Source organism: Ascaphus truei, chromosome 4 (assembly GCF_040206685.1).
Source record: "Ascaphus truei isolate aAscTru1 chromosome 4, aAscTru1.hap1, whole genome shotgun sequence".
NCBI lineage: Eukaryota > Metazoa > Chordata > Amphibia > Anura > Ascaphidae > Ascaphus > Ascaphus truei.
Genome location: NC_134486.1, coordinates 56925746 through 57214103, shown reverse-complemented (window position 1 = coordinate 57214103; position 288358 = coordinate 56925746). Strand labels below are relative to the sequence as shown.

Genomic DNA, 288358 nt, shown 5'->3' with positions numbered 1-288358 from the left:
GCATGATAAAGAAAATTCTTCATTCATACCGTGTCTAATTACAATTCATTTAGATTCACGCTGGAGGAGAATACTAACAGGTGTAGCAGCAGCTGCAGGCTGGTCAAGTACAGCTGTGGAGCTCAGAGTTGCTGTATACTAAAGCAGTGGAGCTATAAAGCAACTGATTGAGCTCAATTCTAGAGCCCTGCTACTTCCTTTGAGTGCCGATGTTGCGGGTTCCGATTCTTCTGGGGGCCCGACACCATAGTTACCAGTAGCAGCAGTCTAAACTAGTTTATGGGGTGTAACATCTCCCTGCCTGGCTCCCAAAAAGGAGGGTCACATCAATGTGTATTATTTATGTACATTACAGGTACTCAGTGCCTTTGGTTACCTTTCTCAGGGTGCTGGAATCCGGCTGGCTAGTGATGTAAACAGTTGGTAATAAGGGCGCCAGGAACTTTGTTAGACAAACATGTCTCTTTATTTAGATAGACTTTCAAGATGCATACTTTTCCCCTGGGTGTTCCGGTAGCTTCTTGTGGAGGCACACACAGCTTGTCACCTTCCATCACCATTAGTTATGGATAACATGCAATCTCTTGCTTTAGTGGACTTGAAGCATTTCCAGGCACCTTAAAGGACTCTGTGCAGGGGCGTATCTTCTATCAAAGTTTCCATCTACCTGTCATCCTATACAACTCCCTATTAGTCCCTACTATTGTAGCATGGTGTGCATATGCCCAGAGTTGGCATTAGGGCATTCTCCTGGGCCCCTGATCTAGTGAGACCTTGCAATGAGTGCCACGCACATCCTCTTTTAGAAAGGGGTAGGATGGTCCCGACCCTGCATTATTTGTGGCCCCTCTTACAGTAGGTAAGGGACACTCTCCCCTAACTTCAAAATAATACAAGGTGACCATACTCTACACATAAAGTTACACATATATTGTAAGACATACATTTAACACAGTGAGACTCCTCTCCTCTCCAGGAGTCATACTATGTCAGATGGCCCTTTCAGCAGGTTCTGGAACTGAGGAGTGGCCAAACACCTGACATGACTAACTTTAGCAACATTCTATTAGCTACATGGAATTAGCTACATCTAACAAGGGCATTACTTTAACATTAACCTTCTAACTCCCTATTAACCCTTTTAGTAGAAAATAGTAATCACACAGGGGTTTACAGGGGTTTATGCCATGTAGGGCTGTCATAAGCCTTTAATAGCTGCAAAAAAGAAGTGCTAATTATTTCAGATATATTTCAATACAAGAGTTTTGCAGTAATTTCTTATTTGCATGTTTGCCATAAAATTTGGCCCACGAATATCACATTGGTAAAAATCATTCTACTCCTGCATTATTTTATGCAATAATCCATTGATAAATTAGGCAATAAAAATATATATTTTTACCTATTAACCCAATTTTTATTCAATATTAAAGTTTAGTGAATGTAGCCCAAGATTTCTCCTCCTTTTGTGTATTAGTAAGTGCTCTCTGTTCTTGGTAATAGGAACATTGTCCTTCTTTTGAAAAATATCACAGCGGTGTTTTTGTTTCTGTAAGTATCAACAGGTACAAACAGCTACTAAAGTATAACAACGAGGAAATTCTTCATCAATCCCAACATGCACCGATCTGACAACCCTTTATTTATACTCTAACCAACACAGACACATTTTCATACAGTGCCCCCTGCTGCTCAAATGAGGAAGTTGCTGCTGCTATGAAACCGGAATCTTTGGAAAAACCATAATCTCATGAAAGTCTAGCAGAGATCTAGGGTGGCTTGTAAATTACACTGTACACAAGGGCAATATACAGCAGGAGCTATGGAGGACAATCCAATCCAACCATTCTCTACATGTATAGAAAAAGGCTCTGATGTGGCTGGTGTGACCTACACTGTATCTCCATCATTCCCCTCTTGGGATATATAGTGAAATGTCTTCTTCCTTTTTTTTTGCAGATATAAAAAAGATGTGACAGGAAAATAAAATCTCAGCAGAGCTGGTTACCGGAGATAAGTTATTTTTTGCCTACTATGCAAAAATATATTGTTGAATACTAAAATTTTTATTTTTTGGGAAGTGATATTATGCGAGGAGCTGAACTTTGCAAAATGAATGACTAGCAGTATACCAGGGTATTCCCTGGAGATGGCCCTGTTACTTGAGGTTGCAGGGTAATACCCTGTCATCATGGAGAGACCGGGACTGCCACGCTATTAGACTTCACACAAAGAGGAACAGAAACACTGTTGGCAGAATTTGTCTGTAATAACCATACCCATACATCCTCTGGTGTCTCACCTTTATATTATATAATAGGTACTGTAGGTATCCCAAGATGCTTCCGGTTACTCTGACTATTCTGAACACAACCAACGACATGCCCTATGCATTGGATACTGTTCCCTGATAATTGGTCATCTACATCATCAAGGGGGCTAGGCAGGACACGAAACACTGTCAGTCCCCTTGATGATGTAGATGACCAAATATGGCCATATAGCCTCCCCTCATGATTTAGACACCCAGGGGCCGATGCAGTAACTTGCGAGAAGGCTGAATTTGGCTGTTTTATTGCGAGATTGGCATGTAGTATGCAGTTGATGGCGGTATGTGTGCGAGTTACCTGAAAAACGGCATATGCAATTGTTGCCGGAAATCAAGCGCTGGCGGGGTGGCGAGAATGGCTATTTCGCCATATTAAGCAGCACGCAGAATGCAGTAGATGCCGAGTAAGATCTCGGGGGTGCGCGGGAGAAACTCCTTGCGAGAAAAGCGCCAAAAAGCTGCGGCACCAACAAGCAGGCGAGAGCCGAAAATTTCAGCTGCTAGTGACATTGTTGTGTCATTGTACTGTTGCTGCTGGCAGCGCAGCTTCAATTGTATTACATGTCATTCAGAACCTGTTACATGTGTTGTTTATAATAAAATACATTATTAATGTTAGCCAAAGGTGTCTGTCTTGTGAATGACAAGAAGCAGGTATGTTCCTAAAACTATCTATTGAGGGACAGCGCTGTGAAAGCCTTGCTAATGTCACTAGCAGCAAGAAACACACTGCTGTGAGTAACAGAATGTAAGGTCAAACTATCATGAGGTGATTTTTTCATGTTCAAAAGTTGCCGCCAAATTCTTCTTCAATACAGATGCATGAAGTGATTCCCCACTTGCTGCATGCACTGGTTACAGTACACACAGCAACTCACTGCAATGTACTGTAAGCTTTGCAACATAGTCCAACACACAGACACAAATGTACATGAAATGTCACAAGACACATGCACACATGTATCACCTCTTCACGTGTCAAAGAACAGAAGACACAACTTTAGCACTGCACCAGGTATGTTTCCAAAAGTATCTAATGAGGGACAGCAGTAAAATGTTTGCTAATGTCAGTATCAGCAAGACAGTCACTAAGGTGAGTAACTGAATGCTTTAAGCAAGAAGGAGGTTTTTTTTATTTATGTGCAGAGGTTGACGCCACATTCAAGTGAAATAAGGATACATGCCGTCATCCGCCACTGACTGCAGTAACTCGCAACATGTGCAACTCACCATTGTATCTCACAATCGCTATTTACTGCATTTAGCGGCAAATTCCCGCCAAACACAGGAGATTTAAGCGCGCTGCCGACACACACATATCGCAAGTTACTGCATCGGCCCCCCAGTGTCTGGTTGTTTTGGAAAACACTGATAAAAACATAGAAAACACAAAACATAGAGAGATAGTGCAACTCTGTATGGAAAAAATAATGCCTCTCAGCAAATGAGTGAGAGAGAGAGGGCACATATAAAACAGACCTGAGACTAGTAGAGTGCTGCAGACCACACTAAATAATGAGGTAAGGCACTGTGCCTAACAATAGAACAGCATCGTAGAATGATAAATACCTGGATACAAAGCCCTATAGAACTAATGTTCTGGACACAGTGTGTAAGATTCACTGGAACCTCAATACACAAATGGGCACTAAAAACACAGTGATAAGAAAAGCACTTGTTGTATTGTCACAAATACAAGCGAATGGCAAGCAATGGGAACTCACAGGAAAGCCCCATAAACGGGCATGAGAAAGTACCACACATGACACTGTCCGGTCGTCAGGTGAGGGGCATCAGTGGGTGGTATGCTTCCACTGAGGGTCCGCTGCGCCGGCGTCTCCTCGGATGCTTTGCATGGATTTATGATTCAGGGATTCAAGTAACATTCTGCTTATTTTGCCTGCCAGGTTTTGGTCTCTCTTAAAATCAGTAAACCTGTTGCTATCAAGGATCCAATCCCTGGTAAATCTAAGTAGACTGGATATGTTGTATAGTTTAATATTTGGAAAGTGAATTCCTCCGTTTCCTCAAGTCTGTTTTCCTTGGAAGGTTAATACCTGCTTTACGCCCATTCCAGATTGTTATTGTCAGAGATGGGCATATGTTTGTATTTTTTAATATTCGCGGAATCACTACAGTTCAAAAATACCCAGTACTGTGTTTAAAAAAAAAAAAATATATATATATATATATAGATTTTTTAAAGTGTTAATTTAAAGCTTACATTTTTTATGACAGTGTTCTTAATAAATATTGAATAGATATTTAATACAATATACCTGTAGAAACATCAAAGGGGGTAAAAAAGTACTTGTTTGTATAACAAATATATACAAAGTGAATACAAAGTAACCCCAATGTAATCCAGAAAAGCACAATGTAGTCTTTTCCAGCTCACACAAGAAAGAGTAGGGCAAATCGTTACAAATTCCTCTGAATGAATCAGTGTTTCACTGCTGAGGTCCTCATACCGCTGGCGTGCAATTGTTGGCACGCTCAGTCTTGTCTGGTTCCAATCTCCCGCGCATTTGGTCCAAGCAGTGGGAGAAAAATGATGTTGGGAGACACCACATGGCAGAAGTCCATCTTTTATATAACACCATGTCCATTTTGATTGTTATGTTCATTATTGGAAAGTAGAATTCTCTTTATTAATTCATCAAAGATAAAAAAAAAGTGTGTATAAATCTGTCTATAAATCTATAATCTATATCCTAAAGTCTTCTGCTTACAATTAAATGGCCTGAAAAAAGAAGAAAAATATAGTTTATATAAAACTGAAATAAAACAAAGTTGGTAAAAATAAAGATGTATACAGTATATTAAAAGAAATGTATATAAACATAATTGAAATCTATGTAAGTAAAATGCTAAATGGACACAGCATACAAAGCAGTAAAATGAACAGTACATGGAATGGTATATATTAATATGCTACTACCTACTGAGATAGATTGTGAGGAAAAGAGTAGAAGGAATGCCCTTTATATCTCAAAGGGGAAAAAATATACAGTATATAAACCAAACTGGAAATCCCAGTGTGCGCATCAAGCCTTAGGCCCGGGCCATAGAGGGGGGGAGCAGTGCTGAACAGCGCTGACGCTGAGGCTCGCCTGCTGAAGCTGCGCGATTCCATGCACATACAGGTGAGCCAGCGGGCGCGATAGGGATGCGGGGGGAGGTGGTGGGAGGCGGGGCAGTGACGTCGCTGGGCCAATCGCCCGCGACGCACTGACGTCAATGTCACAGCGCCGACGTCACGGCGCCGTGACGTTGACGCAGCTTCGCGCTGATTGGATGTTTTCTGCCGACAGCGCGCTGAAAAACAGCTTGGCGCTCGGCTGAAAACTCCATCTCGTCAGCACGTCTGCGGACGCTCACCTGAGCCCCCTCTCAAGGCACCCTCATTGAGGATGCAGGGGCTCAGCGCGGAGCGTCCGCACGGCTCAGCGCGACCTGTCCGTCTATGGACTCAGCCTTAGAAGGAAAAATACATTTTGAAAATGTTGTAATTCCCCAATAGAATGTAGAAGAGAGATGAAACACTGCTCAAACCATAATATCAACATGATGTAGGAGAGGCCTGGTGCACAGGGAAAAAGACTATAATGAAGAGAAAAAGTGACAGAGGTCACAGCAGTCCCTTATTAATTGCACTCTAGCAGAATGATGGGATACCTAACTCATTCGAAGGAAACACATAAAATGTAATGTGTATATATATGATAAACCCTAAAAAGTGTCACGTTCAAGACACATCAAATTAGCTAATCCTAACAGATATGTGCCTTCCTAAATATATCAGGAAACAAGTCAATAGTATCACTCATCAATGATTAACAGACCTATTGCATCTGCACTGCATCTGCAATACTGTAGGTCTGTTAATCATTGATGTGTAATTCCCCAATACACATCTTAAGTTAAACCTTTAGGTCACAACACATGTTGAGTCCTTGAACCTGCGAGTACTGTGCTATGTGAATGAATTGCAGTTTATTTCAATGGCAGTTTGGATTAAGGGGGGCGATATAACAAGGTGTTAAACCAAACAAGGTGTTAAACATAGTATATAGAACTGCAGTAACTTGCTAATACTTAATATTTACTCCATAGTGCCACTATGAGCAGGGCTGCGAATGCCACTCAATGCACATCTTGCCACATGTATGTGCTCTTGGAGCAGCTCTTCCAGGGAGCATACCGCTGTGGGAAGTGTAAGTAGGTGGTCTCTTTGGAGTGTCAGATTGCTGATCTGAAGAGGCAACTTCCAGTATTAAGGGACACTGACAAACTTGAAAGGAGTTTATTACTCACTGAGTAGGCCCTGGCTGGGAATAGTTGTGCAAAGGGTGGAGCTGTGAGAGAGGACCTTGAAGAGGTAGGTAGCTAGGTAACAGTTAGAAGGGGAAGCAAGGAGGAAGAGGAAGAGACAGACCAGTTCTGATCTGACCCGTAAAAATAGATTTTCCTTATTGAGTGAAGATATTGGGGGGAGTTAGGGTAGAAATGCCAAGGCTGGGGAGACTGATTCGTCTAGCAGCCAGGGGAATAGTTCCTCCATCACTGAGGGGACTCAGAATACTCAGCAGAGAACAAGAAAGGTTGTGGTGGTAGGAGACTCCATTATTAGAAGGGTAGAGAGGGCAAACTGTTGCCATGACCGCATGGACCAAACAGTTTGTTGTATTCCAGGTTCGGCCCATTGCGGATCGGGTAGACAGACTGTTGGGAGTAACTGGGACTGACAAATATAACTAGATGTAATCATGTCTCCCTCTTGGTAGCTTCTTGGATTACTAAACCTGCAGGCAGACAGTTTAGGCAGTCTGCTACGAATTAAACCATCTGGAATCATCGTAGACCCTAAGTAGCTGTCATCATCGCCGTATTCCTTTCCTAGTTACACTGTTTATCATTTGCTTCGTATTCATCATAAGAAACATTATTTTATATAAGTATAATAAAAGTACATTTCTAAGTGATTCACTTCTCAAATCTGGTATTAAGCAGTTTAGTGCCATTTACATGGATTTATTTTCTCTATAGTATTGAATGCCAAGTGGTCATATCCCTTTGTGCACCTCCCTTAAGTGTTACATGTATTGTTTGACAAGATGAGCAAGGGGCCTCTTGTTTATATACCTTGAATAATAGCTATAAGGGAACAGTATGATATCATAGGCATTACTGAAACATAGTGGGATTAAACTCATGACTGTACAGTTAATTTAGTGGGTTATTCCCTTTTCTTGGAGGGATTGAGTAAATGGAAGAGGTGGTGGAGTATATGTATATGTTAAACCGGATTTAAAACCTATTATAAGGGAAGATGTTGTAAGCCCCCCTCCCTATTGGGGTTACTACAGAGGGTTAAAGGAGGAGTATCTTAGACAGTCACCCTTGTGATTGCCACCTGCCAATTACCAGGCAGTAGCTTATCCCCACCCTTTTGATGACCCAAGACTGGGGGTGTAAGAAGGGTGTCATAAAAGAGCAGGAGGATTCCAGAGAGAAGAGAGAAGAGAGTGAGAGACAGAGAGATGCTAAGAACAGAGATCCAGCTAATGACCTAAGCAGCGAGTAAGAAGAGTTAGGCCAGAGTCCTTAGTCCAGAAGTAGGGGAGAAAAAAAAGGGGACGGGGAAACTTTTGTAGTGCATTTAAGTTTTAGCTATCTTGTTATCTTTTAACAATAGCTAAATCAGAAATCTTGGTTTTGTGTGTGCACACTTACTGGTCAATCAATACACAGTGGGAAGGATAGTATTAATATAGGGGCCTAAGTGTGGCTGGAAAAAACTCCAGAAGGTCCTCTGTACTGTATGGCCATTATTTGTTACAATAGAAGAGACAGCCTCATGATATTAGGGGAAAGTATGGCTCCAGACATTATACACTACATAACAAAGAAGAAGAGCAACAATAACAAAATTAGACCTGATATACATTACATTTAGTTATTATTTATTTATTTATTTATAAAATATTTTACCAGGAAGTAATACATTGAGAGTTACCTCTCGTTTTCCAGTATGTACTGGCCATGTCCTTCAGGGATCTAGATAGCGTCTGTGTTTGGTGTGGGGTGTCTTTGGTTGCTCCATTCTCTTCTCCCTTTACTGTAGCCCAGTGTGCACATGGCAGTGCAGGCCTCTGCCAAGGGTCCAACCCTATGGACCATAGATCAGTGATGGGCATGTTAAAACCTTTAAGCAGTAGAAGACCCTTCTCTGAAGGGTTAGGATTCACCAAGAAAAGCCCCATCGATAGCGAATCTAATGGTCTCGCAAAACCATTGTAATGGTACTCAGATTCCTCCTTTTTGGCTGGGTAACATGGGAGAGGTCGGAGAAGATTTGTAGCACTGTGTCATCCATGTTGATTGTTATGGCTTCTCTGGCAGCTACCAGAAGTAGCTCTTTGCTGTGGTAGAAGTGCAGCCCCACAATGACATCTCTGTCCATAACTAAGAGATCTGCCTTTAATGTTGGTGTTAAGTCCAGAAATAGGCGCATGAGTTATTCTTCTAGTTGCATCAGAGAAACAAATTAAGGGATGATTTTAGTCTTAAATTGTTTTCCAAATCGTCAAACAACCCCTTACTCTCTCTTATGCTGAATAAAATGGAGCGGTTTCAGCACATGGTTGGGGATTGAGAGACAGCGTCAGGAAGACAGGGAGGAGTCCCATGTTGATTAACTTATTTTAAGTGACGTACTATATTTATATCTTTTACATACATATATATATTGTTTATATGTTAATGGTATCAAGTGTTATATGCAAAAAGACACCGGTGAAGGGTGCCCCAGAAAAATCCTTCAAATGTGCTAGAGCAGGGGTTGGCAAAATTTTCCCCGAGCGCACCCCTGCCTGCTCTCCTATGTGCCTTGTTTCGCCCCCCCCCCCCCCCGCTCGGTCCTGGCGTCAAATGACATGCGGCGTCATTTGATGTCGGGTTACCGTGACGACGCATCGCTGGAAGGTAAGGTGTGTTATAGGGATCTCGCGCGGTCCCCCGGCATTTAATTTAAATGCCTTGGGAGAGAGTGCGGGACCACTGAAACTGGCGCGCACCCCAGTTTGTGCACCCCTGTGCTAGTGTATTCAGAGATAACCGATGTTAACTCATAGCAACAACAAAAACTCAGCAGCAAGTCAGGGATAACAAAATTAACTTATTTCTTTATTATAGCAAACCACAGTTGCATCAACATAAAATGCTGGGACATAATAAAAATAGATAGGAGAAATAGCCCCATAAAGTCAAGGCACGATGACATAGCTTTTCCCTGTGACTACTAAGCTCTGCTGCTAACAGGTAGCCACATTGATAATGTATTACATTTGATAACATTGTGCCGTCATGCCTTGACTTTCTGCTTGGCTGAGTCTGACAAGCTAACATTATGTTGGCCTCTCAGCCATGAATACATGTATATATTTTGTTATAACACTGTTCACACTCGGCTCTAGATTGTTTATGTCTGTTGCCTAGCAACACCAGGTCATGAGTGTGACCAACTCTGACGAAGGTTCCTTAGCTGAATCAAGAAAGAGGGAGTAAAATAAACAACATTTCTTAATGTCTGCCCCCTCTTACGAGGTGTGAGACCTTCAGTGTCACGTCCCTGACTGCTTATTGTACCTCCTCTGTGCAAAGGCCTCTGCGAGCTGATAATGGCAGAGGACTTGATACTTGTGATTGTCCTGTCGTACTAGTCTCAGGAGTAGTGTGCTGAGATGATGTTGTTGTGACCCCTGCTGAACATTGTTGGTAATTTTTGCTTGCTACACTACTTTGTTGCCTTAACAGTGTACTGTATTACATTTGTTGCAGCGAATTGCTTTTTCTTTATGTCCACTTTTTTCTTTTGTAGCTCATTATGAATATTGAAGCAATGCCGAGGTAGCAATGCCTGAGCTTGATGTCCCTGCCTCTAGCTTCTCTTCTCTGGTAGATGAGGAGATGAGTTTAAGTGTGTTTTCCAATTGCCACAGGATGTCCTCCATAGTCATATCAGGGCAATCTATTAACCACGCTCCTATTTCTACTGCATTACTGTTGTATTTTTGTGGTTTTCTTTCTGGCAGTTGTGTATATTTTACATAGATGATTGCCATATGGAGAAGGTCATGTAGGGCAGTGATGGATCACAACCCCCTTGAGGGTCTTTGTCAAATTCCTGGGGGTCGCTGAAGAACTCCCATAGCCCATGTATCACTCTGTGCTTCTTGCTAAGATTATTTCTCTCAGAGGTTGCTCAGCGGAGGATCCACACAGCCAGCTAGTATTGCTCAAGTGGGAGGTCCTGTTTGGAGAAGCCTGATGTCATCTAGACCCGTCAGCGCCTTCCACCTTGCTATATTGTAGCTATCTGTAAGGTCAATAATGAAACAAGATTACAACCTGCTACTTATGATGCCAGAATATTTGGATCCCTCCAGCTGATCAGCCACTAGATGCCGATCATTTCTTCCAGACGCCACGGAGGACAGGCAAAGTGATATTGATGTAATGGTATTTCTGAACCGGCCTGACCCACCCAATCTCACATTGGCCCCTGTGGTCTAACCGGCCCCCATTACAGTGTGGTAGTGTCTGGTGGTGCACCTGTTGGCAACAGGACTCCTGAGTCTCCCGCATGATGGTGTATGGGGAGGACCCGTCCAGACAGGCAGCTGAGGTAGTGTGCTGAGTCTCACCTAGTTCCAGTGCAGCGCCTCCACCTCATCAGGGTCCCTGCGTCCGCAAGGGGATGATCCTGTTGAGGAACTCCTCCGTGGTGCTCCTCTCTGTACATTCACTCCACACATGCACACGAGAGGGTTTGTGAATGAGAACATCTTTATTGGGTGATGTGGGCTAGCTGCCCCTCGCAGTATATTCTTAGCCACTCATTCTGCAGTCAGTGCCTCCCTTTAAAAGGTGTATCTCTCCTTAGATAGGGATTCCCTATCCCCGCAGGGATCACTGCCCTGTGCCAGGTCCCTGGACGCAGTCTCCTCTATGGTTACTATAACATAACTTTCAGTCTCTTAGGCTAGTACTTGAACTTGGGCTCCTGCCAGAACTCCTCCTCTTGGCAGAGCTGAACGTAGATCTGTGCAGAACTCACTTTAGGCTCAGTGCTGTGCCTTATGTATACTCTGGAAGCTGACACACCTCTGACATCACTAACCATGGAGTCAGAGCATGTGACTACTCCCATCCATACACAGGGCACCCCACCAGGGTGTGAGGGCAAACCTCCATAATTACTGCTGGCATGCCTACAACTTACCAGGCCTTACTGTCAGCAGGAGAGATGACTGTAGCCATTTTACATGTCCGCTACATTCTCCCCCTGGTGAATCCCATCGTCCTCGCTGGGACCTAAATTTGTATACCCTTTTCCAGGAAGCACTGAAATACAACACATAATTGGTTAAGTTTTTATACAAATCTTCATGGTGTATAACAAAAATGACTACAGTACATTCCGCCAAGCCCGCTCCGACCAGCAGCCACGAACCCGCGTAATGTATTAGTACCCCCTAAAAATAGTGATTTGGGTCAGGTTTCTTGACCTCTCTTCCGCCCATGTCTATGACCGTGACGTGATAGTGCCTAGGCAGTCCCCTCTCAGGCCTATATGTCACCCGGTGCTTATAGATGTTTCGGCCAATGCCCCATACCCGCACTAAGTGCTCTATGCGCTCCTCGGCCTTCTTCCCTATCACGGAACTCCCTCTTCCCACTAGGTGCATTTCTATGGCCTCCCTAAGCCACCTATCCCGGTTGTCCTCTATCTCATCCATGAGAGGCTCAGGGACATACGGGTACTCCAACCCGTGGGAAGATTTATACCGAGCCATTATGGTTCTCTCGGCCCTACTTATCCTAGTCAGGTCAGCCTTACCTGCCCTCCCAGGCAACACCCATGATAGGGGCTCATCAGGGTCCACGGGGTCTGATAGGATGCTAGGACCCATGGGTTCTATTTCCCTATTCTCGATCTGCAGCCACCGCTCCTGCAACTCTCTGTCCCTCTGTTCCGGTGTGAATTCTCCCACAGCCCACCAGTAGTCCACTACATCTTCTCGCCGGATGAGGAACCGAGTGCGGTCCATCCAGGCGGAGTACCCTTCGAATAGTGGGGCCCACCAACGGTTCTCTCTGAATCTATTCGACCTCCCTGACTCCCTATCATCGTCTATAGAAAATATCCCAGATGACCGTGCCGATCGCGGTAGAGACCACCTGGAAGACCCCGGGGCCTTTATCACTGGCTCGGGTGCTGTCGTAACCACTCTCAATTCTCCCCCTCCCCGAGAATCGCCCTCCGTAGCGCCACTGCGCTGTCTTTCCCCAGTCCGTCTCCCTTCTCCCCCTGATGATATGTCCACAGATTCCAAACTAGGCGGGGAACCCGGGGACCGTGTGATTGGGGCAGGGGTTTTAGCTAGGGCGGGGGATTGGGCGGATGGGCAAGGAATTGGACCCCACGGGGTTACGACCCGTTCCTGGCTGTCCGTAGACTGGTCCAATGAGGATATCTCACCCTCCTCAGTCCTTGGATCGCCCATCCAACTCCTGGGCCTTGTAGGTGATCGGGGACCTTCCCCCGATCGCCGAAGCGTCGCTGCATTCTTCCTCGGGGTTCCGCTGTCGCCACCGGAAGTGATGTCCTCCCCGGAACCGGAAACACCGTCATCGCGGGTTGGACCCCCATTCGGGATCTCTTTCTCAATGACGACATCCGGAAGCTCCGCCGTCGTCCTCACCGGAAGTGATGCCGTCTCTCCACGTGCGCCTGCGGCCTGGCATGGCCTCTCCACTCCTACACCGTCTGCTGGGGCAAGGTAAGTGAAGGGACTCCTCTTACCCGTCCGCAGGGGTGTCGGCGTCTCTCGTCCGTCGCCGCCACGTTCTGAGGCGGAGGGACTCCGTCTCTCGGCTCGCCGATCTGCGGGGGACGTCCTGTCTTCCTGACAGCTGCTGGTACCACGGGGTGTCGTCCTCCCCGGTTCTATCCTGGGCCTCGCTGTCACCTTCGCAAGTTCACGGAGATCCTCGTCCGAGTATTCTCCCTTCTCGGTGCGGTCAGGAGGTGACCCGACTGTCTCGGTTGCGGCCGACCCAGCCGACTTGACCGGCTCCAGTACCCTTTCTCCGGGACTCGCACATCCTATCCACAGTGCGCCAGGGGACTCGGCAGTTCGCTTAGCCTGGTCCCCCGGGGGGTCAGCCGATTGTATCGGTATAAATGTCGGCATAGGCCATAAGTACAGTGTCCCGCAATGTGGGCAACGTGCCGCCGTGTTGACCGTGCCTCCGGGCAGCCCGCATTGTAGGCAGAGCCCAACCACCGTCTCGGTGTTAGCCACCCTTACTACTAGTAACCCGCCGGGTACTGAGTAGGGCTGAGTGGAGACCATAGTTCCCACAGCGGAGGGGCAGGCCATTCTTTTTGTAGGGACCACTTTCAGTGTGGGTCTCTCCAGGTCAGTGGTTCCTCGCAACTGACCGGTAGAAGCTTCTGGGCCAGCCACTTCCTGCTTCGGCTCCTCCTTCCGCTGACATAGCTGGAACCCGCCCCCAGGGGTTGCAATTATGGGTGGGTCCCACAGGGGAATATCATGCCCCTTAATTAAGGCCGCGCCTCTCTCAGTCCTGGTGGGCGCGGTCTGCGTTTTCGCGCCAGTTTCCTCCTCAGAGCTGGATTCTTTTCCCGCGGCTAGTTCCCGCCTTCTCCTTGCAGCAGCTTTGCGTGCAAAATATCCCTCTTTCTTGCAAATCATTTCCGCGGCCGGAACTACTTTTTGTAGTGGCGCCGTCTGGATATCAGTCCCTGGGCCCAGTGGGGGCATTCCCACAGGCCATAGTTGAAAGTCACTCCCCCTGGTGGAAATCAGGGGAGGGTCCCATAGACTAAGCGGTTGACTCAGCACTGGGGCCGAGTGAGTCACTGTCCATGAAGGCGCAGCCATAGCTTTCGTGCCATGCCCCCCATCAGGGCGGGGCTCTGCTGTTCGCGCCATTCCCGGCCAGCTCTTGGCAAGTTCTGCATCAGCCATTTCCTCTGTGACTGTCCCATGCGGTTTCCCTAGCAAGCGGGAACCGCCATTTTGGTTGGCTTTTAAGCCCAAAAAGTCATTTTGTTTGCTCTCCTCTCGGGGTTCTCCCCCAATTATTACAATTTCCTCACACTCTTCAAGGGTGGCCCCTCGGTGTCCCAGACAGGATAAAAACGGGGCAGCCACGGCCTTCGCTCCGCTCCAGAGCAGACTGGTTAACGATAACTCGGCGACTGTTTGCTCTTCAGTGGGGTGCACGCCACGGGTGCCCTCCCCATCAGCCTCTGGTTACCATTTTGTGTTCTCCGCACCACGCGGATCCTCCATTCTCTCGTAACAGTTATCGTACATGGGACTCCGCTCTGCGGGGCAGCCTCCACATCAGTACAATAAAGAGTTGCTCAGATGCACCACCACATGTGTACCTGAACTAGGCTGGACTCATGTTGCACTACCTCAGGCTAGGCTCACTCTCTCAGTGTCTGCTGTGACTCCTTCCTCCCAGTCTGTGCTCCCTATGGTAAGTGTCTGGAATGGGCTAGGTACTCTGGCTCTGCCATGCAGTACTTGGGGCGTCTACCTCTCTTGGTCAGCCTAGCGCAGACCCTCTCCAGGATTCCTGACCAAGTTACAGGCTATCCCTTCTGGCGTCCTACCAACTAGCACTGCCTCAAGGTGACTCGGTCAGCTATAGCCCGGCTCCAGACCCCTCACTCCTTTCAGGCCCCTAGGTTGTCCCTGCGAACTGACAATATCCCGTCAGCCCCCTGACCACCCCTAGGTCCGTCCCTACGCAGCACAGAGTGGCAGCAGACTCTCTCCCTGTTTCCCAGTGTGTCTAGCTAGAGCCTGTCCTGATGACAGATCTGATCTCAGCAGCTCGCCTCCAAATGTAACGGTATTTCTGAACCGGCCTGACCCACCCAATCTCACATTGGCCCCTGTGGTCTAACCGGCCCCCATTACAGTGTGGTAGTGTCTGGTGGTGCACCTGTTGGCAACAGGACTCCTGAGTCTCCCGCATGATGGTGTATGGGGAGGACCCGTCCAGACAGGCAGCTGAGGTAGTGTGCCTAGTTCCAGTGCAGCGCCTCCACCTCATCAGGGTCCCTGCGTCCGCATGGGGATGGTCCTGTTGAGGAACTCCTCCGTGGTGCTCCTCTCTGTACATTCACTCCACACATGTACACGAGAGGGTTTGTGAATGAGAACATCTTTATTGGGTGATGTGGGCTAGCTGCCCCTCGCAGTATATTCTTAGCCACTCATTCTGCAGTCAGTGCCTCCCTTTAAAAGGTGTATCTCTCCTTAGATAGGGATTCCCTATCCCCGCAGGGATCACTGCCCTGTGCCAGGTCCCTGGACACAGTCTCCTCTATGGTTACTATAACATAACTTTCAGTCTCTTAGGCTAGTACTTGAACTTGGGCTCCTGCCAGAACTCCTCCTCTTGGCAGAGCTGAACGTAGATCTGTGCAGAACTCACTTTAGGCTCAGTGCTGTGCCTTATGTATACTCTGGAAGCTGACACACCTCTGACATCACTAACCATGGAGTCAGAGCATGTGACTACTCCCATCCATACACAGGGCACCCCACCAGGGTGTGAGGGCAAACCTCCATAATTACTGCTGGCATGCCTACAACTTACCAGGCCTTACTGTCAGCAGGAGAGATGACTGTAGCCATTTTACATGTCCGCTACATTGATGTATGCTCATTTATTATCTATTTTTTGTACGTGCAAAACTTACTCCATTTTATTCTGCCAGTATATATTTATTACATACTTTACTATGAGTGGTTGTGCTCTCTCTTTTTAAATGTATATATAGCTCTGCGATGTAGAATCCACGCTTTTGAAAAGCAGCACACCTGCAGTGAGCTTTGATCTGGAACACGCATTAGATTTGCCAGAATATATTTACTTTTAGGTTCACTATTTTGTACACCTTGAGTGTTCACTCACCTCACATTCAATTCACGGTTCACATTTATTTGAGTTTTTTAGGCAATTATGTACACAATCGAAAACTAAAACAGCGCTCTAAATGAAGATTATACCAGTGACTTGTGATAAAATATTATAAATAATGAGTGACCAATAACATATAGAAGTGATAAGTGATAAAGTGTTGTGATAACCAATAATTCAAATATATATCATATGTGACAATAAAAGTGACACAATTAGTGACCATCAAGTGCAAAAAAAGTGAAAATAAATATATGCTGCTCAGAACCCTTTTAGGGACGGCCCACATGATTCCCTCTTGTAGAAACTTGTATTGAACGAAGGGGAGCGCAACTCAATCCGTGATATGTGTGTGTGTGTGTGTGTGTGTGTGTGTGTGTGTGTGTGTGTGTGTGTGTGTGTGTGTGTGTGTATGTATATATATATATATATATATATATATATATATATATATATACAAAAATATAGTGCAACAACGTCTTAGAAATGTTAATCTTTAGATTCAAGACTCACATTCTTTCAGATAAAAACAGGCATTTCTCCCAAACTATGGCAATTGAATGCAGTGGGATATGATGGATATCAAACCTCTTTCAGTCCGATTTTCTGAAGATTTTTTTTGAGGCCTTTTCTATATCTGAATATGTGTCTCTTTTATGAAAATACATTAATGTCAATAGTTCTCTTGGTATGTCTGATATTTTCGGTACCGTTTTTTTTTTTAACCGATCTCTTAAGATATACTTTTTGCCATTGGTAGTTAATATAATTATACATTTTGGGACTCAACTTTTTTGTATCTCATCTATGATTTCAACGTTTCCAAATAATAATCCTTTTGGCTTCATTACTAGATCAAGTTTAAAAATGTTTCGTATAAATTGTACCACTTTATTCAGAAATATTTATTTTCCTATGTTCCCTGTGTTTTAGGTTTGCTTTTTCCAAGCCACATTTTGGGCATAACCCCATGCTAAGGTAATTAAGGGGCTAGGGGCCATTAGATTGTTTTTTTTCTTGTTCTGTTCCTGCCAATGGAGTACATGGACGTGGAGATCAGTGATGAAGACAGCCTTCATCCTGGCAGGGGTAAGTGCAAGTTTTATATACTTTATGCTGGCTTGCTAATGTTTTATTTTGAATGGGAAAATTAGCTATTATCCAAATCTGAATAATAGTTATTTTGCCCATTACTGTACTGTATGTGTTGGGGGGTTGTTAGGGTAGAGAAGGTGGGTATTAGGGTTGTTGTGTTTTTTAATGTGTATTAGAGGTAGAGGGATTGGGTTAAGTGGGTAGTTGTCCCAAGGGTGGGTGGTTAGGCCTACTGGGTGGGTAATGGGTGTGGTTAACCCCTTCATTACCATAGCGGTTCCCATCACTATGGTAGTGAAGGGGTTATCCACTCCTGCAACCTTCCCGACAGGCCTAACCACCCCCCATGGGGCTACTAGCCTCTTCATCCAGCCCCTCTGCCCCAATAAACAGGCTTAGGTAATGAAGCTGTTTTTATTAAAATGTTAATACTAGTGTGCGGGAGCAGGGGTGTCTCCGGAGCAGAACAGCATTAATTTCAGGTCCGGGGACCCCATGCTTCCCGAGATACAGGCCTCTAGTTTATTACTATATCCGCGTTCTGAAACCTTTGGTTCATCTGCTTCCTGATATACAGGTGCCGATATGGGGTGCCGGTATCTCCCTGTAATGTTTAAATGTCCCGCGTCACGTGACCGGGACATTTAAATGCAAAGGAGATACCGGTACCCCATATCAGGGCATGCATCTCGGGAAGTAGGGGGTCATGGGGCTGAAATCAACACGGTTCTGCTCTGGAGACCCCCTGCTCCTGCACACTAGTATTAAAATGTTAATAAAAACACTGCGATCGCCTGCGAGAGATGTGCAGGGTGAGGCGGCTCTCTCTGTGCAGCTCTCTATGCTGCTCTGCAGTCAGATCGTACGGAGGGAGAACTTTGAGTGATGCTGTGATCTCATCGCTGTTGTCCCGAGTGGTTTAGGCATTTTCCCGTCGCATGGTTTGAGCGGGTTTTAGATTCTTTCTGAATACCGTGATAACTCAAATGGCAAACCGTTCGGCGAGAACATGCCAAACCTTGCAAGGTAGCAGCAAACTCATCGAGGCTACTAGAATAGGCCCCAGCATGTTCTTTGGGTCAGATTCTTTAATGCATATTAACAGAATTGTAGTGTTCTACTTCTTATGGAACGCATGCAGACTTGAAGCAGTAGTAACAATATCTTATTCATGTGTATGAGCAAATGCTTTCAGGAAATGAAAAAATAATGAACCGTAATCAAAGACTTGGCTTAAAAAAATCTTTACACTCTTGGTCCCTGCCCATTAGAAATGTGAATAATTTATCTGTTTGAGCTTTTCCTAAGTAATGTAGTGGTAGTCTGCATACACGTGTGGAGAAGGAGTGGCTTAGGTGACCTACAGTATCTCCGTTCCAAGTGCAAGTTTATTATTTTAATCTCCCATTGCTATTGGTAACACAATTACACTGAAAGATCTTCAGGATATCCATGGGCAAAATTATGTGCGCAGTGCTATGTACATTGGCAGCTCTAAATGAAATAGACAATTTTCGATTCCATCAAGAGTGATTGAACATTACAATGTGAGTCACTGTTCTCTTACGGACTGGCAGAAAGGGGAGATGCCATAACAACTCCCCTGGTAACAAAAAGGGGCTGCAGCCCAAATTCAGTGGTTCTCTTGTGCTCTCCCCTTAGGGGGAAGAGTATGTGTTCTATCTTCTCCCTGCAGGGGGAGTAGAATGTATTCTGTGCTGTACTAGGGTCTTGGTTTCAGAAAGGGGAGATGCCATAACAACGTCAAATTGTAACTTTGCACTTTAAAAAGGAAAGTAGATGGTTGGTTTCTGCTCCATCAATCCTGTATCAGTCCTAACTATAACAGTGCTGGATTGGCTCATTGTACTTGTGCTTTTTATGTTTTTTTATTGCTGATTTGGAGCATCCCGTGTCTGACAGATCTGAAGCAGTTGCCTCCTTTTATGGAGATGTCCGTTGCAAAATGTTGGTTCTGAGCAGGATCAGAGTAGAGCAATCCTTAACTTAAGGCTGCAATCCTTGAACATTTGTGGTGATGTTATTGTTTTATTCCATCTGTGCCAAAAGGAGCCTGTTACTGTACATGTTGCAGTGCAAAGAGCTGACAGGTTTATTAGCTTTTGCAATGCCTTGCAGGCCCCTTAATGGGTTAACAAACCTTCCTATCCTATCTGCAATCATACTGAGTTTTCTTTGCTTGCAGAGCGCTCCGGGGAGGTCTTTAACATATATTAGATTCCTAATGTTGGTAAAAAATTAAATTGCTATTTCGTTTTAAAGGAAATAATGACTTTGCGTCCTGGTAAAAAAATATGTATTTTGTCTTTGCAGAAAAAGAAATAAGCAGCAGTAAAAACATTTGTACTATACAGAGTATTTTTAATCTCCTCAGTCGTGGTGAGATATGCAGCTTGTTACTGTGCAGTGCATTACCTGCTGCTCTGCGAGCTTTTTACAGTCTATTTGGTTTCTTCTTTATTTTGAAAAAACATTAACATTTTTATGAGCATGATAAACCTGGCAATGTAAGCTGTTGATTTCGCTGGAATTGAGCTCCTTTAATGCCTGAGGAAATTCCAATACAATTGTGCCAGGTACCCCCTGGGCTACTAATTTCCCTGCCTCACACAAGTCCTGGTACCAGCGCAGGCAGTGTTAGGGTTAAATCTATGCCTTGCTGCAGTAAACAGCTCCCTAGAGTGACAGGGTGGAAGGGGGGGGGGGGGTGCCTAAGGCCTAGGTACTGCCCACACTGGGGCTAAGACCTGGGAATCTCCCCTGGAAACAAAAAGGGGCTGCAGCCCAAATTCAGTGGTTCTCTTGTGCTCTCCCCTTAGGGGAACGAGTGTGTGTTCTATCCTCTCCCTGCAGGGGGAGTGGAATGTATTCTGTGCTGGACCAGGAACCTGGGAGTGGAAGCAACTACCCCATTCTCCACCAGGGAGTGTGGGAGACAAGGAGAGACTCCTGGGGCTTCAGGCTCCTGGTGTTGCCTCCAGGGACCACAGAGAAGAACATGTATGCTGTATGCTGTAGGATGTGTTCGCAATAAAGACCACCGTTATGTTTTACTCCTGCCTGAGGCTGCAGTATTTCAAGGGAGGGAAAGAAGTTTTCCTGCAGAGACTACACAAATCTCTGATAGGCCCTGTTGGAATGGAGGTGCTGCACCAAGATGAGAGCTATAGATCCAAAAGCCTGTCCTGTCTATCCCCAACTAACACCGACGCACACTCAGAATCCTGTAAGCCTAACAGGTGAGCAGGACTACACTGGTAACCAGAACCAGAAGAGAAAATTGCATAGAGTGCAGAGAGGTGTGTGTCTGTCGAGTGTGTGTGGGTCTCGAGCACGTAGCACCTTCACTATTGTGTCCAGTATTGTTGGAGAAGCCACCGAGTAACCCTGCAAGCATCCAACCTCGCACTGATGAGACCCAAAAGGTCAAAACAGCTGTCTGTGAGTAGGTTTAGTGGCTGTGCACTTCTTGAACCCAGGCATAAGATTATTAGGGGTCCATGTTAAAATGGATGAGAAGTAAAGAATGGCACAATGTGCTAATTTGCATGTCATTACCCAGAATCCCTGGCAGCAGTGGAAGCACTGTTTGCTAAGCAATGGTGAAATACAGGGTTGTAGTAGACCTGTCTTAGACATGCAAATGCACCACAAGTGGCATTTATATTTACGATTCCTACTTCCAAATCTAAAATAGACCAGGTATACTGTAAATCATGTGAAAGTTGACACCAGGCTACAGGGCCTCCATGATGGGATTATAACCGTCATTAGTAATGCTACGGTTTTATAAAACATGCAGTTCTCTTGCTCTATATGAACAGTAATTGCTCCGCCATTCTGAAACATCTTAATTTGGACTGTGTTTCATTGTGCCAGATTTGCTGAGGTCTGTTTATTACTGCAACCGTGTTTTATGGTGCATGAATTATGTATTATCTAAAATCTGCATACAAGTAGAAACCGTACACACAGAGAGTTGTGCTTTAAAAAATAAATACAGTACAAATAAACAGCCCCCTCCCCCCAAAAATTTCATCCTTTTGCTACCAGTGGGACTGCAGCACATTACAAAGGAATATGCATTAAAAAAACCAGTGCAAACATTATGCTTTAAACCCACTACCTGTTACCTTCTAACATATAAATATAGTTCTTCATCTTGAATTGTGACAGGAGGGGGTAACCAGGCTATATAATAAAGTCAGGCCCGTTTGGTTACCCCTGCTCCGTGTATAAGTGTCCAAGAGAGTTAGCTCTTGGGACCAGTAACATTGTATTACTGCATTGTACTTTATGTATTAAAACCATTTTTTTGTGTTTTTCCCTTTCTGGGCATGCCATCAAGCAGGGATTGCTAGAGTATGAGTTTCAAGGGGGTGCAGAGGGACCGTAGTCCGAATCTGCTTAGGAGGTTGGGGCCCAGACTTACCGGTTCCCCATAAATGTACCCAGGAATCATGCCTGATTCTCGCAAACATGTAGGCACATTGTCCTGGCAATTCTTCCCCTTGAAAACGTAAGCGCGACTCACCACTAGGGCGTCATGCTTTAGCACAACACAGAATGAGGCACAGGGATAAAAATGTATTCCTTTAGCTGAGGGAATCCCTAGGTTAAGGGGGGTACCCCAGCTAGTGCCAAGGTGATCCACAAACAGTATATGGTTTGTGGGTGCCCAACCGTACATAAGGTTGAGGGGACTCAGAGTCCAAACTGAGTCTCAGGGAAAGTGTGTGGGGACAAAAGGCAGACAGAAATAAAGAGACCATTTTTTCTTTTTCTGTTCCCTGTACACTAGAGACCAAACTTTGGGAGTCTAAGGGGCTGATCCACTAAGCAGTGATAAGTGCTTTTAAGTGAGATAAATGTCTTTATAGCGTCATACTGCCTGCTGTGAGATTCAAAAAGCAGTGATGAGTGCTTTTAAGTGAGATAAAAAGCCATTATAGCGCGATACTGCACTATCACTGCTTTGTGAATCTCACAACAGGCAGTATCGCGCTATAAAGGCATTTATCTTACTTAAAAGCACTTATCATTGCTTTGTTCATAGCCCCCAGAAAAAAACACTTATCACTGCTTAGTGAATCGGCCCCTAAGTCTTAGGTAGGGTTTTGGGATGAAAAGCAAGTCATTTTGATTGCAGGAGGTGTGGGGACAAAGTTACCGGTGGCCCTATAATTCTCCCAAGCATACCCGCACTATTTTCAGGTACCCGGTATGAGTTGCACTGGGGCCATAGAATGTCTCCCAGACTCCTAATTTTCAAACCCCAAGATCCTCACCTAAAGTCCCACATAGCTGAAGGGGTTCCCCGAGACTCAGTGTTTATTAAAATGTATTTCAGTGTGTTTTACATTTGGAAACGATGTCCAAACAGGCAGCCCGTGCAAACCCATACACGCCGGTATGTTTGCTGGACATCGGAGTTCAAAGCAACCAGAGGATGCCCAGAGGTGTGAATGGCATTTGGTTAGTGGGGAAAGGCGGAGTACTAGGTCTGGAGATCTTGGTCTGGAGACCAAGTTCTCAGAAGAGAACGTAGCAGTGGCGTATGGAATGTTATGCCGATTTGGGTTCCAGGAGATTCCGGGCTAAGTCCCGCTCAGGGTAAAACTCTCCCAAAGAGTTCCCTGCAACTAGGAAAGTCTAGTTTTCAACCCCAGCCCCAAAGTAAGGGTGTCTTTCCATCTGTATTTTGTGTTTTACTGTGTGTAAATAAATTTATGCCGAATACATTACAATTTGTTTCTCTACCTTGTTTTGCTCAATGAATGATCGTGCTAAAAAAAGGTGTAAATAACCTGGTCTCCCATGACATGAATGTTTACCCCAAAAAATGAAAAATTATCATTGTAGTTGGCTTCCTTAGAAAGAGTTAATAACCCGTAAAATAAGTGTTTGACTTATTTCTATCTTGTGAAACATGAAATGAATCACTTATTGGGAGCGCTTATCAGCTACTTATGTTTATTTGTTTGACAAATTACTTTTTAAACAAAGGAACAAGGTAAAGCTAACAATCTTGATGGCTTTATAATGCCTTTTAGTGATAAGATCATTTGCCAAACATTGTAAAACCCTTCCAGCCATTTGCTTAGAACAGACAACAGAGAAGCCCAATGCTACATCCAACATGACAGAAATACACAGTAAAATACTTATATATTCTCTTGAAATAGGGTCATTTAGTTTAACCCTTTGGCCAAAGCGTTGTAAGCTTGCGAGCCACGTCAAGGCAGACACCTGTTCGCAAGTCCTAACACTACCAGATAAAATACTAATATACCTCTATTAGGATTAAAATTCTCATTTACTTCTATTAGGAGGGAGAAAGACCACAGTGGGTCTATATCCAGCAGAATGAGGAACTTGCAAACTAGGGAAGTGGGGAGGGGCGGGCTTAAAACTTGGGAAGGAGGAGCCACTAACCTCCACCAGCTGGAACAGCTGAGAATGGGTTAACAAAACACAGAACCCCAGCAAGCTCTTTTTGGAAACCCCTGAGCCCCCACAAAATATATATATGTATATGTGTCAAAATGGAGTCTTTCTCCCTCCTAATAGAGGTAAATGAGACTTTTAATCCTAATAGGGGTATATTAGTATTTTATCTGGTAGTGTTAGGACTTGCGAACAGGTGTCTGCCTTGACGTGGCTCGCAAGCTTTCAACGCTTTGGCCAAAGGGTTAAACTAAATGACCCTATTTCAAGAGAATATATAAGTATTTTACTGTGTATTTCTGTCTTGTTGGATGTAGCCTTGGGCTTCTCTGTTGTCTGTTCTATACATATGCCACGCTCAGTAGCACTCCATTTTGACACATATACATATATATATATATATATATATATATATATATATATATATATATATATATTTTGTGGGGGCTCAGGGGTTTCCAAAAAGAGCTTGCTGGGGTTCTGTGTTTTGTTAACCCATTCTCAGCTGTTCCAGCTGGTGGAGGTTAGTGGCTCCTCCTTCCCAGGTTTTAAGCCCGCCCCTCCCCACTTCCCTAGTTTGCAAGTTCCTCATTCTGCTGGATATAGACCCACTGTGGTCTTTCTCCCTCCTAATAGAGGTAAATGAGAATTTTAATCCTAATAGAGGTATATTAGTATTTTATCTGGTAGTGTTAGGACTTGCGAACAGGTGTCTGCCTTGACGTGGCTCGCAAGCTTACAACGCTTTGGCCAAAGGGTTAAACTAAATGACCCTATTTCAAGAGAATATATAAGTATTTTACTGTGTATTTCTGTCATGTTGGATGTAGCATTGGGCTTCTCTGTCGTCCAGCCATTTGCTTACCATGGAAATTTTAAATGTTCACAAAATATTGTAAAACCTTATACCGTACTTTTCCAAATGTTTGTAAACAAAAGGTGTCACTCCCCTACATGTAAACCTATTTAACTGGCCGCTCTCCTTAGTTCACTTTTCGTCCTTGGTTGGACTGCCTCTTTAGGCAAAAGCAAGTCATATCAATTGCCATTAACTGACTCTTTTGTCTACAGATGTAGCAAAACTTTACTTCTTCCGTGCCGCGGCCGCTCGCAGTGACGTGAGCTTGGCTGTCCCAGTACCGAAGGATTAACGTTGTGGGGGGGTCCCATTCTGTAATTTCAGCAATCACTAGTGTTTCTACACACCATTCCCACTACCTGTAGGTGGCAGTTGATACCAATGAGTTTTGGCCTTTCCTTGACATTTTGTAGGCATAATTCTCATGAGTACAGTGCCATGTTATTTTGGTTGGGCAGTTTGCTATCGATACCTTAAGAGAGTCCCAGAAGAAAAAGTCCAATGTCAGTGCACAGAAGAAATAACAAACTGTTCACAAGTAATTGTATGTTAAACCCACGCAGATATTGCTGCAATAGAATTGTGTTGAGTAGTACAGTACCAGAGACTTGTTGTATTAACATACAGTGACATGTAATGATGTAAATAACTCCTATTGAGGAAAGAACACAAGCCCCATAATGTTGCTCTGTGGAGCTATCTGTTGAATCACGACCATGAGACAAAGATAGACCCCAACCTGGCTAAGGGCTTATTGTTACGCCGGTGCTGCCCACAGACCAGACTCGTCCCTTATACTGAGGTGGGGATGTGTATGTGCACGCACCCGCAGCAGAAGGAGCGTGTCCGGAGTGTGGTGTTTTGGCGTTACCAGGCCAGGTGTGAATAGGTGTAGCAATACTTGCCGGTACCGGTACAGAAGAGACGAAGTTGTTGCCATTAGCCAAGGTCAGGGAGAGAGAGATCCGGGAGGTCGAGGTCCAAGCTGTAGTCGAGGGATGAGAGAAGCTGCAAGGTCAAGTGGGAGCCGGGGTCCAGAGCCAGAGAGGAACGTCCACCAAGCCGGGTCGCAACCTGAATAACGAAGAGCAAAGAGAAAGCCAGAATAGATGTCCGTAAGCAGAGAGTATGTCGAGCAATGTGAGAGAGGTAAGACAGGTACTATATACTGTGGCTGACCAATGGGGAGCGGGGGCAGTCCTGGAGGAACCTGAGGAGCTGTGATGGATTGGTTCCTATGACAGGCAGCCAGGTGGGGAGCTTTAGGGTTAAGTAGCAGCCTGTGTGAAAGTTGGGGGCGTGGTTTCACTGCTAGTGCAGTGAATAAATTATCTTCATCTGGTGCCCGCTCTGTAATGTCAGAGAGCGCGCACCCAGGACAAATGGCAGCCGCCTGGGTGCGGGGTTCCTGCGGGGCAGCGGTGGCCCGTCGGGGACGACGGGGAAGTCCCAGATCCATGGGAACCTGGTGAGACCGGCGGCGAGGACGTCCCACAGCAGCGGGAGCCATAGGAGGTAAGAGGGGGTCACGCTGCGACTGCCGTGACCCCTGAATCCTCACAGTAGCCCCCCCCTTCAGGGTCGGACTCAGGACAATCCTCCCACGGTTTGGGTGGGAACTTCTTACGATAGCCTTTGAGAAGTCCTGGTGCGTGAATGTCTTTAAGAGGTACCCAAGACCTTTCTTCGGGCCCAAAGCCCTTCCAATGGACCAAGAATTGGACCTTACCCCTCGAGAGACGGGAATCTATTATAGCTTGGACCTCGTACTCTTCGTTGCCCTGTATGATCACTGGATCTGGTTTGAGTTTGGTCCGGAAAGAGGGGACTGGAGATGAACGATTTAAGAAGAGATGTGTGAAAAACATTAGGAATTCTCATGCTTTGAGGTAATTGAAGACGGAAGGCCACCGGCTTTACCTGCTCCATGATAGGAAATGGGCCCAGAAACCTAGGTGCCAATTTAGGGGACGGGGTTTTGAGGTGGATATTTATTGTAGACAACCAAACCTTATCCCCTGGCTCGTTACTGGGTGCAGGTTAGCGACGACGGTCACCCTGGACTTTTGAAGCGCCGATTTGTATTCTGGACCAAGAGTCCTGTAATAGTGTGATGCGTTCATCCACGGCTGGTACTCCAGTGGAGATATTGGAAATGGGCAGGCGAGCCGGATGGAATCCGTAATTAATAAAGAACGGCGTCTCACGAGTGGATTAATTCCTGGAGGAATTAGAGGCATACTAAGCCCAGGGAAGTAATTCCGACCAGTCGTCCTGCGAATCAGAGACGAAACACCTCAAGTACTTCTCGAGAGATTGATTAACCCTCTCAGTCTGCCCATTAGATTGAGGGTGATATCCTGAAGAAAAAGAAGAAGAAATGCCCAGTCTTCTGGTGAATGTCCTCCAGAATCTGGAAACAAATTGAGAAACTCTGTCCGAAACAATAGATGTGGGAATGCCATGGATCCGGAAAATTTCTCTGGAGAAAATATCGGCTAGGGCGGTGTAAGGAATCCGCTCCTCGGTTTACTGTTTGCCTTACCTTGCAGACAAGTGCAGTCCTGGAACACTTCCCCTGATATTTACTGCAGCCTGGATTCACTCACCAAAGCAATACTGCCACACGCCCCTTCTGCCATTGGTTCTCTGACCTTTAAGTACTGCTTTCCCCACAATGCTCCCTGCCGAGCATAGTCCTTCCTGGATGTCTCTGTGTTCTGCCATAAGCCTTGTCTTGTCTGTCTCCTTGGTTCCTGAGACCGGCTGCTAGTGTCACGCAGCGGTCTGTTCCTGTGCTGAAGCGGAGTACTCTCCTTGTTGTCTTCAGCTCCCTGGTTCCTGTGACCGGCTGCTAGTCTCATGCAGCGGTCAGTTCCTGTTTCCTGTGCTGAAGCTGAGTACTCTCCTTGTTACTTCAGCTCCTTGTTTCCTGTGACCGGCTGCTATATTCACGCAGCGGTCTGTTCCTGTCGCCTGTGCTGAAGTGGAGGTTTCCCCTGTGTTTCTTCAGCTTCCTGGTTCCTGGGGCCTGCTGCTCTTTCCCTATTGCAGAGGCCGTGTCCTGGTTCCTGTGCTGAAATGGAGGATTTCCCAGCCCGCTCAGGACTCTTGCGCTGAAGCACTGGTTTACCAGTGCAGCTAGGCGGTGTGCTACTCTGGTCTGTCTACCACCTCCTGAGACCAGTACCATGGGCCATGGTCGCCGCACGCGCAGAAGCCACTCCCGCGCTCCTAAGCTGAAGCGGGGCTCTCCAGACTACCTGTTGCCGAACTCCTGCTTGAACAACGTTTACCCTGATGTCTCCAGTCCTGACCCTGGCGTGTCCACCGACGATGCTGTCTTCTCCTATCCTGATCCTGCTACGTACGACTACGAACTGCGCAATCCGGATCCGCCTGCGCGGTCTAAGGTCGGTGCTTTTACAACCCCACCTCAGCCACGCGGTCCGACCCAGGTTTGTGGCGAGCACAGCCGTGACAGGCTGGTGAGGAGGGTAAACCTTTGAGAGGAACGAAATGTGCCATCTTGGAAAAATGGTCCACCACTACTAGAATGGTGTTCATGCCATTCGACCTAGGCAATTCGACAATAAAGTCTATGGATATGTGAGACCAGGGGCGCTCTGGAATAGGTAAAGGCATAAGAAGACCATGGGGTTTTTGACGAGGTATCTTATTGCGTGCACATACCTGACAGGCCCGAGTAAATTCAAGGATGGTTTTTCCCATATTGGGCCACCAGAAGGTGCGACGGATGAGGTCCAGAGTTTTTTTGAATCCCGGATGTCCTGCTGAACGGGAAGCGTGCCCCCAATCCAGAATCTCAGGAATAAATTTGGAGTCTACATACAAAGTATACTTCGGAACTTCGAGATCACTAGGAATGTGTTCTTGAGACTTGATGATCTTTTCTAGATTCTTGAAAGCAGTGACTGCGAGGATCTTTTGCTTGGGAAGGATGGACTCGGTAGTTTTCTCCGGTCTCTCTTCAGAAGAATACTGTCTGGAGAGGGCATCCGCCTTGACGTTCTTGGTGCCGGGAATGTAGGACAAAATAAAATTAAACCTAGAGAAAAATAACGACCAGCGGGCTTAGCGGAAGCCCAAGCGGCGGGCGCTCTCGATATACAAAAGATTTTTATGGTCCGTGAGAATCGTGAACGGCTCTTTAGACCCCTCCAGAAGATGCCTCCATTCCTGAAGGGCCAATTTGACGGCCAAAAGTTCCCTATTGCCCACGTCATAGTTCCTCTCAGCTGGAGAAAACTTTTTAGAGAAAAACCCACAAGGGTGGAGTTTCTCCTGGGGAGAAAATCTCTGGGATAGGACTGCGCTGGCCCCACTGTCCGAGGCGTCTACCTCCAGGATAAAAGGAAAATTGGTGTCCGGGTGTCGGAGAATGGGAGCAGAGACAAACGCTTGTTTCAAAGTTTTGAAAGCCGTGACTGCATTAGGTGACCAGGCCGAAGGATCGGCTCCTTTTTGGGTTAGTGCTGTGATCGGAGCGATGATGGTGGAAAAATTGCGAATAAATTTCCGGTAATAGTTGGAAAACCATAGAAACCTCTGAATGGATTAGAGGGAATCGGGTTGTGGCCAGTCCACTATGGCTTTAAGTTTCTCTGGGTCCATGGCAAATCCCTTGTTGGAAATAATATACCCAAGAAAAGAGGTGGAAGACTGGTGAAAAAGACACTTCTCCATTTTGGCAAACAAGTGGTTCTCTCGGAGGCGGGAGAGTATGAACTTCGTATGAGAGATATGATCCTGTAGATTCTTAGAAAAAATGAGAATGTCGTCCAGATAAACAATAACAAAAAGGTTAAGGACATCCCGAAAAATGTCATTGATAAAGTCCTGGAAGACTGCCGGAGCGTTGCATAGGCCGAAGGGCATTACGAGATATTCGTAGTGGCCGCTACAGGTGTTGGAGGCGGTCTTCCATTCATCACCTTTCCAGATGCGAATGAGATTATATGCCCCGCGGAGGTCTGGCTTGGTAAACAGATTAGGACCTTGTAGTCTGTCGAAGAGTTCAGAGATGAGTGGGAGTGGGTAACAGTTCTTCACCGTGATGCGGTTCAGTCCCCTTTAGTCAATACACGGTCTGAGAGTACCGTCCTTCTTAACGAAGAACAATCCATGCCCCGCAGGCAAAGTGGAATGCCGTATGAAGCCCCGCTTCAAGTTCTCGCAAATATATTCGTCCATGGCTTCCGTCTCCGGCAGAGAAAGAGGGTAGGATTTAGATTTGGGCAATGTGTATCCAGGCACCAAGTCAATCGGACAATCATACAATCTGTGAGGGGGTAGTAGCTCGGATTGAGTTTTGTTGAATACATCCAAAAAATCAGCGTACAGGGCGGGTAAGTCTCCCTTGGGATTGGATGTACTAGCCAGTTGTTGAGGCGAAGGTACAGCTGGTGGGGATGACTCCTCTGACATTGACCTCCAGACTATGGGATCTCGAGAGGTTCAATTGATATGCAGATTGTGCTGCTGCTACCAAGGTAAGCCAAGGATGACCGGTGTACCAGGAGCATGGATAACATCCAAGGTCAGGGTCTCCTTCTGGGAAGAAGAAGAAAGACTGAGAGGGCAGGTCTCCAAGGAAATGTAAGCCAGGGTTAGTGGACAGTCGTCAATCCCTACCAAGGCTACGGGAGATTTCTTCCTAATGAGTGGAATCTGGTTCTGTTCAGAGAAGGTCTGGTCAACGAAATTTCCTCCCGCGCCGGAATCGATAAATGCAGCTGTGGAAGTGCGGAAGGTAGGACCAGAGAGGGAGACAGGAATGGTCAACTTCTTGGGAAGTTCACTTTTGGGAAGGGGACAAGGGAAGTTGGCACCCAGGGAGAGCCCCTTCGTACTCACTGGGCTTGGTCATTTTCCGGACACAGTGGGCATTCACGGACCAGACGCAGTAGTAACATAACCTACCGGCTCGGTGAAATTGTCGTATCGGTGCCCGGGAATGTTGGACTCCGAGTTGCATCGGTTCTGGAGCCTCCAGAGCTGGCAGCGGGGAGACAGCAGGTCCTGTGGTTGAAGAGAATCTGGGACAAGAAGCACGGAAGGGCATAAATCGGGGATGCTGGCACTGAGCGCGGCGTACCTGAAGGCGCTGATCCACTCAATTGGCTTGGGAGATGAGTTCCTCCAGAAGCCCCGGCCAGGGTTGTGAGGCGAATTCGTCCTTCACAGAATCCGTTAAGCCCCGCCAGAAGACGGAGACTAAAGCCTCCTGGTCCCATCGTGTCTCAGCTGCTATGGTCCTGAACTCCAAGGCGTACTGGGCCACGGAATGACGTCCCTGAGAAAGCTCAAGCAAAGAGTCAGAGGCAGTTTCTTGGCATGCGGGGGTATCGAACACCTGTCGAAAGTCTCGTCTAAAGGCCGCGTAATCGCGGGTGATTTCGGGACGTAGTTCCCAAATCGGGGAGGCGCATGCCAACACATTCCCTGTGAGTAGGCTGTACACATATGCCACTTTCTTACGACCAGTGGAATACTGCTGCGGGGCCAACTCAAACTGGATCTCGCATTGATTGAGAAAACCGCGACAGGCGTGCGGATCCCCCGCGTACGGTTTAGGTGCCGGGATCTTCGGGCCTGAGGTCGCGGCGAATACTGGTTCTGCCGGCAGCGGCGGTGCAGCCACAGGAGGTGCCTGAAATGAAAGGTCCTGTACCTGTTGAGTGAGGAGAGCCATTTGATCAGATAGGGCCTGGACTTGTTGATACATGGCCATCATCATGGAGGCCATGTCAGTCTGGTCTGCGTCTTGTGGGTTTGACATAATGCTGCCTGCAGACCAGACTCGTCCCTTATACTGAGGTGGGGATGTATATGTGCACGCACCCGCAGCAGAAGGAGCGTGTCCGGAGTGTGGTGTTTTGGCGTTGCCAGGCCAGGTGTGAATAGGTGTAGCAATACTTGCCTGTACTGGTACAGAAGAGACGAAGTCGTTGCCGTTAGCCAAGGTCAGGGAGAGAGAGATCCGGGAGGTCGAGGTCCAAGCTGTAGTCGAGGGATGAGAGAAGCTGCAAGGTCAAGTGGGAGCCGGGGTCTAGAGCCAGATAGGAACGTCCGCCAAGCCGGGTCGCAACCTGAATAACGAAGAGCAAAGGGAAAGCCAGAATAGACGTCCGTAAGCAGAGACTATGTCGAGCAATGTGAGAGAGGTAAGACAGGTACTATATACTGTGGCTGACCAATGGGGAGCGGGGGCAGTCCTGGAGGAACACGAGGAGCTGTGATGGATTGGTTCCAATGACAGGCAGCCAGGTGGGGAGCCTTAGGGTTGAGTAGCAGCCTGTGTGAAAGTTGGGGGCGTGGTTTCACTGCTAGTGCAGTGAATAAATTATCTTCACCTGGCGTGCGCTCTATAATGTCGGAGAGCGCGCGCCCAGGACAAATGGCAACTGCCTGGGTGCGGAGTGCCTGCGGGGCAGCGGTGGCCCATCGGGGACGATGGGGAAGCCCCAGATCCATGGGAACCTGGTGAGACCAGGCGGCGAGGACGTCCCACGGCAACGGGAGCCGTAGGAGGTAAGGGGGGGTCACGTTGCGACTACAATGACCCCCGAATCCTCACACTTATGTCACCTGGAGTAGAAGACAGTCTTGGTTGAGTACATGTTTAGGGATTTCCGACGGAGATCAAGTACTCACGACCTCCATGAGGCGTCTCTGGAATAGTCTCTGGCGTGCACAAAGCTGAGGGAGATCAGTAACTGGCTGTATTCCCGTAGGGGAAGAATGGAGCAGTACACTGCCAAAAGATGATGGAGGCTGGATCGCGTGAAAAGGGTAATTTTATTCTAATAAGGCAACGCAATATGTTAAACAGCGCTGATATTACACTAAACTGCACAATAGTCATGACAATGAGTTTTATAAAGAAGTGATTTATTTGCAAGGTATTTACGTAGGATAGAAACTGCAGGGTTTCTGATGGTGATGTTATGTCCTTACACAGTGTTTTTTCATGCATTTTATAGCTTTGGAACTAAGGCGCTCATTCACTAAACAGTGATAAGTGATATATAGTACTATACAGTAAATGCTCTTATTGCGCGACTTCACTAAAGAGTGATGACAGTGCAGTATCTCGCTAAACGGCTTATTAACGACTCTGACCACAAAAGGTCGTACAAGATGCCCAAAAAAGGCAAAAATTACTTTTTTTTTTAACCAGCAATTACTGTTCACTAAGCAGCGATAAGCATATCGAACTTTCAAATCTTGCAATATTTTGATGCCAGCTAAAGGCTGGTGCTAAAGATATTGCAAGATGCATAAAAGCATTTTCTTTTAATTTTACTGCACAGGTTTGATACTGAAGGCCGGCGGAAACCCCCCAGAGACCCACGAGGACTCCCGGCGATCCACGGAGACCGTCGGGTACCCCGAGAGACCCGAGGAACCCCAGGAGATTCGGGGATCCCCATGAGTCTGAGAGACCCCAGGGGTCCCCGCGGGACTCCGCCAGCCTCCGGTATCAATCCTTTGCAATAAAAAAAATTGCAGCCAGTTTCATTACCTTAGTGGCTAACCGCTAAGGTAATGAAAGGGTTAAATAGCAGGAACTGCATAGTTGTTGGTACAAGGGGTAGGTGAAGATTTTTTTGGTTGCCCATTGACTGCCAATGTGTTTATCTAAGCCCATTTCAGGCTATAGATAAATACAGTGACAGACAATGCATTTTTAGGCAATACTTGTAGGACACAGAGTGAGGAGGCCTGCAGCTGATGGAGAGCCGGGGTCCGGCTGTGACTGGCAGCAGGCCTGGCCTGACCAGAAGTCAGCCCCAATTTACAGTGCCAGCCGCCAGATACCCGTAGCCACCGGGCCCAGCCTGACCTCCCGAAGGTAAGTCTACTTTTTAAAATATGTATTGGGAGTGGGGGACTTTTTATATGTATCGGGGGGCATGGGGGTCTTTTATATGTATTGGGGGAGTGTGGGGGTCTTTTTAATATGTATTGGGGGGAGTGGGGGTCTTTTTATATGTACTGGGGGGGTATTTTAATATGTATTGGGGAGTGGGGGTCTTTTTAATATGTATTAGGGGGCGGGGGTCTTTTTAATATGTATTGGGGGAGTGGCGGTGTTTTTTTAATATGTATTGGGGGAGTGGGGGTCTTTTTAATATGTTTTGGAGGAAGTGAGGGTATTTTTTATATGTATTGGGGGAGTGGGGGTCTTTTTAATATGGAATAGGAGGTGGGGTCTTTTTAATATGGAATGGGGGGGAGTGGAAATCTTTTTAATATGGAATAGGTGGGGAGTTTGGTATGTATTTTGTGGTGGGGGATTGAGTGAGAGTGGGGTAATTGACAGAAGGTGGGGACGAGTGAAAGGAGAGAGGGGGTGAGGGAGGGAGTGAGTGAGGAAAAGAGGGAGTAAGAGTGAGACGCAGACATAACTCTAGTCCTAGGCCCCGGAAAATCTGTCAGCAGCCCTGATTACGGTATGAAGGAGTTAACTCCTGCAACTGTCCCAGTAGGCCTAACCACCCACCCTGGGCCAAGTACCCCCTTCACTCACCCCCTCTGCCCCAATAAACAAGCTACTGTGCTTTAACCCCTTCATTGCCTTAGCGGCTAAGGTAATGAAGCTGCTTTAATGTGATTTTTAATAGTGTACAGGAGCAGGGGGTCTCCTGAGCTGAACCGCTTTGATTTCAGCCTGGGGGACCCCCTGCTTCCCGAGTTATAGGCCCTGGTATGGGGTGCCGGTATCCCTGTAAGGTTTAAATCTCCCGCGTCACATGACCGGGAGATTTAAACACATAGGAGATACCGGGACCCCATACCAGGGCCTATAACTCGGGAAGCAGGGGGTCCCCCAGGTTGAAATTAATGCGGTTCAGCTCACTTTAAAGCAGCTTCATTACCTTAGCGGCTAGCCGCTACGGTAATTATTTTTTACATGTATTTCTTTTTTTAATACATGTGTGCGGGAGCAGGGGGTCTTCTGAGCTGAACCGCATTGATTTCAGCCTCGGGGACCCCATACTTTCCAAGTTACAGGCCCAGTTATGGGGTGCCGGTATCTCCTGCAGTATTTAAATCCCCCGGTCACGTGACGCAGAGTATTTAAACATCCTATACTGGAGCCTCTCACTCAGGAAGTAGGGGATTCCCGAGGCTGAAATCAATGCGGTTCAGCTCAGGAGACCCCCTGTTCCCGCACACTAGTATTAAAATTAGTATTTAAACTGCGCGATCACCTGTAAGAGCTGCACATGGAGACACAGCGTCTCCATGCAGCTTTTCCAGGCTGCAGTTTAAACAAACAGTTGCCGATTGATAGGATTCATAGCACGATAACACATAGAAAAAACAAGTCATTCGATGCTATATTTTTTTACCGAGCTTTTTAAAAAATGCTGTTTTTTTCTTAGTGAATACCGTTTTGACCCACAAGTTTTATAGCGCGATAAAACAATGCAAAGTCGATCGGCGATGCACTGATTTTATCACTGTTTAGTGAATAAGCCCATATGTGTGTTATTCTTAAAACTTTTATCGCAGCACTGTTAAACAGAACTACCATGAACTTTAATAAGAAATTTCCCGGTGATAGTGCCCCGATCGGCACTATTGCAGTTTAATGAAAATCCCCTTTAACGCGGTTAGTACTTTCAGAAGGTCACAATTGAGTGATCTGCTAAAAGTAACATCAAATATGGTGACATATACACATGCCTCCATTAGCACTTTCATACACCTACTATATACAGATTTAGAACCCTGTATAAACAAACAGAACATAAAGTCAGATGGATAGTCACAGAGCCTCATTGAAATATTTGTATATAAGGTTATTATTTCAACTTTTCAAGCAGCAATCCACTAAAGTCATTTAAAGTCACAGTGGCAATCAGGTTGTCCTATAATTACGAAATAAAGCTATTCATATTAGACACATATTTAAGGGAACAGTACGTATGGCTTTCTAATGTCTCAGAAGTTTAAGTATGAAAAATGATGCTTGTCCTTTAACCCCTATATGATGTATCGCTAAATCATGAATCATATCAGAAACAGTGCTCTAAAATATTTGCAATGAGAATATACCTACAGCAAAAAACACAAGCATCTAAATTCCATATAGCATTACATTGTGAAAACACATCTATCAGTGATGTACAGATGGAACCAGTTTTATTGGCACATTTGTCATTGTTGGAGCTGTATTCACCTCTCCCCCTTTTCACACATTTTTCAGCTGCTCGCATCTGACCCGCGAATGTGTCACGACCGGGTGAATGGATTTTTAGCGTTGGTTGCAATACCCTGCAGAAACCATGGTAGGCGCTAGTGTCCTAGTATGTCTTCAAAATCTAAATGCAATGTAACCTGTCCCTTATTCCCATTCATTTTGTACGATACGATATGATAGGATATGTAATGGTATTTAAATGTAACCCACCACTTATTCCCTAAAAACTTCAGATGACTAAACTATTTTAAAATATTAAATATTTTTATTAGATAACAGTAAATGACTTTATGAAAAATACAATAATACAAATTTCTTCGCTCTTCTTCCAAATGTACAATCTTTTTAATTTGACTTCTTCCTCAGACTGGCTCTTGGACATTTTCATGGGAGGCAGTGACATCAGGCTTTGGCATGACCAATCATGAGCCAGATCTGGTGCCCTGTTCCTGGCAGTACTTAAAGGCAGGTCCGTCCTAAATTTGTTAGTGTACCTTCCCCCACTAAGGAAGGCAGGTCGTACAGTAGAAAGGCTGAGATTGGGCCTTCTCCAGTCCTCTTCTCTCTGGGGGAGAGTGAGTGTGGACCATACCTCTACCTCTGCTAGAGAGGTGGGGAAGAGCTAGGACGGCTGCGGGTGCCCTTGGCCTGTAGTGACGGTCCAGGGACCATCATCCAGTGAATAGCTGAGAGACTGCATTGGGCAGAACCTGCCTTGTTCCTGTAACTGTACAGAAGAGTAATAAACCGTTCCTGTTTGCATATACCTCCTGCCTGGTGCGTGACCTTACTGGGGGGAGAGGTAATACGTTCTACCATGGGAGATCACCTTCAGTTCCTGGAGCCTACGGCAGATGGAGGCGCTGCACTGCTAAAGAGATATGTGGGGTATGAACCCCAGAAGCCTAGTCTTGTGTCCGCACTACCATCGGCGGACGACTCATCCCTCCTGTTACCAGCAGGTATGATGCACCACACGACCAGTAATGGCCAACTCTCCGTTACATAAGCAATAATTTATCAGCCATATAACCATTTCAAATGTTTACAAAATGACTGGGGACTTCAATTTAGTCAGCACCATAAAGTCTCTGCTTGAGAACTTAAGGTACTTTGTTGACCTTTCGGAAAAATAATTTGATAGAGAATTCAAAAGAATGGACTTTCTCAAGAAGTGTATTGGCCCCTTTACTCTTCAACATCAAGACTGGCCAACTTGGACAAGTTTAAACTAACTTGTGGTTGACACACACATACAGTAACATTTGCCATTTTCTTTATGCCAATCGAGTGGTACAAAACCTGTGAAAATGGAGTCTATGATTATTAAATATAATAATCCGGCTGTGACTGAGCTTAGCTCTTTAAGAGCCCTTGGGTGCATGCCACCAGGGTCTGCAGCTTTATTTGTCTTAATTATATCAGGCCACCTTTGCATTTCTTCCTTTTTAACCAAATGAGAGTTCCATAGCAGATGAGGTTGTTCCTAATTTTGAATTCCCCCATATAAATAAGTAAAAAAAATATTTTTAAATCTTTTTTTAAGTACTAGTTCTCTTTTAATTTGTAAACGAAAAAATATAATTAAAACAAGTATTTTTGTTCGTATAAAAATACATGGAATAAATTGTGGTGAACAAGCTCACTCTTTGTGAAAAGCCCTCTGCTGTATTGATTGTAATAATGAATGCTGTCAATCACAAATGACTAATTGTAAATTTGCACACAAAAAAAACAAAGAAGAAAAAAAACATTTTAATTTCCAAATCTCCATTTTCCCCAAAAGTTCAACTTTGATCTTTCGCTAACAGTGCCAGATTTCAGCCCAATCATATTTAAACTTCAATGGTTGAATACATTTTGAAAATGTTGGATAAAATAAAAATAGTCAGTCCACAAATTAATGTTTTCACTAAGCAGGCTACTGTGCAGACTTGTCAGATGCCAAACCAACTTAAATTTGGCAAATATTTTGATACAGAATGTAAAGAGAAAAAGTGACGCACAGAAGTGCACATTTTTATGCATCTTATCATTTGTATTGACATTCCCCAAATGGCAAACGGATGTTCATAGAGCAAAACCGTTTGTCTAAATTGTGCATCAATATTACATTAGTATTTAGCCCCCTAATTTGTTATCCAAGGATGCAGTATTGTTATTCAGTGCTAGGTAAAGAAGTGCAAATGTCCGATTCACAATAAAAGTTTTAGCAATTTTATAAAAATATTTAAAGATATTTCACCAATGCTCAAACTTCTGTTTGCATATTTAGCATTTTTGGCAACTAATTTTGGTGGGAGAGAAATAGGGGGGAGGGGTGGGGAGCCCCACAGGAGGTTTCATATCTAACAAAATACCACTTAAAAAATGCATGCACATTCAGGGCCGTCTTAACAGCATTATAGGCCCCCGGGCAAAGCAGTGCACCAGGCCCTGGCTACATAACCACTCACAGGAATAAAAATGTAAATTATCGCTAAAATAAACTTATATTTATTGGTACAGTAACTCCAACAAAACCGTTATAATATTCTGCTGCCATAACATTGCAAGCAATAAAAACAGCAAAATTTCTCTCGCAAATGCAGACATGCCAACTCTCTGCTACAAATCGTCATTTTTCTCCTTCTGCCGAGTTAGCGGGAGATTTGAATGTTGAGGCGGGTGATCGGAAAATTTGTGTTAAATTCTGGTCTGTGGCGACTGCCCAGCGTGCCCATGCGTTAAGACGGCACTGAGCACATTTGTTTGCCCTGACTGTGGGTGTTTATGTATGAAAGTCACAAGGGGTGAAGTGGAGAGAAAAAATTGCCAGATTTATGAGTGCTCTCCATGGAGTTGTGGTAGATTTTCACTGCATTTATTTCATTAAGGTTTAGGTTCTGTTGTGCATTTCGAAGTGTTTGATGCTTTCCCCCCCCCCCATTTTGTTAAACAATACCAGAATGCAGAGGGTGATAGAGCTGCAGGTGTAAATAACCAGTCTACAATCACCCCAGAATAACGCCACAAAACATGTCACAGTTATTTTTTCTGTCTACGCCGAATACAAATAACACTTTTAAGCACATTGAAATGTCTCAGACAGGTCTACAACCCTGCTGTTAACCGTTATCTCATAGCATACAGTGCTTCCACTGCAGCCAGGGATTCCGGGAAATAACATGCACATGAGCACACAGCATTTTTACAAGCTAAGATACAAGGATTTTCAGAAGGTCTCAAGTAGCTGTCACAAAGCTTCTTCCACTCCACAGTAACGGCCATTATCACTTGTCCACTACTACTTAGAAGAAGGAATGTGATGGTCAGACCTGCTGACAGCTTTCCTGGGGCCCAGGACTGAAGTCTTAACCTGGCCCTGGGTTGTTGTGCAGGAGGGGGGATGGGGGGTGAGGGGGGGTTGCTTGCAGCATGTTCAAGGGGTGAAGGAGCTGACAGCAGCCTGTTGAACAGGAAGGCACCTCCTTCCAATGAGCATCCTAGCCTCTCAGTCATGGCCTGGGTTAGTGTTCTGCATGGGCCCAGGAGAGGAAGGGACCTGGGATCAGATCGTCCTCCCTCTGCTGCCATGTTTGGGACTTGTTTCCCTGCTCTCCTCCCCCTTTCGGTGGCCCTGGTGTTCGTTGCTAGTGTAAGTGGACTGATTTTATCATTTGAAACTGCGATGGGTGACTACTTAAGATTTTTTTTGGGGGTGGGGGAGGGTGCTTTGTTGTGTGAAACTAAAACCATTGACTCCCAGCAGCACGTTATCAAAATGGGACTTAAAAGGGAGAATTAAAATGAGATGTCATAAACTTCTCTACATGCAACTTCAGTATTTAACAATGAATTGCTTTGTACAAATGTAGCCAGACTGACTCTTGCTTAAAACAAAATTTTATAGTGACAGCCACTGCTTCCTCCTGTATCATTGCAGGTGGTCCAATACTTCTGAATGGGGCCACCCACAACAAGCAGTCCCTGTTACTAGGGGAAACCACTGCTGGGATCTCATGGCTTTCCCCCTAAAATACAAACTTAAGTCTGGATATATCTTTAGCTCAGTCCACAATCCCTGCAAGCTCTAACCCCAATACCCACTACAACATATCATGTAAATATTTGTGTAAAAAGGAGTGATAACCTTTGAGATCTGCTAGATGGGCATATGTTATTAAGTAAACATAACTCTGTTTTCACTGCTCCCTGTAATGCCTTGTTGTCTCTTGTCTTCTCTTCCCCACATTACTGTTTCCTCCATCATGCCCTGCTCCTCTGCACTCACTGCCTTACTGTGTCTGTTCCTCTCTATTCACACTAACCTCCCTCCTTTCCTACTCATCTCATCTATCTCTTCCTCTCCTTGCTGTCTCTCTGTTTCCTTCTTCTATTCACCTTGCTGTCTCTCCACCCCTCTCTTTGCACTCTCTCCTGCCCCATTTGCACACTGTTCTCCATTCCCTCCTCCTCATCCCTCTGTATCATTTTCTCCTTGCTATCTCTCTCTATCTCCTCCTCTCCTTGTTGTCTCTCTCTCATCTCCCCTCATTGCTGTCTCTCCTTCCCTCCTTGTTCTCTCTCTCTCTGTCTCCTCTCCCCTCCTTGCTCTTTCTCTCCTTCCATGAAGACATTCCGCTTGTTGCAGGCATCCTTAGCTTTATATATATATATTTACAGTATACTAGCTGTACCCAGTGTAACATACACCAATCTAGAAGAGCTTAAAGGTTATTAATTAAACATTACTCTTTGTTTTTACCCTTCCCTATAATGCCTAGCTTTCTCTTGTCCCCTCTTTCCCACATTACTCTCTCCTCCATCATGCCCTGCTCCTCTTTGCCTCCTGCCCTCTCTTTGAACTCCCTACCTTACTGTGTCTGCTCCTCTCTGTGCACATTACACTCCCTCCTCGTCATCCCTCTGTCTCCTCCTGTCCTTGCCGTGTCTCCTCCCCTCCCTCCTCTCCCCTATTTGTATTCTCTTCCCTCTTCTCTTGGTACTTCCTGCCTTACCGTGTCTGCTCCTCTATGTGCACACTACATTCCCTGCTCTCATCTGTCTCCTCCTCGCCTTCCTGTCTCTCAGTTTCCTCCTTCTACTCACCTTTCTGTCTTTTCTTTCATTTTTCTACTCCCTCCTGCCCCATGTGCACACTGCTCTCCATTCCCTCCTCCTCATTGTCATCCCTCTGTCTACTTCTCTCCTTGCAGTCTCTCTCTGTCTCCTATTCTCCTTGCTGTTTCTCTCTCTTTCTCCTCCCCTCCTTACTTGCTGTGTGGCAAGTCAGCCACTGGGTGTTGTACCTGGTAGGTTCTAGCACGTGACATCATAATGTGTGGCAAACATCCGAAGCCTTAGATATATAGATGTAGACGCTCTCTTGGTGTATGGCAAAATAAAGATTTTTTCTAAATATTGTAGTCATGTGCCAACATTTTTCACTATACTTAATCAATAGAAAAGACTATTGGTATGTGTTTGCCTTGGAACTCATTAGTTTCACTGTGAGGTAAGCTTGTTCTTAAATGAAATACCTTTACGAATCTTGTCCCTAGAGATCTGCGAACATACCCAAATTTGATTCACCTACGTTCTGCTTGAACTTTTAAAAAAAAATTGTTAGAACTTGTTTCAGCCTAATAGTTTGGATGAAATTGATAAGCCGAAGCGAAATTCTACATTTCCAATGAAATGGTCGAGTTTCGGCAGAGAAGAATCTACCCTAAAATATGTTTTTGGCTGGAAGAGAGAGCGATGGATATTTAAATGATCTTATTTAGGTTATAAGCATATGTTAAATTAGCTTATTTTGTAGGTATTTCAGGTGTGTTCACATGCGTCTTTATACAAGTTGTATAGCTATGTCTTTTGGGAGGTGTATAAGTCAACATGTACTACATCTCTACTACACGCTCTCTCTCCCCATGTTAATAAGAGTTTTTAACACTATAAGCAACAATGTTAGTTTACATTATTTTGAGCTGGTTTTACAACCTCCTACCTATTTTCTATGATTTTTTGCTAATATTCATTATCCCCTCCTATCTTAAGCTTTACTTATACAGTATAAGAGTTACACTAATACTAATAGCAATAATAATCTATATTGCAATCTTTAAAGGTTCCTTAAATGTGGCGTTCAGCCTTTTCTGGTTTGCTTTCTACAAAAACGAGGAGAATGAGAGTTATATCCTTATGAACCAATCAACTAACTGAATGAATATAGACAGTGAAAGCGACAAGTAAAATGATTTAGACAAGCATTAAGCACTTAACCTTAACAGCTACTCCATGTCATTCTCTCTGAGGCCGGGAGCCATTAGAGCGTGATGTGAGTTATTGTGCGCAATCTGGTTGTTACTGCCATTCAAGTTTTGATGACTCCTGGTCATAGGCCCTTATTCATTATGCTGTGAAGCTGCATTCCAGTGTTGGAGAAAATGTTGTTCCATTTACAGTATTTGAGTGGAGCTAAACTCTTCCCCAGAACTGGGAAGACATGTCCACAGCATATTTTATAGAGGCCTCACAGTTCGTGATAAAAATAATTCTGTGTCTCATAAATGAAATATAAGGGCTAATCTACTATATATTTGTGAAAGCACGCTATGTTTGTCTGCATGGCCTGTGTCCCTAGCGACAATCTCATTGGTCCCTTGGGCCGCCCCCGCACACCTCTCATTGGCCTGAGGCGGAGTGACGGGTCAAAGGACACAGAGTGTCACACACACACACACACACACACACACACACACACACACACACACACACACACACACACACACACACACACACACACACACACACACACACACACACACACACACACACACACACACACCTCACCCCCCCCACCCAAGCTCACCCCCCCCAAGCTCACACCCCCCCCAAGCTCACACCCCAGCGCCGCTACAGTCAGCGGGGGGGCCACAACACGCTGCCTCCCGCCTCACATCCACGTGGGAGCGGCCGGATGGGTGAGGCAGCAGCCGGATGGGTGAGGCAGCATACCCACGGGCCTCGCCGCACACTCCTCGGCACCGCCTCACCTCTCCCACCCCCCCTCACAGCAAAGCCCAGCCTACCCGGCGCCGCCTGCAACGCTCCTCGGCACTGCCTCACCTCGAGGCGGAGGCCAGCGGGGGGGCTCCCGCCAGCCTTGCAGAAGGGACCCCACATATGCCCCGTGCTGCTCACCCCCCCTCCACATGCCCCGTGCTGCTCACCCCCCCTCCACATGCCCCGTGCTGCTCACCCCCCCTCCACATGCCCCGTGCTGCTCTCCCCCCCTCCACATGCCCCATGCTGCTCTCCCCCCTCCCCCCTCCACATGCCCCGTGCTGCTCTCCCCCCTCCACATGCCCCGTGCTGCTCTCCCTGCAGCTTCCCCCCCCCTCCACATGCCCTCTGTCCGGCTCCCGTCCGATCCCTGCCCCTCCATACCAGATGACTGCAGGGTCCGTCTCCCGGCCTGCACGAGGAAGATGCTGCCGACTGCAAGGTAAGCAGCTCCCCCCCCCCCACACATTCCTTCATCTCCAGCCTGATCCCTCCGTACACACACACACACACACACACACTATATATATCTCTATACATAAGACACACACACACACACACATGTACACACACACACACATGTACACACACACAGATGTAGACACACACACGTAGGCACACACACACACACACACACACACACACACACACACACACACACACACACACACACACACACACACACACACACACACACACACACACACACACACACGTAGACATACACACACACGTACACAGACACACACACATACACAGACACACACACACACACACGTAGACACACACACACACGTAGACACACACACACATATACAGACACACGTATACACACAGACACACGTATACACACAGACACACGTATACACACAGACACACGTATACACACAGACACACGTATACACACAGACACACGTATACACACACACAGACACAGACACAGACACACGTATACACACAGACACACGTATACACACAGACACACGTATACACACAGACACACGTATACACACACACACACGTATACACACACACACACACACGTATACACACAGACACACGTATACACACAGACACACGTATACACACAGACACACGTATACACACAGACACACGTATACACACAGACACACGTATACACACAGACACACGTATACACATGTATACACACATGTATATACACACACACGTATATACACACACACACGTATACACACGTACACACACACACGTATACACACGTACACACACACGTAGACACACACACACGTAGGCACACGTATACACACACACATGTAGGCACACGTATACACACACACACACACACACGTAGACACACGTATACACACACATGTAGACACACACGCGTAGACACACACACGTACACACACGTGTACACACACGTATACACACACACACATATACACACACACGTACACACACGTATACATACACACTTATACATACACACGTAGACACACGTATACACACAGGCACACGTTGATACACGTATACATGCAGACACACGTATACACGCAGACACACGTATACACGCAGACACACGTATACACGCAGACACACGTATACACGCAGACAAACGTATACACACAGGCACACGTAGACACGCAGGCACACGTAGACATACTCACACGCACGTAGACACGTACACACACACACACATGTACACGTATACTCACACACACGTACACACACACACATGGAGTCATACACACACATGTAGACACACACACACACGTATACACACACACACATACATACACATCATGTATACACACACATGTATACACACATACACATGTATACACACACATGTATACACACACGTGTATACACACATGTATACACACACATGTATACACACACATGTATACACATACACACAAATGTATATACTCACAATGTATACACACACGTGTATACACACACACATGTATACACACACACAAACATGTATACACACATGTATACACACACAAATGTACACACACACACACACGTACACATACACACACACACACACACACACACATGTATACACACACACACACTTATACACACACACACACACACACACAATGTATACACACACATGTATACACACACACAAACATGTATACACACATGTATACACACACACACACGTGTGTATACACACACACACGTATACACACACGTATACACACACACACACACTATCCCCAGCACCACCACATCAGCACACCGGTATCCCATGCCCCCCCCAGCACACTGGCATTCTCGGCTCCCCACCATTCCCAGCCCCCATCAACACCTTCGCACCTCCCACATCGGCACACCCACATCCGCACCCCAACATCAGCAACAAACCCTCCCAAATCAGCACACCGATACAATCACCATCAGTACAGCCACAGCAGCAGTACCACCGCACACCGCCATGGGCCGCGTGGACCACTCCCCACCCAAATGCCACCCCCACACCACAAACATCCCGGGTAACGCCGGAGCTCTCAGCTAGTGGTATATAAACTATGTAATCGTCACATTTAATGATTTTTGAAGAATATATTAAATGTTTTGTCCAGTAGATGACATGCTTTAACCTATTAACATAAAAATACAGTATTTATTATATTCCAACCAATATCATTGTTCTGCTTAATTAAATTATGATATGAACACACAAATAATCAGCAAGGATTATATAAAGCCCCCTATAATTGCACTCTGGATAGGTGACATTGTAAGGAAAATGTCATCACATAGGAGGCCACTAAATAACCTATTCCCTAGATAGGGTAAGCCGCAAAGGTCACACTCAAATGAAAATAAAAAATGCTTTAATAAACAATATAAAAACCGACGAGACACCATAAAAATGCACAAAGATGCATGGACTAAAATCCCCAAATGTGTGGAGGCACGGGAACGGGCTGAGAACTGACAATGTCCAAAGCCACAAATGTAAATAGACAAATGCTGCGTGGAGCTGCGTGATCCCACACAAACTTGTGTGATTGTATACCAAAATAAATAAATAATATACGGGACACAGCAAAAGAGGATTATGAATGCTAGGTAGCCTCAGTGAGGCAATATACGACCTGACATCAGTATCCCACGTCTAGCATGCCGACAGCTAAAGCCCTGGAAAGTATCCTGGAGCTGTTCGTGCCTTCTGCCACAAGCCGCGTGTATGTCAACGTAGCCTGCTCATCTTCTGTAGCATCAGTAACAAAGCCTAATAGATACTGTATTTTGTTTATTAATTGATTTAGATAATATTTTAGTAGGAAAGATGCAAGTGACCGTTGCTTTTTAAGTCACTATTGCAAAGAAGTGCAAAAATTGCACGACTGTACCAAAAACATTTTTTTTAAAGAGGAGGATAAGCAATTTCAAAAAGTACCAAAGAGCAGCGCAGATTCCTGTCCTTTGGTTCTTCTAATCAATATTTCCAAAGATACTGAAAATGCAGATTTGCATCATATGTCCCATACATTAAAATGCGATCCATTTACTTTACGTTGTATAGAATCATACTTTCTGAACAGCACTCTCTTAATTTTCATACTCCTAATATCAGTTTTAAATATTTTACTGAAAATGTGTATTACTGTAGTAATAATTAACCAAAAAAGGGCTCTTTTGAAGTACATGTTTAGGTATTTAAACTATTTTAGGATACTTTTGACAAAATATTTAAAGGCCATCAATTTATTTTTTGGTTGAAAAGAGACCCTATAGATCCACTAGAGGGCGGTTCATAACCAATAAAAAAAAAGTTTTCAGACACATCAACACAATTTGATAATGAACTGAGTTGCTAAATATTATGAATATTTTTTTAGTAGTCTGACTCATAAATTATGAACTGTTCCTAATTAAACATAAATGTAATAGACTTTAGGATAATCAAAACACGTTTACGCACTTCATTGCCAGAATGTTCTCCAACGCATTTTCTATGCAATGTTTTGCAGGCTCCTGGCAATGCAATTGTTTATGTAAATGTATTAGACACATAGTAAAAGCACCCCTGAGAACTTTAGCAGCATATTAATGGGAGTAGAGGCGTGCTAAAGCTTACCACCCTTTTCTTGATCTGGTCCTATGTGTTCAGCATAAAATCGCAGGAAACACACTAAAGATACATTACCCTTTCACATTGTCTTCCAATTTATTGCGTGCTGCTCAGGCAGGAAAAAGGCTTAAAGAAAAACCTTCCCTCGGCCAGCACTAAGGCCACCAAATATGGAGAAGTGAAAGCCACCTGCTTGTGTATACTTTCCTAATGTAATGAAAATGCCACCAATATCCTTTAATATCCAAGATGTGAATATTTAGAATAAAATTGTGTTACTTTACACTGTACATTCACAAGTACATATACATTACACTGTACATAGTGTATGTAGCCAGGTCACCTGATGGCTACTATTCTGCCCTTGGGCTGTCAGTAAACCCTGGCAAATCAAGTTGCCAGTAGTTGATATGTGGTTTGCACCCTTCTCGGTACTACACTTGAGTGACAGCGGGAGGTGGTGACATCAGACCTGGGCATGACCAATCATGAGACAGACCTGGTACCCTCCTCCTGGCTGTACTTAAGGGCAGGTACCGCCCAAATTCAGGAGTGCATTTCCACATTTGAGGAAGGCAGGTCACAAATTAGTGAAGGTGATTATTGGGCCTTCTCCAGTCCTCTTCCCTTGGGGGAGAGTGAGTGTGGACCATAACTCTGCCTCTGCTAGGGGGTGGGGAAGAGCTAGGATGGCTGTGGGTGCCCTTGGCCTATAGTGGCGGTCCAGGGACCATCCTTCTGTGGTAGCTGTGAGACTGTATTGGGCAGAAGTCTGCCGTTGTTCCTCTACTGTACAGAAAAGTAACAATCCTTTCCTCCTGCCTGGTGCGTGACATTACTGGGAGGGAGAGGTAATAGTTCTACTGTGGGAGATCACCTTCAGTTCCTGGAGCCTACGGCAGATGGAGGCCTTGCACTGCTAAAGAGATATGTGGGGTATGAACCCGAGAAGCCTAGTCCTGTGTCCCCACTACCATCGTGGACAGCTAAGCCCTCCTGTTACCAGCAGGTATCATGCATCTCAATGGCCACATCTCCCACCGGGTGGGGGAAACACCGTTACATTTGGAGGCGCTGCTGAGATCTATTATCCAAACTGGACAGGCTTCCAGCGAAACAAAGGTGGAAGTAACAAGGTACGCTCCCAAAACAAGTGCTAATAAAGGAGGGAGCTACTGTAGGTGTAATGTGCAGGGGGTTATGGCTCCTCGCAAGAAAGATGGCCTAGACTGCCCTATCGGGTGAATGGTTTGGGGACAAGGGCTATTGCTGTTACAAGTCAACCTGAGGCAGGTAGTCGGGATGCCTAAAGGGGGTGCTTTAGTTAACTGAGTCCCAGACCTCTGGAGAGTGTCCGCGATATTGTCAGCCAAGTGGGGCGACGTAAGGGTACTAGATAGGGAGTATCTTAGAAGAAGAAGCCCAGAGTACTACTAGCCAGAATATGGAACCACAGAGTGCTTGTAATGGACTGTAATCATGTGCAGCGTATCGAGATGGAGCTTGGCTGGCCTGGGGTACATCCTACTCTTGGTACACTGCTAATCTATGTGCTGTGATAACCCACGGGGAACGGATTCCTGTCAGAAACTGCGTGGTCTCTGAATGAATTGTGCCCAAAATGGAGGTTCCCTTGCCTGGGAATGCACCACGTGAGTTACATGAGCTAAAATGACATCTCCCGCCAAGGCTGGAGAGCGCACATGCTGCCTGCAAACAGGCTGCACGTGAACTTTTTGCAAAGTTGTTCACGGGTCTGACGTGAAAGACAAGACACCACCCAAGTTATGTGACTGGCTCAGCCAAGACTCAGAGTCACGCCCCATCCACGTCAGCAGGTGCCCCTCCTCTAATCTCCACCAGAGGGAGGGGACATGCCAACAGCCAATGCCTAAAGACTTTGGAGAACAAGGGAGGTACCGAATGTAGTGAACCCCACCCTCAGTTCTTTGGAGCCTGGCGAGTGAAAGGAGTGACCTACCCGTTTCTCTTGTACCCGTGCATACTGTATAGAAACAAATGACTACTATGGAGTTTACCCACTACAGACTACCAGGAGGACTCTTGGTGGTAACCGTGGAAGGGAAGCGGTACCTGCGATGCCTCTGTCCCAAATACAGCTTCCCAGGTGGTGACCTGGTCAATGTGGGCGCATCAGTCCAGGAGTTTGACGAGGGTGCATCAACTACAGAGGTACCAGCCGGTTCTTCTTCCGATTCTGCTACGACGATTCTTCCATTGCTGCCAGTGCAGGCTAACAGTGATTCATCCGCCAGGGTGGATCCGGTGATCGATACAACTGTTCCGGTGAGCAAAGTCGACCCATTCTTGCTGCGGTTTTGGAAGCATGAGAAGGCCCAAGAATCTGTGGCTGCGGACGCAGTTGTGGAGGCTCTGGCTCCAGGCCGTGAGGAGATCAGCAAGGATAATATGGCCAAAATGCTTGTGATGATCGGCCGAGGTCGGCGGAAGGTAACCGGGAAACCGGGTTATACTTGTGGGCCAGTTGCTAAGGTGGGACATGACCAGGGTACTTTAATTGCCCCAGAGACTGAACTAATAAGTTCTCCACAAGAGCAGGACAATGTATTGCTGGGTTCTTCTAGCCATGATATATCTGCTAACGTGATACCAATGTCTAGCAATGTTTCTAGCCCTGTTTCACCTGAGGTGGGGTCTGTAGACATTTAACACCTAGACCACCATCTTATATAGGGCTTGTAATTCCCAAATGTACTGCTAATGTGATGCATAAATCTGATGCAGGGAAAATAATACAATGGTGGTATCCTATGTTCCAGGGATACATCCCACACACGAATAGGATTGGATTTGTGCTAATTCAAAGAGATGAGATAGATCAGTGTTGGGAAGAGGGTGAGTATACACCGGAACAAACTGCTGAAATTATGCGAACACGCAGCAGGGATATTGCCATGGGGCTAAGCTCTCCTTCAGGCTTGGAGGTAGTCAGTATGCTGCTGTACCGGAAGGGCCGTTATTCTGGGTACTTCCAGGGCAGGCTTGCGGTCAAAATGTAATAAAAAATAGCCGAGCTGATCGGATAATAATCCAACGCTATTGTAAGGATCCGCGCTGCGGGTACAGTAGAGGCAACGTTTATTCTAACATTTGCCGTAAACTAGCCGGGTTACATTCTGGGTATGTGCTGATTATGTGCTGGGTATGTTCTGGACTAGTTTGAGGCACGTTTAAGGCATTTCTGCATTGACGAACGACCCATAGGATTAACACAGCAGGAGTCCCTGGCAGTCCAATTCAGTTTGAATGGGACTGCCAGGGACCCCCGCTGTTAATCTGATAGGCCATTAATCAATGCAGAAATGCTGGGGCTAGTTTAAGGAAAGTTTAAGGCATATATTCAGAATGTACCTGGGTGTTTCCTGGGTTTTTTGGGGAATTGCCACTGGTTTTTGTTCGAATAAGAGTTGCCTCTACTGTATACCCGCTTCCAGCGCCTCCTTACAATTGGTTCATGCCACCCAGGCTCCCGGCGGCGTGCCTCGCTCCGTGCGGCTCCCTTCACGGCTGTTCCCACACTTCCGGGTCGCGCGCGTCACCCCTACGGGCGCGCGCGGACCCAGACCTCAATTTACTGGCGCCAGGCGCCTGACTCTGCCTCCGCTGTCGCGGCACACACATCACACGCTTCCCTGCCCCTGCTCTGTCAGGTCCGCCCCCCAGGACCTTCTCTCCTATCAGGCTCTTCCCCGGGCTGCTCCCCCGCTCCTCCCCTTGCTCTAACAGTCCCCAGCTACCCAGGCACCTTTCCCCTATCAGGTCCTCCCTCGGGCCGCTCCTCCGTCCCTCCTCTTGCTCCGATAGGGGAGAGGTGTCTGGGTAGCTGGGGCCTATCAGGTCCTCCCTCGGGCCACTCCTCCGTTTCTCCCCTTCCTCTGATTGGTCCCAGCCCCCTATTTAGTCTCCCCTCACCATTTCCTCTTTGCTCTGCATAGCTTCTGTACCTTGGTGCTGTCTGCTGTTGCCTGGCCTCTCTTGTCTTTCAGTCCCTGTTCCTGTCCCTGGATTTCTGCTGACCTCCCTGGATATTGACCTTTGGCTTTGGACTTCGTTTACGCTGCTTTCTGGTACCCTTGGATTTGGCATTGGACTCTCTACCTCGCAGACTTCTATTCCCCTGGACACGGCATACGGACAATCTACTACTCGGCTCTCTCCACCCCACGACCCAGGCTTACGGACACTCTACTATGCTGCTCTCCATTCCACGACCATTAGCTTACGGATGTAACCATGCACCGCTGGAGTTGGCAAGTATGGTACCCTTTCTATTATTGTTACCCGGACCATCTATGCTACTTCCACACTCCAGCCGTGCCCCCGTTTACTGTCAGGTGTGTGGTATTACTCCTTTCCACCTCAGTCCCGGGGTCTCGTCTGGCTTGTGGGAAGGCCGAGCGTTACATTATGCAGAGCCCATCAGACCCAGACCCCCTTGAGGTGGAAGATACCCTAACCACTCTCTCCAAACACTTTACCCTTTTGGACAACCAGGTTACCTCTCTTAAGCAACAGGTTGCTACCTTAGCCTCTCCGATTCCCCAGCCTAATGTCTCCAGTTCCGTTATCCCTCCCACTGTCTCCCGTGAAGGAACAGGTTCTTCGGACTTATGTGTCCCTACGCCCAGTAAATACGCGGGGGATCCGCTTGCATGCCGTGGGTTTTTAAATCAGTGCGAGATACAATTCGAACTGTCACCCTCTCGCTTCCCCACGGATCGTACCAAGGTAGCTTATGTTTTTGCCCTTCTCACCGGGGACGCCATAGCCTGGTTTCACCAATCTTGGAGCTGAAACCTAAACTGACTTACAATTTCCCTAACTTTAAAAGAGAATTTCGTTTAGTCTTTGACACCCCTGAACGAAGTGATATGGCTGCTTCCTCCTTGTTCCATATCTTGCAGGGTCGGAGACCAGTGGCTCGTTACGCTCTGGAGTTCCGGACTATCGCAGCTGAGACTGATTGGAACGATGGGGCATTTTCTGCGGCTTTCTGGCAGAGACTTTCGGAATCCTTAAAGGACGAGCTGGCGGCTCGTGAGAGGCCTTCCTCACTGGAGGCCCTAATCGCTTTGTGCATCAGAGTGGAACTAAGACTTCAGGAGAGGCGGGCTGAACGTCAACGTCCTCATATTCCTGTTTCCATGTCTTCTAATTCCAGGTCTCCGGCTCTTGTGCTACCAGCATTGGACGTTCCGGGAAACCTATGCAACAGGGTAGTCATCAACTTCCTTTTATGGAGCGACTACATCGGAGAGACGAGGGCCTGTGCTTCTATTGTGGATCTCCCGGGCACATTCTGCTGCGTTGTCCCTCCAGGCTGGGAAACGTCAAACGCCCAGTGAAGTATGAGAGAATATCACTGGGTACCATCTCTTCTTCTCCCTCTCCCGCACAGGGTCTTCCTAAACGCATTTTACTGCCTGTCCTCCTTAAGTATGCCAGCATCCAAATTTCCGCTCGGGCCTTCCTCGATTCTGGGTCCGGAGGGAATTTCATAAACCAGGCTTTCGCTATCCAGCACAACATTCCACTCCAGGAGAAGGCCTTTCCGGTCGGATTGGAGGCTATCGATGGTCGACCCCTGCAGCCAGCTTTTATTTCCTTGGAGACACTTCCTATTGAACTTTCTATGAAGGATAGACATTTAGAACTAATTTCTTTTGATGTCATCCATTCCCCTTCAGTCCATATCATCCTGGGCTTACCATGGCTGCAACTACATAATCCCATCATTGATTGGACTGCCGAGTTTCCAGTTCAATTGAGATCCTCCCAGGTGGAATCCTCTTCTCCGTCCGCTGCAGTACTGGCCATTTTGGAGACCCGTCCCCCGCAAGACGCCACTCTACCGGACGTCTATTCGGAGTTCCTGGATGTCTTCAGTAAGGCCAAATCTGAGGAGCTTCCCCCTCATCGTCCTTTCGACTGCCCGATTGATTTAATTCCGGGTGCTCCTTTCCCTAAGACCAGGTCATATCCATTATCCCTGCCTGAGACGGAGGCCATGTCCGAGTATATCACAGAAAACCTTCAAAAAGGCTTCATCCGGAAATCCACTTCTCCCACCGGAGCAGGATTCTTTTTTGTAAAAAAGAAAGATGGGTCGCTTCGCCTGTGCATCGATTTCCGTGGTCTAAAAAAGATAACCATCAAAAATCACTACCCTTTGCCTCTTATCCCGGAGATCTTCGATAGGCTACAAGGCGCGACGATTTTCTCTAAACTTTATCTACGGGGGGCTTATAACCTGATTCGCATCCGTAGTGGAGACGAGTGGAAGACCGCATCACGCGCAGCGGTCACTGTGAGTACCTGGTGATGCCGTTTGGGTTGTGCAATGCCCCTGCAGTCTTCCAAGACTTTATGAATGAGGTTTTTCGTGATCTATTGAATTCTTTTGTAATTATCTACTTGGATTATATCCTTATTTTTTCCAAGACCCTTGAAGAACACATTCTCCATACCAAGATGGTGCTCTCTCGTTTACGAGCCAAAAAGCTCTACGCCAAGATGGAGAAGTGTGTCTTCCACCAATCCTCAACTACCTTCCTTGGATACATCGTCTCGGATCAAGGGTTCACCATGGATCTGGAGAAGCTCAATTCTGTACTCGAATGGCCACAACCTAACTCTTTAAAGGCGATTCAGCGTTTCCTCGGTTTCGCAAATTACTATAGAAAATTTATTGCCGTTTTTTCTACCTTGGTAGCACCCATTACGGCCCTTACCAAGAAAGGGGCCGATCCTTCCGCTTGGCCATTGGAGGCCAGCCGGGCCTTTGAGTCTCTTAAAAAAGCCTTTGTCTCGGCCCCCATTCTGCGACATTCCGTCCCCACCGCCCCCCTTTACCTTGGAAGTGGACGCCTCCTACGTGGGAGCCAGTGCGTTTCTCTCTCAAAGAATCACCCCCAAAGATAAACTACACCCCTGTGGGTTTTTTTCTAAAAAAAATTCTTCAGTGGAAAGAAATTACGACGTGGGGAATAGGGAGTTGTTGGCCATAAAAAGGGCATTACAAGAATGGAGACATCTTCTGGAGGGTACCAAGGAACCCATTCTGATCCTGACAGACCACAAAAATCTTTCTTATATTGAAGGTGCTCGTCGTCTTGGGCCCCGTCAAGCTCGTTGGGCGTTGTTCTTCTCAAGGTTTAACTTTATCATCTTATATATTCTAGGTACAAAGAATATCAAAGCGGATGCGTTGTCCCGTCAGTTTATTATGGAGGAGAAGTCACAGGAGGTCCCGGAGAGTATTTTGGCCCCCCAATTATTTATCTCTGCCACTTCTTTTGACATTCTGGACAAGATTTTGGAGTCTCAAGCACAGGTCCCCGAAGGGCTAGAAGTACCTGATGGTCGTCTTTACGCAGCTCCACGTTTTCATCTCAAAATTCTTGAATGGGGTCATTCCTCCAGATCTGCCGGCCATCCCGGGTTTAAGAAGACTACCGATCTGATTCGGCGAACCTTCTGGTGGCCCAATATGATAAAGGACATTAGAGCATTCACCTCCTCTCACCCAGTCTGCGCACAAAATAAATCTGTCCGTCAAAAGCCTTCTGGTCTTCTACAACCTCTCCCGGTCCCAGACCGTCCTTGGAGTCACATTGCCATGGACTTCATCGTGGATCTTCCTCCGTCTAATGGTATGACTACTATTCTTGTAATTGTTGACAGATTCTCCAAGCAAGCTCATTTTGTTCCCCTCAAGGGTCTACCCAATTCCAGTACTTTGGCGGATATCTTTGTAAAAGAGATTTTCCGTATTCATGGCGTCCCGTGGTCCATTGTCTCCGAACAGGGTACTCAATTTGTTTCTAAATTCTGGCGTGCATTTTCCCAGAGGTTGGGCATTACCCTTCTTTTTTCCTCAGACTACCACCCCCAAACGAATGGGCAAACTGAACGCATGAACCAGTCCCTTGAACAGTATTTGCGTTGTTTTTCTTCCGATTCTCAGGATAATTGGGCAGAGTTACTTCCTTGGGCAGAATTTTCGATTAAATCTCTAAAAAACGAATCCACTCAAGAATCACCGTTTTTTGTAAACTACGGATTTCATCCTACCCGTCTTCCCATGCATTCTCCCAGGTCCGGAGTTCCTGCAGCAGATGATAGGGTATCCTCCCTACAGGGGTCATGGAGGAAGATTCAAACAGTGTTACAGGAGTCCGTGCTAAGACAGAAGAGACAAGCAGATAGGCTTCGTCGGGAGGCCCATAAATTCGTACCTGGAGAAAAGGTCTGGCTTTCTTCTAAAAATATCAAACTGAAGGCTCCAACCCCCAAACTGTCTCCCAGGTTTCTGGGTCCTTTCTCTATTCTGAGACAAATTAATCCTGTGGCCTATCAGCTTCGCTTGCCTCCCTCTATGAAAATCTCACCCGTTTTTCATGTCTCTCTGTTGAAACCGTTTATTCAAGGCAAACGATTCACTCATCCTTCTCTTCGTCCTCCTCCCCCCATTGTACCAGGACAACAGGAGTTCGAAATCCAGTCCATCATTGACTCTCGCATCTCCAGGGGCAAGCTCCAATTTTTGGTTCACTGGAAGGGATACGGACCTCAGGATCGTTCTTGGGTCTCGCATACGGATCTTCACGTCCCATCTCTACTCAAATGATTCCACCAAAAATTTCCCCTCAGACCTTGGATGGTTCATCCGGAGTCCGACCCTCGAGGGGGGGGGGGTACTGTAAGGATCTGCGCTGCGGGTATACCCGCTTCCAGCGCCTCCTTACCTTTGGTTCATGCCGCCCAGGCTCCCCGGCAGCGTGCCTCACTCCTTGCGTCTTCCTCCACGGCTGATCCCACACTTCCGGGTCACGCGCGTCACCCCTACGGGTGCGCGCGTACCCAGGCCTCAATTTACTGGTGCCAGGCGCCTGACTCCGCCTCCGCTGACGCGGTGCGCACATCACGCGCTTCCCTTCCCCTGCTCCGTCAGGTCCGCCCCCCAGGCCCTTCTCTCCTATCAGGCTCTTCCCCAGGTCTCTCCCCCGCTCCTCCCGTTGCTCTAACAGTCCCCAGCTACCCAGGCACCTTTCACCTATCAGGTCCTTCCTCGGGCTGCTCCTCCGTCCCTCCTCTTGCTCCGATAGGCCCCAGCTACCCAGACACCTCTCCCCTATCAGGTCCTCCCTCAGGCCACTCCTCCATTCCTCCCCTTCCTCTGATTGGTCCCAGCCCCCTATTTAGTCTCCCCTCACCATTTCCTCTTTGCTCTGCATAGCTTCTGTACCTTGGTGCTGTCTACTGTTGCCTGGCCTCTCTTGTCTTTCAGTCCCTGCTCCTGTCCCTGGATTTCTGCTGACCTCCCTGGATATTGACCTTTGGCTTTGGACTTCGTTTACGCTGCTTTCTCGTACCATTGGATTTGGCATAGGACTCTCTACCTTGCAGACTTCTATTCCCCTGGACACGGCATACGGACAATCTACTACGCTGCTCTCTCCATCCCACGACCCAGGCTTACGGACACTACTACGCTGCTCTCTCCATTCCACGACCATTGGCTTATGGACTTAACCATCCACCTCTGGAGTTGGCAAGTACGGTACCCTTTCTATTATTGTTACCCAGACCATCTACGCTACTTCCACACTCCGGCCGTGCCCCCGTTTACTGTCAGGTGTGTGGTATTACTCCTTTCCACCTCAGTCCCGGGGTCTCGTCTGGCTTGTGGGCAGGCCGAGCGTTACAGCTATAGAAAATCACATGGCTATGATTATCCTTATCTGCCTGAAACTCTTATGAGAGAGGCGTAAGAGCATAGGGAGGAATTTATCAGAGATGTCGTATTGGACTATATATCTTCCCGCTGCAGCAGTCAGACTCACTACACTGATGATAGGGTAGGGTACCTAATGAGAGTATTGCACGTGGGCAGAAATATCTATATGGATAGAGTTGAATATATTAGTGAAAAGTGGCAGAAGAGGTGCCGGATAGGAATGGCAAATTAATCCGCAAACCCGATCTGGCCCACTACTAATAAATACTAATTTACAGAGCAGGAGCTGTGCTGCGATGGTTATGGGTTCTCCTGTTTAGGAGTGCCCTGGTAAATAATGTTGCTATGAGTTATGTTTTGTTTTGCACTTTACTGTTATGTTATGTTATAAATTTGTTGGTGGTATACAAATTTATTTACCTGATACGGGGATGATGAGGAGTTTCACCAGGGGGAGTATGTATCCCAGTGCCCCATGCTATACATTCCCGGCCCTAACATTATAAGTCCTGGTAAGGCGCAGGCAGTGTTAGGGTTAAATTCCTCTCGTATGGGCCAGCATGTGAGTCTCTCCACTGGGAAGTTATTTTGTTCTGGTTTCCAGGTGCTAGTCTGGAAACCGCTGGATCATGTGCCAGGGGGGGTGGGCTCACTTCAGTAGTGCTGCCCAGTTACTAGTGCTTAGGAGTGGGAGCCTCCCCTGGTATAAAATATGGCTCCCTTCAAATGTAGTGAGTTCTGGTTCTCCCAGTGTAGCCTGTTCTTTAGGGAGTAGGCATGGTTCTACCTTGCCCCATCAGGGGGCAAGGGGATAAAGACTAGCCCAGGGGCCTCAAGCTCCAGGGAGGCCTAGTCAAGGGAAATGGTCCTGCGAGTAGAGCTCTGACCATTGAAGAAATGCAAGCTGCGAGGGGTATGCTCTTTGAAGATCTTGCAAGAGAAGTATTGTATGAGCTGGTCCACCAATAGACCCTGCAGACATACATACAGTATAATGATGTTGTTTTTGCTGGTACCAGTAGTGATAGAGGTAGTATATTACCCTGTCTGGTGTGCATGTCTGAGGAGGCTGCTTCAACTGTTAAGCACATATTAGGGGAGAGTGTTTTCGATAACATGGGATTGGTGGCAGGGCCAGTGCGAATCTTCAGCCTTGCGCACTCTCTTTCCTCTGTCTGACACTATCACTCCCCCCACTGACACTGACACATTCTCTTCCCCCACTGACACTGACACATTCTCTTCCCAAACTGACACTATCTCTCCCCCCACTGATACTGACACTCTCTCCCCCACTGACACCAACATGCCCTCTCCCCCCACTAACATCAGCATGCTATCTCCCCCACTGACACAACACTCTCTTTCCCCCACTGACACAACACGCTCTCTCCCCCACTGACACCGACATGCTCTCTCCCCTCAGTGACTCTGACACTCTCTACCCCACTGACAATGACACACACATGACTCATGACTCACCTCTCCCCAGTCCATGCTGCTGCCTCCTCTACTTGCTCTCCCCCCCACCCCCTCAGGCTCCTGACAGCTCCTCTGGATAGGTTTAGCTGCATTACCCAGCAGCAGACAATTAGGATGGAGGAAACTGCCCGGCCCCCTAGCAACTGCCCTGCTCTCTCCGTGTTCAGGGAAATCCCCTGCCCTGTTAGGAAACTGCATTATGCAAACTAGGCGGCTGCCGCCCCCCCCCTTTTTTGCCATCCTAGGCAGATGCCTAGCTTGCCTAATGGTTAAATTGGCCCTGATTGGAGGAGTTAATTATTCCTCTTCAACCTCATGATTAGCCAGTAGTTCTGGCTTAAGGTAAGCTGATCAATATGAAGCTTTTGTGACTTTTTCACTGTTTGAAAGTAAGATTTTGCCAGGGCCACCTTTGCCAGCAGTCTCATCTTTGTCATGCTCTTCAACTGATTCTGTCTTACTCGTAACAGTGTGATGCTTCTATTCCCAAGCACATTTACTTTTTCAACAGATGTGATCAGGAAATACAGCAGCATGTGCTGTGTGCGTATGCAGTTGCAGTCAGTGGCGGTGCTGACAGCAAATCTGCAACAAGGTTATGTTTGACCCTGTTTTAAATTGGTTTCCCTGACTCTGGCATCAGATGTAATACCAGAATGTACTAGTCCCAGCTCTGCTTTTGCTCTAACTGGTGCTGTGGAACCATCAGCAGGTGATGGTGATGTTGTTCTGAAGTATTAGGAGGAGACACTGCAGGAAGGAGGAGTGGGTAGGACAGTAGTTGAGAGTACTTCCAGCAGTTGATGCAAAGTTGTTGCTGGAGAGGGTGAGATTGACATTTGTAGTAATGATGGTGGTGCTTCAGTTGACCTTAGTGAGGAGTTTCCTGGGGAAGGTGAGGTGTAGAAGCGCTGCAGTGTCTCAAGTAGCAGTCATGGTGGCAGACCCTAGCCAGGTATTCCAGCCTTCTCCCGGAGCCAGCAGTCATCAAGTGGGTGTGGGTATCTAACCATAATAACCACCTCATTGATATGCAAACTCCTTAACTTACCACCTAATGGGACGGTGAGTGACTCTATTTGATGCAGTAGTCAGAAGGGGCAGGAGCTGGTGCCACCTTTCGACCACTGAACTACACCATCTGCAAAGCAGGCTCCATCAGCAGCCCTCTGTGTCCGCATATATTCCTTCAGACGCAAGGATGCTGGTCCAGGACACAAGAGGAGAGCCACCACCACCCCCAACCTAGAAGGAGGATGTCACCCACACCATGCTGCTGCACGGTCATCCTCTTCTACGAGTACTACTTCAAGGTGGAGTTCTGTGGGATGTACTTTTTCTCAAATTGACTACCCCATCTGTGGAACCTTCTTCTCACTCTCCACACTCACTACCACCACCCAAGAGACAAAGGTTCAGGGAGAGTAAGAGAGTAGACGGCAGAGTGGAACAATGTCAGGCGCCCCGAAAAAAGGCTTTATATCCTTTTTGCATGGGTGCAGAGGGGCTTTTCTTCTTCTGTGGGTGGATTATTAGTAGAAGTGAGCTACTTGAAGACATGTAGACTTGGACTATCAGCAAGCATGTGAAGCTGTGTCTCGCAATTTTGTTTTTTTGGAGCAGTCATGGGGAGTCTTACAGCATGCCAAACCCCTTGCCTCCCCAACATTCCTCACCCTTAAATCACTTGACTCAGTCCCACTGGAGGTCATATGGAATTAGTTGACGATCATTAGAAAGATGTGTACTTGCTCCTGACACTGGTTGCATCTTGGCCATTTTTAAGTTTGGGATTGTGGTGTAGGATATTACACAATCTCTTACTCGGTACACATTCTCCAACATACAAATCCTCATGCTACTGGCTCCTCCATGGCCTCTTCCTCTGCGATGGTTTGAACACTGCTGCTTCTGCTGTTGTGCATAGAAAGCGCATAGGAGCAGGGTTTGCGCTTGTATGTGCTATACAAGACATTGAGCTAGAGATGGATAGTTGTCCATTGTTGTTACTGAGCTTCCACCTTCCTCAGTTTTTCTTTTTCATATTTTTAAAAAATAAATATTTTCTATTTTTGGAAGATTTTTCACTTTTTTTTGTATATCTTGTGCTTTGAGTTTGAGGCTATATTGGCTATGTTTATTGATTTTATTTGGTATGTATTATGTCAAATTGTCAATTCGATCATTATTATTTTTATGCTGACATATGCATGAAGCTGCACTAATTTTATTTTTCATTCATCACAAATTAAATATTGTTTTCTTGTTTCTTTTTTAATGCTACAGTATGTTGGCAAACTCATATTATATATTACATCTCGTCATTTTTGTATATTATGGGCTTCCAGTTCTAGGCTATATTGGCTTTTTATTTTTTAATTTACAAAGCCACCAATGCTAATGAAAAGAGTTTCTGCATCAATGCATTTATTGCTTGCGAAATACTAGTCAAGGTTTAACTTTTTGACACAGAGATAAGGGACATATAGTATATGCACAACAGAAGTCTACTAGTTTTGTTCTTTTTATGACATGTAAATAGGGTTGCCAGGTGTCTGGTATTGAACTGGACTGTCCTGTATTTGGATATGTCCAGTAAAAAATGAGAGGTACTGTAATACTGGATATGTATGTGTCTGGTATTTTCCACCCTGAACATAGTGACCTGATGCACCTTTCACCATTGAGTCCAGTATTTTTGGAGAAGCCACCTGGCAACCCTACATGTAAAGCGATTTAAGCCCAGAGCTACAGAGATGCAGTGTTGAAATAATGAGGTGTTAACCTACGTTAACGCCTCACTAAGTGCTAATATGTATCTTCAAAGCTCAGGAACGCACTGTTAAGTGCTGCTTTCGACTGGAAAGAGCATTGCGTTACTAATGATATGAGCAACATGTACTGCATGCCCCTCTACGAGCTTGGATACTGGTCCGTGAGAATTATCAGTTATGACAGCGAATAATTTCTTTGGTCGCCTTATTTGTTAAGAGCTACTGTAACGCCCTTTTTTTTAAAAATGAATTCTCTCATAAACTAGGGCAGGGAATTTCCCAGCATATGATGACTGAATTCCTACACCAGGTGATTGTTGGTACTAATGCCCCAAAAGGGGTTCATATTTAAGCCTTTTGCTGACGTAGGGTGCAGTAACGTATTTGCCCTGCAATAATTCAAAGCCCCTGTTTATGAAAGGGTTAAAAAAAAGTGTGCTATTTTGCAATCAATTACAGTACCACTGAAACAGCAGACAGACCGAAGGCACTAATATATTATTTCAATTCATTGTCACGCCAACTGTGAAATCACTTTTAGGTTTAACTTAGATTGAACTTGAGATTCACTTTTTCCCACGAGAATTGCTTTACTTGTGGTTTGTGGAGGAAACGTCTCTAGCAACACTAAACAGGGTAGTGGTAAATACTACAGCAATAGTGACGGTTTAAACAAAACGCACACTAACACATAAAGCAGGTGCTTTGACGGCTGTAGGAAACATTGTAACCAGAGTGTGCAGGTCACATGTGGGTCAGATAAGATATTTTAGCAAAAGGTCACATTCTGTTGCTTGATATAAAAATAGATTTTTTTTTTCTTCTTTATGTACCTTTGAAAGCTGCTTTGACTCCAGTGAGACCTCTTTTCAGTAACTTTATTTCATTTTCCATTCCAGAGATAGGAAACTCTGAAAATCAGGGCGCAAAGGGTTAATTAAAATGGCTGCCAGAAACCACAGTATCATACAAACCATCAAGCAAATGGAAAAAACACCATTAACTCAATTTTAAGGAATTTGTTTGAAAGACAAACAAACAATTGTGGTAGAGAAACAAGACTGCGATAAAAAGCATCATAATAGAAACTTCGCTCTCAACACAGTAATGGAAGGATTAATATAAGCATATTAGGTAAGTGTTAGGCTGCGCTTATAGTGCCTGCGACGGCAAAACAAATGCAATGCTGCGACGGATTGGTCGCGATCTCTGGAAGTCATCTATATTTGATTTTCCAGCGACCGTCACCTGACTGTCGCGTCGCCGTCACTATTAGGCCTGGGACCCGCTGCGCTCGTTGGCGCGGGCGGCAATGTAGCGAGTTCCCCACCAGCAGGGGAATCCTCGCGAGTCGGTCCCGGTCCCCACTGGCTGCACAGCTGATCACACGCTGTGGCGCGTCAGCCGCTAGGAGACACCACAGAATGGTGTTTCCTAGCTTCGACGCGTCACGTGGTGTGGCTGTGAGCCAATGGGGAGGGGAGGCTGCGGGAGGAGGAGAGGCTTCGGGGAGCGGGGAGGAGTGTGGAGTGAAAGCAGGTGAGTGCCTGTCTGTATATGTGTGTGCCTGAGTGCCTGTGTGTGTGTGTGTGTATGTGTGTGCCTGAGTGCCTGTCTGTGTGTGTGTGTGTGTGTATGAGTGTGTGTATGTGTGTGCCTGTCTGTGTGCGTGCCTGTCTCTGTCTGTGTGTGTGTGTATGAGTGCCTGCCTGTGTGTGTGTGTGTGTGTGTGTATGTATGTATGTATGAGTGCCTGCGTGTGTGTGTTTTTTTTACTTACCTGCAGCCCGTGGCAGCCCGTGGAGGGAGGGGGGGGAAGAGTAGCGGGTCCCTCCGCTCAAGCCACGCCCCCCCTCCCTGTCAATCCTCCCAGTCAATCCTCCCAGTCAATCCTCCCAGTCAATCCTCCCACCTCCCGCTCCGGCCCCTCACGTCATGGCCGCGCCCCCTCACGTCATGGCCGCGCCCCCCCGACCCGTTTGGCCACGCCCCCCCCCCGCTCCGAGAAAAGCATCCTGTAGACCGCAGATCGCGGTACAGAGAGTTGCACGCGCCGCCGGCAAGCAAGCCAGCCGTGCGGACGCGTGCAACGGGACCTTAGCCTTAGCGTAGCCTTATTCACTGCATGTTTCAAGCCCCTATTATGCCTATTTCCTAGTCACCAAATATAAATGTACATTTGACAGATATCTTTAACATGAGGAGTTTATAATAACTCGCACGTTGCCAATGATTTTAAAGCTAAAAAATGGGATAAAATGAAGGACCCAGCATACATTTTGATATAGTTTGTACATTGCTTAAATACTTACGAACTCCTCCAACTGAAACACTCCACATCATATTGAAAACATTCTCAACACCATATTTAATACATAGCTTGCTGCTGTATGTATTTGGTGTGTTCAATCAAATAGCATAAAAACAAAGTGAGTAATTTTATAATGCAGGCTTGGTAGGCTGGTGATTATGAGCATGCATCCCTGTATGGCCAGGTCTCCCTCGGGGCTTTCGCTCGGCCCCTTGGTTCCCCGCTTACCTCCGTTAGAGCGGGGAACCATTGGCGCTTGCAGGGAGATGTCAGGATGGCGAGCGGGTCGCCGGAGGTCTGCGGCACACCCGACAGCGGGAACTGACATGTTGGATTGCGCACACGCAGACATCACGTTGCGCATGCACAGGCTGGCCTGAGGTTTCAGCTGCTATCTTGGTGCACCTCGCGCATGCGCAGGAGGATTGCAAGCGGCGGCCATTACATACATGTCCCGTAGGGAAACTACAATCCCCAGCAGCCCCAGGGGCTGCTAGTCAGGTGGCTAAGCTTAGCCAATCGCGCGCCTGGATTCCCCTGCTCTGAGAGTGGATACATTTGGCGCGCTAGAGGCCACGCCAGTCGGAGCTGGGACACAGATGGGTGAGGATGAGTGTGCAGGGTGTCTATGGCCCCTGCACTAGGCCAGAGACCTCCTGATAGGCCCAGACTTCCCTGTAAGATTGTGGCTGCTACAGGGACAGGCACCTTAGATAGGGACACTGCCCAATTAGCATCTTTAGTGTCAGGGACACAGCAGAACGCCGCACAGCAGTTGCGGCCTGTGGTCTGGGACCAGACCACTACCGCAAGGTACAGAGTCTATCTTCACGGTGGGACCCTCCAGCTGGATACCACCCCACGTGGAGGCGGACATCATCGTGGATGGTGACGGTGCTGGATCAGATGGTTCTATCATCAGCTGGTGGCACCCGGCAGGTATCACAACCTTCAACAAGTGCACCTACTATACACACTGTGGGCAGCGCTGTCACACACTTCTGGGTTGGTTGGCTACTGTGGACACCAGGTTGGGTAGGTGTCCAGGGCGCCTCAGTACATTGGGGACACTCTCACCGGGGTGTGGACTAAGTAGTTGGATGGTGGGATTCGGTGTGTGGGTAAGGCCGTGCGAGGCCTGAGTATATGTATTATTGTGTTACCATTTGCATGTCAGTCAACCTGCTATTATATACGCGGTGTGTACTTATTGCATTGGGTCCTGTTAAGGGGTTATACAGTTCAGTCAGGAACCCTCACAGGTGGAGGCGTTGTCACCAGACGATCCAGGTACACCCCAGGCTCCCAGCAGCGGAGTTTCAGGCCTCCTGTGAGCCGCAGGTAAAGCACCATACACACTCAGTACCCGCCACATCTCCCATTGGGTGGGGGAAACAGCACTACACATGTTCAAACTTTGTTACATAGAATGTACATTTTCTTTTTTATATTTGTGCATTCTTTTTATGAAAGGTGCTAAGTTCATTTTTTTTTCAGTTCCTGAACTTGTTAATACAGAGAAAGAGGATAGAATAGTGACTAACTATGCAAAACGCAACAGAAACGAAAGAAGAACAGCCAGTAAACCACAATAAATATAAGCACGCACTAACCGATTGAGTTCCTTTTGGGTGCCTGTTCATGATTTGATGTGATCACCTACAGTTTGTTTGCTATGTTCCTTTATTTCTGTATAATTGAATGATTGCTCTAGGCATTCAATGTATTGATAATTTTTAATTATGTATCATAGAAGCTGAGCTCCCCTTTGTTAACAAAAAGAGAAAAACTTGGCACACCATATATTTATGGGGACATGAGAAAAAAAGGGAAGATAGGGTGCTCTTCCCAGACAACAACAAAAATGAATTGTATGCATAAAACGCAGATTTTATTATAAAACAGGGTCAACATTTCAGTCTCAGCTAAGACCTTCTGCAGGAGCCAATGAGAATTGCAAATACACTATTCATGACAATACAAAGACATAAAGGATAAAGGGTGCCAAATAAGATCGTTCCAACATCTTCTCACCCTGTTTACTTCTGGGGGAGGGGCATAAGTGATGGAAAATCCATTGCTACAGTAGGTGATATTTACACATCCATGTCCTCTCCCTCCAGATACTTCCAGGACAAGGAGGTGTGGAGAGAGAATGGGGTGTAAGAAACAATACATATGAATCTAGGCAACGCTATCACAAACTACCAACTTGCAATAGGTACAGTAGCTAGCTATGCAAGAATAAGAAGCATAAACCATAAATAGGTGATAAATATATATATATATATATATATATATATATATATATATATATATATAAAATTGAATTTTGTGTGATTGTTGCTAGATGTGGTGAATCTGATTGGGCCGTGGATCTGTCACTCAGCCTCTGGCCAATCAGATTGGTCCGTATCCCTGCCCCGCCCCGCACGCCTCTCATTGGCTTGCGTGGCTCTATGACGTCACCCAACTGCCATTCTCTTCTCCTCCTCACCCGCAGCTCACCTTCCCCTTCGGCCTCACCCAACTGCCACACACACACACAACCACCCGGCCACTGTCCTCTTCACCCAGTGGCCCAGACCGCCGGCTCCCCCCCACCATCACCCCCCCAGATCACCTCCCCCATCACCCCCCCTCACCCGCAGCTCACCTCCCCTGATTGTGTGTCTCTGGCTGGCTGATTGCGTGTCTCTGATTGGCTGCCTCTGATTGTGTCTGTTTACCTGCCTTTGATTACCTGTCTCTGATTGGCTGCCTCCCTCCTGGAACCGCACACACTGATTGACACCCGCCGCCGGACTACATCCCCAGCTTCCCCTGCGACGGGTGACGCGCCGGTCCCATGACCCATCCCGCCTGGCTGCTCCTCCCTTGGTAAAGATGGCGGATGAGGACGGGGAAGGGATTCACTCCAGTCAGCCAAACGGGGGCGGTAGGGGCCAGGGGTTCAGCCCGGCAGGCCCGGGAGCAGGGCCCGCGGGTAGTCCGCATCGTTAAGTCCGGGTACGGGTTTAACGAGCGGGGCCAGGTGAGAGTGGGTGGCCAGCTGCGGAGCATTAATGGGGAGCTGTACGCACCGCTGCAGCATGTGACCGCCGTGCTGCCCGGTGGAGCTGCCAGCCGGGCTGGGATCCACAAGGGAGACCGCATCCTAGAGATGTAACTACCACTAGATCCCCGCTCTTTCATCACTTGCTTTCAGGAACCTTTTGACACCTCCAGCCATAAAACACATCCACACCGGGGTAAGGACCAGCACAGATAACATTCCAATAGACACTGTTTATAGTATAGCTTTTGATTGCTTCATTCATTGTAACATCGCCGGAAGAAGAGATCAGTGTATCTCGAAAGCTCGCACAAATAAAAGCATTTCGTTAGCCACAGAACGGTATCATCTATTTATTTTTTGAAGCTCGGCTAACACGGTACTGATACCTCTACATGAATATATATATATATATATATATATATATATATATATATATATATATATATATATATATATATATATATATATATATATATATATATATATATTTTTTACAACAAGACAAACTGCCTGCAACAGACTAAGCAAATAATGAGTACTTAAATTAGTAATATAATAACCACTAATGGTGCTAGGGAATAGAAGTAATATAACAATGAAAAGAAAAGCGTCCCAACTCAGCACTCAAGTATACTCAGAACAAATATCAAAGAAAATTATGATTTATTTAACAGCACAAATAATCAAACATACAAAAATATTAAAACAAACCCTGACATCCTCCTGTGAGAGAATATGTATCAGACAGGGGAAATCCCCTATGAAGATACTGATGGACCCCTAATACCCAAGGCAAGGGGAAAAAAGCCTATAAGCACAAAATATATGTAGAACAAGGGGTTAACAATAACCCCTTGAACCTACAAGGCCGACCTCAGCCCTAGTAAATATAAAACCACACAGCAAGCATAAATAACACATGCACTAGATTGCCTAATACATGCTGATGTCAAATACATATATTATATACATACACCGTAAATGCAGTTGGTATAATCAAGGCAAACCAGGCACAGTACCAAAAAGAGACTGTTAGTATGGGATCAACAATGGTTAACAGTTCACATCAGTTACCATAGTCCATGAGACCATCCATGCACACTGTGATAGTAAAATGTCCAAAGGGTAAAGATCTTCCAATTGAGGGGTCCATCCGCAGGGGAGTCAGGGAAAAACAAACGCCCCAACACGTGTTTCACCTCCGCTTCATCAGGGGGATTAAAATAATGCATACTACCAAGGATTTAAATAGCACACTGATTATAATGCCATCAAGCCTGCAGCTGTGCAAAGGTGGAAGAGTGCCTGTATGGCTCAAAAAGCACACCAGAATGAGTTCTGCCTAGTCATTAGTTACTTCCCCTAAAGGGACCAGGTGAAAAGAGCAAAACATCCCAGACATACCTAAGCCCGCAATGTATAAGACAGAGTTGAGAAAAAAAATACAGCACTCTTCCACCTTTGCACAGCTGCAGGCTTGATGGCATTATAATCAGTGTGCTATTTAAATCCTTGGTAGTATGCATTATTTTATCCCCCTGATGAAGCGGAGGTGAAACACGTGTTGGGGCGTTTGTTTTTCCCTGATTCCCCTGCGGATGGACCCCTCAATTGGAAGATCTTTACCCTTTGGACATTTTACTATCACAGTGTGCATGGATGGTCTCATGGACTATGGTAACTGATGTGAACTGTTAACCATTGTTGATCCCATACTAACAGTCTCTTTTTGGTACTGTGCCTGGTTTGCCTTGATTATACCAACTGCATTTACGGTGTATGTATATAATATATGTATTTGACATCAGCATGTATTAGGCAATCTAGTGCATGTGTTATTTATGCTTGCTGTGTGGTTTTATATTTACTAGGGCTGAGGTCGGCCTTGTAGGTTCAAGGGGTTATTGTTAACCCCTTGTTCTACATATATTTTGTGCTTATAGGCTTTTTTCCCCTTGCCTTGGGTATTAGGGGTCCATCAGTATCTTCATAGGGGATTTCCCCTGTCTGATACATATTCTCTCACAGGAGGATGTCAGGGTTTGTTTTAATATTTTTTGTATGTTTGATTATTTGTGCTGTTAAATAAATCATAATTTTCTTTGATATTTGTTCTGAGTATGCTTGAGTGCTGAGTTGGGGCGCTTTTCTTTAACTTTTCATTGTTATACATATACATATACATATGGGTGCCAGAATTCTACTGGCTTGGCAAGAAGCTGTCATATTAGGAATTTCCCCAAGATATATATGCATATATATATATATATATATATATATATTGGGGAAATCCCTAATATGGCAGCTTCTTGCCAAGCCAGTAGAATTCTGGCACCCATATGTAATCTAACACTAAATACAAGAGAACACAAGAAAGAACTTACAAAAAAGTAATGTAAGCACCACCAAATAAAGAGAAATAAAGCAGTGGACATAAAAATACTAAGATAAAACCAAGACTACACGGAAATGAGTCTATATTCCAAATAATAACAATAACAAATCTTGATGGATATCATGGATCACCACAACTTAAATGAAGAGGATAAGATAGATTAGAGCTGTAATGGTGTTTCCCCACACTATGGGAGATTTCCCGTGACCAGGTGTATGGTGCTTGCTACCTGTAGGTTCACAAGAGGTTGAGGTGTCCGCCGATGGTAGGGGGGACTGCAGAACAGGATTCTGGGGTACATACCCAACATTTACTCCATGGTACTCAGTGCCTCCATCTGCTGTAGGCTCCAGATGTATGAACATAATTTTCCACAGTAGAATGGTTTCCTCTCCCCCGGAAAGATTATACACCAGGCAGGAGGTATATGAAACAAGAACAGGGTTATTCTCTTCTGCTCCCCAGCGCAGTCACTTGGCAACTCTACCCAATACAGTCCCAATTCTGGTCTCAGACTTCAGATGGTCCCTGGACCTTTACTACGTGTCAAGGGCCCCTGTAGCAGTCTTAGCTCTTCCCCAGCCCTCTAGTAGGACCAGGGGTATAGGTAAACACTCAATTCCCCGAAGGGAAGTTAACCTGGGCTTGCCAGTGCACAGCAACCTGGGTGTGATACCTTGTCTCTCTCAATGTTTGAGACCAACTAACTATAATTTAAGATGCAACTCCCTTAAGCACAGCAGTGGGAGGGTACCAGTCTGAACCCAGGATTGGGCAACTCAGCCCTGATCCCACCTCCTCCCCTGTCACTCAAGGGTACTGCCTTGAGTGGGGAAAACCCATGATTGATCCCAACACCGCCTGTTGTTACAAGGACTTATGTCAGTACAGAGTAGAATAGTAGCCACACCCAGCCATGGCTACAGAGCGTTCAGCATTTTGACAGAAAAGAAAGTGAATCTAATATATCAAATCAAATAAGGTTTATTGGCATGACAGAAAAATATTTCAGTATTCTCAAAGAATGAATAACAGAGGGTAGGGTATAAAGTTTACATAGTATATGGGTAACAGTTACAAACAGGGGTGTGGGGTTAGTGGCCGTCTCTCAGTCTGTGACAGGTGGGCGTATAGTATGCAGACAGTTCTGCTGTGATTTTGTCTTCTCCCAGGAGGATTGCTATTTTTTGTTGGCTTCTATATTATTAAAGTTCTGGATAAGAGCTCTGAGTTTCTTGAAGTGGGCACTCCTCACTTCAGGAATATAACACTGAGACCCTGAGAGGTTACCGATCGATCCATTCATTCTCCCTCTCTCTATCTAATCTATCTGTCTAATCTAATCCTATCCAACGCAAGCCTTTGGGTGATTTTTCAACACGTTATACTCCAATGAGGTAGAGGGAAGAGTCTGAATGGCCTATAGATAGATAGTATTGTACAAGGTTTTTATCAATAAAGAGAGGTTTTGATCCGCAAGGCAAGGGATGAACAACTTTATGAGAAAATATTTACCTGTCCTTCAAAAAATCTCTTCGGCACGCTCAGTGGCAGATTTTCCATTAGGCCTGATAGGCCCAGGCCTAGGACAAAATTTTGGGGCGGCAAAAATGTCTGCCTGTAACGCTTGCGTTCACCACGAACAAGGCGAGACCCCAGTACTGAGGTGGGAAAGTATGAAACTGCGCACACACAGCAGCGGATGCACGCCTAGAGGGTGGATAGTCAGTGTAGCCGGGTCTGGGTTGGAGAGATCGGGTTATTCCAGATACTTGCCGGGGTCTGGGGGCAGAGCCAGTAGAATGGTCGGTGTCCATTGTGCCGTGGTCTGGGGTTGGAGCCGGGAGAGTAGTAGCGTGTCCAAAAGCTGTGGTCAGGGATGGTAGTCAGAGGCAAGCCGGGGTCGTTATCCAGAGAGGGTCCAATAATCAAGCCTGGTCGGTACACGTGAAAGCAGCATGGCTCAAGGCAAGGCAAAATAAAAATCAGAAACACAAGGCTACACAGGGTATGCTCAGCAATGAGGAAGAGAATGAGCAGGGTTTAAATAGGAGAGATGCATGACTGGGATTGAGAGGCGGAGCAGAGTTGCGGCCTCTGCGGAGGCAGAGATTGACTGCAAGGTACAGGAGACAGGTGTGTGTACTTGCTTGGGAGTGGTACACAACGTCACGTGTGCGCGAGGCACATGGGAGACGCGTGATGCAACCGGGGGGCGGAGCCAAGCTCCGTGGTACGGGTAGAAGAGCTGCGTGTGCGCGTGTGCTCTGTCAACAGAGCAGGGGATTGAGATGCAGCAGGTAAGGAGGGAACACGCCGCAGGGGACGTGTTTCCCGATTCCTTACACTGCCCCATATACAATTGCCGCGCTCTCAGGCCTATTGGGCCCTGATGGGAAGGCACTTATGCTTCCTTGTTACCGCCCTCCTTCCGAATTGCAGTGTCAAATGACGCCGCAGACGTCACCAACGTGACATGACACGGTGTCTCGTTGCCATGGCAGTGGGGAGTGCACATAATTACAGAGTAGTTGATTGATTCAGTGCAAAGACAGATTAGATTCAGATAATATGTTAATAATGAATGGGTTTAATTCTCCTCTGTCTAATGCAATGAGATAAGAACACATGACTGCAGGGTACAGATGCAGTGTTAACTATGTTCATTTTGGGTGCAAGGAAACTGCTGCTGAACGGAGCCTGACCATGGCCTGATTGCAGCTTTCCCATGCCCAAAAGCCCAGTAAACTGACTGTCCTGAAGGCATTAATGCAGCGGGGGTCCCTGTTTCTCAATAGAACTCCTGCTGCATTAATCCTACCGAGTCTGTAAGAGCTGAGCAGAGAGAAGCAGTGCCTCTCTCTGTATCTCCACGCACAGCACCTACAGCAGATTATGCTGTTTTTATTATTATTTTTAGTACATATTAATGAAGCAGGGGGTCTCCGGTGTTGAGCCGCATTAATTTCAGGTCTGTGGACTACCTGCTTCCCGAGGTACAGGCCTCCGTATCGGGTGCCGGTATCTCCTGCAACTTTAAATGTCCCCGGACATTTAAACTTGCAGGATATACCGGCAAACCATACTGAGTGAGGCCTGTACCTCGGGAAGCAGGGAGTCCCAGGACCTGAAAATAATGCGGTACAGCTTTGAAAGAGGAGTGCCAATGTTGCTTATCTGTCCTCCCTGTTGAGGCCACAGTGACAAACATGGCTATTGTTTGATTTTATTGTATTGTGTAATGTTGATTTTTTTATGCTTCAAAAATTGGCAAAAGCGCTATTAGGCAGATGGGACTAAAAGAGCTATTGCCCATTTCTGTGTATGTTGGTGGTAGGGGGGGTGGGTGATGGGGTAGTCACCCCGGAGAGGGATGTTAGGCATCCCAGAGGGAGAGCGGGAGGGTTAAGCCCTTAATTATCATTGTGGTTACTACCAACTAAAGTAATTAAGGGGTTACTGGCCAGTAGATAGTGTTTTAAATGTTGGTGCCACTGACGAAGAGGAGCATGAGAATGGCCTTCATCCTGGCAGGGGTAAATACTACTTTTATTTACTGTAGGGTGCCCATTGATTGCTTTTGAAAGGGCAAGCAGGGGGTCCCTGGACCTGAAATTAATGTGGCCCAGCTCTTTATCTGGTCATTTGGACTACATAGTTACATAGTACATGAGGTTGAAAAAAGACATATGTCCATTGAGTTCAACCTAGGCTACATTTAAATGACAGATACCTATCCTATATATTTGTTTACAGTATTCTTAGTATTTTGAACTACTATTTGGTTAATATAAAAATATGTTTTAGAATGTTAATATATATTTGTATTACGTACTCTAATTGACTTAAATGGGAGAGCAATGCCCATTTGGGTGCGTTAACCTATAATGGAGCATGATCAATAACCCTCAAAATCCCCTATCTAATATCATGAGTTACTAATAAAAACATGTGATTACAGTAGCAGTTCACATACGATATAGTTCACATTTACTATATACGCATACAACGTAAAAAAAATTCTCTGCCTTTATAAACAGTACTATTTTTATAATTTTGTTGGCTAACTAGATTTTTGATGACAGATACTTAAATAGGAAGCAAAAAATATCTCCACATTACTGTATATGATTTTATTTTTTTTCATACATATTTTACCCAGAATCCAAAACAAAAAACAAATCCACTTTATATTTCTCTCAGTGCAGATTTAAGAGAATCACTTGATCTATGGAAAATGCTGAAAGTGGATCTTTTTATTTACATAAGGAAGAAGTGTTTTAAATACCACTTTAAAATTGCAACAACCAAAAGGATGTATGCGTCAGAGTCCTACATACAGTAGTTGTGAAACTGTAATGGAATACACTGTGAAATATTAACTTTTTAAAAAATAATATTCTTGCTAACCAGTATTTGCATTGAGTTTATTTATGAATTCAGTGAAGAGATGCATTCCAATTGTCAATCCAGACTTTTTCCATGTTGTTGTTTTGTTTGGATAATAATGGCAGCATAATTACCAGATGACATTTGAATTAAATGTCTAGTTTAAATAAGAGAGCTTGAATCTTCCTAAGAAAGTCGATTATTAAGTCTATTAAAAAAAAAAGTAATGTATTGCCTGCTCTTTGAGAATGCCGCTTTGAGACAAAAAATATTCTGTGTTGATTGTATGAAATCAAATGAACTTTTTAAGAACTAAAACGTTTAACTTTTATATTTGTTTATAGAACAATACATAAAAAATTTGAAAAAAAGCAATAGATATGTGAACCAAGTGTTATGGAAAAAAAATATCTAAATTCCAGTATCTATGGTAATACATAAATAATGATAGTTAATTAGTAATACAAGTAATCAAAAATATCCAGTCGTAGAGAAGAAAAGACCATTAAACTTTCCAAAGAAGCGTTGTTGCTTTTACCAATGGACCTTTCACGATCTGACAGTCACTATGTTATACTAGAGAGAAGTGTAAAAATGCCTCCAATAGTACAGACAAACTTGTAATTCATCCAAATAAAATCCATAAAATATACTAATTCATATCAAATTGCATTGCAGCTCAGTCGGTGGCGGTAATTGGTGATCTCCATTGCATCTTCTTACAGTATGTCTAGCTGCCCCACCTTATCACATGCTTTCCTCCCAGTATCCTGTTCAATAGACAATCCAGTGTGATATTGCTGCCTGGTGATGTCACTGGGATGTGTAAAGACAGGCAACCCTACGTGTTGACGGGGCTCTCTGCTTCTTCCTGAATTAATCTGTGTCAGTTCTATGTCAAATACTATTAGCAATCATATGTTTCAGAAATCGTAATACATATCAGCAGGGAACACAAAAACGTGGATAAGAACTCACTAGTGATTTATGAAAAATGATTTAGAAATGAAAAAACTTGCATGGAATAATCTTGAATAATTAGGTACAAGATTAGGTTAAAATAGCATCCTAAATATAGCAATGTACTGTAAATGTCAGAACTACTGCATGTAGATATAATAATGTGTTACATATGTAGGTGTATCCTGGTCACCCCTCGTTGCCCTGCGACCCCCATTACCTCCGTGGCCGGGATCGTTGGTGGGTGCTGCTGGAGCCAAGCGGCAGACCCGACGGCCATTCTGGAGGGTGGGGGCCGAGCAGGGAGCGCTCTGGTGCTCCGGAGGTCCCCGGCTGCTCCCGTGCAGGGCACCGCCATGTTGCGTGAGTTTGCGCATGCGCAGTGAGTGCCGGCGGCCCCAAAAAGTTGCGCATGCGCAGTGATAAGCGCCCGAACGCTAGCCTACCAGGGAAGCCTCTTGGAAGGGACTACAAGTCCCATGAGCCTCAGCAGCACCCCATGTGACGCCAAAGAGCCAATAGGGCTACAGGAGCTCACTGCTTGCAGGGAATTTATACTTTTTGCGCGCTGGAGAAGCGAGGCAGTCAGGATCAGGAAGAGTTAGGGGTAGGAGGTGCGTGCAGGGGTCTGTGACCCGCTGCATTAGGCCAGCAGCCCCCTAGACCCCAGATAGGTCCTGAGCCCCTGATAGCTTGTGGTGCTGTAGGGACAGGCCCTAGGTTAGGGACCCTGCCCCATTAGCTGTTTGCTAGTTAGGGACACAGCGGACGCTGCGCTTCCCCTAAGAGGCTTGGGCTCAAGCCTGCACCAGTAAGAGAGCTGGACTATCTTCAGGGTGGGATCGCCCCTGACGGATCACCACGCGGGTGGATCCTGGATGTCGTGCAGGAACTCGCCTGATCCTTTGAGAAGATTCTTTAAAGCCAGGTGCCGCCGCACCAGGCAGGTATCGTTATAAGTGCACCAACAAAGTACTCACACATAGTGGCAGTGCTGACCACGGGACAAGGGGGTTATACTGTGGACACGGTGTGGGGGTACACGGTGGTGGGCACGGGGTATACGCTCCTAGCGGGAGTTACTGACACTTGAGACTTTGGTACAGTTATTGACAGTTATATAACAGTTATACAGTTACCAGTTATTTGGTACATAACATATGGTTAATGTGTTGTATTATGTTGATGCTGCATATAGTAAATGGTTATACCTATACTCCAGTGTATGTGACCTATACTCCAGTGTATGTGATTACTATATGCGGGTCCTGTGTAGGGGACATTCTATACTCCTAGAATCCTGCACAGGTGGAGGCGCTGATCAAGAAACGTTCCAGAGAGCACCCCAGGTTCCCAGCAAGCGGAGGCTCAGGCCCCTGGTGAACCTGCAGGTATACGCACCACACCTGGTAACACATAGGTTCCCCCTCACATACACTCTATATGCGGTTGGGTGGGGGAATACCCATTACATAGGCTTGACATATATATATGTATATAGAATTTTGGAGGCGATGTGTCCCTTACCAGTAAAGTTTATAATCTAATGTTGATGCCTGAGAAACAGGGGGATAGAGTGACTTGCTCAAGGTTACAAAGAGAGATTACATTAAGATTCGAACCTGGTCCATCATCTACACTGGTTGCCTCTGAGTTATTCCATCAGTCTGTGTAAACATAATATACAGCAAATTAATTATTGCCTGCTAATTCAACAATGTTTTAGGTCTTGCTGAAATTATAATATATAGAACTCTTCCTACATGTATCACCCATATGGGATCCTAACTACTCTAAGGGGTTAAATGGAGTTAAAAAGTAAAATCCTAGTAATGGCCATTAGATAGTATATTGCAAGCATGCTGTGAAGTAATAAGACAGGTGCTTGGCCACACCTTGTTTCCAAAATATGCTGGAAGAGACACTTGATCTAGAGTGACTCAGCATAGGCTAAACCCACCCTTCTTCTGCCCAGAGGCAGGGGTAGGGAGAAAGGTCATGAATAGGCAGGTATAAGAATTCCACCCTTAGATCCCATGAGGAACCAGAGAAGGGGGTCTTGCCTGTAAATATTGTAGTGTCTTCATCACGTCGCAGTATCTTTTAGTCCCAAATTAAGGCCAGAAACATTGTATTTCTCTACACAGGGTTTATTTACAGGGTTAAATTAGACACTAAGATGCCCACCGTCCCTTTAAGTAAAAAATAAAGAATAAAAATAACACCTACTCCTTCATTGGAGTCTACCTACACAGTAGCTGCAGCCCTTTCTAACTGTCGCTGGCCAACTAAACTGGTTCCCACCTTAAAACATGTACTAACATATGCACCCCATATCAACAGTCTTGGGTACATTAATATCTTATATGTTTCTGTTGGGGCTCCAGGTAATTCTCTCTGGATCCTGCGAAAGTTCAGAGAATCCCTCTTCTCTGTAAGTCCAATGTTATGGACAGGACATCCCTGCTTTAGCGGAGTCTTGCGTCCTTCATCCTGGGATTAAGACCCAGTCAGTCGCAGCAGACTCCGCGACCACCATCCACCGGGTCTAGAGGACTATGCCAGCCTCTTTTTTGCTGGGGAACTCTCTGTCTCTCTCTCTCTCCCTTCTCTGGAGAAAAGCAGTCTCTCTCAGTGTGTGCAGTTCTCTGTCTGCCTTAAAACACTTCTGCTCACTCAGGAGGCTATGCTGATTAGCTCCTTTGCTGCACCTTCCAGCACACAGAGACAGTGACTATCACAATATGTATGCACACAGTTTTTTAGTAAGTAACTAGGGTTGAAGCCCCTTTCTTATTTTCCAGTGATGGAATTGTCACAACCAATTCTAGGGTCCTCCTATATGACCCCCAGACATGTTCTACCCACAAAAGGCACTCCATCATAGGTTCCTTAATGATAGGACCTTAGAGTATCACCCATATCACCCCATAACGGCGAATAGGTTCCCAGCTGTCCTCAAAAGAGGGGAGCACTTATCTATGTAAGGGGGATAGGGTGTGCAGACTCAAGCATGACGGCACTCTGCCAACGAGTCCCAGTGGAGGTCGGAGCAGCCATTCACAAAGGGAAATGTCTTGCCATGAAGTGACAGAAAAGTGTGCATCTTTGGGAATGTTGACTGTACATTCCATAAAAGAAGTTCTGTTGGACTGTTATAATAAAGTTAAAGAAAAGTTCCATGTGCCCTCTACTTATTGCTCACTGCACCAGCCCTGCTCAGATGCCAGCACCCTAGAGATATAAGGTAACAAGAGCCGCTGAACATCACCTGTATGTTAATGCACCAACAGGCAGACATTGGGAGACTTTGGTGTGACCCCTCTTCTGTTGGCCGGGGGAAGAGAGAGAAAATATTGAGAGAGAAAATATTTGTGCACACAATGTATTAAATGATCTCTTATCTTAGAGAAATGGTTTCATTTGTCAGTGGAATAGTATTGAACCTTTTTAAACAAACCTGTAATGTTAGGAAAAAAATTGTAACTTTTCGGCGAACGGCATTAATCAATTTAGCAGCTATGTTTAACGTTGCTTTTACAGATATATGAAATTGTTGCCAAGTTTGCGAATCATGCGAAAATGTTGCAGACATTTGACCACTTTGCCAAAATTCATAAACATTAGGCATTGTTATCTACGCCCTAAAATACTGTAGGAGACACTTTTTACACATCTCTAATTTCTTTACTGATTAGGCCACAAAGTTGTTTTTAGGAAGACTGCAAAGTGAATTAAATGGGAATTAGTTAATAATTCATATTTCATAATATTTTCCATGCAGTGTAAAGAAATGAAACAGATTTACTGGAGCTATCCACTCCCCACTGTCCTTTATCCATGCAGAATATTCCAATATTCACAAATAACCTTCTGAAAAGGGGATTTTATTTATTCAGCAAAATGTTTGTTATAGAAAATGTGTTACGTTACAGACCACGTCTGCTGATATTAATGTGAGTTCACAATAATTTGTCTGTCCATACTAGCTCTTACATTGCTTCATGACATTACTACTGTATTGTTTATTTGTGACACCTGCAGATCATATTTCTTTCCTTTTCAATTCACACCTCCTACACATACACATTTTCCCTTTCTTTCAATAATGGCCAAACCAACGGTGCCGACGGCTTAGCTTCCGAATACTTGTTATAACTTGTAGCAAATTGTATTACATTTTAACACTCGGATAATTGCTCAGGTGGATATTGATATTTCAGCAATTACCATAGCATACAATGTAGCCACATATTTGTGTTGCAATTAATTATCTATAAACTGAATATTATAACCTTTTACAATCATTACAAAACTATGGCTGTAATACAAATGTCTAGACTGTCTTCATAGAATTCATTCTGATAGTTGCCCACGCCTTCTATTTTCTATTTGTGTATCTTATGAACTGATACAAAATCACATGCATAACTTTTCTGCAGGTTATAGGAGTGCTTTACACCAGGGGTGCGCAAAGCGGGAGCGGGAAAAATTCCAGGGGGTGGAGAGGGGGCTCGGCGGCTACAGAGGTCCCACAATCTCCCCCAAATTAAATGCCGAGGGTCCGCACGAGGCCTCTGCAGCTTCTCTTACCTTATCTTCTGTGACACTTCGCCATGGTAACCGGCGTCAAGTGACGCTGCGGGGTCACGTGACCCTTGGCGTCATTTGATGCCGGGTCACCACGGGAGAGGGGGGCACGAGCGCTGGGGCTGGCACACAGGGGGGGCGCAGCAAAAAAACATTGCACACCCCTGCTGTAAACTATCGCAAACCTTCCAATCCAACACAGAAAACTCCAATATAAGATTGTTTGTAAATGATAGTTGCCAAAGACTGTGATTTACCTGTTCTCAGAATGAGCAAGGATTATGTAAGGTAAGTGTTGAGTTCCGGTAACAGCAGAATTAAAGCGCAAACTTAGCTCAAGGTACATGTGAAAAGAAAAAACATGCAATACAGCTACAAAATTGTAATAAAGTGTGGATTAAGACTAGATTTTCAACTCATATGCTGTGAGATTTAAAAAAAGCAATTTATCACCATGTGATGTCTCCAAATGGATCTGAGAAGTATACCTTTCGTTTAACCCCACGCGTTTTACTCAAAAGCGAGCTTCCTCAGGGGTTCAGTAGTCCCTCCAACCAGGGAAATACATTTTATACCGTTCTTAATGTCATCACAATGCAAATAACAAGTCAAAATCAATTATATATTATTACAAAACACTTTATAAAGGTGTGCAAATAATTAAACAATTTACTTTCATCCAATTGGAAAAGTGTGAGAAAATAATCTAAAGGAGACGAACATGTGTTAGTAGAATAATCACAGGAATACTGTAGCACTGCAATATGCAAATACAATAAAACAGTCTTGGAACTAAATACCACTAAATGTATGACTTTTAAGACACATTACACTGTATTCAATGAAAAAAAGGAAACACTTCGAATTAACTGTGATGATGCAGAAAAAAATATAAATAACTGCAACATAAAAGAAAAAGGAATAACCGTGAAATATTAAAAAGGAAGAGCTGCCAAAATCCTAGATAGAGGATATTAAAAAGGAAATTTACTTGTAATAGAAGGGACTCTACTGGAATTAAGGGAAGAAAATGAGGGGGAAGGAAAGGACTATGTAGGAAATGAGATCAATATCAATGTTTAAACCTAGAGGTTGCATGGTTTGTAGTTTATATATCCAAAAGGACTCCTGTTGTGAGATACATTTGATCTTATTTCCACCTTTCCAATTTATCTCAATAGTGTCTATCCGCAGAGACAGCAACCACGTTGGGTCTGAGCTGTGACATTTCGGGGAAATGGGATGATACACAAAGGGGCATATTCTAGTAGCTTCTATAACTAACTCGTCAAGCTTTTTGAGCAGTTCCCTAACAATTTGGCTAGTTTGCTCCAGAAAGCTTCGATAACCTGCCAAACATGTTCGGGAAGTGCGTTTTCCCGAGAAGTCTCGCTCCTCCTCAAACACACCGAGCAGGAGCTGGAAAAATCTCCAGATTGCCGTTTTGATAACATCACGCTTTTATAGTAGCCCCTATTATCTGAATAGGCTCTGAACTAGCGAGTTTATTACAGATCTCATCTCACCACCCCAAGAGTGTCGGGATGGGATTTGCAAGTAGGACGTAGAAATTAAATTGGTATTTTTCCTGCAATGGATTGAAGCCGGAAGTCTCTGGAGCTGATATGCGTTAATACCAGTTCCGGAGACCCCCGGCTTCCATCTAATGCACTAAAAATACATTTACAGGCAGCATCATTATATTAGCAGCTAACTGCTAAGGCAATGAAGGGGTTAAATACTAGTGCCCGGTTTATAGTGGGTAGCAGGGGTGGGAGAAGGTGGTATTCGGCCCATGGTGGGTGTTTAGGCCTTGTGCGGGGGGGTTGTGGGAGGAGTTAACCCCCTTCATCATACCTTAGAGGTTACTACTGCTGAGGTAATGAAGCGGTTAACCCTGCCCACTACCCACCCGGTAGGCATAAATACCCACCACGGGCCAAATACCACCTTCACCCACCCCCACTACCCCCAATTAACATTAAAACACAATAGTAGCCAATACACCCATTGATTGCCAGGGGTTACCTATGCCCTCAATGGGAGCAAAGATAACCCCCAATGGCAATGAATGGGCACCCCCTCTACCCCCAACAACCCCCCTCAACACATACAGTAAAGGGCAAAATGACTATTATCCAGATCTGGATATTAGCTCATTTGCCCATTAAAAATAAAACATTATTTATCCAACCAGCATAAAGTAAATAAAAGTTCCACTTACCCCTGCCAGGATGAAGGTAGTACTTATCACCGTTTTCCGCGTCCATGTCCTCCGTGGGCAGCAACAGTACAATCAAAAAACAAACTAATGACCACTAACCCCTTAAACACCTTAGCGGTTAGTAACCGCTATAGTAATTAAGGGATTAACCCCCCTCCCAGATGCCTAACCACTCTCCTAGGGGCATGGTCATGGTCTCCCATTGTGCAATTAATAGGTAGAGGGTGGGGGTAGTTGCCCCGTGGAGAGTGGTTGGGTGCCATAGGTGGGTAGCGGGGGAGGGAGGTTATAATTACTATTGCGATTACTAACCACTATGGTGATTAAGGAGTTAGTGGCTACTAGTTTGTTTTTTGTTGTTTTTTGTTGTTATGTTGCTGCCACGGAGAATGGGGACGAAGACGAGGACGGCCCTCAATCCTGGCTGGGGTAAGTGCAACTTTAACTTACTTTATGCTAGCTGGATAATGTTTAATTTTTTAATGGGTAAATTAGCTACAGTATTATCCAGATCCAATATGTTACTGTATGTGTTGAGGGGGGCTGTTGGGGGCTGAGGAGATGGGTAGTAGGGTTGTTGTATTTTAATGTTTCTAGAGGGTAGAGGGATTGGGTGAAGGGGGTTGTTTCCCCAAGGGTGGGTGGTTAGGCCTCTCAGGTTGGCAGTGGGAGTGGTTAACCCCTTCATTATTATAGAGGTTACCACCGCTATGGTAGTGAAGGGGTTAACTCCTCCCGCAACCTTCCTGGCAGGCCTAACCACACACCCTGGGGCAACTACCCCCTTCATCCACCCCCTGTACCCAAAACAAACTGGGTACTCACGTTAACCCCTTCATTGCCTTAGCGGCGAACTGCTAAGGTAATGAAGCTGTTTTTATTTACATTTTAATACTAGTGAACGGGAGCAGGGGTTCTCTGGAGCTGAACCATTTTGATTTAAGCCCCCGGGGATGCCCTGCTTCCCGAGTTGCAGGCCCCGGTAAGGGGTGCCGGTATCCCCGTGCAATGTTTAAATCTCCTGCATCACGTTACCGGGACATTTAAACGCATAGGAGATACCGGCACCCTATACTGTGGCCTGTAACTTGGGAAACAGGGGGTCTCCGAACCTGAAATGAATGAGTTTCTGCTCCGGAGACATCCTGCTCCTGTACACTCATATTAAAAAACAAGTAAAAACACTGAGATCGCCTGTGAGAGCTGTGCAGGGAGATGCGTCTCTCTGTGCAGCTCTCTGTGCAGCTCTTACAGACTGCAGCCAGATCGTACGGGGAGAACTTTGAGAGAGCCTGAGATGCTATTGATGCTGTCCCGAGCAGTATTGGCATTTATCAACCTCATAGTTTGAGACTTGTAGAAATAGTTTCAGATTCTTTCTGAATACTGTTATAACACAAATGATAAACCTTTTGGTGAGAGCATACCAAACCGTTCGAGATAGCAGCAAAGTTATCGAAGCTATTAGATTAGGCCCCTACGTGTTTCTAAGCCTATGGATATATTTCTTATCTACTCCACTATTCTGACGTGCTACGGTCGTGTAGTGCAGCGGTGCGCAAACTGGAGGGCACGACCCCCATGGGGGGGGGGGGGCAAGACTGACTGTGTGGGCGCAGGGTTTACAGAGGCCCTGCACGCTTCCCGAAGGCACTTAAATTAAGTCCGGGGGAGCTACAAGGCCTCTGTAAACCTGACTTACCTTGGCTCCGGTGGCTTCTTAGACGCATCGCCATAGCAACGTGACGTCATGTCGCCGGAGCTGACGCCGGAGTCAATGTAAGTCGCGGAGGGGCGCGGAGAGAGGGGAACTGCCGGCAGGGGGGTGCAGGGAAAAAAGTTTGCGCCCCCCTGGTTTAGTGCGTCCTATGTACTGGAGTCCACAAGGACAAATCAGCATGTAAAAAAGGATTCGATTTGTTTTAAAGGATGTGACATCATCCCTTAAAGTGATGTCACATTCTTTAAATTAATGGAACATATCACATGGTATAGAAACCAATGGGATCAATCCCATTGGCTGTAGTACCATGTGATGAAAGCCATGTGGTTTTAAGGATGTGGCGTACCTCTTTTGGAGATGACGTCACATCCTTTTTAAAAAAGCCGTTCACATGGTACAGAGCCAAATCGGATTTGACCTGGACCGTCTGACCCTAAAATGTGACATCACAGGCTTTATATAAGGCCTGTTCCATCTCATTTTAGCTGAAGATGCCGACGAGTCAACATCTGTTTTGGATTTAACATGGGGTTTGGATTACAAAGAAAGAAGAAGGAAGAATACAGTAGAAGAAAATAATTACAGAAGAAGATGGAAGATGAAAGAAGATTTTTTTACCTGATGCTGATCTTCACGGAGGAAAGCGGTGGATGACGTCATGGGACAAGAGCTTCCTGATACACTGGGATTCAGAGAGTGAAGACTTCTAAAGGTAAGACAAATATTTAATGTATGTAATTTATTTTTTTCAGGTTATTTTATTGTATTTTATTCTTTTTACGGTTTTGCTTGACCATTGACTGCTAATGTATTTATATGTGCCCCTTTAGGGTACAGATAAATACAGTGACAGACAATGCATTTTTTGGCAAATTATTATTTTGAATTTATTGTAATTTTTTTCAATTTATTTTGATTGTTTTGACTAAATTGTTATGTATTTGGATGGCTGGTTTTTATTACATTTTAGGATTTGTTATGAGTTTAATTTATTTCATTGTTTTCTTGGTTAGTAGTTTAATTTTTTTTATTGTTTTGTTGGTTAGGTGTTTATTTAATTGTATTCTTTTGTTTTGGGATAACATCATTTTTATTCTTTTGCTGTTTTGGTGTAAGATTCATTTTATTGATATGTAGTTAGGCTTTTAAGTTCTTTTATTTTTGTCGTATTAAAGCTGCAGTTCAGTCAATATCCTGCATGTGTGTTTTTTTTTAATAAATCAGTTCTGTAGTAAGAAAAAATACTTTTAGCATTTTCTGTTTTTAAAAAAACAACTTTGAAAGACCAATTTTCTTGTATTCTATTTTAACAAGCCATTTGCTAAGGCACTGCCCCTTCATGTCCTGTCACAAGCCCTGGCACACCCCTTTGTCAGCCCTGCCCTCCCTCTTGCACATGTCAGTGCAGGAGTGCTCATGAATATTCATGAGCTTCCACTGACTGACAGAAGCAGATGAAAAACATATGCCATATCTAAAGATGTCGCCAAATTTCACCAATCAATACATGGAGAATGAATTGACTGGCAGCTATACAGTTCTTTAGGTAATTAGAGATTGCCCACATAAAACTATTGAATTAAAAAAAAAAAAAAGACTGAACTGCAGCTTTAAGGTGCTTGTGTATTTCTTTGATCGTTGAGTATGTTTGGGCTTGTTAATTTTTTTTTGGTTGCCCATTGACTGCTACAGTATAGTGGCTTATCATACTCATATTATATGGGTATGATGTACCACTGTGCCAATCAATGGGTAGCGACTGGGGATAGTGGCCCTGGGGTGGGTGGTTAGGCCTCCCGGGTGGGTAGCGGGGAGCAGGCTTAACCCCTTAATTACTTTAGTGGTTAGTAACCGCTAAGGTGATTAAGGCCTTAGGGGCCATTAGATTGCACTTTTTATTGTTCTGTTCCGGCCAACGGAGGACATGGACCTGGAGGATGATCATGAGGAGTCCCTTCATCCTGGCAGGGGTAAGTCCAAATTTTATTTACTTTATATATGCTGGCTGGCTAATGTTTTATTTAAAATGGGCAAATTAGCTATTATCCATACCTAGATAATAGTAATTTCCCCCATTACTGTACTGTATGTGATGGGGGGGTGGGGGGTTGTTGCGGGTAACAGAGGTGGGTATTAGGGTTGTTTTGTTTTTGAATGTTTATTGTGAGTAGCAGGGATGGGTAAAGGTGGCATTTGTCACTTGGTTGGTATTTATACCTACTGGGTGGGTAACGGGAGGGATTAACCCCTTAATTACCTTAGCGGTGTTAACTCCTCCTGTTACCTCTTTCCGCAACCCCCCCGCAAAGCCAAAACACCATTGGTCAAATACCAACAGACTTGGTGCCAATTTATCTTTAAGATTGTGGGCTTTCGTAAATAAAATCTGTGGTTTCTCTGGTAGGTAATCTTTTCAAATTGAATCCTGCTTTAAAACATGCCAATGCTTCTTAATAATCTTATTTTTTTCTCAGAATCTCTTTTCAACTGTGTGATAAATAGAATAAAGGTGTCTTTCTTTGGGCTTTTGGGTTTTATTCTTAAAGTTTCACTCCTATGCAAATTCCTTGTGTTGGATTGGGCTTCGTGGATTTCTGACAGAGGGTAATTCCTGTCAAGAAATGTATTTTCCAAAATGACTGATCCCTCAAAATTTTTGGGGTCTGAACAATTTCTCCTAATTCGTCTGAAAAGTTTGCAGTGCTTAACTGCTGTGCTTAAGTTTCCGGATAAAAACAGTTTCATGCAAAAGTAGGCGGGAATATTTTTTTCCGCCAAAAGAGTCAGTTTTCAAAAAAGGGTGCAAGGGTGTAACTAATATGGAGAGCCCGCTTACCCCAGTGGATCAAAAGTATGGCCACACATGCTCTGGATATAACGATGCTCATCTCCGATAGGAAACGGACCCGCAGAGCTGAGGCAAGGGTATGTGATCCCCAACCAGAGCCAGGGGACAAAGTCCTGTTAGAGTAGTTGTAGTCAGGATGCTAGCAGAGGTCAAGGCAGACAGCAAAGATGCAAAGTCAGGATACAGGCTGGGGTCAAGGCAGACGGCACAGGAGCGGTGGTCAGGGTCACAGGCTGAGGTCAGCAACAGGAAATGCACAGGAACAGGGAACAAGAACTCAAGGGGGCCAGGAACAAATGGGATAGAATACCATTCTCGGCCAGGGGCTGGACATAACAGACAGCTATTTAAAGCCCTGGAACAGGTACAGCCAATTACCAAGTCCATGAAGAGTTTTGCCAGGATCAGAGATGGCTGTAATGGCCATGAAGGGCAAGTTCCAGTAAAACCCAGGACGGGAACCCTTACAGTATTCTCTGAGGCCTCCGGGTAATCAGAGCCTGACTTTATCTTGGTGACCTGGAATTATTGCAGAAACGTTTCGGATGGGTAGTAGACTTGAGGAAAGACCGTTTCTTAGAAAGTACCATCTCTGAGACAAAAAGCAGCGGCTGGTAAGTCTTGATATGCAGAATGTATCGTAGGAAGACTCGGGTAACATCACAGGCATCGTCAACACAAAGGCCAAGATTTGCTGCTTAGACGATTGCGTATACATAGATACCAGTTCATGATGAGTGTCTGAATACTTGGACATGCACAATGGAAGCAAAGCTGGGGGCTCATGCACAGGCTGTATGCCCTCGGAAGGTGCAAGACGCATGCAAATTTCTCTGTAATAGTACCAGAGTACAAAATACGAAGCACATACGGTTGGTCCAAATCATAAGGTAAAAGTTCTGGTGGAGTAATTATATTACCCTGATCAGCATGTAACAGTTCATGAAAATGTTCTGTCACGGGTTGAATCTGGTCAGAGGACAGCATGGACAGAGACTGAAGGGGTCCATTGAAAGGCGCAGATACAATCCTCTTGTCAAAATGCTATGTGTAACTGGACTAGATCGTATCTGTGACAGTGGAGGTGACGAAGTAGTTCTCTGCCGTTGGATTGGCTGTCAGTAGAAGGCCAGCACCCTTGGGCAGGTTGGTATCGGAATTCAGCAATACAAATGCCAGGGATTCCGTGAGCAGTAAACTTGTTTTGGACGTGGGAACCTTGGAATCGTCCGTAGATACATCAGGTGCTGCACAGGAATCAGTGAACAGTAAATCTGCCTTTAAAGATTTAATCAGCAATTTAATCAGTACGGATTATATCAGGAACTTCTTTTCTTTGAAGTGGAAGACTTTGAGTCAGAAATGGTTACCTTAAACCAGGGGTTTTCCTGGGGGGGCGCGGGCGGTTGCAGAGGCCCCCATGCTCTTCCCCGAGGCATTTAATTTAATGCCGGGGGATCGTGTGAGGCCTCTACAACTCTCAACTTATTGGGATTCAGAAGCGTGGTTATGCGTCACCATGGCAACGTCACATCACATGACCCGTCGCAATGGCAACGCAGCGTCAAATGACACAGCAGGGTCACGGCGTGACATCACATGACCCCACAATGTCTTTTGATGCCAGAAAACAAGGTGGGGGGGTGCGAGCACTGGGAGCAGCAGGCGGGGGTTGGGGGCGGGGGGGCAGCATCAATAGTTTGAGCACCCCTGCATTAAACACTGCGTAAGAATCAGCGAGACAAAAACGTGTCTTTGAAGTGGAAGTCCCAGACTCGTCAAGGGTTACATAAATTACGGTAGGGAAATCAGACAGAGGAAAACAAGTCTTTGATGTGGGAATCTTAGTGGCCTATTCACTAAACAGTGATAAAATCATGGCATTGCTGAAGGACTTTGCATTGATTTATGGCGCACTAAAACATGGTGTTAAAAATGTATTCACTAAAATAAAATCTAATTTTTTTAAAAGTTCGATAAAAAGAATGCACCATCGAACAACTTGTATTTTTTATAATTGCTATCGCGCTATGATCCTAGCGATCGGCAACTGATTGAAACTGCAGCTTGGAAGATCTGCATGGAGATGATGCTTTTCCATGCACGGCTCTTACAGGCGATCGTGCAGTTCCAATATTAATTTTAAAACTAGCGTGCTGGAGCAGGGGGTCTCCTGAGCTGAACCGCATTGATTTCAGTCTCGGGGATCCCCTACTTCCCAAGATACAGGCCCCAGTATGGGGTACCAGTATCCCCCTGCAGGATTTAAATCCCCCGGTCACGTGACGCAGAGGATTTTAACATTACAGGGATACCGACACCCCATATCGGGGACTGTATCTCGGGAAGTAGGGGGTCCCCGAGGCTGAAATCAATGCGGTTCAGCTCAGGAGGCCCCCTGCTCCAGCACACTAGTTTTAAAATTAATATTGGAACTGCACGATCGCCTGTAAGAGCCGTGCATGAAAACGCACCGTCTCCATGCAGATCTTCCAAGCTGCAGGTTCAATCAGTTGCCAATCACTAGGATCATAGCGCGATAGCAATTACAGTATAAAAAAATACAAGTTGTTCAATGGTGAATTCTTTTTTATCAAACTTCAAAAAAAATTCGATTTTGTTTTAGTGAATAAATTTTTACCAACATGTTTTAGTGGGCCATAAATCAATGCAAAGTCATTCAGCAATGCACTGATTTTATCACTGTTTAGTGAATAGGCCCCTTAGAATCAAGAGCAATCAAACATTGCAGAGAACATAGCAGTAGGGGAACCTGTCTTAGAGCAATCAGAAATAGGTATACTTAACTGTGTGGGGACATCAGTGAAAGGTGTACCTTTCTTTTAAAGTAGGAACCTTAGAATCAGTGAAAGGGACCTCAGACATTGCAGGGGAATCAGAGAAAGGGAAACTTGACTCTAAAGCAGGAGTCAGCATTAATAATAGGTATATCAAACACTATAGGACAGCTATTTGTGTATTAAATGTATTATTGTAAATCTACATCTGATACTTAGAGTACAGATGACAACAACTTTTATATATTTTTTTTATTGTTACAGAATAATATTAATTGAAAACAGTATTGAAAGCTTTGTTAGGGGGATGACGATTGGTACAAAAATAAAAAAGGGGAAGCAGGGGTGGGTGACATATACTAAATAGCATCATTCACATATAGTTGTTTTAGTTTAGATACGAAAAGGAAGAATATATACAATCACACTATTCTATTAAGAGTATCAGGATAAAAAGATTCAATGGTATTCACATTTCTATAAAGTCCAATTTTTTTTGCAGAAGTACCTTTTCATCCTCCTTGGAGGTTATTTGTTAATCCGACCATATTACTCTACCCTCGAATTCTCCCCTTCTTGTCCCTGTTGATTCATCTTTTGTACCTCAGCTAGGGTTCCCATACTCTGAGAAACCGTTGATGCGTGTCTTGCAAGTAGCTAGTAAGCATTCACATTATCATGGTCACAAAATGTAGGTTTATGTTTTCTCAAAGATGCAGCCATCACAGGCTTCGTAGTCGAAAGGATTTACATGATCAATGTACTATATCTATGTTCCTAAACAATCCCTCAATGAGTTTATGTAGGATTAGTACCCTTTGATCCCAGGGCAGCCCCAGTTCTGTGATCTGGGTTATTATGTTCTGTACTTTTTTCCACAGGAGTTTGATCTTCGGACAAGCCCACCATATATTCCCTATCGCCCCTATGTGACCGCAGTTCCTCCAGCAGAGTAGGGGGGACAGTACAGAGGAGATGGCATGCATCTTAGAGTTGGTGAAGTACCATCTATGTAGGAGCGTAATATTTCTTTATTTAGTTGCTGTGCATTGGAAGGATCTAGCCGTGATTTCAAAGATTTAGCTTTATTCCTCCAGTTCTAACTCTGAATTTAATTTCTTCTCCCACTGTACCATGTACAGTATTTGCTCTGAGATTTCTCTGTGTGCCTACCCAGTCCTTGGTAGAATTGTAAAATTGTACCATCATTGTATGGAGCGCTACAATAAAAAGTCTCAAACTCAAATAAAGGTCTATGGATATTGTCTTTCATCCCTGGGGACAATAGGAAGTGTCTCAGCTGGAGGAATTGATAAAATAGCTCATGTGAGATGTTATATTTATCACAAATTGCATCAAATAACAAGATGTGTCAGTTCCTTATTAAATCCTTAGCTATCAAAACCCCCACCCTACCCCACTCTTAGAAGGCATCAGGACCCATATCTGGAGTGAAGTCTGGGTTGTGGAATAGTGATGTCATAGGGGAATGGGTACAGTTAAACCCTGTCAAAGTTACAGTTGAGTCCCAGTCTCTGATGGAGTGGGAGATTACAGATGCTTAGATTGGAGTTGGGGTCTCTTTAGTTAATAGTTAATTTGTGGGGTCCCTGCCCTAAACATCCTGCCTTTCAAAATCCACCCAAGATCTCACCCCGTCTGCCAATGACTAGCTAATTAAATCGATGAAGTTGGCTGCTTTGTAATGTCTCATTAGATCTGGCCTCAAGCACCAAATTAAGTGGTCTTAAAGCGATTCCAAACAAAGGGCCTCATGCAGAGAGCATAGAATTTTAAAAATGGCGAATTTCATAAAAAGTAGCTTTTTTGGAGAGTTTTATTCTCCATATGCAGAAAAGTGCGAATTCTGCTATGTTTAACATGGATGCGTGTGGCGAGTTTAAATTGGCGAGATGCGCGCTTCAGAAACGTGTAAAAACAAATTTGCGCCTTTTTTTTCCCCTTTACTATAGGCGGCGAGCGCCATCTTGCCATATTTTCGTGGCGCGGCAAAAATGCGAGAATCGCGCCTTTTTTTGGCGCGAACAGCCGCTACTTGCCGTTCGCACCTCTCTGCATTCGGAGAGTTTTAAAAATGGCGCGATGGAGGTTCTCGCCAGCCGCGAGGCGAGTTTTAAACATAGAAATAAAAAAATGGCGCGTTTTTCGCAACTCGCCATTTTATGCCGTTTTCTGAGGGAAATTGAACAAAAAATGGCGAGTTTTGAAATAACGATGCTCTCTGCATGAGGCCCAAAATCTGTTCTTGATTTCTCAAGGTTTATAATATAAATGTTATCAAAACTCTTTGAGATATGAACCCCACAATATTTAATGCTATCCGCCATCCATTTGATAGTGTATTTTTGTTATTTGTTATGTATATCAAACTGGAGATGTAAATTTAGGGCTTCAGATTTTAATCTGTTAATCTTGAAGTTAGATACTGTTCCAAAGGTCTCGGTTTCCCTAAACAACTCCGGTATCAATGTCAATGGATCTATTAGGGAAAGCAATATAGCATTTGTAAATAATGATGTTATATATATATATATATATATATATATATATATATATATATATATATATATATATATATATGTATATATTCTATTTGTTGATACCCCTATGATTAATTTATTTAGTCTAGATGTCATAGCCTCTCTACATTTTGTAAACAGGAGGGACAATATGGGGTACCTTTGTCTAGTTTATATAGTTTATATATGGATTTGGAACGGACTGGGAGAAAATCCTGAAGTCTGCACTGTTGGTGATGGCTGTTAATAGAGGACTTGAAGTCTGCATATAAACATAGAACCCAGTCCCACTTTTTTCATTATCCTAAACATAAAAGGTCAGCTAACTTGGTCAAAGGCGTTTTCTGCGTCTAGTCCTAAAACCACTTTGGGATTTTATTCAAGTTGCACTGGTGCATTACATCAATTATTCTTTGAAGGTTGTCTGCCCCCTGCCTATCCAGGATTAAGCCTACTTGTTCAGGGTAGATTATTGAGCCCAGGCAAGTGTTTATTCTATTGGCCATGATATTTGCAAAAATCCTAATGTCAGTGGTAATTAATGAGATGGGCCTGTAGCTAGGGTGCATCGTAAGATCTTTACCCCCTTTAGGTATTATTGGAATCGCAGCGGTGAGCATCTCTTTGTGGGGGAGCCCTCACTTATCCCATTAAAAATTCAAACCGAGTGAGGAATCAGTAATGGGGCATATTTTTTTCCATAAAGGCTGGTAAATACAATCCGGACCAGGAACTTTTAAGGACTTCCTAGATTTCTATAACAGTCCATATTTCCTCTAGTCTGAAGAGTTTGCAACTCTTCAAGTATTCCTCTACTAGTCTAGTCCCTCTTGGCTTCTCCGAGTTTGTATTCTCAAAGGTGTAGAGTGATTAATTAAGTAATAATCCCAGAAGAACAGGGCGAAGCCGAGGGACTTTAACCCAGCCAGGGCATTATTGTCCAGTAATGCCCTGTTCTGAGGGGATTATTACTATTATAAGCTAGATGTAGGCTTATTTCATAAATAAACACTTTTGTATAGTTAAATAGATTTTTTATTAAAATAAAATGGTAAATACATGAAACCACCCCTATATATGCTTACACTGCAGATATCTATATCCACACACTGCCGCCCCCTCTGTGTACACACACACGCGCACACACACACACACACACACACACACACACACACACACACACACACACACACACACACACACACACACACACACACACCAGCTCTACACACACAAGCACCCCCCCCCCCCCCCCCCCCACACACACACACACACATACTACAGCACCTCCTCTACACTCACAACACAGCACCTCTACACACACAACACAGCATCTCTACACACACAACAAAGCAGCTCCACACACACATACTCTGCTGCTACACACACATGCTACACCCATAAACACTGCTGCTGGCACTTACACACACACACACACACACACACACACACAGCCGCTCTACACAAACACAAACTGCTGATACACATACAACAGCACAACACAACACACACACACACACACACTGCAGCCACAATAAAAAATGCAGCCACTTACTAAACTTTGCACATACACACACACACACTGGAGCTCTATACACACACACACACACACACACACACACACACACACACACACACACACACACACACACACACACACACACACACACACACACACACACACAGACACACACAGACACACACAGACACACACACACACGCACACACGCACACATGCACACAGCACCTCTACACACACACACAGCACCTCTACACAGATATACAACACAACAGCACACACACTGCTGCTACACCCATAAACACTGCTACTGACACACACAAACTGCAGCCAGCCACTTACTTATTTGCAGACTCTCTCCCCTCCCCCCCATTCAACTGAATCTGCTCAGAAAATCTCAGTCAGCTCGGGAGGGGAGGAGTTAACTTGTGGCTGATACTTCCTGACCAATCCCAGGCCCTGTCTCAGCTGTTTTGAAAGCTGATTGGCTGGAAATAAACATATTGAAAACTACACTTTGCAAGCTGCTAAAATTCCGGGCATTACTGATTGGACAATGCCCGGAATTTTAACCAATCAGAGAGCAGGGTTTTCAATAATGCCCAGAATTTGACTGCTTTAGTCTATAATAATACTTAACAAATTCCACATTAGAGGGGCTAAAATTCAGGGAACCTGTCTGATCTTTTATTGCATAGATTATTAATTGTGTTTCTTTGTTTAGTTGCCAGCAACGGGTCACCTTAATTACCCTTGTCAGATTTGTTTCAAAGTTGTGGTACCTTTTTATAAATCATAATGAGAGTTTTTAAAATTAATTTAGATTGTATTTAACTTTTTATCTGCATATTAGGGCCACGTGTCAGGCTCCTTTTCTACAATAAATTGAGACTAATAAAAGTATGTTGAACATGTGTACAGTACCAGCATCACTGTATTAAGGTATTGTGGCCTTGTAGTATCATAGTCATTTCTGCTCGAGAAATGTTTATATGAATCTAAAAATATTGTTATGCCTTCTTCATAAAATATTCATTATAAACTATTTACTAACTTGTTATTTTTACTCATTTCTTAGTTAAATCAGCGTTGTAATTCTCTGTTATTATAGGAGTCTGGCCAATGTTAGTTCCTCGATCAGTAGGACTTACAGCATTTGGATCTTTATTATAAATAAGATACTGTAGCTGATAAGTACTGTACGAGTATTTTACTTGCTGGTCTTTTTTGAGTCGGGTGAATCGTTAACACAGTGATAAATTCGTAGATTTTTTTAACATTAAGAATTTTATGAGGGAATGTAATAATAATAGCAAATAAATTAAATCCTGTCAACAGCTGTGGTAGGGCTGTCAGGATATCTTGTTGGAGGACAGCAGGTGAGCAAAGCAGAAGAAAACAGAGTTGGATTGGTTTGAAGGTGAGAGGATTAGGAAAACACAATTTACATGGGTGGAAAAACATGAATAAGATAGAGGCATAAGAAATGTACCAATGTCTTAGTGGTAAATGTGTACGTGAGGTACCTAGGACAGAGGGGTATTCATGTAACTTGGCACACACACAAGACAGGTGTTCAGTGAAGGAGCAGCTCCCATTATCGTCCAGAAGAAGAAGCTAGTTAATGGCTCAGTGAAGTGATCTTGGCACCCATTGAAAAACAAGTATGTCAAAATATGGAATAACAAAAATTTGTTGGTAGCAAACATCAATCATCAAAGAGCAAAAAAAATGTTTTTTTTTAAAAGTAGGCGCTTGTCCTCAGAAACCAATTTTCCAAGTGGGTAGAAAAACACCCCCTGGGCACATCTCCATGATTCACAGTTGGCATATAAAACAAATGGGTGAGCCAGTTGGTTCTGTGGCAGGATAATCTCCTGTGGATTGCGAGAGATTAATTTGAATGCTTTTCTCTTTCTTAACAGAAGATATCTCACTTTTCTCACCCTCAAACACACACACACACACACACACACACACACACACACACACACACACACACACACACACACACACACACACACACACACACACACACACACACACACACACACACACACACACACACACACACACACACAATAAAACAGGCAAAAAGCGTACTTATATCCAAGTGGTGGACACATAACTCTGCATTTCCAAACGTTTCCCCTATGATGCACTCTACCTCACAGATTGATGTGAAAATAAAATATAACCTTTATTAGATAGGATAAAATTAATATCAAGGAGAGAACTAATAGGTTTAAATAAAAAAAACTAATTAAATCAATAGCTGAGACTATATGAGACACACATGAGACTGAGGATTGCTGCAGGTAAGTCGTTGGTGATGCAGAGGTCTGGGGTCTTTAACTTGTGTAAGTGACAAAAACTGAAACTGTAAACTAGTGCATGAAAAAGACAGATAAATACCAACCTAGTGCTTGGGTGTACAATAGACAATAGACCAGTGGGGTCAAGTGACTATAAGACCCCTAAGGAACAGTATCACTGCTTAGTGCATAACCTCCATAGTATTTTTCCTAGTGAGCACCGCCCTTTCACACTGTTTGGGGATTTCCTCTATTATTAATTAGACCTCTTTTTCACGTTGAGCAGCGTTATTATACCACTTTAATAAGCGTATTTCAGTTTATTTCATTGATCAAGAGGGAGGCAAAAAAAACCTAGTGAAAAATTATCCAATGATGTCTCATAAGGGGAAATAAATGCCTTCCTGACTCCAATAATGGCAATCAGATTTCTCAGTGGATCAACATCTTTCCCATGTTTACGTATAGTAATACTCTCCAAACCGTTAATATGCTGAACAAACGATGGGCAGACAGCAAGAGGAAATGTGAAAATGAACTTACTGCTTATGCTGTGCAGAAAAGGGGCACAAGAGGGGGACCACTACCAGAGTTGAATCTCGCCACCTATGAGAGAAGATTGATGGAGGTGATCTCACCTTCCCAGGTAGTCGGCCTTCCATCACTGGTGGACACAGAAGATCTTGCAGAATAGAAACCTGGTGAGTACAAACAGGGTACATCTATTATACAGTGAATATAGCACCAATGTGACAAATAGTTTGGCCTACTTACTGGTGCTGTAAATGACCTAACCTGGGCAGTGTTAGCACATCCTGGCCAACATCTGGGATTTTGCCTCTCATGTCCACTCCTCTTCTTCCTCCTCCATCTGCTTCAGCTTCTTCACCTAGACCCCCTTGCGAAGAAGTGGTCCAAGCTTCATAAACATGCCGGATATCCGTACAAGGGGTTCTAGTCAGCTTGTCCATCTTGCTGAAAATAAAAGGAAAATATATATATTTTTTTATTTTGCTGGGTGTTTTCTTCAAATTATTTATTTTTATTTATAAAATGTTTTACCAGGAAGTGATACATTGAGAGTTACCTCTCGTTTTCAAGTATGTCTATGTTCAATGTTCCTTTTCTCCTACGGTGCCTTAACCGCGTGTGTGAATAAATGTTAACTTCACTGTTTCTGTCTCTTTATTATTATTCTAATACATTTTTGTAATATAATTGTAAATACATAGTTTAGTAAGTAAATAATATATAAAATAAAATGGAAAATTTTACCAATATATTCTAATTTCCCTTTAAGTAATCAAAAACATTATTATCGAGGCCTTTTCACCAAAAAGGCCTACTGCTATTCAGTAAGCCTCGATAAGTCGCTGATAAAAGCCCTTTTCAGCAAAAAAATTTCCGAGAAAACACAATCGCCAAACGAGCGGCGAGTAGCCACTTATTCGCAGGTTTTCAAACTCATGCAATTAGCTTATCGAGGATAATTGCATTTCTAGAATAGATATTTCCTCTCAAAATCTTCCCGCCAGGAAAAGTTGGCAGGAAGGTGGTGAGAAGCTGCCGAGAAACAGCGAGAGGGGACTTAGAAAAAAAAATGCATTTCTCCTGCATCGGATTTATGCCGGGAGTCTCCGAAAGCTGATACTCATTAATATCAGCGCCAGAGACCCTCAGCATGAATCCCATGCAATACAAATGCGTTTACAGGCAACTTCATTACCATAGAGGCTAACCGCTAAGGCAATGAAGGGGTTAAGGAACAACTGCAACTTTATTGGGGGCAGAGGGTGTGAGTGAAATGGGTACTTGGCCCTTCACTCACCCCCTCTGCTCCCAATAAACATTACAATATGTACTAACCACCAATACACAACCGACCCACCCCCTGTGCCCCCACATAAAAGCATTAAAAAAAATAATTATACACAGGATTGATACCAGAGGCCGGCGGGGTCCCTGTGAGTGTCTGTGGGCCTCAAAGAGGGCCACATGGGTGTCTGGGCACCCTTGGGTTGTGCCCGTGGGTGTCTGGGGGCCCTTGGGTGGTCCCGCGGGTGTCTGGGTGTCCTCAGGTGGTCCCTGTGGGTGTCTGGGTTCCTCAGGTGGTCCCCGCAGGTGTCTGGGGGCCCTCGGGTGGTCCCCACAGGTGTCTGGGGGCCTCAGGTAGTCACCATGGGTGTCTGGGGGCTCTAGGGAGGTCCCCATGGGAGGTCCCTGTGGGTGTCCGGGGGTTCTCAGGTGTTCTCCGTAGGTGTCCGGGGGTCCTCAGGTGGTCCCTGTTGGTCCCCGTGGGTCCCCGCTGGCCTGCGGTAACAATCCTGTGCCCAAATATTTTTTGCTATACATTTATATAAATGCAACCCCCTGCCCCCCAAACACATACAGTACATTAATGGGCAAAATAACTATTATCCAGATATGGATAATAGGTCATTTGCCCATTATTACATTAAACATTAGCCAGCCAGCATAAATAAATTAAATAAACCTTTCTACTTACCGCTGCCATCATGAAGGGTGCCCTCATCAGCATACTTCAGCTCCAAGTCCTCCGATGCCAGCAAGAATGCATTAAAAAATACAATCTACTGGCCCCTAAATCCTTAATCACCGTAGTGGTTAATAACCACTATAGTAATTAAGGGGTTAACCCACCCTCCCCTGCTACCCAACCGGGAGGACTAACCACCCACCCTGGACCACTATACCCACCCTGTACCCATTGATTGGCATAGTGGTTCATCATACCCATATAATATGGGCATGATAAGCCACTATAGCAGTCAATGGACACCCTAATAAAAAGCACGAAGGACAAAAATACACAATAATAAAGAGAATAATCTTGAAAAATATTCCTGTTTATCCTCATTTTGGATCGATTCAGGTATTTTTCTTATCCTTATATTCTGTCTTATCTCCCGGTTCTGGAAGTTCTCTGCTGTATACTTTAAGTTGCAAACCTCTTCACTGAGTTTCAAGATCTTATACTCAGTGCTGGCATGCATCTGTAAGGACTCCTCCATTTTATGTTTAAGATCCCTTGTCTTTTCATTCAGTACCAATATTTTTCGTATAAATACTTTTTGGAGCTCGTGATCTTTTTGAGTCGGATATTCAGGTCCTTTTTTCAGGTCTGAGGAGTCATGTGTGGGTTGGCATGAAGAGCTGCCATTACCAGGAGTTGACCTCTGCGTGTAGGCTCTCTGGAAAAGATGAGAGACCTCCCGAGGGACCGTTATCTTATGTTTTGATGGCCTTGTAAGTTGTGCTGTGAGTATAGCTCATTTTTTTTTATCCACCTTTATGCTGATTTCTATGCAGTCCTGGGTATATTTGCCACGTGGGTTCACAGACCGGCTTCTCTTTGCGACCAAATGAACTTGCGCTGCACATGTGCAGCATAATTAGGTTCTAAAGATTTAGTGAACAATAAAAACCAGATAACATTCCAAATAACTGTACCCACATAAAATAGAAATGGAAATTGTGACACAAAAAGCAAATAAGTGAAAATTGTATTTTACAGCGAACTGAAACTTTCCCAATTAGTCAATTGCAGTCAAGTTGTTTAAACCAAGTTTATTTTAGACCGGTTGTGGGGAACCATCCCTTTAATAAGAAGATAAGAAGTCTCTTTTCTCCAAAGGGAATAAGGTGTGTCTTTTTTTTTTTTTGCTGCTCTATAAAATAGTTTCCTAACAACATAACAAAAACATCATTCAATTTACACCTTTTATGTTGGAGGAGTTTATGTGAAAATTACATTGTTCCAATCAACTTTTGTTACTGAAAACACAACGATCCCTTAAGGTTTCAAGCTGATCTGGAGCCAAATGCCATGGTGGATTTTCAGCTTGATATGTGATGAAAGCGATGAACATTAAGTTGGGAAAATGGGTGTGTGACTTTCTGACAACAACAAAAAAGAAGAACTGATGTGACTTTTATAGTTGATTAAACAAGTTCATAAATTACTGCACAATACTACCTTATCAAATTTAATTTACACAATGTTGCATAAATGTACAAACAGAACAGTGTAAAACAAACTGGGTACCTAAAATGGTGATGGGTGCTTTTGTCTGGGGTGACCTAATACCTGTAAATTTGCAAAAGTAAGGAAGAAAATACGGGTAACACACCTTTTAATTGTTCCTGCAATAAAAGCTAATATACAGTACTATACTCATTAATGCTTGGTCCCAGTTCGACAAATAAGCCTACTGAAGAAAATAAACCTAAGCCTTTGCCCCGGTGACAGAATTCAAGCAGGTAAAATGTCCTTCCTTACTGTACGTTCTTTGTACTTTTTCGTAACATAGCTATGGCTTAGTATTACTTTATGGCTCGTATGAGTGAGACACAGATCCTTGATTCAAATGAGTTTTGTGAACATGAATCGTGTGTATTAACTTGCAGTGACTTTCTTTGCCCTTCATTGTTTGTTTTTTGTGCCATCTGTGCTGATAGTGAGCACTTTTATGTTTCTGAATCAAGTTTGTGTAATATTATGTACTTGATTTATGGCTATCTTGTCTTGTTGTCCTGCTAATCGGAGAGCTGAAGTATTGGTCCCTCACATTACCCTATCATCAGTACAATCCAATGATGCTGGGAAAGTTGTTGAACCAACAGGCACCATCTTTAACAGAACAATCTTCAAGTAATTACCTGTTGTGAAGTGTTCTGGCAAGAGAGTTTCAATTATCTCATAGTATATTTAATATCAAACTAATTACTTACATTCTGGCAGTGTTGAATTTAGTTACACACCCAAATCCAGTAGTACTGCCAGCTCTAGAGCTAGGGTTGGTGTGGGTAAACACTTTCAAAACCCTCTTGATGCTAACGAAATATGTGAAATTGCTTTGAACTGCTGAACTTTGTTTGAGTACATTGGGCATTATGACCCACTTATAATTCAATCTTTATAGAAAATCAATGTTTGTGTCAGTTCTCTTTTTATAGCTCCTTGGTTTACAAATGTTTCTAAGTAAATATCTGAAAGGTTGCATAATGATTCTGTCTTATGTACAGCAGTGTGATTGCATTCAGTGAAGGAGCACACAGAAAATGCAAGGGAAGCTTTTGGCTTTCTCCATGGAAGAAAAAAGTATATACAGTACAGTATATAGTCTCTAGCAGGGATGTACAAGGCTGCCAACACAGGGGGAGAGCAGGCACAAGTGACTCGGGCCCCGTCGCACAGGGGACCCCACCCATCCGATCCCTTATGTTGGCCCGACCGAACGAGTCAGACCCAACTTTTATGATCAACCGAGCTCTTTCCTCTGCCAGGCCTATTGGGAATAATATACTACCCTACGCTCCAGAGGTGGGCCTCCATGCTCAACAACCCAGTGCCCATGTCAAAACTTCAGATCTGGACCCTGAGAAAACCAACAGCAGGCCTCTACATTTGCTAACTTTTGTTATGTTATCAAACCTTGCGGATTTCATCCTTTTTTGTTCAATGAAAAGTGACAGTTTATTCAAAAGTTCACAAAAGTTTTGAAAAGTTCACAAAAGTTCACTTAAGCTAAAATTCAATGTGCATTGCATTTTCACTTAATTTCTCTTTAAAGTGAAAATGTGCTAATTTTGGTAATTTGCTTAAGGAGGAGAATATAAATTGGTCACACCCACCTTGTGTGTGAACTTCTGGAGATGGAATGTGTACAGATACAGGCATGTTGGTGCATTGGAAATGCTACTAGTACTAGATATACATAATAGTAAGGGAGTTATGAAGGTGGCATTGTGGTGGTGGTGGTTTGTCATCCTGGCTGTGATGGAAGCAGGAAAATGCTATTAATAAGTTGAAGTGGGACCCCACAAAAAGATTAGTAATGGCAAATTTAAAAAAATCAACACTTGTACTTGACCCCCAACAGCAGAATATACAATATATTTTTCATTTCAAAGTAAAAACAAAGCCCACAAACCCGCCACCACCCTTATTTTCTGCTTCAGAAAGAGCAACAGTCAATACCATATCATTTGTCATCATTATCCTCAAGACTGCATACAGTAGCCCTGTTAGTAGCAATGAAGAGGCAAGAACAACTTTGGTACAGCAGAATGATGATGATGAGGATGAGGATGAATATGTTGTTAGTGGAAGTGTGTACAGCAGAGATAGCTCAATTAGGGGGAAGAGGACAGCTTCTAGAATGCCTCCTAGGTCAGCAACAGCAACATCTACAGCAGGTCGTCGGGGCAGCTCTCACTTTATTTCTTAAAGTAATGTAAAATCAAGAGCTTGGAGTTTTTTTTAATTAAAGAGGGAGACGATGAGGGTTCAGTCACCCATTGTTTATGTGCCTTTGTGAGGTGGGTAAAGGGGGGACTCATCTGGTTACCTCTACATTTAAAGGGCACATGCCCATCATCATTATAAGGCTATATGACAAAGAAGTGAGAAGGCAAAAGGCAGTAGCACAGTTGTAAGGAAGGATGGCTCCATTCCTGGTAGTTGATCAGGTGACTTAGAGGGTTTTGATGGTGGTTGAAAGGTCTTCATCATGAAGATGTACTTGGTGATAATAGTGATGATTGTGATGATAATGATGAGGAGGCTGTGGGGGTGCTGTAGCACAAGCTCCTACTAGCAGTGGGCAGCATAGGCATGGGGGAACAGGCCTTCTGGCAAGTTTAGAGAAATATGTGGTGGACCAATTATGTTAAATAAGCCAATACCTAATATTCATGAAACTTTCGATAGAGTGCGTATTTTCCATCATTCACACAGTATGGTTGAATAGTAAGGTGGGCAAAATTCTAGTAGTTGATATGTTGCATTTTAGGTTTGTGCTAGGGCCTTAGGTAGCTGCTGAGCCTTTCTGTAAAATATTAACACTTGTGCGAAAATGTTATTGAAGTAGTAGGTTATTGAAAGATCACTCAGTTAAAGGGTGCACCTCAGTAGAGATGGGCAAACCTGTCAAAATCTGTTCTGTAGATTTTTCCCAGTTTTTTGGGTGCAGTAAGATTTGTGCAATGAAATTCGGGGTTGGATTGCGCCCTCTTAAGTCCATGGGGAATCCTCAGAATCTGCGGGTGGATTCAGGTGTGGTTTCTGTGGAACTCATCAAAAAGGGAGGGAGGCATGCTACCTGATTGGTATTCCCATCACTCCAAAAAAGGAAACGCATCACTTGGTACATCCACCAATTCGATTGGTGGGTGTATCTTGTAATGGCTTCCATTTTTTTTTTACTGAAGTGACATCATCTTAAAGGGAGGGAAGCATATGCTACCTGATTGGCTGGCTTCCCTCCCTTTAAGATGAAGTCACATCATTAAAAAAAAATGGAAGCCATCACAATCGGATTGGTGGATGTACCATTTGTCAGTCAAATGTGACTACACAGGCCTTATATAAGGTCTGTCACGTCTCATTTGAACCCAAGAAGCCATTGAATCGACATCTCCTAGACCTGTTGGAGAAGAAAGAAGAGAAGGAAGAAGGAAGAAAGAAGGAAGGAAGAAGAACTAAGAACTACTTACCAGGGCTTCCCCCGCAATCAACTGAGGATCATGGACTGTGCATCATGCTGCTGAGGATCATTGCTTCGTGGGGAAGGAGTTGGTGCCACAGTTGGATGAGGAGGGTGAATTTTCATCCTGGTAAAGGTAGGAAACTCATTGATTGTATTTGATTTAATTGTGTGGTTTTTTTTAGGAAGCCCATTGACTGGCAATGTGTTTTTCAATGCTCCTTTGCGGGTATAGATAAGCACAGTGACAATCAATGTTTGTTTTTATTTAATTGTAATGTATTTTATTTGGTGATTGTTTTGAATTTTTAGGTTGACTATTCATAGCATTGTGGAAATCCATGCCCATATTGTGGGCATGGTTTACCGCAGTGAAAATCAATGGATAGAGGAGGTGGGGGTATTTGCCCCAGGTAAGATGGTTAGGCCACCTAGATGGGAAGCGGAAGAGGGGGTTAACCCCTTAATTACCATAGCGGTTACTAACTGCTAAGGTGATTAAACGGTTAGTGGCCAGTAGCTAGTTTTATTTTATTTTAATGTTGCTGCCCATGGAAGAAGCCGAGGATGTGGAGGTAGACAAGTATGGCCTTCATTCTGGTAGGAGTAAGTACAACTTTAATTTACTTTATGCTCTCTGGCTAATGTTTTATTTTTTTTGTTTCACACTTTTTTATTGAGATTTTACAGGGAAACGCATACATAATAATATATCACAGATCTAGGCAGACCGCCACCACACACGGCTATGTGCCGAGTGGAGGAGGCATAGCTCGAGTGATTTCAGATGAAACGTTTTCTTCCCCAGATCTAGTGACCATGCCCCCTTGCTGCGCACCCCCCCAGCCGGGCGGGCGCGCACCCAAGGAGCCAGGTCTATGTTTCCCTTTTGGTACAAGAAAGAGGGGGATAGAAGGTTGGACTAAAGGGGGGAAGAAATGGAAGAAGGACAATGAAGAGAAGGGAAAGGGATAGAAAGGGAAAGGGGTGGGTGTGGAGAGGAGAATGAGGGGGGGAGGAGGCAACCCCCCCAACCGGTGGCCCTGCCCCGGCCACCTTCCATGTAATGTTTTATTTTTAATGGGCAAATGCGCTTGCATCCAGATCTGGATTATAGGCCTTTTGCCCATTACAGTGTGTTGGGGGAGGATGGGGGGAGGATTGGGGGAGGATGGGGGAAGAGGGGGGGTGTTATTCAGTGGCTATTGCTTGCCAATGTGGCTATCTGTGGCTATTGCTTGCCAATGTGGCTATCTGTGACCAGTTGAGGGCATAGATTACCACAGTGACAATCAATGGATTAAATGGCTAGAGGTTTGTTTTATATTAATGTATATATTACAGTAATGTATTTTGTTGTATTGCACTTTAATGGTTATTTGAATAGGCAAAATCATTCTTAGCCATCTTTCGCTAATAGCACTTTTACCCATTCCTGTGTGGAGTTGTTGGTAGAAGTGGTGGGTGAAGGGGGTAGTTGCCCTGGTGTGGGTGTTTAGGCCGTGCGGGAGGTGTTAACCCCTTCCTTACCATACCGGTTGTAACCGTTAAGGTAATGAAGGGGTTAACTCCTACTGCAACCCTCCCGGGAGGGAGTCCCTGCCCCAAAGAGATCACAATTGAATTGGTAAGTAGGAAGAACGTACAGAGACAGTAGGAAGGTGTTCTGGTAAGTACGTCTGCAAGGGGTCAAGGTCGATGTTTGAGGTGTAGAGTATCAGCCACAGAGCTACTCATATGCTTCGATAAGGAGTTGTGTTTTAAGATGGGTCTCTCTGGGATATCTCTATCAGTGCTAGTCAGATATTGAGAGGAAGGTCATTCGAGAGGTGTGGGGCAGTCAGTGAGAAATTTTTAAGGCGGGAGAGGGCTTTAGACACAAAAGGGGTAGTGAGAAGACATCCTTGAGCAAAATGCAAGAGTTGGGATGGTGTATAGCAAGAAATTAGGGCAGAGATGTAAGGAGGGGCAGAAGAGAGTAAAGCTTTAAAAGTGAGGAGGAGAATTGAGTGTGTGATCCGGGATATGATAGGATGTCAGTGAGGGATTTCAGCAGGGGAGACATACAGATTTACTGTAGGAAAGAGTAGAGTGATTCTAGCAGCAGCGTTAAGGATAGATTGTAGGGGAGACAGGTGAGAGGCAAGAAGGCCGGAGAGCAGGAGGTTACAGTAGTCAAGATGGGAGAGAACGAGGGCCTGTGTCAGAATTTAGCAGCCGAGCAACAGAGGAAAGGGCGTATCTTTGTAATATTGTGGAGGAAAAAACTACAAGTTTTAGCTACCATTCGAATATGAGGGGAGAATGGAGTTGAGTGTGACCCCTAGGAAGCATGCATGTGCTACAGGGTTTATGATAGTGCTTCAAACAGTAATGTAGCAGGAGGTAGTAAGGCCAGGTCTGGGAGGAAGTATGAGGAGCTCTGTTTTTGTCATGTTAAGTTTAAGTCGGCGGAGGACCATCCAGGATGATATAGCGGACATTCAGAAATTTTGGTCTGTATAGCAGGTGTAAGGTCAGGGTTGAAAAATAAATTTGTGTGTCATCAGCATAGAGGTGATATTTGAATCCAAGAGATGTGATTAGGTCAACTAGAGAGAGTGTGTAGAGAGAAAGAGTAGAGGTCCCAGGACAAAGCCCTGGGATACCCCCACAGAGAGATCGATAGAGGAAGTGTTAGCAAAAGAGACACTGATAGTACAATGGGAGAGGTAAGAGGAGATCCAGGATAGAGCTTTATTACGGATACCATGAGTATGGAGAATATGAAGGAGAAGAGGGTACAGTATCAAATGCTGCAGAGAGGTCGAGTAATATGAGCAGAGTGTATTGACCTTTGTATTTGGCAGCATGTAGGTCATTCGTTATTTTAGTGAGGGCTGTTTCAGTGGAGTGATCAGTGCGGAAGCCAGATTGTAGAGGGTCTAGGAGAGAATAAGTGTTGAGAAAATGGAGCAAGCGAGAGAATACAAGACGTTCAAGGAGTTTAGAGGCAAAAGGCAGGAGGGAAACAGGACGATAGTTAGAAAGACAGGTAGGGTCAAGCTTGTTGTTTTTTTAGTAAATTTATAACTGTTGGATGTTTGAAGGAGGAGGGAAAGGTACCAGAGTAGAGGGAGGAGTTAAAAATGTGTGTGAGAATAGGGATTATAGTAGAAGCAAGAGGTTTTAGGAGATGGGAGGGAATGGGGTCAAGAGGGCAAGTGGTAGAGGGAGAAGGGAGAAGAGGAGATCAGCAGCGACACGTGACAACGGAAAAAGAGTCAAGGAAGACAGGAGGAGAGTTAGGAAGAGTATAGGATGGGAGAAGGATACAGAGAGGATGACTTAAGTTATGGATTCCACCTTTTCCTTTTCCAATGGGTCCCAAGGAATAGGAATAGCCACAATTTCCTCAATCAGACCCTGAACCATTTCCCACAATTGTAAGACTCCCAGATGTGTGAAAGATCCCCCACCTGCAGATTGAGGTTTATGATGCCGCTTCTCATATATCTTCCCAGTCCTCATGTGTGATTTGCCTATTTAAATCCAATTCCCATTTCTTAATTTAATAGTGGTCAGGAAGATCACTCCATGAGACAAGCTCCTGATAAATTATGGACGCAAGCCCTTTCTGGTATCTCCTGTTTCTACAAATGTTTTTGAAGGTTGCAGAGGATGGAAAGATTGGTTCAGGGTAAGTGTGGGAGAGAAAGTGTCTAACAGAGATATTTTACAATTTCTGATTTAGGTAGGGTGAAGTTTAAGATGATTTCCTCACATATGAGGATTCAGCCCTTTGATAGAAGATGCTCAAAGTCAAATATATTCCTATTCCTCTAAAGATAATATGCTCTGGAATTGAAGTCTGTAGAAAAAAATGGATTATCTAACATGGGGACTAGTCTTGAGAGGCATTTGATTAGTCTAAATTTAGATTTGTCCGTGTAACATATATCAAATGTATCACTCCAGAAGGCAATTGTTGACCTTCTCCATGTCCGGCCAAATTAAAGCCAGAAGCAATATAGAGGTTATGCCAGAGGATTTTATATCTTCCCAGCACTATGTCTTTGGAAGAGAATACCAGTAGGTGATTTGTTTTAGGTGACGTGTTAGATATTATTTTTTTATATATTGGACCGCAAGGCCCCCTCCTGTCTTTGACGAGAGAAAGACTGCTCAGGGCATTCTTTGTGTTGTATTCCACCCAATTAACTGAAATATAGCATTTTGATTATCTTTACAATATTTAAAGGCAATCGCTACCGTAAAGGTCTAAAAATGGTACATATGTACGATGTGATACGACTCAGTCAAGAAATCTGAAATGTATTCCAATCTAGAAGGTATTTCTTAATTTGGATGAAGAATCCTAGGACGTTTCGCCTAAACTCCTGATTATTTTTACAGAAGAAAATACCTAGATATTTAAACTTCTCTCCATTTGTAGTTAAAATGAAACTCCAAAAGAATAACCTTTTGTTTTGACAGGTTTATTGCCTGAGACATGTCAAGGTTTGTTTTATAGTGAAACAAGGCTCCAAACTGGGGAGATTTTGGAGGGACGTTAATGGGTTCAAGATGATATTATACTTGTCATCAGCAAAGAGAGACAATTTATAGGTTTCATTTCTAATTGGTATACCTTGTATGTTTCGGTTGTCTCTTATAGAGCAGGCTAGTGGTTCAATGGTTAGGGGAGAAAGGGAACACCCCTGCTTGATGCCATTAAATATCTTAATCTTATTTAAATTTTCCCCAGGCAATTGTAAGGTTGCCAATGAATGCTTATGTAACCCCGTGTGATGCAAGCAAGACACTCACACTGCCCCCTAGCAGGTGCCTCTCCAGTGTGCTATGGACATGTGACTGGCGATGAACATAAGAGCAGCCAGTAACAAAGGCTGTGGAAGAGGTCGGATAAGAGGGAGAGGAGCATTTAAGAGGGGTTGCATAGTAAATTTTCTCAACAAACTCCTTAAAAAACACTCCCTTCTGGACATGTGGCAAAGTCTAAACCCAGAGGTCAGAAATTACTCATTTTATTCAATCCTACATAAAACATACTCTCAAATAGACTACATATTATAAATTGCCAGATTTCCCATTCCCATTACTAAACTCAGCTAAAATTCCCCCCATAACACATTATTATTCAAACCTACAAAGCTGTAGCAGTTAAACGGATCACTGTTATATGAGAGGAGGTTAAATGTCAGCAAAGGAAAATAAAAAAGTGACATTTACTGGTTAGAACAAAAGACAAAAAGACCTAGTGCTAAATCTAACTTGACATATTATATTGTTACATTCTTTTCTGTATATCTTCAGCAAGGGTTTTTAATAATATCATAATAATAGTTTGTTCTTGTATAGATCTGCTAGTTTTTACGTAGTGCTTTTCAGAGACATTTTGCAGACACTGTCCCTGCCCCATAGAGCTTACAATCTATGTTTTTGGTGCCTGAGGCACAGGAGATAAAGTGACTTGCCCTAAATCACAAGGAGCCGACACTGAGAAATGAACCACGTTCTCCTGTTTCAAACTCAGCACCAGAGACAGTGTTTTTACTCACTGAGTCACTCCTAATCCCTGAATTTTATTTTAATTCTTTGATCAAAGTATTTTAATCCTACAACCACATCACGGTATGGCCCATCTATAGATCCTAACACTGCTGCACCTGTAAAAGCTCTCATAGCCTCTCTAATGGAGGGAAAGCTGTCTTCACTTGACTCATCATTTACATGTAGGCAGGTTCCCCTGGGTCCCCCGTGGTTCCCTACCTCCCGTTGTGGCTGCGGAGGTGCAGGGTGAGCTAGGCGAGTGCCGGGTAGTTGCGGTGGGGGCTGGATTGGTGATCCAATCGCCAGAGGCTCCTGGTGGCTCCCCTTGCAGGGTGCCGCCATATTTAGAGTTCGTGTGCATGCGCAGTGTGGTCACGCATGTGCAGCAGGGCTCAATTTGTGGCGGCCATTAGGAGTTGCAGGGCATACGCAGTACAGCACGAGGACGGCCATTACCCATTTAGGTCTGCATGGTGAACTACAATACCCAGCAGTCCTAGGGGCTGCAGTGATCAGGTGATGCAGAAGCAGTCAATAGGGCAATCAGATTGCCCAGGAGGCAAGAAGATAGATTTTGCGTCCTGAGACACACCAGTCAGTTGGAGCTGGGACAGGAATAGGATAGGCTGTGTGTAGGATGTCTGTGGCCCCTGCACTAGGCCAGAGACCCCCCCCCCCCCCAACCTAGGCCTCAGCTAGGCCCCAACGCCCCTCAGCTTGTGGTTGCTGCAGATAGATAGGGACACTGCCCTGTAGTACCAGAGTGTCAGGGACACAGAAGGACGCTGTGCAGCAGTTGTGGTCTGTGGTCTGTGACCAGACCACCATCGCAAGACACAGAGACTACCTTCACGGTGATATTATCCACGCCGGAATTCACCCCACGTGGAGGCGGACGCCATCGCGGACAACGTCGCTGGTTCAACAGATCCCTCACCTTTAGTCGGTGATACCAGGTGCTGGAGCACCAGGAAGGTATACCAACATTCCACAAGTGCACCAACAGTACACGCGGGTGTGGGCAGTGCTGTCACACACACTTTGGGTGGGTTGACTCTGTGGACACCAGGGTGGTTGGGTGCCCAGGGGCACCTCAGTACTTTGGGGTAAACCCCACCAGGTGTCGACATGGTGTTGGGGGCACACGGTGATGGGGTACAGCCCAGCGAGGCCTGAGTGGTTCCGTATTATCATTATTATTCACATGTGTTCAGTAAACCTGTTATATCACACCAGTGTGTATTTCTTACATTTTCCTGTGGCGCGATTATCCAACACTGTTAGGATCCCGCACAGGTGCAGGCGCTGTCATCAGACTGATCCGATCCACCCCAGGCTCCCAGCAGCGGAGGCTCAGACCTCTTGTGAGCCACAAGTAGCGCACCACACACAGTAGCCACCATATCTCCCAGGGGGTGGGGGAAACTGCGCTACATACAGGTGCTTAGCAAGAACTGCAATTAAAAAGGTGGGGTGAGTGAGCTTGGAAACAGGGAGAGGTCACTAACTTCCATATTGTTTTACCAACTAAAATAATGAAATACACACAGCCCCTGTAAGCTCAGAAAACAAATCCAACACATCATATATATTGTGTCAAAAAGAGTGCTACTAAGATTGTGACCTCATTTATAGAACAAAAGACAAAAAGGTCTGGTATTAATTCTAATGGGCAATGAGTCTGGCCACAGGGAAACCATGAGCAGGCAGTGGTCAGGCAACTTTCAACTGTGGTTTCCTGGCCGAATACTCGACAATACATCTTACTGCATCTGTAGGATGTGTCGGACATTTCAATGCATAGGAAAGCTCCAGTGCATGGAAGGACACTGACCATTGACTCTCAACGATTCCACCTCTGGCGATCGTCCTTACATCTACTTAGGCTATCCTAATTATAAGTGTGCATATGCTTTTTTATACTTTTAATACATACCGTTTACTGATCTCTGGTGTGTTTTGGAGTGCTCCAGCACAGCAGACGCAAGGTTCATATCACAACTCGTGGAAGCACAAATGCGATTTTCTTCTATATTGTCTCCACTTGAACTCCTTCTTTGTGTAGTAACCAGCAACACAGAACATCAGTATTATATAATTAAGGTAACAACTGCTTTTTCTGTATTTCTTTGCATTGTAGAGCTTGCACGCATGCGTAATAATTCAATGGAATGCATATGTATTCCATTCAGTAGGCATACAGCATGCATGTGCAATAATTCAATGGAACACATATGCATATAGAACATCGCAATCTTTATTTAATGAATCTACAATATTTGTTGATTATCTTACAGGTGGAATTTCACAAAGGCCAGCCAGGGCATATTGGTGGAAGATTGACATTTTTTTTAAGTCTTTTATTATTTATGTTCTTTTATAAAGTTATATATATTATAATAAAACATTTACTGATGTACAGTACACTATGTTCTGTAATTTATTGTAATAAATATGTCATCATTTTTAAAGACTGTGTCTGGTGTCTTTAGTTTTCTAGCATTGAAAGAGAACATGGAAAGCAGAGGTGTCTTATAAAACAACTGGCGCTCTTCTTGCACAGTACTAAACAGAACATGAATGACTGTAGTGATGGCCTCAGATTTAGTGTACTGGTACATTGAATTTAGCTTAACTACACACTAGCACCAGCTATCATTAATACTTAGAAGTATGGAAGCCGCAAAACACCATTGGGGAAGTTGCAGTCACGAGGCCGCAGCATGAAATGATGTGCCAAGCCATTTCCCCTGCAGTAGTGCTTCACGGATACATTTTGTGTAAAAATGTACCTCAGAAATATGACACTACATTTAATAAACAAAATAATAGTATAATGGCACTTGATTTTAACATTATGTTTAGTGACCTGATGTACATGTTCATCACATGTGATGCTATTAGCGCAGTGTCAATGACACAACTAACGTAAATATAGGACATACTAGAAAACGACAGGTAACTCTCAATATTTTACTTCCTGGTAAAACATTTGCATAAATAAATACATTTTAGAAATAAAATAAACGGACAAGAAGATGTTTACTACATGCCAAGTCAGGAATATTTTGTTTAGACAACTTACTTCACTAAACAACTAGTACATTCTGTTCATAACACTACTACACAACAAAGAACACACCCCTATGCCAATCATTGCATTGCTTTTAGACCTAACGTTAGCAAATATATCGCCTTAGAGCCAGAGGGACCTCGAAATGCATTGCTATGAATCAAAGTGGTTAAGTAGGTTGCAGAACAGCTTTATTGTGACACAAAGGGGATTGTTATTGTTAACAGTGAACCTCATTAGTTTGATTAACCGCATGACAAAATGAAGCATGAACATAAAAGCTGACATTGACATGAATTGATGGTAATAAATCCTTCAACTACAGTAGTTTATCCAATGTAATAAAACTAAGCATAGTTCCTAGCAGCAAGGCAAACAAAGCAGAAGTAAACTTATAAGTAAGTGGTAGGCTAAATAAGTACTTGATTGGAGTCCTAATTATGATCAGTGAAGTATAAAAACATATAAGCTTTTTCATGTGTGAACCTCTTAGAACAATTGTAAGCTGATCATACGTTTCTCCAGCTGCATTATTGTACAGTGAAATCTATTGCACATTCAGAAACAGTTTTTGTAATCCCTTCACGGCCGGATAAACCAATCATTACAGAAACTGTAAATGTGCTTTGGGCTTCCTGGCAGAGCCTGGACCAGTTACTCCCCATTCTTTCATTCTAATTGTACTGGTACTATTCTCTTTTTTATTGTATCATTCCATTTCATTGTTAACATATCTGCTATAGTACAGTATTTACATTTGTCGACCATAGCAGAGACCGAAATGTTACTTAATTTCAGGTCATTTACTTGGACCATATGAACTTTGTCTTTCATTCTTGGAAATCTTCATAGTCATGTGATCAATACAAAAGTGATCATCATATAATTGGAGAATTAAGAGTCAGTCTGATTGGGCTTAGCACTGTTTAGTAAACATGGGTCCTTTTACCAGGACTTGACTTAAATGCACATACCACCCCCTACACCCATTTTTATATGCATATTTTGAGTCAATCCCAGATGATCATGCAGGTCTTCTAAAATCAAACATCATGTTTGACAGCTTATGTTTATTCTCAATATGCTTACATGTTTCATGGCTGCCAAAAATGGAATTGGTCTATGTCTATTTTAAGAATCAGCAATACTTTCAATTAAATAAACACATAAAAGTGCACTTTGCTTTATTGTGCTTTGTATAAATAATATTGAAGGTGATTGTATAAAAAAAATAAGGAGATAGTTATTGTTAGAATGTTATTTTAAAAAAAGCACTAATCAAGTAATAATAATAATAATATTTTTTTCTTCAATAGCTCTGACAGAGTATGGAGCGCTGTACATAGAATTTTTGCAGGCACAAGTCCCTACCCCATAGAGCTTACAATCTATTTTTTAGACTACCTATAGAAATGGAATCAACGCTCTCCAATTAACAAGAAAGATAAGCTAAGGTGCTATGGGGTGAACGTATATAGTAGAGACATAAGTTAACCAACGTTAACACACGAACCCCAAAGTATAGTATAAATACCATAGTGGTAGGGGTATACAATAACCCACTGGAGGAGTAGTGTATTCCTCATAGAATCGACACACCAGGGTGAGTATTGTTCTCACAATTAATCAAAAATAATACAATTTCATTTCAATATAACACAACAATAACGTTTAAAAATATATACAAAAGGTTCATTAAAATCCCCGGGTAGGCGGTAGAAAAGGGTGTAGCAGTGCTGGGCTATTAACCCATAGTATGCTGACTCTGTATATAATAAGCAATATTACCAAAGTCTAATGACTAAAGTAGCAAATTAGAATCTTCAATAGTGTATGGTGATCTGCTAATATACTTCCCTTACATCAGTACTTTTACTGATGGGCCATGTGTACAAAGTCAATTTAGGGGTTGTGCAATAAACTTCCATTGAGTTGAAAGGGTGTTTTTTGCCGGTAGAGGTGCGAATGGTCGTGTTGAAGGTTATAGAATGAGCCTCTTAGTGTATGGAGAATAGGGAAGAGTCTGCATACTGTATATTAAACTCATATTGGTTTTAATTTTGCCTTCCAAGAAACGTTGTAGCCTCTGCCTGAAATCTAATTTCACTCACCCCTTCATTTTTATACTTCTTTGTACTCATCCTAATATTGTGTTTATTAGAGGCAAACAAGAAGAACGTGGGAATGTTCAGATAACAAGTACTGAGGTCCACATCATAATAGTAATCACTACAGTACGTAGGAGCAGAGACCATTCTGGGCAGTTTGCCACTAGCATCACACTTTTTATCTACTGTATGTGCTGAGTCACCCGGATGACCAGAGGCAGTAGCCAATGAAGACAAACTTGATCTCTGTTTTCTTCATTCAGTTTGAGTTCTAACAGCTACTGTAAACTGCCAAGGTTTTGCAAACATGCTTGTTTAACCTTTGGAAGTGAATGGGTCAGAACTAACAGAAAACTTTCAATTGCACTTTACCCTGTCTGTGAATGTTGTGCTGTAATGTTGATGTAATGTTGATGGTAATTATAGCTGCATTGTATAATGTTTTTCTATAGCACTAGTCCGTGTCATAGTTCATCTCCTTGATGTACTTTGCCCCTCTGGGCAGTCATTCGGCACTGGCTCCACTCCTCTCTGGATTGGTCCATTCTGGACACCGCCCTCACTCTAGATTGGCTCAGAAAATTAAAGGTACTCGGCTGATTGGTCGGCACCTGGTTCTTCATGTTTCCAAATGGAGGATGGGAAACTCTAGAAGCCAATCCGCAGTCCACATTTCTTCCAGGTTGGTCTCAGTGTCAAGAGAACAACGTAACGTTGACTGTACAGATCCGGAGTGGTCTCCCCTTGTGACTGGTAACATTTCAAAGACTTTTGAGGTGGCATCCAGGGTAAGATAGTTTTGGAAGTGCCCTGCACCTAGCGAGCTAGTAGTCCCCCCCTAAATCCCTGTTTTATGGGGTTACTGTATTGTTTTTGTAGATGTTGCTCGCTGTTGACTCTGGACAAACAATTAAAAGTTAATTCATGAAATAGGCCTTAATGATCTGTCAAAACATGGCCCCCAACATAATTACACCGTGGACTCCAGGGGATTCTTTATTTTCAAGATAATAACTTGCATTTTTTTTATTTACCAGAGTTTTCACTTTATCTGTCTTCAACACAATTAAAAACAACACATAGCATGGGGAAACGTTCTCCATTTGATTGTTGTTCTGGGTTAGAGATTACTTGTAAAGAGAATCACACTCATAAAGATAAGGCTTCCTAATTTAAAATGCCAGAACTTTATTAAGACACTATAGGCAGATGGGTACAGTACAAGGAGATAAAACATCTGAATGCTTTTCACGCCGAACACAGGGGCTTCTTCAGAAGTACGAAGGGATAGGATAAAGACACATCACAATTTAAACAAAATAAATAGAAAACACGAAATGAAATACTGTACATTTTCAATAGTCATGCATTATTACAAAATATAAATTATAACTCACTAAGAGGTGTACTGTCTTTTATGTTCCAAAACAAATAATCAACCAAAAAAACATATATCTATCCAAACGAGTTACAGGTACTTAGACTACAAAATGAACATCTTGTATCCAAAAAATAGAATAATGCATCCTGATCATATACAAAAACTGTTCACATTTCAAATCTATTAGTACTATTCCATTCCCTAGTTAATCTATTTGGGTAATGTGAGTATCCATAAAACTGAAGAAAGGGCCATTGTTCGGTGTGAAACGCGTTAGTATGTTTTATGACTATTTTCTGCATCTGACTGTTCATTATGAATGTATAATAACCCCCAAGAGTGCACACCTTAAGGTATATACTGTATTTGCCTATATTTTATTGTACATACTTTAGCCACTATCCACACCTTCTATGGATATGTCGTTTTCGTGATTTAGTATCACCATACACCTTATAGGTGAAGCTCTTAGGATCGGCCGATAGGAACTCTCAGTAAACTATATACACTGGCGACACACTTTATTCGAGCTCGGCTAGTCCCACGAATTCGGGTTTACCCGGGTGTATTGAGGTTTGTGACTGTTTTCTGCCCGAGTGCATTGAGGTATTTTCCAAGCAGGGATTGAAGCATTTTATTCCCGCTGGCTGCAATACTGCACAGTATATATATATATACTGCATTACAATTCATGAATTTATGCCATCTGGTAGACACGCGAAGCATTGCAGCCTATTAAATCCTAATCATTATCATTTAACAGATCAGCCGCCCGTCAGCCAGGCATGAACCCAGGCTGGGAAGGCAAACGCAACGGGGCTTGTCAGAGGTGAGGAGCGGCGCATTCCAGGTATCTGCCAGGTACATACTGGGTATTTGCTCGAATAAAGTGTGTCGGTGCAGTATATATTTTTTTACTTTTTAACTGTGTGATATGGCCATTTATGTGGTCCTTTGCAATTGATTAAAGATAATAACCTTATTTAACCAATTAATTACTGCTTTAATTTATGATGAGGGAGTGCAGTGAATATTTTGTTTCGTTTTTCTTTATGAGTGTGATGCTCTCTACATGGGATTGATGGCGTATGGTGGGGCCCACCGCTTGAGCACCTTAGAGAAGCTGATGTTTGAAACGCTCAAGATATTGCTTAAAGAAGAAATCATGTTTACATTTAAGGACCAAAACAGAGTTGCAGTTTATACAGTATATGCCGCTTGGAGCACTGAAAGTAATAAAAAAACAATTGTATTCTCGGTTAGAGGGCAGGAGGAGTTGGAAAGAATAAGATCAACATTTTTGGGCTCTGTGAGTTTGTGCATATTTTGGCTATCTTTGTTGCATGTTTGGTTATCTCTGTAAGAAGAAGCCGTGAAAGGTTGGTGTGTACACTTTCAAGGCAGTTAAAATGTACCTCTCCTGATTGCAATGTCCTCTTACATTCATGCTTTGCTTATTTCCATTTAAATTCCAATCTATCTGCCCTGCAACTACTTTACAAGGGAAATATATGCTTTCAATTGCTCAGAACACATTATTATTGGGAGATTTCTTGTAATAGTTTAAAAATCAACTTATAGAAAGCAGCTTGACAAGCCATCATACAGAAATGATACAAGACCATCATACAGTAATGATACAAGACTATCATACAGTAATGATACAAGACCATCATACAGTAATGATACAAGACCATCATACAGTAATGATACAAGACCATCATACAGTAGTGATACTGTACAAGACCATAATACAGTAGTGATACAGGAACATCATACAGTTGTTATACAGGACCATCATACAGTAATGATACAAGAACATCATACAGTTGTGATATAAGACCATCATACAGTAGTGATACAAGAACATCATACAGTTGTGATATAAAACCATCATACAGTAGTGATACAAGAACATCATATAGTTGTGATAGAAAACCATCATACAGTAGAGATACAAGAACATCATACAGTTGTGATACAAAACCATCGTACAGTAGTGATACAAGAACATCATACAGTTGGGATACAAGACCATCATACAAGTTCAACTAGTTCTGTTAACTGATAGGGAGAGGGACGGGGAGTTCAAATGAACCAGGAGCTGTTTTTTGTTTGCATAACACATTTGTATAAAGTCCTAAATCATTGCAGAAGCAATGTCCTGTATACACTGCTTAGGTCATGTTTTTTTTTCCACTGAATCAGTAATATTTACTTTCTTCAGAATAAATACAAAGCATAGTGCTGGTAAGAATTGCCAACAGCGTGCTTACAAAGAGTCCTACTATATATATATATCAGTTTGTAAGATTTCTGCAGGGATTATTGACTATGCAACTAACCACTTTGAACCAAGTCCATCCATGGATGGGGAGATTTACAGTCAATGAGGTCCCTTGGAAGTTGTTATTACGTGATTGGGGTTGTGTAATCCTAAGTGGGCAGTGCAGCCTAGAACCAAAGAATAATAATGGCTGTTTTTTTTTTTGCCCTGTCTTGACCCCAGTTTTGCAGTAAGAAAACATTAATATATAGACCAATAAGTCTCATTGCACTTGAGCTGCATGGGTTTAATAAGTTACATGCCGTTTTGATTTGCCTTGGCGCATCCTTACCACCTGCATATTAGAAAATTAAAAATGAATTTGATAGTTTTAAATGTCCAAAGTTAAAATATGATTTTTTTGTTTTCTGCAAGAATTTCTTTCCTTTCCAGAGAAGTCGAAACATTTTTGGATGTTTCAAGTAGTAGAGAAAGTTCCCATTCACATAATGCAGAAATCCAGAATATAATTCAAAATAACACAGTAGTTAAGAAGTCATTTACTGACTGGCGTTTTCTAATTCATGCAGAAATCTATTCTCAGCTCGATATGAGACCATGCTGTAAATAGCACAGAACTTATTGTACATTACAACGTTTTAACTTTTCGATTGATATAAATAAAATATGAAATTAAACAGAAATACAGTTTGTCAAACGTGGGTCTGAAAAAAAAGTGTTCTGCTGATATTCTATATGTGTTACGGTTTCGGATTTGGAATTGACTTCTTGGGATGTCACAGCTGCCCGCCAGTTATAGCTTGAAGAAAGCAGTGCTTACAGTACATCTACAGTCGTCCATTTAGGACTCTGTGTTCTCTACCATGATTTGCTTCTTAATTCACAGGGCTAGAATTGGCATGAAAACACAGTACTTCATTGTTTCTTCTTAAATGATGGAGATAACCACACTATGCTTATGCTAATTCCCGGCGACATGCAGCACAAATGCACTTCCTCCTCTTTTAACCTTTCCAGAGCTGGAGAACAGCAATTCGTGGCACAACGGTGTATAATGCATGTTATTCTGTGTATTTCATTTGGTGATATCTGAGCAAACACACCAATCAATTGTAATTAATGTAAAATAATATGATGATCTTTCCTCTATGTTCCAGAAAATCACAGTATATCTATATCTCATGAGAAAGGGGAAAAGGCATAGGGAAAAAGTACATTAAATAGATAATCAACCTATTAACTGTATACACTCTCATACATTACATGTAGTGACAAAGTGCAGCTTAGCTCTAATAAAGAGCTACCATAAAGACAAAAAGTGCAGCTATATATCATCCAAAAATTGAAGTCCAATCGGATACATTCTTTTAAGACAAAACAAAACATTCAAAAATAGTCTCCAAGAGTCCTTCTGTCCGCAAAGATTGTGCTATCAAGTAAGAAGGGAAAATTCCCTCTTCATCAAAGCCACGTCTTTCTCCTAGTAAGATGCTTGCGGTCTTTCCCAGGATAGATATGCAAAACAAAAAGACAAAAACCTCAGGAGGATTCCAATAGTGTGATTCTGCATATAAAGTTTTTTTCCAATGTAATGGGTGTTCCCCCCCCCCAATCGCAGATTACACTGTGTGGGTGCAGGAACATACAAGGTTACTCAGGTGTGGTGCATTACCTGTTGGCTCACAGGAGGGCTGAGCTTCCGCCACGGGGAACCTGGGGCAATTACACTAGGGTACTCACTTACAACGATGCAGCGCCTCCACCTGCGATGGCTCCCACCAGAGGGGGAGTGGTTCCTCGCAGGACAATCACAATAATCAATACTCACACACAGTGATATATAATAACTGATACCATTTACTTAGGAACATAAGATAACATATCATGACATGTACCAACATAACCGGTGTCCCTCTCTCAAGGAGACACTTACTGCGACGTCTCGCAGGACGCTTCTCCAACACCAGGTGATCCCACCCAGTGTCCCAAGAACCCCACCCAATGTCCCGCACTCTATAGAGAGAGGCAATGGGTGACTGCGCAGTCACTATTTATACTAAGGGCCCGTTGGTGCACTTGTGTATTAGATAGTACCTGCCGAGCACTCCCGTGCTCGGATCTCCAACTGGCTTCACAAAGGATCCGTCGTGTGATGGTTCCGTCTGATCCTACACCGGACTCCTTTGTACGCGGACCGCCAGGGGCGATCCCAACCTCGAAACAGTCTCTGAGGACCCCAACTTGGATCCGGATGTCTTAGCAGGAACCGCAGCGTCCGCTGTGTCCCTATCTAATCTACCCTACCGTGACAGGATCCCTAACATAGGACCTGTCCCTACAGCACTAAATGACACGCGCTATACTATAGGCCGTCCCTACAGCACAGCAACCTGTAATGGCTTTGGGGGAGATTCCTAGGGGGCTACAGGGGTTAATAACCTGCCCTATTCCCCTAACTCTTCCCAGTCCTGACTATTAGACAACTAATCCCAGCGCCTACCGCAACAAGCTGTAGCTCACTGGATGCTGCAGCCAATGTGCTGCGCAACAAGGTGCCTGCCTGTCAGACCTCACAGCACTAACAGCCGTGACTCTGACAAGGCAGCACTCTATGCTAAGGGCAGCGTCCCTATCTTGGGCCTCCCTAAGCACTTACCCACTAAGCTAGTGGGGAGTTGGGGCCTACCTGGGGTGTGGGTACCTATATGGGGCAGGAGCTGCACTCGCTCCCCGCACCCTTCCTTCCCTCACAGCTCCCTGACTCCAACTCTCTGTAACCTTCCTTTCCCAGCTCCCACTAATGTAAGTGGCAGGGTCCCTAACCTGATGGCTGCCCCTGGCAACACTCACCTTACTGGGGAGCTGAGCTATCTCGGGCCCTGGGGGTGCTGGCCTAGTACAGGGAGTCCCCGACTCCTGTACCCTACCTCCTTCCCTGGGCTGCTCCGGTCTCTGACTGCATGTGTCCTGTAAGCCTGCCAAATGTATGTATTTCTCCTGGGCTCCCTAAGCCCTATTGGCTCCCTGGTGTCAAGTGTAACGCGCAAAGGCTCTTGGGATATGTAGTCCCAGCTCAGTGCCTTCCCTGGTAGGCTAGGGGTTCGCGGGCTTTCTCCCCCCTGCCCTGCACGTGCGCAAGCTTCCCCACGCTGCCTCGCTCTTCCCTGAGCTGTCCCTACTCTCGCGCGAGCTATCCCTGTCTCTGGGGCTCTCCCTACACTATCGGGGCCCTGCGCATGCGCAACCCGCAGCGCAATGGCGGCGCCCTGCTTCAGCGGCCGCCGGGACCTTAGAGACGCGATCGCGGCCTTAGCAACGGCCCGATCGCGTCCCCGGCAACCGGCCACAGGCAGGAGAAGCCGCGCTGCTCCCTACTCCATCCCTATACTCGCGCAGCCACTGCGCATGCGCGAGCGAGGGGGTAATGGTGGCACCCTCTCCGCCCGGCTCCGAGAGCGCCGGGATCTCCGTGACGCGCGTGCGGCCCTGGCAACCAGCAACTCCCGAGCCGGGACCTGACCGCCCTCACCCCTGCACTCGCCGGACGGAGCCGCCATTGGACGCGGCGGCCCCCGCGATCGGCAGTGAGGTGAGGGGGGCACTGACAGGCTGGGGAGACCTGGCTACACACTCCCCCTGGTGAAAAATCCAACATCCTCGCTTGGAGAATGCCATACCCTGACATAAGGTTACACCAAAAAAAATTGCATGTCATAATTGGTACACTTAGCAGGTCGACTTTACACCTCAGATTACATGGTACATCACACACTATACCCGAGACTAGCTGAGACCATTTGTGGGGTGCCCCTAACTGATCATGTGGGGGTACCTCACTTTTGCGTCCATGAGCCTCCCGCAGAAAATTCTCTTGAAGAGCACACTCTGGGGTGCCAGTTACCGGTTCAGTACTACTTCCTCCCCCTGGTGGAAGGAATAGCACAGTGTCTCTTAACCAGGCCTTTACCCTATCATCCGCGGAATGTATGCGGTAGACCAGGAGGCCAAGACCTTTTCCGTGGTCCACTACGTGGTGAATGGAGCGCTCCTTTTTGGGCTTAAAGGAGGCAGCTTTCCCTGAATCTCTCTCCACACAGTCTTTGACCCTACATACTGGCAAGGCTTCCACTGGGAAGCGAGAATTGGGCCATGTCTCTTTCGGCAAACTCTCTGTGTCACCTGGCAGGGGGTAAAGGGTAGATACCTTACCACTGCAGTGCTTCACGGTGGCCAACAGGTCCTCGGGGACGTTATCAGTTCCAACCTCGGCTGTCTTGGGACCTGCCCCCGGCACTTCTGGGGCAGTCCACTTACTTGCTGGAACCTCGAGAGCGTTAGATCCCAGTCCTGGGACCACTTGGGTTGGAGCGCACGGGCTCACACTCAGATCGGGAGCCGGTGGGGAATAAGGAGGTTCCTCACCACTCCGCTGGCTGGCGATAGGTTCCTCTCCATCTGGAACACGATCAGGCAGGTACTGGTCCACTCGCACCACTGGACAGCTACCTTCTAAGGGAGACACCTCCACCAGGACGCGATGCCCAGTGGAGCCATTCGCCCTGGTGGCCAGACTTAAGGAGCTACCATGCTCCGCGGTCACCTGGAGGCTCACACCCGACACCCCTGGGGCAGTCAACTCACCCTGGTCTTCGTTCGGTACTGGTCCCCATTCTAGGACCGATGGTACCATTGTAGTAAGCCGGACTGGCCGTTGTAGGGCACACGGGCCCCTATCAGGATCTGTATCCGCCGACAGGCGCATCACCACGAGCGGTTGGCCACTGAAATCACTAAGAGAGGATGGGAGTAGAGACACCTTACCCTGTGATTCCGGACTCTGTGGTTCAGACAGGCTGCTCTCTCCACTAAGTAACCTCTCCATCTTTTTCCTCTCTTCCTCTTTCTTTATCCGGGCCTGTGAAACACCTCTTCTACGAGTCTTCCATCGCGCTAGGTCAGCCTGCCACGTATCTTGAAAATGTTGGGTTTCTAGAGCAGAGTCTAGGACTGGGGTTATAACACGTGGCGCCTCCGAAACTTCCCGTGCTCGGATCTCCAACTGGCTTCACAAAGGATCCGTCGTGTGATGGTTCCGTCTCATCCTACACCGGACTCCTTTGTACGCGGACCGCCAGGGGCGATCCCAACCTCGAAACAGTCTCTGAGGACCCCAACTTGGATCTGGATGTCTTAGCAGGAACCGCAGCGTCCGCTGTGTCCCTATCTAATCTACCCTACCGTGACAGGATCCCTAACATAACACCTGTCCCTACAGCACTAAATGACACGCGCTATACTATAGGCCGTCCCTACAGCACAGCAACCTGTAATGGCTTTGGGGGAGACTCCTAGGGGCCTACAGGGGTTAATAACCTGCCCTACTCCCCTAACTCTTCCCAGTCCTGACTATTAGACAACTAATCCCAGCGCCTACCGCAACAAGCTGTAGCTCACTGGATGCTGCAGCCAACGTGCTGTGCAACAAGGTGCCTGCCTGTCAGACCTCACAGCACTAACAGCCGTGACTCTGACAAGGCAGCACTCTATGCTAAGGGCAGCGTCCCTATCTTGGGCCTCCCTAAGCACTTACCCACTAAGCTAGTGGGGAGTTGGGGCCTACCTGGGGTGTGGGTACCTATATGGGGCAGGAGCTGCACTCGCTCCCCGCACCCTTCCTTCCCTCACAGCTCCCTGACTCCAACTCTCTGTAACCTTCCTTTCCCAGCTCCCACTAATGTAAGTGGCAGGGTCCCTAACCTGAGGGCTGCCCCTGGCAACACTCACCTTACTGGGGAGCTGAGCTATCTCGGGCCCTGGGGGTGCTGGCCTAGTACAGGGAGTCCCCGACTCCTGTACCCTACCTCCTTCCCTGGGCTGCTCCGGTCTCTGACTGCATGTGTCCTGTAAGCCCGCCAAATGTATCTATTTCTCCTGGGCTCCCTATTGGCTCCCTGGTGTCAAGTGCAACGCGCAAAGGCTCTTGGGATATGTAGTCCCAGCTCAGAGCCTTCCCTGGTAGGCTAGGGGTTCGCGGGCTTTCTCCCCCCTGCCCTGCGCGTGTGCAAGCTTCCCCGCGCTGCCTCGCTCTTCCCTGAGCTGTCCCTACTCTCGCGCGAGCTATCCCTGTCTCTGGGGCTCTCCCAACACTATCGGGGCCCTGCGCATGCGCAACCCGCAGCGCAATGGCGGCGCCGTGCTTCAGCGGCCGCCGGGACCTTAGCAATGGCCCGATCGCGTCCCCGGCAACCGGCCACAGGCAGGAGAAGCCGCGCTGCTCCCTGCTCCATCCCTATACTCGCGCAGCCACTGCGCATGCGCGAGCGAGGGGGTAATGGTGGCACCCTCTCCGCCCGGCTCCGAGAGTGCCGGGATCTCCGTGACGCGCGTGCGGCCCTGGCAACCAGCCGCACGCGTCCCCAGCAACTCCCGAGCCGGGACCTGACCGCCCTCACCCCTGCACTCGCCGGACGGAGCCGCCATTGGACGCGGCGGCCCCCGCGATCGGCAGCGAGGTGAGGGGGGCACTGACAGGCTGGGGAGACCTGGCTACACCAACATTCACAAATAAGTATTACACTCACACATCTCACCTTGGGGAGTTGCGGGGTAGTGATGTTAGGGGATCCCCCCAAATGATTATACCTATCTCTTTGACAAACATGTGACTGCATCTAATAACTGTAATTTTATATCTGTTCTGCAATGTCTGAACCCCTCTCACCCCCTTCTCCCTAGCTTTATTTTGTACCCCACCTGCCCCTTCACTTGACATTAAAAAGCAATCAAAAATGTTTTTTTAAATATTACACACACATGAATAGCATATAATCAGCATGTAGAAGAACACGTCTCTTAGGGTTGAAGCTCCCCTTAGGACGCGTCCATAGTAGAATGCGTTAGCTTCCGTGCTTTCTTCTCCCGGCGTCACGCTTCAAGAACAAACTTGTTTGTATTGTATTGTATCTCCCTGTAGCACAAGTGCACGCGCTAGTAGAATATGCGCACTATGCATTGCCGTCCTAGTGTTTGTTTCGGCACGAGCTACGTAGCTAGCACCGTATCCTGCACTATGGACAAAGCCTCAGTTTCTTGCGCTCCAGCATATGGGTCTGACGGCCAAAGCCCCTTCATAGTGTCTGATGCCGCAGCAACAGAAGCCTCCAATGAACGGCAAGGCTACAGCGAACTGTGCTTCACTTGCATGCAAAATTAACCCTATGCATTTCGTGGATAAACCACTTCAACAGGGAAGTATGCCGTTAAGGGAAAAGAAGACCTCCCTTATAGCAAGTGTTACTAGCCACATGCTAAATGTTATCCATGGGAACGAGATTTCTTATATGGATATTATACAAAACCTAAATATAAACATACAATTGTGTGTTACAGTACACCCAGAAACACATATAAAAAGAACAGAAGATGAAAAAATAATTAAATTACCTATATACAAAATATATATATATACATATATATATTAAAGAGATGACATAAGCGCAGACATAGGAACAAGCAAGTAGAATGTTAAATATAACAAATACAATGTAGCTAACTGTCTAATTAGACAGAGCATGCAATATTGCTTCCAGTGTAAATTTAAAGAATGAAAGTCCCATGTAGGCAAATGTATAGAGAAAACGATCCTGAATTTAAAAAAAAAAAAAAAAAAGCACAATATAGTGAAGTAGTGAATAAAAAGGTTTCGGGTACGCAAATGGTGAAAAGCATTGTGGGATAAAATCTCGATACCACAATTAGTATGGTGTCGGTGTCAGTGTCTGCAAACGCCACTCATGCAGATGACCACAACAGATAGTAGCATTATCCAAACATCCAGCACGCTCAGTCGCTTCTTTGCCTCCTCGTCACCAGCCGATGATGTCAGGGAATTCGATTGTGTCCATGCACTTGAGTAAAGACCACACAGCTAAGTGCGTAATTATAGCTGAATGTTCATGGATACATTGCCACTGATGTGTATCAATAGGGTCTGTTGATCTGCTCAGCAGGTAACCCACTTTAACCCTATGCGTTTCGCTTACAAAGAAGCTTCCTCAGGGATGATGACACGTGATTCTAAGCAGCATTCAATAGGAATACATTACATGTCATTCACCTATACATGTACAGTAATTAGGAAGTGTTTTGGGTTTTGCGCACCAATATTTAATTGTACTATATATATATATATATATATATATATATATATATATATATATATATATATATATATATATATGTGTGTGTGTGTGTATATATATATATATATATTGTGATGTGCTCAGGCAGAAGGTGTTTGAGGGGAGGTACATAGGACCCAGCACCCTCCAGTGTATGTTCCCTTCCCTCTCACCTGAGCACTAATAAATCAGGAATTATGTAAAAGGCACCACAGACAGTTTCCTGTGCTGATCTGAAGGTACACATACAAAGACAGCCCTGTGAGAGACTGCAAGAGGAACAGCTGCCTGTCCACAAGTACAGGGTGCAAGGGGGAAAAGATCTTAGCTCTCCCACATTTAGTCAGCGACTAAGATGTATTAGTCAGCACTCCCCAAAGTGGAGTTAGGTTCTTTGTTTATGTTTTGTTCCCGATTTGATAAACCCCATGTGCACGAAACTCTAAGTTTCCTGCCTTTGATCTGGGACATAAGATCCTACGCTGTGATGGAGACATCACTATTTATATATATTTATGTATATGTATATCTATGTATATGTATATATCTGTACCGTGTTAGCCGAGCTTAATAATCAAAAACGAATAGATGATACCGTTCTGTGGCTAACAAAATGCTTTTATTTCTGCTAGCTTTTAAGATGCACTGATCTCCTCTCCCGGCGGTGTTACAATGGATAAAGCAGAAAAGGTTTAACTTAAAAACAGTGCATCCTGGAATGTATCTGTGACTGGAGCCTATCCCTCCCCCCCTGTGCAGTATGCGATTTATGACTTGAGGTGTTAAATGGTCCCTGAATGTTCGTGATGTAAGAGTCTGTGTATGTGTGTGTGTGGGTATATATAAGGTATAATATATATATATAGATATATAGATAGATAGATAGCTGAACCCCATTATAACGCGGTACTCGGGGTCCACATAATGAGACCGCGTTATAACCGGGATCGCTTTAAAAAAAACACAGCAAGCATGCTGGGAGATGTAGTCTTTGGGTGTCAAAAGCCATAGGGGAAAGGACAGGCAACAAGAGACCTAGTTAAACAAAACACACACACCACCCTCGCCAGAAGCTGATGAAGCAGGGAGACAGCTGCAGATGCGGGTAAGTCCTCGTGGAGCCCCTGATCACGGCGGCCATTTGTTTTTGTTTTTTTTAAATATTTTTTTTTAAAGGGGAGCCATGGGTTACCATGGCAACATGATGTCATGTGACCCCGCGGCGTCATTTGATGAAGCATTGCCATGGCGACACATTGCCAGAAGCCACCAGAGACAAGGTAAGGGAACTTACAGAGGCCTTGCGCGTGATCCTCAGCATATAATTGAAATGCTTATGGGAAGAGCACGGGGCCATTGTAAGTGCCGCGCACCCCAGTTTGTGCACCCCTGCTATAGATAGTCTGTGCTATATGCATTGATCTATCACTTATGTTTTACAGGTTACTGATTCTGTTCTACATATACCTGTGCACCCCAGCTACACATCTAGAAGTCACTATTCACATGTTAAAAGTTACACACAGTAGATTTGGTTTGTAGCCTTACTAGTGACTTCATTGGATACTTACTTTTTGACCATAGTTAACAATAACAATTGCTATTTATTCCACTTCACACAGGTCACTTGAAAGCCATTGTGTCCACAAGCATAGATAGTCCCGTTACTGGGAGAGTGTACAGGGTACAGGTGGGCCACCTCCAGTCTTCCTTGCATTGGCTGCATGGTCTGCTAAAAAAAAAATCACTTGGGTCATACTTTTCGTAAATCGCTCTTTTAACATGTCGATGGGGCTAACAGTATTGCCCAGAGCATTAATGCGCTGCAGCATGCGCCTTCAAATGCACTGCTTTTCAGCAGTGTTGGTCTTCTGGCAGAGAGACCCATTAATTGGTGGCTAGCCACAACAACTCTTATTAAAATGGCAAGTTCCTCATCATTAAATTGAGGCTTCTTATTCTGACAGCCACAGCAGCGGGAGCAGCCCCAGCAGTTAGGTAGAAGCTTGGTCTGCCATCACTACTGTGTAGCTGTTGAAAATGGCTGAGGATTGCAGAACACACTAATACGTAACTCGTCACTAACTGACGTGCGCTAATAACACTCTTTTCCTATGTGCATGTTCCGATGGTCGCTTTGCTAATGGACATTTGTTTTGCATCTTAACTCTGAGGATACCCTCTTAATAATAAGGCAAATAACATATGTTCCCAATTTCGGGAACGGAACGTTATTAGTTAGAAATTACGGGAGCTCTCAGGACCTACACATCCTAGTTACAGTACAATGGGAATAATGTAAATATTTCAGGTGAAACGCATCGCCATACAGATTTAAAACTTAAGTCCATTTACTACCCAATTGAATAAAGATGTAGTTATAGATGTATTCCAGAAACTGGTTCAGAAGGACTTTGATACTTTATTTGTGCAAAAAGACCTTTCCAAAAAAACAATCTAAATAAGTAAGAAAAAGATGCTTTAAAGAACCTAATTAATAATAAAGATATTTTTATTAAATAAGCAGACACAGAGGGAGGTGGGTCATAGTGCAGAATAAGGATGATTATATAAAATAATTTAATAGGTTTTTGGGTGACGTCTCCACCTTCAGCTTAATGACGGCAAATCTTACCGATATTTATCTGGTAGAATTTAAGGCTGTTTTGGCTAGAGCAGTGAACGAGAGGATTTTGAATCAAAATGAGCCTGACTCTGTTTATAAGCTGTTCCCCTGTTCCAAATTGCTATCCCATGCCCAAGGTGCACAAATGTTTAGAAAAACTGCCTGGAAAGCCAACTATTTCAGGGATAAACTCAATGGAGCACAGTGAATGTGCAATAATTATGTACATACATACAGCATGATCATGGAGTATTAGCTATTAAAAGCTTTTGGGGGGGTAGCAAGGCTGAAGATCCACAGATCTTAAGCAGGGAGCTCCCACAGTATGCTAATAAAAATTAGATGAAACAACTGAAAAAAATGGTTGAAAATTTGTAATAACCAGGAAAACTGACTTCCTCCTACCATAAGGATGCCACCAAAAAAGGCAAGACCAATTGGACCAATTTTTCATGAAGTGTGTCCCAAAACCTGGATCCAGGCTGTGCAGTTGAATTGGCCCTATCCTCACCAGGGGCCGCCAACAGGGGGGGGGGGGGGGGGTCTGCCGAGGCTGGTGTCATGGGCCCGCTGGCTAGGGTGGCCCGGCTGGTGCTGCAAATTTCCTCCGACCTCTAACCAGGCCATGCTGCCAGTCACGGCCGGGCCCCCAGTGGGGTTCAGTCAGGCACGTTGGCATTCCCCTTCCCCCGATCTCCATGGCTGCTTCCTGGGGCAGAAGGTAGGCTTGGGGGGGGAAAAACTGGCCTCCCCCGGTCCCCATGGCTGCTGCCTGGGGCAGGAGGTAGGCGGGTAGCAGGGTGATGGAGGTAGTTATGCAGGGGAGGCAGCAAAGTTGGCGGGTAGGTGCTAAACCCAACGTGTCCCCCTCTAGCCCGTGGTTGGCCTACGCAGGGCTTCCTGCTCTCCTTGGGCTCTTCCCTCCTCGATCGGCGAGGTGGGTTCAATGTGGCCGTGCAGCAGGTGCGGTTCTCTCCCAGCGATCGGCCCGTTACCGCTGCCACTCACTGATGGCTGTTTGAGCCTTGAAATGAGGGAGATGTTTGGAGGAGATTGGTGCAGTAGTCCCATGGCCTGGGTGCCACTGCCCCCCCTCGGCATCCACTAGTCTCCCTTCACATCCACTGCCCCCCCTCCTTACACCATCCCCAAGGTAAGTCTGAATTTTATATGTATTGGGGTGGTGGGTATATTTTGTATATGTATTCGGGTGGATGGTGTATTTTGTATATATATTGGGGTAGTGGGGGTATTTTGTATATGTATTGGGGTGGTGGGTGTATTTTGTATATGTACTGGGGTGGTGGATGTATTTTGTATATGTATTGGGTTGCTTCGTGTATTTTGTATATGTATTGGGGTGGTTGGAGTATTTTGTATATGTATTGGGGTGGTTGGTGTATTTTGTATATGTATTGGGATGGAGGGGGTATTTTGTATATGTATTGGGTGGTGGGGTCTTTTTAAAATGTATTGGGGTCACCCACCCAGTCAGTCAGTCACCCAGGCTGTCAGTCAGTCAGTCAACCACCCAGTCAGGCAGTCAGTCACCCAGGCAGTCAGTTACCAAGGCAGTCAGTCACCCACCCACCCACCAACCCAGGCAGTCAGTCATCCACCCACCAACCAAGGCAGTCAGTCACCCACCCACCCAGGCAGTCTATCAGTCAACCCATGCAGTCAGTCACCCACCCAGGCAGTCAGTCAGTTACCCACCCAGGCAGTCAGTCACCCACCCGCCTACCCACCCAGGCAGTCAGCCACCCACCCAAGCAGTCAGTCAAGGCAGTTAGTCACCCAACCAGGCGGTCAGTTACCCACCCAGGCAGTCAGTCAATGGCAATCAGTCAGTCATCGACCCAGTCAGTCACCCACCCACCCAGTCCGTCACCCACCCAGTCAGTCAAGTGTCAGTCACCCACCCACCTAGTCAGTCAAAGTCAGTCGCTCAAGTCAGTCACCCACCCAGTCAGTCACCTTTCCATCCACCCACCCACACAGTCAGTCAGTCACCCACCCAGTCAGTCAGTCACCCAGTCAGTCACGCAGCCAGTGTCTCAGCCACCCAGCCAGTCACACACTCACCACACAATGCTGGTTAGGAATTTATTCAATTTTATTTAAAAGTGGGGCAGGGCTAGGTGGCAAGTAAATGTTTTGGTTCGCGAGTAGATTGTTGGGTGATTTATCAAGCACTGCATATATGTGTGTATATGTAGCCCCCAGGCCCATATTTAACCCCCCCCCCCCCCCCACGGCCCATTTTTAAACCCTCTAGGCCCATACTGAATCCCCCAGGCCTTTTGTCACATTGGATATAACATTGGGTATCTTTGTCTTTTGTTGAAAATATTAAAATAAACAGATTGCATTGTACTGTTTTTTCTGTCCGTATTAACAATAAGAAGAAAACAGTTAAGTAAAAAGTTGTGTACTAAAAAAATTTTTTTTTGGTAGGTGTGCTATGGGTTGGGGAGGGGGAGGAGGGCTGCCTCTTTCATTTGTCCTGGGCCCCATGATTTCTGTTGCCGGCCCTGTACTCACCACGTGCAATGTCACGCGCCTCCTCAGATGGAGGGGATGGAGATGAGTCCCCTCATCTGCGAGTATGCAACAAAAGAGGATTTTAAACTCCTGTCAACTGAAAAGGACATAGGATATATTCTCGCACAGATCAGACAGTTAATGAAAGAGAAAGTCAGCAAAATAAGGACGGACATATTGCACCTAGGTTCCCAGCGTGGCAGATCTAGAGGAGGAAAAAGAAGCTATGAAGGTCACACAGGAGCAACTATACCAGAAGCTGCACTCACAACATATTATTATACAGGACCTGCAAAGTCAGATAGAAGACCTGGAAAATAAGGGCAGAAGATGTTATCTATGGATTAGAAGGGTCCTCGTTCTGTACTGAGTTTGACGAATACTTAGAGAACTCACATACTGGGCATGAACTGGGACAGTGTGATCCTGATGGATAGGGCGCATAGAGCCTTAAGGCCTAGACCAAGTGGAGAGGCGCCACCCCAGGACATCGTGGCTAAACTACATTTATTGTATGTTCTAGATCAATCTGTACAAGACTTAAATGTAACAATGTCATATTGTGTTATTCTTAGAGATATTATGTAACACCGCTTAAGCATATATTCTTATCTCATTTCAATGTTTTATTCAGCTCGCCTTGCCCCCTATTCATTTTCCTTTCTGTGCCTTTACTTCTTATTTTTGCAAATATAAAAATAAAAAATATTACTATTAAAACATTCTCACACATGCAGCCAATGACTGATTTTGATTTAAAAAAAAAGAGTCACAAGAAGTGAAAGATCAGTATACTTTAATAATGTATCAGTGTCAAAATACATTTCCTTATCAATCAGTTTCCATACAGTGATAATATCATCAATAAGAATTCAGCAGTAAAGTGTTGTTTATGAAATAGCTATTATGCTGATAGGTTTGGTTAATATCAGTCCTGGAATACTGAGTAGCTTAGAAAACTGCTAGAATATAACGCTCTTAATGCTGAATCTACACAAACATTAAAACAACAGAATTCAAGTGCGATTAACCCTTCAAGTGCTTTTACCATAAACCAATAGACCTGCTTAGGTCCCTATAGTATATGACAATTCAAATCGACCCTGATTGACTTTCACTACGTTGTTTATTTCAATATACAAAAATGATTTATTTGGTTTAAAGTTCAAAGAAATCTTTTGTTGCCAAGGAACATGCAGAACCATTTGGCAGCAAAGGGGTAAGTGCGAATATGAACTATTCCAGCATGAGTGTGTATTATACCATTTCATTTTTTTAAGGTTATAAATGTGATGAACCTCTTTACAATACAGTAAAATATGCAGAGCTGGGTAATTAGGATGAACTGGAATGAACATGCTCCTTTTTCTGTGTTGTTCAATGCCTAATGGGGGAAAAGGTCACAATGGATTTGCAGTGAGTTTATCTAATCTCTGAAGTGAATTTTGGAGCTTGGCACAAAAAGAGAGATATTTACAGTATATAGTACTCCTGTTTGCCATAGAGCATATGCTTTTTTTCAACACTTCATATTACCGAGCTTCTTTTCAATAATAAGCGAGTTAAATCAGCAGTAAACACTGATCGTTTTTTAAAATTACTTTAAGATATATAATGTATAATTATAAGATATATAATTTTTTTTTTAATCCGATGCTCTGTTCAGGAGATATAACCGTGTTAAATATTACGTCAGGGAAGTTAAAATGTAGCTCTCCCAGAGTCCATTGCAGTCTAAAGTTACCATGGTGACCTCAGACAGCATAGATTAAGACAATTATGATTCATAATACATACAAAAAAGAGCAGGACATGTTCAAGGGGTTAAGATACTAGCAATATACAGTATGAGGTAAACTCAGACAGGCTTCTGAAGGGGGTTGCTTCTTTAAACCAGGATTGTTCTAGAGCAGAAGTTCCCAACTCCAGTCCTCAAGGACCGCTAACAGTGCAGGTTTTAAGGATATCCTCTCATTAGCACAGGTGGCCCAATTATATTAACAGAACCACTTGTGCTCAAGCAGGGGGTATCCTTAAAACCTGAACAGTTAGTGGCCTTGAGGACTGGAGTTTGGGAACCTCTATTCTAGAGAACAAACAATGAAAGGTTGTTACATTTTTGTAAAAATAAAAAAATAAATGTTTTAATTCAGATCATTTTCAAGGACTGCTGAAACTTCTGGAAGGCAACTCATAGACAGTGCTAATAAAAGAAGATGAAACTCCAGTCCCGAGCATACAAAGGGGTGAGCACCCCCGATTATGGATAACGGCCACACATGCACGGCCCGTCTGGAGCACATCAGGTCAGTATGGAAGAAGATGGTGTCTGCACTCTCATGGACGCTTTCAATACTTGATCGAAGTGAGTATTGTAATAAAGTACTGAAAATATCCACAAGAGTGCCGACTCCATCTTGTTCTTCCACTCCCTTCCCAAAGACCGCAGTCAGGGTATAGAGTAAGGGAATGGGTTGCACACTTTGTAAAGAACTTGATATTTCATAGAATATTTTGCTTACAGAAGTAGATACAAAGAACTGTAGTATATACATTTTAATAGCGCCTTTAAGCAGCTAAAACATATACTGTAAGTGCATAAGACCGCAATTAAGGCACATCTCTGATACCTACAAGCTGAGTATGTTCAAGCAACTACCTTATTAACTATAAACTTGACAAAGTGGGGATATAATGCAGATGTCATAATATTTAAGACCATCATGGCCCGGCGGTACTGGAATACATTGCACAGAATTATTTTGCAAGCCCCTGTGGTGGCAAATGTGTCCAAGCAACTCCCTTTTGGGAGTTTCTTTGCAAAATGTCAATTGCCATTTAAGAAGATTTCAGGAGCTTCCAAGTTTTATGCTGACGTAGTTAGTATTACTTTTTGACACTCATAAGAAGCAGCATGTTGCATAAAATACACTGCATCTTGACCTGATATTGAAGGCTCCACATCAGCAGCTGAACATGGTGTTCTGACTATGAAGTCACCACACACGTTATGGCCTTAACACACTGCAGATGATGTGTGGGCTTTTCTTTCCCAGATTTCACACATCCCACAATGCCCTACTGCCGTTATAGTAACATGACAATCACTCAGAACTGAAGGAGATCAACACCCATCAAATCGAACAAATGATGGATGCTCATGTCACACTAGGTATTTCGGCACAATGTTCTGACCCTAAAGATCCTTCTTCTTATAGAAAATGTAACTTAAATTGTCCTGAACATACTATACTGCCATGTAGAGTTTGTGTGTCACCCATTCACTGCTCTAATATCCCACTGGTGAATCTTTCCTGTAGAATGATCTTATCAATAGGTGTTTGGTGGGGATTAGAAAGCATGAAGAAACAGCACAAGGATTCATATTAAATCTAAACTCTGTCCTCAATGATCTAAGACTAGGGTTTTTAAGATGTCACTAACACAGGGGTGGACAACTCCAGTCGGCAAGGGTCACCAACAGGTCAGGTTTTAAAGATATCCCTGCTTCAGCACAGGTGGCTCAATCAGTGGCTCAGTTAATGACCGAGCCACTGATTGAGCCACCTGTGCTGAAGCAGGGATATCCTTAAAATTGGATCTGTTGTTGGCCCTTGAGGACTGGAGTTGGCCACCCCTACACTAACACATAATTAATCAATCCACTTAGCACTATTTATGTATGCATTGCCCTGATAACCTAGCCTGTTAATAACCTTAAAGACTGAGCTTAGACCACCCGACTTAATAAATTGGTAGCTGTGATGGCTATTGCTTTATAATGCAGCATGTTGATTTGAAGGGACAGTTTTTGATAGCTGCCTTAGCCCATTAAAATGCCAAAGCCATATCCATAGTATGTTATCAAACTGTCTACATTCATAGGTGGTTAAAATGCAATAACTAAAAAATTGCAGTAGGAATTAAAAACTATTTGCACTTGAAGAGCTATCAACAGATAAAAGTCAAGCTATAAAAATAGTTATAAGACCCTCAATCACAAGTTTTAAAAAAAAGGCAAATCTATAATGCCAAAGTAACTAAAGTTATTTTTAAAATGATTCTGTATGGTGGATCATTTTCATATCTAGTGTATGGTAAAATACAGAATTGCCAATATAATTGGTGATTAGCAATGTCAGTAATGTCCTTTGGATAGATCCTTAAACTTCTGTAATAGTAATAACACAATAACAACTTTACCAGTTCTACTAAAATAAAAGTGATTATGTGAACCAGACTAAGCTATGTTTATTTGACTTAGAAATAAAGTACCAATAAAAAAACACTGATCCAAGGCATAAACGGTCAAAAGCTTATACAGTGCTACATGTTTATACAGTACAATGAGTCAGATAATAAAGTCGTTAAGGAAACTGTGTGCAACTTTAATAGAGACGACCCCTTGTATTTCATCATTACACCATGTAGATTAATTTTTAAAAAATTAACAAGAAGAGCACCCGGATATATATATATGAAAAAAAAAGCAATATGCAGGAAATGCTTTTTAGATGCAATAAAGTGATTGGTAATTTATTGACTCATTCAGATCTTCCAAAAAAAAAAAAAAAAATGATTTTACTAGGATTGGTTTGATTTTTATGTACTTTACAGGACCACTCCAGAGCAGTATGCAACATAAATGTTGTTAATATGTTGCATGCCCCTGCAGCACTGAAGGGGGTTAAAAATCCTGAGCACAAACAACCCCCATAACATTACTACAAATGAAACATCTCTAGAACTTCAGGCACACAGCATCTCTATCCCCTGATGTGATAGTGTCGCATTGTTTGCTGTAAAGTGGATTTCAGGGATTAGAACAGGAAGGCCATCTACTTTCCAACTTTGAAACGAGGTCATAGTACAGTATAAGCGGTGGGTGCCCTTAAGTACCTCAAATGCTGGTATCTTAAATCTGATGCTCCCGGGGCTTTTAGTAATAGGAATTTCCCCACATTAGTGACAGAGTTATCTTCAGTTCAATGCTTTCAATGCAAGAGATTGAAAATGCAAGGCAGTGACCAGCAACGTTTAGTGGGGCCTTAGTGACACACGTCAATTACCATGAAACCTGACACAAGGTGACCGTGGAAGCAGGAAGGGCAGCACTGCTGAGAGGCACTGGGCCAAAATGTGGCATTATGCCTTAAAAAAAACAAATGTGGTAAAGTGGTCTTAAGACCTGAGTGGAGGAGGCAGAGCCCAGAACATAACACAGGTTGTAGCCTGGTCTCGCAGTGAATTTGTTCTCAGATCATTGGTTATTTCCAATCTCAAAATACCAGCTTTTGAAGTTCCAACCCAACTCAAAGACAACAAGTAAGTGGCACTGCAACTTTATTGAGCAATAGGCATTTGCCTATTTTAGTCAGAAAAACAATTCCTTTTGGTTATTATTCCTGCCTTATATACTGAGAGATATGCGCTACAAATTTTTGCATGTGTCCATTTTTACAAAATAAACAAAAATATAAATTACTTGTGCAGGGGTCAGTGGTGCGTAAAACATTTTCTAGAGTCCATAAACTGTTTTTTATTAAAATAAAGAAGAAAAAATACAGCAGGTAAAAACATATATGCATGTCTTTTTAATGAAGTCATTTCAAGAAGGCCACTATTTGGTACTGTTGACAAGTTCAATAAGTAAGTAAATCTTGTAAAAGTGTTATCAGAGTTAGAAATTGTCTACTTGAAAAAATATATTTAGAAACTGAAGCCTTCTGAACAGTAATAAGCAAATGAACATTGTGCTGCTGCTCAGGTTGTCTGATCAAGAGCTCTGAGCAGATCACCTCCGTGCAGAAGTGTTGAGTTGTCCAGAACTGGGACATTAACCTCACAGTCATATCTTGTCAATTCAGGCAACAGGTAGGATTCAAAGGAAGAGCCAAGAAGACGATTGGTCAGACCTGCAAAAAAGTCATACAGTATGAATATATATATATATATGACTTTATTTATATAGCGCCATTAGTGTACATATGTGCTTCACAGTAGTAATACATGTGACAATCATAAAATAACAAATAATACAAGTAACAGGTCATGGGAAGAAGTGCTTCAGACATAAAAGTAACATTTCGGAAGAGGAGTCCCTGCTCCGAGGAGCTTACAATCTAATTGGTAGTTAGGAAGAACGTGCAGAGACAGTAGGAGGGAATTCTGGTAAGTGTATCTGCAGGGGGCCAAGCTTTATGTATCGTGTGTCTAGTATTATCCACGGTGCTACTCATATACTTCTTTAAGCAAGTGTGTCTTAAGGTGGGTCTTAACGGTGAATAGAGAGGTGCTAGTTGGGTATTGAGAGGAAGGGCATTCCAGGAGGTGTTGGGCAGTCAGTGAAAAAGGTTTAAGGTGGGAGAGGGCTTTAGATACAAAGTGGGGAAAAGAGAGAAGACATCCTTGAGCAGAATGCAAGAGTCAGGGTGGAGCATAGCGAGAAATTAGGGCTGAGATGTAAGGAGGCGCAGAAGAGTGTAAAGCTTTAAAAGTAGAAGGAGAATTGAGTGTGAGCTGCGGGATTTGATAGGAAGCCAGGAGAGGGATTTCAGCAGGGGAGACGCTGAGACAGATTTCGGAAATAGTAGAGTGATTCTGGTAGCTGCATATAGGATAGATAGTAGGAGAGACAGGTGAGAGGCAGGAAGGCCGGACAGCAGGAAGTTGCAGTAATCGAGACGGGAGAGAATGAGGGCCTGAGTCAGAGTTTTAGCTGTCGAACAACAGAGGAAAGGGCGTATCTTTGAAATATTGCTAAGGGAAAAAGCGACAGGTTTTACATATGTTTTGAATGTGAGAGGAGAATGTGAGAGAGGAGTCGAGTGTGACCCCTAGGCAGCGTATATATAATGTAATGTTTTGTATCAAGCTGTGAGAGCAGGAATTTAGCCATTAATATAACTGTAAAAGAGTAATTGGTGGTCCTTATTACCATCACTGCCAGAGGGGACTGTAACGGTATTTTAAAGTCAACAGCAAAGCATCATGTACTTCACTTAGCTGTGAACAATATGATACAAAATAGACACAGCTCCTGTACCAGAAGTGTAACGCTTTGTGCCAGAGGTATGGGGAAAGACAGTGACTTGTCCAAAAATCGAGCAAAATTAGCCAAAAAAGGTAACGTTTAAAAATACTATACCTATTAGGTGCGTTTTCTTTAGCTCGAATCAAACCCACAAAATTAACCACTAACCTTAACCTCTGTAGTATGCCTCCTCCCTACTCTACTACAATGTTGGTCTAGATGTACTGTAGCAGGGAGTGGTTATACTTGTCACATATACAGTAATAAGTCATTTTTACATCTTATGCCTTTAAGCTGATCTATTATTATCTAATGTTGTCAAGCTGGTGAGCTCAATTCTAACAATTGTGTGAGCATCTTGTGACCTTGGGCAAGTTCTCTTTCTCTCTCTGTCTCTCTGTCTCTCTCTCTCCTTCTCTCTCTCTCTCTCTCTCTCTCATCCACAAATCCCATTGCAAGCTTCATGGGACAGGGACCAGTGCTTAATAAATAAATATGTTCTGTGCTAACACTGCAGAGCTATGTAAGGAAATGTTATCTTTTTATTTTTTTTCCTGGTAAATTATTCCCAAATCTGAGATGTCATTAGATTTATAGTACAGCTAAACCCCGTTATAACGCGGTCCTCGGGGTCCACCCCGAGACCACCGCGTTAGTAACGGGGTCGCGCTATTTTTTTTTAAAAAAAAATGGCCGCCGCATCAGCGCATATTCATCCCGCGGGACAGGAGATGGGAGCGGGGATGTCCCTCTGGTCCCCGCTTCCCCCTGTCACCGCGGGACAGGAGATGGGAGCGGGGATGTCCCTCCGGTCCCCGCTTCCCCCTGTCACCGCGTGACAGGCCGCGGGATGGGAGGGGGGATGCCCCTCCGGTCCCCGCTTCAGGAGGAGCAGAGGGAACTGGCAGGGAACATCCACACCTCACGAGCCGCACGGCGCATGCGCACGGCGAACGTGAGGGGTGCCTAAAGTGATCGCTGTCGGGATGTGCTGCTTTGGAGACAGGTAAGCACAGTCTCCGGAAGACCGCTAACCCCCCCACCCCCGCCGCAGCACAGGGCCCTCGCGCAGCAGTACAGGGCCCGCCGTAGCGCAGGGTCGTCCTGCCACTCAGCCGCAGCGCAGGGCCCCGCCACCCCCCCACAGCATAATGACGTCCCACCCCCCGCCCCGGGCCGTAACACCAGCCTAGAGGGGAGGGGGACACACCGGACGCTCGAACACCCTTTCCCCTGGCTGTGAGGGGGTTAATGTTGAAGAGGCACCACAGAGGTTGGGTTACCTTGCTGTGTGTGTGTGTGAGCAGTGTGCAGTGTGTGTCAGTGTGAGCAGTGTGTGTGCAGTGTGTGTCAGTGTGAGCAGTGTGCAGTGTGTGTCAGTGTGAGCAATGAGCAGTGTGTCAGTGTGTGCAGTGTGAGCAATGAGCAGTGTCTGTGCAGTGTGTGTCAGTGTGAGCAGTGTGTGTGCAGTGTGCAGTGTGTGTCAGTGTGAGCAGTGTGCAGTGTGTGTCAGTGTGAGCAATGAGCAGTGTGTCAGTGTGTGCAGTGTGAGCAATGAGCAGTGTCTGTGCAGTGTGTGTCAGTGTGAGCAGTGTGTGTGCAGTGTGCAGTGTGTGTCAGTGTGAGCAGTGTGCAGTGTGTGTCAGTGTGAGCAATGAGCAGTGTGTCAGTGTGTGCAGTGTGAGCAATGAGCAGTGTCTGTGCAGTGTGTGTCAGTGTGAGCAGTGTGTGTCAGTGTGAGCAGTGTGTGTGCAGTGTGCAGTGTGTGTCAGTGTGAGCAGTGTGTGTGCAGTGTGTGTCAGTGTGAGCAGTGTGCAGTGTGTGTCAGTGTGAGCAATGAGCAGTGTGTGTGCAGTGTGCAGTGTGTGTGCAGTGTGTGCAGTGTGTGCAGTGTGCGTGCAGTGTGTGCAGTGTGAGCAATGAGCAGTGTGTGTGCAGTGAGTGTGTGCAGTGAGTGTGTGCAGTGTGTGCAGTGTGTGCAGTGTGTGCAGTGTGTGCAGTGTGTGCAGTGTGTAAAAACGGGAGCCACGGGAAAACCGCTTTATAACCGAATCGCGGTATAGCGAGGCGCGTTATAACGGGGTTTAGCTGTATTTTTAAGCTTGATGCATTTCGGATTCTTAATCAAACAAAAATATCAAATATGATGGATATATGACTATTAAATACAAGATTTCTTTCCTATATAGAGCCATATTTACTAAGAGGGGCTAAGGCACCATGATCTCACTGTTTAATAAATCTGGACCATAGTATCACATAATTCTTAAGTGTTAAGTCGGAATTCCTTGGACAGCTTTGACCCCAGCATACCCCTCTTATACTGTTGCATTGGAATTAAAAAAAACCTCAATGCAAAATAATATTGCAATGTATTACAGAGAACACTTTTGTGTGGTCCCAATTAAAGTAGGTAAACATAAAGTTCACAAGTTGTTACACACAAGAAAATTCAGCAAAACAGTTAACAAATATACCTTTTATTTTTTGTGTTTGCGGCATATTATAGTCCTGGTAACTGCAGCTGAAGAACGGATTTGGAAAAGGTGCTTTCTGTGCATCTCTGGGAGTAGGTGGGCATTGCTGTTGTTGTGGCTGAATCATATGTTCGCGTAGACCTCTGTGTCTGTTAAAAATGAATTCATCTAAAAACAAATTACATTTTGCATTTAATACAAATTACTTTAGAAGACTCGTTTTATTTGCTGAATCATTCTCTTGCAATACAAAAACAAACTTAGTGAGTTAAAATGAACTGATTCTACTTCGGAAAAAAGGATTTGCAAACTGAGAAGGTGTTTTAGTTTAATATAATGCTGGCAAGGATTTTTATCATCCCGTTTAAAACACAATTGATGGTATTCTAGCTTTGCGCCTTTGCCATGATAAAGGCAGCCAGCACTCTTTTTTTTATTAAACCCTTAACAACAAAATGTAGAGGTGGGGAAACTTTCACCCACGCTTGCAAATGTGGCAAACTTCACCCAATTATGGCTGGTGAAAGAATCGCAAATGTGTTCACATTCTCAAAAAGTCACCCAATGCAATTTTTTTCCCGTAGAAATCCATACAATTTGTCAGATTTTGTAACTCTTGCTGTGACTTTCGTGGTTTTCTCTACACTCCTAATGAAAAGAGATGGACAAATGGGTCACATTTTAATCTGGTCTGTAACTGTTACATACGCCTGTAATATATATTATCTGTAACTGTGCATGCTATGACTTGTATATAATGTATACCCTGTTTACTTAAGTAACTATGTATTGTAACCATGTATTGTTTGTCATCATAACTCTATGCCCAGGACATACTTGAAAACGAGAGGTAACTGTCATTGTATTACTTCCTGGTAAAACATTTAATAAATAAATAAAATGTGTCAATGACAGATATTTGTGGGTAGTTTTACAGTTACAAATCTGGGCGAATTCTCCAGGATCCGCCATCATTTTAAATTAATTTTTGAATGTTACAACATTCAATTCACACAGAACTTCCAGATCCTGAAATATGAGTTATGCTGGAGATAGGTGGGGAGGGCGAGAAGGAGGGATTAGGGAGAAAGAGCTCTGCTGCTCACACCTGTAGCTAATCATATTCATGGATAGAATTCCCCCTGGCTTTCTTCCTATACTTTGCATATCCTATTAACATATCTCCCACGTATCTCAGGTGTGCTCATTTTTGTGCACAAGGTACATTGAACCGGCAGGAAGTGGAAGAAGTCTTCTTAAAGTTAGCCAGGGGAGTGTCCACGAGTATGATTATTTACAAGTGTGAGCAGTAGAACTCCAGGGGAGTGTCCACGAGTATGATTAGTTACAAGTGTGATCAGTAGAACCCAGACGTATGCTGTGACAGTGAAGCTATCCAGCAGCTGGTTTAGAGCTGCTGCCCTGAATAGCCGATATTGTGGGTCCTGATCCTATTGGGACTGACAGTATCCCCTTTCTCACAAGGTCTTAGAACCTGGTTTGTCAGGATAGTCTTTGTGGAAATATTTTAGGGCGTTTGGGGTGTGTCATTTAAATATACTTTACATATCCTTTAGCATAGCTGCCATGTGTGTTCTTTTTTGGGCATGTCTCTCCACAAGTTATTTAAAGGTGGGATTGAGGGGATCTATCTATACATGCACGCATGTGAAAAAGAAAGTACACCCTCCTTGAATTCCATGGTTTTACATATCAGGACATAATAAAAATCATCTGTTCCTTTGCAGGTCTTAAAATTAGGCAAATACAACCTCAGATGAACAACAACACATGACATATGATGTCATGTTGTCATGATTCAACAAAAATAAAGCCAAAATGGAGAAGCCATGTGTGAAAAACTAAGTATGATTCAATAGCTTGTAGAACCACCTTTAGCAGCCAGAACTTTAAGTAATCGTTTTCTGTATGACTTTATCAGTCTCTCACATCGTTGTTGAGGAATTTTGTCCCATTCTTCTTTACAACATAGCTTCAGTTAATTGAGGTTTTTGGGCATTTGTTTATGCACAGCTCTCTTAAGGTCCTGCCACAGAATTTCAATCGGGTTGAGGTCTGGACTTTGACTGGGCCATTGCAACACCTTGATTCTTTTCTTTATCAGCCATTCTGTTGTAGATTTTCTGGTGAGCTTGGGACCATTGTCATGTTGCATTGCCCAATTTCGGCCAAGCTTTAGCTGTCGGACAGATGGCCTAACATTTGACTCTAGAATACTTTGGTACACAGAGGAGTTAATGGTCGACTCAATGACTGCAAGGTTCCCAGGTCCTGTGGCTGCAAAACAATCCCAAATCATCACCCCTCCACCACCATGCTTCACAGTTGGTATGAGGTGTTTGTGCTGATATGTTGTGTTTGATTTTCGACAAACGTGGCGCTGTACATTATGGCCAAACATCTCCACTTTGGTCTCGTCTGTCCAAAGGACATTGTTCCAGAAGTCTTGTGGTTTGTTCAGGTGCAACTTTGCAAACCTAAGCCGTTCTGCCATGTTCTTTTTAGAGATAGTGGATAGGAGTCAGGGGAGCGTCAATACCTGGAAAATATACAAACTACCATAGTGTATACTGTTTGGCAATATAAATGTGGCAATGCTCCAAGGAGCAAAAGACTATTGGATAAGGAACATATCCATAAACAACAGAAGGGAGAAATAAATTCCCGAAGAGAGACAACAGAGCCAAAGGTTAAAAACCATATGAATTTATCCGGAATGGTTAAAATCAAGGCTTACAAGATACCGGAGTAAAACGGGCGTTGTGAAAGGTAAAGATGATACACCGAGTCGCGACCTCGTGAACCTCCAGCGCGTCCGCCTTCTCCACCGGTACTCGTCCTGTGCTGCAAGCTGGATGCCGATACGTCACTTCCGGGTTTCACGGATGTGGTTGGCGTCACCGGAGCTGCAAGCTAGATGCCGATACGTCACTTCCGAATTACACGGGTATAGTTGGTGCCACCGGAACATCAGCTGGGTATCGTCTCCCTCAGAGTGGCGCAGCGGAAGCGTGCTGGGCCCATAACCCAGAGGTCGATGGATCGAAACCATCCTCTGCTAAACTCTTCTTATCATCTAGCAGAGTGGCGCAGCGGAAGCGTGCTGGGCCCATAACCCAGAGGTCGATGGATCGAAACCATCCTCTGCTAAACTCTTCTTATCAGAGCGTAACCCTCAACATAACACCCTGAGGGAGACGATACCCAGCTGATGTTCCGGTGGCGCCAACTGTACCCGTGTAATTCGGAAGTGACGTATCGGCATCTAGCTTGCAGCTCCGGTGACGCCAACCACATCCGTGAAACCCGGAAGTGACGTATCGACATCCAGCTTGCAGCACAGGACGAGTACCGGTGGAGAAGGCGGACGCGCTGGAGGTTCACGAGGTCGCGACTCGGTGTATCATCTTTACCTTTCACAACGCCCGTTTTACTCCGGTATCTTGTAAGCCTTGATTTTAACCATTCCGGATAAATTCATATGGTTTTTAACCTTTGGCTCTGTTGTCTCTCTTCGGGAATTTATTTCTCCCTTCTGTTGTTTATGGATATGTTCCTTATCCAATAGTCTTTTGCTCCTTGGAGCATTGCCACATTTATATTGCCAAACAGTATACACTATGGTAGTTTGTATATTTTCCAGGTATTGACGCTCCCCTGACTCCTATCCACTATCTCGTTTGAGGACCTTGAAACAGTCCCAGAAGGGTTTGAGTGTCTTTACTTTTATTTTGTTGCACGGTGAAGTTTATAATTTATATTATATTTGTTTATCACTGTTATTTGCACTGAAGTATAGTGTTAGAGCGCCATCTAATATATTGTGTATGTTAGTTCTTTTTAGAGAGAAGAGGCTTTCCCTGGCAACCCTTCCAAATAAACCATACTTGTTCCATCTTTTTCTAATTGTGCTGTCTTGAACTTTAACATTTAATATGCTAACTGAGGCCTGTAGAGTCTGAGATGAAACTCTTGTTTTTTTTGCAATTTCTCTGAGCATTGCACAGTCTGACCTTGGGGTGAATTTGCAGGGAAATCCACTCCTGGGAAGATTGGCAACAGGCTTGAATGTTTTCCACTTTTAAATAATCTTTCTCACTGTAGAATGATGGACTTTAAATTGTTTGGAAATGGCCTTATAACCCTTCCCAGATTGATGGGCAGCAACAATTGCTTCTCTAAGATAATTGCTGATGTCTTTCCTCCTTGGCATTGTGTTAACACACACGAATGCTCCAGACCAGCAAACTGCTAAAACTCCGGCTTTTATAGAGGGGGTCACACTTTCTGATGATCAATTAATCAAGGGCATTTGATTAGCAGCACCTGTCTGCTACTTAGCATCTTAATTCCTATGGAAGCAGTAAGGGTGTACTTAGTTTTTCACACATAGCTTCTCCATTTTGGCTTTATTTTTCATGACACGGTGTAATATGTCATGTGTTGTTGTTCATCTGAGGTTGTATTTACCTAATTTGTAGACCTGTTAAGGAACAGATGATTGTTATTATGTCCTGATATGTAAAACCATAGAATTCAAAGAGGGTGTACTTTCTTTTTCACACAACTGTATATATATATATATATATATATATATATATATACTCTAGTAAAATAGCTGTCTCTCTGTCTCTCTGTCTCTCTGTCTCTCTGTCTCTCTGTCTCTCTGTCTCTCTGAACCCATATTCCAGGGTCTGGAAGTTCTACATGAATTGAATGTTGTAACATTCGCAAACAAACGTAATATAGAAATTATAGAGGTAGATTTTCCGACATTCGAAAACAAAAGTGCAACTTGTGGTGGTTGGCAGTATTGCAAGCATTTTAACAAAGATGGGCAAATGTGCATTTGCAGTGAATTCAAATATCAGCAAAAAAATCCGTCCATCTCTACCATTGAAACCCGCATCTGTGATCATGTGACCAAAAAAATTCAAATTGCAAGCTTCAAAAGAAAGTTAGATAAACCTTGGCCCTTCCAAAGAAGTTCTACCATACAAATTGCCTGAACTTTTCCAAAGTGGGACAACATCACACATCCCTAGTAAAAATGTATAAATTAACTTAAAGAATGACAAGATAACAATGAAATAAAATGACTGAGTTATTGTAGTCTGATTGTCATTTAGAAGGCGAGACAGGGCCATCTCAAACTTATTTCATTTGTGCCACTGCAAACATTAGACAGCATCTTTTTTAACATCCCTGTTTCCTCCCATATTATCACAATTCAGTCCTCTTCTTCAGGTTCCACTGGGCACTGTAAAATGACAGCTGAAGAAGAGGTATGTGGAGAAACTTGCACTTTTTTTTACTAGCACTAAAGAAGCTGTGTATAGTAAGGGGTCTCCATATGGTAGCAGCTCCTGCTACTTGCAGTGTTACACATAACATAACAATTTCAAGATGGTTCAATCCTCAATTCTGTAGTGGACTCAAATATATATTATTAATTACGTTATCGAGCTCGAGTTGTATGTACAACTTTTAATAATTTTTACAGAATACATATAAATGGGTGTAGACTGTTTTTTAATAAGTGATACAAGTCTCTCTACCTGCATCTAACATGCATGAGCACCACTAGTCTCATAGCTGGGATGGTAACAACGTTATACTTGCCATTGAGGACACTTGTACTGAGGGACTTCTTTTCTGACATGAGGGGACAGTTTGCAGATTTAAGGGATTTCATTCTTTTCCACATTAAATTTGATGTGGTATTATCGGTCAAATCCTCCTACAATATATAAAAAAAAGGTACATGTCATTAATAAACAATGTGTGTGTGTGTGTGTGTGTGTGTGTGTGTGTGTGTGTGTGTGTGTGTGTATATATATATATATATATATATATATATATATATATATATATATGAAGAGGTATCAGTACCGTGTTATCCAAGCTTTAATAATCAAAAATTAATAGACAATACTGTTCTGTGGCTAACGAAATGCTTATATGTGTACAAGCTTTGAGATACACTGATCTCTTCTTCCGGCGATGTTACATGGAATAAAGCAGGGAAGGGGTTTCCTCAAAAACTGTGCATCTAGGAATGTGATTAGAGCCCATCCCTCCCCCCTGTCTAGTGTGTGATTTATGACTTGAGGTGTTGAATTGTCCCTGAATGTGAGAGATGTAAGAGTGTGTGTGTATGTGTAAGTGCAGACGCACTTACCAGAATGCCCTCCTACTGTCTCTGTACGTTCTCCCTACCAATTAGAATGTGAGCTCTTCGGAGCAGGGACTCCTCTTCCACAATGTTATTTTTATGTCTGATGCACTTATTCCCATGATGTGTTATTTGTAGTTATTTGTTATATATATGATTGTCACGTGTATTACAGTAGCGGCCAGCTTTAATCTAAAGCGGCTGCCTCCTCCGCTATTTTCGGCCGCTTTCGGGCGGTTTTCCCGCGCCTCGGGCGCTTTCAATGATAAGCGCCAATAGCGCTTAACTATTGAAGCGGCCGCCGCGCGGGAAACTCCGATTCAAATCGGAGAAAAGCCCGCATTTAACCCGGCAAGCTTTAGAATAAAGCTGGCCGGGACAGTACTACTGTGAAGCGCTATATACATTAATGGCGCTGTATAAATAAAGACATACATACATACATACATACATAAAGAGCCCACAGTGTATACAGCGCTTTACAAAAGGTGTGTGTGTGGAGTGGGTATATATCAATGGTGTGGGTAGGTATGGAAATATGAGAGGATGTTGCATTAATAAAAGTGTGCGTATATGCTTTGTAATATTTCTAGGCTGGGTAGGTTTAACATATACATTTTAAGTTATGGTGGGTGAAAAAGGCAACAAAAAACCTCCACCGTTAGCATATAGCCAATAAAGAATAACGGTGGAGGTGTTTAGTTGCCTTTTTCACCCACCATAACTTAAAATGTATATGGTAAACCTACGCAGCCTAGAAATATTACAAAGCAAGTATAAACCTACCTCACACTGATGATACCCATCAAGGTTGAAACATGTCTGTGAGTGGTCTGTACTTGCTTTGCTAGTCCCATGCTGTGCTTAAAACTGTGTGAACGGCGATGCATTTGCATAAATGGGCTCCATGTGAATGGATATTCTAGGCAAAAGGTGACAAATTTGTGTGCTCATTTGCATGTCATTTCCCAGAATCCCTTGCTGCAGTGGGAGCACTGTATAATAGGTGATAATGGTTGAAAGGCACGGTTGCAGACCTGTCTAAGACATGTGAATGTGCTCACAAGTGATATTCTTTATTTTATATATATATATATATATATATATATATATATATATATATATATATATATATATTATATATATAGTATATTAATCCTCTTTTTTGCAGAAATATCATACATTGTAAGAAAAGTTAAATATGTTTAATGAGAGACTTGGAAACAATTGTGAAAAAAGCAAACCAGTTTAGAGCTGGAAGGCCGATAGCACGGTACAAAACAAAGCATTGACCTGTCTGCACTAAAGATGTTGATGCATCAAGAAGGCGAACGCTTTTTTCTTTATTGCTTACCATGCTGAGCTGTGGAAATAGCTGTTCTCCATATTCAAGCTGTCGCTTCCGTTTCAGACTGTTGCAGAACAATATCGCTGCAGGTCCCAGGTCTTTGCCACGCTCTCCGAAACTCTCCAGTGACCTGGCAACCACATTTCTCTTAATACCCGTTTTCTTTTATCATGCTGTCTATCTTTATAAAGACCTGTTCCCTAACATATCACAAAACAGATGCAGAACGTGGTAGATTAAATGTTAGCTTTAACTATGTAACACTGGACGTTACGCTGTCGATTAGTTTTAACGGAATAATGTATTACATTTCAAAATACATGTTTGCTGATGCCACCTTCTCTGTGCTGTTCTTTCTTATTTCAGTTGGAGAACTATAGAAATAGCTATTGTATTTTAGCGATTTCAGATTTTTTTTTCTCCTTGGAATTCATGGTTAATGAAATGGTGGTTATTATTTCTAATGCGATTTTTTTTTCCGAGCCCCTTTAAGTCTTTCAAATAGCCCCTTTTCAAGGACCGCACTATTATGAGCAGAATACTATACTTCAACTAAAGCACATAATAGATTGACACCGCATAAAATATCATATTAAATATGATCCTTCCTGATGATGCAACATCAGACGTATATCTGAAATAACACACTAACGAAATATAAATATAAAAAATGGTAAAAAGGTGGAGAAAGGTCAGCAAAGATAAATATCACGTTAGCTGAGACTACCAACATTTCCCAATTATATTTATTTATCTGTAATACAGGCATACCCCGCTTTAAGGACACTCACTTTAAGTACACTCGCGAGTAAGTACATATCGCCCAATAGGCAAACGGCAGCTCACACATGCGCCTGTCATCACGTCCTGAACAGCAATACCTGTACCGAAGCTGTGCGCAAGCAGGGAGACTATAGAGCCTGTTACACATGCGTTATTTACATCAGTTAAGCACGTATATAACGATTGCAGTACAGTACATGCATCGATAAGTGGGGGAAAGGTAGTGCTTCACTTTAAGTACATTTTCGCTTTACATACATGCTCCGGTCCCATTGCGTACAGTACGTTAATGCGGGGTATGCCTGTATATGGTTTCCAGGTAATACAAGTATAGATTTTAATTAGTCACAGGTCTAAATGTTGATGACCTCTTTAGTAACATACTATTTGACTTTGCTGAAAGGTGCCCCATCCTTTTCTTTTGCAACTAAGCATTCTTGGCATTCTCACCTCTGTTTGTACAAAGACATGTGCATCGGTGATCCTGAAGTGGAGTTGGCTAAAGAACCGTTGTACTGATCAATTAATCGCCATTTAGCCGGCATATAATTGATTGGAGGATCAGGAGGCCATTGGACGTTAGGCTTCCCTCCCATTGAAGACAATGGAGTATTAGCACCTTTATGGTAAGGTGATAATGGTGGTGACTTTTTCTCAGTGTTAAAAAGCCCTGTTGGCAGAGGATCCTGGTTGTGATTACAGCTTTTAGCTGCCATCGGTTGGCAAAAATTCTGAAGAAGGAACTGATTCTGCGAGGGAGGAGCGTCAGGCTGGAAGAGTGAACTCATTCTGCTCAAATTATCCTGGGTGTTTACTGTACTGTCACTGAGTGGACATTCATCCTGGCATAAAGGATTCAGCAGGAAATCTTCACCGTCCATGGGAATGTATGGAGCCAGAGTTTCAAGATCCAACTCATTAAAGTAATTCTGTGGACACCAAGAAGACATCCTATCAGTGTGTTGCAACAAAAACCATAACAAACATTAATGAGAATCTGTTTGCACTTTTTTTTTTCAGTCACACCCAATTATCCCTGTTTTTTTTAATTTAACCTTGTCGAACAGATTTTTCATGCCATGGTGTTAATGTTTTGCAGTGAATTTTAGGGATATGGGACTCATTCTATATCTTTTATCACGGAGATTGTGTCTACATCCCAGCTTTCCCCAGTACTAAATAAGCTTAATAGTGCAGCTCAAACCTCTACTTCTTTTTCATGTTTCCCTTTTGTGTTCACCTGGATTCCCTTTCAGATCTGCATTGTATTACTTTAGCACGTAGTTAAGAAGAATACCAATTACTTCTTCTATATACTGTACTAAAGAAGCGTCACTGTTATATCTACACTAAAGTGTGTTGCGCAAAGTAGTCAATATTCAACATTTTTAAATGTATACAATACAGACTGTACAAACATACATTGCAAGCATTCTTTTACTAGCAATATATTTATTTTACTTTATGAAAAAAGCCATCTTTCCCATACATACAGTACACATGCTGTATGTATAAAAATAATGAAAGTTATCAATATTTGTTGAAGGGTGGTACTTTATTTAAAAAAAAACAATATTTACTTGACTACTTTCAAATAATATTTGACAGCATTAATATTGAATAAAACATTCTCAAACCGGAATTAGTGTTTGATCCATTGATTTAATAGGATTGCACCTTTAAAACATCAAGCAAGAATCACTATTTTCCAAAGCGTTTCAACGAACATTTGAAGATGTACGCATAAAAATTTACCTGGTTAGCGTTGTATTGATTGTTTGCTTCTGTATCCATGGCAAACAGCTTTTCAATCAACTCAATCTTAACATCTTCCTCCAAAGATGTATAATATTCTCCTGGACTGTGTGGCTGGATTGGGGGGGAACCATGATCAATATTTGTGGGAGACAACTAGAAATTATGTGATCACATACAGCACAAGAACAATACAAACTGGTAAAGCAGGTAAATCAATTGAGTTTCGCAGACAAAAAAAAGAGGCTAGAGGGAGAACCAATCTGGCCTGAAGCATCAGTTAAAATCTGCTCCCTGCTAGGAGATTGACTTGTAGCAAATTAAGAGTAGTGTCAAAAACGTCTACGATACATAAGTGATGGAGTTCTCTGAAACTCCATGTTGCCTAGCCAAGTGATTTTCTAACAACGTGATTTTCTTCCTAGGCATTTATTTGAAAGTTCGCTATTTGTTTTATTTGAAAATACAGCTAGGATTTTAAGGGCCATTTTGTTATAGGCTCAAGCTATCCAAAATGTGTATTTGTCACAAAGAGGCAAAAGTACAGTAAAAATATACATACAAACTGGAAACGTGCTAAATCAGAATACACAAAATTAGCCACATATATATTTTTTCCAATGTAGTTTTGACAACAAGCAGTGATGCTATGTCTGTATACATGCACATTAAATCTCTGTAAAATCTCAATTTAAGCAATAGCTTAATAGACTGTTCATGGTCCCAAGGCTCAACAAAATATCCGGCCGTTCCTCCTTCTCTTACCGTGCACCCCAAAACTGGAACAACCTACCAGAGACTCTCACATCCACCACCAGTTTAAGTTCTTTCAAATCTAAGGCTAAGGCCCCCCTCCCTCAGTCAGCGCGCCCGCACTGCAGACAGGCGGGGCGCTGACAGACACAGACTGCGAGGGTGTGTGGTTTAAGCAGAGGGACCCGCTACCCCCCTCGCCTCTCTTTCAGCCATTTGGTTTTATCATTAGCACCCCTGCTTGTTAGGGGGATAAAAGTGTGTGGCGTGGAGGACTAAATAATAATAATAATATGACATATTAAACATTTCGATTTCCTCAAACCCCGTTGGTCTTGGGAGAGGCGGCCCCCCTTTAACTCCGTGCCACCTGAGCAGAGAAAGGGTTAGGTGCGCTTGGCAGGGTGAGAGCGGCGTGTCTATTATCGGTATTCAGCGCAGACAATGACTCACCACGGCTGCCTCTCTCATCGTGCACTAAACAGAGCCCCTTATTACATTGCCAGATCAGCCCCTGTGCTTTCACGGAGATAATTAACCCCCCGCACCCCAAAAAAAATGGCCGTTTTCATTGGGTTTTTTAAAATCCACTAAGAGCCAGTGCATGGAATACAGGGGGCTGAGACTCGGGCTCGGGCTCCCGGGCTAAGGCTGTCTCACATTTTAATCTGGTCTGTAACTGTTTCATTCGCCCATAATATATATTTTCTTTATCTGTGCATGCAATGTCTTGTATATAATGTATACCCTGTTCATTTATGTAATTGTATTTGTAACCATGTATTATTTGTCTTAACTCTGTGCCCAGGACATACTTGAAAACGAGAGGTAACTCTCAATGTATTACTTCCTGGTAAAATATTTTAAAAATAAATAAATAGCTACTGTATATATTTTGCTTGTGCAGTAGGTATGCAATAAAATGCAAAAACCACAGTCCAGTGCTGGGGTGAACTGATTAGGAAGGCACAGTGGGAAAAATAGAAAGATATCTAAATGGAAATTACATTTAGATAAAGCGTGAAAGCTAATTCTGATTACACAAAGTATCTACCTACTATTAATTGTACTGTCTGCCGTATGTGAGGATTATACATATTATAAGCCCTATCTGTGCTACCACATGACACACTCCAAAATGGCTTAAATATAGCACTTTATGGTCCACTAATAGACATTCTGTCATACGATGTCTTCCAGCACAGAAGTTGCCTTATTGAGTGACACTTTTTATTAGTAAATATGGCCCATTATCTCTTCTAGTACTGACAAAGAAGAGAGGGAGAACTGAGCTACCCTGTGACATCAGACCACATGTGCATCTTCAAAATCAAGAGATGGTAACTTCACAGAAAGAAAGAAAAGTTCATGGCCTGGTCACCTTGGCAAACTAACAACACCTGATCTTCCTACTGGTTTTTATTCATCTCAATTAATTTGGACTGAAAATTATTAGCTGTAGACTAGTGAGTAACCTCAAAGAGTTGTGTACATTTTAGGCAACATTCCCAGAATGTGGACAGCATTAAATAGGGATGGAAACTTCTGAGACTGTTTATAGATAATCAAGAATAAACTCTTGGCCAGATATTCAACAGGCAATGAGAGGTAATGCATACTTTATATTATTAAGCACGAACATGACTTCATTAAGGTAAAAGTTATTCAACACAGTTAATGAATCAGGATTTATGAAGTGATAAGTTTAGAACAGCTGATTATAGACTCCGTTTTTCTTTTATTATACAGTATCACAAATTGCCTTCATTTTATGTTCTACACCTAAGCCACGCAATATGAGTATCATACAGTGCTAATGGTGAAGATTAAACTACAAAAAGGTTATCATTGCATCTGCAAATACCCTGAACAATGATGCCTAAACTAATCACTTTGAGCAATTGCTCAGTACAAAATATTCTTACCGTGGAACAGCTGCTGTTGCTGCTCACACTAGGAGTACTGCTGCCTGTTGCTAGCTGAGGTGCTGTGAAGGACGGAAGATTTATTATCTCAGCCTGGGAACAGTGGCTCTTAACTTCCAATGGCCAATGTTTGCTTGGATTTGTCTGGACACCATTGGTATAAGTACCAGTAGATGGTTCTTCAAATTTCTGTGCACCTGGAAACGCAATTAATAAATGATGCATTATACTAGTAATTCAAGAGAAATATACAGTTATAAATAATAAGGACAACTCTAAGTTATTAAGAGATCAAGAAACCATACATGCAAATGGTAATTGTTTAGACTGTAACAAGGAATCTATTTGCACAGGGTCAACTTCACTGACCAAAATCCAAAGAGATGATTTCATCTCCTGCTGTTGGCGCAAGCTGTGCCAGTTCTTCAGGTTCCTCCTTTAGCTTGGTGAACAAGAAGTCACTCTTATCAGGAGCAGTGCTGCTTAAGATGGAGTTCATGGTCATGTGATGTGGTTTGAAGAGTGACTCTGTTTGGTCCATTGAGAACACAACATCATTCTTCTCAATTTCACTATTGACACAGGGGAGGGGGAAATACATCAGTCCAGGAAATCAACCAAATTAATATTTTAGAAAATTGAAATGCTTCATGTCGCAGCATTTTTTTAAATAATCATGTTTTACTTTTGTTAAATGATGAAAAGCAATTAACATTAGGAAAACAAACACCAAACAACACCACAATTAATTTACTAGATACACTGATATGTTTGCTTATTTCTTAGTAGAGATAAATATCAAAATATGGACGCCTGTAACCAGATCTGACTGTCTAAATTAACTTCTGAATTCCTTACAGTCAGCATAGAGGCTTAAATGTAAAAGTGTGTAAAACGATTGAGTCTATGTACTTAGAATACTTTTGTAAGTCTTATGGCTGTAGTTCAATGTGTCATTTTTGCAGTCCACACACAGCTGCCCCCTTTTTTTTTATATTTTATTCAATTTTTCAAAGGTACAGCAGTTGTAGTAAACATTATAACTCTTTAAGTCTGATGCGTTATACTTCCGCACCCCTTTTTTTCAAGACAATTCACATATAGTCGACACATTAGGAAAGAAAGGGAGGGGGGGGGGAGGGATGCACACCAACTGATCCCGTTGTGGATCTCTTCCTTTCCTGGGTTTCAACTCCATTTTGGGTGTTTCTGCCTATTCTGCGTGATCTGTGCCTGTATCTAGTGTACCATTTCTGGACTCCCTATATACAGCTGCCCCTTTTTCTACACTGTTCGTTCCAGCTGGCTAAAGCAAAGTAAAAATCTTTTAGAGATGTGTGATTCTGGATGTTTTTTTCTCAGCCAAGGGATGGTTAGCATTACAATGTTTATATAATCACAAAAATGTATAGAAAGATACAACTGAGAGTAGTAATAACTTAAGTGCAAAAGCCACTGTCATGTGTTTGCAGAAATGATCTGGTATCTGTTCTACAATTAATTTTTTTCTGTACCCTTACAAAACATTACAAGGTTCTAAACTAAAATTGTACACAGTCTAACTTATCATGAATTAATTGCAGGCTTTTGCTTGCAAGATTTGCCTCACCTCAGTACGTAGTTGACACAGACAATGCATTGTGGTTGAGAGTTGCGCGTGTTGTATATGACCGTGCCTTGAGTCTCCAGCCATACGTATCCACCATTCTTTGCAAGCATCCGATATTGACTGCTGACCACTTGACCTTTTGTGCACACTAATAAATCAAATTAACAATATGAGAAATCAACATCATGCAAAATACTTTAACTGTGTATATATGTGTATATATATTCTGAGTGCTTATTATTGAGACTTCTTTTTATATATACATTATTAAGGTTATGGTGGGTAAAAAAGTGACAAAAACCCTACACTGTAAAGCATATGGCAAATATTACTGTATGCTCATTTGCATGGCTCAGACAGGTCTGCAATCCTGCCTTTCACCATTATCACCCAGCACACAGCACTTCCACTGCAGCAAGGGATTCTGGGAAATGACATGCAAATGAGCACACAGTGCCACCTTTTGTCGCAAGCTCACATTACATGAACAACCCTTAAGCCAATGCATGCTGCTTTAAACACAGCTTTTAAACATAGGCTCACAAAAAAGACTGTTTCGACCTTGTGGGTCTCTTCAGTGTGATATATATTAGAGATTTTATAGAGACCGAAATATTATTGAAATAAAAATATACCCTAGTTATTCATAGACATGCCGTGTTTCTGCCATTAAATACGACTACCATGTCACCAAGAATATGAGGTCAGTCTTTCGTCCTCACATAGTTAAGGACTGGATACACATTACATTGCAATATTTAGTCTTTTACCCTAACTATCCCTTTAGGTATATATGTTTGATTCCAATGGTGCTGAGTCTATAAACAAGAAAAGTTAACAGAAGTCCGGTCATTCGGATGAAACGCGTAGGGGTATCACTTGCGCTGTGACCTGTGTAGCAGTTTGAAGCCTCTGCCTTACCGATAGCTGTCTCCCTGCTGAGAGATCCAAATCTCGTGCTGACGCTGACTACCCAGAAAGGCAACCCCTCCCCTACCAGTGAAGGACGGAAGGAGAAGGTCCGTGACGTCAGACGCCGCCAGAGTGCGGGAGTAAGAGACACGAGAAGTACTCTATTCAGCAAATTTAAGCAGAGCCAAGCAAAGCTGCGTCGTTCCTGAACCCAGAGTGGTTAAACTGCTTTTTATATTCTGGAGCATGTGAGTGCACTGGAGCTCCTTGCTCTAGTTTTGTTTATGTATTAAAACTGTGTTGCACTATTTTTTCTTCTCTTTTCTTTTTAACATATGCTGCTTTTACTGAGACCTGATTCCTGTGAACAAACATCTTAACCTGCGAGAGGAGTTTTTGCGCTTCGTGTACTCTTCCAGATGCAACCTTGAGGGATTGAGAAATTCCTCACACCAGCAGCATCTCCTCTTGGTGATATTAATTATTTTTGAATCATTTTTCAATTATTATTTTAATATAATTTGGGTTTGCGCTTACATTTCCTGTATCATGTCCTGAGAAGGCACAGATAGGAGAAGGATCACATACTGTAGAGTGGCTGTCTCGGGTGGAAACTGAAACCACAAACTTGGCATTCAAGACTAGACCTGTGTGAATGTCTGAGTTTGGTAAATTTTAAGATCTTGCATATCGCGTACCCTTCTGTTTAACACGAGTTAACCTGTTTCATTTGTGGGGAGACGTACAGTACTAAAATACAAATAATATACCCATATATTGTTTTGGGTTTTTTTTGCCTACATTTATATATTAGATACATATTAATACATATATAATCTCACCACAAATTGAAGAAGTAGCTATAGAGGAACTGATAACAAGACAAGAGATTATCTAGGGGAAGCAAGGCAAATTTAGAGCTAAACTGACTCAAATTACTACATTTCCATATTGCGTCTCTTTGCGTCAATATATCAAGGTCTTTGCACCAATTTCTATGCCATGTGCGTCAGCTTGTGATTTGGGGGAGTTAAGAAGGAGTTACGTGATGCACAGATTGTAATGAAATTAATCAAATTCTGCGTCTCCATGCATCACTTTTTTTTTTATCTTTTGTGTGACAAATTTCTGCCAGGTGGCGTAAACTTTACTGGCTCACAATTGTCTCCGAATGTATTAAATACTTTCTTACATATGATGCAAACAAAAACAGAAAATTGATCCCTGCATCAACATAAATCTCTATGAGCACTTTCCTTATATTGATACTGCACATCTCCTCCTATGTGTTTCTGTGATTGGCTAATTCTCCAGCACTGCTGTATAATAAACATCGGAGGTCTTGCATGTGGTTGCAATATGAATAAGGTGCAGTACTATTGCTGCTATCTTATCCCGGCAGTCCAACTGAAAGGGTTAGTATAATTAGTCAACGCATTTTTTGATTGTTTAAACAAAGGGAACTGCTTTGGTGCTTTCTACTTCAATATTTCTGAGTTGAACAAAATGAAAAGATTTAGCTGTAATACATTGAGTGCTCGTGTTCTGTCCTGTTTTATGAAACATAATTGTCCTCTTAATAAGCAGCATGTCAGTGACAGTCATTACAAGGGTGGCTGTTGCATTAAATAAAGGCTTTTACTGCTTTAATCTCATTTTTCAGAAAGTACATCATGTTCCAATGTGACAAAAAGCAGCAGGGCCCCTTCTGAGTTTCACTGTACATTAGTTATCAATCTCTCATATCTCTGCTATTTGGCTCCATGTTCTGTCCCAGGATATAGTCCCTTCTACACGTACATTTATGCATATTACATTAATAGCTTGCATTAGTATAAATCTTTTGAAATGAGAGCCATTGTCAGTTTTCTTTCAGGGGTATTATTGCCGTCACCAGTTAGATGGAATCTTGAGCATATTACTAATTCTTAACTAAAGTCTACAATTATGGCCACCGGACTGCAACTATGGCTCCTCAATGCCGCTTTCTGTAGGCCGCCCGAGTGAGCTCCGACTTCGCAGTCATTTTAAATCTTGCCGCGTGGCCAGTTGATGGCTGGCTCCGCCGTTACTGATATCCAGGGGGTTCCCACACGTTCAGGGACCATGGATGAGTTTTGGGGAGATCCTAGTTCAGGTAAGTTAAAGCAGCAGTCGGTACTTATGACCATGTTTGTTGCATTTTATTTTTTTTATATAACTATATAAATAAAGGTTATCTATTGCTACACAGGGTCAGAGGGCAGCACTAAGGATATTTTTCTTTGTCGTGGTTTAATTCCTATGGTACCTACTCAATATAATGAAAAAAGCAGCATAGCACCATCTTTTGTAAAATACAATGTTAGTACTACTGTACATGCTATCAGAATAGGTTCACAATGATTTCCACTTCTGGCAATGTAGTAAATGTTTAAAACTGCTTTTACTATACAGATAACAAACAGATGAAGCGATTACTGCCTCTTACTCACACTAGATTCACTAAGTTCCGTTAGACCTGCATCAAATAACGTGACGCAACCTAAAACAAGACAGTCGTTATTTCCCCGGAATTAACGCCTTATTCCCAAAGGTAATCAAACGTAATGTCCGTAACTGAGCTCACTAGTCTAGGGTTAATACAACCTAGGCGTTATTTAAGGCAGCAATCCAGACAAAATTACTAATTCATTTTTTTACATATTTGCAAACGGGCATCCTCCAGAGCTGAACTGCTCTGTTGCTAGCTCCATGGACCCCTGGTTCAGAGATAGTTACTTTTTTGGTGCTCCTTCATGTAAAATCTAACATGGCTACCGGTGTTGGCCAACAGGAAGATTCGAGCAATGACTTCCTATTGACCCGAGGGACCCGCAAAATTTGTCAGTCATATTGAATTCCTGGTGGGAGCTTTAAAATGAAATTATGAAAAACAATCATTTTTTTGGAGGAGCCTGGTTTGGTGCTTTAACCCTTGACATTAATCCCAGCCGGACACAGATACAGGGCTTTTCCTAGTGCTTTACCTAGGGCTTTTTTCCTCTCCAGCAGAAGCCTTATTTGGGTGTCAGGATAGGAGTAACGCAACAGTGAGGTATTACTTAAGTAACCCAAATCAAGGACTATAGGCGCAAAAAGAAAACAAATGGAGAAGCAATAAAGTGTAGTATATTCTGAAAAAATTGTGAAAAACTAATATATGTGTAATGGATTCACAACGTTGAAATTGGGATCAGCATACATCATGAAACATCTTGTAGGTAAATCTTGATTCCCTTCAGTGAAGCTGCAGGGCTATATAGCGCCTCAGGACATGAGAGGACCAAGAAAAGGCAAAGAACGAAAACAGAGTAATATCTTCATTAATGATTAACAAAGCTTTGCTCTATGCACTCACAAAAGTAAAGTCTTTGGGCGTTATCGTTAAGCCAATTAGACGGGATGGCACCGGAGAGTCTGCAGTTAGGACGCTGCTCCCTTGTGCACTTGGCCTCTGACTCTACCCCCGCGATGGCGTATTCTGCTTCCCTGCGTTGCATCCTTAGATCCTCATGGAAACTCTGCCTCCTCATCACAGCGTTCCACCCTACACATTTCGCCAATTGGCTTCCTCAGGGGTGATCAGAATATATGACAATATATTTATCCTTCATTTATTTCCTTCTCGTGCCTGGAATCCTCGGTTTTGGAAATGTCTAAATAAAAACCTTTCCCTGGGTTTTTTGGACTTTTAGTGGCTATAAGGATAACTAATGATTTATGCTTAGTATATTTAGTTTTATATACATATTCACTCACATTGGTTGGTATTGTCACATATTTTGGTGCACATCTAGAGTGAACTACTGGGTTCTTTATTTTGTCATACATTTCTCATTTTGTGCCCTTTTTATCTTGTTTTCATGACTTTAACATAGCTTTATTTACCGGAGTTAACCTTAAGAGATCCTATTGAATGTGGGATGAATATAATTTAGGCTATAATGATCATGCCAAATAGAACAACCGTTAAAAATAACACCAAACATTTTATAGGAGTAACGTCACGCTACTTACTTTAGTGAATACTGCGGTACTAATAATGTGTGTTAAAATAATAAACGTAGGTTACGGTCACGCTATATAGGATAATGGAGCTTAGTGAATCTATCCCTATGTACTATAACCTCTGCCAAAATAAGTACTTAACGTTCAAATCATCTCAGCCAATTAACTATTTAGCTATGGAAACTTACACTCAAATAACACATTGCTGGAACTATTAAGGACAGTAACCTCAACTCACATTACAGTATTGTGTGAATGAAATGAAGTGTGATGACTTCAGTCTCTTCTGACTAGCGATTGTTGTCTAGTTTCTTTTCTAAAGTAGACTCTTTAATAATACACTTTTTGTTTATTCATCCAAAGTGTTTTGCCTCTAATAAAGTTCCACATTAATACTACCACATTTTATCTGCCTTCGGGAAAAAAAAAAGGGTGGGTTAACCTTGTCGGGGCTTTAACATACGGTCCCCAGGGTTTGGACAAATGTTCCAGAGCAGAGAACTCTTTACAGCACTGTTGTATGAAACACTGCTGTAAATATTCACCATTGTCTGGAACTATAACAAAGGAAAAAAGGATGCTACAAACCCGTTTAATAGAAAAGTAGCTGAAGCAACAACAACACCGGTTTATTATTTTCTTTTAACTATGCATGGACTGAAGAGCCACCCAAAGCACGGCTGGCCTGGTCTTTCATTTTTCCTTTAGACGCTATGGTAGATATTTTATTATTTCATTTTGAGCATTTTCCTCTATAAAAATGAGTCCCGTTTGGTGAGAAAATGTGTAATTGCAGTGTGGAATGGGTTACACGATTATCATAATCATTAGCAATAAAATTACTAGTTGCCATTTTAACATCCCAGAAAATTGTTTTGTTCTAAAATTGGGGTGACTGGGACAGCCATTGTCTGGAAATTTGGCAAGATATAAAAAAAGAAAAAGAAATATAGAGGGCTTTGCAATCCAAAGAGAGACAAATCACAAACTCGTACCAAATCTAGATGGAGGGATTTACATGCAAATAGATAAATATTTATAATTATTTTCATGATAATATACAGTACAAAAACGGATGCCTCAAACTGAAAAGGTTCTATAAATTGTTCTTGTAAATTGAGAAATACATGTTCATATTTAGAAAATCTTGAAGTAAAAGCACTCATTTAAATCCATGTTCACCTTTCCCCATGTAAGTGAACAGGCTGCAGTGTATGATGATGTTGAGCATATCTACACAACTTTACAGAACTGGTGACAATTTTGTGTTTGTTATTAGGATGGCATCTCCAACATAAAGTTCGTTTAAAGCTAAATTTCAGGACTGCAAGGTTCAATAAAAAACAAACCAGTTAGCCATGTAACACCTCATCTGTAATTTCCACTGTTTAAGAGTTTCAAACAAAGGTCCACATTATGGACCAAAACCCTATTTTAATAAATCCCTCTATTTTGTGCACATGTAATCTTCTTGTTCATTAGTAACTTTGGCCAACTGCTACGCGGCAATGAAATTAGAGGTACCTTTTGTTTTCTTGAGGGGTTGGCCTCTACTATGTACAGTATGTATAATAATTTCATATACAACATTTTTTACCAAATAAACAATACAAACTGTTTTTTGTTACTGGGTACTTAAGGCCTCAAATGTCACTGAAGGAAAATTATGTAGCATTATTATTTTTTAAATGATAAGGGCTGACTTCTAAAACATTTCTTAGAATATTTACAACAGTGTATATTTATTTAAAAATTATCGTCGTGAATAAATAGCTGGTATAGTACTTACAATTCTGATGGCTCTTAGTCATAGTCTCAGAATCCAATGCGTGATAAAACTCGTATACAGAACGGCCAAGCAACTCCTCTGGATGATATCCAATCAATTCAGAAATTCTTAAAAATAAAAAATAAATGTTTAATTAACCAACTATGTTTATTGCCTGAAATAGGTTTACTTTTGCATCTCTTGAAAGTAGCCAGGAGCCAGAGACCGAAGACAATTTCTGGTAGGTACTTCTGAAAGATTGCACTGAGAATAGGTTTATCTTAATGGACTTCTGCGTTCCACCACAGTAAGGCTGCGTCCCCGCTGGCGCTGAGCGTGCAGTGCACGCGGTGCTTGCCGCTTTTACTTACATAAATGTATATGTGCAAGTCCCCGCTTACGCGGTGCGCGTGCTCGTGCGTGGGCACGCACGCTCACTCAAGCTTGGCGCTTGAGTAAACAAAAAAAAATTACTTTCAAGTGTGCTCAACTTGCCCGCAACGCCCCCGCCCCCCATGCGCACTTGCGAAATAGCCAGGACACCCGGCGCTCATGCTGGGAGAGCTGGTGACGTCACCACTCTCAAGCATGAGGGTGGTCAGCGCCAGCGCATGAGGGTGGTCAGCGCCAGCGGGGCCGCTGCCTTAGAGACACTGTTGCATAGACACATTGACAGAGGGCAGCGAAAGATGTATTAAGGTAAATTTGGAGCACAATTTACAATAGGGGGCCTATATATTAATGCAGCTTTTTTTTCAAGCACATGACCTAAAACAAATTGGTGAAACTAGAAAGCAGCCCCACCTTATACTTGGCAGATTTATTGATAAAGATTAAAAGGAGACAAAGTGACACACAGAGGCACAACATTGAATACATCCCATTATGATCTTAATATCATGTAACTTCTCCTTCTGAAACCCCCCCTTGGTAAAATGTTACACAAAAGGCAAAAAAACAAAGCAAAAGCACGCTGACACGAAGAGGTGCGGAATGAAAATAATAACCATCAGTTTATCAGAGCATCGGTGCTACAGTCCTTTGCACCAGTTCTGCCTCCACGAGCCTTGACTTGTGATTTACAAAGCATCCATTGAAGGAGTTACAAGTTGCACTCATAACGATGGGGTTTATCCAATGATGTGTTTCTGTGCATCTTTTTCTCACATTTCACTATTACCAAAATAAATCCTACAGTTGATATACTGGAGCGCAAATAATCTGCCTCAAACATAAGAATCCCTTACTCCCATTTGACATATATGGAATCAGAAAAGGATGTAGTTCAATTTAAGAACAATGTGACCTAAAGGCAATGATAATAGCAGTAACAAAATAAATCTTATTACCGCAGATAAACGCAGGGATGCACAAAGGTCCAATAAGGGGTATTGGAGCTCAATTTGGCATCAACTGCCATTGACATGAATGAGAGTCAACGATGATCGAGCTCCGACACCCCTTACTGTATCTTCGTGAATCAGATCGAAATGTCTCACAAACATTGTCAGGATAAACTTTCAGACACGGTTAGAAAAGTAACAAGTGGCTCAGTATTAACCTATTTAACTCGTCACTGTTATTTGTTTAATTTAGATCAGTGTGACGATGTTTTTTAAAAAAGGCCACCTGTGCAGGAACATGGCCGTAAACTCTTAACACTGATAGTTTACCTAGGAGCTTTTCCTAGCTGGTTACAGCACGGTGTGCTTATTATTCTCACTTAGGGCGTGCCATCATTGCATGCGTCTATGAATTCTGGTTACGGGTAATTCATGAAACAACAAAACACACATACAGTGTAGATCTCTTCGCGAACATAATGTACTTGGTGGTTTACTTATGTTAACAGAACATTGTTCACCGTAGCAATGTGTTTATTTATGGGGAATAATCTGTGTCACACTATGATTTGATTAATATAAAATGTTTCATGTAGACAATTGCAGGTCTGGTGAAACAAAGCCTGATGTTTTGCTATTGAACCATAAACAACCCTATAGGGACATCCAAACTAAAGAAAGGGAATATCGGCTTTTTTTTTGCCGGAGTACGCGACGCAAATGATAACCTTGAAGCAAAGACCATTTTGATGGCAAGAAGAGCAGAGTAATGTGCTGCAAAATACACTTGCAAGAAAGGTGTTAGGGTAACTTTGCTTGCTTCTCACTCCCTTCAGAATTAAAGTAAAACAGGGATAGAAATCAGAGTGTTCAACAGTGTAAAGGCTCCGGTCAGTAGATACAGGGACCAGAAAATCTTATGGGGAAGTCATTAATAAATACAGCTGCTTGCCCTGCTCCACACATACTGTATATGAGAGGTTAATCTGGCACAACCCCAGTTATACAGTGAGCTACGGGCAGTGGAAATCGGGTGCTCTGCACAGTGCCAAATCACCAGATTTTTTAAAGTTAATAATGCATGCAAACAAACTGTGTTAATTATAAACTCATTAAAATATCTCTTCCGCACGATGTGACTCTAAAATGAAGTTAATCTTGCTCGAAGGACAACTGTGTCAAATGTAAAAAAAAAACATGATAGACGACGGTGTTACGTACAACTCCAGCCACAGTTCTTCCTTCGCACATTGCTAGTATGACATAGGCTCTTAAAGTGTCAAGACACTAATTAAAATCTGGCAGTCTAAATGACATGGTCATGTACTAGCAGTGTGGCTCCTGTCATTTATAAAGTCCACTTAAATATCAAAGAAAGTCCTTCCTCCATGAGCACATCAGTTCTATTGGGACTGATACTGACACATAGAAAGTTTGGGAAGCGCAGTAATCACCATATATAAAAGACAGAATAATACAGTATAGGGCAAATAGCGTTTTCACTGTGAATCATATACTGTAGCTGTGTGATGTCAATGCGATGGGGTCTCATTTTTTCAGAATTTAACCAGCATTTTCCAAATCTTTGATTGGTAAGTTGGTATGGTGGTAGATGGATATTTAACCTTTAGGTTTCTTGTGATGTGCAGTTCTACAGGTGTCCAGTGTTGTAGTGATCTCCAATCAAATGGAAACAACCATAACATAAACTATACTAAATATGTTTATAAACAATTGAAAATACACTTACATAGTGTTAAAATTGCAGAGCCATGTAGAACTACAGATATATGGTTTGCTAATCTAGGCACCTATAGTTCTACATGCCTATGCGATTTTAACACTATGTAAGTGTTTCATTTTTTTATAAACATATTTGGTATAGTTTATGTTATGGTTGTTTCCATTTGATTGGAGATCACTACAACACTGGAAACCTGTAGAACTGCACATCACAAGAAACCTAAAGGTTAAATATCCATCTACCACCATACCAACTTACCAATCAAAGATTTGGAAAATGCTGGTTAAATTCTGAAGAAATATGAGTCCCCATCTCATTAACATCACACAGCTATATCATTCACAGTGAAAACGCTATTTGCCCTATGCTGTATTATTCTCTCTTTCATATATGGTGATTACTGCGCTCCCCAAACTTTCTGCTGCAACATTCAACTGAGACGGAATTTGGACCATCCTCCATGGGTTTTAAGCTGCATTTTATCACATTTATCACAGAGCACTTAATTTAAGTTGTTTAAATCACTGTATCTCACCTTAATTTACTGGCAATTTTGCCAGACAAATTCCCTTAATTGATTATTTGATTATTTAATCATTATCCACCCCTCACTAGAGCCCTTTACTTTTCTCTACTGACACACAGAGACTGACACTGACACACCTCTCTCTCTTTAAGGGAGCTGCGCGCTCTTGCCTGATCCCCCCTGTCAGCTGGAAGTTGATGCGAATTCCGACGCCGGCAGGGAGAGGAAGGCTAGCAGTAACCGGGCGGCTGCTGCTGCTGAACTCTGGAGCCGCTGTTATGTGGGGGAGCCGCCACGCCGCCGGGCTTGGGACAGCATGGGAGAGTTGTCCCAGCTCTTCCCCCTAGGCGGCTGCGGAACCCCTGAGAAATACTCGCGGAACCCCGGTTGAAAATTACTGGTCTATGGTAATGTTTCAATAAATACAGCAGCACTGTTAGAATTAAAGTAGCATGGCTGAGGAAACCAAGGTGTGGTAGTGACCGTTTTTACACAAACAAATCTGATGCTACTCACCTCGCCACAAGGACCTCTTGCCACTGGCCGCTTCGCTGCCAAAGTAAACTTACCCCCAAAAAAACCTAATACCAATGCTACCCCCACCCTAAAAACCCTAAATAAACACTTTACCATAATTCCCTACCCTTAAAAGGTTTAACCCTTTACCATAAACCCCTATCCTAATCCCCTGTCCTAAAAAACTTAACCCCTTACCCTAAAACCTTTTAACCTAATCCCCAACCCTAAAAACCTAACCCCTTACCCTAAACCCCGATCCTTATCCCGCTACCCTAACCGCTAAATGACCCCTTACATTAACTTACCCTGGAGAAGCAGCCGGCGACTGAGCGTCCAGCACCAGAGGGGCCCTCTGCGGCCAAACGCTGGCAGAGAACTGGTTGCGGCAAGATGGCCATGACCAAATGTCCGAGTCCAGTAGTGACAGGGTAACCTCCACAAACTGTTTTCTAGCTCTGCTGCATTAGGCATTTCCTATTTACTGGTAATCACTGTATATGCAATACATGCGAGCCTTCACTTTTAAATGAACAGTATGGTCAAAAATATGCAAGCAAAGTAAACATTTTTTTTTTGTCTTGAGAATGAACTTCTTTTGAAACACATAAATCAGATCTATGAATTCAGTATGTTAAGTACTGTATACATTACAAGATTCCTCTCAAATCCTCTGCGTTTGGGATTCTTATAGCTTAGTTCTGGCATTCAAATCAAAATGTATAGTTTTATGTTACATGTAAAGCGTGAAGCTTTAAAGTTAGCAGTATTATGTACGTGTATTTATTTAAAACTTTCTTATAGAGTGCCTCCTCCAAAAGGTCTCACAGTACTTCACATTAATAAGAATGCAATAAAGTAAAATAAACGTCTCTTGATGTCTTACAACACAGCATTGTAGAAAAAGACTGGTTATGCCACTCCTGAAGAAGCAATTCATGGTCAGTCAGCCACCTCACGCTAACCTCTCCTGAAGAAGCAATTCTTGGTCAGTCAGCCACCTCATTCTAACCTCGTCTGAAGAAGCAATTCTTGGTCAGTCAGCCACCTCATGATAACCTCTCCTGAAGAAGCAATTCTTGGTCAGTCAGCCACCGCATGCTAACCTCGCCCTCTTTGAAAAAGTCTCTTAGACGAAACGCGTCAGAGAACCTGTCCTGTTTTTAATGGCAATGTTGCCGGAATAAAGCTTTTGCACGCAGTCACTGCCGCCAGCCTGTCTTTTTGCTGTGCTCCAATGTCCTTGTTTCTCCCCTCCTCTAACCTTGCCTGAAGAAGCAATTCTTGGTCAGTCAGCCACCTCATGCTAACCACCCCTGAAGAAGCCATTCTTAGACAGTCAGCCACCTCATGCTAACCTCTCCTGAAGAAGCAATTCTTGGTCAGCTACAGTTATTATCAGTCTAAAGGGGTTGTTCAGTACACTAATCCTTAAAGTTCTGTTAAATCAGAGCTCTGTTAACGTCATGTTATCAAAATCAGTAATGCCAATCCACAGGGGGAAGGGAGAGGGAAGAGATGCCGGAGACAAGGTAAGGAGGGGGCGCGAGCAGGGATGGAGAGCAGGCAGGGGGGTGCAGACTGAAAAGTTTGCGCACCCCTGGGTTAGAACACCCAGTCCGCCATCAACTGCTGTTGACTTGAATACAGTAGGTGTTAACGCCGCATGCGGAAAACACAAACCAGTACTGCCGCTTAATGAATGCACCCTAAATGAGATGCCGTAAGAAACAAAAACAAAATCATTTGAATGGAAAGCAAATAAGTAAAAATTTTACTTTTTGGGCGATTTAAGCTTTTTTTAAGAAAGCTATTATATTGGGAGATTATTTCCTTTTTGTTTTTTGCCAGCAGCATGTGACACAACACTGATAAAAATCCCAAACAAGCAAAGTCATTAAAGCAACACCTTCTCTACCATTTTAACATGACCTATAAGAGCACTTTCCCATTCATCTGAGCATTGACTTACAGAAACTTCCACTTCCTGGAGTGTAAACCAGGGGTGTGCAAACTGGGCGGCGCAAGATTTTCTGGGGGAGGGGGCGGCTGTTTCAAAGGCGCCGCGCTCTTCCCCAGGGTTCAATCATTCTAAGTGTTTTAATCAGTTAATGTAAATTGTATTAATGCATTGAAGGTAGGGGAGCCAAATGTTGATGTACGGTTATTTTCTGGTGGATTTAGTTTTTTTCCATTTTTATGAGCTCAATTACAAGTTGCCATGAACGACTTTACACTTTCTTTTGAGATGTTACATTTTTTTTAACATTTTCCTGTAATGTTTGTTGGTTGTATGTGGGAATGCACTTTTAGGTCACTTAAATTTTGCCTTTCAAAGTTTTTTTAACCTTGTATCAAACTTTACCATAACCTATATTTCAGAGAAAATGTCTCTACATTTGTTAGAGATTTCTCCTGCACATGCCTTGGAACAGTATGTGCAGGCTTTTTAAAAAAAAGTTTCTTCTTCTAGTCTCCAAATTTGTTCAAAGTACAATTGAGAAAATGTCACTTTCACCACATTAGCTTGTGCAGTGGGGTACCCCCTGGCTACTATTCTACCCTATGTGATGGCAGTAAACACTGGTATTTACAGGTTTGCCAGTACTTGGTATGGGGTTTTCCCCTTCACCTTTGGTATTGCACTTGAGTGATGACAGGGGGTGGTACATCCTGTTGTAGCTTTGACAACGGCGTGTCCACCTTCTGGCTGTACTTAAGGGCAGGACCGCCCTAAAGTTAGTGGTTGTAGTTACTTCCCTCTGAGGAAGACAGGTCACATGTCTGGGAGCCTGAGATTGGGCCTACCCATGTGCTCTTCCCCACGGGGAGGAGTGAGTGTTAACCAATACCTCTGCCTCCGCTAGGGAGCTGGGGAAGGGCTAGGGTGGCTGCGGATGCCCTTGGCCTGTAGTGACGGTCCAGGGACCATCTCCAGTGAGAGCTGATCTAAGAGACTGTATCTAACAGACAACTGCTGCGTAGCTGTTGGTTGCTGCAAAGTGTGTAGTAATATACCATTCCTGTTTGTAAACAAACCTACTTTTCATCACTAATCAACACACACAAGTCCATCTCACCTCAGGACTTTGCTGACTTTTTTAAGGAAAAGGTGGAATCCATATGTCAGAACATCCGATCCGTTGCCTCCTCCCATCCCACACCGCTTCCTAACTCTCCTCCTGCCTTTCTTGTCTCTTTTTCTGCTATCTCGGAGGAGGATGTGTCACTGCTGATCTCCTCTTCTCCCTCTACCACCTGCCATCTGGATCCCATGCCTTCCCATCTCCTAAAACCTCTTGCTCCTTCTATAATCCCTATGCTCACAAAGATCTTTAACTCTTCCCTCTACTCTGGTACTTTTCCATCCTCCTTCAAGCATGCAACCGTTATACCATTGCTCAAAAACAGCAAGCTTGACCCTACCTGTCCTTCTAACTATCGACCTGTCTCCTGCCTTTTGCCTACAAACTCCTTGAATGTCTCTTCTAGACCCTCTACAATATGGCTTACGCACTGCTCACTCTACTGAAACAGCCCTCACTAAAATAACCGACGACCTCCATGCTGCCAAAGACAGAGGTCATTACACTCTGCTCATATTACTGGACCTCTTGCAGCATTTGACACCGTGGACCACCCTATTCTCCTTCACATTCTCCATACTCTTGGTATTCGGAACAAGCTCTATCCTGGATATCCTCTTACTTCTCCCATCATACTTTCAGTGTCTCTTTTGCTAACACCTCCTCCTCCTCTATCAATCTCTCTGTGGGGGTACCACAGGGCGCTGTCCTGGGACCCCTTCTCTTTTCTCCTTATACGCTCTCTCTAGGTGACCTAATCACATCTTTTGGGTTTAAATATCACCTCTATGCTGACGACACACAAATTTACCTTTCAAACCCTGACCTTACACCTGCTATACATTCCAAAGTTTCTGAATGTCTCTCGGGAATATCATCCTGGATGGCCATCCGCCGACTGAAACATGGCAAAAACAGAGCTCCTTATACTTCTTCCCAAACCTGGCCCTACTACCTTCTTCCACATTACTTTTGGAAATACGATCATTCACCCAGTAGCTCAAGCACACTGTCTAGGGGTCACACTCGATTCCTCTCTCACATTCTCCACTCACATTCAAAAGTTTCTAAAACTTGTCTCTTTTTCCTCCGCAATATCACAAAGATACGCCCTTTCCTCTGTTGCTCGACTGTTAAAACTCTGACTCAGGCCCTGATTCTCTCCCGTCTTGATTACTGCAACCTCCTGCTGTCTGGCCTCCCTGCCTCTCACCTGTCTCCCCTGCAATCTATCCTAAACGCTGCTGCCAGAATCACTCTACTCTTTCCTAAATCTGTCTCCGCGTCTCCCCTCTTGAAATCCCTCTCCTGGCTTCCGATCAAATCCCGCATCTCACACTCAATTCTCCTCCTCACTTTTAAAGCTTTACACTCTTCTGCCCCTCCTTACATCTCAGCCCTAATTTCTCGCTATACACCATCCCGACTCTTGCATTCTTCTCAAGGATGTCTTCTTTCTACCCCCTTTGTATCTAAAGCCCTCTCCCGCCTTAAACCTTTCTCACTCACTGCCCCGAACCTCTGGAATGCCCTTCCCCTCAATACCCGACTAGCACCCTCTCTATCCACCTTTAAGGCCCACCTTAAGACACATTTGCTTAAAGAAGCATATGAATAGAACTGTGGATAATCCTGGACACATGATACATAAAGCTTGGCCCCCTGCAGACGCACACTAGAATTCCCTCCTACTGTCTCTATACGTTCCCCTACCTACCAATTACATTGTAAGCTCCACGGAGCAGGGACTCCTCTTCCTTAATGTTACTCTTATGTCAGAAGCACTTATTCCCATGACCTGTTATTTATATTACAGTATTTGTTATTTATATGATTACAGCATGTATTACTACTGTGAAGCGCTATGTATATTTATGGCGCTATATAAATAAAGATATACAATACAATAATAATAAATTAGCTACTCACCTGTCATCACAATAAGTGAATTTCAGGTCCATGCTGTGGCGACTTAGGAAAGTCTTACTGTCCAATGGGATGTCAATGTTGGAGGGGTGTTGTATAGGTTCACACATCATGACAAGGCAGTTGAGCAAGGGTTCCTTATACCCACAAATTGTGTGAGGGTGGTAGGTGTCATACACTTTAACATGTCCAGTACAATGTAGCACCTAAAATAAATTAAATCACAGTTTAATATTGCCTTTAAACTGAAACATGGTCCATTTCTATCAGTTTTAAATCCTATTACAAGCATTCTTCCTGTGATTTTACCTTCCATGTGGCAGATTTGAGATTTACAGTTCTGCCTCTGTTGGTAACGGTACATTTCAACCTCATGAAGAAATCACGCTCGGTATTCGCATCCTTGTTTTTCTTTCCGAGTCCAGCACCTAAACAAAAAAGTACAAACCAAATACTTTCATTCTATAGCCATAGCACCAAATCTTATTGTTATCTGATTAATACGTTATGTTTCTCTCTTAGACAACTATGAATTTCTTGTTTTTCTGCAGGATAGGCAGCAATGTACAGACGAGAAAACGAGTATTCTAAGGCTTGCCATAAACTAGCCTGGTTACATACTGGGTACATGATGGGTGTAACCTGGTTAGTTTAAGGCAAGTTTAAGGCATTTCTGCATTGACTAATGACCCATCGGATTAACACAGCAGGGGTCCCTGGCAGTCCCATTCAGTTTAATCTGATGGGCCATTAGTCAATGCAGAAATGCCTTAAACTTGCCTTAAACACGACCCAGCATGTACCTGGGTCTTTTTGGCGATTGCCACTGGTTTGTGTTAGAATAACTGTCGACACTACAGTACATAGAATTTTATAGGTACAATGTTCAGAGAGGTGAATTAACTTCTCAAGGTCACAAGGAACTAGGCTTCTAGATTCAACCCGGGTTATTCCCCTGTAATGACCACTGCACCATAAGAGAGAAAATACTGTAAGAGATGGCACAATCTTATTCAAATTTTCAGTGACTCTGACACTAATTCCATGGACAGTGTGTCTTTCTCTTTTGTATTTTAGGACTTGAAGCTCACTGTAAACTAAAAGACCAATTTAACAAATATGTTGTGGTACTTTTATACTAAAGTAAATACAAATTCTATTGCATACCTGTTTTCAGGCTCAGATTTTCTCGAATTTCATCATGATCACATGGGTGAGTGAAGTCGAAGATGCTTTGGCCTGTTAATTCAACCTAAAATGAAAAATGTAAATATTTTATAACATAGATCAAGGAAATTAAAGTAAACCCCAACCTAGCCTCTGTGATTGGATGAAACCAGAACTGACATACGCATAAGGCTGCGAACCCGCTGCAGCAGGCGGGGCGCGCGGGCGCGCAGCCGCGAACCACCAGACCCTTGCCCGAATGGTCCCTGCCCCCGCTGCCTCCATCCGGCAGGGCTGACTACGTACTGTGACGCGTCAGCCGGCCGATGCTGCAAGAATCTAGTGATTTTCGGCGCTGACGCGTCACGTGGTACGCGAGTCAGCCAATGGGGAGGAGGGGAGGGAAGGAGCTAGATGGGAGGCGCCTTGGGCGGGGAGCAGGGAAGGAGCTGTGGGTTAAAGTGTTTGAGTGTGTATGTATGTGTATATGTGTGTGTGTGTGCGTGTGTGTGTGTGTGTGTGTGTATGTATGTGTATATGTATATGTGTGTATGTGTGTGTATGTGTGTGTATGTGTGTGTATGTGTGTGTATGTGTGTGGGGGGGTGGACGGCACCACGATCAGATCCCGCCCCCCCCTCCACTCCCGTCCCCCTCCCACTCCGGCTCCCGGCTCCCTACAGACTGCATATCGTGGTCTGTGTCTGTCAGCGCCCACGCCTGTCTGCAGTGCGGGCGCACAGACTGAGGAGCGGGGCCTTAGCCTAAGGTAACTAAGCTAGAGCTTTGGGCCTCACAATATTCATAGCTTATCATTTGAAGACATCCTCAATGACTTTGCTCTCCAAAAATCACGAAAGAAAATGTTTTAATATTAAAATTAATGTGTTGTGCAAACACTGGTCATCTTCGCTTTACACTGTCATCTTTGTATATACAGTATCAATGCTAGTACAGCTGAACCCCATTATAACGTTGTGCTCTGGGTCCACATAATGAGACCGTGTTATAACCGGGATCGCGTTATAACCGGGATCGCGTTATAACCAGGATCGTGTTATAACCAGGATCGCGTTATAACCAGGATCGCGATATAACCAGGATCGCGATATAACCATTATCGCGTTATAACCAGGATCGCAATATAACCAGGATCACGATATAACCAGGATCGCGATATAACCAGGATTGTGAAATAGCCACCACGATCATGTAGGAATCGAACTCGTACGCTAGTAGCAATTCTCTAGCTGCTACACCACAGGGTTGGTGTGATGCATCTGACTCTATAAACACACTTAACATCTACTTGCACACAATGCAATCCAATAGATGTTAAGTTTGTTTATAGAGTCAGATTCAACACTCCAACTCTATGGTGTAGCAGCTAGAGAATTGCTACTAGCGTATGAAGGGTCATGGGTTCAATTCCTGCATGTGTATTATATAAAATGTATTCGCTGTTGGGCTGTTATTGGTCAGAGAAGGGTCATGTGACCCTCCTCTGCGCTCGAAAGTCAAATTGTAAGCTGCACACGTGGACAAAGCCTGATGAAGCAGGGAGAGGAGAGAGCTGCAGAGAGCAGAGAGATGCAGATGCCGAGTAAGTCAATAAAGCATTGAATGTTTTTTTTTTTTTTTTTTTTTTTAAACCTTGGAGATTTTTATAAATCCCCACTCAAAATGCATTATAAGCTGATCCATGTTGTAGCGGATCACACTATAACGGGGTTGAGCTGTATAATGCTTTAATTAATTTCAGTTTCATAGTTCTACTTTAAATGGTCCTTTCAGTCAGAATAATAAATCTATTTCTAATTTTTGGGGACTCTTAAACTTGACATATCTTAGGGGCTCAGAAGGTCAAAGTCCGACCCTGGATGAAGCAAACAGAAATGTGTTACAAACACAAAATACTTGTATGTATGTATACTTCATATGCATAAAGAATTCCCGGTTTATCAAATTAGAAAATAACATGTGGACTAAAGAGAAATGCAGATTGATTATGAATAATTAGCTACACTGTTAAAACAGGAACAAACTCAATCCCCCCCAAATGTCCAGAAACAGATGCATTACACCTCATCCTCTAATGTTTATCTCCAGCACTCACAAATTGTCAAGTATTGATGAAAAAATATTTCAGTAGGAGTCCAAAACATGAGTCCAAGGTAACCAGAAAGTTACTCGATAGGGGGGCAAAATTTCAAGCCAGGTAAGGTCCTTCTTCAAGCCCATTCCCACAAAACAAAAAATGCAGTACTTCACTTTATCCTCTGGTTCTGTTATGGTGTCATAAAAGGTCTCAGCCTCCCAGTGCTGAAGGCAAAGCCGTTCCTGAAAAGGATTCCTCCATGTGCTGTCTGGCCCCACTTATCTAAGATGTAGTACATATTTTCTAGACCTGTAAGCTAATGACAATGAGGTTGGCTCTTTTATGCTCTGAAAAAGGATGGGGACAGAGTAGCTGTGCATTGTATAGATCAATGTGATCCAATGTGTGCATGCGCCCACTGACTAGAGAGCAGAGGTAAGTATTGTACATGGTTTTACTCCAAAGATTCAGATATAGATTGACTAGCTTTAAAAAGGGCGACTAGCTTAGGGTTCAAACCTTTGTTGAAAATGCAATCAAACAACCCTATTGGTGACATCTCACCTGCGTTAGACCCATGTACTTGTTGATGTTTTCAGAAAGAAAAATCATGTCACCATCTTGAGTCACCACAGCAACAAAACCCTCCAGAGCCTTCAGGTACAAGTTGTCAACCTGCTTGTCTGCGCCTTTCTCAACATTGCAGTCTGCACATACTGAAACAAACACAGTGCCAATAACATGAGTATACTACAGTACAGCAATGGCAACAACATAATACACATATAAGCAGTATGGTACATCTCCAAAATATAATGATTACCTATCTGAAACTTTCAGCTTGCTATTCAATTAATGTATCGGGAATGCAGAAACATATAAGGGCAAGATTGCCACTTTGCTTAGATAAGGTGGCGTATCCACCAGGCTATAGGAGTTCTCTTTGGAGGACTGAATCAGCCAGCCTTTGAAAAGTTGCAACCAGAAAAAAAACAAAAAACGATGGAAAGCACATATAGATTGGTCACCGGCACTGCACATAATAGAGTTATGAGCATATTCACCTCTCAGACAGGTCCCCAAACCTGGCTGACCCTATCATTCCACAGCACTTCCACTGCAGCTAGGGATTCTGAGTAACTACATGCAAATGAACACTCAAAGGTAGGGCCATATCTCCTGGGGCCCAGGACTAGCGCTTCGCCCGCAACCCCTCCCCCCCATGTTAGCGCCTCACCCTTCCCTTGTCAGCAGTTTTGCAAGTTCTCCCCTTTCACACCGGTATTTATCTGCCCCCTCTGTCTCCTCCCTCTGCTATCACTCAATTAACCCCTCTCACTCAATCCCGCACCACTAATCCCCCCTTCCTCAAACACATTTCCCCCTCCTCCCCTGGCCACACATACATTCCCCGCACAATATCCATACAATTCCCCCTCCCACACAACCGCCTGCAAAGCACCAAAGCACACACAATACCCCCTCCCAATACAAAACTACCCCCCAATACAGACACCACTACTGCCCCAAATGCAGACACCACCACACCCCCCAGATGCAAACATCACTACACCCTCTCAGAAGCAAACACCACTACCTCCACCCAGATACAATTACCGCTACTACCCCCAGATACAATTACGACTACCCACCAATACAATTACCACCCCTCCAATACAATTACCACCACCCCCCAGAAATACAATTACCACCCCCCAATACAATTACCACCCCCCACAAATACAATTACAGTACCACCACCACCCCCCCCACACACAACTACAAATACTACCAACACCCCCTATAAATACAATTACCACCCCCCCCAATACAATTACTACTTACCTCTGGTTGCCGCTGCCAGACCTCGGCTCTCCCCAGCTGCTGCCACCTCTTCCCACGCCAGGCCATCCTCTCTCCCCCGGGAAAGCGATCCGGCATGGGAGGAGGAAGGCAAGCTGGGGAGAGCCGGGACCTCTCTCTTCCCACACCAGGCCTCTCTCTCCTGCCGGTGCACACCAGAAACTGGGTGCACCTGGAAGTCGGGTCCAGCTGCCAGAGCACCCTGGCAGTAGAGGATGGCGTGGGAAGAGGAGTCAGCAGCTAGGGAGCGCCATGGCCCAGCGGCGGCAACTAGAGGCCCGATAGCTGGATGCAAAAGTTCGGTCGAGCCTGAGACGACCATGCCCCCCACAGCCACCAGGCCCTGGACACTTGTCCCGGCTCTCCTCCCCCGTCAGCAGCCCTGCTCATAGGCAAAGATTAAACAAAGGGGCTAAGCTTTGGCATGACGTTACGCCCATTCAAATGTGAGTAAATCACCCCTTGGTGGATCTGGGTCATAGTGCGTCACATTTTGCTTCACATCCACTTTTAAAAAAAGGTGTATATCTTTAGGCTTATACCTGCTGCTTCAAACTGGTTTAAAGCACAGCCTGAGTTAAAAAATTACATGGTCAGAAAACCTACTTACAAGCAGCTGTTTCGACCTTTGGGTCTCATCAGTGGCTGGTTGCAGGCCATGCAACGTGAAGCTGGTTGTGCTTACACACCAGGAACACAAACACGTAATGATACTGAGCATAAAGAAAGCCACAGAGCAACTCTAAAATAAATCAACTGTAATCTGAATTCACCTTACTAAGCCGTACTAATATCATTCCACATCATTGTTTGCCTTCCTCTGGATTAATAAGTAAGTATAGATATAGGATAAAGTATCTGTTGTCTAAATTTAGCATAGGTTGAACTTGATGGACCTACAGTATGTCTTTTTTCAACCTCATCTACTATGTAACTATGTAACTATATTTTATATCTAACACGTTACTGCAGATTTTCAGGTCACGTTGGCCCAGCCATACTTTTAAAATCATACACTGTAGCAAACTGAAACTTGTAATGATCTTTTATTGTTATCTGTCTTGAAAAGTAAGAGAGATAATGATATATAAGTTGCCTATGAAAAAGTAAGAGGGTTTCCCAAGTCAAAATACAAAGTGTTAGATAAAGAGAAAAGGGCAAAAAGTTAAAGAAATTTGGCAAAAGTGAGTAAGTAGGCAGCGGTGCTTTGAAATGGTTGTGCAGTAGGGACATTTCAACAAACTGAAAGTTCGTACATACTGTACAAACTTTCGATTCTAACTGGATATTGCAGTGTGAGATTTATAAAGCCAGTCATGAGGATGACCTTTTGCCTACCATGGGATTTTCTGTAATTGCACTTGCAAAACTTCAAGGACGTTTACTTTTCCAGAAGAAAATGGCAGCATTAGTCAGCTGAGGTCATGGCTGTGACCCAAGACAACATATTCTGCATCCTGCTTCCCATAACACGTCGAGGTTTTTACTTTGCTGCAGTTTTGAGACCGCACTGAAAATGTATGAGCCAAGATATGTTTCTTTGTTCAATACTGTCCTTAAAAAAAATATACCAGATGGATTCTAAAATTCCCAAGATGTCTCAGCTTGTGCCATCTTGGATATCATGATCTCCTTATCTCCTCTGCCAGTGCCCCTCTCCCCTACCTTTTTGTGCTTTCACTCCCCGCCCAACTGCTCTTCTTCCAATGTTGTTTATAGCTTCCAAGCAGTGGTGCTTACCACTTTTGGATGATTTAACCTATGACCAGTTTTTCTAGCGGTCAATATTCCATATTAAGATACACCTACACCAAAAATTCTTAGGACATAATCCACAAATTTTCCGGTTAAACAGTAGCACTGACAATGAAACAGTGGTTCTATCTTTCAATTGTACTTACTACTGTAGTATCCCTTATTTTGATGAAAGGGTATGGGCATTGGTGGGTCTGTAGAGACGATACTAGATAATATATTTATATTTATATATATTTATATATTATATTTATATTTATATATTTATATTATATATTATTAGCTGCATCTGGCATAACATACACCAATCTAGGAGATCTGAAAGGTTATTAATGAAACATTCATACATTTTATTTTCACTTATATTTTTAATTAAAGATTTCTCTAAAGACATAATTGTCAATTTCTGGGTTCTTTTTTGACACTACAGTAAGTGAATCAAATGATCTGACTCTTGATAGAGCATTATATCATTGTCCATGACTAAAAACAGGTTTAGGTAAGTACAGGCATATTTTATCAAACGTTTGGCCTTGGGACTTATTGATGGTCATTGAAAAAGCCAATCGTATGGGAAATTGTTTTTGTTTGAAGCTGAATGGTAAATCACTGGCCGTCTCTGGGTGAGAGACTGGTCATTCAGGCTATCACAGAGGGGGAGAGATATGCAGCCTACATTAATTAGAACATTAACAACTGTCACTCTCCCTCTGTACCCCACTTCCATTAAATTGTTTGGTGAGTGAGAGGTCACTCAGTCTAACACAGAGGGGCAGAGATGTGCAGTCTTATTTTCTATCCCTGGGTGAGTGACAGGCCGCTCAGCCTATCACAGAGGGGGAAGGATGTGCATCCTCACTGGCTGTCTCTGGGTGAGTGACAGGCCATTCAGACTACAGAGAGATGTGCAGACATCCTTAGAGAGAAATATATATATATTTATATGATATATTATTATGTTACGTGTCTTACGGCTGTGAAGCGCTATGTACTTGGATGGGGCTATATAAATATATACATACAGTACATATACACAAAGGCTCAAGGCACGAAGTAATCCAAATAGTCAATTACAAAGGTCCTTGCAATGTATTGTATTATTAATAATTAGATTATTGAAACAAAGGAGCTAAATAGTACTGTGTGTTTACCCCTTCGATGTACTTCAAGTTCACTCTCTCACTGAAGAGCTTAAAGGTAGCTGGGAGTTGTTAGTCCTTTGCTTAAGCCCTTTGACCAGATCCGATAGTTTCTCTAAGTCTTCTCCTAAGTATAACCCACTTTACATGTATATTTATGCACATTCTGTTGCTATACATTTCCACAGATTCATTTTCAGGATGATAGTCCTAAATAAAATCCAAACCACTAAATGCTGCTTTGACCAATATAAAACCCCCAGATCAGACAGAGACCATGTGCACACCTAGGAAATTGGTAGGTCTTACTTTAACAAAGTGACATTGATCCCATAATCCCTCTACCAATGCTTAGACTTTCCATGCTAAAAATAAATCCAGCAAACAAGCTTTCATTAATCTTCAGTGTCAGGATGTACGCTGTTCTCAAGTTGGACGGCACTGTTTCCATACTGTAGATGTTTTGCTAGTTTCCTTTAAACCAAGAATGTCCTCAAGGCAAGTGAAAACATTCAGGACAGGAGCGACAAGAAATGTATAATGTAGCCCAACACTAAAAGGGTTAATGAACAGGCTGAATCTCAAAGAACAAGCAAATGACTTATAGTTTTGCATCTGTGACCAGGAATGGTCTATTTTTAAATTGCCATTGTCTGGCAATAACACCAGCAGCTTTACAGTAGTGTATACTGTATGTAATTTCATTATACTAATTGCTTTTATATGAGAAGAACAAAGTGTAAAAGTATTAAAGGGGCAAGCCAAGCGGCACTTTAAAAAAAAAAAAAAAAAAAAAAAAATATATATATATATATATATACCTGTATATATATATACCTGTATATATATATATATATATATACCTGTATATATATATATATATAATACTGAGTTAAGTTATGGTGAGTATAAAAAAGTGACAAAAACCCTCCACAGGAAAGCAAATATGCAAATACAACTGTATGCTCATCTGCATGTCTTAGGCAGGTCTGCAACACTGCCTTTCACCATTATCACCCAGCACACAGCACTTCCACTGCAGCAATGTATTCTGGGAAATGACATGCAAATGAGCACACAGTGCCACTTTTTGCTTCAAAAACCATTTTTAACATGGTTCCCTATAGGCTTAAGCTTGCTGCATGGTCACAGCTTTGAGAAGCTTAAGCCTATAGGGATCCATGTTTAAAATGGTTTTTGAAGCAAAAAGTGGCAAATTGGCGGGCAGCCAATTTGCATGTCATTTCCCAGAATCCCTTGCTGCAGTGGAAGTGCTGTGTGCTGGGTGATAATGGGGAAAGGCGGGGTTGCAGACCTGCCTAAGACATGCAGATGAGCATACAGTTGTATTTGCATATATATATATATATATATATATATATATATTTTTTTTTTTTTTTTAATATGCAGACTTTGATTACCTTTATTGAAAACTAATTTCCTAAGCTGCCAATCAATTTGTTCTCCCGTAACAATCAGCAGAGATCCTGCTTTCCAGGGTTCACCTAATGGCCGCCTTTCAGTTTCAATCAATCCTTCAGTCAGTGTAACTCAGCAGCTACAATGTATTATTAAATTACTAAATTAACATGATCTATTGTTACAGTTTGCAGGAAAGTGTTGCAAATATCTAGCACTGCTGGTGAAGTGTGCTAAACCTAATTTGAAATCAAAGAATGTTCAGTATATTAAAACTCATTAAAAATGGCATTGAGTTGAATTTAACAAAATTTAGTAGGTATTTTTTAATACTACAGAACTGAATGATTTAAAAGAAACAAAACGTACAATAGGATAGTGCTTGGATTGGTCCTTTAAGGTTAACGATGTAGTCTCACCCAACATGGATTGTACAGTACAGAAAGTACAGGTATGTTGTATAGGCCGCACTATCTAACGTGTTAAATATCATGAGGATTTGAATGGTGGGTGCTGGGGAACAATGAAGAGACCCCTAATGTCACCTAAGGACAATACAGACCACAACAAGTGTTCCCCGCACTCCAAATAAATACGAGAAAGTGAGTGATAGTTGAAATACTGATGTCTATTAATGAGCATAAATAACATAGTTATCACTGTGCATAAAGTGCAAATCACATGATAATGATAACAAAAAAAGGAGGGATGGTGAGGGAAGGGGGGATGTGATATCACTAAAAAGTGAGGGATATGAGATAGAAATCCCTAAAAGGGTAGGAAATGAGTGTGGTGAGAGGCAGGGGGCAACGTTTCGGAGTCACTTACCCCTTCTACAGGCCCATTCCAATAGTCACCACAAAGTGGGACTATGGTACTTCCCGACTCTCTCACAGCTAAATCCTCCCAATGTAAAAGCAAATGAACAAAAGTCCAACACTGCTGTAAATAGGCGGGTGCAAGCAGTATTCAATTAAATAGACTATGTCACATAATATGTATGCTTCTATGATGCACTAGAGTGTAAGGGGCCAAGGAAGGAACTGAATCCATAAGCTTGAGCATTTAAACCATACACAACACCTACTATCTTGATTAAATATGCCAAACCCAATACAAAGGTGTATAAACAATGATGGTAGATAGGTTTTAGTGCCATTTACAGTAGGGAAATTGCCATGCTTGAGACATGACTAAGGCTGCGGTCACGCTAGTGCTTAGCTTATTGAGCACGCAGCGCTTGCCGAGTTTAGTTCCAGCAATTTAAATGGTCCTGTCCCCGCTCACACGGGGCATGCACGCTCTCCCAAGCTTGGCGCTTGGGGAGACAAAAAAAAGAGAGTTTGAAGCACGCTCAACAAGCCCCCAATGCCCCCACGCGCACGCTTGCAAAATAGCCAGGACACCTCACGCTAATCCTTGGAGAGCTGGTGACATCACAGCTCTCAAGCATGAGCGCGGTCCACGCCAGCAGGGCCACAGCCTAAGGCCAGGTTCCCAGTGGCACTGCTGCGTGCGCTACGGTGTGCACACCACACACCATAGCACAGCTCTCTATGGGGCAGGCCCCGGTGGCTGTGTGTATGTGGGCATGCAAAGCGCGATGACACGTCCACAGCCAGGGAAGACAAGAATTTTGTCTTTCGTTGCTGCGACGTGATCACGTGGTGTGCGGGCAGCCAATGGCAGGGCAGATCGTGTGGACCAATAGGAGTGTGATGTGCTTTTTGCTGTGCTGATGTCATGGCCGTGCCCCTCCCCCCCACCGCACCTCCCATCGCTCCCCCTAAACCGCACAATGCGGCTTTCATCTGTGCACGCACCGCCAGGCACACGTGCTGCAGTAAACACAGGGGCCATAGCCTTAAGCTTCTATTCCCTGTCTCTGGTTTTAAATTCATTAGGGCCCTCCTGAACCATTACATTTTAAAACTCCTTTACTGCATCTTCAATAAAACATGGAAGCTGTTCCACTCACCATATCAGTGGAGAAGTACTTTTTCACATTGCTATCCTCTCTGTTTTACGACCCTTTATTCTACCACACACATCCTTCTGTTCCCTTCCTTATAGGATCTGACTTCAATAATGTAATCTTTTTGTTGCATTCGCGTGCTCTTTTGTTCTCATAATGGTTGTGGTTCTGCTATCTCCTGATGAAATGCGTATATATACATATTTTGAATCCAGATCTTTTAAAGAGGAACTAAACTTCGGCAAATGTTTTAGGAATGCCTTGATTTTCTCAAAATTGTTAAGAGTATTACATCTTTTAAGAGGTCTCTAATGGGCCATTCTACAATATCTTATGGCTGCTGATACTAGCTGGGCAATAGTTACTACAGTACAGCTGTATATGCAGGCAATCACATGCATACATACATATCACACAATGAAGAGCTGGTGCATAGAAAAAGTATCTTCACAAGCCCCCAATGCCATTGAATACATTACAAGTTGCTTATAGGTGATTTAGGAGATCAGTGGAGATCCCCGTTGTACTACTCTGCAGAATATGTTGGTACTTGACAAATAAATGATAATAATAAGAGATCACATTGATTGTATATAGGGTTGCTAGGTGGTGACTCCGAAAATACTGGACACAATGGTGAAAGGTGCGAAATGCTCGAGACACACACACCCTCCCACCACTCCATGCCGTTTCCTCCTCTACTTGGCCCCACCCCCAGGCTCCTGACACCTCCTCCTGACTAACAGAGGAAAAAGCAAACCCCAAGAGACTGGACTTGCAGAAACTCCATAACGGGGCACTAAGTTATGGAGTGTTCCGTTATGGAGTTTCTGCAAGTTCTGTCTCTTGGGATTTGCTTTATCTTATGTTATTCAAATTCCCCTTACCCGGCGATTTCTTTAGGCTGCAGAGAGAGTTGCTCATAGAGAGCCGCCTCTCCCTGCCAAATCTCGCCCCAAATGAATGTAAATTAAAAAATGTAATACTAGTGTAGATGAGGAGGCGTCTCCGGAGCAGAACTGCGTTGATTTGAGGTCCGGGGACCCACTGCTTCCCGAGATACCGGCCCCCCATAGCGGGCCTGTATCCCCTATGCATTTTATTCCCACGGTCACGTGACGTGGGACATTTGAATGCATAGGAGATACCGGCACCCCATAACGGGGCCTGTATCTCAGGAAGCAGGGGGTCCACGGACCTCAAATCAACGCGGTTCGGCTCCGGAGACCTCTGATCATACACTAGTATTAAAAGTTATATTAAAACAGCTGCTACCTACAATAAACATTAAAAACACAACATCACTAATACTCAATTTTGCATCAAATCCATTTTGACATGGACCCCTATAAGCTTATGCCTGCCACATTACTCAGCTTGTAATCACAGCCTGGGTTAAAGTGCATAGCCAGTAATCCTACTCACAGACAGCTGTTTTGACCTTTTGGGTCTCATCAGTGTGATGTTGGTTATACTGGCTTTGCAAATTGAAGCTGGGATAGGTAGCTTCAATTTGCAAAGCCAGTATAACCAAACTCTCACTGATGAGACCCAAAAGGTTGAAACAGCTGTCTGTGAGTAGGTTTACTGGCTATGCACTTTAACCCAGGCTGTGCTTACTAGCTGGGTAATGTGGCAGGCATAACCTTATATTGTGGTCCATGTCAAAATGGATTTGAAGCAAAAGGTGACACTGTGTGCTCATTTGCATGTCATTTCCCAGAATCCCTTGCTGCAGTGAAAGCACTGTATGCTAAGAGATAATGGGGAATGGCAGGGTTGCAGACTTGCCTGATACCAGTGATATTTTCATTAATTGTATGCTCTACAGTGGAGGATTTTTGTCACTTTTTTTTACCCACCATTACGAAAGGTGGGTCTGTTACAGATCAAACTGTCTATCTCTGTAGCCAAGCTTGAAAGAAAGAAATACAGTATTATTAAGCTATTGTTTGGGTTAGCTTCCTGAGACACTGATCTCAATCAGTGTACTGTAAATGTCTAAATGGTAAAGATTTCCTTTCCAACATTCCCACACACAGCTGCCTACTGTGAAAATCAAAGGGAAGCCTGTTACTAAATAAGGAAGGCACTCAAGAGAGCAACCTGGAGCCTCAACCTTTGAAATGGCAGATGCAGACTACCACCTCTTCCTCGTTTAGCGCAGAGAACTCTGGCTATGAAAATAGAATGACACACGTCGGGTAGGGTGTATCTGCAATGTTACCTCATGTGGTGCAGCAGGTGCAACATACAGTAAACCGCAAGGATGGTGTTCAGGGAGTGCACGGATACTGGTTATACACCACACACAAAATACCATCTATATTCTGTATACCTCTTGTTAAATGACTTATTCTGCCGACAATTTTTCATTAAAGCTTTGCCAGTGCACACTGGTCCCTTAGGCCCAGCTTTACTAAGCAGCGTTATTCTGAAACTCATCTGCTAGTGCCAGAAGGCACCTCAAGTGAGTGGGGAGGGCAACGTGTTTCGCGGGCAGCAGAAGGTGTCTCACGGCAGAGCGCCCTATTAGTGAATATGCCCCTAAATGTTAGTGTGCAGTCCCAAATATTTTTTACATAAGCAAACAAAAAACACAACAATGTTAGCACTCTGGCCCCTGATTCATGGGAAGCCATCTTTCCTATGATGTATAATGAATGTGACTAACATCTCCAGCACAGGAAAGAAGCTTCACAGCAAGTTTAATCCTTTCAGTGCCCCAGGACGTAACGACTACATCATGAGGTTTGGCACGTCCAAAAATGGCGGCTCGTTTGGCTAGGGGAGATCACAGCCTGAGCGCCATACACTGGTGAGGAATGGAAGGACGATGACTTTGGTGAACAAACGGGGTTAATAGAGACCTCCGATTCTTTAAAAATTTTGTTACTGTAAAGTTATGAAAGCCATGTTGGTTCTATTGGTTGGTCCTCTATTCCAGCAGTGTGCAAATAGGGGGGCTCACTTACCCGGCTCCCGTGTCCACTCGTTTCCATGTGACGTGATGTCATTTGAGGCCTGTTGCCATGGAAATGCAGCGTCAAATGATGCTGTGGGTCACATGATGTGATGTCACATGACCCAGAGGCGTCATTTGATGCCGCAGGGGGGGGGTGGCGCAACACAGAGGGAGAGCAAGGGGGCGCAGCGCAGGACGTTTACACACCTCTGCTCTATGCACAGGCACCTTACAGTAGCTTTCAGAGATGTCTACTGTACCTCCAAGGGTTGTACTCACTGAAATTGGGAGGTTTTCATTGGGGGAAAAAAGTTATCTTAATAAACTAAAGTGTTGATTTCTATCAGTGAGAACCAGCTGAAGTTATCTCTCTCACTTCCTCTCTCTTTTTTCTCTGTTCGCCTAACTCTTTGTTTTTCTAGCTGTATTTACACTATCTATTCATTCCTTTATTTTATCTTATTTATTTCTATGATTATCTATATTCTTATGTTCTCTAGTATCTATCTATACAACTGCCTGGCTTTCTATTTATGTATCTGACTAGCTTTATACATATATTTATGTATTATATTTTTATATGTATCTCAATATCTATCTACCTTCCTATTTGGTTTTTCTATCTGTCTATATCCCTCTGTACAGTATATATGTATATCTATATACAGCACATTGGCTCCGGGAACCTGTTGGTTCTCAAGATACTTAATAGTGGTAGTTATCAGTGTTTTCTCGCGGGGATTTAAAAGGCCATCCAACAGAATGCCGCAACGAATGACGTAGTGACTTCCTGTTGGCCTATGAGTTCCACAAGACTTATCAGCCATTTTGTTTGCCCTGAAGGATGAAAAACATTAATAAGTACATTGGTAAGTATCTTGAGAATCGGAGCTGAAAATAACATAGTTCAGGATTCCCCAGTTCAAATGCTGTAAATAAAAAATGTAAAAACAACTGGCGCATACAATCATTTTTTTAAAAATGATAATGAAAAAAATGTGTTGTACAACTGTGTTAACACATCTTTTCTGTGATTCTCATTTTTTTGTTTTGTACAGGACTTTAATGGGAGTCTGAGAAAATTTGTAGTATTGGATTGAAATGGCATTCTGTTAGCCAAAACCCCAGAAATCTCAGTCCTCGGAGATTAACACATATCTTTAACTAGGTTGTGAGATAGCAGAATAAAAACAAAAATAATACAGACTGATCTCTCCCGTGCGCTCCATTGGCAACACCAGAGACCTTGCTGCTTTTGATTGTTCGAAACAGTTTTCATCCATTTTACATAGACCATTACAAAAAAGAATAAAATTATCCTCACTTTAATAAATCTCATCTTCAACAACCCCCACATCATCTAACAAACACTGAAAAGCTGTAAATTATTGGGACGTTCCCCATGACCATCACCACGCTAAGAGGAAAATGGAAGTGTCCTGCTCATTATCATAAATCTATGTGGCATCCACTGAGAATAAGAATACAGCACCCCTATGTATTGTGGAGGACAGCTTTTTATTCCCGGATGTGTACAGCAAACAAATACGATGCACACATTATTTCACATTACATACGAAAGATACACCTGTTAGGAGAAAAACAAAGATTAACTAATAATTACAGTAATAATAATAATATTAATAATAAAAATGACATTGACATTGAGTCACGAAATAGGAAATTCATCTGAAAAAGTGAGATAATGCTCAACGCCCCATATTTATGAGTGAGAAAAATGTACCATGACACTATCCAGATATAAGCTCCCTAACTGCAAAGCATATCAATTTAACATGAAGACATCTCCTTTCCCTCCCTTACACGAGCTTTTACTTGATGGGCTGTTTATGACATGGTACAGAGTAACCCTTCTTTATTTTAAACCTTCAAAATCTAATCTCCCTTTTTCTTAAACTAAGAACAAAGTCCTTCTTTCATGACCAAACTTGTGTATTTTTAAACCACCTTTGAAACCATACGGTAGTATCCTACGACAGAATGTGAAACAAAGAGTCACGGGCCCTTCTCGCAGCAAAGAGGTTAATAATTTTCAGCTGATGGGCAAGTTGACATGGAAAACAACTGTGCGGGTCTCTGTTTTCCGATAATGAGTAGTTAGGACAGCCCCAAGGTAGGGTGATGCCGGTTTTGTTTTTGGACAGCAGTTAGCTACAGATCCCTCAGGCAAACCAGGGGTCAAAGTCTTAAAAAACACATAGGCCACAAAAGCACAAAAGGTGAGCAGTTATATCGCAAGAAGAAATGATCATCGTAGGACAGATATAGTACTCGACTAGATTCCAAGGAATATCATAAGACCAAGACGATGACCAAAAGTAAGATGGGAGAAGAATGTCTTGCAACCACAGTACCTGGAAGAAAATTGAGGAGGCTTTCATTCAGCAGTGGATCAACAAGGGCTGAAGATGAAGTGATGTTAAACAAATGTGTCAAGTCAGCTAAGATTCAAATAACTATGTCTACCTTGGCCGGAAAATAACAATGGATTGAAACCTTTTGAATGAAATCAATAGAAGAATGAAGATGGGATATAGTGCATTTGGAAGAAACAATATGTCAAGGGAACCATCCACGGTGCCTCAAGAAGAAAGTTTTTGACCAGTGCACTGTGTCCATGCTCACATATGGATGTGAAACTTGAACCCTAAACGCAAATTTGAATCAGAAGCTTCAGACAACACAAAGAAGTATGGCGAGATGTATGCTGGGTATTACCCGAAGAGACAGGAAGAAGAACGAACGGGTTCGAAGCCAAACACAAGTCTGTGACATCCTCACAAGAGTAAAGAAATTAAAATGGCAGTAGGCCAGACATATCACGAGAAGAATTGACCATCGTTGGACAAAGACTGGACTCAAAAGGAGATCAAAAGAACAAGACGAAGACCAAAAATAAGATGGGGGTATTAAATCAGAAAATGTATTGTAGCGTTTAGAAGAAAAAAGCAATTGAGCAATTACATATATAAAAAGAAAAAGATACAAAAAAGTGACTATAAAAAATAAAATGAGTACTGCTCCTTGATGCTTTTCACTACTGCGAATTTGCACATATTTGACAAATCAAAAGAAAATGTAATGTGATGACCTTACATTCATTTTGAATGTCCAATAAGCTACACACCGCCATACGTGCGGAAATGATCAAGAATAAACATTTTTAGGAAATGCCTTTTTAATCTCTCTAATAACTGTATTTTTGGTTGGCTTTGAGTTGAAACATACATTTTCTTAACTGACAGCAAGTCTCTGGGAAGCATCAAAGATAAATAGCTACTGGCTATCTGTGATCTAAATTGTGTGCTTATAATTTGAATCCATTATATTTACTAACCAAACTTAATTAATCTTTGCAAAATCACTACTTGGAAAGGTCTTGGGCAGATGCTGAACTAATGCCAATAACAAATCATTATAATACTTTGAGAAAACATTAATTTTAAAAGGTTCACATGCAAAGTGACCGCTCATCAAAAGTGATTTACGCAAGCAGATCCAGCGTTTGTTCCCTTTATTTCATTTATTATTTATACTGCATGACACTTTTAGAGGGATGTTTAGAAACGTCCAAAAAATAGTACAGTACATGTTCCTTTGAATGAGAAGACCAAGTAAATATGGATCCGGGTATCTGACCGATATAGTTGTACAATAAACTTGGACCACAGTATATAAATGTCATGCACAAAATATAAAGAAGAAATGTATTAGAAATAATTCTATGGCATGATGTCATCTACATTTAAACCCGTGGTGGCATAAAGCAATACTGTATGTAAGCGAAATAAAAAAACAACATTACTGGAGCAACCCAATCATTGACAATTCACCCCAAATGCAGCCCTTAAACTCTTTGTTGCCAGAAAGATCTGCGCCCCATAGCAGCTCCTCTCCCAGTGCAGGATCCATCTCTTGTCCCAGTGACGTGAAACTGACACGAAATATACTGTCTACAACTGCTACAATCATGTTTTCCAGTATACGGACATCGGAAATAATAAAAGAAGCCTTTGTTTCCATCAGAATTGTGCGCATTACAAATCAGAGAGAAAACAGCCAAAGCGTAATAATGTATAACAGAGCATACAGGTTACAGAAAAGAATCCCAGCATGAAAGTGCGTGTTGAGAGGAGCTGAAAATTTGAACAAAGACCTCAATACCAGCTTAACAATAACCACGTTCCCCATAGACTGACGCAGTGCTAATACTCTAGTGGGCTAAGGGAGTTGGTATCCCTTTTGTTTTAATTTACATCATACAACAATAACTGGCCACTATTCAATATGCTATGAAGCCTCCTCTATTTCAGGAAAGATCCCAGCTCAATTTAAAGGAATGAAGCCCATTGTTTTCCAAAAAGGTAGAAGCCGCTTCACCTAGGGTGACCAGACTTCAAGGTTTTCAAGGAACTGTCCCGGTTTCCCAAAAATCTTTTAAATGTCCCAGTTTTGTTGAGGAAGAGAGGAGCAGAGTCTGTGCAGCGCAATAACCCCTCCAGCCATTAGGTGGTGCTGCACAGCCCACACAGCTCCTCTCCCTGGCTGCTCTGTGCTGGCGGTAAGGTAATGTGTGTTTGAGTGTGGTTATCCAACTGGGAGAGAGAGACATACTGGGGGGGACAGAGAGAGAGACATTGTGTGGGAGAGATTGAGGGAGTCACTGGGGAGGGGGGGAGAAAGTGACATGGGGGAGGGTGAGAGAGACAATGGGGGGAGGGGAAGAGACAGAGACACAGGGGAGGGAGTGAGAGACAGAGAGAGACTGGGGGAGAGGAAGGGAAGGAAAGACTGGGGAGAGGGAAGAGAGGGGTGAGAGACTGGGGGAGAGGGAGGGAGGGGTGAGAGACTGGGGAGGGAAGGAAAGACTGGGGAAGAGGAAGAGAGAATGGGGAAGATGGAGGGAGAGAGCCTGGGGAAGAGGGAGGGAGAGACTGGGGAAGAGGAGGGGAGACTAGGGGAGAGGGAGAAACTAGGGGAGAGGGGGGGAGAGAATGAATAATCAGCATAAATGGGGACACTATTAGATAAATACCATTATAATATTTATTTTTAAGTGATGTTATTTGTTTTATAAATAATTTTTTAATTTGTCCCGGGTTTTTACTTTTGAAAATCTGGTCACCCTAGCTTCGCAGGCACGAGTCTGCGATGCTCAATTTAATTTGTTTGTTTTTTTGGAGGGGGGAGAGTATTCTTTACACTGCATCAGGACCCCAGAGCTGGTTCACGGTCGTCCGCCACTCCCCCCCCCCATTCTCACCATCTCCATTCCTGAGATATAACTAGTTTTGTATCCCTCGAGTCAAGTTCGCTCCAGCAGCGAATAGAAAGCTGCAATGTCTTCAGGAGATGATCTTGTGTCTTTATATTAGCGACCCTGCACCTGACTGAAGGGCCACTGAATAAGTAGGCAGCATTATTTCCTATGAAGAATATGGCAGCCATTTTGTCTGTTGACAAATATCTATAGAATATATGGAGATATATGGCGATATAGATACAGTGCTTCAGTATAAAATGGAAAAGTAAGAGTCATTGTTCCTGAACTGTGTTTTTCTAACTAGAGTATCAGTAATTATGCTACAGTATTTAAACCAATGAGCAACAACTACATCTCAACATAGATGTGAATAATAAAGCTAATGTATGTATATACAGTATGTATATCTGTATTTATATATAGCGTCATTCGCGTACACAGCGCTGCACAACAGTAATACAGGTCTCGAGAAATAATAAAAGAACACGTAATGGGAATAAGGCATAAAAGTAGCATTATAAAAAGCAGTCCCTGCCCCGCATAGCTTACAATCTAAGCCAATGCAAAAAATGATACAAAAAATATTAGTACAAAAAATTACTTTCATTTGATTATTTGTTGTACCTTTAAGAGACTCTTCACGTTCTTCATATTTGAAATTACAGTGTGTAGAGCATTTGAAACCTCATAGATCTCTTCTTCAACTGTGCGAAAGAGACCTGTAAGGTTTTGACAGCCTCTGCTGTACACTATAATTAATCTTACCTATAAAGAGCGCTCATGTTGGTCACCTAAAAGGTATCACAACCTACAAGGAATACAGAATCCTTCTCGGCCAATACAACTACAAGGGACTTGTGCCTGCAACAATTCTATGCACAGCCCTGGGTGCACTGTCAGCGCCATACAAGAAAAATTATTATTACTAGAACTTTGAACTACTTTCAGGCACCACAAACGTGGACACATATGAATCAATACGAAAAATATAGTCAAAAATACAGATATAATAGATTCTGTAAAATGAGAACCCTTTAAACATGATCTGTCCATACAACAGAGTTACCTACCTGTGGACAGGAGTTTGTGAGTGCGCAAGAAACTGATTGTCAGGCGCATGATGGATGCCTTGTCCAGGTGTGAGCTGATGTTCTGAGGCAAGGGCAGCTGCTGGGCTAGCTCATAGAAAACCTCTGTCTCCTTACTTCTCCTGCAGCGTGCTGCATCTCGAGACTTCTCCTTCCTTCTCTCTGAACTACTCCTGCAAAGGAAATGGAATCAGAGTTACAACCTAAATCCATTTTTTTAAGAGAATACAATCCCAACACATTGGCAAAACAACATTCCAATAAATAGGAAAACAGAAAACGTAGTAGTTATAGGATATTCTGTCTCTGTGGTTGAAATATAACCACTTTCTGGGACCGAGTACTATTGCATTTATATTTCGAAACCTAAATTAGTTGTGGGTTGTGGTTCATTTTAAATGATGCACAATATATTCTTGATAGTGTGTACAAAGCTTTCAAAAGACAGATGAGAGAGGTTTGAAATCTCTATAATACTCCAGGAACAAACCGGTTATTGGAAATGTGGAATATTTTTAGCACTCTAACTTGTGCTTGTTGGGTAATAATTGATCTTTCTTTAAATTTTCTATTGATTTAATAAATAATGTCAAAAGATAAATAGGTTCCCTGTTTCCTGCATTTAAATATAGCATATCTACTTTTTTCACCCATTAGATAAAATATTTTGATCTAAGGAAGCAAAAATCACATTATTACACACGATATTTGTAATAAAAAAAGTCCAATTTACTTATGTCATTATATGCCAACTGTGGTGAAACAGTTATACTGTATGTTGACCGAATCAATTCATTTTCACCTTCTTGCAATCATTCTACTGTACTAAGCCCAGCCACGCATGGTGTACACACAAGGAACGTTTTGTGAGAAAAACTAAAGGAAAGCTAAACACTATCAACAACACTATTTTGTTTTATCAATAGAAATCATGCAACATACTCTATGTAATAATTAGGGAGCATGGCAAACATGTTTACATCCCTCAAAGGGAATACAAATATAAGTAGAAAGCTCTGAGGCATTACAGCATTATATAACAGCTAACGAAAATGTTAATCATCATACAGCAGTCTTATTAATGGGGTATTAAATGTAAATGACAGACACATTTCGTTAAAAAAAAAAATCTGACCATTTTAAAAGCAGCACCTCCAGCTGCTTTATTTTACAGGATTGGTCCTGGGGGGGCTACCTATAGCTAAACTAGCTCAAACCCCCCCCTGGATTCATAGATACATACAGGTGATGGTACTGGTGTTTAAACTCCCTCTATGTTAAACAAAAGGCGAGCCGGTAGGAAGTCGCAATGTCATCGTTTGCGGCTGCCTAATGGATGGCCATCTAAATACCCTCATGAAACATTGATAAGTTCACTGGTGAGTATTTCTGGAACCCGGTGCTCTTCAGAACTAAATATAATACGGTTAAGTGCCAGGGGAATCCCTGATTCCAAAAGAGAGCTGCCAACATATATCTTTGGGCCAGGACAAATGGAAGGAGCAGGACCTTGGGAGGAGGGTGTTGGGGAGAAGGTATGGCCCTGGAGAGCAGGGGCGGGCTGGCCTGGGAAGCAGGGAGGCAATTGTCCCCTAGGCCGGTTATAGTTTAAAAAAATTCAGGTGGGTAGCAGAGAGGAGAGAAGGAGGGTGTGTGTGCAGCTCACCAACTTGACCATTAGGTGACGCTGCTGAGCTCACATGACAACTCCTCTCCTGGGCTGGCTTCTCTTTGTGCAGTATGCAGGTAATGGAAATCCTGCAGTTTGCGGGTAAGTGTGTATATGTATGGTATACATATACACACTTACACTTACCCGCAAACTGCAGAATTTCCATTAGCACCTTAAGTAATAAATCCCATACTGCACAGGGCGGAGGGGTTGGCTTCACCCACAGATAACATTCCAAGCTGCCTTGTTTTGTTAAGTTTTTTGGCTTAATCCATGGTAACATCACCCGAAGAAGAGATCACTGTATCTCGAAATCTTGCACAAATAAAAGCATTTAGCTTGCCACAGAACGGTATCGACTATTTGTTTTTTATTATTAAGCTCGGCTAACACGGTACAGAAACCTCTGCATACATACATATATTATATATATATATATATACAGTTGTGTGAAAAAGAAAGTACACCCTCTTTGAATTCTATGGTTTTACATATCAGGACATAATAACAATCAACTGTTCCTTAGCAGGTCTTAAAATTAGGTAAATACAACCTCAGATGAACAACAACACATGACATATTACACCATGTCATGATTTATTTAACAAAAATAAAGCCAAAATGGAGAAGTTATGTGTGAAAAACTAAGTACACCCTTTCTGCTTCCATAGGAATTAAGATGCTAAGTAGCAGACAGGTGCTGCTAATCAAATGCCCTTGATTAATTGATCATCAGCAAGTGTGACCACATTTATAAAAGCTGAAGTTTTAGCATTCAAGTGTGTGTTAACACAATGCCAATGAGGAAAGACATCAGCAATGATCTTGGAGAAGCAATTGTTGCTGCCCATCAATCTGGGAAGGGTTATAAGGCCATTTCCAAAAAATTAAAGTCCATCATTCTACAGTGAGAAGGATTACTCAAAAGTGGAAAACATTCAAGACAGTTGTCAATCATCCCAGGAATGGACGTTCCCGCAAATTCACCCCAAGGTTAGACCGTGCAATGCTCAGACCGTGCAAAGACCTCAGTTAGCATGTTAAATGTTAAAGTTCATGACAGTACAATTAGAAAAAGACTGAACAAGTATGGTTTGTTTGGAAGGGTTGCCAGGAGAAAGCCTCTTCTCTCTAAAAAGAATGTGGCAGCACGGCTTAGGTTTGCAAAGTTGTATCTGAACAAACCACAAGACTTCTGGATCAATGTCCTTTGGACAGACAAGATCAAAGTGGAGATGTTTGGCCATAATGCACAGTGCCACGTTTGGCAAAAACCAAACACAGCATATCAGCACAAACACCTCATACCAACTGTCAAGCATGGTGGTGGAGGGGTGATGATTTAGGCTTGTTTTGCAGCCACATGACCTGGGACCTTGCAGTCATTGAGTCGACCATGAACTCCTCTGTATACCAAAGTATTCTAGAGTCAAATGTGAGGCCATCTGTCCGACAGCTAAAGCTTGGTCGAAATTGGGTCATGCAACAGGACAATGATCCCAAGCACACCAGCAAATCTACAACAGAATGGCTGAAAAAGAAAAATCAAGGTGTTGCAATGGCCCAGTCAAAGTCCAGACCTCAACTGATTGAAATGCTGTGGCGGGACCTTAAGAGAGCTGTGCATAAACAAATGCCTACAAACCTCAATGAATTGAAGCAACGTTGTAAAGAAGAATGGGCCAAAATTCCTCCACAACGATGTGAGAGACTGATAGTCATACAGAAAACGATTACTTCAAGTTATTGCTGCTAAAGGTGGTTCTACAAGCTATTGAATCATAAGGTATACTTAGTTTTTCACACATGGCTTCTCCATTTTGGCTTTATTTTTGTTAACTGAATCATGACACAGTGCAATATGTCATGTGCTGTTGTTCATCTGAGGTTTTATTTAACTAATTTTTAGACCTGCTAAGGAACAGATGATTGTTATTATGTCCTGATATGTAAAACCATAGAATTCAAAGAGGGTGTACTTTCTTTTTCACACAACAGTATCTACCCATGCCTGGCTACCAGTCTGCCCTCCCTGACATGTAAGTCCCAGTAAGAGCGGCAGTGTCAGGCACCATCTTGGGTTTTCCCCCTCCACAAGCAGCTTCCTTGATTGACAGGCGTGGAGGTGGGACAGGATCTGTGTTCTGCCCAATCAGGGGCTCAGACCTTGTACCCTCCCCTTCTGTACTAGGGAAGAGGCAAACCTAAATGTAGTCACTTAATGAGTACTCTAGGTATGGAGTAAGTACTCTGAGTTGCTGTCTCTCCCTGCGGGGTGGGACTATACGACCAGTCCCATAAGGGGACTGTGAAATAGCAAAGGAGGAGAGACAAGGCCACAATCATACTATCTGATACAGGGACCATCCAGAGGTCTGGGACCTTAGAGAGAAGGCTGTATTCACTGTATTAATATGCTGTATGCAGTGGATACTGAATAAAGATTGTCCTGCTTTACTATGCTCCTGGCCTGAGTCTGCGGTCCATCAGCGGGGAGTATATGATTGTTCTTCTACAGGGACTGTCTCCAGCACTACTGGAGCCTGAAGTTGGAGGCGCTGGCACCAACTGAGAAAGAACTATGCATTGCCTCCAAAAGCCTGTCCTGTTCCCCAACAACATCGGTAGAACCTCAGCTCTACTGCACGCCAACAGGTACTTAGCACCATGACACACTTAGGCTGTGGTCCCAGTCACCGCCACAGCGCATGGCTCGACGTGCGCTGTGCTATCAAGCCCCGCCCCCCAAGTCCGGCTAGTCCCAGTCCCTACCTTGTCGTGCACCTTTCCCCAGCGGTGCGCGACAGGCTTTCAGGGAGGCAGGAGAATTTGACTTCGACATCTGCGACGGGGGTGTGGCGACGCCCCCGCCGGCGGTTCAGCCAATAAGGGCGAACCAGCCGTGGGACGTCATGGCCACGCCCCTGCAAACCCACAGCCACGCCCCCTCCCGTCGCAAACTTTCCCTCTCCCCCCAGACCGCAGATCGCGGTGCAGCGCTGTGCACGCGCCGCCCCCCCCCGCCGGGCGCGCGTGACACAGTGAAGACTGGGGACTCAGCCTTATAGCTACACATCTCCCATAGGGTGGGGAAAGAGGACTACATATATAATGTGTGGTGTGTTTATGTACAGTATATGGTACTGTACATGTATTTATGGTGCATGTAGGGTGTGTATATAAATGTATCCTGTGAATGTGTTGTAGCTGGACTAACATATCGCACCAGCCAGCTCTGTGTATCTGGTCTGCGTGCATGTATGATATGTGCATCTGCTATGTATATGTTATCTGTATCTGGTGTTTATTGTGCGTTTGTATGTGTATGGTGCTTGCTTATTGTATGGGGTGTGTATGGTACATGTACAGTATCTGGTGTGTAGTCATGTATATATGGTGTGTGGGGCACATGAAATTTACCAACCAGCCCCTCCTCGGGAGGCAGGTGAGGGGGAGAACATATGGGCCTGGGGAGGGGAGACAGATATGTGTCTGGCAGGGGGGTGGGGGCGAGGGAGGGCCGCAGCAGAGGGGGGAGACGAGTGTGGGGAGAGTGGTGGGACCATGTGCGTTGTGTCTCTGACTGTAGGTGCTTCCATATGTGCCTTATGGAGGCCAGTGAATGGGCCTGTCACAGGGGAGGCGGACGGCGGAGGACGGATCGGGCCCTACATGTTTTGGTTGCCGGCAGGGGGGTCGGGTCCCTTGACTCACTGGGCCAGACACGACAATCCCGGCTGCACCCCCTGTTGGTGGCCCTTTTCCAAATGTATTTAAGATCTGCGGGACTGCTGCATTCAGTTATTGTAAATAAACAGAAGCTTTATTTTTTACAATCTTTGGGGGTTAGGCACAAAGCAGTGATAAGTGTTTTTAAGTGCGATAAATGCTTTACAGCGCAAGTTATGGCGCAATTTTTTTAGAAATTGTATTGTATGTCTTTATTTATATAGCGCCATTAATGTACATAGCGCTTCACAGTAGTAATACACGTGGTAATCAAATAAATAACAGATAATATAAATAACAGATCATGGGAATAAGTGCTTCAGACATAAAAGTAACATTAAGGAAGAGGAGTCCCTGCCCCGAGGAGCTTACAGTCTAATTAACAATGACTGTGTTTTGATGATAAAAAGCTTTTTAAGCGCGATACTGCAGTGTTATCACTGCTTTGTGAATCTCGCTGCACGCAATATTGAGAAATAAAGGCATTTATCTCACTTAAAAACACTTATCATTGCTTTGTGCATTTGGTTAGGGCAAACCCTTTGTGTTTTGGTTGTAAGACTTTTTGTCAGTCCTCATAACTAGAGTTGAATTGTTGTTGTATTTTTGTCCTTTGTTTGTATAGTAACTATGACGCCATCATTATTCACACAGATAAACATAGGAAAAGGGAAATTTATCTATTTTTAGCAAGATGCAAATGAGCAAAATTGAATATTTCTAAGGAAGCCAGTTACAAAGATAAGTTGTTTTACCTGCTAATTGTTACCTTTAAAAAGCACCAATGTGTGTTTTAGTTTTGCTTGCCGTAAGCCAGGGGTGGCCAAGTTTAGTCCTCAAGGGCCACCAAAAGGTCAGGTTTTAAGAATATTTCAGCTTCAGGCACAGCCAGCGGTGGATTTCCAAATTTGCCACCCCCTAGGCACTTGCCTGTGCCTGTCGCCTCCTTGGTGCTCCTCCTGCTCCTTTGGAATGCCGGCGTCAAATGACGCAGTGACGTTGCGCTGAGGTGTGTTGACATCATTTGATGTCGCAATGTCGCGTTGCCATGACAATGAGACGCCGTGTGACGTCGCATTGGGGGCGTCCGCAGCGTCATTTGACGCCGAGATTACAAAGGAGCAGGAGGGCGGCAGAAATGAGGTGGCAGACACAGGCAAGTACCTTCCCATTAGGTTTGATAGGCCTGAGAGAGCACGGCAAAATTATATGGAGGTGGAAACTTTTGCCGTCCCAAATATTTTCCGCCTTAGACCGGGATTATACAGTCCGCTTGCTTCAAGAGCGCGGGCGCGCATGGCGTGCAGCGCGGCCCTAGCACAAGCTATATGTAAACTCTCCTTCCTAGCAATGTTCAGGCGATGGAGGGGCGTGGCGGGGCGCGGCCGTGACATCACATGCTGGTTCACCCTCATTGGTTGAACCGCTGCCGTGACGTGGCCATCGCTCGGCCGCCATCGCGCTCCGTCCTCTGCTTCTTGCCGTCAAATGAGGCTACACATTCTGACTGAGCTGAAGCAGGAATATCCCTAATAACTGGCCTGGTGGTAGCCTTTGAGAAATGGCTCTAATGATTCAGTTTTGCTTGCGCGCTTGTCTATAAAACCACCTCCACATTACTAAAAAGCATTTGCTAGTGATACAGTACGTACACAGTCCTCAGTTATCCAACGGAATCCGTTCTGGAAGTAGCGTTGGATAGTGAAACCGTTGTAAAGTGAGTCCCATGTTAATCAGTGGCGGTGAGCGTTGGATAACGCATTCAGGCGTCGGATAACGCAATCAGGCGTCGGATAACGCAATCAGGCGTCGGATAAAGTCCCATAAGGTTGCATTGTAAAGCGTTGGATATGCCATTCGTTGTAAAGTGAAACGTTGGATAACGAGGACTACCTGTGTAGTTGTTCATTGTGTTTCTCAAATCTTTCAGTGCTGTGTGATTAAGGCTGCAAACTTAAAGCTGAGAACAGACCCCTACTGTATATATGTATATATGTATTTATATAAAGTTATGTTTGTTATAGGAGGGTAATAAATGTCTAAGAAAATCATATCTAGGTATGCATGCATTTGATTTGCAAAAAGTATGACATTAAGTTGTATACACAAAGTATATACAGTATGTCAATTCAGCGTTAAACACTGATTGTAGTGAAAGGGTTGGTAAATTGACACTGCAGCTTTGACATTGGATGCTTACTTGTGATTTGTACACAGAGGGGTTAAGTACTGTATTTAGCTTCCAGTAATCTGTCATTATCCATGTTAGTTTTGCAGACAATACAATGATTGGCAAACACCTGAAAAGGAGTACATCGTGTTTTTATTGTTTAAGGAGCACAAATAAGATGACTTTAAATGGTTTCATTTGTTAGATATAACAATATCAACTTTTTGGATGGTCAAAATAGGCTGCGTAACATTAGTCACGTTTGTTCGTATCTTGCATAAGAACGTGATTCAATTCAGCACATTCAATACATTAAAAAAAAAAAACGAAATATTTTCTGCTTGTGAGAAACCTGCTCTAATTACAGTGATTGTGTCATGTTTTCCTTAAACATAAAGCCGCAGTCCCCCAGAATTCTGTCTGAGTTCAAAACAGCAATACAGGTAAACTTTAAATAAAATAAATATATATATATATTTTTTTTTTTTATTACACGTTTAAAGCAGGGGGTCTCTGGAGCTGAACCCCATTAATTTCAGCTCTGGGGACCCCCTGCTTCCAGGGAGATGCTTACCTCTGTAGTGGTGCCGGTATTTATGTAGACACAGAAACTGTGTTCCTTAATCTAATGGCGGCTTAAAAATGTCCCTCGTCACATGAGCCAATAGGAAGCCATGGCGGATTCCTAGTGGCCCACGTGACCTGCCCCTTTAAACTCCAAAGAGATACCGGCACCCCTACAGAGGTAAGTATCCCGGGAAACAGGGGGTCACCAGAGCTGTAATCAAATATATATATATATGTATTTTTTTTAAGTTAACCAGTATTGTTGCTTTAAATCCCATTATGTTAGTATTTTACCTGCTAAACATGTCCTGCTTTTTTTTTAACCAAAAAAATGAGTGTTAAAAATCCTGATTTTCTTAATCTGTGGTGTCTGAGGTTAGAGAGACTGGGCTCTGGCAAGAGCTCTACTTTAACCACCCAGACACTTAACATTTCAAATGCTTAATATCTCCTGAACGGAGCGTCGGACAAAAAAAAAAAAAATATTAGTGGGGGAAAAAAACCACCGAAGCCGCAAGAAGAGATTTCTTTAAGTAGAAAATATAAATAACATGCGAATGAAAATGGCGATCAGAGCAGAGTGCTGCTATAAGTTTTGTCAATCAGAGGCAATCATAGACTATTAATTTGCAGTTGGTTTCAGGCCCCTCTGACACTGAAAGGGTTACAAGGAGGGAGACTCACTCCAACTAGGTGTCACTTGTCAAGCCAGTTTGGGTCTGTATCTAGCTCCATCACTGCAGGAGGAGCCCCAGCCAAGTGCAGGGCAGCATATCTCCAAGGTGTCTTTTTGTATTTACTACTTCAATTGAAGTCCCGAGGGCTGTGTCTTAAAACTGTCTGAAACCAGTTGGATCACTTTTAACAAACTGCCTTTTCAAAATGAACCGTTGTCCAGTTACAACTAGTGTGTATACAAAAGGGGGCGGCCCGTGGTATCCTACTGAAACGTTTGTCAGTATAAACCCTGGGATATATAGGCAGGAGATGAATACATGTAATATTACTGAAACAGTTGAATTATGTACAATATGTATGTTCCCTGCGTCTGGCGAGATCCCTTCCCGAGGTATTGTGTTCGGTTACCAAACAAAAGCAGAGGAACCTGACTTAAGTGAACAAATGTATTTATTTATAAAAAATGTTTTAACCAGGAAATTATACATTACCTCAATTAGAGTGGGCGCTAGGCCAAAATGCGTATTGAGTATGGACCGCTTTAAACGAGGTCTCGCTAGTAAGTAGCTAATAATAATAATAGAGGGGAAGTGTAACAGTGATTCAGAACTCGAAGGCTAGAACTCTTATTTCGATGAAACAAATGTTTCCTTTTGATTATGTCACTTGCAGATTGGAGCCTTAGCAACTCTTTAGTAACCCCTTGTGTGCCAGTGGGTCCTGCCATCTTCAGGGCCAGTGACCCTGCGGCACTAGCGATCACATGACTACTTCCCTAAGTGCTTCCTGCTTCTGTTAGTTTTACGGTCTGATCGCAAATGCCGATGAGAAAACGCGTATGTCACAAGGGCCCCCAGGGCGCCACCCTTTATGACGTACTATTGGACTGAAGGGGTTTACTTGTATAGGTTTCTGCAGAAACAAGGGGATTTGCTGTGCACTCTACACATTTACAGCCCACAGTGGCTGCCGAGAGTGCTGATAACATTAAAGTCATCCAACACTCAAAAGTGACCATCTGAAACTTGCAAAGCATGTCAATGGCAGAGAGATACACAGGGATTGGGGCTTCACTGACTGGAGACAGTGTATATATTATCTTTACTAATACAGGCATACCCCGGTTTAAGGACACTCACTTTAAGTACACTCGCGAGTAAGTACATATCGCTCAATAGGAAAACGGCAGTTCGCGCATGCGCCTGTCAGCAATACCGGCTCCCTACCTGCACCGAAGCTGTACGCAAGCGGGGAGACTATAGAGACTGTTACAAATGCATTATTTACACCAGTTATGCACGTACAGTATATGACGATTGCCGTACAGTTCATGCATCGATAAGTAGGGAAAAGGGAGTGCTTCACTTTAAGTACATTTTCGCTTTACATACATGCTCCGGTCCCATTGCGTACGTTAATGCGGGTTATGCCTGTATACATTTGTTGATAGGCGTTTACAAGTCTATCCTGTGGACAACAGAACGACCAAGAGTACCACTGTATATCTGAAAAATTGATATTTGCAATCACACTTGTGCTTATTGATTAGATAGTTCTAAAACTTGGCTCAGCAGGTTAGGACAAAAATAGTTATCTCTGCTTTACTGCAGGTAATCTAGTCTTCTGCAGTTTACCTTTACAATAAGGGAACTTAGTTACTGGCTTTGGCTAGCTTTTAACTTTACTGCACCAAATCCCAGATAACCATATGCTTTATTTATTTAACCCGTTTAGGGTACTTTCATATACTTCACAAAGTTTAGTCCATAGGACAACAAGAAATTGCATGTATTCAGTGCAGGTACCTGCTAAACGGAGATTACCTTAATGAGGTTGGCAGACTTCAATCGTGTTTTGATCAAAAGATGCAACCAATTTAGGTTCTAAATGTAAAAATGTCACCAGTATTTCTTAGCCCAATTGGTAGGAGTGCAAGATCTGTTCTTTGTTTTACATTATATGTCTCTGGTTAGCAACACCTACCTTCAGTAAGTTACACAGAAAGTATCTCCCATTGTAAGATTCTTTTGCACTCACCACTTAGGAGATTCACAAAAATCTGAGAAGCAAACTCCAATTACCACTAGATCGAGCTTCGTCGTTACCCTTAACCGGAGCTTAGTGAATACAGCCGGATACCACCTGTCAATATTTAATGTATGTAATGCCAATATGTTTTCCCTATATCAAACAATACACTAAATGGACTGGTCGAGCCTGTCCATCCAAGTTGTTAACCTTGCTGCTAGTGTCAGGGAGATAAGGTGAGTTATCCATGGTCATAAGGATGAGCCACTCAAACAGAGGCTTCCCACTTCAGATACGGTCCCATAACCATTAGTCCAGGGGTGGCCAACTCCAATAATCAAAGGTCACCAACAGGTTATGTTTTCAGGATATCCCTGCTTTAGCACAGGTGGCTCAATCAGTGGCTCAGTCAAAATGGCCACATAAAGTTACATTATTAAACTTTCATGTCATTCTCAGAGGATTTCCTTGGTGTACAGCTAAGCTGATTCAATACTCGTATGTGCTGAGAGCACAATTATAAATGCCCGAGACAGCAACCAGTGCACAACCTTCTTAGGCCGTGCTTAGAGTGCACGACAAGCGACGGCGCCGTCGCGAAAACTTGACGCCGGTAGAATTTGATTTTTGAAGGGCCGTCGTGTCACGTGACGTGACGGCCCTTGAACAAATCAAATTGCGGGAATCCCGCGATGCCGCGACCAGCGAAACATAACATTTGCCGCTGGCGGCACTATAGGCAAAGCCTTAACGTGCACATTCTGCCTGCTCAGTAATGTTCGCCAAAGCCCCGCTTCTCAAATACATTACAGACCTATGTGGTAAAAGCGGAAAACTCCTTCATATTCCACTTCTGTTCACAAGCTGCTTGCTGTTTTATAAGCGAGTGACTCTCGTCTGCCTTTAACTAGGAGAGAGAAAGACAGGCACATACTCCAATAGCAACAAAAAATGTTGACCGTCAGTTAAAAAATATTGGTTTCAGAAAATTTCCACCCGTTTCTATTTTGCTGTGTAAAGTTTTAGCTATTTTCAGCTCTGGGGACCTTTCATTCCTGAAAAACTTTCAAGGGGGTATAGACTGATAGTGCCAAAAATGTAAGCAAAGATTTCCAAAATAGAATTAGAATACATGGAAGTATAATACAGGAAGTGCATAAAACATACAAATACATGATAAAAAAGGAATCCACGCCCTGTAGAACACGAGCCTACAATCTAAGTCAGTGTTTTACAACCAGGGTTCCCCCGGGCATCCCTAAAGTGTTACCTGCAATTTTCAGTTCATTTGAAAATAGTACCAAAAACAGAAGAATTTACCATGTATCTGATCTCAGACGCGCTATTAGAGAGGGTTGGGGTTCCTTACAATGTATCTGATCTGAGATGCGCTATTAGAGAGGGTTGGGGTTTCTTACAATGAATCAGATCTCATGTGCGCTATTAGAGAGGGTTGGGGTTCCTTACACTGCATCTGATCACAGACACGCTACTAGAGGGTTGAGGTTCCTCACAATGCATCTGATCTCAGACACACTATTACAGAGGGTTGGGGTTCCCCAGAATTTCACAATATAATTACAGTATAGGGATCCTTAACCAAAATAAGTTTGGAAACCACTGAATAAGTAGTACAGTACAGAATGTTGAGAAACCTACAGAGAAAGTAGGATACGGTGCAAGTGCTTTAGATAGCAGTGAGGAGGAGTAGTCAAGGAATCTGTGAATAATGACAATGTGTAAAGTAGCAAAATTACATGCTAATGTTTTTGAAATTAATGACCAAGTAGTGTTTTTATTTTTGTATCTGTTTTCCTGATTTTTGGTACTTGTCAGAAGTTGACTAATAAAAAAGGCCAAGAACCACATATGCTCCTGTTGTCCTTTCTTTCATAACACAAACAACCTATGTCTGGCTTATTCAGTGTCTCTCATTTGGTATTCTTTTGTTAGGACAGTCAAACATACTGTAGCATGTTACCTTCTGCATTTCATTTTCAGACACTTTGTCTCCAAGACACCCTTAAGTATCACATTTGGGTTTCTATGGTTGAGATGCCCAGAAATCTTTTCTGAGTTTATTTTTCATAGAAATAAAATGGAACTCTTCCTCTCAGTCTCGGATCTGAGTAACAACTATAAACATTAAATGACTGACCATATTTTCTTTCCAAAAACTGTTCTGTAGTTGAGTGTGTGACCAGTCAATTATGTTTTCAGAACCTTCTGAAAAGCCAAGGTTGCCTCCATGGAAATGTCCATCCATGTGTGATAAATTGAAGTTAATTCAAATCAATATAAACTGCAATTGTTGATAACCGAGCTGAATCGTCTTAAATTGGAATTTCAAGATCTCAATGTTAGAGTATTATAATTTTTTACTTTGATATGACATGTTGACTTGTATATGACATCTTGACAGGTTCATTTTAAATCACAGCATGCAAGGAACAGCTACAAAAGCAAGAAATCTTGACAATGTACATGTCTGCATGTACATTGTCACTGATTCCACAATTGTAACGCATTTCATTGACTAAGATATCAAGAACATTTACATAGGTTAAATGCTAACATGCGTTATCGGGCGACTTGCAATACAATTCAATGTAGCAGTGAGTTACCAAATCGCACAATTTGCATACTGCAACATGCCAATTAGTGCCTTCCCACACGATAACGAGTGTAGTAACGTCTACTACATTGGTATCTGCCAACTAACTTCAGCTGTCATTAGTGATTCTAGACAGCCTTTCTCCAGGACTTATTTTAGCATTCTGAAATTGATAACAGATCAGCAAAGGAGTTGCTATATTTGTTATAATTTACCGTATTATTTGCAGATATGTGGTACCGCCATGGGCACGAGGTTTGCCCCAAGTTATGCGAACCTTTTTATGGGGCAATGGGAGAAGGAGGCCATTTGGAACAACTGCCCATTTGGTGCAAGCCTCGTGCTATGGCGGCGCTACATACTGTAGATGACGTTATTTTTATTTGGGATGGGGAACTGGATTTATTAGATCAATTCATTTTGTACCTTAATGACAATTACAGAAATTTGAAACTAATATGCCAATATGATAAAACCACCATTAACTTTTTGGATTTAAATATTAGTATTGTTGATGACCACATTCATACACAAACATTTTTTAAGCCTGTACAGGCCAACAATTATGTTATGGCCAACAGCCATCACAATCCGCAATGGATTAGGAATATTCCAAAAGGACAATTCATCCGACTTAGGCGCAACTGCTCCAGGTTGGAATCTTTTGTAGAGCAGGCGGGTGAACTCAAAAAATAAGTTTCTAGATCGGAACTATCCCTTAGACGAACTAGAGAATACTATCTCTTTAGTTCAAGATATGGACAGGAACAAACTCCTGGAATATAAGGACAAAGGGGACAGCCAAGGGAAAAATAATATTTCCTTTATAACACAATATAACGCTATGGCCCCCAAAATAAGGAATATTTTTGCCAAACATTGGCCTATATTGTTACAGGATGCAACTTTGTCACAGATACTAACACCACAGCCATCTATTGTTTTTAAGAAAGCTGGTAACTTTAGGAACAAACTGGCACCTAGTTACCCTTTAAACCAAGGTGAAATAAAAATGAACATCAATCAGGTTAAAAATGGGTTTAAACCATGCAGTAAATGTATAGCCTGTAAGTACAGCTGTTGTAGCACAGAATTCAAATCTAATGTCACCGCCAAAAACTACAAAATCATGTCACATATTTCATGTAAGTCAGAGTTTGTCATTTATATGTTGCAGTGTCCTTGTGGCCTGCAATATGTGGGTCGCACTGGTCGTACGTTTCAAAGACGTATATATGAACATATCTACAACATCAAAAAGGGTTTAACATCACACAGTGTGTCCCACCACTTTTTGGTACATCATGGCAAAAATCCAAAGGGCCTTATCTGTCAACCTATTGAATTGTGTACACCCAATTGGAAAGGTGGTAATAACATTCAACACATCAATAGGAGGGAGGCCTTTTGGATCTATGAACTTAAGACTCTATCCCCATATGGGCTCAATATTGATTTTGAATTGGGCTCCTTTTTAGGTAGATGAAATGGCTCAAACAAACATTAGTTAAATGCAACCATTACTTAATGGATGACACCTTATCCATTTGACTCTGTACCAGCAGTAGCATACTAAGTGGCTTAAGCAGGTTTGTTTATCCTTTGGCCACAATTTGGCATTTTGGTATATATCAATGCCTATTATGATATTACATCTGGCCTCAATTTTGGGATATATGGTTATCAGTTGATATCTGAATGTTTTTAATGTTGTTTAATGTATTGTATGTGTATTATGTTGTTAGAGACGTAGTGATTTGATATTAATGACATGCAGGCTATACAGCCTAATTGGGCAATTAATTTTTAATTGGTTAGGGTATATGTACATGTCATTCAGTGTCAGTCTTTGTAGCCCCTGAGGAAGTGGAGTAACATCCACGAAACGCGTAGGGCAGGTGACACAGTCACTTTGAGCTTGGTATTGGACTTTTTGGGACACTTGGTCACATTTGAGCCCCATTGCAGCCGTTAGTTCTTGGCATACAGGACGCTTGTACTGTCCCTTTAAGGGCACGTGCACACTCGCGTGCAGGCACGCTGAGACAGCCTGTGTAACCGGAGGAGGAAGTGAGGAGAGCAGCCTAACGTGGAGGAGAGCTGTGAGCCCCACAAGCAGGCCTCCAACACTGCCACTGTTCCTGTTAACCCCTGGAGGGAGAGTCAGCACGAGAGTCACGGTGCAGCAGGAATCACATCTCTGCAAAGACATCAGCAGCAGCCGGAAGACTCTTTGTTGCATTGCCTGTATTTGCCTTGCTGCTTGTATGTAGGGCTATGATTTTTCATATCTGGATGACCAGCGGTGTTCTCATTTGTCCAAACCATTTTATGGCATAGTTCTTTTTATTTAATAAATAGTTTTTATAGTCACTAGGAGTCTCTATGTTATATGTGCAGTGTGTGTATTAGTGTAGACCTGTTTTAACCCTACAGTGTTGCACTATGATCTGTGTCTGTTTGTGTTTTTTCCCCTATATGGCCTGTCAAGCAAGTGTGCTGATCCCCTGAGGAGTACAGGATTATCCAATGAACTTTTGGCACCAGGTTTTTCTTTGTTTTCACTTTCACTTTCTCTGTCAGTACTGACAGTATTACTAGGCAGCCTTTATATATATATATTTTGCAATTGTCACACTGGTGTTTTAGTCTTTAGCGCTTGTGCACATTTTTTCTTTTTCACAGATCAGCAAAGGAGATGACAAAATTAGGACAATTGGCATGAAGTATGAAGATATCGCCCTCAGATCATCATATCTCTTTCATGCCTGTGGTCTTGCTGATTTATAACATTCCTGCACTGCTATATAGTTGGACACGCATCTTCTACGCAATGTACTAGGACATAACTAGTAGATGACTAATGCGCCATAATACTCTGTTTAGGGTGGAGCCTTATGGGTATTTATATCATGTTTCAGCCACGATAAATCTCAATTGATGTCCTCATAGGGCTCAAGTAGGAAAGAGTTCCAGTGTATGCGCGACTCGCCTTCCCATATAGTCCACAATTTGCAACTGTATGTAACCTAACTTCTGAACAAAGATGTTAGTGATTTGAATCCTTGTGCACTGTGGTTTCTGGAGGAAAAAAACTGGGGAATGTCAACCCTAGAACTGGCATAATTCCAGTGGCTTACCGTCCTCTGAAAATGCTATCAATAAATGATGCTCAAAAAGCCTTATTGTGAAAGTCAATAGAGGACAAAACATCTAAATGATTGAAATACATAAAATCTTTGGACACCATGTTCCGAAAAATTTCAGTCTATACATGACTAGTAATTTTGTTAGTTAACTATACAGTATTTCTTACATATAAAAAGGTTTAGTCCCCCCAAGAAAGGGGCTCGGCCGACTGGCTGAAAGTTGAGCACCGACTACAGGTAAATTGTTACTCCCCAGTGCTTATCTTTTATTCCTTGTTTGTAAAGTGATTATTATGCCATCATCACAGATGGATAGATACAACTGTAAAACAATATGTATCTGATAAGCATGATTTTATGAGGACTTGATAAAAATAAAAACTATTATTTTAATCAAGGCAAATACGTTTGGCTTTAAGGGTGATTGAATTATCCAACAAAGTCAATTACATTGTCGATTTTTGATTAGAATTGCTCCATGTCAAACAACTTTTTCAGGGGCTGAAAGAACTGGTTAACAACACATCTATGATCCCTGCACCTTTGGAGTCACTGCAGTATACTTGGCTGAAAGCACTTATCTACTCTGTTGTAGTTGTGCTGTTCAACATTAGGTCAGGGTGTAAAAAGCTATTAAGCATATGAATTTCCAACCAAACCTCAAACACAGTAGGAAATGAGTCACATGGATCTATGGTTGGCCTTCTTTTTTTTCTGCAATATATATGTCGCAATAATGGACTGTGCATTTAGATATTCTAACCAAATACAACATCAACACATTGCACCACTTTGCTCTTCCCTGCTCTGCAGACCCCTCCTGCAATGAAGACACTAGAGACAGACGAGCAGCAGCAAAATAACATATTACCAAGGGACTAATAGTAATAGCCAAAAATAACAATAAGTGTCATGAGAACATGCCCCGGAGATGTTTTGGGCCAGTTATGATGCAGTACAGTTGCTGTTAACACTCTGCTAACCTTCTTCCTTTTAATATACTTGTACTGGATGCAATTGTTCTTCACAAACTCTCGTTCATTCCAATCATGTACCTTCCTTGTGAATCTCCCCAATATCTTTCTGTTTTGGAGTAATACTGATGTACAGTAAAGTCAAAAATTTTAGGTCATTACAAATTGTTGATGTTGGAATTTTCGTAAAAATGTTTTATAGCTCAACCCTGATAGCCACAACTTTGCTACGGTAATCTTACTGTATGAGCCCAATGGTAACAATAGCCTGTAGTGTATATTCCCTGATAACCTGAATAAGAACATCTATTGATCAAATGCGCATTCATTTTACCTTTTATATCTTAAAGTAGCAATACTACTGTCCAACTTTTTTCTTCTTTTTTTTTTAAAATCAATTTTGATATGTAAAGCATGTGACAATGTATAATTCTACATTCTTACCCAAGGTGGCAATCATTTGGTGCTCCTGTTATAAATCTGTAAAAATCCTGATTGTGTGCCTAACATAATGGCTGCTTCAGCCAGCGTACTGTAACTTAGAAGCTACAATGTATTCTTATATTACTAAGGTAACATTATCTATTGTTACAGTTTACAGCTCAAACTGCTGGGAAAGTTTGCAACAAATTATCCCAAACAGGAAAGTGTTGCAAAGACCTTGCTCTCCTGGGAAGACATCAGACACCTACAGTATAAGTATTGTTCCATTTTTTTACCCTCTCCATCTTCTGCCTTGTGTGCGATATGACTATAGGGGGCGTTATAACTGTATATGAGTGTGATATACCTGTATATGAGTGCGATATGACTGTATAGGGGGTGATATTACTCTATATGAGTGTGATATGACTGTATAGGGGTGATATTACTGTATATGAGTGTGATATGACTATAGAGGGGTGATATGGCTGTATAGGGGTGGTACTAAATATGTCTGTACATCGGGGAAATATGGTGATATAGGGGTGCTATATAACTGTATAGGAGTGCAATATGATGGTATAGGGGGTGATATGACTGTATCGCGGTGCAATATGTATTGTGCAGACACAGAACCTTTATCTCCTCTCTCCTAACAAAACATGTATGTAATTTATTGCCCTCAGAAAGATTAAATCAACTATACAATAATACTTTTAATTATTTGTTTTCACAGACCAATGAATGAGCTTCTGCTTTATAAATTCTGGATTCATTCTCATCTCATCTGATAATTATTGTTTTTATTTTGTATATCTGACTAGTATTAGCAGCATCATTAGTTGAAACAAAAAACAACAAAAGGAAGAAAAATTTACAATTTGCCCAAATATACAAAAGTTTACATCACAAGAGATTAGGTAAAGATTGTAAAAAAATATAAAAATATATATTTCGTTACTATGGAGACATTAAAAGTTTAAAAACATTTGTGAAAAATATAGATTTTGACAGCACATAAGAACCACTGTGCCCGCCTCGTTTGCCCATTTTCCGTTCTGCTGTAAAACCTCAGCCCCTATTTGCTCCACGGCTTTATTTTATATAGAGCCTTATGTCTATCCCACACGTTTGAATTCCTTCACTCTATTAGCCTCTACCACGTACTGTATGTTCGGAGGCTACGTCACGCATCCACCACTCTCTCCATGAAGAAGTATTTTGTCATAGGTTATTTCCCCTGGGCCTGCTGCCCTCCAGCTTGAGCACATGACAGTCTGTCCTAGTAAAAAGGACTTCTAGTTCTACTTAGTTTGCATGATTTGTTAAATAACTGTGCCAGCATCTACCCTTGATTAAACATGACCATGCCATTAGTTCCCCTCCTAGGAACAGTCATGAAATGCTCTGAGATCTTGCAATGCTACTTTGGATCTGCTGCTTTTGTATCTGTTTTGCATAAGTCCCTAAGCAGCCCCGATGTTAAGTATTTACTGTCCATAATTATGTTTGTTTCCTACAGTTTGGTCTTTCAGTATACACTTGATATGATAGCAACATGTGTTAAAGAGGCAATCTAAGGAGGTGAATATTATATCTATATTGTGACATAGTCCCAGGATAGTAGGCAGCTTTCTGTCTTATTTATAACAGAAAGTGCAGACTTAGTGTGGATGTGATCCGCTCCACAGATTCACAGTCACTAAGGCTGGTGGATAGGAAATCCATACCAGACTTTACAATGGTTCTGGTTTCCCTCACCTGCTCTCCTAATTGAGGAAGAGGAATATATTGCAGTTAGTTTGGCTGCTTCAGTCTCTCTCTTAGAGCCTGGAGGCTGGAAGGAAACTGCTGCACCCCAGGATCCAGTTTGGGGTAGACAGCCCCCTCACGTGTTGCAGCACCTGAAGATCTATTGGGACGCTGTCTCCACCTGACAGTTAAGAACTCAATGTTATCTCTGTGTGGTATTTAAAGTTGGTAACTGGCTTACCCAGCCAACATTGCAGACAGGGATATGCTGTGAGTTAGACTCCTGACAGGAGTAGATGTTTATTTTTATGATTTCGTTTGTTCTTAAAGTGACGGTGTTTAAAATGTTTAGTGTCACTACTGGAGAAATAAACCGCTGAAGGTCGAGGGCTCTGTGCCCCTTGTGTGTATACATGTGTTTGTCCCCCTTTTCTACAAATTGAATCCTAGAAGACTGTGTCACGAAGAGCCTGGGCAAACAGTGGTGCTACATTAAGGGAGCTGTTTGCCACAATATATATATGGTTGAAGCATGGGGTCTCGTTGGCTGAACCCCGGTAATTTCAACTCAGGGGCCGCCCTGCTTCCGGAGATACTTACTTGTGAATTAGGTGCCAGTTGCAGCTCTCCTTGGCTACCAGGGTTCACAATATGTCCGCTGTACAGAGATCTTAGGTCCTGTGGGCCAATAGGAAGCCGTTATGTCATTCCCACGTCTTCCTATTGGCCCATGTGACGCGGGAGCTTCAAACTTGAAAGCCCTGCTTGCTGAGCCGGAGCAGCGACCGGCACCTTCTCGAAGGTAAGTATCTCCGATAGTAGGGGGTAATCAGAGTTGAAATTAAATGGGTTTAGCTCTGGAGACGCAATGCTTCAATTCTATATTTAAAAAATTTTTTTTTAAATGTGACTGCTTGGATTGCTCCTTTGTGGCACTACACATTTTTACCTTCGCTATTTGAAAGGCATTCAATTCCGAGAAAACGGAGGTCGTATAAATCGCCACAATGAGGGATCCTGGATTGAAAAATCAAGAGCACAAATCAACAAAAAAGTATATACTGTCATATGTTATATTACTAAATAACATCCTACTGTACAACCACAATGGCAGTGTCTTGTCCAAGTAATGTACTTTAAAAAATAATATCTGGTCGGTTTATCATTCTCACAAAAAAAAAAACACACAGTATGTTACCCCTTCACTGCCTAAATGTTTTCCCGTTTAATATGCAGGCGAAATTTACTAAAGGTGGGGAAAAAATTAGCATTATCGGTATATGTAATGGCCACAATGTACATATCGTCAAGATAAGACTAGCCAACCTGGAGTAGACGATAAGCATACATAATATTAAGATTGTAGAACACATTCCTATATTAACTCCATCTAAGGCAGCTAGCCCGAAGGCATTCCTTTCCAATGTATTGGTAGCCTCAGGCAACAAAGCGGTTTCATCAATTGCTGTAATTCCTTCAGCCATTGTGTTATAAATTCTTTTGTGTAACAATATGGTACTGTACAAATGTGTGATATCTCCTATCCCTGCACAATTGCATCTCTCTTGTTGATTTTAATGAGTTAGCACGTGTAACAGAGTATGTCCAGCAGCACCTGTTTCTCCTCCACATAGTGTATCTGCTATGAAAGCCCTGTTAAGATCCAGGCATTAGCAGGTTAATCTGTGGGCCCTTGACCCCCCTTCTTGCTTCCCCAGAAAGTGAAGGTAGGTGGTGTTTTGTAGCCTGTGTACAGCCCATTGAAGGTGGGTACAGTCTATGAGCCCGCCTCTTCCAGAAGTTTCTAAGGGGAGTAGGCTAAAGTTAGAGTTCCCCTCCACTCCTGCTGGAGTGGGGAGGTAGAGGAGAGTGCTACTCTACCTCCTAGGAGAGAGATTGTACGGAGGAGAGTGGAGTTCTACCCTGCTCTAGGAGTAGGTATGGAAGGAGGAAAGGTCTGGCTCTGATCCTGAAAGGGAGTAAGAGGGCTATGAGTCTTCCCCATTGCAGGGCAAGCATGCCATTCTAGGCCGGCCGGTCTAGAGACCATCCAGACCAGAATGCCCCAAGAGAATGGGCAGGCACCATCCAGAAGTCCTGCACTGTAGGATAATGGGCTGCTCTAAGGAAGGAGGAAGAGAGAGAAAATAAAGATGCTTGTGCACCTTGCCTCGGCCTAGATGTCAGTTACTGGGCAGGAGGTAGATGGACCGCAATGACAAGAGCTGATATCCTATCCTTAGGATCATGTCATGGCTGGAGGCGCTGTACCATGAGTAACTAAGAAATGTCCCTAAAGTCTGTCCCATTGCCCTTAACATTGCACAGATCAGCTTCTCCTGACACTGCAGGAAGGCTTCAGCACCACACCGAAGCAGTAACCAGGGTAGTTTCCCAGAGGAGGGGGAAACAGGGTTGCACACGTATTTGTAATCACTTGCGCTGTTTCTTGCAGAGTTTAAGCACTTTGCGTGTATGCAAATGAGTTGCATATTGCAATCCATTTAGGACTATTTACTTCTTAGTTAATACGGCGGTAATTCCAAATAATATTGCTGCAATCCCATTTTTTAAGAACAGCACATTCTGACAGATCTGTATCACCTTTAGCTAATCTAGCCCACAGATTTCTCTTAGTTGTAGGCTACCATTGCTGTAAAATGGACACACGGACAATATCTATTGAACACTGTAACAACAAGGATGATTTAACATGAAATATATTTTTCTTCTGTATTTTTATGGTCTGTGCATTTTAAATAATGTTCTCCACCCTTTAAAGGTGTTTCTATACATGCTAAATATTGTTTTGAACATTGTAAAGTCTATTTTGTGCATTCAATGTTCTGGTTTGTGCATTCCAGAGGTCTTTCTGTACATTCTAAACCCTTTGTACACATTCTAACATTTGCTCTGCAAATGCCATAATAAAGTTCACCTGATTTGTGGTTTCTCTGCTGTACCATCATGTAAATGTAGCACAAATGGAAAACTGCAAGGTGCTCTTAGACACAATAGATGGGTGTAATCAGTACCCAGTCAGAGTTGTGTCTATTTTTGCAACTCATGTGCCTCTTATTATTTGGACCCAAAATCAGTTTCAACATTTTCATGCATCTGACCATGTGAGCTCAATCATAAGACTAACTAAATCATTTAAACGCTTTGGGTAAATCTGTTAGGAATTTGTGTATCCGACTAAAAAGTGCTACACAGGCTACTGTTGTGTAATGTAGGGAATATTCCAAAACACCATTCTGACAGTCCTTTAGAGTGTTTATAACTTATTCTCCAGTCTTAAGTATTTCAGCTGTTTCAACCCTTTAAGTGCGAAGGAGCCAGTAATGTGTTGCTATGCAATTTGTTACTGGCCTCTCCAATATTTAAGGGGGAAAATTGCTGTGACCCCTTTGCTGCCAGAAAGGGCATTCAATGCACTACAGAGTAGTTTAATTAATGCTATTCTGGCAGTGAGAGGTTGTAGACAGCATTTAATTTTCAATACTTTTTTGACCTACTCATCTCTGCTACTGCTTGTAAATGCTGCAATATAAATCAACACCAGCTACAACTGCACACACTCACTCAGCAAAGCATCTTCTTACACTGCGGGAACACCAGCACAATTTTGAAGGCTTCCAGGAACTACAACTGATTAACCCCAACACGTGATACTAATTACAAATCCTTCATTTTTAAATACCAGCACAGAAAACTCCAGTGATATGGTTAAAAGGGTTACGGAGGCCCAAACTGGAGACCCGGTAAGCATTTAAGTTATATTTATTGTACATGTAGGTTAAGAAAAGGCATTTTGGTCCCCCCTCCCCCTAACCTGAAACATGAACGTCACTGTATATGATGGAGCATTGATGCTTTAAGCCAGGTGTGGCCAACTCCAGTCCTGAAGGGCCACCAACAGGTCAGGTTTTCCCTGCTTCAGCACAGGTGGCTCCATCAGTGACTCAGTCAAAGACCCATTGGCCACCTCTTCTGTAAGCATACAGGGTCTAATTACACAGTGCAGAAAGTTATTTTCCAGACATAAGGACCAAACCCTGCTCCAACCTCCCCCTGCAAGATGATACAAAAAGACAATGAAATTAACATATCACCCTCACTGTTTTTCAATTACACCAAAGAGCAAAGGATACCTCTGTTGTAAGGTCAGGCAGTTACGTTGTGACGTCTGTGACCAGGGTGAAAAATGAAAAATAAAAGCAATTTTGAAAAGGTAATTTTTGAGAAGAGTGTTAATAATGTGATATGACTGATGTCCGGGCTTCAAATAGCCTCTATGTACAAATGTAACTTTTACTGACCACCAGAAATACCACAATCTTCTAAAATCTAGATGCTGTTAACATGCGAAGAACAGAATGTGTCAGTATTAATGGCCTCTTCCTTTGCTCTTGAGATTATCCCCAGCTCACTGTGACACACACATTTGCATTCCCGCAACACTTTTCTGGAGATGTCATGACTGGCTGCAGCCAGAGAATAAACACTTCATAAAAGCTGCTACTGTATTTCCAATGAGGCTTTTCACATTTATCATTCAATTACAGTATGTCACACAAAGGAAAATGATTACCCAATGTGATAGGAAACTGTAATACTCCAGTAAAGTTACAACTGATGTAAAAAAGAAAAAAGTTTTAAAGGAACAATCCTCATCCTACTTAATTATATATATATATATATATATATATATATAATTTTATCTAATTATATATCTATATATATCTATATATATATATATAGATATATAATTATATATCTATATATATATATATATATATATTGAGCTTGCCAAGTGGTCTCCCAGCGCAAGACCTCAACTCAGTCCTGCGTGTATTCAATATTTTCCCTGCTGGCATCTTCATGATGACAAAGTGGCTGCAGCTAATGTCCCTGAACCAGTAGATAAGGGGAACGCTGTAATGATGTGCCAGGGTACTGGAACATGTATGCCGTACTGACCTTACGATACAAGGAAAAAAAGACTACATCTTTGTCAAGCCTAGGTAAGGTCAGCAGGGTTGTAATGGAGCATGGTGCCGGTTAAATAGAAAAAGAAGCAGTCTGTTTTCATGAACTTACAGTACATGTTAAATAAAAGTAGCAGCAACGGCAGTGCCCAATGGATTTCTGTTCCACATACTATAACATTCTGTGGCATCCGTGCAAAGAGATATGTGCTTGCAATCTGAGCCATTACTAGGGTTCAGGTAACACCCTGAGAAAGCTCAACCATATTCACCTAACCGATTTCATGATAAGGCTGTTTGTGGAATTTTGTACCCACTGGCACATTGTAAACAAAATGTCCTCATTAGCCATATGGCTCAAAGTGAAGGGCAGTGTATCATATGTGAAGAATCCCACCTTTTTTAGGTTTCATCAGTGTGAGTTTGGTTAAACTGGCTTTACAATGTCAAGCTGGCAGTGGCTACAACCCAACACAAAATAAGTTTTGGTGTCAAGAAGTCAAGTGTAATTTAACTTTTTGTTTTAAGCTGCCTTCCTCCACCCCCCTGTTTGTGCTAACTGCTATCCGAGTTTTCATCCTCTGTACCTCATTTTAAAATCCATTGGTTCTTTTCTATTTTAGAATCAAGTTCACACTCGCACGTTTTTAGCCTCCTACCACCCACATGAAAGCATCAGATATTACATATTATTAATGGTTAATGTCCTTCACCCATTTCTTCTATATTTGCAAACGCTCATAAATATGATCACACTTTTAAGAATGCAAGGACAGGTGCTTTAAAGATGTTGGCTCTTTACTTAACCGCAAGTATTATATAAGCTGCATAACACATCTGCAACTGTAATCAATCACGTTGGTCCAGTTTTAGATAGATCTTGAGGATAAAATAAATATTATTTATTTATTTTTGCCTATGAAATTGTCTTTAGTTCCCATTAAGTAAATTTCTATAAAACCATCTATGATAGACACATTAAAAATAAGATAACAATCCATGCTATAAAAACCATAGCTGCTTAGTTATTTGCGACATTTACACGTGATGAGCATTACCTTTCAGCCCACATTAGTAAAGGAAAAAAGTTAACATGATGCTGACACATTATGCTGTGTAAATCTCTCTAACAGAGCTGGATAGGGAATAATTACGAAGTAAAAAGGACATGATTAATAGGTTTGTATGATGGCAGCACACCTGTTGCTGGCCTATGTACAATTCTGAACCCATTAGTGAGCAGCAAGTCAGAAGAGTACAATGATTAATAATTTATATCTAGTGTACTTTTCACATCCACCTTTTTCTGCTTCGGGCAGCTCGCCCCCTCCCCCTCCCCCTCCCCCCCTCACTTGTATTTATTTATTTCACAATTTAATCTGAAGCTAAACTGCGCTGAGATAAGCTCTGAAATATTTTCATTTTTCCCATCAATTATAACCTCCTCCTCCGTCCGTCTCATATACAGGTGGCATGTCACTGGAACCCCGACATCATGGAGAATTCCCAAAGCTGAAATTAGTTTGGTTCAGTTCTGGGTAGAAGGCTGGTTAAAAATATAAAGGGAAGAGGGATGGTGGGACTGCTGCTTTAAAAGCAACATTAGCAGTGTTTATGTTATATCATGACATGGCAGTTCAGTTATTATATGCACATGCTAACTAAAGGCCCCTTCTATTTTTTTGTCATTGGCAACAGTTGAAATCCACGCATTGCAGATCAGGCGCATCTGCAGCTTTTGTCAGGGCCAAGGGCTGAAGTTTTAACCTAAGGTTTGGGGTGTTGTACAGGGGGAGGGGGTGTACGTGGTGCCTGTTAAGCAGGGGGAGAGGGAATGGGTCGGTGAAAGGGAATGGGTCGGTGGGTGGGTCTCATCAACAGGCCCTGCCATAGCTCAGTTTTATCAAAATCTTTCAAACCAACAAAACAAAGTCCTGTATTGGTGGGACGGCCCCCTAAATGGTCAATCTCAGGGGGCTAAAACAGATGCCATTGTGCTGATAGCCAAAAATAATCACTTTACATAACACAACATTTTGTTTTAAATGTACTGAATAACCCCTTCAATTCTTCCATAACTTTTGCTGTCTCCTTAAAGAGCAATGAGATAACAAAATAGTCCCAGAGCCCCATACTGTGTACAGGAGCTAAGTTGGCACCACAGCTACCATTTGTAAAAGGCTGTTTCATAGTGTAAGATGTATTTGACATGCTTGGAGTCTTCATAGTTTAAGGCTGCAGTTCAGGCTCCCGTTTTTTTTTTTTTTAGTTTTTTTTTTTTACTTCAATAGTTTCAGTTGTGCAATCTCTACTTACCTAAAAAAAAAAACTGCATAGCTGCCGGTCAATTCGTTCTCCGTCTATTGATTGCCAAAGTTTGGCGACATCTTTAAATATGGGGAATGTAAATTGTTGCTATAGGAACAAGCATGCTTATTAAAATAGAATACAAGTAAATTGGTCTTTCAAAGTTGTTTTTTGAGAAAATGCAAAAAGTATTTTTTCTTACTACAGAACTGATTTATTAAAAAAAAAACACATTCAGGATATTGCATGAACTGCAGCTTTAAGGAGGTATACAGTATGTATGTAGTGGAGAAATTCAGTCCATCTTGATGGAGCTAACGGTTTCATTTGTGTACATTTCCTGCTCCGTACTGTATGTATGTATGGAGCTTGCTATTTAAGCTTCTTACATCTGGTGCTGAGCAAAAGAGGTTAACACCACCTGAGACCTGGTGGATTGAATTGATACAGCTCTCAGACTTTTGATACACATGAATATACAATTGCTCCAAGTAATTCCTCCCCGAACTGCTCAAAAACCCCTCCCAAATCGCTAATGAGGAAGCGACCAATAGATTATAGGGAAAGCAAAGAAAAACCTATTTAGATTTTTTTTAAATCATTTTTTTGATGTGAACCTTTAAAGTGTTTTGACGTGATTTACTCAGATTTATGATTTTTGCTAATGTTATTTATTCATAATGAAGTAATATACTCCAGGGCAGCACAATGTGGCAGCGAAAAGATAATAACATTTAGACAGTGACATTAATGTCTGCCGTGCAGTACTTAAAACTGTTCTGGGAAGTAAAATTAAAACATGATTAGGATGAATTGGATGGATCACAGCATGAATATATTTTAGCACTTCTTTCTTGACCTCAACACGTACTATATAATCCAGGTTGTAGCTTTAATTGCTGCTGGTTAACTGGAAATTAGCTTTGATGCAGTGATACAACCCATAACGATTTCCGGAGATGAACTGCATTCATTTTAGCTATAGGGACCTCCTGTTTCCCGATATACTTACCTTCTTAGGTCATGCTGGTACTGTACATCTTGGATGTTTAAAGGGATGATGTTGGGGCTTCCTACTGTGACAGGGGAACTTTAAAGGAGCAATCATGCAATATCGTACCTGTGGTGTTTTTTTTATATATATATATATATATATAAATCAGTTCTGTAGTATTAGATAATTTACATTCTTTTTTTAAATTCAACTCTTAATGCCATTTTTAATTAGTTTAGTTTAGTTTAGTTTAATTAGTTATTTTTTTTAAATAATGAGCATTCTTTTGATTTCTATAGCAGGTTTAGCACAGTTCCCTATGCCAGGGGGGCACAAACTTTTTTCCCTGCGCCCCCCCCTACCGGCGGTCCCCTCACTCCCGCGCTCCCCTAACCCACATTTACCTGCGCTCCGGCGTCATGACGTCCCATTGCCATAGCAACGTGACGTCACATGACCTTGCCGTGACGTTGCCATGGAGACGCAGGAAGGAAGCCGCCGGAGCCTAGGTAAGTAAAGTTTTACAGAGGCCCTGCCGCTCCCCTGGCACTTAATTTAAGTGCCTTCTGGAAGCGCGCGGGGCCTCTGTAAACCCCGCACCCCCCCGCCGGTAGTCTCGCGCCCCCCCAGGGGGTCGCGCCTCCCAGTTTGCGCACCGCTGCCCTATGCAACACTTTCCTGTTTGTGATCATTTGTTGCCAATATTCCCAGCAATTTGAGCTGCAAACTGTAACAATAGATAATGTTACCCTAGTAATATAGGAATACATTGTAGCTGCTGAGTTACACCGACTGAATGATTGATTGAAACTGAAAGAAAGCCATTTAGTCAACTCCTGAAAGCAGGATCTTTGCTGAGAACGAAACGATAGTCAACTTAGGTCTTTAGTTTTCAATAAAGGTAAACAAATGCTGCATGTATTTTAAAAAAAAACTGTTTTTTTCCTCTTTTTTTAAAGTGCTGACGTGGCCTGCCTCTTGAACCCGCCATATTGCTAGCCCTGCCGGGGTTGCAACCAGCATGACCTGCGGAAGTAAGTATCTTGGGAAGTGGGGGTCTCCTGAGCTGAAATAGGGTTAAGATCCGGAGACCCCCTGCTTCCCATCCAGTACAAAGAAAACACACCTTTAAATACAATCCTTTAAGTATATTTCTAGGCAAAATACAGCAAGCTACATGGATGCATTTAATCCACAAGCAGTAAAACTATTACTTCCAATAAGTGAAAGTGTCTGTCATGCTTTACACTCCCAACAATCTAAATCACACAAGCAGACGTCTCTAGAAAGCACATTCAGAAACGGCTGGGGGAGAGTTCACTGTCAAGAGTCCATAAAGACTTGTTATAAAGGTAACATCATAAAAGTGGGTGTGGGGTTATCCTTCAAACAACTAAAAAAAAAAACCTCAACTGTCATATTACAAACACGCTGACACAATAATGTGATATTGGACCCCGCTTACCACACTAGGTGTACTAAAGTGAAATAGTGTCAATTAAATAACAATAGTGATAATAAGTGTTGAAGTGACTTGTGTATTTTTATATAGTGATTAAGATTGGGTGAAAATGGCTCATAAACCTCTGGTGGGGACTTGTTCCCAGAGTCCCTCTCCATGATATACTGTACATTACAAACACATACAAGGTAGGTGTCCAACAATATCCCATTCCAAAAATTCAACAATATTACAACATTGTCCTTTCATCTTGTGAGGTTATGTGTGACACCGAGATAGACATTTCCTTCCCAGTACAACATTCATACTACTTACACAACTGAAATGCATTGAGAGCACGCATACTTTACCTTACGTACTGTACATTTTCTTTTATATTTAAGAATTAAATACATTTTAAAAGCTTTAAAAAGTTTACTCCCGGGACCACAGTATACTAATCACAGTCACGTGTTTAAGGGGTTAAATATCGGCGCTTAACGCCTATTACCAAAATCTGACCGTATTTTTAAATAATGGTTGCAAATCGAGACTCGGGAGGAGTTTCATTTCCCCTAAATATTCCCTTCAGTGTCTGGGTCTTCGACAAGAGTTTGCCCAGGTAATGCCTCTCTCCCCCTCCCATACCTATCCTGGCTCTCTGATAAGGACAGGGTGTGAGGGTTCAAGGGGAACAGGAAACACTAGCCTGTCCAGGTCGCAAAATGGAAGTGGCAATTTTTTTTTATTTCATATCAAATTTCTCCAAAATGAAATTATGGATCATGATCCCAATCGTGTGTGACAAGGGAACAGTGAATTTGGTTTATGGAAGGAAGACACAATAAATGTCACTGCACATTCGCCACTCAACTACCAGAGTGAAGAAGTTGCGCACCCCTATGTCAGTGACATGGTTAAAGCACTTTTAACACTAGTGTATTGAGTCCACGTCAGTCAGGTAGTTCAAGGAACCCCTAGGAACACTACAGAGCGGCAATGCTAGAATAGAATGTGGCAATATCTTTATGAAGATCGTCAGCTGTTCTATCAATTTGTAAACAATGACTTCAGATATCGTTCAAATAAACAGCGTGATGCCAGTAGCCAGGTGTGGGCAAACATGCATTATTTCACATAAAAGTTACTATGCGGACAATTATTTTGTAGATTTTAATGTTTTATTTATTTATTTATCAAATGTTTTACAAGGAAGTGATATATTGAGAGTTACCTCTCGTTTTCATGTCTGTCCTGGGCACAGAGTTAAGATAATACATGGTTACTAATACATAGTTACATTAAGTGAACAGGGTATACATTATATACAAGACATTGCATGCACAGATTTTAATGTTGTTTAATGTGTTGTTTTCAATGGCGCACAACAACGAGACGACAAAAACCTGCAGCAAATCATTATTAAAGTAAAAGCCCAATTTAACACATAAAAAAAAAGATTTCAGAAATAACATAATTCTTTCTATGGGAATTTTGAAAATGTTTCCTTGATAATGCAGAAGAGGAAAGTGATTTCTGAGTGTTAAAGCAGTATGTGTGTGTGTGTGTGTGTGTGTGTGTGTGTGTGTGTGTGTGTGTGTGTGTGTGTGTGTGTGTGTGTGTGTGTGTGTGTCTGTGTGTGTGTGTGTGTGTGTGTGTGTGTGTGTGTCTGTGTGTGTGTGTGTCTGTGTGTCTGTGTGTCTGTGTGTGTGTGTGTCTGTGTGTGTGTCTGTCTGTGTGTGTGTGTGTGTGTGTGTGTGTGTGTGTGTGTGTGTGTGTGTGTGTGTGTGTGTGTGTGTGTGTGTGTGTGTGTGTGTGTGTGTGTGTGTGTGTGTGTGCGCGCCCCAGAGCTGAACCTCATTATTTCTGCTCCACGGACCCCACGGTTTCAGAGATATTTAATGGTGCAATAAGTGGTTTCCCCCGACCTTTATAGGAGTTCAATAATGCTGCCCTATTTTATGGGTCCCCTGGGCCAACAGGAAGCTGCAATGTCATCCATTGTGGCTTCCTATTGGACGGCCATTTAATGCTATGGGAGAACGCGGTAAACACACCGGAAAGTATCTGAAGAACTGGGGCGGGGCTCCCTGTAGCTGAAAATAATGCACTTCAGCTCTGGGGGACCCCTCACTGCCAATGCTTTTTAAAGAAAAATATTGATTTTAGACGGGATTGCTGCGTTAAAGCAGGAAAACATGTTAAATCTTATATGGTTTAAAAAAAAATCAGCTCTGTAGTATTAGATAATAGTGACCGTGTTTAAAAAAATGCAATTTTTAAGGAGTTTAAAGCATCCTTTGATTACTATAGCAGGTTTTAACCCACCTTCCCAGCAGTGCAAGATATTTGCAACAATTTCCTGTTTAGGATAATTTGTTGCCAATGTTCATAGCAGTTTGAGCTGCAAACTGTAACAATAGTCCATGTTATAGTTAGTAATATCCGGATACAATGTAGCTGCTGAAATTACACTGACTGAAGGATTGATTGAAACTGAAAGGTGGCCATTTCGTTAGGCACACAATCAGGATTTTTACAGATTTATATTAGGAGCACCAAATGATTGCCAGTTTAGGTAAGAATGTAGAATTATACATTGTGTCACATGCTTTACATATTCAGGGCTCGACAAATTATGCAAAAAGCTACTCACCAGACAAGAAAGGGAATCGTCCCCCTAAAGATTTTTTTTTTAATGGCATAAATTCCTAAGAAGAATAAGAAGAACTAATAACAACATTAGTTTTTGATCATATAGTTTATTGTATTACATTTCTACAATACTACAACGTCGTGTCATACATTTTTAATTTTTGCTACTTGCATGGCCATTTACAGGACAAATTTTACTTGAAAAATACCAGTTATCAATAGCACATTCTGGTTGGAACAAATCAATTGTCGGTCCATTTATTGATATTTATTTATAAAATGTTTTACCGGGAAGTAATACATTGAGAGTTACCTCTCGTTTTCAAGTATGTCCAGGGATATTGTCATGAGGTTATCTATACTAGAACGCTGTGGCGTGGACCTGTTCTTGGATTTACAGTAATTAAATTCATGATGCTAAAACCCCTTTCACATGATGCTGTTGAAGTTGGAAGGACTGCTATTATAGATATCAACTTAACGAAAAACGCAAATCTTTCTCTGTGTGATTCTGTTGATTTTAGAATATCCTCTAGCTTCCATTGCTTTCATAACAATAATAATAATAATAACATGTTCTTGTATAGCTCTGCTAGTTTTACGTAGCGCTTTACAGAGACACTTTGCAGGCACAGGTTTCCTGACCCATGGAGCTTACAATCTATGTTTTTTTGTGCCTGAGGCACAGGGAGATAAAGTGACTTGCCCAAGGTCACAAGGAGCCGACACCGGGAATTGAACCTCAGCACCAATCAGTGACTTTACTCACTGAGCCACTCCTTCTCCACTTTAACTTCATACCATTAATTAAGAATCTCTTCTGTAACATTTTCAAGCGAATCTTTAGATTTCCAATGATGAAAATTTTATTTTTATTTATTTATAAAAATGTTTTACCAGGAAGTAATACATTTAAGAGTTACCTCTCATTTTCAAGTGTGTCCTGGGCATAGAGTTGTGATGACAAATACATGGTTACGAATACATACAGGCAGTACTCGGTTATCCAACGAAATAATTCCAGATAATTCAACTTCTTTACCTTTTCCAGACATAGACATGTTATCAAAAAATTATTTCTCTACCTCTCCTACTGTATGTTCCAATTTCTCCTATGAATATAATGCATTCTCCACATGCAATTTTACACGGCTTAGTAAGGAAGTAAATCCAGTAAGAAATGTAGTGTTAGGAAGAACCTAAAAATGTTGAGCATCTTCAGAAATCCCTTGCACTGGTTAGATTCAACTGTATTTCGTGATTGTATAATAGATTCCATATGGACAACACATGACCTCCAATCAGCAAGAACTGATTTGAGAGCTCCAATTTTACTGGCGACCCATCGAACTTGATAAATATGTTGCACTTTTTACATTTTTGCAAAGATTAAGCAACATTTTGAAGTTTATGTTGCCTTTTTGGAGAACATCCATAAAATTTTAAACGCCCCATAAGAATATCGTCTACTTTCGAAATGTAAGGAGAAGCTTTCACAGATTTCAGCACACACAATTGTAATTTGTGAGCTACACAGTGCACAGAAATCAAATGTCTCATTTTTCATTTTTGCTGCAAGTCCATTAACACTGCCTAGCGTGTTTGCAGCTCCATCTGTCCCTACTCCTACCAACTGCTCAGTGTCTCTCCAGTGAAGTCCACAGTTACGTCATTCTTCTTGAACTACATCAAAATATCCTTCTCCAGTAGCATTCTTTAATTGAACTATGCTTACAAATGTTTCCTTTATGTCTATCTTACAATATTTCATATACATTATAAGTTGCTCGGTTGTAGATTTGTCAGTAGAACAATAAAGTCATATACTAAAGAACTGACTACTTTTGACTTCAGCGACAATGTCATTTCTCATTGTTTCAGCAATACATTTGATAAATTCTGCGCCCCGCTTATCGTTGCCATATTGCTCCAGAACATGAACGCCCAGTTTGCGTGCATAATTTAACAGTTCTTTCATGTCAGTGAATGGTTTATTGTTTTTAGCTGTATAATAAGCTGTACTGAAAACAACATTCATTTCCCTTTCCATCTTTTTTATATATAACGCCATCTGTGTTTTTTCTGGATTCGATTGGGCACTCAAACTTTCGGCACACTTGAACGTTTCCATTTTATATGGTGCAATGAAACTTTGTCTAATTTGTTTAGACAACACCGTAAGTCGAACGATAAATCACGGAACAGATACTACATGATGTCACATCAGAATCATTGTCATAGATTAACCATATAAATTCTTTGAGCCAACTGACTTGAAAATGTCTTCTTTTCTGAATTAACTTTATTTCCATCGGACGAGATTCATCAGGAGATTTATTTAAATTCTCTGTATGGTTTACAGTGTGTGTCTTTTCCTTCTTAATATCTCCGAAAAACATATGGAGTGATGTTTGTCTGGATTCCTACTTGGTGCTCAAAAATTAACGCCGAAAAATAAGAATAAAATATTTCAATTTCAAATGATATTATAATTTATAGATGTAATAAGATCATAAAAAAAAGAAAAGACATACCTAATATACTGTAGGTTTAAGATTGTCGACCAATCGATGCAAATATAAGCACAAGTATAACTTATACATTTTATAGGCACAGACCAGCTATTGGGCAAAACACTGCATGACACTGTACAATGGTGAAAACGTGACTGAGCATGCGCTGCCGACCGGTGTGACACTAGTGTAGCTCACGTGACCTCCACCGTGCAAGCGCGCACCAATGGTTACCATGACGGCCTGCTTGTCTACGTCTGTTATCAGTGTTTGTCATTCTTTGACGTTTTGACCCTGTCTCAAAAACTTCAGTGAAAGTTACATTATTATTATTATTATTATGTTAATGAAAACCTTTTATTTTTTGTAGTCCAGGGGTTTGCAACCTTTCAAGAAAGAAGAGACTTTAAAAAAAAAAAAAATATTTGAAGAAATTATTTTGAGAGTCACAATTAAATAAATTAAAATATGCTTGGTCCTGTGTATTAATTTACTCTCACTCCGCCACCTTCCACTCTTACACCACCCTTCTCACTCTCACCCCGTCCCTTGCACTCTCTCCCCCACTCAATCCCCTTGTACCCACACAATTCCTCCCTTCCCCCATACGCAATTATTCCCCACACTCAATTATTCTCCCCCACCCTCAGAATTATCCCCCACAGAATTATCTCCACTCCCAACCCCACAGAATAATCCCTCACAAAATGACCGCCCTTCCCCACTTCCACCCCCACAAGAATGATCCCACACAAAATGATCACTCTTCCCCACTCCCACCACTCACAGAATGATCCCCCTTACTCACTCCACACAAAATTATCCCCCCCCCCCATAGTATTATCCCACACAAAATGATGGCCCCTCAGAATTATCCCTCACAGAATTATACCCCCACACACTGCAGCACTTACTTGCAGCAGTAATTCTCAGTGTCAGCCCTGACAGTGTTCCTCACAGATGAGGTGTAGGCAGATGAGGTGCAGGCAGGGGCTGACGCACTTTGCTACCCAAAGAGGGTGAGAGGCCTTTGGTCCCATGTAATCATGCGTGAACCACTTCCGGCGTAGTGGCACAGAGCGCCAACAAGCAGGGGAGGGCGTTGAAATTGGTGGAAGTGCCCGGCTCCCGAAATGAGCCACTAGCCATGGCTGAAAGAGCCGCATGTGGCTCGGGAGCTGGTAATATGTACTCGGGCGAGCGTATTTGTCCAGCCCTGTACATATTAAAATAAGAAAAGAAAAAAAGGGAGAGGGGTGGGGGAATGTAGTGCTGCTATAAAGTAAATTTGTACCAGGTCTTAAACTGGTGTAGCCTGTATCCCCTGGCTACTAAAATCCTAACATATAAGCCCTGGTACAAGTGCAGGCAGTGTTAGGGTTAATCCCATTTTCTTGCTGCAGTAGGTACCGCTAGTAGTTACAGGGGGGGGGGGGGCATGGCCAAGGTACTGCCCACCTACCATGGCTATGACCTGGGACCCTCAGCTGGTAACAAACAGGGACTGCTGGTCAACTTATAGGGGTTTTTCTTGTTCTGTGTTGGAGTGTGAGCTAGGAATCTGGTTCATTTCCTTCCCTCCCTCCGGGGAGTGGGAGCACCTACGCCTTATCCCATCAGGGGGTAAGGGAGCTCTGGAGGGACTCTTTGGGCCTCAAACTCCTTGGGTTTTGCTCTAGGGACAAGGAGAATATCTGTGCTGTATGCTGTTGTTTTACTTCGGCCTGAGGATGCAGTTATTCAGGGGGAGAGAGAAGAGTTTTCCTGCAGGGACTTCACCTATCTATGATAGGCCCTGGAGGATGGAGACGCTGCACCAAAGAGAAAGAAGATAATATACAAATGCCTGTCCTGTTGATCCCCAATATCATCGGCGGATGCTCAGAGTCCCTGAGAACCTACAGGTGAGCAGCACTACACCAGGTACTGTAGCACAGCCAAATCTCTCATAGGAGGGGGTTGGGGGGGAGAAACGGTGTTACACTGGCAAAATCAACCCTGTTACATTATCTGAGAAAAGCCCCTAACAATCAGATGTGTGACAGAAAAGGAGCAATTGAATGTGCAATCATGCCTTCAAATCTTGGGTTTGCAACAAAATAGAAGTGATATAAACAGTGCGGGGCTGACTCACTCGTGCTCTATTTAATGTATACTCTCTGGGAAGTGAGGTCATTTCAAGCAAGTCTTCTAATCAAGGATTGACAAGGTACCTGATATTTGTGATTGTATTTGCACAAACCCACAGCCCACCCTCACCATGTCCGAGATCAGATCAAGAATACAAGGAGTAAGTAAGTATCTCTGGAACAAGGAGGTCCTGGGAGAGGAAAATAGTGAGATTCGGCTCTGAAAGACCGCCTGGTTTCCACCCTTTAAAAAATTTTTGAAAAAAATGTAAAGAGCAGCCAGGATTGCTCCTTTAAGAACAAAAAAAAAAAAATTATTTGCAGAAATGCTTACGTGATAAAATGTGTATTAAACTTGCCAATTCTGAGTGGGAGTTAGGCCAGTTCAGTTTGATATCCTCATGTGCAAAACCTTTATACAGTACTGTACGTGATTGAGATAAAACTGTGTCGAGATGGAATGTTTTCCAAGTGTAAAATCTGTGCTCCAGAACAGCGGTGCTCAATCTTTCCAGCGTGCGCCCCCCTTCCTGCTTCCCTCCCTGCTCGCGCTCCCCTCCCTTATCTCCTCTCCGGCGTCAAATGGCGCTGCAGGGTCACATTACATCACGTTGCCATGCCAATGTGACATCACAGGACCCCGCGGCGTCATTTAAATGCCGTAAGGAGAGGGAGTGGCTCAGTGAGTAAAAACACTGACTGGCACTGAGAGCTTGAGGCAGGGGAGCTTGGTTCAATTCCCGGAGTCGGACTTTGGGCAAGTCACTTTATCTCCCTGTGCCTCAGGCACAAAAAAAGCATTGATTGTAAGCTCCATGGGGCAGGGACCTGTGCAGCGCTATACAAGAACATGCTCTTATTATTATTAAAAGCGCGGGGCCTCTGCAACCCGCCGCGCACCGCTGCTCTAAAAACAGCCCAAGATTCACTAATTTATAAATACCAATATCATTAAAAGCCTCTGTAAAAATAATTAATTTTATTTATCGACAAAAATTCATATAATTCAGATACTAGTTTTGATATGAAATATGCACATGGTACATGATAGACACACTTTACAAAAAGGCAATACATTATAGTAATTTTCCTACAGATATTGAAAATAATGCTATACTTATGCACGCATCCATTCTAACTGTTTACACCTAATGTTTCTTTTTTTATTATTAAACAAATCAAAATTCATTATACATTTCAAACGTGATTATAACAGCAAGTTTGGCTTTACTCGTTGTTTTCCTATGGTATATTAAACTTCAACTGCAAGTAAACTTAAATCAAGAAGAATTTTTGCTCGATTCCCTGTAACTTTATTTATATAAAACATAGTACGAGTTAATTTAAGTGTAAAATATGTTTTTGTAAGGTAAAACCCTTGTGGCCTTCAGACAAGAGAAACTGCTGTCTACTGTATTTCAAGAGATTGAGAAGAGTGGGGGGGGGGGAATAGGAACATACTGTACAGTAAGCATCAGAGTTGACTGACATTAATAAGTTTTCAATATTTGGATGACGTGACAGAGCTGAGAAGAAATAGCTTGAACATTCTGATTGCACTGGAACTAGACTGTGCATGACTTCTGTTTCTCTCACTCTCTGCTTCTCTTTGCTATAACTGAGACCTGGCTCACTCAGTCTGACTCTGCTCTGGAAGCTGCCCTCTCATATGGTGGCCTCTCTCCCACACCTCGCCCTGATGGCAGGGGTGGAAGTGTGGGGCTTCTGCTCTCCTCTATCTGTCGCTACCAAACCCTTCCTATTCCTCCCTCTCTTGCTTTTCCCTCCTTTGAGGCTCACACTGTCCATATTTTTTCCCCTCTCCCTGTTCACGTGGCAGTCATCTATCGCCGCCTACCTCTACATCCCCCTTCTGTCTTTCTCTCTCACTTTGAATCTCTTTCTTTCTCTCCTCTGACTCCCCTGTTCTTCTCATTGGGGACTTCAACTGCCATATTGATGACCCCTCTCTCCCTTGGGCCTCCCGCTTTCTCTCTCTAACCTATTCTTTTGGCCTTCAACAGTGGACTACAGCCAGCACTAAAAACTTTTCTCTCTGATTTCTCCATTTTGCCCCTTCCTCTCTCTGACCATCATCTCATTTTCTCTGTCTCGCTTCTCCCCTTCGCCACCTCCATCTAACCCTCACTACTGCAGAGACCTGCGCTCTATTAACTTACCAGCTTTTGTTTCTACTTTACGCTCCTCCCTCTCCTCTCTCAGCCCTGCTCCAGACCCTGGCAACCTGATCAAGAACTACAACTTTGCCCTATCCTCATCTCTTGAAATACATACCCTGCTTTAACTCTGCCGTTCTCACCCTTCTAACCTCAGACCCTGACTAAATTCCCACACATCCATGATGCGTTCCTGCACTCGTTCCACTGAACGCCTCTGATGGAAATCTCATCCTCTCGCAGACTTCCTTCACTACAAATTAATACTATCCTGTTTCAACTCTGCCCTCTCTCAGGCTAAACAAACCTACTTTTCTTCATTAATCAACACACAAAAGTCTAACCCATGCCGACTCTTCTCTGTCTTTGACTCCCTACTCAGACCACCCTCAGCTGCCTCTTCTTCCTCCTCCATCTCACCTCAGGACTTTGCTGACTATTTCAAGGAATAGGTGGAATCCATACATCAGGACATCCCTTCTGTTTCTTCCTCCCATCCTACACTGCTTCCTAACTCTCCTCCTGCCTTCCTTGACTCTTTTTCTGCTGTCATAGAGGAGGATGTGGCACTGCTGCTCTCCTCTTCTCCATCTACCACTTGCCCTCTTGAACCCATTCCCTCCCATCTCCTAAAACCTCTTGCTCCTACTATTATCCCTATGCTCACACACATTTTTTACTCCTCCCTCTACTCTGGTACCTTTCCCTCCTCCTTCAAACATGCAACAGTTATACCATTACTCAAAAACAGCAAGCTTGACCCTACCTGTCTTTCTAACTATCGACCTGTCTCCCTCTTGCCTTTTGCCTCTAAACTCCTTGAACGTCTTGTATTCTCTCGCTTGTTCCATTTTCTCAACATCTATTCTCTCCTAGACCAGCAACAATCTGGCTTCCGCATAGCTCACTTCCCTGAAACAGCCCTCACTAAAATAACTAATGACGTCCATGCGCCAAAGACAGAAATTATTACACTCTACTCAACCTCTCTGCAGCATTTGATACTGTGGACCACCCTCTTCTCCTTCACATTCTCCGTAGTCTTGGTATTTGTAACAAAGCTCTATCCTGGATCTCCTCTTAGAGTACCTCTCCCATCGTAATTTTAGCATCTATTCTGCTAACACCTCCTCCTCTATCAACCTCTCTGTGGGGGTACTCCAGCGCCCTGTCCTGTGACCTCTCCTCTTTTCTCTGTACACACTATCTCTTGGTGACCTAAGCACATCTCTTGGGTTCAAGTATACCCTCTATGCTGACTACACACAAATCTACTTTTCAACTCCTGACCTTACACGTGCTGTACAGACCATAGTTTCTGAATGTCCCTCTGCAATATCATCCTGGATGGCCCTCCGCGACTTAAACTTAACATGGCAAAAACAGAGCTCCTCATACTTCCCAATCCCAAACCTGGCCCCACTACCTCCTTCCACATTACTGTTGGAAGTTCAGTCATACACCCAGTAGCGCAAGCACGATGCCTAAGGGTCACAATTGACTCCTCTCTCACTTTCTCCTCTCACATTCAATACGTCTCTAAAACCTGTTGCTTTTTCCTCCACAACATCACAAAGATACGCCCTTTCCTCTGTTGCTCGACTACTAAAATTCTGACACAGGCCCTCATTCTCTCCCGTCTCGATTACTGTAACCTCCTGCTGTCCGGCCTTCCTGCTTCTAACATGTCTTCCCTACAATCTATCCTAAACGCTGCTGCCAGAATCACTCTGCTCTTTCCTAAATCTGTCTCAGTATCTCCCCTGCTAAAATCCCTCTCTTGGCTTCCTTTCAAATCCTGTATCACACATTCAATTCTCCTCCTCACTTTTAAAGCTTTACACTCTTCTGCTCCTCCTTACATCTCAGCCCTAATTTCTTGCTATGAACCATCCCGACTCTTGTGTTCTGCTCAAGGATGTCTTCTCTCTACACCCTTTGAATCCAAAGCCCTCTCCCACCTTAAACCTTTCTCACTGAGTGCCCCACACATCTGGAATGCCCTTCCCCTCAATACCTGACTAGCACCCTCTCTATCCATCTTTAAGACCCACCTTAAAACACACCTGCTTAACGAAGCATATGAGTAGGTCCGTGGCTAACACTATACACCTAATACAAAAAGCTTGGCCCCTTGCAAGCGCACTTACCAGTATGCCCTCCTACAGTAGCTGTATGTTCCTCCTCCAATTAGATTGTAAGCTCTTCGGAGCAGGGACTCCTTTTCCTAAATGTTACTTTTATGTCTGAAGCACTTCTTCCCATGATCTGTTATTTGTATTATTTGTTATTTAACTGATTGTCACAAGTATTACTACTGTGAAGCACTATGTACATTAAAGCGCTATATAAATAAAGACATACAATACATTCAGATAATGGCGACACAATATAATCCTAACTCAGAGCATACACACAATCCTCATCAAAAGCATGTCAGAATAGAAACTCTGCAGAAGCAACAATTATATTACTCTGTAAATTTTGTATTCTAGTTATTGATAAGATTAGACATTAGATTTTCTGCTGCAAGCCTGCAAAATGATTTTAACAGCTGATGTTTCAATTCAGGTAATTAAACTACTATGCTCTTTTTTTATGCTGCAACATGCTGTCAGTCCTATGGCAAACCTCAAAGGCACAGTGTAAGTAAGCAGCCATCTTTACAATTCTGAATAGTTTAATGCTTAGGTTGCACTTTCTTACACATGAAAACAGTATGCTCCAGACATAAAGAAAATTGGAATAGCAATCCGTCACTTACTTTCAAGTTACCTGAGCCAATGATTCCCATTTAACAACCATTCTTTTTTAATATTTATTTGATATATTTTGACCTGGCCTTTAGGCTCCATGAAAATGGGTAATGATTGTGGCAAATGCCAGAAGTAACAACATTAAAGCAGCTGTCCAAGCTGCCATTTTTTTCGCCTTAATTTGTGCATCAATACAATCCACACAATGATAAGTAATTAGCTATGTTGACGATTGATCCATTCTCTTGTGATCGATCAGCGAAGATTCGACTCGGGGGTTCACTAAATGGCTGTCAGTGCAGCAGAAGAGGACCAAAGATACAAAGTTCTGTGGGGAAGATCGTATGACCAGGCAGTCACTAGATACAATTGTTGTACTGCTATAGAGAGGGCAGGGCTCAAAAAGGGGTGTTCCAGAGCCTGTTTCAGAACAGGAAGGGGATGTGACTTTGTAAATGGTTGCTATCGAAACAAAAAATGCTGGTTACATTATACTACATTTAAAAATGTCATTCAGAATTATTTTTTTTTTTAATGGTACATATAAATATAAAGTATTTTCTTATAGTACAGAACTCATTTATTTAAAATAACCACAAGTAGGATATTGCTTGGTCTGCAGATTTAAGACCCATATTTTCAATAAGTGGTGCTAAGCCTTAATGTTTCTTATTGCCCAATTTAATTCAATAGACTCTAATGGGCCTTCTGGCTTAACACCATTTAGTAAATATGACCATTGGAGAGCTATGTACTAAACTTCTGTGAAGTGCATAGTACTGCCATATACTTGCATTTGTAAGAAATACACAAAAATAGCAATGTTCATAAATCCTATTGACAGTGTGATGCTTAGCAACAAATACAATCCAAGGCAAATAATAAGGACGGACCATTATGCACTGACAGGCATGAAAGTACATGGGGGACGCAACGTCTCCCAGCTCCAAAACTGGTGCAAAAATAGTGCTCCAAATTGATTTAAGGAAGAAAAACACAACTAGTTTTAATTGGATTGCTTCTCCTTGATCAATCTAGAGCAGTTTGTTTTTTTTGCCCCAGTTTTGTAGTCAAGAGACTTTGAAAATAGCCCTTGCCCTGTATTTTGTCCCCATGTCAGGCAAGACCCAGTCTGGAGTGGGCACCTTCATTAGTCCCGATCAGACTGAAACCTTGGCTGATATGGTTTTTTAATACAGTTGACACTTGGTTGATTGTCAGTTTGGGCTGATCCTTTATTACAGGGTTGTCAAACTCAGTCCTCAAGCATGACTGAGCAAGGATATCCTGAAAACCTGACCTGGTGGTGGCCCTTGAGGACAGAGTTTGACCCCTGCTTTATTATCTTAAGCTCCTGGGAAGTGCATGTAAACCATTTTTTTTAACCTTGAGGCAGTGTCAAGAAATGTATCATCTGATCAGATGTTTGTCAATGAGGCTAAAAACATTTCGGAAATTTAAAGCCACGAGTAAGAGATCAAAGTGTTGTATTAATGTGGTGTTTTTTTTCAAGAAATCCTAATTTTCACATTAAAGTTTTTGGACCTCAGCAGATATGTTATATAACCAAGGACTATTTGACAGTTGTGCACTGATGCTTTTCTAATATGTACTATAGCAGCGTTTTTTTCACCTGTATTCCATTAATTTTCTACGGATTAAATACGAAAAATGTGTTAATAGTGGATAATCAAGATTCATTAACTACATTTTTGGTCTACCTCCATTTCCCGTTTCCTGTCTTTATTACTGTGTTATATGTCTGTACGAAGTGGGGGGAGAGGGGAACCACCTGCCAGCCTCCCTGGTCAAGCGCCCCCCCCCCATGGGCGGCCTTCCCCTCGCTGGCCTGCCCCCAGCCATCCCCTCCCATGGCCAGGGGGGGGGGGCACACAGGGCCTTCTTAAGGCCAGGCTGGCGGGTGGCACAGCCTCTTTGCTGCCCGCCAGACGATTCCCACCCACCCATCCCCTTAGGTAGTATAGGGCAATCATGTAGCAACCGGCCGGGAAATGTGAGCAGTGCCGTTGTATTCCCTGTAATGTGTATTGTGTGCGACGTTAATGTTTCTCTGTCTGTCGCAGTATGAAATGCTTATACTTTGCTGGAAATGAAAGGAACAAGGTTCCAAGCAGGAGGGGTCGGTAACCAGTTTTGGCTTTGTCGCGGCGGGAACCGCCTGGCAGCCTCCCTGATCATGAAAACTACTTAGATCAGAGGCCTTTTGAAAGAGCTGAAATATGAAGCTAAATACTTGAGCAGCAGAATCCTTTTTTTTTTAATGAAGTAACTAAATATATCTGACATTTTTAACTGAAAAATCCTCTCATTGGGATCAGAACGGAGCAAGAACAGATTTTTGTGTTTTAAATCTTTTGTCTAGGTGCAAAATAAAAGTCAAAAGGATTTAGCGAGAGCATGTGATAAACAGTGGAGGGCAGCTGGGGACAGTCATAGAGATGTGCGAAAATGTTCCCAAGGTCACAAACTTGGCAGAATTTATAGTTTTTCAGACACAAAAAAAAATATGCAACTTTGTCCGAGTTTGCAAGCGCTTTGCCAAGCAATAATACAATGTGCACTTGCGAAATTCTCTAAAATCGCTAGATTCACGTAATGGTGAGCATGAATAGGGCACATGCACCATGGTTTGCTCACTGTCTGGCAATATTTTGCTGAAAACTTACCTTACATTGGTGACTTTATTTACCCTTTGAGGCTTGCTGAAAGGTTTTCTAAGGAATCAGATTTGGAGGGGAAAACGTTAAAAATCTTGTGCCTGCATTTCAGCTAGTTCAGCACATTTCTGGTCATGAAGAGATATGACTGTGAATGGGGGATGTTCTTGGATCAAGATTTTGGGATATTGTATATTTCTGTTACAAAATGTTACTATACATTCATGTGGTCGCCTTATGGGTGGCATATGGACAGCGCATATGGCATATGGACAGCGCTGCAAAATTACACGGTGACGTCGATTCTGACATTAAGAACATCAAAAACATATCATTTGAAGCCATAAGCCCATTACTTTCACATCAAAAACGTTGCTATCACAATCAAAAATTCAGCTGCAAACTTTTTGTGCAGTACCTACTCAAAACCTTTCTGTTGTATGTGAGAAATAATTATTAATGAATTGCTCCTAGGAGAGATGTATCAGTATCACTTTGCAAATAAAAAATATGCTTTTCCCATTCCTTACTTTTAACAAACACCCTGTCCTTATTTAGAAATTAAAGCTTATAAAAATCATTTTTTTTTTAATTTGACTCAAAAGCCGATTGGTATTAGGAGGGGAAATAATTATTTCTAATTATATTTAGTATGACTAGTTTGGGTCGTGCAGCACATAGTAAAGAAAACACAAACTTCCTGTAGAGGCCTCAAATCTAACTTATAATACTCCATGTAAAGAAAAAAAGACAGCGCATGACCTCTCATAGTGTAATAATGTATAAATATAATTATTCAAAGTAAGATGGTATACTATGCACGTACAGTATAAATTAATTAGTTAGGCAAGGCATGTTTAGGAAACATGTTACCGCTCAGTTGTTTAAACGAATCCACTTGGTATATATCAGCTGTTCCCACGGATTCCCACTCCGGTCACTGCAGAGGTTCTTTTATCAGGCTGAATGGCTCAGATGACAGCACTCAGCACTGGAACACGTCTGCACGATGGTAGACTCACGGACGTGGATTTCCAGATAAGCGGCAGTCCATGCAACGGACTGGCAATACGGCGGAACAATTTTTGCTATCCCAGACTGCTGGCTTTGGGGTGAAGACCCACAATGCGAGCTACGGCTCCACAGCGCCACTTAGAGGCACGCAGACATCACAGAGTTGCGCCGTACTAGACGACTAACTCGCGCTGGCTCAGACAATGTACCAAAGGCTAACCGGACAAGCTCCAACAATATAGAGGGGGATATTAGCAGTTGCCAAATACAGTAGCAATAACTCCTACGCGTTTCGTTGAATTGTTCAACTTCTTCACTGATAGTACATATTCTACCATCTTACTTTGAATAATATATATTTATACATTATTACACTATGAGAGGTTGTGCGCTATCTTACATAGTTACATAGTAGATGAGGTTGAAAAAACACGTATGTCCATCAAGTTCAACCTATGCTAAATTTAGACAACAGATACTTTATCCTATATCTATACTTACTTATTGATCCAGAGGAAGGCAAAAAAAAAACAGTCATATCATCCAATGATATCTCATAAGCGGAAAAATAAATTCCTTCCAGACTACAAGAATTGGCAATCGGATTAATCCCTGGATCAACATCCTTTCCTTCCCTTTCTCACCCCTACTCTCACCCCTCACCCCCTTCAATCTCAACCTCTTTCTCAACCTCCTTCCTCTCTTCTCTCTCCCCCACCCTTCTCTCTCCCCTCCTCTCTCCCCCACCCCCCTTCTCAACCTTCTTCCCTCTTTTCTCTCCCCCCCACTCTTCTCTCTCCCTTCTCTCTCCCCCACCCCCTTTGTCTTCCATTCCTACAAGATGCAGTAAAGAGACGGCAATGGAGGGAACCCTCCCACACGGTTAATACGGAAGTTGTCGATCTTTCGTTGGAGTCTAGATGCCATGTTAGGCCACACCTTGGTGGGCCGCTGCGGTTCTTGCCTCCGCCGCTCTCTCCTACCTCTGCCAGAATCTCTCCTGCTGCCACTATTGCAGTTTAGGCGCGAGAGGACAGGCTAGAAAGAATGGTTCGGCAAGCCAGGTGTGGCTCGCAGGCCATAATTTGCCCACCCCTGCTCTCCCGAGCAGGGCTCTCATAACCTCTATTTATCTGTGTATGTTTGTTCTTAATATGAAGGAAGTACTTTAATTAGACCCTTTCTGGCACTGAAATCTTTTATTTTTCTCATTAGTAAATATTTATTGTCAGTGGCTTCACTATTATAGAATTCACTTCAAGGAGTCTTCTGTATTATGTTTTTTGTTTAATATTACAAAAACAGATACTTACCGCATTGATAAGAGCAATGTATTCCTGTCCACTATTCGTGTTTTCTGCAACCGAAGCTACGTGCATCCTGCACAGTGCATGAGACTAACAATGGTCTGGCTTTAACCAGTAAATAGCCAAACTGTTCTTTACTCCTCCTTCAATTATAACTGGGTAGTGACCAGGCTAAGTACACAATAATTCAAGGAGCAAGGAAATATTATCCAAGACCACAGGAAGTCAGAGGAGACAGTATTCTGGGCAGGCCTGGCAAGAAGTCTGTGTGAACTGCAGCTAACAAGCACTGCTCGGTCATTGAGGCCAAATTCATCAGAGAACATTCCCAGTGCTGCAAAGGACAACACTCCACATGTTTTTTTGCCAGTGGGCTTTCCTCCAGAAGTTTATGTACCTGATGGACAGCAGATAAATGCAGGTCAAGTCCAATTTGTTCTTGTTGGCCCTCACATTATTTTGACCCTTCATTGTAAATGATCAGTTTTATGTTTTACATACAAACAGGCGTTTTGGCCCTAATTGGTATATTACCACACTAAGCATGTGATCTAACTGCTGTGAAATCTATTCCGTGCATTTGATTTTTATATAGAGGCAGACATTATGGAAATTCAGACTACAATGGCAGGGGAAGAACACAATGCAGAAGAGAGGGAGAACAGAAGGCCCAATTCCACCAAAGCTCCATAAACATGGCCTTAATCTAACTTAACAGTGTATCTTCAAAGGGCAATAGCATAACGTTAAGCCATGTTTTCTCCCGTAAACGGTATAGCATTAATTTTAATGGATGTTCGTGATAATGACATGGAAATGATATGCAAATGAGGCATTACTGTAACACCCAGACCTTCAATAACATAATAATTTAATGCATTTCTATACAGAACATCAATCTCAATGAACCCCTTGAATGCATTTGAAGGCTGTGTAGCAGCAATAAAGGACAGACTACACAGACTATAGGAGGTAAATGTAAAGGAAACTGAATTTATCCATCCAAGGCCTTGCTTCTCAACAATGTTCTTGTTCAATCTTCTGTTTTACGTTATCCAATTATTGGCTAATGACCAATTTGCTGAGTTTAAAGTTGGTTGGGAGAGAGGTTGGTGGAGAGTTGGTGTGGAGCCGGGAGTGAATGGGGGTGTGTGAGGAAGGGCTGTGGTGGAGGTTTGAGAGGCTTCTGCTGTGGGAGTTTTTAGGCTAAGGCATACCGCCCTGGGTGATAGGAGGTAATAGGCTGTTTTTGTTCAAACACCGCTTCAATTATGGTTCTTTATGAACGTGAAGACAGATTTGGAGACGCACTGGCAGGAGACATACTATTACTGGGGAAAATGCTGTGTTCATTACATCATTTAACTTCTGGGTCTTTTCAAAGTAAAGTGATCGCAGATGGTGCAATTGCGTACTCTCCAAGTTCTCATCGCTTCGACTAATTTCTGTGTCCTATGAAAAGCTACATGTGGAAATATATGAATTTCCTGTGTTACAGGACAGCATGGCAGGGGTTCTATGGAATAGCTGGCTTCCTCAATGTGATGGGAGCACTGCACGCGTGTAGCATTACCGCGACCCAGAGAGAGGGGAAATTAATACTGCCATAGCAAGCATTTTTATTTTCTCAATATTCAGTTGGTACTGTATATGCATTGTGCATTGTGGATTCTGAAAGTAGATGCCACATTTTCCAGGCTCCACAATGTCAATATCCTGCGTCACTCATCCACTGGTCGGCATTTCGAGGAGGGCAGAGATGGAGATGGATGGTGATTCTCAGCCACCAACCCGGGAAACATGTCATGGATTCAGCCCCGGACCCATGGCAATCTGTTTGTGGGCAGGAATGTAAATGATTTAAGAGCAAACTACAATGAAAAATGTGCTAATAATTTAAATATTTAATAGGCAAGAATGTTCATTCATACTGTATGTGTAGTCTGTGTGTATTATTAACTGAGTAACAAATCAAACAGTCAACAGAAAGTAGATAAAAATAAGAGTGCTTTGCTTTTCTACTCCTAGAGGAAGTAGTTGCATGGCCTCCATTAATCATACTAAAATATGTAGCTATATTAAACTTCAAATAGGATTATGTAATACATATGATAAAAATTTGTCAACTAATTGTTGGTTCACAATGTGATAATGACCCAATCCAGGTTTAGGATTCACATTTGCTTGTGTAGCCTAAATAGTAGTATAATGGAGTGAGATCTGATGATTGTGGAATAGCTCATTATGACATCTTTTAACCTGCAGTTACTAATCTGGTATTTGTTTACACGTACCCTTGGCCTCTTCGGGCAGGTCTCTATCTACCAGTGGTGGAAGACCGACCACCTGGGATGGACCACTTCAATCCTCCTTTGCTTGAAATAAGCCAGGTGCAGTTCTGCAGGTGGTACCCTTCGGTCTTGTTTGCCGTGTTGGCATGGTCTTACAGCTTCTTCTTACGGTCAAGCTACCTTTTCTTCAGCATTGTGTTCCTGTTGCTATGGCCCAGCACGTGTATGCCACTTTAGAAGTCCTTCCAGGTACCTTTCTTCTTTGCTGTGCTGTTTGCAGTAACACAGCTCACGAAAATTTTGGGAATGACCAACAATCTCATTTTTCAGTACAGTAGGTCAAGCTCCTCATCAGTGATCCTGACCATCCTGATGCATGTAGCTTTCTAAGATGGACAACTGATGCTTTACTAAGCTATGCTGATCCCTTAACGCAGTGTGTGCAAGGAATAATGAACGTTTTACACTTCTTATGTTTTTTTTTTAATGCTTATATACATTGATTGTTTTTTTGTTTTACCAAGAAGCACACATGGCCGTTATGTATAGTTAATATGCATGCATACTACAATTTTCATAGCACACTGATGTTATTTGCAGATACAACCCATGTGCAGCCTGTTTGTTTTAAAGAGCATGCATGTCTCATTGTGCGTACAGTATGTGCAAGTTTGTAGTACAGTACGTCGTTTGTAGTAATAACGTACGTGCGTTATTATTTGGTAATCCGCATATACACTAAGATGTGTAACGCACATACGTACTAAAGGTTTGTAACATGACAATAACCGTATGCAAATGAGAAATAGTATGGCCTTTGTTTTTGCAAATAATTAGCTTTCAGGGTACTATGTGAACTCAGAACATAACGTCCGTTCCTGCTTCAGGGAATGTCACATTATGAACACTGATTTAACAGAGCTTTGTGGATCTAACCCAAAGAATTTACAACGCAAAACAGCAGTGCTACCTCCCAGCCACTTTTATAAAGGTGATAAAACCATAAGCCCTACGTATGTGTGGCCCTTAAACTGCCATAATCCAACCTTTGCTTTTGACTCAGACTGGCTGCCATAAATTACACGTGGGGTGAACAGGACAATGCACCATTTGCTTCTGGCTTATTTTCCAACTCTAGAGAGGATAGCATACTGTATATATTTTCCAAATTCATGCTGTAATAAATAGCCGTGTACAACTGGCCACTTATCTAAGAGTATCCAGGAAGACCGAATGGCTGATTTTTGTTTCTTCTTTAATGAATAAAGTTGGTAAATTCAATTACAAACATTCACTGTTGAGGGAAATAACACTGTAACGCTCTGCTGTATGCAGATGGAGCAGCGGTTACTGCGGGAGCAGACCCCATAGTGAAGTGACTAGCCGCACGTGGAAAGGGGTGGGGCTAATGCGCACGCCAATAGCTCCGGCTACATCTGTAAGGGTGACCTCCCTCCCAGTAAGAGTTATAATAAAGCAACCCCTGCTTCTAACTGTTGTTGACATCATTGTTCATATTATAAAGCAAAACTGAAACCAAGAAAAAAAACACATATATAGTTTAATACTGAACTTCATTTTGTTTCCTATATACATAAAACAGCAATTGCAGCTTTAGGGCTTATATCTTTCAAAAATAGCTTTGTGTCATTTATAAAAAATCCTGTAAGAAATGTTTTAACCTTTCTGAGTTATGAAACGAAATATTATGGAAAATATAACAATAAACTGCCCCCCCCCTCACCACATTTATCTCATGCGATGACCCAACTTACTCACTCATAGTCCATTGGAACCATAACAAAATGGCAGTCACATAAAACAGCAGTCCTCATGGCTCTTTTTCCCTTTTTAATAGGATTGATGCAGGGTGTCTCCGCAGCTGAAGCGCGCCGATTTCAGCTCTGTGGACCCCCTGCTTCCTTAGATACTTACCTCCGTATCTCTCTTAGGAGCCCTGGCTGGGTTCACAATATGGCGGTGTAAAAGTCCTGGTCACGGGGGCCAATAGGAAGCCGTGATGTTAACCCTTGTCGGCTTCCTATTGGCCGCGTCACCGGGGACATTTAAACAGCATAGAGCAGGGGTAGCCAACCCTAGTACTCAAGAGCTACCAACAGGTCAGATTTTCAGGATATCTCTGCTTCAGCACAGGTGACTCAAACAGTGGCTCATTCTTCAACTGAGCCACTGATTGAGCCACCTGTGCTGAAGCAGGGATATCCTGAAATCCTGACCTGTTGGCAGCTCTTGAGGACTAGGGTTGGCAACCCCTGGCAGAAAGATCAAAAAAATTGCAATAATGTTGCTTTCTCACAAAATCCCTCAAATGAATGTGTGTGGGAAAAGCCTCTGGATAATCGTAAATAAAAAACAAGGCAGTCAAGTCACTGTAAAGCCATCAGCACAATTGGTGTCACCAGTTTAAAGCAGTAATCCCAACAATTTAGCATACTGACTTTTTTCCCCCTTTCTTTTATTTTTTACAGAATTTGAAGCTGGGGGTGTGGAGCGGAACAGAGTTTATTTTTCCTGAGATAGTTACCAGTCGCGTTGCCAGTGTCCTTCGTAGGCATCTAAGGAAGGTAGTCAAGGTCACCGTCACGGTAACCCGCAAATATCATGCTTGCTATGACGTTGCAGCTTCATATTGGCCCAGCAAGATTTGGAGGCCATTCTGGTTTCCCTAAAACTACCTTGGGAATTGTGTGGTGTCCGGAGAGTTAAAGTAGCCCAGTTAACCTCCGGGGAACTTCCTAATTCAAATTGGGTGAAAAAAAAAAAAAAAAGGCTTTATGTAGTAGTAGGCCAAATTGGTGATTTAAAGCTGCAGACCAAGCAATGTCCTACGTGTTTTTTTTTTTTTTTTATAAATCAATTCTCTACTACGAGAAGGTACTTCTAGCATTTTTTAAACAACTCTGAATTACATTTGTAATGTATTATAATGTAACAAGCATTTTTGTTTTTTTTCAGCAACCATTTACAAAGTAACAGCCCTTTCCTCTTCTGAAACAGGCTCTGGCACATCCCTTTTTGAGCCTGCCTTTTCTCTAGCAGTGCACAAGCTCAATTGTATCTAGTGACTGCCTGGTCACATGATCTTCCTCACAGAATGTTGCATCTTTGGTCCTCTTCTGCTGCACTGACAGCCATTTAGTGAACCCCCGGGCCAAATCTTCGCCGATCGATCACAGGACAACAGATTGATCGTCAACTTAGCTAATTACTTATCAGTGTGTGGATTGTATTGATGCTCATATTAAAGAGGGGGGGGGGGAAGAATATGGAGAAAAAAAACGGCAGCTTGAACTGCTGCTTTAAAAAGCTTTTCTTTTTTTAATAAAGGGTATCAACTCAATGCAACAAACTGTTTTATTAATATGCCAGATTATAGATGCTTTATTAATTGTACAATTTCTTCAAACAGTTCTGCTTAATCTAAAAAAAAGAAAGAAAATAAACAAGATCCTTAATATTTAGCTAAAATTCTCCCTAGAAATGGCATAGTGTGCATTTCATCACTAGGCAGAAAGTATCAGCTATCTTTTACACTTTCTAATAGGAAAAAAATGATTTATCTGAAGTACCAAAGGATGAAAAGAAAAGGTTATGAAAAAAAACAAAAAAAGTTTAATGAAAGGGCATCTACCTATATAAAATATTTGTGAACTTATATAATGATTATTACACCTTGTCATCAATGAAAACAAAAATCACAAATGAGTGTTTTAAAGATGCATTCACACAGCAAAATATAATGCAATACGCTGAAAGTATTTACCCATGAAACAGCTTGTGTAACATTAGTAATCATAATTGCTGCAACAAATATAAAACAATATAAGGGGCTTCTTATAGTCATTAAATTATTTGATATTGCTTATCTTTAACAGAATCTCTAGATAATTGGTTCCCAAACTCCAGTCCTCAAGGACCACTAGAAGTGCAGGATTTAAGGATACCCCGGCTTGAGCACAGGTGGTTCGGTCAATATGATTGGGCTACCTGTGCCAATGAGAGGCTATCCTTAAAACCTGCACTGTTAGCGGTCCTTGAGGACTGGAGTTGGGAACTTCTGCAGAGCATTTCACAACGATGTATGTAATTAGGATGAAGAGAGAAAGTGAAGACAATTTGTAAAAGAAAAAAAATGGCTAAACTGCACTACGGAGACAGAGGATGAGACACGCACTCAATATCAATGGTAATAGAGGTGCGGTACTTAGCTGCCGGTGCGCTGGTCCTGGGGAGCTCCTGTAGTCCCAAATGTTCCAGTACAAAGAAGAAGAAGCAGGCACACGGTCTTACTCAAAAGGAGGTTTAATATGCCATGAAGTCCAACGTTTCGGCAGTCAAATACTGCCTTTCTCAAGGCTCACCTTGAGAAAGGCAGTATTTGACTGCCGAAACGTTGGTCTTTATGGCATATTAAACCTCCTTTTGAGTAAGACCATGTGCCTGCTTCTTCTTCTTTAAACTGCACTACGGTACATCTTTTAACTTTTCAGGGTGCAGATGGGGCCCTATTCTGCACCTACAGGCTGTTCTATGGTGTCTGCGGCCGTGCGCGCGCGTGCATGTGCCGCATGCTTTTCGTGTGTATGCTGTATGAGTGAAGGTACTGTGTGTGTGTGTGTGTGTGTGTGTGTGTGTGTGTGTGTGTGTGTGTGTGTGTGTGTGTGTGTGTGTGTGTGTGTGTGTGTGTGTGTGTGTGTGTGTGTGTGTGTGTGTGTGTGTGTGTGTGTAGAGATTGTGAATTTTGTATGAAATATATTTTTAAACTAAAAAAAGTTGTAATAAAAATATTTTTTATTTATTTAAATTTGACACATACACACACACACACACACACACACATACTGTACACACATACACACACATACGCACAAACATACATACATACATTAGAGCGCTGGTAGCGGCGCAAAATCATTCATTTCTTCATCTTCTCCCTCGTCGGTCCGCTCCAAGCTCCCTGCCGTGCGCGCGCGCGCGACACCATTATAGAATGGCTGACTCACCTCAGCCAACTAAAACTGCCGCGCGTTCGCACGACGTAGTGCGCGCCCGCACTATATAACCAGCCTAAGATGGATCATTGATCTTTTTGGAAGTGAACAGGTAAAAAGTTGGGAATGGACCAGCACATACCGCTTACATACCTCAACTGGCTGGAGAACCTTTTAGCCTTTTAGCATCTGTACAGGCATACCCCGCATTAACATACGCAATGGGACCGGAGCATGTATGTAAAGCGAAAATGTACTTAAAGTGAAGCACTACTTTTCCCCACTTATCGATGCATGTACTGTACTGCAATCGTCATATACGTGCATAACTTATGTAAATAACGCATGTGTAACGGGCTCTATAGTCTCCCCGCTTGCGCACAGCATCGGTACAGGTAGGGAGCCGGTATTTCTGTTCAGGACGTGCTGACAGGCGCATGCGTGAGCTGCTGTTTGCCTATTAGGCGATATGTCCTTACTCGCGAGTGTACTTAAAGTGAGTGTCCTTAAACCGGGGTATGCCTGTATATGTTTGTCATTTAGTAAAGGTACATTTTCAAAACGAATTGTTGATTTTTTTGGAACTAATTGACCCTTTTGCTAAGTAACAAACTACCTCCTTCAGCAAGGGTTCCTTGATCTATCTATGGGTCTAACTGGATTTGCTACGTCTCCTGATGTTGCAAGATCTACTGTTCCTCCCATCACAAATATTGTTCCACGAAAGTAAACATGAAGCATATGCGAGGGGCAGATAATATTGCCAGCTTTTCTATGTTACATATTTATTTCTGAAGCAAGAAAACCTCAACACTGAAATGAATAGAACCCTTTAACTCTAGGAAACGGCCTCTCATTTCATCAACCCTTCGTAATTCTTAAAATTAATAAAACAACAATGAAAAGGAAACATTTCCGTAAACACTACATGAACGAAGGAAACGTTGTATTTCCACGTGCCATGGTACACTGTGGGCAAGCAGAGGGCCTGATGTAATGCAAGCCTGTACGTTTCAATGTTCTCTTGTGTAGGGATAAATCAGAGGACAGAAAATACATCAGTGCAACGGTGCGCAAACTGGGAGACTGACTGTGGGGGGGGGGGGGCGCGCAGTTTACAGAGGCCCCGCGCGCTTCCCGAAGGCACTTAAATTAAGTCCCGGGGGAGCTGCAGGGCCTCTGTAAACTTTTACTTACCTTGGCTCCACACGCGTCGCCATGGCAACGCGGCACCAAATGACGCCGCGAGGTCATGTAACGTTACGTTGCTATGGCAATGTGATGTCATGACGCCGGAGCCGAGGTAAGGGGGGGTAAGGGGGTGAGGTGACCGCCGGCAGGGAGGCGCGGGGGGGGGGGGAAAGTTTGCGCCCCCCTGCTTCAAAGGACAGAGGTAGAGACAGACTAGCATTGAAATGTATTACACATTGTTATCATGCTAATTTACAATCTACGTAAGTGCAGACTTTTCTTCTAGGACGTTGGATGACAAAGCTGTTCCAATTACACTAAAGGCTGTTCTATAGAGAGTGCGCGCGCGGTAGTTATAGTTGGCTGTGGTTAGTTAGCTTTTCTATTATGGTGCCGTGGGCACACAGAAATGAGCGTGGAAACGGCCGACAGGGGAGAAGATGGGGAAAAGAAAGATTTTGCGCTGCTACCGCCGCTGAAATGTATGTATATTTATGTATGTATGCATGTATGTATGTACTGTATTTTGTGTGTATGTATGTGTGTGTATACAATGTTAATAAATATATTAATATCAACGTGTCTTTTTTAAAATAATAATAAACAATAAATTACACATATAAATACTGTACACACACAAACACCCCCCCACACACACACACACACATACACACATATACACATATACAACCTGTCGCTCCCAGCAGCACAGACCACCATACACACAAAAAGTGTGCGTCACGTGCACGCGCATTCGCACAGGCACGCGCGCGTGCGAGCACGGCCGCACACGGTATATTACAGGCCATAGGGTGCATGATAATCTATTTCTAAGAAAGACATTCACATGCCCCTCACCCAAATATGTTTTATTAGATGTTTTATATATCAATCTGGGTGACATGTTTATTTATTAATCTTGTAGTAATTTTGGAGAAATATTTCTATACTGTACACACATTTTATAGAGAACTCAAAAAATTGAGATGTTTGTGAATTTTCTAACAAAATTCAGTCTGGTCTAAATGTTGCAATTTGGGAATGACTGCAGAATCATTTCCTTGGTTGTGTTAAAACTTCCTGTCCTTCTGGAGCTTTTGTGAGATTCTTTTTAAACTGTGATACTCTAATATTATTAAAACAGTGGTGTTACTGTGCTGAGATCTATCACCATAATCCCTAACATGCTGCTCTGTGATTCTTTAAGATACTGTAGGCATCCTACTGTGCATGTTAGTTGTTTAACAAACAAATTGATGGGATATCAAAATGAGTGTGTGTTGTGCCTATGGTATTTTGGGGGGAAGAGACCAATTTTCCTACAGTATCATTTGGGAAAACATTTTGCCAAGACAGAAAGAGATTTAACCCCATCCTTGCCAAAGTCTTAATTCCTATGGAAGCAGTAAGGATGTACTTAATTCTTCACACATGGCTTCTCCATTTTGGCTTTATTTTTGTTAAATAAATCATGACACGGTGTAATATGTTGTGTTTTTGTTCATCTGAAGTTGTAGTTACCTAATTTTAAGACCTGCTAAGGAACAGATGATTGTTATTATGTCCTGATATGTAAAACCATGGAATTCAAAGAATATATATATATATATATATATATATATATATATATATATATATATCCGCTATAAACTTCAGTGTCATCTAATTATGTTATACTGGACTTAAAACCAAAGACAGACAGCCCCAATTGACCTATGCAAAGAATGTCAAATTGGAACAGCATTAGTTAAATAGGCCACATGAAGCGTAACATCGGCCAACGGAGTTTGTTTATAGCGAATAATACTAAGTACGACAGTGATCCCTTTGCTGGAAGTGCGCTGTGCAGTTACCTTTCACATATTACAGTAGCTTGTGGTTATAAATGTAAACTTCAGCTGATGTAATGATTTACTAAGAATATATTTACATGTCATTTACATTCTTCAGAAAGTTCTGCAGAGAGATTACTCTGTTTACCTCCAAAACAATAAACATAGTAATTTAAACAAATATTACTGTACATATATTAAAAGGATTAGGAGATAAAAAAAAAAGAGGAAAACGTATATAACAGTATATCCATATCCTTTCTGCTATTTCACAGGACACCATCAATCACGATATCCCCTGTGTACTGGGACTTGGCAAAAGAAACTCAATAAGGTGTAAGCGACCTCCACTAAAATGTATGTATGTTTAGATTTACGAGGGGAGGACATTGTACTCTCCAGCACGTGTCAAAATGAAAGATTCACTCTTTAAACTCAAGCAGCTGGGCAGGGGAAAAAAAGGGGGGGAGAGGCGAATTAGCCATACAATTCTTATTCATCTTCCTCCCTTTCTCCCAGACATCTGGGGGTAATAGAAGGAGAAGTAGTGGATTAATGTGATAGGTGCTGTGTGGCGGCACGCACGGCGCATACAAAATACAGTAGCTCTATCAGGGTGGCGGAGGAACAAGGAGCGACCAATCAGAGCGTGGGAATTCCTACCCGCGAGCCAATAGGAATAGGGGCTCGTCCTTTGGCTGACATCAGAGGAGGGGACGTGCCAAGCCGGCTCGGGATGCCCCATGGGCGGGACATACGAATTGACCAATGGGAAATGGGCCGACATTCTGGCGCTTCCCCCAGTCAACTCATTGCCACCTACTGGGCAAGCTCCACTGAGTCTGGCAGACTAGTGTCCTCCCCGCAGGGGGTCTTTGTTGTCCGGACTCAGTACTCCGCCCTGCCCCAGCCACTTAGCACCCCGAAACCTCTCAACATCCCGTCTCCTCTTTGAACTACGATGTCTATCCAGACATCCCAGCACCTTTGTATGTGCCCAGGCTGGCAAATAGACATTTATAGTGAATGCACAACTCATAATAAAATATGTTTTATTACACAATATCTCTTGGGAAGACAACTATTTGTGCGGCAGATGGATATGTGAGATCTGGGTTCGAAAACTAAGAGTCTGGGGGACACTGGACAGCCCCGGTATAATTCCACTCACGTACCAGCAAATAGTGCCTGCACATCGGGGAGAATTAGGGGACTACATGTATCTTTGGCAAACAAAATAATTGCATTTTGACCCAAATATCCCACAGAAAACTTACACACCAGAAGTTTCACGTTTCTAGGGCAAAGGGAACATGTAAACAGGAAAAGCAGAGGTCACTTTATTTTTGTACATGTATAATCCCTGGTCCCTGGCTTATGGTGCTATGTCGCTGCCAGGTAACCCCACGGTTTCAGGGGTAACCAGATGGGCTTAAACATTTATTGTGTAGCCTGGTTACTCCCTCCGATCACATCCTGTACTTGGACACTGTACAGTAAAATAATTAGAGGTAATACTGGACATGTATGTGTCCGGTATTACCTCTCTGGACTGTCACCTGACAGGGGGGGAGGGGTGTGAGATTTCCCTGAGCAGGGTTGTTGCTAGATGGTTGGGCAGCTTCATCCATCCTGATTAGCTGCATTACCCAGCAGCAGCCAATCAGGAGGAGTTGTCAGGAGACTGGGGGGGGGGGGCCAAGGAGAGGAGGAAACAGCATGGAGCGGAGACGTGTGTGAATGTGTCTCGAGCGGGTCGCACCTTTCACCATTTGTCCAGTATTTTTGGAGAAGCCACCTGGCAACCCTAGATGTGCCATCTTTCACATTTAGTTAATGTGTGATGTTTATGTTCTTCTAGATGTAGAACAAAAGCAAGTAATGAACACTTGTGATTACATCTACATTATCACGCAGGTTCCAAAAGCCTAGAAAACATCGCTGCATAAGCTGTACACATTGAGATGCCGCTACATGCTGTGAACCTGTCTTTCCAGGCTCAGAACCTCTGCAATATGCAGTAACTCTTTTGCTATCAGAAAAGTACAGTGCTATCGTAAGTACAGTACGTGTTGCTTTGCATTGACGCACAGGGAGACAAAGGAAAACTGTGTTCGCATTTTTAAACATTAAAAAATAATTATTTCTATACAAACAATGTTAATATTGTAAAAATTGTCAGTACCGATTATATCAGTTGGATTCATTTGTTCTTATTTTGTATGTAATTCTGTTTATGACGCCAGTGTTCCCCCATTGTACTGCCCAGCGGAATATGTTGGTGCTTAAAAAATTAATTATAATGATATTAATATACAAATATTGATTCCTCGGCATTAGAAACATAGTACCTATTTAAAGATGCACTCTTAGGCCGCAAATTACAGTGCCGGCGGCGGAGCGCGCAGCCAAATCAAATACCTGGTGTCCAATGACACTGCGCATAGTGGGCACGACCGCACAGAAGCGCGGCGGAGCAGCTGAATCCAGAGACAACAAAATAATTTGGCGCGCGCCGCCGCCGCCGGCACTATAATTGCGGCCTTAGGTGTGAAATTCTTCAGTACTCATTTCTAATTTGTGGAAATATGAATACAGTGTTAGTTAAGAAGGATTCAAAGCCGAAATCCTCGCATAAAAGTTTTCAATATTCCCTCATGATATCCATGCACTTATAAACATGTCACTTATTATTTAAACACTTTCTTTCACAAATCATACATTATGCATTGGTCAATAGGCACCGACACCAAGAAAGAGTAAGCCGTAGAGATGGTCGAATCCGTCCAAATCTGTTTCTCGCATTTCCCCCCCAAAATCAGTTTTGCGGTGTAAAATCCGCAGATGGATTTGGTCGGTTTTCATCCGTGCGGATTCATCAGAATATGCCATTGGATACAATCCGTTGACGCATTTGTAGAATCCAATCTGCCGATTCAGCTTTCCGTGGCCGATTCAGCTTTCCGTGGCGAATTCAGCTTTCCGTGGTGGATTCAGCTTTCCGTGGCGAATTCAGCTTTCCGTGGCGGTTTCTTAAGAATCCGCCAACGGATTGCTGAGCCCGCGGATTGGATCCTACAAATCTGTCCTCGGGTTGTAGAATCCGCGGAGTGTTTTGGTAATAATATTAACAAATCCACAAAACGCAAATCGCCCTTTTTGAGATTGATCCGCGGAAATCTCCAGACCAAAGGAACTGGACAATCCGCTGGGGATCCAAATTCGCCCCCAAAAATGTTCCCGTCTCTTGTAAGCAGCACATACATGGAGGCTTCACTCTCCTCTGAGACAGTGTGGCACCTTTTTTAATGTATCCCAGAAACAAATGTAATTATGCTGATAGACAAATGCCTTGTGCCTGATGCAGCACAGAAATGAATGAAGAAATAATAGCTGCAGACAGCAGTAATGGAAAGTGTACATTCCTGTATTTTATTTTAGTAGTGTTGAATAGATTTGAAGCTTTAAATGATTGGTGACGTGTAATAAAGAGGTGAGACTGTGGGGTCTATTCACTAACATAATATTCACCATTTTTTTGTGTCACGAATGTAGGGGTAAAAAACAGCACTAGCCTTAATATAAATATAGTGGTAATTATGAGGGTTGTTCGTTATGAGATTTGTTACATATAACGCATATTTCCGTGTATGAAATGATGTCTGACGCATTGTGTCATGTCGCATACATGCTTGCTTCTGTCACAGACAATATGTGTCATTTTGTTAGTCCTGACACTTTTGCAATTATATAATATATTTGGTTTACAAGTAAATTTACGTAAGAAAATATCATAATTTACAACAGCAGTTGAAATGTAAACAGAATCCTGTGTGTTTCTATATTATAACTAGTATCAGCACATATCAGTTATTAGTTTAAGATATAAAGACAAACTGAACAAATGACACTATGTTGATGTGTATAATGAAACATCTATGCTGTGTCCGTTTCTTTATACATAGCAACCTAAGCACTTCTCAGTATGCACTAACACTATAGTCCGGGTGTGTAAGATCCGTAGCAATAAAAATCTTCTTCCGGGTGACTTCAATAAATTGCCAAGTTTGTACAAGACCTCTGCAGTGCTGCTCTGTCCCTTGCTTGGAAGAAGATTTCTATTGCTGTTGATAGCACACTGCTGCAGTGTCCAGAGAGTGCACCTTGTTGTGTAGGATCCATGCCAGGAAAGCCTTGGCATGCCGTTATGATCCACATATACAAATCATGCAAGAAGTGTGTTGAACCGGCACTCCGAAAAGTTAAATGAACAAGTTAATGTCTGCAAAAGTGCTGAATTGAATCTAAATCCAATAATAATACAAAAACAGCATCATCAGAAAAAAAGTGAATTGACCCAAAATTCCTACAGCCAATGACATAGCAACGCTGGCATTTCAGGGCCCCTGACAACTAAGTCTTCTGAAACAGGTCAGTGCATCTTCCAACTTAACACTCATATGGAAATCATGTACATATTGTATTGTATTGTATGTCTTTATTTATATAGCGCCAAAAGTGTATTCAGCGCTTCACAAAGACAACAGTACATGGAATTATAATAATACAATAAGCGCAGCAAAATCAGACAATAGGAAAGGAAATCCCTACCCGAAGAGCTTACAATCTAAGAGGGGGAACTTACAGAGACAGTAGGTGGGGGAATAAGTGATGTAGATGGCAGTGCTTGGCCACAATGGGTGGTAGGAGTGACTGGGTGTGGCACAATAGCTAAGAGTGCAGGCTATTGGGATGCTTGATTTGTGGGGCGAGTTTTAAGGTTAGTCAGTATTAAATCAGAACGTTAACACCATTTACAGGGGAAGAGATGGCAGGGAGGCGTGGGTGAGAGCAGGTGTGTATGTCTCTACATATGGAGCATCGCTAATGCTCTGCCTCTATCAGCCAATATATCTGACTAACAAACATCACTGTTGATTACCGAGCACATCGGGAGAAAACAGCTCGGGACACAGGTGCAGACACATGCACTACACTTTTTATTTTTATTGCGTAAATTTAACATCCAAAGCACCATTTGGTAGATAGACTCAAATAAGAAACAAGGACTCTGTAACCCCTTTGGTGCTGAACATTTCCCTTTGGCAACTGCAAAGTTGATTAATAGACGCACTTTGTAAGAAGGTCACAGGATTGCCTTTAAACGTGTTTCCCAAATGTGTGCAGGACAGGAGACCTTTCAGAGAGGGCCCTGACTGGCTAGAAGGGAAGGAAATAAGCTTTGTGCTATAACATAAGAATAGGGATTTGGTTCTAATAAAAGCCACCTAAAGGTCTTAAAAGTAATTAGGAAAAATATTTTTTCCTGCTAGTGACCTGTGTACAAAAGTACATTTACAAGTTCCCAAAGAGACCTTGTGTATCTAATATTATCTCACGCCGCTAATTGTGTATTCTATATGTAAAATGTGAAGAAACCAAAGACTGCAAAAAGTCTTAACACGCATTCTGCTTAGAACAACTTGAAAAGATCAGTAAGTGTCATTATAAATAGCTTAGTATTCTTCCAGCAGTGTAAAAATGCAGCTCGGGAAATGAGACCTGTTCTTCAGGAAATAATGTGGACGCATTCTTGACATTTTCTCCTTGCAAACGGTTGATTACATTAAAAGTATTGACCTGGGCCTGAAAAACAACCCTAATATAACTGCCCTCAGGAAAAACCATGATAAGTGCTTTCTGGGCCATATTTAATAAGCTGTGCTAAGTTTTAAAACACATTGCAAGCCTATATATTGGAATGGGTCTTAAAGTGCCCCATGTCTGCGACATAAGAAATATTTAAGCAAATGGCTGTACAACTTACATCAGAGATGTCAGCCTCCGAGAATCAAATTCAGTATGATTTGTGGGTACTGGACCAAAGAGAATGGCATTTTAATGGACAGGTGCTGAGTTTAACCAGCGGCAGCCAATTCAAGTCATGACACTGCTGATGCTAAAAATCAGTGAGCTGACAAATCTCGTACATTGTAGGCAAATAGGAAGCTATATTGGTGATAAAACATGGGAGGGGTAAAATAAATATAACAGGGTCCTCCCCTGGGTCCTGCTTACCTCCACTGCTCCGGCGGAGGTTGCTGAGCGATGCAGGTGGTCAGGGAGGCCATCGGATCGCCGAAGGCTCCCTGCGGCTCCCTTAGCAGGTTGTCACCATCTTGGATGAGATCGCGCATGCACATGGCGATCATTACCCAGAGCAGGCTCCACAGGGACTACAGCCCCCAGGATGCACCGGGACGAAGGGACACATGGGCTGCAGCAGCCAATAGGGCACCAGCATTCCCTGCATGAGAGAAGACTTTACACGTGCTATAGACCACGCCATTCGGAACTGGGATGAGGAAGGGGTAGGGTGTGCATGTGCAGGGTGTCCATGACCCCTGCACTAGGCCAGAGACCCCTTAGGCCCCAGCTAGGCCCTGACTCCCCCATAGATTGTGGCTGCTCTAGGGACTTGCCCTTAGATAGGGATATTGCCTGCTTAGCACCCAGTTCATGGACACAGCCAAGACGCAGCTGCGGACTGGTGATCCGGTGGTCTGGGACCGGACCACCATATTGAGAGACTATCTGCAAAGATGATACACTCATTGCGGGAGGTCGCCCCACGTGGAGGCGGACATCTTCGTTGACCACCGCTGTCGCAGGATCCTTGGATCCTATCCTTGTGGGTGGTGTTACCGGGTGTTGGAGCACCCGGCAGGTACTACAAGTCCACCAACTATAAACACGTTAGTGGGGGCAGCGCTGTCTCACACATTTGGGCGGGAGTTGCTACTCGTGGATACCAGGGTTGTTTGGTGCCCGAGGGCCCCTCAGGACTTTATGGGACTACAGCACCAGTGTGTGGACACCGGGTTGGTGGTTACTGGAGGGCACAGTAGCGCGTGACCTGGTGTGTGGGACTGTATATATATATATATATATATATTCAGTGTTCTTTTGCATGCAGTAAAACTGTTATACGTACCAGCGTGTGCTTTATTGTATGGGGTTCCTGTAATGGGGTTATCCCACATAGTAGGATCCCATACAGGTGGATGTGCTACCGATTACCGATTCAGATACACCCCAGGCTCCAAGCAGTGGAGGCTCAGGCCTCCTGTGAGCCGCAGATAAAGCAGCACATACACAGTAGCCGTCATATCTCCCAAGGGGTTAGGGAACATGCGCTACATAAAGAAAGGGACATTGTGATGAAGAGTTAACAAGGAAGATGTGGTTAGCTGCTAAAAGACAGAATTCGTCAACTCATATAACTTAAGGTGCATTGGAAGATATAGGAGATATTTCCATAAAGTGCAACAGTGCCAATTAATTTGAATGGGATTTTCTGGTACGGTAGTGACGCGTACAGGATAACCCCCAAAGAATAAGATCATACAAATGGTGGGGGATTTGGGAGAGAGTTGAATAAAAGATCTGAGAGGCAGAAGAAGAAGATTTCCTTGTACATCAATGGCACCTCGCTCGTGTCTCCAATTCTAGCAGCTGCTCAGGTTTCAAAGGTTTTTGTTAACGTCCATGATTGTGTAATGTTAAAAAGAAAGGGAGTGAGTTAATTTCCATCAGGTTGACTAGCACAGTTAATTATTAGACTGTTCTCATGGCTGCAAAACACTTGTTTTCTTTTTCTGGAGTTAAACTGCATTTATTTCAGCTCCGGGACTCTCTGGTTCCCGCGATACATACAGAAAAAGCAGCCGCCAGAATGCATTTCAAAGATAATTTATGGCTCAACTCTTCACATAAACAGTATATGTTAATATGACTCACTGTTTTATATATTTCAACAAAAATATTTAACATAACATTTACTGTATTTTGCATAAAACAGTCATATACTAACAAATATATCATAAATATAAATAAGGCCTTTGTCACCATAAAGCTGAATAGGGCAGCTATACAGCATTGAAAGGTCATGAGCAATACAAACTACAGTATGTACAGGTATATTTGCCTTACATTGGCTCGATTAAAATTATTAATGCTTGTAAACAACTCTGTCTTCTATGAGACCACAGTGAATACAAAAACTACAAACAAAGTTCTCTTAGCCAAAATAAGCAGGTCGGTTCTTGCTTTGAGGATGCTGTTTTTCACCTTTACGGCTTTGGAAGATCTATACATTGCTAGCTGTCGAAATACAAGTTTTTTCTTGAGTTAAGAATGGCAAACAATGAGAGTGAAGCCCTGGATCCGCGTTATACATAGCGCAATTTTTGGTGGTCAAATTATGTTAAACCCACTTTTTTTTTTATACACAGCTGACTTCGGAAGACAAACATGGATCAGTTTAAATGTGGACAATTTGCAGTTAAGGATTTTGAGAACCAAAACAATGAATATAGTAAGTACTGATATACTGAATTTGATCAGACCGGTAATGTACTTTAGAACGATCCTAAGTAATGTCTATTTTCAAACTGACAGCCAAGAAGTTTCCCGATCTTTCCCTACCCCTCTGTATACAAATGAGCAAACAAAGCAATGCTATTTCCGGTCAAGCGCTTCTAATAGACTAAGGGTTGTTATTTTTCATAAAGAATAATTGCCCAACAAGCATTACAAGGGCGTCCATAACAATTGCAGCTGCTAACAACATTACTTATGCCTAAAACTTTTATCCCTATCCATATACCAATAGAGAAATCCTACTATAAGACAGTAACTGTACACACAGCAACTGTTTTCTATGCAATCTATATATTCATGTACATGTAAAAATATGTACATATACATATCAAGAGATATACACACAAATACATATATACAGAGTCACAATATTTGGATTATGCAAAGTTTAGGATCACATTTACAATACAAAGGATACATTGTCACCAGAAATAGAATGGAAAAGCACATTTTGATCACAGCCACAAACGTATCAGGAATTTACTAGATTTGTGCACTGATCTCAAAGACAAGCGCTTGTTTTACCAAACGACACAAAAGCTGTTCAAGTCAATTCGGCCTCTGTGTGAGCCCCTTCCCAACGTTTGACCCTTGTAGTTTTCCTTTTCAATATAGCACAACGGTTCTGTACTTGCTCAAAGTCCAACAAGTATAGATGCTCTAGACCAGGGGTGTGCAGACTGGGGGGCACCACCCCCCTGGGGGGGCACAAGATTTTCCTGGGGGGCACGGCCGTTACAGAGGCCCAGCGCTCTTACCCACAGAGTGAGTGAGGCCTCTGCAACTTCCCTTACCTTGTTTTCGGCGACGCATTTTCACGTGACCTCCAAGGCGTCATTTGATGCTGGAGACAAGGTAAGGAGGGAGGAGCGAGCAGATGGGGAGAGCAGGCAGGGGGCGCAGGGGGGAAAGCTTTGTGCACCCCTGCCCTAGACCTTACAGTAGATGCTGATTTTATGTTTTCTTTTGGAGAGGGTACCTAATTGGCTTCAAATCCCTTTTGATGTATTTTTTTTTAATGAACTTATTTTCTTATTGCTCACATAATGTGATAGGAAATGTACTGTTTATGTCATTGTTCTTGTTTTGTACTTACATTTTACTAGAAATTCCCAACGCTTATAATGTTTTTGGTTTTGCCATAAAGTATGAGCTCACATTCATTTAATCCCAGAAATTACATACACAATTAAAAACGCACACAACTATTTGTAGACTTTACAGAGGGGACTCCCTAAACATTTTGTTAATCAAAATGCTGACTTTGCACATTCACACATTCATATACCCAGGAAGGGTCAAGGCAAGGGCACCTCTTTGACGGAAGATCAGACAGAAAAATTCAACTAAAGCAACTTTGCTTCTTGTCAGACAAAACGTCTGATGCGCGTCTATAGAAGAGAATATTGCACATTGCTGTGTCATTTCATGTAATGTTACAGTACAATGACATGAAAACACATGAGCCATGCTATACCTCAATCGTTTCTATTGGAATCAAAATACTGAATCGAGAACGAGAAGAGCAGATTATTTGCATCCGGGGCATGATACCTTTAATTAGACCAACAAGAAACATTTAGCATATGTGTTGTTTGTGTATTACCTTTGTACAGCCCTGATTTTCTTCTGCTGTGAGGTTTGGCCTGTGCAAAATACATACTCGGTCCAAACAACGCAATAATGCATAGGACAGATGCAAGCACAACGTACAGGGTTAGCAAGTACTACAAACCAAAAGCGTGGGCACAAAATATTCTTAATGCATTCATATATACAGAATGGCCATGATCCGCACCATGGAAAGCATAAGAAAACACCTGTCAAATGTAAGGACATGAATAAAGTCATAACAACAAATGCCGCTAATGCCATTATTTTAATTCATTTTTTTCTAAAACAATTCTTTATGTATAACTCCCTAGGACTTTCTAGCATAGGAATATATGCACCTGTTATGTCTCTGCAAATAAAGACGTTTAGACATGTAATATACATGTAATAACAATGAACAATGAACAATGTTTATGGCGGTCTGACAGAAGGTACCTGCTAAATAAAGTAAAAAATTCATTAAACAATTACAGTTACTAGTACTTAGGTGCTATGAGAATAACGAATCTGTTATGAGAATAATTAATGTACTGTGCTATGAGAATAGCTAATGGTGGCAATCAGATTGACTGTGTTGTGTCTTGTGATTGGCATAAACCAGATCCCCGCACCGTGTCATGCAGTGTACTACATTAATGGATCATTTTAAAATGAAGCCGATTGAATTAAACAGAATATGTCCTGTATATTACTGTAAATTTAAATTAAACACTAAGCAGATCTCCATCATGAATCAATGCCGTGCAACATCAATTAGTTTGAGAGGCCCATTAACTTGCGCTTCAAAATTGGCTGTAACAGCCGAAACTTTCGGCTCATGTGATGCAAGTAATGTAACAAAGATATACGCAAAGCACCTCAAGTTATAGCCAAGTGAAATGTTATACTGTTATCAAACAATTATGGAATAGATGAAATTTTAATGAGGTCCAAATAGATTTTACACTCAAGCTTTCTTGCTAAGCACATTTTTAATTGTGAAACACCCTTTATTTCTCTTTTCTGAAGACTTATTCATTTTAAATCCTAATCTTCTGGGTGCTTAAAATGGCCATCATTATGACTTTTTTAAGCGAAAGCCAATATTTCCAACATAACTTCATGTCATCATGCAGTTTTGGTGCATTCTTTCTTTTCCAAATCTGATCTTGGTGCAACCAGTTTTTGGTAGTCTTGTATTTAGATCGAAATGGTGCCTCCAGGAATGGACTACAATAGTGATTCTTTAACCTCTTCTCTGGCCGTAGTAACAGATCAGGTGTTTTGGCAACCAACATTCTCTAAGACCAGTGTTTCCCAACTCCAGTCCTCAAGGAAACCCCAACAGGTCAGGTCTTAAGGATATCCCAGCTCCAGCACAGATGGGTCAGTCAAAATGACTGAGCCGCTGATTGACCCACCTGTGCTGGACCATGGGATATCCTTAAGACCTGACCTGTTGGGGTTCCCTGAGGAGTGGAGTTGGGAAACACTGTCTTGGACATTAGTTGTATCTACCTGTGCTTCCAAATGCACAGGTTAGTCCTACAACCTGGCGGTGGAGAGGTTTCAGAACAATCCAACTAAAATATCATAATGTTATGGAAGTGTAGAATATTGTAACTCAGCACTGATCGTTGCAATTTTAGAAGTTATTTAACAAAATCTCCCGGATCCAATACTATGGCAAACCCGATATTAAAAAAAAAACAACCATCATGTTTATCAAAGACAATAAATCCAACAAAAAGGACCAGGAATACATTTAATAAATCTTGTGCAGTTCTTCACAGATGGTAGTGTTTGGTAAGTAGAGACGTTTGGATGAATGCAGTGCTCTTTCTACGGTTAGATATAAGATCCAAACTATCATGTACAGTGGTGATGTATTTTGTATTCCAGGTATCCAATGTTGCAGAGTTTCAAGTTCAGCTTATGGGCCTAAATGTGTATAGAAGCCATTAAACAAATAAAAATAAAAAAAGGGTAATGATGATGTTACATGGGTAAGTTTGCTCATTGTATTGCAACTTTAATATAATGTGTTAAATAATGGAACTACGGCTAAAACAACTACTGTAAAGCATGTGTGCATGCAAGAGTAATCATTTCGATTCAAATATTGCTAATGTATTCAGCATTGCACAAATAATTGCCATTGAACTTTACCTTGACAGGGCAGGCTCTACATTTTAAAATAACAGAGGATTATTGGTGTTAATGAATTGTATTAAATGAATAGTTTGGTATAATCCAACATTAAGGTGTATTAAGGTGTATGTTGTTATGGTGCCTGTTTCCTTTACATAAAATTTACAGGCAAAATGGATTATTGCCCACATATTTTATGATCTAACATGCACAAAAGGCTAAAATAAAATCACTTTATTTCCTTAAAGAGTCTGATAAAATGATTTGACTAAGGGGCACAGGCAGATAGCATTGGACTTAGAACCAGATCCAAAATCAAAAGACAGTTCAGAGACGGTGTTGTTATTATTAAGTCAAGATAACAAAGCTTAGAGGTCCCTTTGTAACACCTTTTCCCTTTGGGCTTCATTTTGCAGCTTTGCTCTGCAAACCCATATCTTCTAAACACCAGACAGTATTGTCCAAACCCCAAACATGTGAATGAGAAGCTGAAGCTGGACTCTGCCAGCTTAAAGGCTGTGAGCCTATTCTGGTACCTGCTCAGTGAGTAAAGTCACAGAGTATAAACAAGGATACTGTGTTTGAATCAGGGGAGCAGGTGTCAGCTCACTCACATAGTAATTATGTGTGCTTAATGATGAGATAAATATGTAGGTGGTGTCCTGTAATTGGTGTGCTAATATTTATGCCACCCTGCTGAAATTGACATCTGAGATATAAATATTTATTGTGATGTTAAAAATGTGCTAATGTCATCACAAAGCAATAGCATAAAAAAGGTGTGCGATTAAACACACCTACATTTGTGTTCAGGGTTTCAAAACTACCAGCCAGTTGCTGTTGGTACAGTACACTCTGTACATGCCCATGTGTTATCTGTGACTCTCACATTCAGGGCATGTTGTGAAACCTTTTAGAATTCTACAAAGATGAAATGATAAGTTTATATATTGTATATATAACAAATATATGTATCAGCACGAAAATATTCACAGAGGTTTACTATCTAAATATATCTATTTTAAATGATGTTGCGTATCCTGATTAAATGTGCAAATTAATGAAGTCTAATTATTTGCATTGATGTGTGTAAATACCATATATGTAAAGTAATATAAATAAATATAAATGGGTGCAAATATACTATACAACTAAAGGTGCAATCACCTACGCACCAAAATGCTGAGCTTAGCAATATAACCAAATATCCCACAAAATGCAAAGACTACATGGAAGTTCAATAAAAAATCCAGTGAGGAGATGTGTCTCCCCCTCAAAAAAATGTCCACGGGTAAATGTAACAGGTCCACCCAGTTCTACAGGACAGGGAAAAAGGGACTTAAATCCATATTGAATAAGCATCAATGGAGATATAGCAACTTCTACTAGGATCAACCACATCCACATAGAAAAAGAAAATCTAAAAAAACATATACGATGAAGCATGCGATTTTCTATTTTGTCCAGGACCAATATGACTACTGTGGATATCAAAATGTAAAGTTGTATTGCACTCCAATATAGTCTGTCCCTATGTCCTTAAAAGACTATGGGGCTTATTCTGTAAGGTGTGAAAAGCGTAGATGATGTGTTTCGCATGAAAAGCCCCATTAAAGTCACTGGGACTTCTCATGCGATAGCACATCATCTGCACTTATCCCACCTTACAGAATAAGGGCCTATGCATTCTATTTAATGGACACAGTACACTTCCTTGCTAAAGGCAGGCACCCTCAGGAGGTCGCTGCAGTTATTGTCCATTACTGTTGATTTGCCCATATTTGTGCCAGTCTAGCAGTGACAGCATTAGACATCAAAGCTGGGTCTGGTAAAACCAGGGCTGCCTGGAGCAGGACCACTTTTATCTGACAATATGTAGGAAGTAGTCAATGTCACACACTCATTTTATTTGTATCCAGACACTTTAAAGCAGCAATACTTATGTTCCCTCTTCTCTTTTCTTTCTTATTTTTATATGTAAAGCACGTGACAATGTGACAATTCTACATTCTTATCTACGCTGGCAAACGGTTGATGCTCCTGTTATAAATCTGTGAAAATCCTGATTGTGTGCCTAACGAAATGGCCGCCTTCTAACTTTGTGCTAAAATCTGTGAAATGCTGCAGCTGATACAGTATGTAACATTATATTACTAAGTGTTACACATTATTGTTACAGCTTTCACAGTAGTAGATGGTCTGCTGTTTGGACCGCAGCAACAGATCTATTTGTGATACTTTGTTGGCAAAGGGCAGAGCTCAAACCGGTGTTTGTCAGATGGTGTTTTAAAAGAGGAAGTGGATGTGACATTCTAAATGGTTACTGTAACAATCAAAAAGAATTAGTAAATTAAAATATCTTTACAAATGGCATTAGTAGTTAAAAAAATAAAGATAGTATTATCTAATACTACAGAACTGATTTATTTAAAAGAAATATTTTAAAGCTACATTATACCCCCCCCCCCCCCCAAAAAAAAAAAATCACTGAATGACCACAATAAGTACTCTCTTTCCACATAAAGGTTTTCTGATTTTTTTTTCAAATAATGTACATCTTATTTTAGATATTATTATCGCAACAGAAAGTCTAGCAGCCATATTTTTCCTGGGGAAACATGATATTTTGCAGGATACCTTTGTCTGTAACAGCTATGAAAACGAGAGGTAACTCTCAATGTATTACTTCCTGGTAAAATATTTTATAAATAAATAATATGACAGTGGACTGACATCACATACATTAATATCCATTCTCCAGACACATTACTTCGAAAGGGGGAATCTTCCTCTTCTCAATGAATTAAATCGTTATACATCATTATAAAATATTTGTAGTTAAAAATGGTTAGGACCCTTCTTGCAGCCTGCGCAAAATGTTCAAATGCAGGATTTACCAGTCATCACGCCCAAGGTCAGCCCTCCTTAAACTCACCACTAAATCCCAAATTGTATTTCTCATGATGTAATTAAATGCTGATATGCGACTTATTGAACACAAGTCAGACAGTGAGCAGCATTCCTCACAGCACTTTTTGTTGTTGTTTTTTGTTTAATATATGCAGCATTTAATTACCTCTAATGAAAACGAATTACCTAAGGTCCTGATCGATCCGTTCTCCTGTGATCGATCATCGAATATCCTTCAGTCAGTTGAATGCCTCAAATATAATGTTACCTTATATTACTAAGGTAACATTGATATTGTTACAGTTTGCAGCTCAGACACAGTCTCCTGCTGAGAACATTGCAACACTTCCCTGTTTGTGATAATTTGTTGCCAAATTCTTACACTGTTGGGGAGGTGGGCTAAATCCTGCTATAGCAACCAAAAGATGATCAGTATATTAAAACTCATTACAAATGGCATTTGACATGCAGTAAGTATTTTGTCTAGGATTTTTTTAATTTAAAACCCCACGTAGGATATTCTACGTTTTGCTGCTTGCAGGCTTTAATTTTGTCAAGTTTGCTGGAGGTGTAATGTTTTCTTAATGCAGTATTTCATAATTGTACACAAATATGTATATAAAAAGTGTATATACACACACACACACACACACACACACACACACACACACACACACACACACACACACACACACACACTGTATGTAAAAGATCGAAGCAGGCAATCCATGACAGAAAAATAAATAAAGCTTACTATATATATAAATTATATGTGTGTGAGTTTAAAAAAAAAGGGCATGCTCCAAAGAGCTTTAAATGTAATATAATAACATCTGGGTATTTTTCACCTTTTTTGATGTTAATATATTACATTTATTACACTATGGAGCGTACACTTTTTGTGTTTTAAACTTAATCTTTATTCTCGCTTTTCTGCATTCACAAAGAAGCTGCCCAAGTCACCCATACACAAAATTTGGACATTATATTGTTACTTTTAGAATCACAGTATGATTTTTTTTATTTTATGACTGTTATATTGTATTACTGTATATATATATTACTTTGTTTAATTTATCAAATTAACAAAATATTGGTTTTTTTTTACATATACAGTATTGCACTATTACATCACATTTAATTATATTGACACCATCACTAATTACATGTACACAAATTAGGGCAGTGCGTATTTAGCAATATATATATATATTGCACATATATATACATGCATCTATATACACAGATATGAATAGATTCATTTTCTTCTAGGATAAATATTATTGACCTTCAAAAAATACACTTAAGGACATTTTACTACACTTTTCTGAAAAGGTCATTTTTTTTATGAACTTCTATTTAATTTCAATTAATCAAATCAGATCAACTACACAGACCATTTCAGCAGACGACCTATTAGTACCCTCTTAGAGTCTGCACTCGCTGACTTTCTGATGAGGAAAGGGTTAACACCTCAAAAGGAGAATATTGTAAAGTGCTAGAGAAAAAATATATCTATACCCCTCGGTCTGTTTTAGATACAACTTCCTGGACTCATTTGTACTTGGTCCTCTTGCCACTTTGAATTTCTACAGTACATCTGATTGTAATTGCAATAAGGCACTGAAACAGCTGAGTTATAAATAATTATGCCATATATTGTATGGGAACAAAACTCCTCCTGAGCGCAAAAAAAAAAATGAAAAGAGGCTTGCTTGATATTCATGTGAAGTGTTTTTGTCTTGATAGCAACAAACATTCAGAAAACTGGTTCTTAAAAATCTGATTATAATCTTCATATCCTCGCATAATCCAAAGAGCTACTGCTAAATTGTTATAGCACTGCAAGCACTAAAAACTAAAAACAAAATCCTGATATCCTTCCATAATCAAAGAGCAAAGTGCTACTGCTGAATTGTTTTAGCACTGCAAGCACTAAAAACCACATTGTTCTTAATGTGTGAGTTGCACATGTTCCAAATTGTAAAGCAGCTCACTTTTTCGATTCTTACATTTTACATCGCCATGCAAATGAAATATTTTGTATGCATTAATTTGCACAAAACGTCCAGTAGTGGAAGGCCATTGAATTCACTGACATATACAAACTCAAACCACATGAACACGTATCCCCAATGACTGCCGATGGACTCTCGGAGACCATATAAAAAGCTAAAACAGGGCAATGGCCCATTCTATCATCTTTTGCTAAACAATTCCTGGGAAAATAAAGTGAGCTGCAGAATAATGGAATTATCCGTGCTTTTCAAACATAATGATTTCATCATGTTATTTTTTTTCATGGTTTCCTTTATCTCATTACACAAATAAAAAATGACATCCAGATCAGAGTTTTCCAATCTTTTTAACCTTTTCACTGCCAGAAGAGCAAATGAAGGACCAGCAAGCAGTGAAGGGCTTAACTTTACTAAGGGGCCATTAACAGATTGAATGCCTGATTTTTCAGACTGACTGTGAGTCTTTGGTTTACATAGGATGGATTTATGAAAAACGAGTTACTTGTGACCAAGAGAAAATCACATTCAAATGGACTTATTGCACTTTTATGAAACACCCCATATGCACCAGCAGGTGTTTAATTGATGGTAAAACCCCATATCACACAGTATCAATGTGTCAAGTTAGTTTGTACCTATTTTTTCTTGCTTTGATTTGGCTTGTAAAGTGTCAATCCTATGGTTTAAGCATTCTGGGAGTTATTTACTAAAGTCTCCAGGCTGCTAAACTGGGACAAACCAGGTGCTACAGAATTGTACCAGATTTATCACAGGATAAACTCGAATTTCCATACAGTAGGACTCTATTTCTTAAAGGGATAGGGGGGGGGGAGAGGGGATTGAACCTAGTTTTGCAGCCAGGAGACTTTAGAAAGTAAACCCTGATGTCTTAGCACAATCTTAAAAGAAATGTCTTAGACCAGGGCCACGTCCAGTCCTTAAAAGCCACCAACAGTCCAGGTTTTAAGCATATCCCTGCTTCAGCACAAGTGGCTCAATCAGTGGTTCAGTTGACAACTGCACCACCTGTGCTAAAGTTGCCCCCCCACCCCTGAATTAGACAATAGTTTTTTTTTTGTTTTTTTTTTATAACTAATCAATAAGATGATCTTCAAAAGCATAATTAAAATATTAGATAAGTTATGAGGGAGAAACAAGGTTCTTTTAAAAAAGGAAATAAATCCATCTGAAGAAATATATTTTTAGATGTTACTATGTTACACCATACACTTTGTTGTATTACTAGCACCACACAACCACTGATCTTGTTTTCTTGCTTTACAGATGTCCCAACTCACCCTCAATGCAAAGGTGTCACTCCCATTAACCGATATCCTTCTTACACACCTGAATTTGAAATTTAATATTTAAAATTCTTTTTGGGGGGAGTATAAATAGGGGTGCAGCCTCAGGTTTAATCCATTGTGTTCTTGGGTTTGGCTTGGTGTGGGTTACTGGGTGACTGTTGCTGCTGTAGTAGTGCTTTTGGCTCAAATATTTGATGACATAATAATATTATTTACTTAATAAAACAAGTAGCATTTAATGTGACGTGACTGACCCCTGCACTCCCTGGGCTGGGGCCTGGGCTGGGCTCTACTGTACTGTCTGTGCCTGCCTGTCCCTACTCCCTCAAGTCCCTATACCTTCCTACCTACCCACATACTAACCCACCTCACCTCTTGTTCCATTCCCTCACCGTCACAAACGTGAACAATAAAAGTGAGAAAGTGGGCGGGTGAAGAGTACATGCGAATCGAATATTGTAACATTCACAATCGATTTTAATACAAACATTCATGAGCAGATTTTATGACATTCGCAGGAAAGTAAGACAAAGGGAAAGGATGGCGGTTTCAGGAGACTTCACCCTAATTTGTTACCGGCCAAACCGCCTTCGAATATACCAACTCCAGATCGAGTTTTGGTCAGAATACTATGAACAATTTGTTGCTCGAAATTTGACCCATTTGCCCACCTTTCCTTTTCAAGAAATGACATCTCAGTAGTCTTTATGGTGTTACTATTGTTCCTGAGTGAACTTGTTCACCATCTTTAAGTGGACAAGAAGCAAAACATCAAGCAAAAGGTGAAACATTGTGAGTGATCATTTGCATAACATTTCCCAGAATCCCTGGCTGCAGTGGAAGCGCTGTACGCTAGAAGATAATGGTGAAAAGCACTGTTGCAGATCTGTCTGAGATTTGAATGTGCTCACAAGTTATATCTGTATATTCTGAGTGAAACACATTCTAGGTGGTCATTGCTACTTCTTTAGTAACCAAAAACAGCAGTTAATGCACCTTTGCTCTTAGCTGTTAGTTTATCACACGCTTGACAACATACAAACACATTGCTAAACTCTACAAAGCCTCTGCCATATTATTGTAGTAAGAAGCCAAAGGAAATTCTAAGAATTACAATTTTGTGTGTGTCTGTACGGTCAGCTTCTAGTCCTAGCACCCCTGTTCCTAGTCTCCAATTTGGAAACCACAATAAGTTTCACACAGTTGTGATATTTAGTGAAAATGTAAATGCACGGTTAACTTTCTTTTATTGAAATTGCAGTTTGGAATATTCAACATAAAGAGAGACATCTAAAGAGAACACACACACACAAACCCATATACTTGTCATTTCTAAATTAATCCAGTAATGGTATGACAGAAGTGGGGAAAAATGGAAGGTCAACATATATAAGGGAAATGTCAATATTTAAAATAGCACAGATATCAAATAATACCACTTCAACATAGCAGAGATAAGAATGATACTTTCGCATAGGGATGAAGGGGTGGGTGCAAATAACAGTAACTTCAACTGCAATTTAAACCACTAAAGAGACAACTGATGAATATACAGTATTGCAAAGCAAAGCAGAACTTAAAACATTAACCAGCAGGGACAAGGCTATAGTTATGTCAGGTGTACAGTCACAAACAAGGAATCAGCCGATATGTAGGTGTGTTTGTGTATATATATATAGTGACTATATATGTATTGCGACACAATAATATATAATGCATAACGATTTATATTCACACAGGCACAGTACATAATGTGCGATTCAACTACTCTTTTTTATTTGCACACACTTGTATGGGTTTAGCTTCAATAGGTGTTACTGTTCCCCTTTTCTGTTCTAATCCTTGTGAAAATTGACAGCACCTCCAGGCTGTCTCCCCCTAAGTGCTAAGCACCCCTACTTTATAATAGCAAATAAAGCAGCCTGCTACAGCACTTCACCTAGATCTTTCAGCGACTTATTAACCCCCCCGGTGCCGGGGTACCCAAGGAGAAATGTGTAAGAGCGAAAGAAGAAAAGCACTGATCCTCAGCAGGTATTTAATGATCAGAAGTGGTCAACACACACGGTATTTCCATGGTCAGTTAGTGTGCAGCAAGGTTGATCTTGAATAACATAGATCACAATGCTGAAAATAAAAAAGGGTGACATTGTGATATGTTGGTGTCAACCTTGTAATAAGTCAGCCCTTAACCCATAACACTCAATATAGCATCAAAAGGGGACCTTACCTTTTCTTTTCTCTTTCAGCTGTCATGATGAGTGTGTCAGGAATCAGACCGAGAAAGTCACAGGGGCAGAGACAGCATTAAAAATGAAACAAATCTAACAAGTCGAGGATACTCTTCTGCCAAAGCTACAGAACCAAAGCACAAGAAAAGCGATCACGCACACCCTCTGCTCTGAGGACAGGAGGGACAGAGGAAAAGAGTATAACAAATGTATTTTTAAAATTTAAATAATACAATTACAAGCACACACACAAAAAAAGAGAAAATAAGGAGGAAAGTCCTTGAGAAGTCACCCTCTGGTAGAGCAGGCTATACAGTCTCAGATCACTGCTGAGGATTGTATAGCCGCTCAGTGGGGCAGGGATAGAGGGGGGAGCAGGAAGGCAGCGAGTTCTCTAATAGACCGATATCCAATTAATCCTGAGCTGGAACAAGGCGAGGGCAGAAAGTTGTGAGCTGCACTTGGAGCTTCCCCTGGTCTACTTGGTCTTCGCAGAGCTTGTCCGATTGCAAGAGCGGAGGCTTCTTTCCACAAGCTTCCCATTGGTGGGACCGGCACCCGCCCTGCCAGGGCACCCACCTCCTGCTGCTGCTGCTGCTCCTCCTCCTCCCACTGCAGCTCCGGGCTTGTTGTCAGTCAGGGTCAGACGAGTTGATAGGGGACAGTGATGCAGCCACAGAACAGGTTAAGCTAGTCAAATATATACATACTGTACAGTACATGCATATGTATACACACACATACTCACACGCTGAAACATAGTAGGCAAGTGCATGCAACATCATCATAATAATAATTTTATTTATTTAGCCCCTTTGTCCCAATGTGACTCACGGCGCTTCACAGTTAGAAAAAGAAGAACACATTTAAAGTTATAAACGAGACCAAACACAAGGAAAGATACAATACAGGATGGGACAGTACTGTAACTATTAAACGCTGGACAGGTTGTGGTTCATTAATTGCATTCCTGGGTAAACAGGTAGGTCTTGAGCCTGTTGTGATAGATTTCCAGAGAGGTGGCCTCTCGTACTGTACGAGGTAGAACTGTTCCAGAGAGTGGGAGCAGCGTGGCTAAAACCTCGGGTCCCAAAGGTCAAGGAGATTCTGGGAACTGTTAGGACTCATTCATCTGCAGATCCAAGTGAGCGAATGGGAGTGTAGGTAACTAGAAGCTCTTTCAAATACCTGGGACCCTGGTCATGTAGTGCTTTGAATGTCAACAAGCATATCTTGAAATAAATTTGCCATTTTACAGGCATCCAGTGCAGAGAACGGAGAACAGGTTAAATGTGGCAAGAACAGTTCTGGTTAGTTACAACCTGGCCGCAGGATTCTGCACCAGCTGCAGGCGGAGCAGCTCTTTTTCCGGGAGACCTAGGTAGAGTGCATTGCAATAGTCCAGGTGTAAGGACACAAAGGCATGGACAAGCATAGTAAAATCCTCTGGCGGATCAAGTGCTTAATCCTGGCTATGTTCTTTAGGTGGAAGAATGAAGATTTCATCACGGCTGACACCTGATGTTTAAGCGTCACAGTCAAGGACAACACCAAGATTCCGCACATAGACAGAGTTTAGCAACTCGGGCCTCCCAAGCTTAAGGCCAGTGTATTAACCTCGCTGCAGTCTTGTTGTCTTCTGACGCTGAGCGGTGGCTAGTGGCTAGAGGCTAGTTTATGGATCTGTCTTATCAGGATTCAATTAATCCACTTTGATGACCAGCTGCTCTGCCCAAATTCAGTAGTATAAACAATAACTAAGGTATGCAGGTATAATACATATATACAGTAGAAACAACAAAAAGTGTAAAACAATCTGCTCACACTAGATCTCTATCTTATGGCACTCAGAGTGTAATTTATCATGGAATGTGACGTAATATGTATGACACTTGATAGAGTACAGTTAGGTTAAGAAAAATAATAACATTTTAATAATACATTTGTAGAAACAACGACGTAAGTGAATAACATATTTACAGTGATGTGTTAAAATCCCCAGAGTGGGCAGCTCAATTGGTGTACTGGTAAATTGGGTTTGTTTGATATAATCCTTAATAGAAGAAGTAGTATAAATAACCCACTTAATACCACTACATAAAGATACTGACATATATTATTCTATTTCTGCAATTCAATACTTATATCACACCCGTTGGATGACAATGTAGCAATGAGTACACACTGGATACAGACTAGTGGTAATAAACAGATATTGCAGCTATATGTGCTAACATTGTCCAGTAATGAGCATAATTAAAGCTGATCACATAGAAATCTCCATGATTAGTATGAGTATGTATATACTCATATAGGATAGCGCAGAGCATTGCACAAAGTAAAGGTGGGATCTGCCGTGTCATCCACAACCTCACTTCAAATGGGAACAAATATTGATATTTAACTATTTAGCATATATCTGTCCTCTTTCCATTTATTATGGTGGACAGAACAGAATAATCTACACATACCTCCAAACACACATGTTCCTATTTATCAAGGGATGTCCAGACCAATCTGTTATGAGAACATGTCTGGAATGAGAAAACCAGAAAACGAGATGAGGGACATATTAGAAATTACAAAGGCACTATTCTTATATGTGTACTAGAAAACCTAATCGATCACCCCTTTTGTATCACAGGCAACAGGACTAAAGCTCGAGATAAAAAAAAGTTCATATTTCAATATCTATATTTGGTCCATTAGGGACAAATGTTTTCAATTTATGTATTCAAAATGTCTCTCGCTTGTTGGGATATAAATGTATATCTCTCCCATCCAGTGTGGTAGGACACCTTCAATTCCCATATATAACCCGGTCTTGTGGGTCAGAGTGGTGATGTAGAACAAAATCTTTTGACACATCATGGGTCAGGATTTTTCTTCGACTGTTTCCAAGGTGTTCTAGGATGCTTACTCTCAATGGTCGTGTGGTTTTCCTTATGTACTGGAGGCCACGTGGGCAATCCAGTAGGTAGATCACATGATCGTCCTACAATGCATGTGTTTATTCATTGTAAAAGACTCTCCCGAAGACTCTCATTTAATTTAAATTTAAATTTGCCTTTTGCTGGAAAATGACATGCCTTGCATGGTACACACCCAAAAGAACTCTGTATCTGTGTCAACCAGTTGTTTTTACGTTCTTTAACATTTTATAGGGCACTAGGTGTCAGTTTGTTCTTTAGATTCGGTGCCCTTTTAAATATCACATTTCGTCTATCTGTAAGATTATTTTTCAAAATGGAATAGTTTTTTTTATTTAACACTTCAAAACACACTTTATTCCTTATTATGTGCAGTCCAATTTAGCAACATATATATTCTATATGCCTTATATTTGCATTAAAGTAAAGCATGGCATTCAGTAACAGTCATTTTAATAAAATTTTCGAATTTCCATGTTTGGTAGTAAATCAAATGTAAGATCAAACAACTAACTCCAAGCACAACAACCTGGCCTTGTGGTATCTATGGAGGACTCCACGTGAGCACCCATGTTTTAATTCACATAAAAAGGATCCATCCAAAAATGTAATGTTTACAACCAAAATTGTACAGAAAAAGAAAACTGCTAGAAAATGTACAATATGTAACCTAGTTCAAAAAGGCAATGCAAAGGCACATTTGTTGTTAAAAATGTATTTTCCTTTTTTGCCTCTCATCATAGTTAACTCTTTATTGTTTAATTCTCTAGTACCTTGAAAAAAATCAAATAAGCTTTAAAATGACAGTTGCTGCAAATGTTCTAAGAACTGCATCACTGCATTTTTAGAAGTGCTCTGGTATTCCTACCCAGTGTTGTTTCTGGTCATAAACACTGGATTTAAGTTTATTAGCTTCTTTGGTTTATCTACTTGACTCATGATGGCACAATTATCAACCAGAGAAACACAACTGCCCATACTGTACATTTACAAAGTTATGGAAACTACACAAGCATTAAACTGGTTTGTTTTTGAAACTTATATATATTTTTTTATTGTTTTTTCACAAATAAATGGGAAGAGTGCAAAAAAAAAAAAAAAAAAGAGGGGGGGGGGGGGGCAACCATTTTTTATCAAATTTCTTCCAAACAACAACAGTCACATTACATATCATACAACATTTGGTAAACACCATATTTTACGTTCAGCTCTCCCATATCCTCTCTCCCTCAGGGAGTGCGCCCCATTCAGCATCCCAGGGCTCCCAGACCCTATCATACTTCCTAGTGGTGTGGTTCAGAAATTAGGTAAGCTTCTCCATTAATTGAACATATAGTGCATGTAGTTGCTGTTAGAATATGTAGGATCAATCTGTGTGTATGATGATTCCCATCCTCCATAGGTTTAGCCAGAATAATCATTATTGATGTCAGTCAATCTTTTATTAGTTTCAAAACTGTCCTCGAGTACATCTGAATTACTGGACAATACCACCAAATATGTGCCAAATCTCCTAATTGTCCACATCCCCTCCAACATCTATCCAAGGTCCCAGGGAACATCTGCTTTAATCTTTTGGGGGTGTAGTACTAGCGTAACAAAATGTTGTATATATTCTCTTTTGTTATGTACATACTGTATGGAGGTTTTACCCGCATTGTCCCAAATATCTTCCCAGTCAAACCTTGTTATTTCAGTCGGGAAAACAAGAGCCCACTGGTCCATATATTTATGGTTTGGGGTATCTTTTTTAAGAGTTAGCCCCTAGTACAGAGATGATATCAACCCTCTTTGCTATTTTTTTGCTTTACATAAATCTTCAAATCGTGTATATCCAGGAAATTGCTCATCATGGAGACCCTGACAAACAAAATGTCAGACCTGCATATACCTAAACAGCTCAATTCAGGGCAGACCATACTTTCTCATCAATTCCTCAAAAGACATTACTTTGTCCTTTTCTAATAAATCTCCTACAGTGTTCCTACAGTGTACCTCCAGAATTCCTCTATGTCTCCAAATTTCAAAACACTGACCCTGAAAACCTGAGGTAAACCCTGGATTACCGAACACAGGCACAAGCCTAGAAGGGGTCAACACAACCTATATATTTCTTTGTTGCCATCTGCCAAATTTTCAAAGTAAATCCATTTACTGTCAGCTCCAGCTGTCTTCTGGGCCCCGTCCCAGAACTAGACCATAATAAAGAAGACAGTCCAACTGGGCTTTTTAGTGAACTCTCCAGGTCCAGAAAGGCATACTGTACATTCCTCTGGGAGAGTGCCAATACACCATTTATTTCATATGGAAGGCTATATAATATTTTAGAATATTTGGAACAGCCATACCACCTCCTTCCTTGGAATCCAACATAATTGACCTAGCAATTCTCAGTTGTTTGTGTTTCCAAATAAACTGCATTATTCGATTCTGAATTTCTTTAATATTTGACTGCGAGACAGACACCGGTGATGTCTGAAAATGGTACAAAAGTCTAGGGAGAATATTCAACTTAACTGCAGTTATACGCCCTATCCAGGAAATACAATGAGAATTCCAGGCTTGTAGAACTTTTTTCATTTTGGAGAATAGGTCAGGGTAATTATATTTATATAGTACTGTAAATTATAATCTCTGGTAAAATAAATTCCTAGATATTTAAAATGGGTCTTTTTCCATTTATAATCAAAGTATTGTTTAAGCACCTCAACCTCAGGACACCTATGTTCAAAAAGGAGCACACCTTAGATTTCTGGGAGTTATGCTAATGAAATATGCAAAGTATATTTACATGACTCCACAAAAGGGAATTTAGGCATGTCCATAAGACATATATTGACAGGTCTAAGGTACCTTGTGAGGAAAAGGGTACTGCTGTCGGGCCTAATAGGATCAGAACCTAAAACCTCTACTATTCGGGGCAGCAGCTCTAGCAGTGTGAGCTAAACCAGCTGCTGTGTTGTAACGCGACTGTCACAGCATAGTTTTGAGGTCTACTGCTCACAACTGTAGCTACTCTAGCTATTAGCATATCTCCCAGGTATCTCAAGTGTGTTCCTTTTTGTGCATAAGGCTAAGGCCCTGCTGCCTCAGACCACGTGCCCGCACTGCAGACAGGCGGCATGTGGAGAGGCACTTGGGGCTTTTTCTGGTCCAAAGGGACCATTTTTGCGAGCGGGGGGGGGGGGGGGCGTGGCCAAAACGGGTGGGGGGGCGCGACCATGACGTGGGGGGGGGCAGCCATGACGTGAGGGGGAGGGACCATCCGTCAGCCATTCAGCCCCTCAACTTCTCAGCCATTCAGCCCCTCAGCCCCTCAACCGCTGAGCCCCTCAACTCTTCAGCCCCTCAACGCCTCACACACAGACACGCACTCATGCACACACACAGACTGGCACTCACGCACTCAGGCACACACACAGACACGCACTCACGCACTCTGCACACACATACACACACAGACAGGCACTCACGTACTCAGGCACACACACACACAGATAGGCACTCAGGCACACACATACAGCTGCGACATCCTTTATTCTTACACTTCCCGCACGGCAGGATGCGTGCGGGAAGCGTGGTGACGCGGCTTGTTGCGGCGCACTGTGACGTCACAGTCACGTGCGCGCCCGGCTTCCCCGACACCCCTGGAATTTAAAGTGAGGTAAGCGGGGGTGCGGGGAAGCAGAGGGGCAGAGCAGGAGCCGGGTTCGGGGTCGGGAAGGGGGGCTAAAATGCGCCCGAAGTGGAGGGGGGGTGCATGGAGGAAACGCGGCGGCGTGCGGTCTAGACTGGCGCCAGCCGGAGTAGATCCCGGCATGCCGCCGGCATTTGTAAGAATAAAGGATGTCGCTGCTGTACACACACACAGACAGGCACTCATGCTGCTTTCCCCCCACACTCTCCTCCCCGCTCCCCGAAGCCTCCCCTCCTCATTGGCTCACAGCCACACCACATGACGCGTCGCCGCTTGGGATTACAATTCTCTTGAATCCCCTGCCGGCTGACGCGTCAAAGCGTGTAGTGAGCTGTGCCGTGAGGGGGGACTGGGACTGGCTCGGGAGGATTCCCCTGCTGGTGGGGAATGCTCGTGCGGCCGTCCGCGCCACCGGGCGCAGCGGGTCCCAGCCCTAAGTCCCATTGAACTGGCAACCAGGAAGTGGAAGTGGTCTGCTCCTAAAGGAAGCCAGCACTGAACTGCAGAGCTCAAAAGTATGCTGTGATGTGGAGCTACTCAGTAGTTGGATTAGCTCACTGCTAAAGCTGCTGCTGAAAGCAGATATTGTGGGTTCTGATCCTGTTTTGCCTGACCCCAGTTCCCACTTCCTCACTATCTTAGGCTTGTCAATATAGGTCTTACGGAAATCCTTTTAGAAAGTGTGGGATGTGAGTCATTTAAATATTCTTGACATATTTCCCAGGTATTTAGTGTGCGCTCCTTTTTGAGCAGAGGGTCTCTTCATACTGTATGTTATTTGGAGGAAGGTTTGAAGGGATATATACAGTGCTTGGTACCTCCTAAAATAGGTCTCTTTCCCCGTCTCCCCAAAACCATATACAGTATACATATAGGCAAGGTTTTGCTTTCCATAGGGGTGTACAGTACGTGTCTCTTTATTGGATACTTGGTCTTTTTTTATAGTTTATTATTGAAGATAGTTACCTGTAGAATACTGTATATGGCTTTCTTATAGAGCTTATGTTGTGCAATTGTGATGTTTTGCTATGATAGTACTGTATGTATTTATAAGTTTGCTACCGTTGTTATACCCGAAATGATGTTCGGCAGTGGAAGTCATTGGGATAAATTGTACTTCAACAATTGATACATCTATTGCTAGGCACTTGTGTTATCTACGATCGCACTGGAAGTTCGGGTATAAGACACACTCAATGTCATTTTGTGGTGCTAAATTTGTTCTATAAATATTGCTCTGTTTGAATCTTGCATCAGCATTTTTCACTGTCCTGATGAAGGTCCTTTTGAACCAAAATGTTGACTTTGTTATTCAACTAAAATGTAAGTCTTTTTGATATTTTTTATATATATTGTTGCGCTTTGATCCTTTTTGCACCCGTTACTGTTCTTTTCCAATTTTGAGCTATTTGCTTTTTGATTGTATTGTGCATACACTTGTGTGGTTAGAAGTGACGAGGATGTCTTATTTTTTTCTATAGTACTTTTGTGTGTGTGTGTTCATTACTTTTAAATTAAGCATTTCATTTCTACACCAGTTATTTGACCACAAATGGAACGGAAAACGTATTTCAAGACCACTTTTTTCCTTTGGGCACGATATTTAAAGTCTATACACAATCTTCTTTGAGAATGCTGCTAAACAATAAAGCCTGTATGTGATATGTACTGGGAGAAGGAATTAAACAAGGGAAAAAGAAGAAGAGCTCAGAATTTGAGAAAGATTGAAAAAATGGCAGTAACATTTCCTCAAAAATTGTGGAGTTTGATCAGACTTTTAAACAAAAGATTTCTAAAATTATCCTATCTCGCCAGATAATCTATTTTCAAAAGTTAGCAAGTGTTTTTTAGTGGTCTTTACTAAGGTGGTAAAAAAAAATAAGTATTCAAAAGTGTGGGATTTTTGGTTACGTTTTCAAAACTCCGCAAATTTGTAAAATGTTTTTTAACTTTTTTTTTTTTTTAACTTTTATTTTATTGGGTTTTGAGTATATAGCATACATTCATATCATAAGTGCCGTAAAAAAAAACAATTCTGGACATACAACATCTAAACAGACATGGGAAGGGAAGGACAAGAAGGTGAGGAATTCGGGGGGGGGGGGTTTGGAGGAGGTGTCGCCGAGACTCTCCTAACATGTGCAGATGGTCTGAAATCGCTCCTTGCTTTATCTCCGTAGCCCTGGGTAAGGGGGGAGCCTGCCCTCTTCAGCGTCCACGCGGGGGGGCCTCTAACGTCCCCCAGTTCTTTTAGTCTCCGTCCCTCTCTGCCCATCAGAGGAGAACTCACCTGATCCTATCAGAGCAAGACGGTGTCATTGCTCACCCCGTGGATATCCGTCTGCGCCAGCCAGGGCAGCCAGACTTTTTGGAAATTTGAGCCAGTGTCGTTAACCAAACTCGTCAACTTTTCCATCTGGCAAATAAACCAAATCCTGTTCCGAATTTTTCCTATTGATGGAATTGCATTCTGATTCCACAATGCTGCGGTCTCGCACCACATAGCCGTTGTAATATGTGAAATTAATTTGTTTCCCGTTCTTGACACTTCTTGTGTAGGCTTGCTTAACAGAAACAGCCACGGGTCTAGCTGAATTGGGAGGCCAAAGATCCTCTGCAACCAATCTCTGATTTGACTCCAAAAGGGTATGATTCGTGGGCAGGACCACAGCATGTGCACCAGATCCCCCTGTTCCCTGCACTGCCTGGGACAGAGCGGGGAAGATCCTGGGATAAATTTAGCCAATCTAACTGGGGTGAGATACCACCTCATCAATACTTTATATGAGTTCTCTTTTAATGTCGTGCAGATTGAGCTACTGGCAGCTGCCTTAAAAATGTCCGTCCAGTCCTCGTCTTCTAATGGCACTGTCAGATCTGTCTCCCACTGTGTCATGCATCGGGGTTTCTGTGTACCGTCCTTGTTGGCTCTGACCACATCTTTGTACAAAGCAGAAATCAGTCCCCATGTGTCGGTGCCCCGCACACAGAGCTTTTCAAAGTTGGTTAGCGGTGGTCTTGCTGAGTGTTTGGTGAAAAATGCCCGGACCTGGAGGTATCTAAGAAATTCTGTGTTGGGGATGTCTTTTTCCGACTTTAATTGGTCAAATGATTTGATAGTGTTTCTCCCCTCCAGGTCTTTCAGCCTCCTAAACCCCAATTGCTGCCATAGCGTGAAATTCTTGCCTTTTAACCCATTAGCAAAATCTGGATTACCGTACAAAGGGGCCATTAAAGTGTGTTTTTAGGTCAATGAGCGATTACTTTTGGCCGCCTCCCAAACCGACACCGAGTTGAGCACGGAGGCCAGCGGTTCCTAAAAGTCCTTTAATCTAGATTTTGGGTACCAGACTAAGGGCTCTATGTACACTAGGTGTCAAAGTTGTTTATAAATAATTTATATTTTGCCGATGTTTGCGCTGAGAGAGCGGCTGGTCTCTCTCTGCTGCAAACACCTATCGGCAGAAAAGGCCTATCGGCAGGTTATCGGGAGCCAGGCTGTTTCGGCACAGGCTCATAGGCAGTTTTGCTTTCGTAGTGATTCGGCAGGGATCGGCATGGATTCAGCCCTTACTGAATACTGCGAGGGCAAATCGCCAAAATAAGGCCTATCGGCAACCCTTGGCGATTGCACTTTTTCGGCGCTTACTGCATAGAGCCCAAAGTTACTAACTGTCTACTAAATGAGCATCCTCACACAATATATTAACAGGATAGGGGTATATCCCATAACCTCAAAGCAAAAAAGTGACGACAGCATCTATCTAAGAGATATACAATAAGAATAATCTAACAATGCGATTGTAGGGGGATGAACTCATGACATGACACACAAAAGTGTGGGATGATGACAAGAAAGAAGAGAGAGAGAAAATGACATATTAATAATATTAAAAAAAGATATAAAAATCCATAAAAATTCACATATATATATATATATATATATATATATATATATATATATATATATATATATATATATATATATATATATATATAAAATCCATATAAATATATCAAATTACAAAAAACAAAAGTACAAGAGTAAATTACTAAAAAGTAGCTTAAAAGGTAATTAAACAGGCAACTTCAATGGCATGTGGCACACTTGAAATAAAAATAAAATATTTATTTAAAAAAAAGCTGCTACTGTATGTCTAGATCCACATTTAGACCTCTGGGGCTCATGGTTTTCATCCTGTGGATCCAGAAAGTCTCTTTCTGAGATAGATGAGACATTTTATTGCCTCCTCTCCAATGTGGAATAACTTTATCAATACCTCTAAAAATGAGACCCATAGGATTACTATCATGAAATAATTCAAAATGTTTAGGAACACTATGGTTTTGCATTTTGCGTTTCATGTTTCCTGTGAGCTCTAATATTCTCACCTTTAAAGGGCGGGAGGTATTACCCATGTACTGTAGCCCACATGGGCATTCAATTAGATATACAATGTGATCCATATTGCAATTTATAAATTGCGTCATTTCAAATTTTTCTTTTGTTATACTTGAATAAAAACAAAGTTTATCTTTTGAGCCGTATTCACAAGCTTAACAGTTTCCACATTTATGGAATCCTATAGGTGATTTCAGCCATTGATTCACATTTTTCTCCATAGTACAAGGTTTAAAAACACTAGGTGCACATTTATTCTTCAAGTTGCCTGCTTTTTAAAAAATGACTTGGGAGAGACATCACACTGTGATATGGTCACTCCCTACTCCACATGTTTCCTGCTCTTGGAAATACTCAGTCCCTCCCCTAACAAAACTCCAGGAGTAGGCCATAGCCCCTACTGTCTTGTGTCTCCAGACTATCACTGGTGAGTCTGAGGAGGGCGTGGTCTTACATTTCACGCCACACTGCAACAGGCGTTGTTATAACATCGTTGTTATCATCCACTCTTGCATCCTTGGTGGGAACTCAGTCCCTCTTTAACTTGATGGGAAACTCATTCCTTCTTGACTTGGAAAGAAACTCAGTCCCTCTTACCTTGAGCAAAATTTCTTGGTAGTGAGGAGTTGGGCCCACTACAATTTTGCAGCTGCTGAGGCTCTCGGCCCTAAACTCCATCTTTATTCTGGTACCCAGGCACAGGAACACCTCACACACATACTCATCATAGTTGACATAGTTGGTTTACATCCCTCTTTGTTACTCATGACATGGCATTTCTATAGGTTCCCACTCTTAACACTCAGAGGGAGGTGCATACCCTTGGCTGCGTTACTTGTATTGGACAGGGCACCCATTCAGAGTAATGTCTGTTATACCCTGTATACTTTGAGCCCTTACTGGGATCCTGGCTAGTTCTGTGCAGATAATTATTATACTCCATTCCTGATTGGGAACTGCCACTTCCCTACTTGTTGAGGAGACTACTGTACTAGGTGAATCCACCTGTAGAGCTGATCCGCTGACTCCCAGGAGCCCTCTGCATATGGCCCCTTGTGACATGTGTCTCCCCTTCTCTGGTACCTGCGTATTTCCGTTAGCCATCTTATTGGGATCCTTGCAAAAAGGGCACTGTCCTCATCTGAAACATAACAAACAGGGGGTCCTGATCTCTTCAATTACTTCGGGAACCATATCCCTATCTTTCCTCCCAGAGGCTCCTCTCCTCTTGTCCTACAGGAACCTCACCTTCCGGAACCATAGTCTTCTACTATATACTTCCCTGTGATGTCAGTATCCCCTTGGCAACACAGGGTGGGGCCTGGCATATGCTGCTCTACTAATAACCCCTTGCAGCAAATTGGTAAACCATTGAGGGGGGAGTTACATACTATTGGGTTTTAATTTCTTGAGGCATATGCTAAGTGTAATATGCTAAGTGTACCTTCACTTGCTCTATTCTGTATTCATGTAAATGCTTCACTATTCAGTATTATTATAATACTATTATAGTATTGTACAGCATTTCAACTTTGGATATAATGGTAGCTCATACGTGAGGTGACTATACACCTAATTATGAATACAAAACTGTATAACATCAATTTATTATTTAAAAATGAATAAGTCTTAATTGTTTTTCTTAAATTGGTGCAATGCCAATTTGATATTACTATCATTTTTAAATGTTCCTACATTTTTATTAATCTCCCCCTTTTTCCAGATTTACCATAAAGGCTGTTTGACAGATGTATTCCTGGATATGTCCTCCCTACAAACTGTCCAACGTTAACGGGACTGGTTCTCTTGGTTATTTTAGACTAACCTGTCATAATTATCCTGAAAACTATATTCAGAGGATGCATCATGAAGCTGTGTATTACAGACAATTATTGCAGTAAGTAGGATATTAATCTGTCACAAATATTGCACTTAAAAAAAACATGTTTTCATAAATCATCACAATACGTGTTCACTTGGTTATTCATCACAGAGTAGCCCAGTTTTTGTGTAAACAATTTCACTTTTGTTGCAAGGGCTCAGAATTTGTTAAGTGGGCAAGCGGCAGAGTGTAGTGAACTTGTTAAGCGGGGATATGGGGGTACTGATGCTAACTTGTTCAGCTGGAGTTGTGTTATTGTGCTGGAGGGGGGAGGGATAGTGGCTTAGGGGCAAGGTTGCCATTGCTGCATGCCACTTCAGCAAGGGAAGGGACACACTGCGCGCTTTCAGAGGGTTGCCAAGCCCCATGAAGGAAAAGACACCAGTGTCAGCTGATCCCCTCTCGTGGGGGTCCTGCTAGTTTTTTTGTGCAAGGTATGAGATTGCTGCAATTGGCTCCCTTAGTTCCCTACTGATTAAAATGTAAAGTCATCATCACCTTGCAGTGGAAATTTTTAGCTTTCTCAGAGTAAGGGAAATATGGATTCTTTCACAACATATTGAATAGGGGCTTGGGTTATTTTAATCCCTTTCTACTGATAAGAGTTTTAAATTGACTTTGAAGATCAGGTGCTGAGAATTGTTTGCATGAATGCTTTGTTCTCTTGTGTTTTGCTTCACATTTTTTTGTGGTTTCCGAAATCAACGTGACAATAATAACAGTATATTCTTCAGAAAGGTACAGCTTCTATAAATTATGCAGAGATTGTTTTACAAATGGTACTTTGTAAAGAAAAAAATTCTTTATCATTCTTGACAATACAAGAAAGTCATATGCCTGAAATAAATTATTTTCTAGTAGATGTGGCATCTGATATAGGTGCCGGAGAATTACAGGTCTGGAAAGCCATGTTGGAGCATGTGTTGCCTACTTTGTTAATGTAAATATACTGTAAGTAAGATATTCCCCTTAGATCAGAGGTTCCCAACTCTAGTCCTCAAGACTCCCCAACAGGTCAGGTTTTATGGATATCCCAGCTGCAGTCCAGGTGGCTTAATCAGTGGCTCAGTCATTGATTGAGCCACCTGTGCTGCAGCTGGGATATCCTTAAAACCTGATCTGTTGGTGGTCTTGAGGACTAGAGTTGAGAACCGCTGCCTTAGATAATAAAACACGTGATTTTGGAAGACTTCCCATGTATACTGCCCATTGTGTCCTGTTACTTACACCACCCTGCCAGCACGCGACCTGAATTTGGGACAAGGGTTAATACTCACGCCTGCAAGCTGCCCCACTCTTCACCTTCGCAAAGGTCCCTCAAATGAGTTAGCATCCCCCCTAAATCCTTCCCAATATATCACCATCACGAACAGCACACAAGTGGGCACGTGACTTAGATATGCAACCATGGTGGATAGACATGCTACTCTGGCCAACTCACCTTTCGCCTGCGCAAGGTACCTCTGATGAGTTAATATTAACCCCTTTAGTCAATCATATCTATACACTGCCACCACCTGGGGTATGCAAACAAGAGATGTCAAATAAATATTTGCAAGGGCCCCAGGTCCTTGTTTATTATAGAAAAACCTATGCACTTTAACACACAAAAATCAGTTGTATCAAAATGTGTCCAAAAACATAATTACTCTCCCAAGAGCGTGCAACAGTTAATTCAGAGCCCAAAGCATTACTTATTAAATGTTTTAATATATATACAAATACAGTGCTTAGGTTACAGAAAAAAGACTACAAGAAATATACAGTTACAATTAAATGCATAACAGCTTCTTAAAATAATAGGGCAGAACATAAAAGAAAACACTATACATCACCCTATGACATATGTGTTCTCCCAGAGTGGTCACTGGTAAGAGACGATGAGATATCCCGTATCTGGTGCCAAATACACCTCTATAGACATCCGATTTTCATTATCTTTGTTCAGACTTAAACCACATAAACCCAGTCCCTGACGTAAATCAGCTGTGAGATTGACGGTTTTATGACAGAGTAAAAACCCTCCTACCAAATGACGTTTAAACTCCTTTTCAATATCTATATGTACTCATACTGTAACTTTCCTTAATACTCACACACACGAGAGGAAAAAAGAGAGACAACAGGGGAGCAAAGGACAACAGCCAGAAGGGAATGACAAGACTGTGTGGTAAACAGTCAAAACTATGACAATACAAATCAGTATATAAAACAGTATAAAAAATGAGGCGTGCACAAATCTGCACCCAATGGGTAGTAAGGATGGTGTTGTAGAGCAATAATCAATAAGTGCATTACTTACACGGCGATGTGTAAGCACAGAAGAATAGAAAAATATCTTTTGTAGCTTCCTTCACAGTCTGCACGGCTGTGTGTAGGGTCAATCAGTGGGACTGGTCTGGGTCAGATGACGTGATGTCAGCTGTACCTCTCTCCCACGTAGTTCTCCCACGATACAATAAAACGTATGGAGCGTATTTCAGATCAAAATAACAGCATTTATTGGTAGAAAAACACATATACACTCACATGTAGAAATGTCCTTGTCAGCAAACGTAGAAGCCGTGTACACTCCTGCAGTGATGTATCTCTGTCACCCCGGTAACAGGAGCTGCGTCAAGCTGGAACTGGAGTGATTGCAAGCGACTACGGAAGCCTCCACAGGACAAGAAAGGCTGCCGGTTTGGAGCTACGCGTTTCGCCGTTAACATGGCTTCATCAGGCTCTATGGTTCAGTCTTTGTGGTGTCCATACCCTTTATAGAACCAATGTGATTGATTCCAATTAAAAACGGGTGTTAAATAGAACCTAATTAAGTAGATTCAGTCCATTCCAACAGATCGTATGTCCCAGCCTTTGATTGGCCAAAAGTTCTGATGATGCCAATCTTGGGTATAGTCCCATCCCCAATGGTACATATCTTCCCAGACACTTGAATATTTCATTAGTTTTATCTTTGGTTGCCTGTTTTCAGGCTTTGCAAGAATGGCAATTAAAAAAACCATTCTTGCAAAGCCTGTAAACAGGCAACCAAAGATAAAACGAGCTTCTGTTTAAAATAAGTAATGAAATATTCAACATTGAACAGTTTATTGATTGCAGGATGCCATTCATAGTTTATTTATTGGAATGCCCATGTGGACTCCAGTATGTGGGACAAACCTCAAGGCCATTGAGGGTCCGCATACTGGAGCACATGGGCAACATCAGAAAACATCTTCTCACACATAATGTGTCCAAGCATTTCAGTATCAAACATGGTGGCAATCCGACTGGGTTGGTGTACAGGGGGATAGAAGCAGTTCCCGAAAATTGGAGAGGGGGGACAGACTCAAGAAACTCTGTCAACGAGAGACTTTTTGGATATATTAATTGAAGACCCCAGCCCCTAATGGTTTAAACTTTGATTTAGACATAGGGGCCTTCATTTAGATGCTTGATCCAGATGTTTTATTTAAACTCTTGGTTCCATCCCTTTATGTAGACAATAAGACACTCTTATAGTTGGGTTATAATTGTGATTCTCTGGAATCCTTATACTTATATCCACTGAGATTGACAGCTGCGGTTTATGTTCACTGTTGATTTTTAGCTGTTTCTTCATTTGAGCAAGACTATGCCATTATTATATTGGTATTAATATGTCCGATTTAGTTAACGCCAGGCTATTGGTCGTTGCATGTTATATTTTTATGTTTTCATGATATTTTTGATATTTTGAGTATTATCTTGTAAGGTTATACATTTTTTTTTTTTTTTGGATTTTTCGTTTCAACTATTCACATATGTAGTAGTTTGCGTAATATTTTAGATTATCAAATGTTTTAAACAGGGACTATGTATACGACCCTCTTTGTTCTTTGTTTGTTTTTTGAGATTTGAAGTTTTTAGAAATTTGTATTTTTAAGGTATAAAAGTTCCTAGCATAATAGATTTTAGTGATTCTGCATTATTATGCCTAGAATATGCAGTTATAAAATTGTTTCTCGCTGTGACAGATGATGGGGTGTATTCATTTTTGTCCCCTTTTATTTATTATAACAATATGGTTTATTAATTCAAATAACACAAAAATATTTAGTTTAGATGGAAATAAAGTTATCTAATATGATTTGATTCAGCAGAATTGCTAGGGATGTTGATTGTTGATTGTTGATGTCATTATTATTCTCTTATAAACTATATATAAACAAGAGGAGACACATGTAATGTTTATTTAATGCTTTTTATATGTTTATCATTGTGCCTATGTCCTCGCTTGACACACTCAAAACTTTATTCCAAGTGTCTGGGAGGATATGTACCATTGGGGGTGGGACTATACCCAAGATTGGCATCATCAGAACTTTTGGCCAATCAAAGGCTGGGACATACGATCTGTTGGAATGGACAGAATCTACTTAATTAGGTTCTATTTAACACCCGTTTTTAATTGGAATCAATCACATTGGGTCTATAAAGAGTATGGGTACCACAAAGACTGAACCATAGAGCCTGATGAAGCCGTGTTAATGGCGAGACGTGTAACTCCAAACTGCCAAGCTTTCTTGTCCTGTGGAGGCTTCCGTAGTCGCTTGCAGTCACTCCAGTTCCAGCTTGATGCAGCTCCTGTTACCGGGGTGACAAAGATACATCACTGTAGGAGTGTACACGGCTTCTACGTTTGCTGACAAGGACATTTCTACATGTGAGTGTATATGTTTTTTTCTACCAATAAATGCTGTTATTTTTTATCTGAAATACGCTCCATATGTTTTATTGTATCGTGGGAGAACTACGTGGGAGAGAGGTACAGCTGACATCACGTCATCTGACCCAGACCAGTCCCACTGATTGACCCTACACACAGCCGTGCAGACTGTGAAGGAAGCTACAAAAGATATCTATCTATTCTTCTGTGCTTACACATGGCCGTGTAAGTAATGCACTTATTGATTATTGCTCTACAACACCGTCCTTACTCCCCATCGGGTGCAGATTTGTGCACTCCTCGTTTTTTATACTGTTTTATATACTGATTTGTATTGTCATAGTTTTGACTGTTTACCTCACAGTCTTGGCATTCCCTTCTGGCTGTTGTCCTTTGCTCCCCTGTTGTCTCTCTTTTTTCCACATGTTCTAAGGATCTTGGACAGATCCGAGTGGGGTTTGAGCAGATAGGACTCATTTCTGGAGAAAACCACTGTTACCTATTACGGTAGTATCACCCATTGTGTATATACTCCCTTTTCTTCGCATTTTGGTGCCCCTGGTTCGAGCTTGCACCCTAGTTTTTGTTTTTCACACACACGTGAGTCACATCGATACATTCAGGCACGGACGCGGCAAGATTAAATATGACCATCTTAATCCTAAATTTAAGTGACAAATTAATATCTGTTCCTTATTATCTCTTAAACATACAGGGGCCTATGCACTTAGCACCGATAAGTCACTTATAGAGGCCTTTTCGCCAAAAAAGCCTACTGCTATTCAGTAAGCCCTGTTAAGTCAGTGATAAAAGCCGTTTTCGGCAAAACAAAATTCAGAGAAAAAAAAAATCGCCAAATGAGTGGCGATAAGCCACTTATCAGCAGGTTTTCAAACTCGTGCAATTCTAGTAGCCCCGATTAGCTTATTGAGGCTAATCGCGCCTGTAGATTAGAGATTTCCTCTCAAAATCCTCCCACCAGGAAAAGTTGGCAGGAAGGTGTTAAGAAGCTTCCGATAAGCGGCGAGAAGGGACTTAGAAAAAAGAATGCATTTTTTATACATATGATTTAAGCCTGGAGTCTTTGGAGCTGACACGTATTGCTTTATAGTTGTGAGCCCGTGGTCTTGAAAAGTAGGAGTTATAATAAATATAAGCGTTGACCTTTCGGACCTTATTGTGTCACCGCTTACGTTATGAAGGGGTTCAAATATCAATTGTTGATGTTAGGGTTATATAGTGGGTACATGAAGATTTCCATTCAGCAGGGTCGCTGGATAGTCCTATCGGGACGTAAGGTGCAGTTCAAACATGTGTGTATTGAATAATAAATCATTTTTGTGCTATGACAAAATACTTGTACATTAAAAAAAACAATACTAATGATTTTGAATATACATTTTGAAGGTTTAAAATGTAGAAAGCATTAGCAAATTGACAGCCCCTTCCCCTTCTGATTGACTCGGGCTCTTTATATCTTTAGCAGTGCACCAATTGTATCTAGTAACTGGCCAGTCACATTATATTGATGGACTATATTTCAAACAAGGCATAATACACAAAAATAGGAGCGCACGAAAGGAATCCAGAAAAAAACGAAATTAGTACATAAATTTTAATCATAAAATAAAATACACAGATAACCACAATGGATTGTATCAAAATGGAGGCCACATGACACTACATAAAGATATAGACCACGAAGGTCAAAAAGAGCCCGTGACACACAGGGGAGTGGGGTGGAATTACTCAAAACCACACAGGGAGTCTCCCTAGTTGCAACAAGGGGAAGGGAGTGCTATGGCTGCCAAGATGGTAGGTGTAATGGATCGGGGGACACGCGCCTCTCAGCGGGTCTCCGTCACCTCCGGTCCCACGGCAGCTCCCTTTGCCCCGCTCCCTCAACACCTTACTTCCTCAATGCCACACCGCATCTGCCTGCACGCGATCGGGGCGCGCGCACAGCAGTCTTACAGAAGGCACGCGCACCCGATCCTCTTACCTGTATATATAATGTAGATGTGCTTTCATGTATGTATATGTACATTAATGTGCACAGTACCATTTAATATTACTCTTTTATACTTACTTAAGTATCACACTTTAGATATTTGAAACTTCAGTAGCTCATCAAGGTGTCGTAATTAATACATTTCGCAATGGTCCTCTCCATGGTGTAATCCAGATTCGCAGCTGGATGTGGAAGAACAGAATCAGGACACAATTCCTTTTGTATTATAACCTTGAAAAAGTAAGTAGAATTCAGTGAAAGTAACAATTATTAATATAATCAAACATGCATTGCGGAACTCAGTTTCACACTGTCACGCTGTGCAGCCCGCAGACCAGGCCAGTCCCCTGTACTGAGGTGGGATGTTGAATATACACACCGACAGCAGAGGGAGCGGGTCCGGGATGTGGTTGTAGCGTGGCCAGGCCTGGGTTAAGATTCAAAAT

At 42.6% G+C, this 288358-nt stretch overlaps 1 protein-coding gene and 1 non-coding gene across 3 annotated transcripts; one reads left to right on the top strand and one right to left on the bottom strand.

The window, feature by feature from the left end:
• Positions 1 to 130901: 130901 nt before the first annotated feature.
• EPAS1 (endothelial PAS domain protein 1) lies at positions 130902 to 268826 on the bottom strand. Of its 2 annotated transcripts, XM_075595804.1 has the most exons (16): positions 268300 to 268826; positions 190587 to 190777; positions 173681 to 173832; positions 171019 to 171103; positions 170161 to 170279; positions 169855 to 170057; positions 160732 to 160838; positions 154002 to 154149; positions 152762 to 152964; positions 152393 to 152589; positions 149715 to 149828; positions 148410 to 148888; positions 147183 to 147306; positions 145276 to 145393; positions 139633 to 139800; positions 130902 to 136037 (listed from the first exon to the last, which is right to left on the bottom strand). In XM_075595804.1, the coding sequence occupies exons 1-16, from the start codon at positions 268323 to 268325 to the stop codon at positions 135886 to 135888; spliced, it is 2586 nt and encodes an 861-aa protein (XP_075451919.1). In that variant the 5' UTR covers positions 268326 to 268826; the 3' UTR covers positions 130902 to 135885. The 2 variants fall into 2 exon arrangements, with proteins under 2 accessions (XP_075451919.1, XP_075451920.1); XM_075595805.1 differs by lacking the exon at positions 190587 to 190777 and having other exon boundaries at positions 268300 to 268825.
• Positions 142732 to 142803, top strand: TRNAM-CAU (transfer RNA methionine (anticodon CAU)). The gene has a single exon. It is a non-coding gene; the product is annotated as a tRNA-Met (tRNA).
• Positions 268827 to 288358: the final 19532 nt, after the last annotated feature.

What these genes read in the sequence shown, in the direction of transcription:
- EPAS1 (XM_075595804.1), bottom strand. Translation starts at nt 268,325, where the DNA reads ATGACAGCTGAAAGAGAAAAGAAAAG. An exon ending in TCAAATCTGCCACATGGAAG is followed by an intron (nt 170,058 to 170,160) that starts GTAAAATCACAG and finishes AATTTATTTTAG; the next exon opens with GTGCTACATTGTACTGGACA. An exon ending in AATCATCTCTTTGGATTTTG is followed by an intron (nt 152,590 to 152,761) that starts GTCAGTGAAGTT and finishes TTGCGTTTCCAG; the next exon opens with GTGCACAGAAATTTGAAGAA.